The sequence below is a fragment of the Drosophila pseudoobscura genome, chromosome X (genome assembly GCF_009870125.1).
Source record: "Drosophila pseudoobscura strain MV-25-SWS-2005 chromosome X, UCI_Dpse_MV25, whole genome shotgun sequence".
Lineage (NCBI taxonomy): Eukaryota > Metazoa > Arthropoda > Insecta > Diptera > Drosophilidae > Drosophila > Drosophila pseudoobscura.
In genome coordinates, this window is record NC_046683.1 from 67,279,859 (window position 1) to 67,532,902 (window position 253,044).

General features: G+C 44.5%; 33 protein-coding genes and 3 long non-coding RNA genes across 72 annotated transcripts; 16 read left to right on the forward strand and 20 right to left on the reverse strand.

Annotated features, from left to right (window-relative positions):
• Nucleotides 1-8,572: 8,572 nt before the first annotated feature.
• croc (forkhead box protein crocodile) lies at nt 8,573-10,967 on the reverse strand. Its single transcript, XM_001354152.4, has one exon. The coding sequence runs from the start codon at nt 10,400-10,402 to the stop codon at nt 8,831-8,833; it is 1,572 nt and encodes a 523-aa protein (XP_001354188.2). The 5' UTR covers nt 10,403-10,967; the 3' UTR covers nt 8,573-8,830.
• Nucleotides 10,968-19,493: 8,526 nt separating this feature from the next.
• On the reverse strand, nt 19,494-23,420 carry bin (biniou). The gene is made up of 4 exons (XM_002134694.3): nt 22,112-23,420; nt 20,812-21,088; nt 20,352-20,724; nt 19,494-20,038 (listed from the first exon to the last, which is right to left on the reverse strand). The coding sequence occupies exons 1-4, from the start codon at nt 23,221-23,223 to the stop codon at nt 19,830-19,832; spliced, it is 1,971 nt and encodes a 656-aa protein (XP_002134730.3). The 5' UTR covers nt 23,224-23,420; the 3' UTR covers nt 19,494-19,829.
• Nucleotides 23,421-29,273: 5,853 nt separating this feature from the next.
• On the forward strand, nt 29,274-29,609 carry LOC6900936 (keratin-associated protein 5-3-like). Its single transcript, XM_002134693.2, has one exon. It carries the CDS (start codon nt 29,274-29,276, stop codon nt 29,607-29,609), a length of 336 nt encoding a protein of 111 aa, XP_002134729.2.
• Nucleotides 29,610-30,562: 953 nt separating this feature from the next.
• LOC6900935 (cornifin-A) lies at nt 30,563-31,890 on the reverse strand. Of its 2 annotated transcripts, none has more exons than XM_015187053.2 (3): nt 31,466-31,890; nt 30,978-31,411; nt 30,563-30,905 (listed from the first exon to the last, which is right to left on the reverse strand). In XM_015187053.2, the coding sequence occupies exons 1-2, from the start codon at nt 31,746-31,748 to the stop codon at nt 31,332-31,334; spliced, it is 363 nt and encodes a 120-aa protein (XP_015042539.2). In that variant the 5' UTR covers nt 31,749-31,890; the 3' UTR covers nt 30,563-30,905; nt 30,978-31,331. The 2 variants fall into 2 exon arrangements, with proteins under 2 accessions (XP_015042539.2, XP_002134728.3); XM_002134692.3 differs by having other exon boundaries at nt 30,563-30,908.
• Nucleotides 31,891-37,402: 5,512 nt separating this feature from the next.
• Galphai (G protein alpha i subunit) lies at nt 37,403-44,121 on the forward strand. Of its 2 annotated transcripts, none has more exons than XM_001354151.4 (5): nt 37,403-37,940; nt 42,348-42,819; nt 42,888-42,982; nt 43,044-43,232; nt 43,291-44,121. In XM_001354151.4, the coding sequence occupies exons 1-5, from the start codon at nt 37,820-37,822 to the stop codon at nt 43,479-43,481; spliced, it is 1,068 nt and encodes a 355-aa protein (XP_001354187.1). In that variant the 5' UTR covers nt 37,403-37,819; the 3' UTR covers nt 43,482-44,121. The 2 variants fall into 2 exon arrangements, with proteins under 2 accessions (XP_001354187.1, XP_033239632.1); XM_033383741.1 differs by lacking the exon at nt 37,403-37,940 and adding an exon at nt 41,507-41,540.
• LOC117184809 (uncharacterized) lies at nt 41,620-44,459 on the reverse strand. Of its 2 annotated transcripts, none has more exons than XR_004470283.1 (2): nt 44,374-44,459; nt 41,620-41,911 (listed from the first exon to the last, which is right to left on the reverse strand). It is a non-coding gene; the product is annotated as an uncharacterized lncRNA (long non-coding RNA). The 2 variants fall into 2 exon arrangements; XR_004470282.1 differs by lacking the exon at nt 44,374-44,459 and adding an exon at nt 41,994-42,348.
• On the forward strand, nt 44,443-45,486 carry LOC4814019 (uncharacterized). Its single transcript, XM_001354150.4, has 2 exons — nt 44,443-44,632; nt 44,690-45,486. The coding sequence occupies exons 1-2, from the start codon at nt 44,551-44,553 to the stop codon at nt 45,406-45,408; spliced, it is 801 nt and encodes a 266-aa protein (XP_001354186.3). The 5' UTR covers nt 44,443-44,550; the 3' UTR covers nt 45,409-45,486.
• Nucleotides 45,425-47,528, reverse strand: LOC4814040 (putative serine protease F56F10.1). Its single transcript, XM_001354149.3, has 5 exons — nt 47,418-47,528; nt 46,457-47,355; nt 46,264-46,402; nt 45,732-46,203; nt 45,425-45,668 (listed from the first exon to the last, which is right to left on the reverse strand). The coding sequence occupies exons 2-5, from the start codon at nt 47,248-47,250 to the stop codon at nt 45,547-45,549; spliced, it is 1,527 nt and encodes a 508-aa protein (XP_001354185.2). The 5' UTR covers nt 47,251-47,355; nt 47,418-47,528; the 3' UTR covers nt 45,425-45,546.
• Nucleotides 47,529-48,125: 597 nt separating this feature from the next.
• LOC4813995 (cilia- and flagella-associated protein 52) lies at nt 48,126-50,869 on the forward strand. Its single transcript, XM_001354148.4, has 5 exons — nt 48,126-48,749; nt 48,814-49,518; nt 49,574-49,803; nt 49,862-50,078; nt 50,140-50,869. The coding sequence occupies exons 1-5, from the start codon at nt 48,328-48,330 to the stop codon at nt 50,786-50,788; spliced, it is 2,223 nt and encodes a 740-aa protein (XP_001354184.2). The 5' UTR covers nt 48,126-48,327; the 3' UTR covers nt 50,789-50,869.
• A 792-nt stretch (nt 50,870-51,661) lies between these two features.
• Nucleotides 51,662-55,696, forward strand: sgl (UDP-glucose 6-dehydrogenase sgl). The gene is made up of 3 exons (XM_001354147.4): nt 51,662-52,011; nt 53,980-54,118; nt 54,191-55,696. The coding sequence occupies exons 1-3, from the start codon at nt 51,862-51,864 to the stop codon at nt 55,330-55,332; spliced, it is 1,431 nt and encodes a 476-aa protein (XP_001354183.1). The 5' UTR covers nt 51,662-51,861; the 3' UTR covers nt 55,333-55,696.
• On the reverse strand, nt 55,660-56,886 carry Surf1 (surfeit locus protein 1). The gene is made up of 4 exons (XM_001354146.4): nt 56,590-56,886; nt 56,410-56,531; nt 56,158-56,352; nt 55,660-56,100 (listed from the first exon to the last, which is right to left on the reverse strand). Exons 1-4 carry the CDS (start codon nt 56,791-56,793, stop codon nt 55,716-55,718), a joined length of 906 nt encoding a protein of 301 aa, XP_001354182.4. The 5' UTR covers nt 56,794-56,886; the 3' UTR covers nt 55,660-55,715.
• On the forward strand, nt 56,886-58,087 carry Uqcc1 (Ubiquinol-cytochrome c reductase complex assembly factor 1). Its single transcript, XM_001354145.4, has 4 exons — nt 56,886-57,042; nt 57,158-57,346; nt 57,411-57,662; nt 57,724-58,087. The coding sequence occupies exons 1-4, from the start codon at nt 56,986-56,988 to the stop codon at nt 58,003-58,005; spliced, it is 780 nt and encodes a 259-aa protein (XP_001354181.1). The 5' UTR covers nt 56,886-56,985; the 3' UTR covers nt 58,006-58,087.
• Nucleotides 58,003-59,148, reverse strand: LOC4814031 (transcription factor Adf-1). 2 transcript variants are annotated; one of them, XM_015187051.2, is made up of 3 exons: nt 58,920-59,148; nt 58,699-58,781; nt 58,003-58,643 (listed from the first exon to the last, which is right to left on the reverse strand). In XM_015187051.2, coding segments are annotated over exons 1-3 (657 nt in total). In that variant the 5' UTR covers nt 58,922-59,148; the 3' UTR covers nt 58,003-58,071. The 2 variants fall into 2 exon arrangements, with proteins under 2 accessions (XP_015042537.1, XP_001354180.2); XM_001354144.4 differs by having other exon boundaries at nt 58,699-59,148.
• A 799-nt stretch (nt 59,149-59,947) lies between these two features.
• On the forward strand, nt 59,948-60,526 carry LOC117184808 (uncharacterized). Its single transcript, XR_004470281.1, has 2 exons — nt 59,948-60,187; nt 60,277-60,526. It is a non-coding gene; the product is annotated as an uncharacterized lncRNA (long non-coding RNA).
• Nucleotides 60,527-60,730: 204 nt separating this feature from the next.
• On the reverse strand, nt 60,731-67,910 carry chb (chromosome bows). Of its 2 annotated transcripts, none has more exons than XM_015187050.2 (2): nt 67,153-67,910; nt 60,731-65,768 (listed from the first exon to the last, which is right to left on the reverse strand). In XM_015187050.2, exon 2 carries the CDS (start codon nt 65,737-65,739, stop codon nt 61,228-61,230), a length of 4,512 nt encoding a protein of 1,503 aa, XP_015042536.1. In that variant the 5' UTR covers nt 65,740-65,768; nt 67,153-67,910; the 3' UTR covers nt 60,731-61,227. The 2 variants fall into 2 exon arrangements, with proteins under 2 accessions (XP_015042536.1, XP_001354179.1); XM_001354143.4 differs by lacking the exon at nt 67,153-67,910 and adding an exon at nt 66,768-66,878.
• A 2,425-nt stretch (nt 67,911-70,335) lies between these two features.
• AsnS (asparagine synthetase) lies at nt 70,336-72,352 on the reverse strand. The gene is made up of 2 exons (XM_002134691.3): nt 72,289-72,352; nt 70,336-72,218 (listed from the first exon to the last, which is right to left on the reverse strand). Exon 2 carries the CDS (start codon nt 72,169-72,171, stop codon nt 70,480-70,482), a length of 1,692 nt encoding a protein of 563 aa, XP_002134727.1. The 5' UTR covers nt 72,172-72,218; nt 72,289-72,352; the 3' UTR covers nt 70,336-70,479.
• A 2,453-nt stretch (nt 72,353-74,805) lies between these two features.
• Nucleotides 74,806-102,305, forward strand: Ac78C (adenylyl cyclase 78C). 2 transcript variants are annotated; one of them, XM_001354142.4, is made up of 24 exons: nt 74,806-74,913; nt 85,489-85,832; nt 92,909-93,448; nt 93,624-93,934; nt 94,035-94,342; nt 94,402-94,549; nt 94,728-94,909; nt 95,050-95,251; nt 95,546-95,679; nt 95,765-95,854; nt 95,975-96,136; nt 96,897-97,033; nt 98,066-98,206; nt 98,314-98,884; nt 98,956-99,051; nt 99,115-99,254; nt 99,422-99,576; nt 99,630-100,435; nt 100,505-100,600; nt 100,666-100,846; nt 100,946-101,349; nt 101,418-101,646; nt 101,713-101,858; nt 101,926-102,305. In XM_001354142.4, the coding sequence occupies exons 2-24, from the start codon at nt 85,789-85,791 to the stop codon at nt 102,037-102,039; spliced, it is 5,337 nt and encodes a 1,778-aa protein (XP_001354178.4). In that variant the 5' UTR covers nt 74,806-74,913; nt 85,489-85,788; the 3' UTR covers nt 102,040-102,305. The 2 variants fall into 2 exon arrangements, with proteins under 2 accessions (XP_001354178.4, XP_015042533.1); XM_015187047.2 differs by lacking the exons at nt 74,806-74,913; nt 85,489-85,832; nt 92,909-93,448; ... (6 more) ...; nt 95,765-95,854; nt 95,975-96,136 and adding an exon at nt 96,269-96,467.
• A 3,653-nt stretch (nt 102,306-105,958) lies between these two features.
• On the forward strand, nt 105,959-123,662 carry RasGAP1 (Ras GTPase activating protein 1). 4 transcript variants are annotated; one of them, XM_033382212.1, is made up of 6 exons: nt 105,959-106,899; nt 117,043-118,979; nt 119,042-119,304; nt 119,724-119,729; nt 119,929-120,130; nt 121,063-123,662. In XM_033382212.1, the coding sequence occupies exons 1-6, from the start codon at nt 106,758-106,760 to the stop codon at nt 122,065-122,067; spliced, it is 3,555 nt and encodes a 1,184-aa protein (XP_033238103.1). In that variant the 5' UTR covers nt 105,959-106,757; the 3' UTR covers nt 122,068-123,662. The 4 variants fall into 4 exon arrangements, with proteins under 4 accessions (XP_033238103.1, XP_001354177.4, XP_033238106.1 ...); XM_033382215.1 differs by lacking the exon at nt 105,959-106,899 and adding an exon at nt 110,095-110,143; XM_033382213.1 differs by lacking the exon at nt 105,959-106,899 and adding an exon at nt 110,212-110,278.
• A 1,624-nt stretch (nt 123,663-125,286) lies between these two features.
• On the forward strand, nt 125,287-130,868 carry LOC4814042 (myotubularin-related protein 9). 2 transcript variants are annotated; one of them, XM_033385617.1, is made up of 8 exons: nt 125,287-125,596; nt 125,657-125,886; nt 126,000-126,250; nt 126,340-126,715; nt 126,769-127,244; nt 127,298-127,710; nt 127,778-127,875; nt 130,259-130,868. In XM_033385617.1, the coding sequence occupies exons 2-8, from the start codon at nt 125,725-125,727 to the stop codon at nt 130,487-130,489; spliced, it is 2,007 nt and encodes a 668-aa protein (XP_033241508.1). In that variant the 5' UTR covers nt 125,287-125,596; nt 125,657-125,724; the 3' UTR covers nt 130,490-130,868. The 2 variants fall into 2 exon arrangements, with proteins under 2 accessions (XP_033241508.1, XP_001354176.1); XM_001354140.3 differs by lacking the exon at nt 130,259-130,868 and adding an exon at nt 128,619-129,333 and having other exon boundaries at nt 125,291-125,886.
• Nucleotides 130,717-133,448, reverse strand: pix (ATP-binding cassette sub-family E member 1 pix). Its single transcript, XM_001354139.4, has 5 exons — nt 133,304-133,448; nt 132,803-133,016; nt 132,137-132,747; nt 131,365-132,081; nt 130,717-131,297 (listed from the first exon to the last, which is right to left on the reverse strand). The coding sequence occupies exons 2-5, from the start codon at nt 133,013-133,015 to the stop codon at nt 131,006-131,008; spliced, it is 1,833 nt and encodes a 610-aa protein (XP_001354175.2). The 5' UTR covers nt 133,016; nt 133,304-133,448; the 3' UTR covers nt 130,717-131,005.
• Nucleotides 133,449-133,627: 179 nt separating this feature from the next.
• Nucleotides 133,628-135,967, forward strand: Srp68 (signal recognition particle 68). Its single transcript, XM_001354138.4, has 4 exons — nt 133,628-133,784; nt 133,903-134,252; nt 134,308-134,970; nt 135,034-135,967. Exons 1-4 carry the CDS (start codon nt 133,685-133,687, stop codon nt 135,733-135,735), a joined length of 1,815 nt encoding a protein of 604 aa, XP_001354174.2. The 5' UTR covers nt 133,628-133,684; the 3' UTR covers nt 135,736-135,967.
• LOC4813997 (uncharacterized) lies at nt 135,965-138,186 on the reverse strand. The gene is made up of 3 exons (XM_001354137.4): nt 137,571-138,186; nt 136,907-137,190; nt 135,965-136,858 (listed from the first exon to the last, which is right to left on the reverse strand). Exons 1-3 carry the CDS (start codon nt 137,977-137,979, stop codon nt 136,049-136,051), a joined length of 1,503 nt encoding a protein of 500 aa, XP_001354173.3. The 5' UTR covers nt 137,980-138,186; the 3' UTR covers nt 135,965-136,048.
• Nucleotides 138,187-139,830: 1,644 nt separating this feature from the next.
• On the forward strand, nt 139,831-141,251 carry LOC4813988 (uncharacterized). 2 transcript variants are annotated; one of them, XM_015187044.2, is made up of 2 exons: nt 139,831-139,986; nt 140,720-141,251. In XM_015187044.2, the coding sequence occupies exon 2, from the start codon at nt 140,725-140,727 to the stop codon at nt 141,103-141,105; it is 381 nt and encodes a 126-aa protein (XP_015042530.1). In that variant the 5' UTR covers nt 139,831-139,986; nt 140,720-140,724; the 3' UTR covers nt 141,106-141,251. The 2 variants fall into 2 exon arrangements, with proteins under 2 accessions (XP_015042530.1, XP_001354172.1); XM_001354136.4 differs by lacking the exon at nt 139,831-139,986 and adding an exon at nt 140,051-140,640.
• Nucleotides 141,192-143,636, reverse strand: Galk (N-acetylgalactosamine kinase). 4 transcript variants are annotated; one of them, XM_033384541.1, is made up of 7 exons: nt 143,483-143,620; nt 143,244-143,325; nt 142,832-143,012; nt 142,601-142,777; nt 141,799-142,535; nt 141,531-141,735; nt 141,192-141,461 (listed from the first exon to the last, which is right to left on the reverse strand). In XM_033384541.1, exons 3-7 carry the CDS (start codon nt 143,002-143,004, stop codon nt 141,275-141,277), a joined length of 1,479 nt encoding a protein of 492 aa, XP_033240432.1. In that variant the 5' UTR covers nt 143,005-143,012; nt 143,244-143,325; nt 143,483-143,620; the 3' UTR covers nt 141,192-141,274. The 4 variants fall into 4 exon arrangements, with proteins under 4 accessions (XP_033240432.1, XP_015042529.2, XP_033240433.1 ...); XM_015187043.2 differs by lacking the exon at nt 143,244-143,325 and having other exon boundaries at nt 143,483-143,636; XM_033384542.1 differs by lacking the exon at nt 143,244-143,325 and having other exon boundaries at nt 143,479-143,619.
• A 1,636-nt stretch (nt 143,637-145,272) lies between these two features.
• On the forward strand, nt 145,273-146,745 carry Use1 (Vesicle transport protein Use1). Of its 2 annotated transcripts, none has more exons than XM_033384558.1 (4): nt 145,273-145,374; nt 145,439-146,001; nt 146,070-146,441; nt 146,515-146,745. In XM_033384558.1, exons 2-4 carry the CDS (start codon nt 145,671-145,673, stop codon nt 146,556-146,558), a joined length of 747 nt encoding a protein of 248 aa, XP_033240449.1. In that variant the 5' UTR covers nt 145,273-145,374; nt 145,439-145,670; the 3' UTR covers nt 146,559-146,745. The 2 variants fall into 2 exon arrangements, with proteins under 2 accessions (XP_033240449.1, XP_001354170.2); XM_001354134.4 differs by having other exon boundaries at nt 146,073-146,441.
• On the reverse strand, nt 146,724-148,025 carry Dhpr (dihydropteridine reductase). Its single transcript, XM_001354133.4, has 2 exons — nt 147,560-148,025; nt 146,724-147,461 (listed from the first exon to the last, which is right to left on the reverse strand). The coding sequence occupies exons 1-2, from the start codon at nt 147,641-147,643 to the stop codon at nt 146,838-146,840; spliced, it is 708 nt and encodes a 235-aa protein (XP_001354169.1). The 5' UTR covers nt 147,644-148,025; the 3' UTR covers nt 146,724-146,837.
• A 1,934-nt stretch (nt 148,026-149,959) lies between these two features.
• Nucleotides 149,960-182,863, forward strand: bol (boule homolog, RNA binding protein). Of its 15 annotated transcripts, none has more exons than XM_033384549.1 (8): nt 149,960-150,689; nt 168,639-169,290; nt 169,383-169,536; nt 174,644-174,703; nt 174,808-174,925; nt 175,290-175,381; nt 175,466-175,499; nt 181,175-182,863. In XM_033384549.1, exons 2-8 carry the CDS (start codon nt 169,172-169,174, stop codon nt 181,396-181,398), a joined length of 801 nt encoding a protein of 266 aa, XP_033240440.1. In that variant the 5' UTR covers nt 149,960-150,689; nt 168,639-169,171; the 3' UTR covers nt 181,399-182,863. The 15 variants fall into 15 exon arrangements, with proteins under 15 accessions (XP_033240440.1, XP_033240436.1, XP_033240438.1 ...); XM_033384545.1 differs by having other exon boundaries at nt 149,963-150,689; nt 174,790-174,925; XM_033384547.1 differs by having other exon boundaries at nt 149,963-150,689; nt 175,463-175,499.
• Nucleotides 182,864-187,233: 4,370 nt separating this feature from the next.
• LOC4814012 (uncharacterized) lies at nt 187,234-187,985 on the reverse strand. Its single transcript, XM_001354131.4, has one exon. The coding sequence runs from the start codon at nt 187,805-187,807 to the stop codon at nt 187,595-187,597; it is 213 nt and encodes a 70-aa protein (XP_001354167.2). The 5' UTR covers nt 187,808-187,985; the 3' UTR covers nt 187,234-187,594.
• A 1,949-nt stretch (nt 187,986-189,934) lies between these two features.
• LOC4814044 (uncharacterized) lies at nt 189,935-191,472 on the reverse strand. Its single transcript, XM_001354130.4, has 4 exons — nt 191,205-191,472; nt 190,750-190,860; nt 190,280-190,696; nt 189,935-190,211 (listed from the first exon to the last, which is right to left on the reverse strand). The coding sequence occupies exons 1-4, from the start codon at nt 191,373-191,375 to the stop codon at nt 190,062-190,064; spliced, it is 849 nt and encodes a 282-aa protein (XP_001354166.1). The 5' UTR covers nt 191,376-191,472; the 3' UTR covers nt 189,935-190,061.
• Nucleotides 191,473-192,139: 667 nt separating this feature from the next.
• Nucleotides 192,140-201,661, reverse strand: teq (Tequila). Of its 5 annotated transcripts, XM_033384540.1 has the most exons (18): nt 201,441-201,661; nt 200,655-201,234; nt 200,404-200,604; nt 199,966-200,211; nt 199,428-199,904; nt 198,807-199,370; nt 198,438-198,683; nt 197,923-198,384; nt 197,130-197,861; nt 196,593-197,066; nt 196,272-196,535; nt 194,319-194,915; nt 193,872-194,263; nt 193,653-193,808; nt 192,820-193,591; nt 192,661-192,753; nt 192,517-192,600; nt 192,320-192,456 (listed from the first exon to the last, which is right to left on the reverse strand). In XM_033384540.1, the coding sequence occupies exons 1-18, from the start codon at nt 201,486-201,488 to the stop codon at nt 192,320-192,322; spliced, it is 6,525 nt and encodes a 2,174-aa protein (XP_033240431.1). In that variant the 5' UTR covers nt 201,489-201,661. The 5 variants fall into 5 exon arrangements, with proteins under 5 accessions (XP_015042526.2, XP_033240431.1, XP_015042524.2 ...); XM_015187040.2 differs by having other exon boundaries at nt 192,140-192,456; nt 194,319-196,535; nt 201,441-201,660; XM_015187038.2 differs by lacking the exons at nt 199,428-199,904; nt 199,966-200,211 and having other exon boundaries at nt 194,319-196,535; nt 198,807-199,326; nt 200,444-200,604; nt 201,441-201,659.
• Nucleotides 201,662-202,029: 368 nt separating this feature from the next.
• Nucleotides 202,030-203,367, reverse strand: LOC4814008 (cytochrome c oxidase assembly protein COX18, mitochondrial). Its single transcript, XM_001354128.4, has 2 exons — nt 202,723-203,367; nt 202,030-202,667 (listed from the first exon to the last, which is right to left on the reverse strand). The coding sequence occupies exons 1-2, from the start codon at nt 203,185-203,187 to the stop codon at nt 202,080-202,082; spliced, it is 1,053 nt and encodes a 350-aa protein (XP_001354164.2). The 5' UTR covers nt 203,188-203,367; the 3' UTR covers nt 202,030-202,079.
• Nucleotides 203,368-204,672: 1,305 nt separating this feature from the next.
• LOC4814039 (F-box only protein 39) lies at nt 204,673-208,401 on the forward strand. The gene is made up of 5 exons (XM_001354127.4): nt 204,673-204,926; nt 205,267-205,422; nt 205,482-205,586; nt 205,653-206,466; nt 206,528-208,401. Exons 1-5 carry the CDS (start codon nt 204,784-204,786, stop codon nt 206,663-206,665), a joined length of 1,356 nt encoding a protein of 451 aa, XP_001354163.3. The 5' UTR covers nt 204,673-204,783; the 3' UTR covers nt 206,666-208,401.
• A 412-nt stretch (nt 208,402-208,813) lies between these two features.
• LOC26533550 (uncharacterized) lies at nt 208,814-211,462 on the reverse strand. The gene is made up of 2 exons (XR_001453058.2): nt 210,775-211,462; nt 208,814-210,513 (listed from the first exon to the last, which is right to left on the reverse strand). It is a non-coding gene; the product is annotated as an uncharacterized lncRNA (long non-coding RNA).
• Nucleotides 211,463-212,426: 964 nt separating this feature from the next.
• On the forward strand, nt 212,427-228,986 carry Argk1 (Arginine kinase 1). 4 transcript variants are annotated; one of them, XM_001354126.4, is made up of 3 exons: nt 212,427-212,479; nt 215,257-215,823; nt 227,474-228,986. In XM_001354126.4, exons 1-3 carry the CDS (start codon nt 212,436-212,438, stop codon nt 228,555-228,557), a joined length of 1,695 nt encoding a protein of 564 aa, XP_001354162.1. In that variant the 5' UTR covers nt 212,427-212,435; the 3' UTR covers nt 228,558-228,986. The 4 variants fall into 4 exon arrangements, with proteins under 4 accessions (XP_001354162.1, XP_015042520.1, XP_015042519.1 ...); XM_015187034.2 differs by lacking the exon at nt 215,257-215,823; XM_015187033.2 differs by lacking the exons at nt 212,427-212,479; nt 215,257-215,823 and adding an exon at nt 220,020-220,163.
• A 125-nt stretch (nt 228,987-229,111) lies between these two features.
• LOC4814024 (arginine kinase-like) lies at nt 229,112-230,463 on the reverse strand. Its single transcript, XM_001354125.4, has one exon. The coding sequence runs from the start codon at nt 230,341-230,343 to the stop codon at nt 229,189-229,191; it is 1,155 nt and encodes a 384-aa protein (XP_001354161.2). The 5' UTR covers nt 230,344-230,463; the 3' UTR covers nt 229,112-229,188.
• A 2,340-nt stretch (nt 230,464-232,803) lies between these two features.
• Nucleotides 232,804-236,211, reverse strand: Doc1 (Dorsocross1). The gene is made up of 5 exons (XM_001354122.4): nt 235,924-236,211; nt 235,495-235,654; nt 234,094-234,361; nt 233,884-234,021; nt 232,804-233,598 (listed from the first exon to the last, which is right to left on the reverse strand). Exons 1-5 carry the CDS (start codon nt 236,012-236,014, stop codon nt 233,077-233,079), a joined length of 1,179 nt encoding a protein of 392 aa, XP_001354158.1. The 5' UTR covers nt 236,015-236,211; the 3' UTR covers nt 232,804-233,076.
• Between the last annotated feature and the right edge of the window lie 16,833 nt (nt 236,212-253,044).

The window sequence follows — 253,044 nt, forward strand, 5'->3', positions numbered from 1 at the left end:
TGAGCAGGTTGGGCAGAAGGCGCAGACAGTTACTGCCAGAAGTTGTCAGCCACAAGGAACCAATGAAAATTTACCAAGTGGTGCATGCAAGCTAGTTCAAGCTAGTTAGGTATAGAAAATACTTTTCACTTCACGCAAATCACTACGAAAATCAAAGTGTTAACAAAGAAGCATCGACTCACTAACTAGGATTTTGCCATTACCGTTCTGGGACAGTTCTTAAGATTAGATATGGACAAGGATCTGTGCACACAATGGCTAAAAGCGGTGTGCCGAGCCAATTACAAGCAGGGCACGATCTGCTTCAATTATGGATCGGATCAGATCGGGTAAAATCCATCGTAACGTCAGTCCGTCAGCAGTACCCGTGCCGTGGCAAGTCCAGCGGCGACCGTTTGTATACATTATACATAGAGCAACACGGATTAAACGGAGATTGAACGGAAAATAGAAAAATAAAGTTCGTCGCTCGGGGTTTGCAAGGCAAGACTGACGCATGTTGCACCACCGGACAATGCCTGTTGGATCCAGTTTGGATTGGATTTGTCTCTTGCATTATTATTAAATAATGTGAATATGTAAATAAATATGTAAAGTTCGTTAAACTAAATAAAAACAAAAGAAAAAAAAGACTCAAACACAATCAATGTGAGTTTTCAATAGCGTGATCTCTATACTTTCCCAAGGCACTGTTCTTCACTCTACTTCCTCAGGCACAGCACACTCAGGCATACCCACTAATAAATCGAAGAAAAAACTGTCTGAAAAATGACGAGCTGACGATTTGTTCGGTATTTTGATATCGACAGCCAGCATCAATTTCCCGGCCACCACACAATACAGGGGCTTCTACCGAAAGGGGGCGTGGAGCACGTACCTTATAGCTATCTATATAGCTATGTATGTATTTCCCCCGTTTTCAGTCCCAGGCATTCTCTGGGAGCATTCAAAAAACTTATTATGCACAAATAAATACTGAAAACAACAAAATTTTCCCTCAACGCAGATAAAAATGAAGAAAAATCTCTCTGTTGTTGTTCTTCGTTTGCTTTCCGTTGATTTATACGAGGAACGGAAATCGTAGACTTTTCGACGCGCAGCATGAGTGCAACAGCAGATACATATCTGGCAGAGATACAGATTCATCTGCGTATGTACGTATCTGGAAGATACGCTTCTGCAAAGGAGGAGGGGTGGGAGTGGGAGGATGGAGATCTCCCGCTGAATGAAATTGGGCAAAGCGCATGAAATATGTTTGCAAACAAATTAATAACAATCGATCTGGATCTGCCAGTGTGCCTATACGATACGATACGATCCGATCCGATCCGTTCCGATCGGAGATGCAGCGTTACCGTATCGCTTAGAGGAATGATGAATGATCACTTGGGCTTCTGTTTTTATAATTTGGGTTACACAAACAACGCAATACTCGTAAATACGCGTGTGCGAGTCCGCGAGTGTACCAGTGTACGACTGTACGAGTGTATGTGGAGTCCAGCCTAAATGAGTGGTGCAAAATGCTCGATCATTTGCCGGATCCGTAGGTGGTTTTTGGCATATTTGCGAGGGCCCCTCCCTCTGCATGCTACCAGCCTTGTTTATTTACGGATCGGATCCATTGGAACGGCCAGACATTGGAACGCCAAAAAGCTGCTGTCGTAACCATAAATTAGCACCTTCTTGGGACTCCACCATATGGTTTCTATGTAAACTGCATTCTGCAGCCGAAAGATTTATCTGCCAATTCATTTCTAAATAAGTTCCTCGCCTGGGCATCGGCCCAAGTGCAATTATTACGAGTATTACGATAGTATTTACAATGAAAAATGGAGAATGATTTCCGTAAACAAGTTCCATCGATGCCCTGCCCTTGACGATGATTGATTGTACTATGCGAAGAAAGTGGAGCATCTTCCGGAGGGATAAGGCTTCTAGATTTCGGTTCCTGGACATTGGCAATGCAATCGGTTGGGCCTGCCATGTGTGAGGGATTGGGCCAGCCAGAGACATGGTCGAGACTCTGGCTGCGGTCCCAGCATGAGCTGGCGCTATGCCGACTAGTTTGGGTGTCTGTTTTATAGCCCCTGATCTTCGTTGTTCGAGGCATTTACCACCTCCGTGGGCGATAAATCTGCAGTGCACCCGTGGCACCCGTGGCGCAATGAACTCGACCAGGCCACAGCCCCTACTTCGCATCCGACTCCTGCTCTTCCTTCCCGATGGCGGCTCTGTGGTGCACTTTGTTTAGTTTGCTGGCGACGATAAACACCTTGGCGCCATGGAAAAATGCAGAGTTTGTCCTAACTCTGCAGCCAAGTATTTATCCATAGATCCCCTAGGACTTTGACATTGTTCTTGGTCAGCACTTTAGCACTACATCATTAGGGCTTTCAGTTCGGTAGTGGTGAGAGGAGGGTACACCTGTTACCCAATATTATGCCCAATTCAATGCACCACTATCCATTCGATCCCATCCAGATCTCTTGGCTTCGTTCCATGACGACGCGCTGGCGGCTGTCGTGGGGTGCAGGCTTCCGGCGAAAGCTCTTGAAATTATACACGATATACGTACGATATCGCCATGTAATTATGCATGCATTTATGTTATTGTTTATTGTTTAAACAATACTCGGTGCACCTCTTCTTCCAGCTCAATTGTTTAACGTGAGCGCCGCGTGGGGGGGTTACGAAATGGAATTGAAAATTTCGCTGAATGGTTTAATTTCGTTTCGTTTCGGTTTCGGTTCATTCATGCATTTGGAGAAGGGCCCATAGACGAGTGTGAATGATCCCAACCGATTGGGGTTAGGTAGCATTCAATTCATGGAAAATAGTCTATAGAAGAAGAGCCATCCCATTTCGTGCTCGTCCTCGTGCAATATCCCCTATTATATAACAGTATTTCAATAGCATTTCCCTCAATGTTTTCTAAAAACATAATTACTAGAAATTCCGGCAAACCCATTGGAAAGCTTTTTCAATTGATTTATAGCCACTTCCATGGAAATTGTCGACAAAATGTCTGGCCGGGCAGCAGATAGAATGGGGATTCCAATAGTGTGTTATGGTATGGTATGGTATGGTATGATACGGTATGAAGGCTATCTTTGGGGTCCAAGGAATGCCAGAACGAGTTGTTTGGGCAGAAGAAGTCGTTTCCGTGATTTACACGCCAACGAAATTCGAAAATAAACAATGGATTTTAGTAGTTTGTACGCGAAAGATTGGATACTGAACAGGGGGATGAGGGTGGGGGATGCTGGGATTTTGATTATTTGACTTTCAGCCTAAGACAACGACGATGTCGGCCCTGGCACTTTGATAGTGCTGAATATGCGCGAAATAGAAAACGTTTACGAGAGAGATCTACTATTCGCGATTCTCTGGTATTTTGCAATCTATTTATTTTCTTATGTCGCATTCAACTGGTTGGCAACTTCGGCGGCAGCATCAAATGCCCCGAAAAATATCGTTTGGTGGCCTGATTGACGCATAAACAGAGTCCCCATCTACTATGAGCATGCTGCTACCAAAGACCATGACGACGATGCTGATGTTGATGATGATGATGATGCTGATGATGATGATGTATCCAAAGTGACATCAAAGCCTTAAACCATAATAAGACAAATAAACCAAGCATCAGAGCACCATAGATAATCCACAATCCTAGGCGATAACTCCATTCGGTCAGATTCGGGCAAGGGGTTAGGAATATAGAATTTAATCGTTCATCGAGCGCCATCTGTTGGCATCCCTGGGCAGCATGACTTATCTGATCGACAGATCAAAGCGTTTCAAGCGCAACAGTCAATCAAAATTTCCCCACTGCTTGCAGTTTGTGTTGTGTTGCAAAAACTTAGGTGCAACCCACTAGACGATGCTCGATAAATTTTGTGCCTCGTTCTCTCTCTCTCTCTCTCTCTTTATCTCTCTCTATCTATCTCTCTCTCTCTATCTCTCGCTCTTTGTTGTGTTGACTCGCTCCTTCTCTTTCTAGTGGATAATTTACTCAATGTCGACGCCTGGCGCAGCATTTTGTGGCCTCCCCCGTTGGATTTTTTGCACAAATCGATCATAAATTTAATTTGAAAATTGCTGCCTTACTCCAAAGCCATTTCTGCGTATTTATAACTCAATAAAACTTCAAAAGTGTTCGAAAACATGGACTTCTCTGCTCTCAAAGTTTGTTTAATCCCATAAAAATGTAGTCGCTTCGGGTACGGCGGGTCTTGGCAGACATCGGTAGAGCACTAAAACTCGGCTTTATGGCCTCCTCAATACTCGTATATCTGAAAGAAAGGAACGAAAAGGAAAAGAAAAAGAAAAAAGGCCGCGGAAGTTTATTCAATGGCATTGTGGTGGCTAAAACCAAAGGAACTTTAACTTCCAGATCTTGTGAGGGAAAACAAGCAATCTCAAATTGGTCATGAAACGGGGGCTGGGAATTAGGTTTCAGAGATCTAAGGAATAAAGATTTAGTATATTTATTTATGCTCATACAAAAATTGTAAAATATTCATATTCTATGAATATAAATGTATTAAAAAGTCCTAATAATTCGGCCCATATTTAATACAAATCTAAAATACTTTAAAAGAAATATAAAATAGGAAATATAGTTAATCTAAATTTGATCTAAATTTATTTAATATTAAATGATATATATTTAAATAAAATATTCTCATATTAATGTCATATTTCCTCTCCCGGAGTAAATATACGGCATGAATATTTTAATCTAAGTGTTTCTATCCGGGGCTCAGTGTTTTTTTTCTCTGGGTGTACATGTGTATGATAAAATATGTTTTTAGAATCCCACATTGATTAATATTATACGATGACTGATTGATGATATTGAATAAACTCTTAATTAACATATTTTCCTACTCATTTCAATGGCTATCTTTTGAGTTTAAATACACATTAAGGTACTACGTTTCTTCACATCTCAAACTATACCTTTGGATCCCACACTAGGATTATTGTTTCCATAATTTATTAATGTGTAATTTCATCTTGTGCTACATTTTAAGTGAACAATTTTGTTGATTCTTTTGGAAGCACTTTTTTCCACAACAATTTACGAATAGCAATCATCCATGAATGTATGTACTGATACCCGTAGTGCAGTATTCGTAGATACATAAATATGTACATATGTATAAGAGCGGGTATAAATGTACTTTAGAGCCATTGTCTATTATAGCTCGGTTAATTGCAACGACAGCTGCCAAAACAATGGCAAACCGTGGCAAGAACAACTACAACTGTGGGATACGACAACCATCGCGGCTGGACTGTCGCCTTTGTTGGGGCACGATGGCCATGGAATTTATTGTTATAACGGGGCAATGATAACAGGTCATCAACACAACTGGCCAACAGGTAAATAAATATCAAGTAGGCAGGGGTGGCCGGGGAGGCCGGGGAGGTCGGGGAGTCGGTCTCTCTGCAAGTGGGAGTGCGCGAAAAATAAGCAGCGTTAATTACAAAGGATCCACCCTAGGGCGCCAAGTCATAGATACTCGTACAATGCATCCCATAGATATGCATCCCCAGACAATGCAAGTTCTCGCGTTCGGCAGTTGGTGTCCCAAAGGCGCGCTGCATGGCCGGATGGATGGCATGGCTAATACTTGCATTTAATTAGGCTTGCAATAATATTTATGTAAATCGCGGCTGGTTCCACGACGAGCCACAGACAGCTGTCAATATTTGTGGGCTACTCCAACCTCTCCCCCCCCCCCCCCCCCACCCATCCGCCTGCCTCTCCTCCTGCTGATGCCCCATTGTCACTCTTTCACTCGATTTGATTATTGGGCATTTGGCATTGTTGTCCTGCCGCTGTACGATGGTCTTTGTGTGCGTGTGTGTGTGTGTGTGTGTGTGGGCTCGTCCTTATCGCTAAGCAAACACTGCAACATTTTGTCGCCAGCGCATTTGTTTTTCTTGTGTCCTGTCCGCCAGATCGGATAGGACCATGGACTCAGAGACCCGTACGGGGACCACCCGCGCAATCTGCGACGGCTGTGCACTACAGCAAACACATATACATACTGTCCCCTCTCTCTCTCTCTCTGCTATTTTTTTTTTTTTTTTTGTTTTCGCATTTAATTTTGTTGCTTTTGACACCGAATGGGCTCATGATGTTTTGGCTGTTGTCAACGCAACGCAGCAGCAGCAACGGCAGCAAAGGCTCGAAAATATCGGGCCCGAAAATGCTGAATTTGCATACCAAAACCAGTCCAAAGAGACTCTCCAAAACACAATGCAGCACAATATATACATTGATTCATATAAGAAGTTGGTACAAAAAATAAAGACATGTTGGCTAAAAAGTGACACTTCTCTGGTAAGAAATTATGGTTTGGCCAACAAAATTATTTATGCCAATAGTATAACTATTTCGCTTATATAAAACGTTTTCTGAATACTCAAATTTGTTCTTTAGCATCTATCTGTGAGTGCAATACTTATCCATTGAAGTTTCTTCTGTTGAAATGCCAAAACGTGCTGTTGGAAATCAGGAATAAAACAATACTTCCATGGCCCAGCTATCTTTAAGCCTAATTCGCAAATACAGATATTTATTTCATCAAAATGTTATGCTAATGACTCCAATGTACAATTTTATTTAGTACCCAAGTGGAGGAGAAAATCAAAATAAAGATTCTTCCATTTTATCAATAAAAAGATAATGTTACTGCAAATGCCAGTTGTACTAGATCAGTGTCCAAGCTCCAATTTGTAGCTCAGTGTTGCCTCTCCCCCCATTTGAAGCTTACTTTCAGGCCTACAGACTTTAGCACACTTTTCGTACGCACTTAAGCACCCATTCATATGCCACCCAGACAGGTACTGGGCACTGCCTACGTTGTAGTTGCTCTCGACTGAAGCTTCAGGCCGCGTCCGCCAGCGAAAACAATAGGCCCCGCAATGGGGCCCTTGAACAAGCTCTAGGCATGTACATATGTATGAATGTAGTACATACGAATATGTGGATACCCGTACACCTGAGCAGAGTTTAGCCCACATCAGTGCGAGTAGCGAACCAGAGATCGTCGTTGTCTGGGTTGTTTAGTGGCAGGAGATCTCAATGCCACAGTGGCGCCAAGCGGGGCTTACTCAAGTGACAATGGCGTCGCGATCGTACATGTCAGCCAAGACAATGGGCGACTCAAGACGAGACCACGACAAGCTCCTCATCATCATTATTATCATCATCATCATCATCATCATCAAAAGCAAAAGCTGCATCAGCAACAGCCGCAGCACTATTTTAGGCAATTAATCAATTGCTTCATCAATCTACGTATATCTGTCCATCGATGGATCCGATCAATCTCTTGGCTGGTTGGGTAACTGGTTCGATGGCTAATAAGTTGTCAATACGCGTATTTTTACGCACTCATCATTACTGTTGCGCAGGTTGAACTCACATTGGACCTTTGTGTTTTACTTTCTACCAATTTTCTGCAATTGTTGACCAGTTAGGAGAGAGGGGAGCCCACGGGAGAGGATAGGATAGATTTTAGTTTTTTTAGGTAAAGATTTATAATTTGTCGGCCATTGTTGCCGGTAGACTTTAGACAGCAGTGAAAGCTAACATTTTCTTTTATAAATTGCCAATGAAAAGTTTGTTTCATCTACCAAAAAACACTTTTTAATCAAAGAATCATAGGATATTTATACAAAAAGATTTTTTAAAGATTCCATTTGAACAATCAACAACTTGTACCTCAAAAGAAAGAAAATTAGCCGATTTTCAGAAGTGTGTAAATTACTTACTGCCACATAAATCTTTTTGGAACGAGACTACGGGAAAGTTTGTTGCAAGCATAGCGTTTATATCTGGCGACTGGCGATTCTGGAATCCTATCGATACCCAGAAAGTCACCATATTCCTATGGCCATTTGCCACTAAACTCCTTTTCATTTCATGAGTAATTCGTTGAGTTCTTGAAATGGAACCCGTTGAATAATTATTATTTATCTCGGAATTTTGCCGGTGAGCTATCGAATTTCAAATGAAAGTATGGTTTGCCAACAGAGAACCAGATGGAATCCAACCTGGAGGATGGAATCGATGATATGATATGCTAATGAAGTTCGATTAAAGTTCGAAGCGGTGGAGCGTGGGGGGATTGAAATAAAACAATTGCAGTTTTTTGATATTTTAACATATTTTCAATACACTTTTTTGTTCGGCTCATATGGGTATGGGTTGTTTTTCTGATACAATAATTATATTATACTGGTAGCTATGAATTAGTTTTATAATTTATTATTGCTTACGTGCTCTAGGGGCTAGTTTATAAGTAGGTGTGATATCCATTCCAGTGTATCTAACCAAGCGATATACTAGTATCAATGGTGATAGTATTATTTAATGATGCAAATTTGCGCCAACTTCCACAATTTCCGTAGCAGAGAGTGTACCCTAATCCTACAGTGATAACAATTACAATTACAATAATTACGAATTCGAAAATTATTAATCAATATCATTATTATTATTATTATTACTATTATTATTATAATTATTATTATTATTATTATTAGGGGATGTACGTGTACGCATAAAACTACAAAAAAAAACTTTGCTTACGATTTAGACGATTATATGTATATACGATACGATTTATAGAGGTGTGTAACATTGAAAAAAAAAATATTTATTAAAAAAAAATTCTGCAATAAATTCGATACTGAGATACATTCTAGAGCTGTGGATCGTTCTTGGAAATATATTTACACGAATATACAAGAGATAACAGCTAGACTTTGGAGTATGCCACACATCCACATATGCCTCTCCCATTTCTTAGACGCCATACTTGATGCCGTACTCCTGATAGTGCCCCATGTGGGGCCGATAGTGACTCAGGTTGCTCAGCTGCCCCAGCTGCCCCAGATTGCCGCTCAGCGCATGATGGTGATGATGGTGGTGGTGGCTGCTGATCACTGCCGCTGCGGCCGCTGCAGAGGCTGCTGCCACACTCGCCGAGGCGGGGGGACTCGCAGACTGGAGGCTCCCTGTGGGACTCCCAGTGTCCAGCTGGCAGGATTGGTTCTGCTCGAAGATCATATCGCGGAAACCCAAGGCGGAACTCGGACTGCTCGTCAGAACCGAGGAGGCGCCACCTCCGTTGTGGCTGTGGCTGTGACTATGACTGTGGTTGTTGTTGTGGACACTCGAGTTGTTGTTGTTGTTGTTGCTGTTGGGGTTGGTGTTGGGATGGCCGGGGTGTGTGGGCGTGCCTTGCTGACCGCCCCCGCCGTTGGGAATGGGCTCCGAGGGCGGCGTCTCCGGGGTGTACCATCCCCCATGGGCCGGTCCATGCGGCGTTGAGATCGTGGTGGGCGAATGTCCCGAGGATTGAATACCACTGTTGTGTCCCCCGCCCGCTCCACCGCCGCCTCCATGGCCGCCGGGCGTGAGGGGATGCGAAACGTGACCCACATGGCGCAGCTGCTGGACATGATGGGCGGCCGCCGCATGGTGCACGTGATGCATCTGACTGCTGGCCACCGACGCCAGATTGTCGTCGTTCAAGTGGTACGGATAGGCGCTGTGATGAATCCGCGGATTGTAGACATTCATCAGGGAGTCCACTGTGAAGCCAGCATGTTCTACGCCCCCAGCGAGATGGTTCATCTGGGCGAGGCTGTCGTGGCAGGAGTTGAGCATTGCCGCATGGGAAACATCCTTGCCGCTGAGACAGCCCAGATCCATGAGCGGCTCCTTCTTGAAGTGGGCCGCATGGGCGGCCATGTGCTTGGCCTCCAGGATGCCGTTGGTCATCAGCTTCAATGGCTTCATCTCGGCCAGCTTTTCGTTCATCATCGCCTGCCGTTTGATGGCCTCCTCCTTCTCCCGCATGACGTCCTTCTTCTTGAAGCGACGCCTCCGCCGCAGGAACGATCCGTTGTCGAACATGTTGTAGGAGTCCGGATCCAGGGTCCAGTAGGAGCCCTTGCCTGGCTTTTTGTCGTCGCGGGCCACCTTTACGAAGCACTCGTTGAGGCTGAGATTGTGCCGGATAGAGTTCTGCCAGCCCTGCTTGTTGTCCCGATAGTAGGGGAACCGCTCCATGATGTACTGATAGATGCCATTCAGCGTCACCTTCTTGTCCGCCGCATTCTGGATGGCCATCGCAATGAGAGCGATGTAGGAGTATGGGGGCTTCACGATCTCCTTGTTCTGGTGCGGCGCCCCCAAGCCGTAGGCACTGGCCGAGTACGGGTACCGGGAGTACTGGTCGTAGGCGTAATGAGCGGCTGCCGCCGCTGAGGCACTGCTTGCCGCCGCCACCGCAGAGGCCGAACTATAGCCGGCGGCCGTCTGAGCGTAGTGCCGGGAGAAGGAGTTCTGATCGCTGAACAGAGTGTGCATCTTGCTGGACGATGGATGGTGGATGTGGGACGGGGTCTGTATTTATGCCACGATCTGGTAAAGATCTATGCAAGGATTGCGGCCAAATGCCGCACACCGAATTCCGGGCACACTTTTGTGGGAGCTTTTTCTGGGCTGCCACTCGATTTGTCACTTCACTTAGCTGCTGTCGCCGTTTCTTATTATTTGTTTGAAAAAAAATATTTGCTTTAACAAGTCGGCTATATGCTCGTCTGTAATCAGATATATCCATACATATACATATATATTCATATACATATATAGAGTTAGTATCTGTGTGTGCGACACCGAAGATGGGACGCAGAGCCAGCCGTGAAACGAACCGTTCGCTATAGTAACACGTCGGATACTGAATCTGTGTAACTGAAATAACATACAACTCGAGTCGGAGCGACGCGACGCAACGCACGAGGCAGTGGCAGAGTGGCAGCGTTGATTTCCAGCAGAGAGCGCGATGCAGCAGATACACCGAAAAATGTATCTGCAGCAGAGTGGTGTGTGCGTGTGAATGTATCTGTGGCCAACCACCGAATGGCTGGATGGATTGCAAACAATACTGGCAGTCAGTAAGTGAAGACATACACACACGCACACCGGCACTGGCACTGTTCACACAGATACAAAAGTATCTGGGGGAGAGAAAACCCGTACTGCGGACGCCATTCATGATTTTTGTTGGTACGCCTCTTCTCTCTTACACAAACCCAGGGGAAATGGGAAAACTCTGCCGCTGCTGCTGCTGTTGCTGCTACTGCTGCTGCTGCTACTGCTGCTGCTACTGCTACTGCTCTGCTGGGAAAATAGTTGTTGCCAATCCTCCTTCAGTCTGCTCCTCTCCTCCCCGCTCTTTCTCTGTGTTTTTGTTGTTCAAACTAATGCTTAAAATACGGCCTAGGCAAATGGCTCTCTCGCTCTCACCCACTGGCTGATAGTGCAAGCAGAGCGGCCCAGAAAGAGAAAGAGAGAGACAGCGATGGTTCAGGCACCTGGGAAAGCTAACAGTACAAGTGGGTGGCTTTAGTGTGGCATGTGGAATGGGGCAGGAGAGATTCATGGCTGCTGTTGCTGTGCCCCTTACTTTTATGCTGGCATAAATTAGTGGCCAAAGTTTTTTCGATTTCAGCTTAAAGTTGGTCCCCTCTGAATTGGAAAGTGAAGGGAGGGGCTGGTAGAGGAACGGAAGAAAGTTGTCCGTTAATTTGCCGTTTGATGGGTTCTTTACCAAGATGGTTAATGGGGAGTGGCCGGAAGGCTTGGAGAAAACCATATCTGAAGGTTGTTTTCGTTTGGGAGAAAAGGAATTAAATATTTTGAAATTTTCTGTTCTTTGGGTGCTTAAATATGTTAGACCTTTCCTTGGTGATAGCTTCAAGATTTTGATAATATTCAAATTGAGTTTCAAATTTCAGAAATTATACTGTTTTCCAAGAAAGAACCGATAGACATTAAAGAAATTTATTTGCCGTACAGGGGAATTCATATTCATATGAAGAACCGGTGGGTATTTGTACACTTTATCAATACTGTGAATGATACATATATGTATTTTGAAGTATATATTCAGGATGCTCTCATTGTATATCATACTATTTCATCAATTGTAAAGCAATCTGTCTGAGCCTTTTCGTTTACTATGAATGGTATACGAGCTGTTCCTCTATCATATGTCTGCTATAGGAATTAAGGATCTCCAGTTCCAGCCTACAATTCGTTTAACTACTGTCTTTGCATCTCGGCTTGCATTCCATTCAAACATATATTCTCGCCAGCCCTTTCATCATCGGCACCGCAGTGACCTGCTAACCCCAAAAACACAAAAAAAGATACATACGAGTGTATTCCATATATAAGAACTCATCTCCACTTCCACTGCCTGCCCCCCCGAGGAGTCCTTGCCCTTGGTTGTTGTTCTTCCAAGTGCGGTTTTTCTTTTTTTGCCGACTTAATTTAGGTTTTTTTCTGCTTATTGAAACAATATTTTTTTATTGACTTTGTCAGCTTTAAAGTAAATTTTACGAGTATACGAGGATGTATGTATGTTTATTTGGGCAGGGGCACCCAGTGCGTGTATGCAAGCGAGTCCGGAGTGTTTGTCTGGTTATTAGAGACACAGACACATTAAAAAAAAACCCAAACAAACACACAAGCATACATACATAGTATATGTATATGAGGTATATTCCCTATTTGCGAAACAGAAAAAAAAACTTCTGCCTACCATAGTTTTTTACAAAGCTTTTTTATTCATGTATGCCGTAGAACGAATAGAACGCTATGTCAGCGTTTGAAATGAAGTCAGGTTCCAGGCTCTCCTTCTTCTACAATCTGTGTCTGTGTAATTGATACAAGAATAATATTTGGCTCTATTAACGCAATCGCATTATTTTGACAAATATTTGTATTGTTTTAACATAATTTTTCGCATGCGATCTTTCAACGGAGAAGGATGAATGGTTGGCTGAGCTGGAGATGGATCTGGATCTGGAAAATGTGAATGTGAATGGTAATCATGTGTGGGTGTCCAGTCCCAGAGTCAGAACGAGTCCTCCTCCACTGACGTGGTCTGCATTTGAAATTCGAATGAGGCGGTGACTCCAGACTGTTTGCTCCATTTTTGCGCATTCCATTTGGATTGTTCTTCCCCCTTCCGCCTTCCCCTTCCGCCTTCCCCCTTCCCCCTTCCTAGCCCACCCCTCCTGCTGATTTAACAAATTTCTGTCTTCGATATTGGCGCCGTGATTGTGAGTGTATGTATCTGTGTGATTGTGGGTGTTTTTTGTGAGTTTCTGTCTCCGAGTTCGAGTGTTTCTGTGCATTTTTGCACAGCTCATGTTATTTTTACGGAGTTGCCATTGCCTGTCTGTCCCGTTCCTGCCCCATTCCGATGTATCTGTGTCTATATCTGCAGACATCCCACCTCATTTGACCTATGAAAATATTGTTTTAGTTTCTCCAACTGCAACTTAGCATTTCGTCCCTAAATGCAGTGAAAGTTGAAAGGGACTGCAGAAGAGATACATCCAAGTACATATGTATTATGTATATACATATGTATTATGCATTTTTAAAGGTGATGGAAATTTTTTGAAGCAGCTTAAATGGTTTTACCTGAGTTTTACGTATATAAATATTTCCTACAAATTGAATATAATACCTTATTTGAAAGTTTTTATATTTATATGAAGTAGGGACTTTTCAATACATTTATGCTACAAAAATGTGAATTCTATCTAAGTTCTCTACGTTTGTATTTAAAAACCGAGTATTTACGTTAAACATGGTTGTGCTTTTTTTTACTATACCATTTTGAAGATTTTGACGATGAAGATGGATGACATTCCTAGAGGTAAAACTCATTTCAATTAAATCTATTAAAGATATCTCAGAAGAGATAAGCACACATTTCTAAAGAAGTATGTATAAATTGCAAGTACATTAATAATAGTACATTAAGTCCCAGACATTCTAGCTTTATCAACTCCGACCAAGTTCTTTGAACTATGAGCCTTGAAAAAATGCCATTTCCGACACGCTCTTGCCGCATAAAACATGTCAATTAGGCCAACATATTTGCCATATTCTAATGACATCAGGGTACATATAAAAATTACAATCAACCGATGGGAAACGGGGACTGTGGGCTGTCTCGCCCATTTGCCACGCTCAATTTGAGGCATTCAACGACACGTTGACACCGCCGTTGTCGCTGTCGCTGTCGCTGCTGCTGCCGTTGCCGTTGCCATTGCCGTTGACAACGCTTCGTTTGAGCTTTGAGGTTTGGTTCCATATCTGGGATTTGCAACATATGCCACGGGAAGGGCCATCGGGATAGGGACCGGGACCGGGTACCGGGAACATGTGGCAACTCATTGGCTATTATTCAATTTTAGCAATTCTTGTTTCAGTATCTTTTCGGCGGATAGCAGGGTAGTGGAGCGGAGCGTAGCGGAGAGTAATCCCAGAATAATATTTATTTTAAAGTGCAGGGGAGTGCACCTAATCAGACACTTGAGCCGCCCAGGACCAAGGAGACGAACGAAGGGACCGAGGGAGACGGACTTAAGCGGCAAGAAAAATACAATTTTTTTTCAAAAAGAGGAAACCCGAAAAATGAACGAAGGGCTGAAGAATTGAAGAAAATATGTTGCTCCGGGAACCGTAAAAATGCTGATAAAGTGGTTTCAATCTTTGAAATATGCGCATACTCTTACACAGATAAACAGATACACCAGTGGCGGGGGGCAGTGAATCACATAGATACACCAATACTGGGGCACGCCGCCGCTGCTGCTCTCTCATGAATATGCATGCGGCAGAGGCAGAGACAGAGGACCAATATGAAAAGGGGACTCAAACACATACACAGAGAGAACGACTGCGCAGCAATGAGCAGGGGGCGTGGCTATTCCAAAAGAGAGAGAGATGAAGCGATGTTGCACGACCTCTCGCTTTCACACTTCACACTGCACTTTACCACAGTCTCCACCCTTCTTCGGGGATGCCATCGAGAGGGGATGTGGAATGTGGAATGTGGGATATGGGATAAGGTATGGTAGGTATATGGTAGGCAGGGGGCTTCATATATTCGCCACTCATTAAAATTTATGATTTGTATATGGTTCAGAGCTTATTATGCATATATTCTGCACTATTTTTTTGCTTTTCCCGTTTTGCCTAGACAATTTAGCAGATTAGTTGTAGCCACACCACACACATTTCTGTTATTCCTGGTAGGATGATGGTCTGTGCGGCAAAGGGGTTGTCCGATGTTCTGGATTGGGCTGGGGAAATATCCGCCATTAGCTTAATCATAATCGTAATCATGGTGCCAAATCTTCCGGTCATAAGCGGCGGAAATTCAAAATTCACGGCGGCGCTAAGTCCGGATGACTACCTGGTCGAAAAATATGAAAGACTCTCGTTCCCGTACCCAAAGATGCGAGGTCCTGGCACCGGATGCTAATCATCCAATGCTTAGGCATTGATCATCATCCCATCCACCCCTCCCCGGCAGCGGGAAAACTTTTGCGGCAGGCTTCTTTAGGCATGTTTAGACTTTAATATGCGCCGCGGGAATTCTTAATGAAATTTGAGTCTTTCCTTGGGTATTTCCCCTGTCGTATACGTGGGATGTCAAGATTAACAGAACCCGAATACCTGATGGCCGACCGAACGACCATACTTCTATATCCCTATTCCATCATGTGGCTTCTGCTTTTGTCAGTGGTTTTTCCCCCTTAATCGTACTGATGATGATGATGATGATTCTACGCGTGTCCTGCGGTTTTTGCGGCTTATTTGTGGTTGCACAGCAGCAACCGCAATCGGCTGGGTGTGGGTGTGGGTGTTGGTGTTGTCAGTGTCGGTGGCTACTGCTTTGGAACAGATCTGGGATGGGATGGGATGGGATGGGATGGGAACGTGTTCAAGGTGTGGACTCTTTGCTTAAGTGATGAGCGAGTGCTTGAGTTTTTCCGAAAGTGAAGTGTAAGGAAAGCTAATGATAAAGAGGGGAGGATATGGGGGAGTACACGTTCTTTAAAGTTTATTTTAGGGAAATTACTTTGGATTTAATTTGGTTTAAAATTCATCTTCGATTACGCAAATCTAAGAGCCAAGAGCTATTGATAATTTATAATATTCTTAATCTTTGAGGAATTGTAGCCCATAAAGTCCACTCATTCAATCAGTTTAATGAGCTCTAAATGATTGAAGTATCGCCCAGCTCTACCTCACACGGAAATGTCATCCGGGGCTACCTGCGGTCTGCCTAAACCAAACAATATTTCCTTTTACGATTGATTTCATTCATGAAACACCTTCCCAGTATCCATCGACGGGAACTCCATTTAAAACTGCGGTAGTCGTAGTCGTATCTGTTGCTTGGGCTGCTGCTGCTGCTGCCGGTCTAATGTTTATTTAATAAATATTCGATGCCATGTTATTGCAACAAGATTTTTTTTCTGTTTATTTGTATGGGAAATACGCGCGACATACTCGAGACGTTGGCGGTGGAGGTATTCCTCGGAAGGCAGTTAGGGAGAAAATTTGCATTGAGCAACTCTTTGAATCGTTTCCTTATATTATATATTTATGGGGAAATGCACATCAGATCTGTACACATATTTTTGTTCTTTTGTGGCCGAAACGAATACAATTTCGTTATGGCTCGTCTATGAAAACATTCGACAGCTGAAAATCCTTGCGAAAAACGTTTTTAATTCTCGCATAAATTTAAAATAAATAAAAGTGCAACAAACGATTTTTGTGGTAAAAAAAAAGAAACGGAATGTTGTTTGTTTTATCGCAAAGAAAAATGTTCGGTTTTCTTTTCTCCATTTTTCGAATGCGAAAATAAAAATGTTCAAATCATTTTATTTATTTATTTATGCAGGCTGCATCTTCGATTTGGTTTTCGTTTCGTCCGACAGAATGAGAGTCCTCTGCCTGACAGTCCGGCTGCCGGACAGCCTATCGAATACCCAGGACTGAGACCCAGACCCAGAGCCGGACTCTCGTCCTGTTCGTGTGTTTACTTGACGCGCAAATCCTCTTACGCAGCTCGGCCTCAGAGCTCCAGAGGGTCCTGCGTTGTGGTCTGGGCTGAGTTTTCGGTTCGCTTGCAGTTCGATTCGAGGCGGAACGAAACGAAACGAAACGGACAATTGCATGTTTTGATTGCCGCCTGCAATTGTTCTGCCGCTCGGCCGGGTCCTACCTCGTTCTGCCTCGTCCTGCCCGAGTCTTTTCGCTGGCTTGCTGTGCACTTGTGACAATATTTTCATAATTTTTGCATCTTTTTTTCGCTCATAGCCAACGGTAGGTGCGTGTGTAAACATTAACTTTTCAAGAAGATTTAATCCCGATTATCCTTTGACTGTAAAATTTTTCACTCAAAACTTCATTCCGTTTCACTTTTCCTCGCCCCGGCTGCCGTTTTTCCCTTTTAGCCGTGTTTGTCTTTGGCTTTTCAGCTGAGATTCAATCCCAATCCCATTGCCAGTCCCTATCCCTGCTTTGTGTCTGTCTCCCTGTCACCGGCTGGGCAGCGTCTCGTCCTTCGATAATGATCAACGGCGACGACTTCTTGATGCGATTGCTGCTGCCCATTCTCTTGGTTGGACAATGGTTCCCTTTTGGGCCTCGACTCGAGCGGTGGTCTGTGGTCCATTTGACTCTGGGCAGGATTTTAATTTGCCCATAAAGGTGAGACAATTAACTGAATAATTGGATTGTTGATCTTTCGGACAATGAGGCTGGGCATGTGCCCGAGATTTGAACCATTGCTACGGTCAGTCTTTAAGAAGATTAGTTTTCTGACTATGGAATGGTGCTCAAGTTGTCATCCGTTTGGTATTGTGGTTCAATTAAGGTGTCATTATCTGTAATGTTGCATCCACATCGCGTGAAATGTGCGCAGAAGGAATTATTCTTATAGGAAAATCATTCAAAATGGTTTATACGACACAAGCAATCTTTTCTCCAACAAGTTTAAGTAGAAAGTTTGCCTAACATGCTCAGATGTTCCAGAAACGGGAAAACGTCCAACAACCCAACAAGCCAATCTTCTAAAAGAAGTTCCTGTAAGGAATACAAGAAACAGAACAAAATGTATCCTAAGGCAGTTCCAATTTTGAAATTTAATTTTAAATTCAAATTCCAACTTACTATTAGCAAACAGTGGCGACACCTGCCGCTGCTGGTTCGTGCCTCCGCTAAACCCATATCCGTATTCTTAACAGCACTGTTTTTTTCGGAAATAAGAGACTTGCCAGACTTGTCGGAGAAGAGTGGCAGCTCGCGCCCAACTTCCATTTCAATTTAAAATACCTGCGATCGTTTCAAATTCCATGGCATATTTATAGGCTGTAATGGTAATATTTACTGAAAATTAATACCTACATACATATGTCTAAATTAAATAGATTAACTCATTTGCGCTTAGCTGATGACCATGATGGCATTCAGCAGGACTTGGATGGCTCAATGTTCTAGTTGTCCAGCTCGCGGTCACGGGCCTCGTCGATCTCCAGATGCTTCTTGTTGTCAAAATCGTTCAACAAAAGTCCTGACCTGGCAAGTGCCTCATAGACAGGGTAACGCTGCAGACGTTCTCCACGCGCTTCAGGCCGAGCTTCATGAGCTTCTCCTCGACGCACGACAGCGTGTGCACCTTTTCCGGACCGACTTGCGGCCCCTTAGCACTGAAGAGAGAGTTTACCTAAGGAGGGATACTGCGGATCTAGTGCGTTTCGTACACCCATCACACTGGGTTCCACATCGAAGTCCACTCATCCGCTCCACTGCTCCTATCGTCGGGCATACAGGCATCTCAATACAACTCATCATCAGTCAAAATCTCGGGGAGGGACATCTCTTCATGACGCTAGCTCTTGGGCATTCCTTTACTCCTCTCTGAAGAGGCAGCAGCGGTCTTCTTAAAATTTCCATTTTTAGTTACCTTTAGTTGTTTTTCCATCTTTTTCTAAAGTTGTATATGATTTTTACGTAAACAGAGGCCAAAAAATATTCGCACTACTTATTTTTCTTGAGATATTGATCCATGAACAGAAGAACAATCCATCCACAAAGAACAAAGGCGTGGAAAACTTTGACCCTGTAGAGTGACTGTGTTTTGACACTTAACTGTAACTGTAAATACATACAATATTCAATAAAATGAATAATGCAATGAGTGGTCCTTTAGTGGAAGATTGTCGAAATATATTCTACAAATAAAATTGAAAGCTAGCTAGAATAGTTTGAAAATCATATATAATCCTGAAAGCGATTTTAATTTGATTTTCTTTTGATTTCGTGAATTATTCCATACAGGGTTGCACTGAAACTGCGCGGGGTGCTCAAATGCGCAATGCATTTTCTGACAAATGGAAGATATGTAACTCCGATTCGAAGTACTATCGACATTTTAATGTTTGCACAATTTTCTTGATGTTTCTTTATTTATAGTATAAGTACCTCTAAATTGCTATCATAAATTTATATTCCCATAAGATAATATTTAAAGTTTTAAAAAATAAATAACTCTCTTGGAGTATTTGGTGTTCAATCTCTGTACTATACATGTCTTCTTTTTAATTGGTTTTCTTTTTATTGCTACATTTATCATATAATTTAATATTTATTCATAATTTCATAATTGTTTTATAATAGAAAAAAAAATAAAAGAATAAAAAAAGTACGCACTATGCAACTATCTTTTGTCTGGCCCTACTTAAACAGCTCATTAAATTGCTTATCCTTTGAGGTAATAATGATGACAACTCCCCATTGGCTCGTGGCTGTGGCTAATTGGGGTACTTGAGAGCATCGTAGTAGCCCCCGCCATTGACCGCCACCGATGTGGGGGGCGGAGCTATGGGCGGCAGGTAAACCGGTTTGCGATCTATCGATCGATCATGGATCCATGATCATGATGGTTCTGATGGTGGTGCTGCGCCTGCGCCTGTGCCTGCGCCTGTGCCTGCGCCTGTGCCTGCGCCTGTGCCTGCGCCTGTGCCTGTGCCTGCGCATGGGCCTGCGCATGGGCTTGGGCCTGAGCGTGCTGGATGGTGGACAGGCCGGGAAGCTGCTGCAGCGATAAGGAGCGGAAATCTGCCGGAGGGAAAACCGATTAAAGTGGGAAAGTCTTTTTTATGGACAAGCGCTAAAATTCACACTACGTCGCGACGGCGGCGGCGGCAACTATAAAACACAAAAAGTCCATCAACTGAGGGAGTGATAGATTACCATATGTTGTTTCCTCCATCCATCCAACTTCGTGGCGGTAATCCGAGATGTGAACCGTCAGCAATTATATTGCCCTGATTGACGCGAACACCCAGGCACTCGTTTAACTCTACCCTTTGAGGGCTGCCCAGACCCTAGACTTCAGACGCCCCCCCTAATCCCCGACAGTTCCACTCACCGTTATCCAAGCGATTGACACTTGTTGCATAGGAATAGCCCGCAGCCACGAGACTGGCGGCTGGCGCATAATCACTTTGAAGCGCCGGCACCACAGATCCAGCTGGAGAGGAGCCTGGGCCGGAGCCCATACCCAGGGCAGGGTGGGCCATCGGCGGGGTGGAAGATCCATTCAAATTATTGCCTCCTGTCAAGCAAGAGATGTTTGAGTACTGGGGCAGACCGCCAATGCCCACACCCGGGGATCTACTGTGAGCGGCATGAACATTCCAGGCATCCCCGAAACCCTGAGCGCCAGCCGGGGAGACGCCATTCGGTCCAGGACTGTAATCATAGCTGGCATAAGCAGGAGAGGCATAGAAGTTGGCATTGTCCTGAAGGAGATTCGAGAAAGAGAAAGAGAGAGAGCGAGAGCTTAGTTGAAGAGGATCTACATAGACGAAGTGCTTGACAGTAATCACCATTCCCGCATCTCCATAACTGCCAGCGTAAAAGCCATTCGCAAGACCTGCATGCGACTTGACCTTGATCTTAGAGCGATATCCACGCGGACGACGCCTCAGGCTTCCCTCATCCTCGAACAAGTGCGCCGAGTTTTCGTCGATTGTCCAGTAGTTGCCTTTGCCTGGCTTTCCAACACCCATGCCCTTGGGCAGCTTCTTGAAGCACTCGTTCAGGCTGAGATTATGACGCACCGAGTTCTTCCATCCGACATATGGCCCGTTGAAGAACTCGTAGCTGCCGAAAGACAAAAGTTGATAATCGGGCGTTTATTTATTTGGCTGTGCTGGCGAAAACCCAATTAAAAATTCTGATTTCGTTAGGGGACCCTGGAGAGTGGACCCTTGGACACTTGGACCCGTGGACCCTTGGACCCCTGAAGCACTGAAAACACCCGGCAACAGAAACAATCAAACGATGTCAGCTTAAAAGCCTCTCACGCATGTCGTCGTCTCCTCCCCCTTCCCGTGCCAGCAGTCGGACAAAGCTCAAGTGGATTTCCGTCTCGTCGCCGAAATGGCAATCGAAATCAAAATCCAAACACGCCGCCAGAAATACGAGATACTCGTATCTGAAGGATGCGCATTGGAGCTATGAGGGGAAAGCGGAGAATTTGGGCTTGGGAAGGGAATCGGCTGACTAAATAAAATCGGTTGCAAATAAATAAACCCCCAGTAACACTGATCGTCTCTGTATGTGTCTGTGTATGTCGATATGTGTATGTCGCGGGGATCCGAGTTCCCAGTGTCGATATCGCCAATAGTCCCCATCTTTGGTTCTATTTTTCTACATACATGTCTCCGTGTGACGGCGCGTGTTATTCGAGAGCTTGAGAAAGCAGTGACCGGCCAGTTGTGGTATTTGTTACTTGGAAAAGTCATTTGAAGAGAAATATAAAATTATGTTATGTTACTTTCCCGCTTGGTCATTACTATAGCTCCTAAGAAATCGAAATATAATTTTCGGAACTTATCGCTTAGAAAGCCGCACTTCTAGAGACCTCCATATTTATTGTGTATCATGTGAGTCCTTGGTTATATTTTGTCGCTTATCCCTCTTTCTCTGCTTGGATCTTCAAGTAAGACTGTCTTCCATCCGTTCGAAACACCAATAGATACCACTAATTGAACGATCTTTAAGATACAGCATGAACAAATAACTATAGTGCTAGTGGCTTCTCTGTTCTAATGCCTATCGAATGGCAAGAATCGAATAAATATCGAATTCCCCTACTCCTAATCCCGATCCCCAATAGCTTACCTCTTCTGCAAATACCCATAAATCTCCGAGAGTGTGAGCTTTCCCGAGGGCGACTCCTTGATGGCGTGTCCAATCATATTGATGTAACTCATAGCGGGTTTTTCCGGACGCCGAGTTCCGGACTTTTTAGTTGTATCTGGACTGGTAATATCTTGGGCCTTCAAACCACCCGACTTGCCCTGGGAGCTCTGACTGGAGGCTGGTGCTGGTGGCAAGGAATCAGAGCCATTGAGGGACTTGGCAGGCGAGGAGCTGGCGCTGGAGTAATTCGGAACGGACATTCCATGGGCATTGGTGATGACCTGCGTGGGCGAGGCAGAGATTGGCATATAGGCACTACCTGGGGGTGAGTGCTGCTCGTGATGCTCATGATGCTCGTGATGCTCATGATGCTCATGATGCTCATGATGCTCATGATGCTCATGATGCTCCTGATGCTCATGATGCTCATGGTGCTGCTGATGCTGCTGCGGATGGTGATGCTGCAACTGTGGCTGTGGATCCACCTCGTGGCTGGTCAGCAGCTGGTAATCATTAGCACTGAGGATTGTATTGTTCGAGCAGTACTTAATGGTCGATGTGTACTGGTGGTTCATCGGCTGCAGTTGCATTTGCAGCGGTGGTGCCTTCACCGACGAGGAGCTCACGTACTGCATGTCCTGATCCGTGGGCGTCTTCGAGCTGGAATTCGGCGACATGGAGCCCGCCGAATGGGATTGGGCCGTCATCAGCGCGCCGTATGGTGGAATGGGACTCGACGAAGCCGGCGGCGTTCCCATGCTATGCAGAGCATTCAGGCTGTAGTGCTGTGAGGTGGGCGTGGCCATGCCACTGGCATCCATATAGCACTTGCGATCCATGTACTCGATATTGGGCTTCTCATCGATCATATCAGTGGGCGACTCACCACCCCCGCCCATTCCAGTCTGATAGCCACCGCCAGGAGGGAGCAGATTGCTCGTGCGATACAGATGCACGGAATGGCTGGCAGGATGCGAATGATGCGGATGTGGGTGGGTGAATGGATGCGGATGGTAGTAGGAACCCCCCAGCTGGTCCACACTCATGGCCGAGCGGCCATTCAGATCAGAAACTTCTTCACTTTTTATCATGTTTCACTTTTTAAAAAAATTTCGTTCCAATATTTCTTTTCGATCCTACGTACTCCTTTCGAAATCTCCTTGTTTTCTATGTTTATTTTTGCTCTACCGATCCTTGTGTGTTCCGTTACAAGTACCGTTCGCTTTGGCTGTTTTCGATCAAGTGAATGCGAGAATGCATCCATCTGCTGGCGCTCCCTCCTGGCTGGACGCCACTTGAACGGAATTCTTTTTTTAGTTACGCAAAACGTTCGCATCGCTCTCTCATAGGTCTCTCTCGCTCTCGCTCTGGCTCTCTCTATCTCTTTTTCTGTATGGCTGTGTAGGTTTCTTTTTCTCTCTGGCTGGCAATTGGTTCGTTCAATTGATCGGAATGGAATTTTTAATGCTGGCAACTGCCAACTTTCGTCATTGGAGATCGGGAAGGGTGTATGCTATGTAAGGTATCTGAACACTTTAATAGAAATCCATGTTATTGTCCAAGGTATCCAATTGGATATTCAAAAGGAAAATAAAGTACATGCTCTGATATTTCTTGTTCTAAATGGAAATCTCTCATTCCTCATTTCTTATTCATTGCCGATCAAATACCTTGGTTTTGTACTCCCGCTGTGAGCGTCTGTGCAGTCAACAGTTAATAAATACATAGTCGGGAAAAACCCAGAGATCCGATCCCCAAAATATTGAACCCAAAAATAAATTGGTCTACGGATTTCGAGGAAAAGGAAGCCGCAGTGGCTGGTGGCTGGTGGCAGCATTCGAAACGAGCTGTTAATTGATTTAGTCGTTCTCTGTTCTGTTCTCTGTACGGCCTGATCACGGGACGTACAGCAGCAGCAACCCTCTCCCTTCCCTGCCGTGAGTGCCGCCATTGCTGTCAGCACTACGCCGACGCGACCGTGAGATGGCGACGTTCTGCCTCTTGGAAAGCGAGAACGAGAGAGAAAGAGAGAAAGAGGGAGCGAGAGCGAGAGCGAAAGAGAGAGCCAGCGCATGAGGCAACGAAACGTTTCAATTCCCCCAAAAACCCCAAAGAGATACAGCGAGCGAGCACACGGGGCGGCACACGCACAAAGATACAGATACATTTTGTGGCCGCTGGCGGCGGGAGACACACGGAGGCGGAGTTTTGTTTATATTTCACGAAATTCTATTTGTCAGATTGGGAAAATCGGACGGGGGGAAAATCGGTATGGAAAATTCATGCCGTTTTATTTTCTGGCCGCCTGAAAGATATTTTAATTTCCTTGGATTTTTGGCAAATACTCGCTTCTCAAGCCACTCGCAATTTTCCACGAATTTCCGAAAGCAATTGCCGAGTTTACCCAGTTCTTTAGTGGTTCCATTGGAGCGCAAAGATACTTTTCACTGTTGGCCATTTTTCTTACGGCTTCTGCGTTTTTGGCGGCCATAAATTAATTTTACTTTTGATTATTATTACTTCTACCTATTGTTGGCTTTTCTTTTCTCTTATTTTTTTTTCAGCTGTTTGCGTTTCAGGAATTTATCGTCGGGTGAGGAATAAATTAAACAGTCCCCAATAGATCATGGACCCCGAACCGATGCAAGAAAATTATTAATTGCATTGGATCCCCAGAAAACACGGAGGAGCAATGACTAAGAATAATCAAAATTATGGGTATATTCTGGCATATACATAGCTCCAAGAAAGGTGTTAACTATGTATATATATGGTAAATGTAGCATGATGATAAATTAAGCAATAAGTCAATCGGGAAATTTATTCAAATGAGTCTTTAGAAGTTTAGGTGTAAGTTTGTTAGATTCTACATCCAAAGCTTCCTAGTCTCTATCCTTCTGATCAGCACTTTGATGATTCAGTCGGGCAGTAATTTGGTCAAAAATATGTTTATAAATCGCTGAATATCTGCCGGACACGGCATCCCTGTCAGGTTTTATTTTTGCATTTCCCGGTACGACATCTTGTCTTTATAGGAGGTTATTTATAGCCATCAGGCTATAAGGCGTTCGTTCAGCCAATGCACTGGCCAAGCGACCACACATCGCGCTCCATGTGCGTCACCCATAACTGGGTCAACAGTTCCGTTCGGCCAACAGATTACGATCAAGTAGCCATCTTCGAATCGATCCGCACATCACATCAGTGCGATCCAGGTCCTAGAGTCGTCCCAGTGTGAGCTCCGATCCTCTTCAATGGAATAGCCATTGCCCCTGCTGTAGCCACCGAAACAGTCATAATAAACATAGACCAAGGGAATTCCCAAACAAAAGCTGTCATCATTCCACATTGTTGTTCCGTTTTTCAAGTTCAGATAATCATAATAAAGCGATAAGTCTGCATAGATCGTTCGATGGTACGGTGTGGTATGGTATGGTATGGCTTCTGTTTTGCTTTTAATTTTTAATGTTAATGTTATTAAATGGCCGAAAATTGTTTACTACTATGCGATGTTTGTAAACAAAATTGTGTATACGACGGGTTGCCATTGCCGTCGCCTTCTCAAAAGAATACTACAATCCAATATTATACCATACACCATATCCAATCGCATCCCATTGATGACCCTAATCTCTCTCTCTCTCTTTCTCTCTCTCTCTCTGTATCTTTATCCATCTCTCTCCGCTCCAGTTTGCATCTCTATGGCATTGTATAAACTGTAGTTTTAATAAACATTTAACAATTAAACGCTTTACTCTAAACACACAATCTCATAGAACCAACACCATGACCATCTTTTTGTATATAGTAGAAGAAGGAGCAGCATTTGGAATTGTTTTTGCACACTGACCTACAACAACTGGTAAAAGCAAACAATTGCATCTAAACGGAGCCCTCGTTCCTCTGCCATCCCGATTCTCGATCTGCCACGCCCACTAATTATTAAACAGTTTTTACGCCTCAAAAAGTCCAGAGCAAAGATCAGTTTAGTGGAAGTGGAAGAGGGAGAGAGAGAGAGTGCGAGTGCGAGTGCGAGAAAGAGATGGTATGTACATGCATTTGGAAAAACAGGGATACATTTGAAGGGAATATTGAAATGTGATTTTATACAATTTCCAAACTTTGGATGGATATTCTTGTTTAATATTTATTTATTCTATATCTACTCAATATATGTAAACATATGTCTTCATATTTATATATTCAATACAAAATTAACACTATTTTTCTTTGTGTATCGCTACAAGAATTTCAAAATATTTACACAAGAGTTGCTGCCCCAAAAATTATGCCGTCTAGTTAAACTTTCCCCCCTGACCATAGAGCGCTTGCCACTGGCTGACCAACATTTTTTTGTTTAAATATTTAGATATTCGTCTGTGCAATTTGTTGCTTAGATCTCACTCAAAATGATTCCAATCTCCGATAGCATCAAATGATTTGCTCTCTCTCTCTGTCTCTGTCTCAGAGTTTTGATTACGATCACGTGTTGGTTGGTCGAAAAAAAACACGAAATGAAATACACAAACAGAATATTATTTTCTTTCCTTTTTTGTTTAACTATAGACCTCTTAAGTTGTTATTGTTGTTTCCCACGACTTTGTTTGTCTGTTTTTGTAAATATTTATGCGATACCAACGCTTAATTCTCCATTAAACGGGAGCTGTTCTGTGTTTTGAGTGGTTCGCGGATACCGTTTGGTTGGTTGGATCGGTGTGGTTGAGTTGACAAACTTTTGTGGATTGGATGTTATGGATTGATTGGTGTAAAGTTTTTAGTGGTAAACAGGGTACGGATAGATACGGAAGTCTATCCCCATCTGTGTTTGTGATATATATTTCCTTTTATATATATGTACATATATATTATCAATTATTTAATTCAAAAGAAATCAAATAAAATATGTTTATACTAGATTGTACAATGGAAAATGTTTTAAGCATTAAAACGCCTTGAAAAACAATTACCCGTATATCAAAAACTACATACATATATTCAATACCAAGTTTTATCATTAAAGCCAGATTCCTCTCATTCTTTTGGCCCTACTTCTACCAGACCCCTTGGATTTTCAATCTTTGCCTCCTGTTGTGACCCAACGATTACCACACTTTGGCACTTCTCTGGGGGCCCATAAACACCTTTGCCGCTGTGATATGTCCATGTGTTTGTATGTGTGGAGCTCTATGTGTATCCAAGATGGCCGACGCCTTGCGCAAGATGGCCAAGAATTTGCCGTTTTGTCGATGCCATTGCCAAACTATGCAAACTATGGCAGCTATCGTAAAAGTTCAAATCCCACTACCTTCTCTTCCTCTCCAGCTATACCCCCACTAGTTCACCCTGCTGTACCTCCTTCCCTTCTGTATGCCCTCCCTCGTCTGGCGCTTTACGCTTTCAGCTGTCGAAGCGGTCGCAATAAAACTGAAGAATTTATAGACTTGCGATCCATTTTGGTGCGCAATAATGGCGCCAAATGTACAAAAATTGAGAAAATAACAACACCAACAAAAAAGCAAGAAAAGCCAAGATAAATCTAAAGAAGAAAAGAGAGAGAGAGAGAGAGATATACAAAAAAAAAGTATGCAACTTTGTATAGGAAGCAGTGTTTTTGGGGGAGCACAAGCACTCTCAATCGATCGGCAAACGGCAAACGGCAATCGACAATCTGATCCTCACACAAAAGCCATTTCCACTTTGGGGTCCGGTTTTTCTCTTGTTTAGCTTTTAGTTTAATAGCCGGTACTTAAGAATGCGTTGACGCTGACTCACTCCCAACAAATCCGTGCTGATCGGATCGGAAGGGGCCGCGACACAGGAAACAGATACAAATACAGATACAGATACAGATTGTACATAGAACATCTGATGCGATATACGCTGAAAATGGGGGAATTTACTTGCCTCTCATCGATTCCGCAACGTTAGCAGTAATTAATCTTTTGGTTTAAGCGCTCTCTGGCCAAATTGGAAGGAAGCAGCCCCCATTGCTGATTATGTGAAAAGTGCCCAACGTTCACCCGATCCGAACTTCGATCTTCCAGTATTCCTTCGATCGCATCCATTGGATTGGTTGGCATCTGTTTCGTTTCATTTGACGCTCATTGTCGTCATTGGTTCTGTGTGCTTCTCCCTGTCGTTCGCTTTTCTCTTTGTTCTTCTTCCTGGCCTTTTGTAGCTCCCCCCTCTCCTTTTCCCGTCTTGTGGGGGTATTTTTTATGGGTCTTGGTCTCTGGCCTTCGAGGGCAGCGCACCTGTGGGGCCTAAAAATATCCGTTGATCCGAGTTGAGGGTGAAATATGCCCCGGCCAGCATTGAAATGTCATGATGATTGGTGGAACTGATTCCAAAAACTTGACAGTTGAATGCTGAAACTTTGGGTTATAAAGATATTTCGCTGATCACTGTGGAATTTTCAAGCATAAAAAGCTTCACTTGAAGATCTGTAATTCTGCGATCAGAATATCAATGAAAGTTATCTTCAAACTACATTTATGTGGGAATAGTCTCCCAACCAGATCGATGCCTGTTCCTGAAAAGATTCCTATTTATAAATGAGTATTGCTTTCAGGCACCTTGAACCCCCATGAACAACAAGATCATATACGAGTATATGTATGTACATACACATGTACATAGGTCTCTCCCCTGACAGCTAATCATCACGCGATCATTAGTGAAAAGAAAAACAAGATCGGTTACCCAGACCACATATGTATCATGTTCGAGTGGATGTTTCATCGTCAACGGGAGGGGAAAGGAGAAAAAACAAATAAATTTAAATTTCTCTATGGTTTAATCGACGGCGACATCCTGACGCAGCAGTCGCCTAATTATCCACACCATAAATTGACGACGAACCAATTGACGACAAATATTTTGACATGGCGCCGCCTGGACGTTTCTCCCCCTCCTCTTGCAATGGCTGGGACGGGGACATCATCACGGCTAATGTGTGGTCGGCACTTGAGAAGCAGTCGGTAGCCCGGACTCTAGGAAATATGTAACCGAAAACCCAAAACTGCAAACATAGCAACATTTTGAGAGGAAGGAAAACCCACACACACATGTCTGTCAGTCGAATGTCAGTATAATTCAGAAACACACATCGTTGAGGCAACATATAAATCAAAATTCCAGTATGAATCGCTTGACGAACTCCACTTTCCTGAAGATGAGCGATGCCCTGATGTCCACCCGAAGGACCAAGTCCAAGAAGGGCAACCAGAAGGACTGTTGCCAGGACTCCAACCAGAAGAAGCCCTGCTGCCCGAAGCAGAAGGACAGCTGCCCAAAGCAAGATTGTTGCCCCAAACAGGATTGTTGTCCGAAGCAAGATTGCTGCCAGGATCAGTGCAAGAAGGATTCCTGCCAGAATGACTGCTGCGAGGATTCCTGTCAAAAGCAGAATTGCTGCGATCAGGATCCGTGCAACAAAAAAGGAGGCAAGGGCGGCAAGAAGGGCTGGTTTGGATAGAAATACCTGTACCTGAGCCCCAGAACAGAAGTACGATTCAATTACTTTTAGACAAAATAGAATAGCAATACAATACAAAAGAATAAACAGATTTTAATAGAAATCCAAAACATCTGCATCTGTATATAGTACTTAATCCCGCAAAATATATAGTGTAGAACAATTGCTAACCCACCAATCTTCAAAAGGATTTTTGATAACCCCATTTTTATGATTTCAAACGTCACACCAACAATATGAGGCCGCAGAATCGTAAAGGAAAATCAAATAATCTCATCAACTAAAATTAGCCGCTTCAATCTGTTTACATTGGGAAAGCAAGTAATAATTACCCAAAAAAAAAAAAATCGAGAGTTTCTCATATAAGTATTACAACGATCAATCGCATTGGGAAATCCAAGGCAAAGAAAATTAGAAAATCAGGCGGTAGCAGAACAAATTTTCTATTCCATTCCCAACTCTTGTGCTGACAAGTGCGACGCGACCCGTGCCCGTGATGGAAGGGGAATTTTATTTTATCAGTTGTTTACATTAGGCCTAGGAGAAAAAACCAAAAATACAGATCTTACACGGCCAGAGCCATACGGCTGCAACCTGCCCTGCGACGAAACGTAGGAGGGGGAGCCAGAGGCAACAGCAGCAGCAGCAGCAGCAGGAAACAAAAGTCAGTGCCAGTGCAATTGAATTGCCATAAAATCGGAGGAAGAGCAGGAGAAACGAGTGCAGGAGATGGGGTATATGGACCATCCCAGCATTCAAAAGCATCCTCTGACCCACCCACCTTCAAGCGGGAAATTTATGGATTCCCCGGTGTCTGAACTTTTGTCGTGAATTTGGGAACCAGATGATCTCGCATTGAGAGCTGAGAAATCGCAGTCGTACGCGGGGGCTCTTTTAAGCACCTGCTAGATGATACAATGCAGTTTTTCCCCAGAATAATGCAACAATCATAATAATATTTTCCCCAAATTAGGTTCTGTATTTCTCAATATTGTTCACTTTAAATTTTGATGATTCTCCGCTACGACTTGGGTACGGCCTCTGGGTCTCTCATATGGTAGGTCGGCGGAGAGTTAGAGACATACATACATCGTAAACTGCCCATGGAAATTCTTTTTTATCACTTGTCTATGTAGTGCCTCCTCCCTGCCGTTTTTGGGCTATTTTTGCTCTGATCTTAGTTGTTGCTTTATGGCTTTATAATGTCTGCGCGCGTTCCGTTTTATGATCTTGCTGTAAAATTGGCCCCCGGCAACAATATGGTAGTCCATTATTCGGCAGGGGGAATCGGTCCCTCTTCTAGAAAAAAGGAAAGAATAAACTCTACATCAAGAAAGATCATGTTATGCATTAACTATTTGATATTACCTTCTATCGTTTAGGTTCCTTTTCTTCAAACACCTCGGTATTTTCACCCTTCTGGAACCCCTTGCACTTTTCCCAGAGAGTGCTGAAGAGACCAATTCCATTCCCATTGGACACGCGATGCCTGAGGATCAGCAGAGTATTGTTGGATACCATCAGGAACATAGTGTTATATTCACAGGTAGAGCGCCAGAAAAAAACCAGTTCGAGGAGAATCGAGTTCTAGTGTTTGGGATACTGAAAATTTTGATTTCGGAAATGTAATGGAAGTATATGTTTCGATTGGCCCACTGAGATAAATTTGTTTCATTTCTCAGTTGTTTTTTTTTTTTTTAGATTTTTTGAATTTTTCCAATTTTACTTCTTGCCTTTCTTGCACTCTCCCGATCCTCCAGCTCCGCCCTTGCCCTTGCATTTGGGACCCGTGGGCTGTTTTTCTTTACAAATTGGGGAAGGGTTAAAAACCGATTATTGTATGGGACTAAACTTACTTTTTCCGCATGGATCCGCCTTCTTTTTGCAGGAATCCTCCTTCTTCTTGCAGGGATCCTCTTTCTTCTTGCAGGGATCCTCCTTCTTTTTGCAGGGATCCTCCTTCTTTTTGCAGGGATCCTCTTTCTTCTTGCAAGGATCCTCCTTCTTCTTGCAAGGATCCTCTTTCTTCTTGCAGGGATCCTCTTTCTTTCCGCAAGAATCTTTCTTGTTGGATTTATAACGTTGAGCGGTCATGAAAACATCGCTGAATTTTTTAAAAGTGGACGTGATGCGAAACATGTTTGCTGTGCGAATAATTTATATTTATTTAAAGGATGAAAAATTTTGTACGATTTTATTTTGAAATTTCAAGAAATTCACTTGCTGCTAGCTATAGAAAACTAAACTCAAATGCTGTACCCCTCGTCTGAATTTTTGAAACCAAATCCAGTTATTGCTTTGTTTTGGGGGAAGTAATGTGAAGGATTTTTCAGTACATTAAATTACTGAATGATTGTATCCTTAAATGTAATCAAATTCTATTCGATTTCCTATCCCAATTATCGCTTCCCCTCTCCGCACAACCCCTTCGTTCACACTTATCCTCCCGCTTCGACATGGATTCCATCATTTATTTTGTCTACTTGTCGGCCCATTGAAGACTTTAGGAAAAGTGCCGAAAATCCATTGAAAGATGCATTCGACGATCGACGGGTGACGGGCGGCGAACGCGGACGGCGGAAAAGCGGCGTCGGTCGGGAAGAATCCATCAATAGTCTTTAAACGTTTCGCGTCTGCAGTCTGCAACTTTACTTCAGTTTTGAGTGGAGAAGGATAGTGGGGGGCATTGTTGGAATGGGAGAACGTCTGTTCAACCTTTCAACGGGTCGAAAAAGTTTTTCGAAAATCGTGTTCCCAAATTATCAGGGAAATTAATCTTCTTAATCTTGGGTTTGCCCAAAACACAGCCAACACATGTGCCAAACTCTCCCACACACAGATGTACGAGGTACATGTATGCACTCGTGTATGTACATTCATATGCATGTCATGTCGAGCTCTCAGGAGAGTGGAGTGAGAATGTTAGATAAGAAAGAGAGTTTGTGCAACAGAGAGAACGATCGGATTAACTGTATATCTATTTCAAGGCCTTCCTCCTTCCATTCCATCCTTTTAATTGCCTTTGCTCTTGCTGTTGTTGCTTCTTCTTTATATTCTCCTTCCTCTTCTAGTTGCTGTTTTCTTTGGGTTTAGTTGTTGTTGTTGCATGCGCGCCGATTGAAGTTTTGGAGCAATGCCGACGTCGTTCGTCAATTTTGTTGGCATCAGCAAATAGCAAATCAATGGAAGGCTTTCCACGGGTGCCGAAGCATCAGATACCCTAGCAGATCGATAATTTCCCGGCTTTATTACAAAGATACACTGGTTTATATTCAAATTAACTTAATTATAGATATATTGTATATAGATTCAGCTGATCAAGAACATATCCTAATGTATTTATTGAGACTGAAATGATTCTGGCCAACATACATACATACATATATATGTACATATATGTATATACTCGAAAGAATAATATCCTCTGTAAGGGTATAACAATGAGAGCAGCGACGCGAAAGGCATGCGCTTTACATGTGCCCCAGCAGTCGGGGGCGAACGACCACCCAAAGCGATGAGCCCCCTGACATGTACCCCTCTCTTCCTCCGCCTAACCGCATAAATCCATATTTCTCTAGCTGGATAAATTACAACACCAATGCAGCAGCACTGACTGCAGCGGGTGCAGCAGAGAAAGAAGCAGGCGCAGTACCGAGCTGCAATCATTCATTCATACGGGATCGTCCCCCTTCCCTTCAACCGCTGCACATTTCGTGTAAACATGTGGAAATCATGACCCGTTGATGGCCTCCGCACCCCCATCCTCACCTTCACCTCTCTCAACATATGACGTCCCCCGCTGGAAGTGAAACTTTTGCACTGCGACCCAATCTTCCTGTCTCTCTCTCTCTGTCCCTCTATGTTTTTGTTTAGATTAATTGGTTGAGGAAAGCCGGCTGTACCTCTCCCACCCACGAGCCCTTTCGAGACACTCTTTCGATACATTCCATCTTCGACTAGTTCCCAAATGCAACTGCAAACATTTGGCAGCCCAGGAACCGCCGAATCATAATTTGAATGGAGTTGTGTCCCAAAAGCAAATATTATTTATTCCAGGGCACTGAGAACTTTTTCAGCGGGCTGCATGCACATTGCGGGGAAAGGGAAATTGGAAGAGGGAGAAGGAGAAGGAGGGCGCAGATCGCCTTCATTCGCAGAACAAAATTTTGGCTGTTTATTTTTCCATTAAACGTTTTAACAATAAACAAAGGGGGAAAGCAAAGGGCAAATTTGTAAATAATGCAATGTCAATGATTTTAGTGGGATTGGAAAACTCGAGCAAATGCGATTCGCCAATATTGTTAGCAAGACGAGCACAACGAAAATACAGAGGAGAGGCTATGTTGTCTTTTAAAACACTGTAAAGCGTAAAGCTCCCACCGAACTGCAGCGTGCGAACACGCTGCCCCAAGAACTTGGCACGCCAGCACTCCCTTAGCCGGGAAGGCAAAATCTGAGCCGCCACCGCCAGCCAAGCAGGCCACGCCCGCAGGGAGGCAACCTTCAACAAACACGTATACCCGCACTATCTACTACATGGATAGTGCTCTTACAGAGTGTATTAATTATTAATAATTTTTTGTTACTATTGTATTTCTAAAATCCTTTCATAATATTGCATTACTTGTGAGTATACAATATTTTTCGGTTCGCCGACACGGAAACACGCAGTAGTCCGCTTCCGCTCCCGCCATCATCAGTTGATCTTCTCCCGTTCTCGCCAAATTCTTACCATATCCGTCTCCCGCTACGCCTCTGGATGCTTAGTCTGATTCTTGCACTTATCTTTTGAACCTGTTATTTTATTGCTTCATAAACCTAAGCCACTTAAATTTCAATTGATCCATCTGGCTATTATAGTGATACGATTTGATTCAGACTCTGCAACGAGAGGGAATGTTGTGAGCCGCGGTCTTTGCCGATACTCAGTCAGTATATATGCACATACATACATATGTACATAGACTTATTATTGATTATGTTAGGTTAGGTTAGGTTAACCCGGACGGCCCTCAGTGGGGCCACGCATAGGCCAGTATGGCCCTTAGTTACCCGGATGGGGGGGTATGAACCGTCGCGGGGGTGCTTATGAGGTTTGAAAGCCATCGAGAATCGAGGTATTTTTAGTAAAGGCAGTAAGTTCCCTTGGCGTCCTCTTCGAGGCATCTTCCAGTGATGCCAGGATCGGGGAGCCCAGGTATCTTAATACCTTAATACCTACATACATCATATACAATACATTTTATACGTAACCGGAATTGGTCTCGGAGCCGATGACTGCCGATGAGAGCATTCTCTCTCTCTCTCTCTGCCTTTTAGTATCGCTGTTCGTAAAAGGGACGAATTTATTTGTCGACCGCTAGTTTTCTTCTAATGTTAAGTCTTGCAGTAGATTCGTCCTCTTTTCTTCTAATGATCTATTTAATTAGAATTTCAAAATAATTTAAATTTTTCCATTTTTCCGATATTGTATCGGCTATATCTGTCTCTCTCTCTTTCACTCTTCTTAAGCCAACAACAGCCGCTCTCCTCAACCGGAGACACTGCACGAGAAAGAGTGTGTGAGAGATAGAGCGAGTGAGTAAGCGCATGAAAGGGGGTTGCATAGCCACTGCAGTTTAATTTTTGCCTTCTGGTTATAATAATGACCCGATCTGATCCAGATTCGGCAATCCGGCAAATATATTACATACGAGTATATACGAAATTGTAAGCCTAGTTCTCAGATCGACAAAATATTTGGTCGACCAAAAGTATCCTACACTTCGCTATGAGCAGTGAGTGTTCAGGTGTGAATGCTCTACGGTTACACAAATAAAATCTCTTTGAAATTAAAATTTTTTATGAAAACAACGGCTCATTCTTATTATATTTCAGTTTCTACATTAGATTCACGTGTCCTTTGTCTAAATCCCTTGTGTAGGGGTCCCGTCCAGTCCAGCCAGTAATCAGATGGGAAACAAACTTTATTAGGTCTGTCGAATGAAAGTCTATTATATTATAATGTATTAGCTTTATACTCATTTTACTACTCTACAACTACTACACATTTTATTAATTTATACAGAGATAAAGACATGCTAATTTACCCAATTTTGCAGTGACTTTCTACGCCTTTCATCTTTTCATTTGAATTCTTAACAGATTTTATTGTTAAGTAACACAAAACTGTGCAACCGTAGAGCATGCACATTTGGTCACACTCCGCCCTCAGCGATGTATATGACACTTAATTTTTACATCAGTATATTTTAAAGTGACACGGTATATTTCGGTATATTTTAAATCTAATTAAAATCGCTTAAGTGATTCAAGACAAGGTGATCGCTCAAAACGTAGTTCCGTGCCCTACTTATTTCACTTATCCTTGTCAAACAGAATATCAAATTCAAGGAGTGTGACCTATGATCATGGAAAATGGGTATTTTAATACCCTCCACGAAAAGATATCAGTTTAGGATGGATCTAGAAGAATAATTATTAACGGTTTAGCTCAAGTTGTAACACTTTTTAATACAAGGAGGTTTAAGTGGGTTCGTTTTACATCGATATTTTTCCGGTATTTCTGAGGGTCAGACGGTTACACTGTTGCCCTCTCGTGCAACGAAAAAATGATTCGTAATTTTGAATGGGCCATAAAAAAGGGTATGGACAACAAGCATAAACCGCAGAGGCAAGATGCAAGTTTCGTACGAACCTCACCTCGCGTGTGAGCACAACATACCTTGAAGGCAAAATCGGCGCTTGGTCTCCAAAACGGGCGGGTAATCGTTTACGGTATTGTGAATACTTTTTGGTATTTTCTTACGTCAAAATTGAGCAGACGGTATACTTACGGTATATCGGTAAATTAAATTTCATTTTTTGGTAACTGAAACGGTTTTGAAACGGAAACGACGCGATTTTTGCTATCGGCCAATGAAACTCGTCCAAAATGCATTGCGAAACATAATGCTGCAGCAAGTTTGAAATGCATTTATGGCGATTTTCATAGTCATTCTTAAATTCTCAAAAATTGCGGCAACATTCAATTGCAGCCAGACTCATGAGCCTAGAAAACGTGGAAAACATTCCGCATACCCTGGGGAGATGGATATGATAGAATTGAGAAAATGTGTATCATCTCAAGCTCCAATATATCCAGAAACTAGTCAGTCTGTGTTTTAACGCTATTCCAACGATATTTTGCTGCTTATTGTCTTCTTACAGAGATCAAGAATGGATATCGGGATCGAGTTATATATACATATACAAGACACTCATCATATGCATGAATTTGTCTAAAACATATCAATCTGAGAAAAGGTCTTTATTAATAACGTTTTAAAAAGAAGTTTAGAAAACCAGTATATTCATATAAAATTAACAAAATAGGGTATACAAATGCCCATACTCCGATTGACAAGCTACCAGTAAGAAAACCTTGCGTAAACCTTGTTTCAGTCAAAATAAAATAAATGGGAGTATTTCAATTTAGTTAATCTTGTAGCGGAATATCAAAACTAAGCAGTAAGAACGATAAGTCTCTTAGGTATTTTTTTGTTTTAACTTTTTCGCTAAAACATTTTTTTAGGCAAAATTCAATAAAAACAAATATATATAATAAACCAGTCAAGTAGGAAATTGATTCATTAATCGGATACAATAATGTGGGCAGAGCTGAGGGTTCTATTTAGTTAGTTATATTGCACGGAATATCGAAAACGAGGAATATGTATAATAGAGCTTGAACGCGTCAGTATATTTATGGTATATTTTTAAAACAAGACGGTATATTTTGGTATGTTTCTGGGGTTCGGACGGTATATTTGATCGATAAGTCGATGATCACACTGGTCGTTAAGTGATTCATTCTTCAGCGTTTTTTTTTAAGCAAACCGATCGGCGGATTAGCGAAAATTAAATACAAAGAAGTGAACGGCGTAAGTGCCGCCCTAGCATTAAATTGTACTATATTGAAAATTGAAATTGATAGAGCCGCTACGCCTGCGTCGCCCCTTTGTGTATGCGTACGCTTCTGTCCAAGTGTGCGTTTGTGTGTGTTGGAAAGAAGGAGAAGGAAACAAAAAAGTGTACAGCCGACGCGCAGCCGCATCTGCGCTCAATTAAAAGTGCCGAAAACGCTTGTGAAAACTGAAAACTACGAAAAATTACAGTGAAATAGTTGCCAACCTCTGGATTAACGACCAAAGTGCGATAATTTGAAGAAAATGGGTTGTGCCGTGAGTACAGCACGAGATAAAGAAGCCATCGAACGTTCGAAGAACATCGATCGGGCGCTGCGAGCGGAGGGTGAACGTGCCGCATCGGAGGTGAAACTGCTGCTTTTGGGTGCGTCTCTAATGTGTTATTTTCCCTTTACCAAATAATTTGTTACTCAGTATTCTGAAAATGCAATTAATTTTAAAATGTTTGGTCTGAGGCTTGGCCGGGTTTTTGTCAGACTGAGGACATGGGTGGGTTTTTTTTTTTTTGGCTGTGGTGAGTTTTGGACCCAGGATATGGGAAAACCCAGACTCCATGTGTCTGCTCAACAGATTTCCCCTTTGTGTATGTTTGAAATGTGGCCATTATGCAATGCACATGTCTAATAATTCGTTTGCAGATAAGGGAATAGAACGTAAATTGAAACCAAATGTCGGAGCGGAGTGGCGACTGCGATACTCGATTCTCAATTTTCATCGTCGCCGGCACGCACTTGGCTCCAACAAGTGGGGCGCTGCGCCATCGAAATGGCAACCGAAACATGTTTGTGGCTCTTTCGATCTGCGGTAGATGGTTGATAGTGGCGCGTCGAGGCCTGGCACTTGCATCGTTAGCCTGAGGTTTCGTTCCATTGAAGCGCTGCGGCGTCATCATCGTATCGCATTTGACCCGACCTCTGCGGCGCGTTCGACACCCCTACCCCTTCGAAAACTGACACTCTCTGATGCACTGAAATGAAATGCCGCGGCTCTCGTCTTAACCTTCTGCAATTAAATTTCCACACACTCCGCTAGATATACGCCATTGTGTGAGAGCTCGTACTTTTCATTTTCATTGCCATGCACTTTGGAAAACAATGGAATGACTTTTTTCCAGGCCCTGCAACAATCTTGTTGCACTTTTCCCGCCTGCTGCTGATTTGCTAATGAAGCGTCTCCCAAGATGATGATGACTAAGTCATCTGCTTGGTCAGGAATGTCGGGGGGAGGCGGTAAGGCTAATATATGTGATATATTTGTGTGCTCTCGAACGATATCGAAAACACTGGGCGACATAAAATTGCTTGTGGAAAGCAGTCGAATATTTGTGGGAACCGGTTTTGGAAAACGTGCGGAAATTTAGGCGTTTCCGACATCTTTTTACGATATTTTCATCCCCTCTCCTGCTACCATTTTCAGTTTTTCGAACAAAAAACACAAACGCTGTTGCAGAGCGTTGCTGCCAGTGCTGGTTTATTTATGGGCAACAAGAAAACACCTTGCACCACTTGCATTTTTCTGCCTAACAATTGTTGCTGGTTTTATTGTAGCTGTGTGGGTTGTTTGCTTTGCCTTTCCAGGGAGCTGGGAAAACTTCTTAGGGAATTTTCTTTATAAACAGAAAGTACTGTGATCTTTTCGATGTGTTTGTGGTCGGTGTTGTTGCTGCTGCGCTTGCGCTCTCTTTCTCTCTCTCGCTCTTTGACCAAGGTATATTTATGTAGGGTGCGGCAGCGCTTTCAGGATGATCGCGTATATTGCTTGAGTTGTCGGCACAAAGAGGGGGAGGATTTGGAATTCCTCACCTTATATTAATAAACTTGTCGTTGGCTGTCACACACTCTCTCCTTTGCACAGACTCTTTCTCCCACTCTCGAACACACAGACACAACACACACGCAAAACATGCTGGAAGCAGACTAATTGGCCAGGAGGGGGCTCTGCTGTGCTGCTGGTGATGTTGTTGCTTTTTCATTTGTACTGACATTTAAAGTGGGGTGAACGATATTAGCGCAAATAAATGGCCCCGCCACCAAATGCAGCTGCAATGGCAAAGGCGGTTGTGACATGGGATTGAAACTGAACTGGAAATAGGATGGGGATGGGGATTGAGAATTGGAATTGGCAGCCCTCAACATTGCGTTTATTGTGTAAATTTAATAAAAACGCTTACTATTGTTATGCGGGGAGTGTCTGGCCAAACAACAGTTGAAGTACCCCTCACTCAATTTATTGTCACTCTCCCTCTCTTTTCTTATTGTAAAATTTGTTATTTTCTCTCACGAAAATATTTCATGTTGTAGGGGAAAAGAATGTCAATTGTTATTGTATTTTTCACGATATTTGCCTTTACTTTAAAAAAAGAAAAGGCGCGAGAGAGGGAGAGCGTGCTTAAGCCGCATTTGGGGCATGAGTAAGACTCTTATATAGGTCACACATACAATATCTGGCCGAAAAAGAATACGAAGAAGGCAACAACAACAAAAATTCAAGCACATGATGCGCCCGTCGTATGCCCCACCAATACCAGAAAACCATCCAAACCAACAGACTATCAACATAGCAATTTAATCAACAATATTTTTTTAAGAATTTATATACTATAACAAACACACTTCTATGTACATATTTGTACGGTATCAATATGTTTATGCCCCTGCACACCCTCGTATTCATTACGCTTATCAAAATTATCGCTAAACGACCTTTTACGTCAGATTCGAGTTCAATAATTGACGGAACTTTAAATTATAAAAAGAAAATAAAATGAAATTCAATGATAAGAAAGATTTGCGTGGAAGTTGTTGGGCTGGCGTTTCCGTTTTATGGCTCTATTTCATCTGTTTTAATTGTTTACTTTTAAATTGTGGCTCCCCAACTATCTGAAAATTTCAAGCTCCCCGCTGATTAACACATTTCCCTTTCCTCTTTACGAGTCTGCTCACCCCCTTCGATAAGAGAGACTGAGTTCAGGCGCCATTTAACACGATTACTCATGGCGCAAAGCACTTCTTTCCGTATGATTGTTTCCATCTTTTCGCCAGGGGTTTTAGTCACCATTCTATTCGTCGTTCCGTTCTATTCGTAAAATGAATATTTCGAAGAAGGTTCTCCTGGGGAGAGACTCATTATAATACCGTTTGATTATGATCATCATGGCGGACGATAATGAGGTTGTAAATGAGGCTTACGAACGCTTTGTGCTAACCGCCGTTGCTATAGCTCTCTCATTCTTCTCTCTTTCGTTTTGCCTGCTCTCTGTGTTTGATCTTTGTGTGCGTCTCTCTTTTTCTCTCTCTCTCTCTCTGTTTCCCTATGGTTTGGCACAGTTAACGGTGCATTGATAAATGAATACGCAGCCGCACGCACAATTACACACACTCACACTTGTGTAGATTTTGTTGTTAGAATTATTAATTTGACCTTTTTTCGCCGTTCGTTTTTGTGGTTTTTGGTTCGTTTTTCATTCGGTGGCAAGTTTGAACATTTACTAATGCCTACCATTCGTATGCAGATTGGCAAGGGTCTTCATCTACCGTTTTCTCGGTCATTATCGGTGTATTTGTCTGTCTCTCTCTCTCTCTCTCTCGCTCGCTCGCTCTCTTTTGCTACCTATTTTTGGAACCCCATAATTTGGACCATAATTTCGCATTTGACGACATTTTTCTTTATGGCAACATTAGTGCGCATTGTTGGGATTGGCTTAAATTAAAAATCAACTATGTATATGATTTATTTGCAAAGATATAAAAAATAATCATAAACTGCAAGTACTGCCACAGCCCTGCCCTGCAAAGAAAAGAAAAAAGTGAAAGTACAGTCTGACGCTTACCTAACCATCAATGTATCTCTGGGAGCCCCACATTGCAGAAAAACGGCACTCACGAAAAAAAAACACTATAGAGACAAAAAGCTTTCTTAATGCGCCATTGTGTTGCAGCAGCAGCAATGCCCCAACATCGGATAGGTACATAAATATATACATATGTATCTCGTTTGATAACTGAAACTGAAAGAGAAAAACCCCTAGACCGGTACCAGAGTGCCATTTTTGCATGTTTTTATTTCTCACAATAATTCCATGGAAAAGGGAAGCTAGAAGACACGTAATATGATTAAATTATTGTTTATCCATCGATAGCGATCCACTAACTTGTGCCTGTAGTCAGCAAAATTATAAAATATCATGTTCTGTGCTTGCTAATTTGCGATATATAAATATAATAAATATATAAATTTTATGGCCCCAAAGCGCACTTTTGATAACTTTCAAGAATCGCTGATCCAGGGTTCATTGAACTTCAGGGCTCGCCACTTAGAAACCGATTGAAGGGAGAACTTAAGACCGTGAAGAAAAAGTATAATACAAAGTTTTAGAGACGTAAAGAATAGATCAAGCTGGTTACACATATCTACATACTTATATCACTCTACATATAGCTAGAGGAGGAGCAGCTACTCATTCATTTATTTCAACATGACCGGCGCAATTAAGCGAGCTTTTTGGCCTCTTGAACCCGCTGCCAATTGAACCGCTTTTGCGGCTTCGTTCCACAGCGCTCCATTCATTCATAAAACTCGACTCATTCGATGCTGCCTGCCTCTTTACCCCTACTGATTGCTATTGCCGCACATTCATTGATTCATTCAGTTTTACGCGCTCAAGTGTTGGCGAATGTGAGGGCTCACACCCACTGGAGGGCTGGAGATTTGCATGAGCTCACTCAAATTGAACCCATGTTTCTAATTTGTATGTTTTCTATTTGATTTGCAGGAGCTGGAGAGTCGGGAAAGTCCACGATAGTGAAGCAAATGAAGATCATACACGAGACAGGCTACTCTCAGGAGGAATGCGAGGAATACCGCCGCGTTGTTTACAGCAACACTGTACAGAGCCTGATGGTTATCATCCGGGCCATGGGCAGGCTAAAGATTGAGTTTGCCGATCAGGGCAAGACTGACATTGCCCGCCAGTTCTTCACACATGCCTCGGCCGCCGATGAGGGCATCCTCCTGCCGGAGATTGTTCTGCTGATGAAGAAACTCTGGTCGGACGGCGGGGTGCAGCAGTCGTTTGCTCGCTCGCGCGAGTACCAGCTGAACGACTCGGCGGGATATTACCTGAACTCCCTGGATCGCATTGCGCAGCCCAACTACATTCCCACCCAGCAGGATGTCCTGCGCACGCGTGTAAAGACCACGGGCATCATTGAGACGCATTTCTCCTGCAAGCAACTGCATTTCAAGTGAGTGTCAAGACCCCCTCTTGATCCCTTAGAATTCTTATTGAAATATATTGCTTCCCCTTTTACAGACTGTTTGATGTGGGCGGCCAGCGATCGGAGCGCAAGAAGTGGATTCATTGCTTTGAGGGCGTCACGGCCATTATATTTTGTGTGGCGCTATCTGGTAGGTTTCCTTGGAGAACTATTCGCTACAAATTTTAATTGGTTTCTTTATTGATTCATAGGCTACGATCTAGTTCTGGCCGAGGATGAGGAAATGAATCGCATGATCGAGTCCCTGAAACTGTTTGATTCCATCTGCAACTCAAAGTGGTTTGTGGAAACCTCTATTATACTGTTCCTCAACAAAAAGGATCTGTTTGAGGAGAAGATAAAGCGATCTCCTTTGACGATATGCTTCCCAGAGTATTCAGGTAAATGATGGTGCATATCAAAGTCATCGAAGGTGTCTAATTCATGGATATTTTACAGGTACCAACACTTTTGAGGAGGCTGCCAACTATATACGCATGAAGTTTGAGAATCTCAACAAGCGAAAAGACCAAAAGGAGATATACACGCATCTGACCTGCGCCACTGACACCAACAATGTGAAGTTTGTCTTTGATGCCGTCACCGATGTGATCATAAAGAACAATCTGAAGCAAATTGGCTTATTCTAGGGGGAGGATGAGGATGGATTCACCATTTAGCTTGCGTCGTAGTAGTATTAAAGGAAAACGCGCAAAACATTTCCATTACATGTTAAGAACTAAATATATACTATATATATACATATGTATATGATCTATATATACGTAAATGTATACTCTACGCTTTACACATGCTATATATATTTTCATACATATAATTTTAATAACCGATTTAGTTGCCAGAACAAGTAACAAACAGTTAAAGTTTGTTAGTTAGTTAGTTAACAGTTTTTTTTTTATAAATTGCACGCATAAGCTAACTAATTTAAACTGTAATTTAACAAGTGTAAAGTACGGGCGATCGATCGCCATAAAGTCTGCCGATCAGTTCTGTAGATCCCCCCACTGAATTCAATCGATTTTCTTTGGGGCTTAAGCTAGGATTTAACCTCTAGCCTCCCAACAATAATTGCGTTGCCCAAACGGGCACTTTTATGGCGCTTCTTTGGGCAGTGCAATTTGCTTCGCCGCATTGACAGGCGATAATTAGGGTGAGTAAAGGCCTAAATTCGTGTGCGATCGCTAGTAAGTCGCTAAATGTAACTAGTAAACTTACTAATATGCTTATTAATAGCCTAAATAAAAGACAAATAAATAATGCTCTCCATTATGGTGACCAATCTCGATTCTCTATACAGGAAAAGGTATCTAGGAAATATCCAACTCTGGTACTAGCTCAAACGATTTGAGGCTTTCAGGCTGTTTTTGGTCCAAATTTTTCTTCGGCCATATTCAGCTGGAAAATGTTTTGCCGGCAAGGTAAAAAAAGGTATGGCCACAGGCAAAACTTTCCAGCAAAATTCAACGAATGCACCCCAATAGTTAACATACTGTGACAGTGCTGCCTATTCTACAAACTCACCTTAAGAGCAGTGCTACCCATTCGACAAATTGCAAATGGATTCCTGTGTTGAAGTTGAGTTTTCATTCTTTTTGGCTTGATTTTTGCTTGTCATTCGTGTGAACTTCTCGTTTTTCTTCACTTGAAAATTATTTTTTCGTGTAAAGACTACGTTTTTCGTTATTCAAAAAATTTAAAATGCTGCGCGCAACTCTAGTGGCTACCCAAAAGGGTGGAATCAATCGGGCCCTGCTCGCTGGCCGTCTTGTAAAGCCTTCTGGTAAGTCCAAACGCCGCAGCACTAAATTTATTGCAACTCATTGCCCGATTTCCAAAGATTACTCAACGCTGGTGGTTCTGCCCCTCAAGTGTTTCGACGGGGCCCCATTCCGTGGCTGCGTGCCGATCTATCGCTTTAGCAGCGGTGGTGGAGGGGATGATGACAAGAACAAGAAGCCACCGACTGGTTTTGCCATGCCCAATATTGGTACCGATTTTGGGGTTAAGACCCCAGCAGGCGGAGCTTCCGAGTTGGGCGAAACATCGACTCTAATGGGCGTAAAGGCGAGTGGGGACAACCCCCCGCAAAAAGATAACGTGGAAGCGCTCATTAAGCGCTTGAAAAATGTCAGCAAAAGTTATGACGGTCCCCAGGATAAAGGCAACGAGGAAGGCCCACTAAACAAACTCGACGAAATCTTTGCATCCGTCCAGAAAAATACGGGCAAAACAGAACTGTGCGACCAAGAAAATCGCGGCCAAGGAGAATTCGCTGTTCCGGAGAAAAATATTGAGAAGAAATCGGCTGCTGAAAACCCCAAAAGTGGCAGCGTCGAGGAGGCAACTGAGCGTGTCAAGAATCAATTGGGAGAGCTGCCCTCCAAGGAGCAGCTGAAGAAGTACTTCTTGCGCATTGTGGCCTTTCTCTATGACCTCAGCTTCTTGGCTGTCACTTGGGCCATCAGCTTCGTTGAGAAAAACGTTATCGAAAACCCCACTGTGAAGGCGTACTGGAAGAAGTTCCACGAGAAGATGCAACAGGCCAAAAAGGATTAAATATAAACCCTCAAACTTTTGTAATGATGCATATGTAGATATAATTTGATTACAAATATACATCATTCTGAGAATCTACAATTACTGCAGGCACATGTTTCTGCTATTCGAGCTGTACTTTTTCTGGTAGATTTTGTTTCAGTTTGTGGTGTAGCCTTCTAGTAATTTGGCCAGGTATTTCACAATCTTATTGCGTGCTGCCACCAGCTGTGGTGGATCAATTTTCGTCGGCTCGTACATGTTGGCACAGTGTGCAGTTCCTACAATGAAATTCCAATTGCATTAGATCATAAACTATTTTGGGGACTTTCCAATAATAGTACCTTCTATGAAAATGGTTGGCGTGGCTGCATTTGAGGACTTGACCAGGCCCAGAGCATGCCAGGGATCAATGGAACCATGTACATACAGCACATTGGTAGTCTCCGGCTTGAGGGCACCGTAATGCTTGTTGGTCTGCGACACCACGTTCTGCAGATACCTGGCATCCATGCTGTTGGAGAACACATCCATGCACTGGCGTATGAAAAAGTCCACGCCAAACCGGTCGCCAAATGTGTCCGTTTTGTTTTCAGAAGTCTGATAGAAACCGAACTCGTTGCAGGTCTGATACGTCCACTGACGCATTCCCTTGGCTGCCTCCGAGTCCCACGAGGCGTTCCGCATGTCGCTAACCATCTTATCGTACTTGTAGTCGAGACATGTGGCATTCGATTGCTTCAACAGCATGTCATTGACCACACCCAGTCGAGTCACAGGCGGTCCACTGGTCATGTTTAACATGACATCGCAAATCTAAAGGATATAATATATTAAATATTTTCATGGAGAAGCCTTTTTGGGGGATAAACATACCTCATCAATGGTTATCGTGGCATGTGGACTGTTGTCCTTGTTGTACTGGACGACGCCAGCAAAGTTTCCAGCCAGATTCTCAAAGAGACTGGCAATATCCAATTGGTTCTCAATAGAGTCCTTGATGGGTGTGCAGGTTCTAAGGAATATAAGCAGGATAGCGTTAGTTTTTCACAATCATTTCGATACCGACTTGAATTTTTCATCCAGATTTCGCTGTCCGATCATATGCTTTAGCAGTATCTCCACCTGGGTAAAGCTCCGGGTCACCGCCTCCACACAGTCCGGATTGTAGGTAGCCAGAGAGGCCTTTACCACCTCAAAGTACTCCCTGAAGTCGACCTCCGCCAGCAGGGGACCACTGGTGCTGATCGAACCATAGATGAGATGGGGATACTTCTCCCGCGCCCAAGCCGCAAGCGATCCCGGATAGGAACCGCCAAAGGCAACCCATTTCTGGGTCTCGGCCAAGTTGTACTTCACCTTCATGGCAGCCACAAAGTTGGCCAAATCGGCCAGGGCCTGCTCCGAGCTGAGGAACGCCAGATTGGCGGTGGACAAATCCCTGGTCGGGTGACTCTTGCCGTAGAAGCGATGCTCCAGCTGGATGCACAGGGCATCAAAGTGCTCGGCGTAGTGAACCCAGGCGCCCTCGCGCATCCACTTTGCCGAGGCCTCGCCCTCGCCGCCAATCATAAGGAAAATGGGGGCCGTGCTGTCATTCCTGTAGTAATCGGCATTCACAAAGTAGCGCTGCTGCCAGGTCCTAGTGTTTCGCGCCTGGAAATGATCCAGACGCTGCTCGAACCACAAATCCTCCGAGTCCAAAGATCGCTGCAGTGTGGGAATCTTGCTGGGATCGCCCATGAATCCATTCACTAGCCTCCCGCGGCGAAAGCCAAGCGCAGAGCTCTGCACGATTAGGCAGAGGAAGAACAGCAGCAGCCCCAATCCCAGGGGCTGAAGTACGCCCACAAATCGGAACATTTCAAAGTCTCCTTTGTTTTTGCTTAGGTCAAGTGCGGTTGATTGATTTGTTCGATTAACTTGAGATTCAAGTGCCGTGTACCGTTTGCCGCGGCGCTCGCCGAACTGACAAAAATCAGAATCAGTATTGCTCCCCTCTATATATAGTATGTATATAGTGTACGTACCGTTTATACCCTCTATATTCTTTATTCTTCTTTACCGGCACTTTCTTAATTACCGTCAGAGGGAGGAGGGGAACTTAACCCACTGAACTCCCCTATATTTAAACATATGCAAAGCTTCAGTTAAACCATGAAAATCATACTGTATGTAAATTCTTTCTGTAAATCCATCTTATCTCTTTACTTACAAATCATATGGACCCGATATCTTTTATCTAAACTGGGGTAAAATTATGCAAGTTTCATAATTTTTTTCGTGGGAATATTTAATTACCACCCTGGTCGACAATGGGCCAATCGCTCTCTGTCCATGACCTAAAATCATATCACTCGATTTTTATATTCGGTTTAATATTACACGCTAGCTAGGACTCTCAGTACTGAAAAAACAATTTTATCCGATTGATGCATACATTTTCTACAATATTGACTAATTTAAAATACTCAACTTTATTTAATTTTGTTCAAAACAAGGTTAAAACAAAAAAGGTCAACAAAAAATAAAAGCATACAACGTAAGTGTGTTCGGAATTCTACTGTATTGTTGCTGGTCAACCGGTATAGCTATGAATATGATTTGTATACCCTATTTCCTTTAATTAATATGACAATTATGTTTTCCAAGCTGCTTTAAGAAAACGACCTGTATGTACATATGTATGTACGTACATACATATACATATGTACATATGTAACTCGATCCCGATTCCTTAACAGAGACTGACTAGTTTTTGCATTGTTTGGAGACAACTCAATGAGCAACGGCTTCCAGGCAACGGTTGTCATTTGAATGTATATTTTGAAAACTTAACAATCCCTGAGCCGGCTGACAAAACAGTTTATAGTCAAACAATATAGTCAAACCCAATACGAGAAGTATTATTTGGTAAATATATTTTGTGATACAAGCATTATGGAGCCACCCGGGCAGTGCCAGCAGCTAAAGCCGCGTGCCATTTTCGGAATTAACGGAAAGGTTGAGAATGGCGTGCGTCAGCACTCAACAACAGGCGATATTATATTCGCATTGGGCAATAAAATCGGCATTGCCAATCACAAAAAGAACTCGCAAGAGTTCATACCAGGACACAGCAACACCATATCGTGCCTGGATCTTAGCAAAAGTGGCAAGTACATAGCATCGGGGCAAATAAATCATATGGGGTTTCGCGGATACGTGATCATATGGGATTACCATCAACGCAAGGAGATAGCGCGTCACGACCTGCACAAGGTGAAGGTCCAGGCTATATGCTTCACAGCCGAGGATCGATTTGTGGTATCAATCGGTGGCGTTGATGATGGCTCCGTGATTGTCTTTGACATGGAATCATTGTAAGTTAATGATGGCCTGGTATATCTAGAGATTCTTGAAAATGGATACTTTTTTTGTTTTCAGCTCCCCAATTTGCCGGCAGCCAGCTTCCCGAGCCATCTCTGGGAATGCTCTGGGTGTTCGCCCCATGCACAATAATCCATTCTTCTTTTTGACGGCTGGAGATCGCCATCTGCGTCTGTGGAGCATTGTGCGCGAGCAGAAGAAGCTCTACGTCCAGGACGTGCACATGGCCAGCAAGACGCGCGTCTTCTACTGTGTACGCATCAGCAAGAACGACCAGATCGCCTACTTGGGCACGGGCACCGGGGATATAGTGAAGATCACGCTCAATTGCTGTGACCGTGACAATGTCACCAGGCCGGGCACCACCAGCGGTATCTTGGGTGCCTTTGGCACCCACAATGCCCGCAAGCCGTCGGGACGGGACTGCAATCGCTATGTGAATGGTGTTCGTGCTCTGTATATTGTGGACGAGAGTCGGCTCCTAATCGGAGCCGGCAATGGCGATGTGGAGCTCGTCGAGGAGCGTACCGATGTGCCGCTGATCAATTTTCGGGATTACCCAGGACCCACCTGGCCATATCTGCGCGTGCTGAAGACGACTCGCGTTTCCGGACGAATCTCTTCCTTTGTCCGCTCCACCCAAGATTTGTTTTACATTTGCACAGACACAAACGAGATTTACGGGCTGACCATTACCACATGGAAGCTTAAACTACTGCGCACATGCCACACCAAATCCGTTTACTGCATCACATTCCCCAAGTGAGTTCGAGCATCCATGGGTTCGTGTCGTTTTCCTTACAGCGCTTCTTTCCAGGGCATATGCTGCCGTCTTTGCCACCTCGGGCAAAGAATGCATTCGCATTTGGTCGTCGGGCCGCAAGCAGGAGCTGCTCCGCATCATGGTCTACAACTTCAACTGCGCCGCTGTGCGCTTCACCCACGATGGCACCAGCATTGTGTCGGTCTGGAACGATGGCATCATACGCGCCTTTACACCCATCACAGGACGACTCATATATGCCATTCCCAATGCACACAACAAGGGTAAGGTTTGGCCGGTTGGCTGCTCCCTGCTGAACATGATCAAAATCCTCTATTGCAGGCTGCAGTGCCCTGGCAGTGTCCTCCACAGGGCGCCTCATTGTCACTGGAGGCATCGAGGGTCAGGTGCGTGTATGGAAGATAGATCCGTATCGCCAGTCGCTACTGGGAGTGCTAAAAGATCACTCGGGTCCAATCACATCTCTGGACATCAATCATCTGGGCACAGAGGTCATCTCGGCCTGCACCGACGGCTCCTGCGTCATCTGGGACATCAAGTGAGTGAGGTCGCCGGTATATTTTGAGATCCTCTATTGATGTGTGCTTCTCCTTTTGCAGCCGCATGACCCGCAAACAGGTGGTGACTGCCAACACACAGTTCATGTGCGCCTCATATTTCCCGACTGGGGTCCAGGTACTCACCTGTGGCTCGGATGGCAGGATAATCTATTGGATGGTGTACAACGGAGCTCTGATCCGCGAGCTGACCGCCTCGAAGAAGTCGTCGGTCAACTGCATCTCGATCAACGATACCGGCGACTACTTTATAAGCGTCGGCAGTGATCTGCAGGTAAAGCTCTGGGACTACAACAAGGGCGACGTGGTGGGCGTTGGATCAGAGCATGCTTCTTCCGTGATCAGCGCCGCGTACAGTCCTTGCCTAAAGATGTTCGTGACCGGCAGCACAGACGGTTCGCTAATTATTTGGGACGTGCCCCAAGACTTCTGGGGCAGACCAAATCCGCCAGATGCCCCAGCCTACACCTTGCCGAAGACGACATCGAAGGGCAAACTAAGCGATGTCCAATCACGCGTCGACTCGGGCTCAAAGGTACAGGCAAAGGGGGAAAACATCGATGGTCTTCTGAAGGCGACGCCGAAGGACGATATCTGCTGTGTCGAGTGTCCTCCCTGCGCCCAGAAAGAGAAGAAGGCTTCTGACCCCTTTGCCGAGTGCAAGATTGTCCCCGATGTGAGGAAATGTTGAGCGTTCATTATTATTTGTTTAGTTAAGTTATCATTCTGCAATGCAAAATAAATTCAGTCGTTCTCTTCGAGCCAAAGAACATGTATTCGTCTTCTCAAGCTCCAATATATTCAGAAATTAGTCAGTCTGTGCTTTAAAACTATTCCAACGATATTTTTCAGCTTATGGTCTTCTTACAGAGATCAAGAATGGGTATCAGGATCGAGTTATATATACATATACAAGACACTCATCATATGCATGAATTTGTCTAAAACATATCAATCTGAGAAAAGGTCTTTATTAATAACGTTTTAAAAAGAAGTTTAGAAAACCAGTATATTCATATGAAATTAACAAAATAGGGTATACAAATGCCCATACTCCGATTGACAAGCTACCAGTAAGAAATGACGTGACATTCAACATTCGACATTTTGCATAAACCTTGTTTTAGTCAAAATAAAATAAATGGGAGTACTTCAATTTAGTTAATCTTGTAGAAAATGTATTCATCAATAGGATAAAACTATGTGGGCAGGGCTGAGGGTTTTAGTTAGCCAGCATTATTCAACGGAATATCAAAATTGAGCAATAGGAACGTAAAGTCTCTTACGTTTTTTTTGTTTTAACTTTTTGGCTAAAACGTTTTCTTAGGCAAAGTCCAAGAAAATCAAGTATTTAAAATAAACCAGTCAAGTAGAAAATTGATTCATTAGTCGGATAAAAATACGTGGGCAGTGCTGAGGATTCTATCTAGATAGTAATATTCCACGGAATATCAAACTCAAGGGATATGTATAATAGAACTTGCATTCGTCAGTATATTTACGGTATATTTTTAAGATGAGACGGTATATTTCGGTATATTTTAACGATAAATTTGTAATTGGTTGTTTGTTGGTTGTTTGTAATGAAACTGGTTGTTTTTCCATTTATTGCTCACTGCCGCGCCAAGCAAGCTCCAAGCTCCAAGCTTTATTCCACAGTCAGTTGAGCGCGCCGTTGCACCCCCATAAACAACGCGACACAATAACGCCACAGAGTTGTGATAATAAGTGCGAGACGGACATTAGCAAAAAAATCACGGCAAAATGAAGGTTTGCTGTATTGGGGCTGGCTATGTTGGCGGTCCGACATGTGCGGTAATGGCACTCAAGTGCCCCGATATTGTTATAACCCTTGTGGATAAAAGTGTGGAGCGCATTGCACAGTGGAATTCGGATAAATTGCCCATTTACGAGGTTAGTGTGTGGATTTCTCTCCTCTCCACCCTTCTCATCGGCTTCCTGTTTCTTGTATCTACATAGCGGATTCTTGTGTATATTTGTATGTGTGTGTGTGCATCAGTATGGTTTATTCATCGCGCCCCTTGTGGCTGAGAAGGGGGGGAATTTCCATGGCCTAATCCTAAACAAACAATTCATCAATCAGAACGCATGAGATCCATCGAAAAGAAGGGACGTCGTTGACCGCGCATACCGCTCATGCTCAAGTGGCTGTCTGTCTCCGCCTCCCAAAACCAGTTCCCATACAAAACGATTCGTATAGCCCTCTACTCTCCTCTCTATTTGAATGGACGGCCAGTGCGTGTTTGGCATTGAGCATTGGACACACTCCATCGTACAGGTGCTTGGCGCACTTGGGCCCCACAACAAGGTCAATGGTCAGAGCGGCACAAGTGTGTTCTCCAAGACATTAGTCATTCATAAATGGGAAAATGATTCGCTAAGTGGCAAATGATTGCAGCAGAAATGAGTTTAGTATACGAGGCGGGAAAACAAGCGTGGGAATCGATTTTACGCAGACCTGCTGTCCAGTAAATTCTATCAGGGCTTCCTCCACAGATGAGAAGCCATATTCTTGTAAGCTTCTCGAAGTATTAATTTCATGGGTTGTCCCCAATTCCTGAGACACGCAGTCACTCGCTTTACTGTCGCATTTCCGCCCTGGCGGCTTCCGTCTGCCCCTATTCGCTAAGAGCTCTTAACTTCTTATCTGTGGGTCTACCAAAGCAAAAGTCTCTTGTCCAGAGAGTGGCAGATAAGCACGAATGTGGAATGGAATGGGGAATAGGGAATGGGTGCTATCACGGTTCTGCTGCGGATTCACTGGAAATGTATATATGTATATGTCTTAGCTGAGAAATTACCACACGTTCATAGGAATCGTTGAAAAAATAAAAATATTTACACTATGAATTCCAAGCAGTGAGTGAAACCTCAACGTTTAAGATGGGTGGGGGCTGAAGATGTTGCCAAGTTCCGTTTAAAGCACACAATTCTTTATTCTTTTATTGATATTCACTTAACGTGGATTGCATCATCATCGTCGTCAACGTCACCACCATATAAACAGAGGCGGTGCAAGCTTGCTGCAACTATCGATGCGGCCTTGTCAACACCAACACAGCCCATTGACATCGACATTAACATCCATCCTACTTTTGCAGTGTTTTGCATTTGCATAATTGGTTCCTGCCCATTGTTTTAAATTTTTTGAACTCAGCCATGTATGTACATATGTATGAACATGAACATGTATTCCCTTGGTTTCCGCATTTTGCTAATTTGTCACAACATTGCAAAAAAAAAACTTATCAGTGAAGAGACTAATGACTTTTTGATAAGAAATTGTATTCATTTCCTTTCCAGACGGCACTCTCCAACAAAATTTGGGCCCTAATATAGCAGAAATATCTTTTTACATACATATTGTTGTATATTTTGTGTATTCCCGAGATTCCCATTTATTAAATTAACACCTGCTTTCCCCCAGAAATCTGTATCTGAAATGTATCCGAGTTCAATGAACATTCCGCACGAGAACAAAAATGGATATAAATCTGGTTTCAAAAAGCTGAATAAAAGGGGATTACATAAGCTTGAGATCTCATTGAGGCAAGACACTGTTAATTTTTAATTTAATCGCATAAAAAGGCCATTTCAGCACGTGAACAGAACTAGAACTTGATTGATAGAATGGGTGTTTCCTAGGAAACGCACATACATTTTTGGATAAGGTACCACCACGTACACAAAACACAATATATAGAAAGGTATTTAATCTTATCATCGGCCAAATGTAGAACGTCAGGGAGGGATAGATCGTGACTGGGATTATAAGCCACAGAACTGGGGCAACCAACCACATGTTACAAATATGTATGTTTACATATTTGAATGACATTTCTCTTTCCATTTTGTTCACAGCCTGGTCTGGATGAGGTAGTAAAGAAGTGCCGCAATGTGAATCTGTTCTTCTCCACGGACATTGAAACGGCCATCAAGGAAGCGGACCTCATCTTCATATCGGTGAATACGCCCACAAAAGTTTCCGGCAATGGCAAAGGTAATACATAAATTGATCGTCAATCACTCAATCACCGACCGACCATCTAACACTATTTCAATATCTATGCAGGACGCGCAGCGGATCTTAAGTATGTGGAGAGTGCCGCAAGAATGATTGCCGAAATAGCGCAATCTAACAAGATTGTGGTGGAAAAGAGCACGGTGCCCGTGAGAGCGGCGGAGAGCATTATGCATATACTCAGGGCAAACCAGAAGCCGGGCATCCACTATGACATCCTGTCCAATCCGGAATTCCTTGCGGAGGGAACGGCCATTAACGATCTGTTGAATGCGGATCGGGTGCTGATCGGTGGAGAGGAGACGACAGAGGGCCATGAAGCCGTGGCCAAGCTATCCTGGATCTACGAGCATTGGATACCCAAGCAGCACATCCTCACAACGAATACCTGGAGCAGCGAATTGTCCAAACTGGCGGCGAATGCTTTCCTTGCTCAGCGCATCTCCAGCATCAACTCGCTGTCGGCCGTGTGCGAGGCCACCGGGGCCGATGTCTCGGAGGTGGCTCGGGCCGTGGGCCTGGACTCGCGCATTGGCTCGAAGTTCCTGCAGGCATCGGTGGGATTCGGTGGCAGCTGCTTCCAAAAGGACATACTAAACTTGATCTACATTTGCGAGAATCTGAATCTGCCGGAGGTGGCGACCTACTGGCAGCAGGTCATCGACATGAACGACTACCAGAAGCGCCGCTTCTCCCAGAAGATCATCGAGAGCCTGTTCAACACGGTGTCGGACAAGCGGATTGCCATCTTGGGCTTTGCCTTCAAGAAGAACACGGGCGATACTCGGGAAACGGCGGCCATAACCGTGTGCCAGACGCTGCTAGAGGAGGGTGCCAAGCTGGACATTTACGACCCCAAAGTGGAGCCCGAGCAGATAATCGATGACCTGACGCACCCAAGCGTCACGGAGTCGCCGGAGAACGTCAAGAAGGCGGTTCAAATCCACAGCGATCCGTACAGCGCTGTGCGGGCCACACACGCCCTCGTCATCTGCACCGAGTGGGACGAATTCGTGGACTTGGATTTCCAGCGCATCTACCAGTCGATGATGAAGCCGGCCTATATCTTTGACGGACGAAAGATCCTGGATCACGAGCGACTGCACCAGATCGGTTTCCATGTCCAGACCATTGGCAAGAAGTATCAGCGGTCCGGCCTGCTCCGCTCCTGGGGCATTGTACCACAGCTGTAGGCGAATGAGGCGGGCGACGAAGCTACGACGACTATGGCATTTACACTTAAAGTTTCCAGTATTTACTCGACTAATTTGTAAATATCCCGTAACCGTATTTGTATCTGTATCTAGATGTGTGTGTTTTTTTATATAGTTAAAGTATTCTGCTAGGAACGCCCAAAAGGAGGTATACGTCTACACTTCCTGTTGCCAGCGTAAGCACTCCCTTGAACCGTAATTGTATTCCTATTACCACGTCGATCCCCCACTCGAGGATCGGCAGTTGCAATATTAAACCGTACAGCATATGCACATTCTGCATATGGCTCATTAAAATCAAAGGCATTTACACGAGAGCATGTAAATTTTATAAAAATAAAAATAATTGTGTTTCATTCCACTTAAAACGGTAATCGCTTGACGATCTGTCGGTACCACAAGAACGAGGTAGCTGCTGACAGGCTGAACCAGGTCACCAAATACGACATGTGATCGTTACGCAGGGTGATGCGGGTCTGGCCACCGATTGGACCGTTCCGTATACCTTGGGGATCGTAGATGGCATCCAGGAATACTGGGGCAGCCCCTGTGGCCGCGCACATGCGTGGCAAGTCGCGGTACAGGTACATATTTACGCCCTTGTGGTCGGGCGTGAACTGAGGTCGCGATTCCCCCTGACGGACCACAGCCGTGAGCTCCACTTCCGACTGATCCTGCGCCAGGGTGCGTGACTCCGGATCCACATGCTTGCGGGACACCCAGCCACGATTGATTAGCACAATGTCACTGTAAAGAGGTACAAATGATGAGGATTCATCGAAGATAGCGCTGAGAGCAACTTACTCTCTGTCCGACAGCTGAAAAGGAGTTACAATCAAGTAACCATTGCCGGCGTCACGCTGCGAGAATAAACCACCCTGTGTCTCCCCACCGTCGGGGCGTATGAGTGATCGCGGTCCCATGCGCATCTCCTTGTCGTGAAGGAACCGTCCACGCACATTGACTAGGCGATATTCCATGTGGGACAAATCATTTAGACTAAAAGGAATGCAATTTTAAAACAAGGAACACATGGAAAATTGATGGGGAGTGTACTTTTCGGGGAGATCTACTGGTTTCACATTTAGCTGCTCGTGCAAATCCTTAATTAGCTGCTCCTTCCAGATTTTGCGCTTTACCTGCCAGCAGCCCAGGCCAAATGTGGTAGCGGGTATGAGCTAAGAAATAGGAATTGGTTAAAACAATATAATTTGAAGACTGCCACCGTCACCCCACCAGCAGGAACCAGCCAAGAGCTGTGATCTTGTCCTTTTCCTTGGGATCCTTACGAATGCTTGTGGTAAAATCTACCGGCGAACGCTGTTGTGTCATCTTTCTCGTGGCCGTTTGTAAAATATTTCTGCTGCAGGGCAGGCACGAAACGCGTGGCAATACCCAGGCACCCTGTCGGCACATTTGTTTACCACCCAAACGCAGCATATTTCGCTATTGCTTATAGTTAATTTAAAATTAATATTTAATTACAACAAGTTCCACATTTCACCAACACAGCTGCTTAAGTGAGGACTTATTTCAATCAAGTTGGCAGCTCCATTCGACCAGCTGTTGTCGCGTGCCACTAATAATTTGTATAAACGAATTTGTTTTAGTCAATTTTAGAGATATTTAAATATGCAGTGCACTCGGGCAGTTGCAAGGCTGGCCACCGGCATATCCAAAATCCACTTGGTAAGACCATATATGTAAAATTACCTTATTTATTCACAAAACTAATATTTGAATGCACTGCCGTGCATGTCTTATATAAACACAGTAATAACTTGAATCTCTTATTATTCCTCAGGTAGGTCAGCCTTTTAAACAGACTGCAGGTTGTTCAGTCGTATATTCTCAGTCCTGCCGTCTGTGCTCGTCCGCCAGGGTAATGGACAGTGCGGATAAAACAAAGCCGACGACACCAGAACCTCCAGCCGACCACGGGATTCTCAAGAGAGTAATGAACAAAGTGGGCTTCACACCCAACACAAAGGCGGTAAGTGGTGCCGTGCTCCACTAAATTATAGACCTATAGCTATGGCTACGTTTTTCAATGGCAGCGCCTCAAGGTAACCAGTCATCTGTTGTATGAGAGCGTGGCGGATAAGATCAACTATGTCGCCTTCTTTCGTGACTTCAGTCTGCCCAACACGTTCAACTCGTGGTTCCTGGTCACAGAGCTGCACGTCTGGCTGCTCTTGATGCGCTCCATGGCCGAGGGCTCGGAGACCGGCGAGGATGGACGCTTTCTGCGCAACTGCATCGTGGAGGCAATGTGGGGAGATGTAAACACCCGTGCCAAGAAGTTGGGAGTAAGTTGGCGGGCGCTAATAAACTTCTTCAATCCCTGCTAAATGCCTTGATCTTTTCCAGGCACACAATCCCTCCCGAACAAGGCAACAAATCGAGACGCTATCGGAGCAATTTCAGGCCGCACTCATTGCCTACGACGAGGGTATCATGTCGGACGACCGCGTGCTGGCCGGCGCCCTGTGGCGACGCTTCTTCGAGATGAACTGCGATGACTATGCGCAGATTGAGAGACTCGTTAAATATGTGCGCCAGCAAGCCGTCATGCTGGACAGCTTGCCCCGGGAACAGTTCATCACAAAGCCAAAGGTGGCCTGGCTGGATCTGGACAAATGCAAGGTGTAATTTTAGTGTTTCTGTTTAGTCTGTTCTTTTTTTGGCTAAAGTTGAGAATATGTGAAAGCCTATAAACTAAATAACCAAATCATCCACGGGCTGATTGTGCAATGAACGGAGCTGACACTTAAGCAGGAAGGCCATGATCCGGCGCTCAGCTCGTTGTCGCTGGGGTTGCTTGAACTGGTCGAGGATCTCGTCCATTTTAAAGAAATAGCTTCTTGGGCAAATGGGGGAGCCGACCATCTGCTGCTTATCAGATTCAGAGCTGTTGATTTTATGCTCCTCAATATCTTCATATATGATCTCCTCATGCATGACTTCATCGCTTGCTTCCTCAATGATCTCTTCGATGATATACGAATTTTCGAGGTCAATTCCGCTGCCATCATTGTACTCCTCCCACACCACTATTGGTGCTTCCGATGGCGAACCTTCATTCTCTTGAGTCGACATCGTTTTGTCTGGTGATGGAATGGTGGTGGAATCTTCAGCGTTGGCCTTGCTCTTTGCACCACCAGGTCGGATATTTGCCAGAAAGCGCAGGCGTTCAAGGTATGGCCAACTTGATCCCTTGGTGTCCGCCCGCCGAAATTCCTTGCGAAACTGGTAGTGCAGATTATTCCAGCGCATCAGGCAAAAGTCAACTATAGGAATTAATTGGATTTAATGTAGATGTCAAAAGGACCTCTTTGACCTTACCATCGCAGCCCATGATCTTTGCTATTTGTGTCCAGATATCCGTTTTGGCCTTCATGGCATCGTATGTTGAGAGACCCGAGCGCCTGTAAAGCACCGGATGGGGCTCAACTAGATTAATTAGTTTAAAATCGAAGGGACGATTTTTCTTGTAGCTAGTTCTCATTATTAACGTACATATATTTATATATATGTACATAAGTATTTATTTTTATGTTGTTTACATTTTTTGCGGCCCGAGAAAGAGTGTTGTTGTGGGGCCAAAGGCAGGAAGCACCGAAAAATAGATTATATGCTATAAATTAATCAATTTTTCACTAGATTGCCCAATTCGTTAGTAGTCACTTTTATTATATTAGATTTAAAATATGTTTAAGCAAAAAAGGTAAAAATAAGGCCGGCTGAAGGTACGCCAGAGAATTAACCCACTAAACAGCCCTCTATTTAAGCAGGAAAACAACTGTTAAACTGTGGATAATAGTTCTGCATGTAAATACTTCTTGTATACCCATCCAATCTTTTTACTTAAAAAAAAAATTACCACGATATGTTTCATCTGAACTGCGTTTAAATTCTTCAAATTGCATAATTTTAGCGGAGTGTATTTCAATACCCACTGGCTTACAACGGGTTAATCGTTCTTTGTCCATCATGGAAATCATATTCCTCGATTTTGATATTAAACCGAATTACTAGCTAGCTAGGACCCTCAGCCCTGAACACATAGCTTTATCCGATTTATGAATCCATTTTCTACAAGGTTAGCTAATGGCTAATTGGCTACATGATGTGCACGTTAAAATGTGAAACGTAATTATCGTAATTATTAATATTAATAATAATTCATTAATCTTTAATATCCTTTTCTTAAGGGTGGTGTGCAAAATTTTCAGGCTATTAAATGCTTCAAAACCTAATGCTAATATTCCCAACAATTAAAACTAAACATCAATATTTTTAAACTTTCTGAATCGGGGAAACGATCTAAAAATAACTCAAATGAGCTTTCTCCCATCCCTCGAGGATTGGATTTTAGAGCAGATTTACAGATTTATTAGTACAAATTTTGCCTTTTTATAAGACGGCAAACACAGTTAAATCTCAACCTCATGTACTAGTTCCTTTTTGTCTCCTTTGTCGAAGCCTTTGTCCTTTCCGTTAGAATTAGGGACTATTAAAATTTTGAAGACGCTTACCCAAAAAATAAATATATACATACATACATATATAATTATATATAACCTCTACATTTATTGATATCGGAGCCAGTAACTGTCGCATGCTTTCTTTCTCTTTCTGTCTTGTGGTCAGTCGCTGTTCGCAAAAATAATGACCGAACATACATATCTAACGACCGAACGTATCGCTCCCCTCCGCCAGACGGCGTACACTGCACGAGAAAGAGCGTGTGAGAGAGAGAAAGAGGGAGAGAAAATGAGGAAGCGCATAGAAGGCGCTGCGTAGCAACTGCAGTTTAATTTGTTTCTTATGAGTATGACAATGATTTGATCTAAGCCAGATTCGATAATCTGGTAGATATGGTAATTTTCTATGATTCTGCGTTTTTTTGCGGATGGACAGACACCAAACATGCCTGTATCGGACTCAAGAATATGTATTATCGGGTATCAGTATTGAGTATCGGGTATAAAAAGAAAGTAAACCTTGTATCGTGGACACAATCAACCCCCCCGTCCCAAATGTAAAATCGGCACCTTCAACAAAAGCAGTGGAGGAATAAGAACACAAGTATTTAGTATAATTAAGTCCGAGTGTAAATAAATATTTGAAAGTTTGAATTTTATGAAATAAATTACACAAAAAATGATTAGCAAAAGGATGTTGGTAAACAAAATACTAAGGTCCTTGTACTTTATTTTGTACGAGTATATATAGTATTTCGGGGATTGGTGGCAATTCGGTTTAACTGTTTTATTGTTTAATTAATTTATAAATATTATTACATAACCTAGAATCGTTTATTGTTGTTCTTGTTTGTGTTCGTGTTGTGTTTTTAAATTAATTACAAAAATAGTTCAGTTGTGAAAACAGTAGTATAATCGTAAATTAATTAGAATCAGTTGAGCAGAAATGAAGCAAGGACACGAGAATTTATGGAACTAAATACAATACAAAGCATATTAGGAAAAGCCATTGTAAATCATTTTATAAACAATTTAGTCGAGGTGTATATAGTCGGAAACGTGGGAGAAGCACAGAGTTAGCATTAGCATGACAGTTGACTATAGATCTTTCTTCTTATATTTCATATTAGTACAATTGGGGTTTGATTTATCATTATATAATATAATTGTTTGATCTGTTGACAATTTTAAAGGGGTTTTTTTGCATTCTTTTACAATAAATATACTCATATATCATTTTCAGTAAGAATTAGAGTTATAAATAATTTGTTATATCATTAGTTATATATCATTAAATCGTTTCCCTCGTCCTTCACTGCTTGCGTATGCTAAGTGACGGCGTTGCGTCAGTGTCTTTGTGGTGCCGGGCCGGCGAGCGCGCCTGCAATCATGAGGATGAGGCCGCCGAGGAGTTCTTGGTGGAGCTGCCACCGCCGCTTGAATTTCTCTGCTTCTCAATGTAGACGTTAAGCAGCCGCCGCTTGCTAGGGTTCAGCGCCGTCAGCTTGGGCTTAACCTTCTCCTCGCCAAGCACAATGTACAGCTTCACGATGCAAAAGACCGCTGCCTTACGCACCATAGACTCCTGATCGTCCGTGCATCGCGCCAAATTGGGAAACACAACATCCAGATGGGCGTCTGTGATATTCGCGCCATAGTGCTCGGTCACCTCCAGCAGGATCTTAATGGCGCACAAGTTGGTGGGAAACTCGCCCGTGGCAATAACCGGATTCACTATGTTGATTGTCAAGTCGAGCGGCAGGCATGGGGCTATTCGTACTATCATGCCGTCGATCTCCCGACTAGCTTCCTTGCTGTGCTGGTAGCAATGGATGACCTTCAGCAGTATCAGCTCGAGGAAGTGCATCCAGTTGTGCCGCATCGAGTTGCTCCGCATGATCTTGCTGAGCACATGCAGGGAAGCGGTCACCACATCCGTGTGCTCCGCTTCCAGGATGTGGAGCAGCATACGCATTACCGATCTGAAGTGTTTGTTTGGCAGCTCACAGTTGCCACCCTTGATACAGATTCCCAAATTTGTAAGCCACATCTGCAGGTGCTCCACCGGCTGGTCCTTAGTGAGGGTCAGGGCCACGGACACCACCTCGCTCTCCAGAAGATCGCCGGGCAGGATCAGCTCGCCGTTTTCTGCCCTGCTGATTGAGACAATCAACTTGGGATCGCCAGTGGGGAGAGGGGACTTGGCCATCGTCGATTGTGTCATGACGCCCCTGTCTAGCTGGTCAAGCCGCATGGTTGCCGACTCTGGGGTGTTCGATTGTGTGGTGTTGGCCGACGATTGCGTCTTGGAGTTGGAAGACAGGGAGGCACACGAGTCCTGCTGAGCCTGCTCGTGGTACTGCAGATGTCCGTTGAAGCCATTGGGTGCCAGCGAGTTATATTGGCCGCCAAAGCAGTGACGGATCTCCTCGGACGTCTTCTGGATGTTGTGTTGCACCTCCAGCTCCGAGGTGTAGAGCAGCTCCTGCTCCACCGATGACTGCCGGCTGCGGGGACTAGTTGAGCTCAAGTTGAGTTGATGGCTCTGGAGAGAGGCGAACGGACCCACCGACGGGCTCTGCAGAGGCTTTGGACTGCTACTGCTCAGGGGGGAGCTGTTGGGGGAATTGGCACCAGAGTTGACGCTGCTCTGCCGCCGCATATGCGACTGGATGCAAGAGCGGGCCGAGTCCTGGTACCCCTTGGGCAGATTGGCCAAAAGCTTTGTCATCTCTGGGGTATTAAGGTGGTAGAGGGCTACCAGGCAGCACCTAGCCTGGGAGCGCAGCTCGATGGACTTCTGGTCCGCCGACAGTTGGGCCAGCTTGAGAACAGTCCGCTCGCAGGATTGGCTCTGGTCGCTGGGAAAGTCGCTGCTCTTGCCGTAGGTATTGGCCAGATCCGTGAGGAACTTTAAAATGGCAATGCGTGTCTTGGTAGTCGGTGTCTGAGTAGAGTCCGAGATGATGCGGAACAGCTCCTTCAGCTGCAGCTGCGTAGGGAAGTACTCGTGGACCACTTGCAGGGTCTTCCATATTTTGCTATGCATCGAATTGAGCAGGTCCGTGCCGAGCTTGTTGAACAGCCGTGTGAGGAGAATGAACAGCCAGTCGTGCAGCTCGTGTGCATGCACGAGAATTAGCTCTGTGACGGTATCGAGGAACAGGGAGTACACCTTCGTGTGAGTGTCCATGAACATTTTGCGGAACATGTCCAGGACGCACTGCAGCTGCTGATGCGAGAGCTCCTTGCCATCGGCCAGATACTGCGTGAGGCTGATCAGGCCGTCCTTCCTCTCAGACCAGTGGGTGGATGCGCAGTACTGGATAATCGTCTCAATGTCGTCAAGCGGAGCCCTTTGGGCACTCCAATCCAGGCGGGTGTGGGATCCACTCAGTGAATAGCTTGACTTATTGCCCCGCGTGTAGCTGGAGTCGAATGACCGCTCGGAGCACACGGAACTGGCCTCCGAATCAATGTCATCCGCGGATTCGTCGCGTCCCATTAGTTTTCGTCCCATCCTCATGCCCCCGCTCCGCATGTAGTCTCCGGAGACAAAGTCCGCCTGCCCCTCACTGCCGTCGACTCCTCCCACGCCTAGCGTATGCTCTGCCTCGCGAGATTGGGCCAGCAGTCGAGCCGCTGCCGAGGGACGCACAGGGTTGTTTCGCTCGGGCGTTCGTCGTGCGCCTGATCCTGTGGAGTACATGCTGCGTTTCATTAGGCCACCGCCGCTGCCACCAGCCAATCGTGTGGGACTTGTTTCCCTGGAGCTGGCCGTGCTCCTAGGAATCCCGGAAGCCTTCTTGGGTATGGCTCCAGTCGCACCTCTGTAGTAACTGCCCACTCCAAACTGGTCTCGCAGCTTTGTGCTGGGCGAGGTGGAGCGGGATCCTGGCTGTGATTGCGATACTCCTGCGCGTCCCCGTGTGCGCGGAGTAATCGTGCCAGGCGTTACAATTGTGTGGCTGCTACTGTTGGAGTTTAGGCGAGGTCGTGGCAGGGATCCACTACTCGCCCCTCCAAAACCCCCCTGGGATTGGGTCGCGTTAGTCGAGTTCGTTGCACCCACTGGCTTCTTCTGGCGCGAGTAGAGCGTGTACTGGGCCCGGGCCTTAGCCCGCTGTGCAGCCGCAGTGTCCACAGCAGAGATGGATCGCATGCTGGGCGTTGGCTTCTGCAGTACGCCCGGAGTCCGTCCAAGGCGCGACACCGTCCGTCTTGTTTCCGGTTGAGATGGAGCTAAGCCGGCTAGGCCGCCGCTGCCACCATCTCCTCTTTCCCTTTCCAATGCTCGCTGACCGGCAATGTCCAGGTTGCCGTAGATCTGATCGGCCAGATCGGGGAAATGTCTCCGGAAGGCCCAGTAGGCGCGTCTGGAATGCCTACGGGCCTCGCTGTCTGCATCCCCAAGGGTCTTCTTCAGGACGTCCCTCAATATGGTGGCATGTCGCTCAAGGGCCTTCGTTTGCCATTCCTCGAAGAGCAGGACCATCAGCTCGCAGAGCGACGACCTGATGTCCTTCGACTTAGACTGCTGCAGCGTGTCGGTGTAGATCTTCAGCAGCTTTGGCGAGTGCGTGTACTTGATGATGTACTTGAGAGCCAGCGTCGAGGCCGAGGCAATGACCTTGGCACTGTTCTGTATCAGATTGATAAGCTGCTCCAATATGCTCCAACAGAAGCCGTCCAACTTGTTGCGCAACGTCTTCGACATGTAGGCAATGGTGATGCAAGCCTCGCGTATGACCTGCGAGCGCAGCTCCTCTTTTACGATGTCCAGGAAGCCCAGGGCCAACTCCTTTAGCTGAACAGCCACAAACTGCGGCTGTGTGTGGTAGTTCATTAGCAGCAGGGCGCGAATTTTCTTAAGGGCATCGACGCGCTTCTCCCAGTCGCAGTTTTTATCGCTGATAACCACCAGAATCTGCTTATATGCATCATCCATATCCTTGGCATGGAAGATCGTCAGTTGTGGCACCACCTCAAAGCTTGCCTCGAAGATATCCATTGTGACAGCTCCCGCATCTCCGGCATCGCTCGGTCCGCTAGGCTTTTGCCTCAGGCTGGAAACAGCGGCCGAATAAAGTTGCCGCTTCACTATTCTGGTCGGAGGCCTCTCTCTCGCAGTCTCTCTGTTGTCGGCTTCATCGAGTCCCACGCCGTTGCCATTGCCGTTCTTCACTGCGGAGGGCATTAACAGGCCCTCTTGCTTGGCCTGATCGAACTTCTGCTCGAGTAGAGCCAGCTTGGCGGCAGGCATATCCTCCATCTTCCGCAGGTCCGGCCGCAGGCGATCTCCCACGTGCTTGTAAATCTCCACCAGCGTTTGTATGGCCGACTCCCGCACATTCACCGTGGGATCGCCGAGCAGGGCGCACACGGGCGGTATGTACGTGCGCACACTCAGCTGCTGTGTGCCGTACTCGTGCAGGGCATTTACTATCGTCTGCAGGAACTCCTCGCGAACCTTTGCGTTCTTGTGCTTAAAGCAACTAACGGCCAGTTTATCGATCAACCCCTGAGGGGACTGCACTTTGTGCTCCATCAGATCACGCAACAATAGCTGGGCCTTCTCGCGCACCGTGTCTCGACTGTCGCCAAGGCGATCAATCACATGTGGCAACACAGTCGCCGTGTATGCATTAAAGTCGCTGCCCAGCCGCTTGATCAGCTCCGAGAAGGCCTCCAGCGATTTTTGTGCTATCTTGAAGTGGCTGCCCGTCAGCCACGGCATCAGGCCGTCGATGAGGAAGCCCATGTCTGTGCACACAATAGAGTTTGTGTCGTCGCTCAGGAATGTGACCAGATCCTCGGCCAGTGCCACCTTCACCCGCATATCCGCCTTGGGCATCAGCTGGATGAAGCCATCCAGATCGCTCGGCTTGCGGTAGGCCATTTCTGGATTTTTTTAAGTTGTTGCAGCAGCTGCAATAAAATCAAGATGTGGAAAATATGTACTTTAGCTGCAGTATTTGGTAAATTACATTAATTATTTATGTGTGGGAAGGATAGCAGAGGGTTCTCAAGGATGCAGGGCCATAAAAATGGTTCAGTTGGGTGATGTTCTGTTCCCGCCAAATCTCACATTTCCTTTCCGCCTTTCAACTAAACTCAAATTATTCATTGCGCGCGCGCACTAAAGATGCAAGAGGAAGCAGCAGCAACAGTCGCAAAAAGCGACGAAGGGCAACATTTTCTGTGTGGAGAATGGATGAAGTGAAGTCAGAGAGCAGCTAGAGGACAGCCAGCCAGCGTAGGGGTGGGTGGAGTAGAGTGGAGGGGAGACCATTTAGCTGGTACAAAAGTAGGTGAATGGCTGTGCGTGTGGGAGTGGGAAGTGGGTGTTGGAGATGGGCAGGGATGGGATAGCCGACAGATGGCGGTGGAGTATGGGGATAAGCGGTGGGGCGTTGTTACGGCACAAAACGTGAATCATCTCACGGGCGCCCGAAAGCGTGACGAAGCCAGGCGGGCAGTGGGTGGCTGGGTGGGCAGGAAGCTCAGACAACAACGTGCCGCGGATATGGATTTAGCTTTGGCTTATAAGCTTTACCGTGTACTTTTTGGGCAAAACGACGACTGACAGCGACGCCAGCGTTCCACCGTCTATGGTCGGGCGTCACTGTTCAGCAATTTGCGTGCGCCCGCCGCCGCAGTCAGAGCGCGAGAATATTTATGGATACGTAAGTTATAGAAAAATGAGATAATATTGTTGGATGACAACAACAATCCACGACAGCGACTTGTTAGCTATGTTCACAGACAGAGAGAGAGCACCAGATAGCGTGGCAGCGGGAGAGCGACTATAACTGTTTAGCATTGCATACGCAATTTTCTATTTATAAATAAACATCAACAAACACAACTTCAAAGAGGGATGTGGCCCCGCGAACACTGGCTTTCGTAATTTTGTTGTTATATTACCTTAAATTTTTTCCATTTGAACGATTAGATATGGTATGTTTGACTGACAATGATTAACAACACAAAGGGGGAGGGTAGGGGCTTTTTATTTGGCCCGATAAAATTTAAGGTGTAAAATCAGCTGCAATTCATTCAAACTAAAAACTTGCCGGCCTGCTCAGCACGATCTGCTGCTGCTGTCGACGTCATGCGAAAATGCTGCTGGCGTCGCAGTCGGCTGCTGCTGCAGAGAGAGAGAGAGCAACCAAATTGATTTCTAAATGTCACAAGAGAGTGAGCATCGGAAGCGGAGGCGATTGGAGATTAGGCAGTGTCTTTTTTTAACAAAATCTTTGTATCTTAGCGATACGCATGTATACACACACACGTACTAACACACACATACCTCTATTATTTGCAAATCCGGCTGCGTTGACTGCGCTGCTTCTTCTTGTCGTCACTCTTCGCTCCGCTCTTGAATATTGTTTTTGGGTTGGGCCTAGCAAACAAACAACTGCTGCTTGGTGGCCCCCAAAGGCAATTTGAAGAATTGATTTTTCAGTCGCTGGCCAAACAAACGATTCGCAATGCCCGCAAATACGCGTTTTAAGTAGACTAAATTTATTTTTCAAGCACAGCCAATTGAACAATTGCCCCCCACCTCTAACCGAGAGATCACAGTTCTGCTCTTTTCTTTTTTTCTCGTGTTGTAGTTGTTGTTTTTGTTGGTACAGCGCAGTCAGTTTCACTTTGTCATTTGTTGTTGGCTCTCTACCGTTATTGCTGGAAGTCGGCGTCGCAGTCGGCGTCGACTGAGCATCGGCTTCCACAGCAACAACACCACAAATTCCAACGTCTTCAGCAGCGCTGCGCCTGCTTCAGCTTCTGCTAGCTCTGCGCCTCTCTGCTTTGGTGAACTTTTTTCCTCGGTGACGCGCTCTGGGGTCAGGAATTTTGCACAGGTTTCTCGGTCGCTGAGCGTCTGCTAAGCTCAGCAAACATCACATTTCGTTGCGTATTGGCATTTGGTATTGTTTTTGACACTGCTCTCTTAATTGTTATACACTTCTTACTTAATTTTAACAAGTAAAATTTGCCAGCCCCGTTGCGTTGCGAAAAAAATTAAAATGAACTAGTTCGAGCAGTGTGACCGCGGGCAAATCGATCAAATATACCGTCTGAACAGTGCTGCCAGATTTTCAACTGGAAAAAAAGCTGGTTTAACTTGAGGATAGCGAAAAAAAGCTTAGCCTAATTAATAGTTTTACAACTTTTTTATTAGCTCTGTGAAATTTAAAATGTTTTTTTTTACAGTAGTTCCATTAACTAATGTAGCTCTCCGGAATTATCTTTAGATTTGAATTCGTACAAAATAATCTATCGCAATTTTCTCAATCAATTTCTGAATATTTTCAACTTTTAGGTATTCCAAAATTTCGCTAATTCTGTTTTTCTTAGCGCTCGAGATTTTGTTGACGGAAAAAACGGTAAACATGTTACAATTTAAACAAAATTATAATATATATATATAATTTCAAAATAAAATAATAAAACTGCCACATATTCACACTTTTTTTCTAACCGGTGGCAACATTAAAAGAGATGGAAAAAGCCGCAGTTGGGCTTTAAAAAAAGCCAGATCTAACCCACAGAAATATACCAAACTATACTGTCTCATTTTCAAAATATACCTGAACTGAGCTCAAATTATTCAAGATTCATTAGACTACAGTCTATAGATTTGCGGTCACATTGTTTCTACGTATTTTTACGCTTTTCGTATCTAGATACTTTGTTTTTGTCAGCTGTTTCCGATAGTTATCCAAAATTTGATCTGGAATATCTAGAACTTCGTAATAGAAAATAAATAAATAAATATAAATTTTATGGAAAGTCCGTTGCAGGAAAATTGATCCGATGAAAAATCCCACCATCAACCCGGTATTCGATACTATCGACTGGATAGTAGAGCTGCGCGCCTAAGTTTGAATGGGAATGATTGACAATGATATAAACGCAATCCAGATTAAATCATGCAGGAAAGCACGATTTGAGAGCGAAAAGTGAAAAGAATATGATTTAAAAAAAAAAAACAGTTTAAAGCTTTGGAAAAAATACAAGTTTTTAGAAACAAAAACATGAAAACAATTAAACTATTAAAACAAAAAAATTCGGCTTGGTTCTCAGCGGAATAAATTTCCATTTTGTTATAACACAATAAATACGAAAGTTCGCGTACAAAGGAAAGGGGGTTTGGGGAAAGGAGAAACTCGATACAGTGCGGGGCGGGTAGTATGCAATGTTCGGTCTTGGGCTGCATGCGCAAAGCTGCGTGTACGCCCACCCTACCGTGATCTCTTGTCTGCCTATTCATTGTAAGAGATCCCTCCCAAAACCGTTACGGTAAGAGTCTGCAGCTTCAGTTCTGGCGCGGGTCCAACACCGAAAGATTTGCGACTGCGAAAGAAAAAAGAAAGCACAAAAAAAAACCCGAGAGAGAGCGAGATTTTTACCAGCTTACGGGTCGAGCCCTCTTCTGCTCTGGAGCACACTGCACTTGGTGGCTAAGGGAAATTTGATTCCACTTTTATTGTCGCACTTAGTTTCCCCCGTCTTCGTCTTCGTCCCCGGACGCTGAGGAGCGATGTCCGCCGTCACTCTCGCTTGAAGGCCGAAATTGTAGTATCAGAACCCAATACGGCGGTGGTGCCGCTGTGGCTGCAGCGCTCGCTGCTTACCGATGCCTTCTCTCAAGAAGCTTTTCTTTTCGTTATCGTTGGCTTTGATTCTAACATATTAACTAGGGGCCACTCTAAAACAAAAAAAAACAAAAAATGCACAACGAGCGTCAGAACGTGCCAGTGAGGTCTCCGAGGTTTCCAAGAAGAGGGTGGCCCGTGAAAGTACTCACCCTGATTAGGGAACGGCATCCTGCAAAAGTTAAACCGAGGGGCAATTTACTTTTGTAAATTTTCTCTCCTGCTATGCTCCACCGCCTGTAATGGCCAGCGGTGATCAGCCAAAAAGTGGGGAGGGGGGTATATACCACCAATTCAAAAATTATTCCTCTGAGAAGGTAGAGAGCGCCGGATCACTCAACTTAATGCCTTGCTGGACATCAAAAGAAAAGAATGACCCAGAACCGGAAACTCTCGGGAGCCGAGGTGTCCACTGCCTCTCCTTTTTGCTTCTCGCCCTTCATTCGCCCTTGACCGCATTCCGCCCCGCTATTTAGGGCCGCTTGAGGGCGCCATACATGTTCGAGGGTTCCCCATTTATTTAATTTTTTTTCCACGGATCGGACACAACACAATCTCGGCACAACGATCGGCAACACATATAACCCCTCTAAACAGCTGTATATCTATCTAAGCTTGAAGGCAGGCTTTCCCCTACGACGTCCAACCGTTCTCAGGAACGCTGTGCGCAACTCAATTCACCCTCGGGAAAGAGGGCTCCTACTTTCAGCCGGCTTTGCCACGTTCGCCAAACGACTCATTACGAAATCTAAACCCATATTACTTCACATGTGTCAGCGCATTTGATAGCCAGCTGCATAAATATTTAAATGAAATGGAAACCTCTTCAATTACCATAAAGTGCTGAGCTGAGATTTATTAAATCATACTAGTGGGTATATAGGTGTCTGTAGATTCGATTAATGTACTTGCATTGCTAGAAATTCTTTTCATTGTGCTTCAATAAAATGCTATTTCTACCTTACTTAAGTAAATTAAATTATAGCGTCTTTATTGACTTGATGGACGGCCTGTGCCCGTCCCGAGGGGTCCTCCGGACAGCCCCAATCCAGGCGTGGCACCCACCTGACCACCGTGCGGGCCGCTCCCTCGACCGGGAACTGCTCCTCGAAGATGCTTCGATAGTAGAATGCCTCTTTTGTGGTGGGCGTGTTGAAGGGGAATCTGCGGGTAGCCTCGGCGAACTCCTCGTCTCCCACGTGACTGGTGGCCACACGGCGGATGCTATCAATCCAGTCGTAGCCGACGCCGTCGGAAAACTGCTCCTTCTGGCGCCAAAGCACGTCGTCCGGCAAATAGTTTTCGGTGAAGGCAGCCCGCAACACGTACTTCTCAATGCGCCTCAAGGGTCCTAGGGCTTCGGCAAACGCGTTGAGCTCGCCAGGAATCTTGTCCTGGGGCCGGATCTGCATCACATGATTGACGAAGCCCGTGTCCAGGAAGGGTACGCGCAGCTCCACGCCCTTGGCCATCGCCACCTTGTTGGCGCGCAGGCAGTCGGAGAGATGTAGCTGCTGTACGCGCTTTACCAGCTCCTGGTGGAACTGCTCGCAGTTGGGGGCCTTGTGGAAGTACAGGTATCCGCCGAAGATCTCGTCCGCCCCCTCGCCGGAGAGGATCATCTTGATGCCGGTACTCTTGATGTAGCGGGTCAGCAGCAGCATTGGCAGGCTGCAGCGCACAGTGGTGACGTCATAGGTCTCCAGGTGATAGACAATATCGCGGATCCCGTCTAGGGCCTCATCAATTTGAAAGACGATCTCCTTGTGGTCACTGCCGATGTACTTGGCCACGTGGCGGGCCGCCTTAAAATCGGGCGCATCGGCCAGACCCACAGAGAAGGTCTTCAGGCGATAGTAAGGGTCTTTCTCCCGCATGATCTTCGTGGCGATCGCGGCAATCAGGCTGGAGTCCACGCCCCCCGACAGCAGAGCCCCAAAGTTGACGTCGCAGTGGAGATGTGTGCGCACCGCCGACTCCAGGCTGGAACGGAGTAGCTTCAGGTCGCAAGGGTTGGTAGGAAGTTCCTTGATCCAGGATTGCTGAAAGTGCCGGAAGGTTCGCATCTCTCCCACGCGTCCGAAGCGAGCTTCGCCCGGCGTAAACGTCTCAACTTTGCTACAAGTGTCCACCAAGCACTTCATTTCGGAGGCCACCCACATGTTACCGGCCTTATCCTCGCCGATGTACATGGGAATGATGCCAAAGGGATCCCTGGCAAGGAGCACTTGCTTCGTGCGTTTGTCGTACAGGGCGAAGGCGAACATTCCGGTGATGTGGCTCAGTAGATCCTCCCCATAGACCTCGTACAACTCCAGGATGACGTGACAGTCACTCTTCGGCTTGTAGGTTCCAAGCCGCTTTGCTATCTCCGCCGACAGCTCCAGGTAGTTGTAGATCTCTCCGTTGGCCACCAGCACCACGTTCCCATCGTTGGACACAAACGGCTGGTCACCCCGCTCCACACCCACAATGCGCAGACGTTCGTGGACCATGGCCACACCATCCTCTGCAATGACATGGACGCCAGTAGAGTCGGGGCCACGATGCCGCTGCTTTCCACTCTGGCGGTAGGCCATCTCGCGCAGACTATGCTTGCTGCCGTGCAGAACCTGCGTGCCAACAGGCTTCGAATCCCTTGAAAATATTGCAAAAATTCCGCACATTTTATGTGTTTTGGCGTATTTCCGTATTCAGAGTCGAGCGACGTCGTCTGCAAGAAAACGATATGGAAATTAGTGCGTTGTTTGATCCTTCGCTGCTTTATATTCTCTATTGCTGACTTCCACGCGGGTTTTATTGCATCAGTTTTAGCTCTAGTGACAGTTTGGCCACATTTATTTTTAAGCAAATCCAAAATTAGCCCACTTAAGCCCCCTATTTTTAAATGGTTCAACTACTTGAGGTAAATGGCGGAAAATATTAACGATTTTAAATTCTTCTTATAAATTCATGCCACCTTTCCTCTGAGCTTAAAAAAAACATGATATCTTTCACCTGAACTGCGCTAAAATTATTAAATTTGCATTATGAATTGTTTTTATTGAATTGTGGCCGCAACCTTTGTATATGTTGCTGCAGCATTATGTTTAGCAATACATTTTTGACGATTTTCATTGACTGAAAGCAAAAATCGCGTCGTTTCCGTTTCAACATCGTTTCAGTTACCAAAACCGTTTCCGTTAATGTGCGCTATATTTAAATCCAACCACATGAAAAAATAAGTTTATATGGATATATTTAGGGATATTATCGATTTTTTTTCCTTTGTATTATGTAAAGGTTGTATTTTATTTTATAGCTAATTTCTTTTATTTTTCACACAAAATAAAAAAAATTAATGGATAAAATTATTTCTAAAGACTTAACAAAATATAAAATATCATTCAGAATCACATTATGGTTGTAAGAGTCCGAAAGCAGGCTTAAAATCTCGGAGTTCTCTAAATTCCGATCAGTTGGGAGGTCGATTCGAGGACTAAATGACTATCCATGGATTATGGGAAAATCCTCAAGTAAAACGAACTCTATTTTAGTGAGTGCTGCCACTAGAAAAAGGTAACGGCCCAAACTGAAGAAGCCACGTCTAGGGAATGCTCTACTCCATTGCTTCTTGGGACCGACGATCGTTAATGGCCCTGTTGAGTGGAAGATGACGATGTTTTTAAACAATAGATTCTATAGATTCAATAGACCATTCTACGAATTTTATGTGGATACTACTGCGGCACCACATAGCTGTGCCCCGCATGTCGAAAGTTTGGCATTTATCCTACATTTGCAGCACTACAGTCCGTATCATACTTCCGAGACCTGTAGATCTGAACTCCGGGCAAAGCTATCGTAATCAAATTCAACTTGTGCTTCACCAATCTCCCAATCGTCTTTGGCGCATATATTCTGTCATATAATATGCCTATTTTTCTCAATTTAAAGGAAACGGTTGTAGTAGTTGGGAGATTCTTCGAAACTGATCTGCAAAGCGTTAAGAGGGGTTAGAATTCCACCAAAAATACTGGAGTAAATATATATATTACAAGATTTCTGATAATATCCATGTTCTACCGTTACCCAAGAAAAATTTCAGAAAAATTTAGTTTTAGCAGTGTAAAGACCTACACTTTTGTGCTTGTCATTAACCATCCAAATGAAACAGCTAGAGGATTACGCACCCCCAAATCCCACGCAGACTCAAACGTCTTCACTCATCGAACATAAAAAATAGAAAAATTTGCTGAATAACATATCATTAAAATGTATATTAGATTATAGTTTAAGTAAAGCTGATTTCTAATAAAATAAAAAAAAAATATATATAAAAAAAAAAATGTGCTTGTACACGAAACTAGCAAAGGTATTACATTTGTACTGTATTTGGTATTGTCTTGTATTTGATGAGACATTGTGCTGGTAAGCATATAAAAAGCTTTCAGAACAACTTTGAAGAAACAAGCTCTATAAAGCTAGCCGAAAGCTTCAATTAACAGACTTTTAAGCAAACAGGTGGTTGCTGCAGGTAGGTTCACGTCGGATTTTCGGTCCATGCGATAAATAAATATGTCAGATAGATAAAAACTAAATCTCCCATATTTAATTATGCAGACATTTTAATTACGCATCTAACACTGAACCAACACCCCCCATCCGCCCGATGACGTCACGGTGGATGGGGTAGGAAGGGGGACAATGGCGGTAAACCAATATCGGAGGCGCCCCGAGTTTCGCTTCTGGGCTTGCAGCGTGCGCGCTTGTTGCTTCCAATGTCTCGTTGCCGCCGGTTTTCGTTGTGTCAGCACCGAGCGACCGTTCAGTAGCCGAATGAACGCGACGCTGTGCGGCAGGAAGTTGCGTATACGCCGCATTGCCATCGGAACACACCGGAACGAGCACTCGGAGCTGTCCTATTACCGATTTGGGCGCGCGCTAGGTTCCTGTTTGAAAGTCAGCCAAGGTGCTAAGTGCGTGTAATTACATGAAATGCAGATAATTGAAAATACATTTTTTTTTTAAATTTAATTACATTGAAGCCATGGCAAGCCGAAAATTTAATTTTCAAAAGTGATTCCCGGCGGGAAATTGTGCGACAAATACTTGAGCGTTGAAGCCCAACAAGCAAAATTTTCATTAATCAAATTAATTTCCAATTAAAACCAAGGCTGCACATTGATAAACATTCAATTTAACGCAAAAATATATTGAAAAAATAAAACATAGTTAAGTATCTGTACCATTAACAGGCATTTTAAAAAAGTGAAAACTTTTTTTTTTCGGCCTTATAAATACTAAACCGCTTGAGATTGATGACGAATTATTGAAATTATTCACTCGAACGCTGGAATCCTCTAAATGGGAAACAAAAACATAAAAGTTTTGCAGTAAAAACAACTTTTAATACCGCAAAAGTAAAGGTAAATTTATTTTGTTCCAAAAAAATATCAAATCAAAATCAAATAAAGCAAACTTTTGATTCGGGGCCGGCCAGGCCCAAAAATCGAAACGCATCGACTCGAGCATGACCTATTACTGTCACGTCCGTATCCGGGAATTCACTAACAACAACAACAACAACAACTTTTGGGTCACGTTTTGACATTCGGCAAGGCCCAGCTAGGATCCCACATCCGACAACAACGAAAAATTAGAGCCACTGCAAAGTTGAGGCCAATTAATTAAAAAGTTTTCACACGGCCAAAATCAAATCAACAATTTCCCCAAGTATTTAGGCGTAAAATTCGAAATTTGTCCAAAGCTTTCAGTATTTCATTAGATGCGAAAATGGAATGGTGAGCGCAGGAAGGCGATGGATGTGTCCTGTTGTTGGAGGATTGTTGTAGATGGATGCTAGGATGTGGAGTTGTCTACAGCTGGAAATGAAAATCAATCCGCATTATTGCAGCTTCGCTGAGTTTTCCGAAAAACCTGCGACTACACACACCCCCGCCGGCAACTCTTTCGGCTTCGTAGACGCAAATACATTTGAGGTTGTAAATATGCACGAATCAAGGGTTGATTAGACGCTGATGGACACCTGCCGTGTCTGGTCTGGTCTGGTCTGGGCTGGCTAGGTGATGTGCTTGACCCTGCGCCCGTGTTGACCCTAAAAATAGGCATGTACAGCCTCCACGCGGTCTATATTTAATCTTTCTCCCAATGTGGATCTTAATTGGTTTTCTGCTACTGCGACTGCGACTGCGACGTGACACAAATTGTGGCCAGGCCGTTAATTTTTGGCCAAATATGAGTTGTATGTGGCAAAAGTCCACACAACACCATACGTAGTCTACTTTTCAGCCTTTAAGGACACGCCTTTGGCTAATTGGTATGTGTGTGTGAGTGTGTGTGTGTGTTGGTCAGTATGTGCCTGTTTGTCATAATCAAATGTGCGACTGGTCATGTCTGAGCACGCAAGCAGAAACCGTTTCTCTGGTGTGAGGGCCACCCTAATGACAGGGTGACTAATCGGGCCAACAGAAGGCAAAAAATTGCGACTACTGCAGTTCTTAATTAGTAATTTGACGCATTATGCGGCAAAGCCGCAGGATTAGTCTCTAAAAGGTAAAATGTACCGGAGACTCGTTAACTCGGAAGCCAACGGCAGAATGACACATATTAAGTGGAGGAAGCTTTGTGGGGATACCAGAACGTTCAGAGCGTTCAGAGCATAGAGTCAAGGACTAAGACCACGTGTTAATAGCTAATTAATTGGAGCTTATTGTGCCAGTATAAAGTCCAGAACTAAATCTGTTTTATAGTTTTAAGCTTTTGAATGAATTGTCTTTGCACAAATTTCATCCAATCAAATGGAAAGTTATCTGCCCTTCTTTATAGTCAGCCTCATTGTCAATCCGTCAGGCCAATGGCAATTGAAATTTATACATAATGAGGTCGTGACAAGCACGGCCCCGAGACGAGCTCAGACTCAGACTTGACATTGAGATGTATAATGTACAAGATGCACTACTCAGTAGCCAAAGCCAACGCCAAAGCCAAAGCCAAAGCCAGAGCCAGGGGCAAGTTACAGACACAGAAGACCGAGGATACACAGATTACAGTACAATACAGGAATCCGAAACATCCTGCAGTTATTTTTATGCTTGAATCAATAAGACGCATTCAAGAAGGTCGAGGTTCCGGCAAAGGCAGTGGATAAAAACCTGTTGAACGGATGCCCAAGCCTCTAGGCGGAAGAAAAATCGGACAAAAGCTTTGCTGGAAAAAATTTACTTCGATTCTGCTATGGGTTTTTTGCTGGGCAAAAAAAATTTAATGAATTTATTTATGCTTCAATCACACAATTCACACAACGACGATGGCGTCGCCCTCAAGAAAGCAATTTGATGGGAAAGGCCTTGAAAGTTACATTCATTCATTCAACTTTAGGCGGTTTAATGGGGAGAGGAAAGTCTGGAGAATCGAGAGCAGGTATCGCGGCGAGGGGCAGGAATTTAATATGCCCAGCGACAAGTAAATAAATGTAAAGTATCCGCCAGGGATTGTATGGGATGCCATGGCGTACACTTAATATACGTTTCACTGCACCTAGAAGCCAGGAAAGTTTACCTACGGAACCAAACCGGCCTCGCTAGACATGTCGCTAAGCAGAAGCGCTCAAAGGAACACAAGAAGATCTGAACAGGGAGATAGGGAGGATCAGCAAAAGTTTCTGTATACTTTTTAGCTTACTCGCATCAGATAAATGACAGAATAATTGCCTCCTCAGCCGCATTTAATTACGTTTCAGTTTCGACCATACTAGACGAAACTCTGCCAAAAAGAGGGGCCTGGTCTGGCCTGCCGAACAACATTCGCACGGGACGGGACTCGTACTTAACTTGGCTAACCGCTCCCCAGACAGCAGCAGCAGAACTAAACTGCTTGTCGGTGTGTCTCTTGCCAAGAAAAACTTATGGTTCGGCAGCTGAACCATGAGCTGTACTAATTGTTCTTGTTTTGATTCTGCTACTGCTGCTGATGCTGCATCTGGTGCTCTTGGCTGTGGCTCAAACATTGTAGCCTAGTTTCAGCCGCGCTCACAACTTGCGGATGCAATGGCCAACCGCACAACAATTGCAGTTTGCTTTGACTACGGAATGCACTTTATGATAGGGGTATAGTGCCTTAAAGAAGACTTTTTGTGCTGAACAGAGATCCGTCACTTCTATTGCTTCTGCAACTACAGGAGGCACTCGGATGGAAAGATTCATTCATTCGTACAGTTTTCTGAAAAGAAACCAGGAGCACGGGAAGTACTTGGAGTAAATGGATCCAGCACGTGTTTCCTACAATAAAAAGTGTAAATCGGTTTCCCATAAAAAACAGAGATTACAGGATGTACAAAAGGACAGAAGGATGTCGTAACGAATGATATTTTCTTTAGCGAGAGATCATAAGTATGATTAAGAGCAAGTATAGGGTATACGTCTTCGTTGTGGAATCAGATAACCGAAAGAGTGTTTAAATTTCGTTACCAGAATTTGCCTTTTACTGTTGTGTGTTTTCTGGTTTTGTCCCCCACCTCTTTTGTTTATGTCTGTCAAATTGCTGCCAAGGCTATGCTGCAATCGAAAACGGACGAAAACAAGAAAAAAGGAAAAACCAAACAATGCTGAAACCACCAAAAACTGTAACAACTGGGAAACTTTCTCCTGGCTCGCGGTTTTTGGCAGTCGTGAAGTTTCTCCATCAACTGCAGTCCCCCGAAAGACAGAATTCAGCTTTATCTGGCATCTAAGAGCCGAAATGCCACCCCGACACACCCGAAATCACTTGAGCCTAAAGGCGATCACATCTAACCCGAAAACCATAGACGAAATATAAACAAATTGTAAAAATACATTTTTAAGATGTGCCCGGTCTATTTCGCAGCGGGAAAATTACTGATTCAGGCGGCGTTGTGGGAAAAATTGAGACAAATTAATAACCGAATCTTACCTAATTCGATTTCATTCAACATTATTTAATTTTTGAATGGAAAACTATGGAAAACTGTTGCCTCCAGTTGCATTCTTCCATTGCAATTCCCAGTTTGGCCTTGCCAGTCACTGATCAATCTGGCGGATTTTAATAGCTTTTGGCCGCCTTAAAAGGCACCGCATATCAAATCCATTTAAGCAGAGTGTCATGCTATGAGACCTCCGCGTGAGTCACTGAGTGCGAAACTAGAGAAACTAGAGAAACTACAACAGAAAAGAATCAGTAAAGTGATAAAACGAAATTTGCGACTATTTAAAGATATACACATGTAAATACATTATAATACTTGAATTGCTTTCTTATCTGTTTAAGTTATCCCTTCTCTGGCAGCCTCTTTCCCCGGTTCTCTATACGTTTTATTGGCAACAGCCAGAGCGAAATCCGTTCATATGCAGACCATTAAAATGCTCCATTTTCGAGCAGCGTTAACGAGCATGAATATACTCGTATACTCGGGGGTATTCGGGGGTGTTCTGCCAAGAATATCTTGTTGTCTATTTACTTTTAGAGCTGATAAAAATTCACTTATTCAGTTTGCCTGTTTATTTGCTTTTGGGCACAAAGTGGAGACAGCGCAGCGAACCAGGCGGTTCGAAGGGGGCACGGGCATGGCATCGAAGGGAGTCCGCTCAAGTGGCAAACAATAAAAAAACAAATAGTGGACCAAATATAGTGCGGATAGCCATATATGAAACTTTGACTGCAATTGCAGGGGCAGACGACAAGTCGACAATGTTTCAGCTTTCGTTCAGTTTAAGGAATGAGGGCCTTAACTTTGCTAAAAACTGTATTGGAAATTGTGTCTGTCTAATCTGGCTTTGAGGAGATGTGTTTCTCTAAGATATGAAAGCACCTTAAGCCAAAGTATGCCCCAAGTTTCAACTTTCTTGAATCTTAACCTTTTTACCTAGAATAATGGGTAGTTTTCAATGCTTCCTGCTTTCTCGAATCCTTTGTCATTAATTGTCCCCAACAAGGAAAGAAGAAGAAGAAGAGCATCTTTTCTTTTATCTTAGCTAAGATTTCAATAATCTTTGCACTGAATCAAGTTCTGCGAAGTTCCATACCGCAAGAATGCCACAAGCAGACATTTTTTGAGGGATAAAACTTTTGACAATATTGGTCGCAATATTAACATATTTTCTTAGAACTAACGTAAGTTTTCAATATATTTTCTTCTTAATCCATTTCTGTGAAGTTCTCTTAAGCTAAAGCTTGCTCCCAATTACCCAATATTACCCAGGACCTACTCGCTTTCCTTATATTTATGCAACTGCATTTTCGCTGAAGTGCAAAATGATTGTTCAAGAAACTGTGGAAGTTTTCTGCATCTTTATGCGCAGTTTCCAAGTGTTCTTCAAGAACGAACATGGGAATAATTGTCCCACATTTCGAAATAAATATCTTATAGGGAAGAGTGCGACCTGCGTGCCCTATGGCTCCGATATCTTCCTGGTTTGTCCGTTTATTTGCCCATCTTCTGGTGCCCCTCTCTCTAAGAATATTTTTCAGGCTGCGGCTTTGATAAACACACACAGCACACCCAAAATGGGTCTGAGCCAAATATACAAGCTGAAAAAACCATAAAATAAAATGGGCAACTGCTGCCAAGACAAACAGCTATAAAGACATAATAATTGAAAAATTAAATACACACAAGAAAGAGTTAATTTTGTATTAAATTTCTCGCTTAAAGGTGGCACGTGGGCTGGGATAGGATGGTATGTACAAAATTAATGGGAAGATAATAATTTTCATAGCAAGAGGAAAAGTATACAAAAAAACCAAACAAAAATGGAAAAATGGAAAATAAGGAGCACACACATGCAAGTAGTTTGTCATTGTCCAAACAACAGCAGTGCAAACGAGACAGCCAACAGAAGGATAGAGAGAGCGAAACAGCATAGAGGGGAAGACTGGAAAAACATAATTGAAACTCTCACAGTTTTCATTAATTTTCCAGCAGGCGCTGGCGGGAGCGGTGAAGCGGTGAAGCGGCCTGTGCGCTGTCTCGGATGGCTATGTAGACATTAAGGCTAAACACAAACCATTTAATTCGCTGTTTAATCATAATTTAAAGCACGCTTCAACGTCACTCAAAGTCAGTTATCCCTTGGAACCAACCTCCCCTCCCAGCTAGCTCTTCCTCTGTCCATCCCTTCTATTAAATTTCCATTGCCTTCTCTTCACCGTTTAATTCATGCAACATTCTTCGAGTTTGTCGTTTGGCGTCTCTCAAATTTGTTTTTGGTCAAAGCGAGAAATGTATTTTATTTTAAAATATTCTGCATTGCACTGCGGCATTCTGTTTTTCAAGAGAGGGGAGGGGCTGAAAGCAGGGCCTAAAGGGGTTACAAACGCTTTGCATGGACGCAAGAAGGGCTGCAGTAGAGCTGGAGAGTGATACAATGTTGGCTTAGTGCAATGCGTTTTATGTGGATTTATATTTTCCGTTTTTACAGATTTTTTGTTGAATTAAAAGAACTAAAGTTTGATCGAGGTATGCTCATGCACAATAACCCACTCATCCTCTTATCCCAGCAGGTGCTTGACTCTCTTATGAGCTTATCAGTCCATAAAAAGTCAGCTCCTTTTTTGGGTAAATAATTTTGCTGGGCTTGGAATTTTATTGCAGTGGCGTTTTATTGAGTCGTTTGACGTTGCATTACAAATATTTTATGTGTGAATATTCAAAAAATTATTGGATCGTTGGACTCTCTGAGAGAATGCCAAAACGTTCTCGTTGTATCTCCGAACACAAATCCTTCAACGTTATTTTATTTGGTGAAATGAACATACGCGTAGGAGGATACGAATCATGGTATGCTAAATCCCTGAATACCAATGCTCGGGGCACCTGTAAAAGCATTTCTATGGCAAGTCATGCAATATGCAGTCACAGCTAATGCATTCCACTACTAGAAACAGCAACAACAACTCAGAACAGAAACGCAGACAAAGGAAGGGGGAAAGAGGAAAACACAACCGCATAATGTAAACGAGCGAATGCCATGATTAGCAGACATTTTGTGGGCAAATTAAAATAAATAGCCAGTGGTAAATGGGGAAAAATGTGCTGCCAAAAGCGTAAACACACAATTCTGAGCGACACCCATCCGCCGTCGCTCCGTCGACCATTCTATGGAATCTCCCAGAAACGATTCAATTTATGCACGTGGCATGCTTTTCATACATTTTCCCAATTCAATTAAAGCCTCAATTTCAGCGCTGACAGCTAGAACGCATCAGATTAATATTGAAACGCATTGAATAATAAATTATGTTTGATATGTATTTCCCCACACGAAAATATTTATTCATCACTTTTAAAGGTCATTAAAATGGTCGCTGGACGGAAATCTAAAATGTAAAGCCTGAAAGTAGGCAATAGTTTTGGGTCGGGCCCATTGTGCACTCGCAGTGTGGACCGCTGAATGGAAACGGATTTCGTTAGCATATTGTACATACACCTATATTATTTAATTCAAGGTAAATAATGCTGTGGAAATTGAAGCTAACTTCGAATAATGACAACAGGAAAAGTAGTTATTTTAATTTTAGTCTGTGATCCATCCAAAATATAATCTTTTAAATTAGAATTAATTAAAAAAAGAGCTAAAGGTTTTCTATCTTTATATGTTAAAAGAAGAAAATAGGGAACTAAAGTTAAGAACTAACTTAAGCTTTAATTAGTAGCAAGTAGCAACTCGTTGAGAATATGACAAAATGTATGCACAAAAAGAATATTTTACCTTTAATTCTAATAAATTAATAGTCAATATAGGAAAATAAAACGGAAGAACACCAACAAATTTTACATTTTAATTTATAATCAATAAAAAAAGCGCTTAAAAAGTTATATTATATTATAATCAAACTTAGTCAAAATTATTGCCGAATATAAATTAAAAATACAATCGATTTATTGAAAAAATGAGAAAAAAATATTCAAATGTATCAAAAATTGAATTAAACGAATTTTTGTAACCCAAACCAGTCAAATCCATTGAGTACAGTATTCCTTATCATTAAAATTCAAACAAATCCAAAATTGAACATACAAATGACATATATTCGAGCCTTTCACTAAAAAAAACGAAACGAAATACTTCCACTGCTAATAGACCTAATTAAAGCGTAATTAAAGAGATATCTTTACAACCTCTCCCGTGACGATCATTGAGAGTTATTTTGCTTCGTTGGCCACTTTCCAGATGGGGCTTATCAAGAGAATAGTTCACACCCAACTATGCCAGCTCATGGTGCTTACAATAATTAATTAAAAAGGTCCGAGAGTTCGCCTGCACAGGAGACACTCCTGCTTATGGGCTTCTATGGTGGATGGTGGATGGTGAATGGTGGCCATGGCCGTGGCCTGGCCCCAACATCTCTTGTTCGCACCGGGTCATTCATTTATTTTTAAGAAGCGCGTAAATGCCCGTAAACTACTCCAGTAACTGGAACTGGAGCTGAAACTGCAGCCGGGTTGCAGGTCCACCCCTGTGGGTACTGGGGTAAGCCGCGCAAGAGGCCAACTCCGATTGCAGGATTCATGTTGGGGTATGCTGTGGTCCGTTTGTTTGTTTATCGCTCCTTTCATGCAACATAAATCGCTGGCTTAATGCGAGAATGTGGCAAACAACAAAAGGTGCAGAGGCAGAAGAAGAAAGACTATCCAGAGCAGCAGGAGGTAGCAGGAGGCAAATTGCCAGCTGCAATCCTTTGGCATGTCCGTGTACATGTCCTTGGCAGCTCCTCTTACCTCTTACCTCTTGCTTCTCTCTTCTACCCCTCCCCCGCCTCCTGCAGCACGATGAGTAGTTGAGTCGCCTTTGTCTCTCTGGTTTCGACATGAATCAAAAAACTTAATTATTTTCAGCCGCGCGCGATGGGGCAAAATGGTGTGCCCCTGGCGAACAGCAAACAGGACACCAACACCAACGAAGTGTTTGCTGAATGCGACATAAATCGGCTGGGGGGACATGCCTGACATTTTGACGCAGCTCGCAAAATTTGTACAACTCTGCTGCGACACAAAAAACAATCGTAAGAATATTTACAGTCAATTTGTTTGCCCTGACGTTGAGTCGTACGGCACCCCTGCCCAGTCGCGGTGCGTGATCCAAGTGCTATGAACTCTTTTGTCTGTGTAAGAGATACACAAAGGACCTTCCGGGCGGAGTGGTATCCTATTCCTGGACTTGCACCTGCTGCGTCGCCCTATTGTCGCTGACAGTTTTGTCTCCATTTGCGGGGCTTTTATATGTTTTTAAACAAATTTTAAGAACGCCATTCCGCCCATAAATGCGTTGAAAGAACAGCCACAGCAATGGCTGGAAATCGAAACTGCGAAAGGGAGTGGGATTGGGATTGGGAGTGGGAGTGGGAGTGGGACTGGCAAAGCAGCCCAGCAACACGTTAGACCAAGCGGAAGTTTGGCTGGCAACGGCATAAACTGGTTACATTGTCAAGCGCAAAAAAAGGAACGAAGAGGAACGATAGCGAAACGATACGAAATGAAATGAAAGGAGCGGAAGCTCCAGGAAAATTCTCAGAAGTATCCCCCGCTCCTTACGGCGCAACAGGATGCGTATAAATCATTGCAGGGGACATAAAAAACATGTGCACGATAAATATGCGAAGATGGCAATAAAACATATCCTGCATACGGGATCAGGCGGGGTGCCAGGGGGATCGGATCTGTCGCATATTTATGACGAGAAATTGCCCCTCGAGCGCGCCAAAGGACTAACAGACACCCTGTACGTGATGACGGTTAAGTGCATCCTGTTAAATGGCATTAAATTGTGTTTTACGGCTCAATAATAACCAGCCCAGCCCCGTGCTCGCCTTCGCTTCATCCAATTGCGGGGCAGGCAGGCAGCGAACCGCAGATAGCATGGCCAAGTGGCCATCATCAAGTTGCAGTCCCTGATTGAATTTGACTTGATGTTGCATGTTGCGCCATGTGGGTGCTAGTAGCGCTACTGCTACTGGTGCCACTCGTAATGGCAATGGCATTGCCAAAGGGCAGTACATAAAAAGCAGCCTCTGAATGGTCCATCCTCCTCCTGCTGCTGCTGCTGCTGCTGCTGCTGCTGCTGATGGTGCCTCTTTTTGTGGGGCGCACATGTTGAGCAAAAACATTTGACATTTCTAGTGGTTGCTGTGGGACGAGTAGTAGTGGGAGCGGGAGTGGGAGTGGGAGTGGGAGGGAGCCACAACAGACACTCACCCCCAAAACAGAGCGAGCGACAGTTTAAATGGCAAAGTAACACATAGTACTATATATACTACATATATGTACATACATACATATGTATACAGATTTTGCCAGGCTCAGTTTGTTTGTTCTGATTTTGGGCATTCGAGTTCTGAATTTTGATTTGGCAGGGTCCATGGAAAGTCTATGGAAAAAGCACAGATTCGAAGTGGAAGATCTACAATTCGGAATCTATAAGTACATATGAATGGGAGTTATAGCATCAATGTATCTAGAATATCGACGCTTCAATCTGCCACGAAGATTAATTAGAAAGAGTATCCAACCATCGCATCGCTTCATAACTAGTTTTTCTCTCTATTGCTTTTGTTTCTTTTTCGCTTGTTTTTTATGCCACCTTCTTGTTCACACTTTCGCAATTGTCACCATCTCTATAGGTACTATACTATATGCTACAGCTCTATAGAGCCATTGCCTGACGTGTAGTGCCCCCCACTTGCCCCTTGTCCTCGTCCTTGCCCTTGCCCCGTCGCAGCCATATCCACTTGAAATCTGTCAACTGCAACTATTTATTAAATTATATACTGCCATTGTTAAATGTGAATGGCTGGCACGGAGCCGGAGACGGAGGCGCAGACTACCCAAGCGGTTGGGGCAGTGGCTGTGGCAGTGGCAGTGACAGTGGCAGTGGCAGGGGATACTCTTTATTCTTTGCATGAAATTTAAGAAAAGAGTCTTGAGCTTCATTGAGAATGCTTAATGCGATTTGTTGCTTATCTGTTTACAGATTTCGGATTGGATTGGCACTGGCTTCCCTGAACGTCGGCGCCATGCCACATACATTTGTCGCCAATGGACCCTGCCTCTTGTCCCGTTTTGTGGCAGCATTAGGCAAATTGACAACAGCTTAAAAACGCTTTAAGGCGGCTTAAAGCCCGTCGAGCAGGAGGAGTGAAAACCTCCTGTCAACCTCAAGGATTCTGTCGCTGCCTCTGTCGCTGGCAGTTAAAACTCCCACTTGACGAGGAGCGCAAACAGCAGGGAGGTGGAGGAAAGGTGAAACCTCGAGCATCCGAATAGACGCACAATGAGTGTCGAACTGGAGGAGGAAGAGGAGCGCATTTGCCTCAGGTGAGTGCTGACAGTTTGGTTAAGTGTGTGGCACAATGTTGTGGATTGAACGGATCTCTACGGATGCATTCTGGAAACTTTTGGATTAGGACAAACTCTGATGAAATTCACTTCCAGACCAAATAGAGGAGATACTATGTTAAAGAGACCTTCGGTATTTTGTATATACTCGCATATTTAAAATAATCAATTGAATGGGACTCCGACTCCTCCCCGTCGGAAAATGTGTATTCGAACACAATGCCATTTGTGGCACATGAAAAGCCAACAGGCAACAAGAGGCGGCAAACACCAACAACAGCCAGTACAAAGGCGGGAGCTATTCAATGTCAATCTCATATTTCAATTATTCTCTATAAATGGCAACAGACGACGCGTCTGACAAAGCTGCTGTCTTCATTTCCCTACCCATCTGCGAGTCGACACCAAGTCCAGGCCACTTGATTTGATTCCCGCGGAGACCAATGGACCCGCTTAAGGGACTCACGCAATCCCTTAAAAGGCATCGGAATTGCTGCAGCAGCAACTTGCAAGAAAAACCACTTAGATGCTCTATATTTGCGGGCCATTTAAAGGGCAACTAAAAGTTGGCTATGCGAGTGGCCTCTGGAATTGTGTATACGCCACGTGCTCTCTGCCAATTCACTTTGCAACAATAAAAAAAATAGGTTATAGTTCGATTGGTGGCATGACGACTATGACATACCCAATATTTTGGGAACTAACTTGAAAACTCCTCCCAGAATAAGTCAAAGCAGAGGCTAAGAACGTTTCTTTTCTTGATTTCTGGCGGTTGTGATAGCACCACTGATGCTGCTTTAAGTATGAAGTCGCAAACGCATCCTTTCGCCTGTTACATACACTTCAGCACACACAATATATCCTTGCTTTCCACGAGTACCAAGTATTACAACGATTAAAAGAGCTCGGTGTGTAGGGAGGCTGCCAAGGATTGTGCTGCTCGACCGTGATTTAATCGAATTATGCATTTTCAATTACATAATAATGCACAGACAATCAACTGTAGGTATGTGGTGGCTTTATGTGGGGGCCAGAACTCTTCAATGTTAAAACATGTTGAATCATTGAGTCATTAGATGAATTACATTCCAATTGAATTTCAAGACTGGCTATCAAACAGCTATAATTTCTTTGAAAGCCTGCTCTTCCGACAACCCAAAACCTTAACTTTCCGACCATAAATGTAATATAATTTTAGCAGCACCCTTTCCGGCATGGTCGAACCGTTTATGCATCTCAATGGGGGTTTCCATGGAGCAGCCAGCAGCTGTATATGTCAGCAAAGACTTGAAATGTCTGTTTAATGTTATGCAAATTTCTTTTTCTATGCAAATCTTTTACTTCAAGTAAACAACAAGCGACAAAATCAGAGACAGGGAGAGAGATGGAGCCCCCAACAAAAGCGAAAACAAAACTAGGTAAAAGCCAAGCGGATCTCCATCCGCATAGGAGAACACCAGGCCATAAAATGTGAATCTTAATGACAAGTGAAAAGAGAAATTCTACTCTCGGAGTCCGAATTTGTAGATACTCTCATTTCTATGACATCTATATGAACTTTGAGTCATGTGTGGCTTGAATTCTGTGAAAACTTTGCAGAAAAGTTGCATCAATATATTCTTACGACTAAATAAGTATCTTTTACGATAACATTCACTCGAATACAGCCCCTTCGTCGCGCCTGTTGTTGTTATCACATTCGCAATACCCTCGTCAGTGGTACATCAACAATGAAGCTATTGCAGGGGCATTGGCAAAGGCTGTGGCTAGTTGGGAGGGGGGAGGCGGGAGGGTGGGGTGGTTGCCAACAGACGTTGCGCGACTTTTAATGGGAGAAACTTTTGCTGCACCCCGAAAGAACGTCTATGCAGCAGGGAAGCTAATTAGTTCACCGTAAACATAAATAGCCATGTCCTGGGAACTTTTATGAGGAATACATTTTGCCATCCCCATCCCCAGCCCCATGCCCAATGTCACTTCCTCTTAAGATTTCCCTGGTAAATGTGAAATGTTCTGGGAATACAATATCAGGAGGAGGATTTGTGGTTCGAGTCCTGAGTCCGGGCGAACAATTTGTCAATTTTAATGGCATTCAAATACGATGGTGGCTGGACGGATGCCGGCTGGCCGGCTGACTGGCTGACCGGCTGCCTGGCAAATACTTGGTAACTTGATTGCTGCTTTAAAAAGTGGCCACTTATACGGCTTATTGCCTTTTCGCCTTTTGGGACTCGTCTTTGCCACAGAGACTCTGATTGCTCGTCCTACCCCTACCGACGAAACCCCCGTCATGTGATGTGTTTACCCAAATCAGAAGCAGCCGTCAAATAAAACGCTTTGATTGGAGCCGCAAGTCCTTTTTGCGCCAAGCAGCAAGAGAGCGAGAAAAGGACATCAAAGACGAGAGTCCAGCGTAAGCGAATTTCGTGCATAATAATCCGTGACAAGGCCGAGCACGAGCTGGAGCAAAAGAAAATTATCAAAGTAATGTTATTTTTAAGAGTCGAAAGTTTTATTCCATTCCATTCTGATTGATCCTTTACATACTACGCTCATACTCACCATTCTCGGCACTTTACTTTTTTTTTTTATGGATTTTTTACTCCGCAGAGCCGTGCTGAGCCGCTCAGTAATTTAGTTTTTTTTTATATTATATTTTCTGCTTTGTTGCGCGGTCTTTCTCTTTCTCTTCGTCTGTCTCTGGGTCCGTCTCTGTCAATTGCACACCCATGTTGACCAGTGTACAACATTAACCCAAATCCAACAGACACGGCACACTCGCACACAGACAAAAGTTGGGTGATATTAAGAGGGTCCTGCGGCGGAGACAGGACTCCTTGAGGAGTATTTTATGTGCTCGAACTCTTAGCGAAATTAAGTAGCCATAGACATGACCATAACCATAGCTATCATATCCTCATGGTTATATCCAGTAAGTAGTGCACTGTCATTGACTGGGCTTTTGTTGTTGGACTCCTTTTAAGGTTAAGCGGACACCTGCTGCTATCGTTTTGATGATGGCACTCCTTCCTGGCCTCGTGCCGCCAATTAATTATCAATGATCCCATAATCATTGTTTATTTTAATGGAATTTATGGGACAACCTTTGGGAATAGTTTTGGGTTAATTTGTATGGCCCCGACCAATCAAGAAATTGTGTAGTAGCAAAGCCATATCCTTGGCAATCATCTTCCGTCAATCTTCTACTAATTATCTTTAAATATTTACTTCACACACACACACACACACACACACACCCAAGAAGCAGCCATGCCTTGGCAACCTTTATGCCCGACGCATCGTGCCAGCTGTGCTGACAGCCACGCCCATGCCCACGCCCATGCCCATGGACACGACCACTTGGAAGGGCTTAAACGCTTAATACATAAACTAAGCAGCTTGCCCAAAGACATCGGTTACCATATCGATGGCGTTAGCCTTGGCAAGTGGTTAGTTATAGCGCTGATGTTTTTGCTTCTGGGGGCATGACAATAATGCATGGGAAACGACCCGCCCGCCCGCTTGGGGGCCCCCTGGGTTAAGCATAAATATGTCAAGTGTTAATTGCTGCCACTTAACGCAGAGCACAAACACAAAAACAAATACATACAACCACACGCCGAGACGGAGGGGACGGGAGAGACGTGTACGTGTAAATATGACTTTAATCTACTTAGCTAAGCAGCTGGTTGCCTCCCTCCCTCATGTCTCCGACTCGGGCGCAGGGTTCGAAAGTCGGAGAACACACAAACCAAACAAAGACACAGGCACAGACACAGACACAGACACAGATACGTATACTCACATACGCATACATGCAGTCGCAGCCACAGAAACGGATACGGATACGGATACACACGCATACAGCCACACACTTGTTACACACCCAATAATGTGCTTTAACAAGTTTCTTATGGCCATAAATTCAACAAGCCAACAAAAGCTCATAAAAAGGGCTCACTCTGCCGCCTCCGGCTCCTGTCCCCCTGGTGCTCTAAAGTGGGGGCCGGGCCTGATTGGCGACTTGGAACTAAGCCCCAACGGATGTCTATATAAATAAAAGCCAGCAGTGCAGACATGCCTTTGACATTTCATATCTCAGGGCAAGTCTTGACAGGAAATTTCGTAAAACAAGAGATGGATCGGATCAGTGTGGGGCCCCCAGTGCCCCGCGAAGGGATATTGTGTGAAGGATATACATACGTATGTATATCTATATCTGTATATCTATGATCAGCCTGTAAATAAATGGATGTATCACTTTCTCCCATCCTGCTGCAACTTTTGCAGTCCTTCAAGAAATTCTCTGCGTTCAATGTGAAAATTCTCATACAGGGCCGACTTAAATACATTCAGCTCAAACAGATTAACTATTATCTTTGTCGCATCCCATCCCATCCCATCCCATCCTTACCCTTTGAACAAGCACACAAAAATCCTCTCCTATTGAAATCCGCTCAAATATAGCCATCAATTGCATTGCTGATTATCATTGGGAGAGTCATCAGTGTTATCGCTCTCATTATCATGGGCCAGTCAACCAACCAAACTCTCGTCAATTACCATATCAGCAACAATGTTGACCAAAACTGATTTCACTTAGCGCCCCAGAGAGGCAGAAATACATAGAGAGAACAGAGAGAATCGAACCCCCCAAAAATGAAGCTCCAGAGTATCATATTATATCCAGACGATGGCAATTTTTGTTTAGCTCAGTTGTCAAATGCCAGTTCAATGGGAAAGACGCGAAATATATTTAATAAAAGCGGCACTGAAGTGAAAATAAAACCAGTTGAGCAGACATAACATATGTGCATTGGTTGTAGGTCTAAACGGCAACATAAATATACCAAAAGATGACGTAGAACCCCCAGCAAAGTGAAACATTTTAAAGTGCATAGTTGTACGAGTGAATCGCTGGTGAAAAGTGAAAATATGTTGGGAAAGGAGATGCCCCGTCCCCTGGCCATCAGCTCGATTTATCGATTTTATTTTTTTGAATATTGTTGCGCCATTATCAACACATTTATATAGGCGATAATTATATTAGAAGTTTATCTTGCACCATCGCCCGTTAGCCCGTTAGCCCGTTTTGCTGGCGATAAACTCGACTCGATTCGACCGGATTCGTGTGCGTCGTGTTCTCTGTTTATCTGTGGGATTATTACTCACCCTAGTATACCCGGAGTGCTGAGTGCTGAGTGCTGCCCATAGGAAAAACTTAAGCCGAAGGCCCATGGTACATTGTCCACTCCAATCCAAACCAAATCCAATCCAATCCAATCCAGCCCCAGCTCCAGCTCCAGCTGTGTGGAAATGTGCCGCCAATGTGTTAATCAATGAAACGGAACGTGATCTTTTCGGATTCAGGCATGTGATATCGTTTTATTGGACTACAACTTACAGGTGTGTAAATATAAATCCCTCTCCATCCCGTCTCCATCTGCTAAATGTCGCATGGGTGATTGAATCGTTTAAAGGTGCTAAAATCTCGACAGACCAGACTGTTCACTTGATCGGCGATCTGTTGTTGCCAATTGTTCCGAAAATGATTTGTTTTGCTGCGCGCGAGTGTTGGGGAAATTCCACTCCATAAAAATTGCATCATACTATACTATTTCGTCACCAAAACTAGTTTAGATGTTGATTTTCTCTCTTCATTTAAACATTATTCAAAACATTGTAAGGTTTATAGAATTATGCATCATTTGCTCTTTATATTCCGAAATAATAACTGATAATACGTTCGAGTGTGAATAGATAAAGGTGCCCGATAACTACAGCCAGAGAGAGAGAGAGAGAGAGCGATGGATGGAGAAAGAGAAAGCAGAGTTGGGCAGAGTGCGTGCCATAGGATCCTACACATTGATTGGGACAGCGAGTACAGCAAATGTAGCAAATATGATCCACGCTGTCTGGCAGCAAACCTCCACAAAACCCAAAAAACAATCCCAAAATAAACTCACGTCTCTTTTCCAGCAGATAAGATTTAACATCAATTTGATAATAACTGTCACATAATGGAAGCCTAATGAGCAAAAGCGAAAGCAAATGAAGTGAAATTGTATTAGAAAATGCTAAAATATTATACTAAATTTAATTAAAACATATATAAAACAAAAACGGTGTTTGTTGTGCCCTCACAATGATATATGCGAGTATATCTGTACAGATATTCCGACATCTCTAAGGTTTCACTGCGATTTATGGGCCATGTCTCTGCTGTCGGACTTTCAATTTAGTTTTCCATTTTTGGAGGCTCTCCTGCCTGCCCTGAGAAGTATGCTATATTCTGACATAGCAATGCGTGCGAGTGTTCCTGCCAGCACGTGTGTGTGTGAGTGGCTAAATGCTAATTTGAATAATGACAACGACATCAACGCGCGCCATTTTCGCGTAAGTGCGTGGCTGTCGTCTGAGCCCGTACCGCCATTTTGTGTATTTCCGCTGCGGCATCGAGAATTAAGGTTCAAATAATCTGCCATAAAGCATACGTACCATATCCGGTGTGACAGGACGCGCGTGTCCGCACCGGGAGAGAGGGAACGAGAGCTAAATCAACAGACAAATAAACAAGAAATTATTCAACAGCTCCTGAGAGTGTGAAAGAATATTGAACAGAGAATATTGAATTCTCTTTCTCTTTGGAAATGTACACAAAAAAGATTGTATTCAAAGACAAATGCATTTGAATGTCACTTCTAACTTTCGTAAAGATTGTTCTTTAGAAAACCTTTAAAATAAAAGAAACACTCAAAGATTTATTGGATGATGCCATTAAAGAGAGTTGTAGAGTGTCAAAGACGCACACAGCCCGAAACATTTGAATGCTCCCACTTTTATCATTAAATCAAAGAAACGTTTAAGGGTTTGTGGCGGAATTCGCCCAAGACCTTAGACATTCCTCAAACCTTAGCAAATTAATTTACAATCCACACAATTTCCCATGTCGAAGGCAGGGGGAAGGGGACTGCTTTCCTTCATTAGAATGCAGACACAGAACTTCAAAGAGAAAATTGAAATTTAAGGCACAGCTCCGTCCCATATACTTGCAGAAGCGCGGAGGAGGAGCAGCAGCCGAACATGGACGACGACAAGCTGGTGTCGGATGAAGTGCATCTGCGACAACTGAGCGCCACACCTTTGTGCGCCCTTCAACAGCGCCGACAGAGCAAAACTCTGACACATTCCGCCCCGCCAGAGCTCACGCAACGCGCCGCCGATGGGGACAAGAAAGAGGCGGTCGGCGCCAAGGAGGAGATGGAGAAGAAGGCGCCATCCGATCCAGAGGAGCAGGAGGACAAGGTGGTGCTGCGACGAGCCGCCAACAAGGGCGCCATTGCCTTGGCACAAATTGACGACCTAAAACTGGAGGGCGATGACGATGACGACGACGGCCATGGCGATGGCGATGGCGATGGCGATTGCGATGGTCTGGGTCTAAGTAATCCCGCAGCGCAAACCACAGATGATGAGCAGATTAAAGCCACAGCCACTTCCCCGACCACCACAATGGCACAAGTGGCAGCCACTGTCATAGGAGCAGCAGCAGCAGCAGCAGCAGCAGCAACAGCAGCAGCAACAGCAGCAGAAACATCCTCCTTGGAGGTAAGTCAATATGTGCCTACGCACTTACCACTAATTAAATACGAAACTAAAACAAAAACAGCAGGATGCAACCACCACCACCGCCACCACCACCAGCACCAGCACCACAACAGCAACAGCAACAGCAACGCCCACGACGACAACGATAGCCACTCTAGCGACAGCCATGGCATCGGTGGCACCACCGGACATGTCGAAAATCCCACGACTGCCCGGCGACGGGGCCCAGACGGATGACAATGGCGACCTGCCCCCCTCGCTGCGTGCCTCGACCACATCAATTTTGTCCAATTTGCGCAAGAAGCAGCAGGCCATGCTCGCCGGAGGCGGCGGTCTTAAGGGGGCCATGGGCATGGGAATGGTCAAGCAGACCCCACTCCGGGTCCAATCGGTACGGATTGTGGAGGCGAAGCGAGCATATGGCCCCAAGCGGCGCACCGAAAGCTGCAGCATCTTTGGCAACAGCAATTTTGGTAAGCAGCGAATCGGATGGGTGGCAACAGTATTGAAGTTCGGACTCAGTCAAGACTCTTGACAACTCTTGAAGGGAATGTAAAACGATTCCTCTTGCAGATCACGAACTGGAATCGGGAGCCTCCATCTCCAGCATTGCTGGTGGTGGACCCCAACGGCCGCTGAACAACGAGACCTATTCGGCCTTCAAGAGCGGCAACGTGGTCAAGGGCATACTCTGCCCTTCGCTTACTAACTCCTTCAAGCAGAGCTCCCTGGAGCGCAGCTATCTGACGTACACCCATCGCCAGCGCCAGAAGTCGCTGATCATCGTGAATGTGGTGGACTTTGTGCTGAAGATAGTGCTGGCCCTCGTCTGGATGCTGCGCCGCCGGCAGCAGGGACCCCTAGAGAACGACGATGGAACGGTACGCTTAAACAAACCTTTGGCCGAACTGCCTTTTCTTTTCATTAAAATCCCTTGCAGTACGAATCAATGGCCACGGCCATCACGTGGTCCATCTGCTGTGGAATTGCCAATATGGCCATCTGTTTTTTGGGATACTGGCGCTGTTTTGCCAACAATTATTTGCACTGGGCCGCGGTCTGCACGTGGGTGCTCTTCAACATCCAGGGTGAGTGGGCCGGTCATCCCTCCGCTGAGGGGCTCGTAAATCATGCGTCACCTGCACAGGCCGTCAAAATCCTAATCGCCTAATCCTTTTTCGGGCCTCAAACGGCGGGAGTCATAAATGTTATGTTTTACAACCATCTACCATCTACCATCTACCTTTTCTGTCGCCGCTTTTCCAGGATTCGTTGGCCAGGGCGTGGGCTTTGCCGATCGCGAGTACCTGGTCTGGTACATTCTGTTCGTCATCTTTGTGCCGTATGCCATGTTGCCGTTGCCCCTGAAATGGTGCGTGGTGGGCGGCACCATCACGGCCAGCTGCCATCTGGCCGTAATCACAATCATCAAGCTGCAGCACGGCGAGGTAAATGCGAAAAATGTCAACCGAAAACGGTTTTGCGAGCCTCCTAGTCTCATGTCCTCTCTATTTTTGTATATTTTCGTGTGTGTGTGTGTGTGTGTGTGTGTGTGTGTGTGTGTGTGTGGGTGCGTGTGTTTCCGCAGGCCAGCATCAATGCGGACTGCGTTCTGTTTCAGATCTTTGCCAATTTCATTCTGTATACGGCCATCAATGTGGCCGGGATGTACACCAAGTATCTGACGGATCGCGGACAGCGTTTGGCCTTCATCGAGACTCACAAGGCAATGGAGCACAAGAAGGAGTCCGAGAAGGAGTTGCAGCGCACCCAGAAGCTCTTGGACTCAAGTGAGTATTGAATCTTAAATCATTCGGAGGCTCAAACACACAAAACACACGCTTAACATTCCATTTTGTCGGTCAGTTATATTTAGCGACCTCTTAAGAACCATACCTACATATACATACATACATACATACATATGTATAAAGCACAGTCCAGTATAGATCTCAAAGCCTACGCTATTTCGTTGGGTAACAACTCTAGGGACTGTAGAGGGCTTTTCGAGTGTTTGGGCCTTGAGTTTATAATACGTTTTGGCCCTGTTTTCAAAACCCATTAATCCCAATCCTCCTTTGAAGTCCTCCCGAACATCGTGAACAACCAAATACGCAGCGAAATGTACAAGGGCACGGATCCCACGGTGGAGACGCAGTTCAACAAATTGTATGTCTATCCCATGGATAATGTGAGCATACTCTTTGCCGACATCAAGGTAAGTAAACGCCATGCAAGGAGTCAACTCAAAAGTTTATTACCAAAATTTGCATTTGCATTTGTTTTGTGCGAAAAAAAAACAGGGTTTCACCGAATTGGCCAGCAAGACATCGGCCCAGCAGTTGGTGAAGATATTAAACGACCTTTTTGCCAGATTCGATCGGATAGCGGAGGTATGTTCTGGTCGCCGTTTGGTGTGGGGGGGCCATGTGCTGTGTGCTGTGTGCTGTCTGCATGTCCTGCATGTCCTGCATTCAATGACTGCTTTATTGAACAATTTCCTAACTCCCCAGGACAATCACTGCCTGCGTGTGAAGCTTCTGGGCGATTGTTACTACTGCGTGTCGCAGTTCGAGAGCGACAACTGGAAGACGCGACCGGATCACGCTGTGTGCAGTGTGGAAACTGGTCTGCACATGATAAAGGCCATTAAGGATGTGCGCTTGCACACTCACGTAAGTGTGGCCCAGAAAGGACCGACCCAGAAAACCCAATGGAGTGTCCATGGGCGGTCTTTAAGCCATTTATTTACATTTTCTTGGGGAAGGAAACGAGGAACTGTTTGAAAATGTCAACAGATATCTTTTAAGCACGTTTTTTTGACAAATTGAATACACATTTTTCGTCAGTTTTTTCAGCAATTTTTTTTTGCTTTCGGAGGGTTGCAGCGTTGGTGTTTATTTGTATTTTTGCTGCACAATCCTGTGCCCTGTCTTCGACCCTGGCCAGCAGAGGAGCAGCACGAGTAACAGCAGAGCGAGCTCTGAACGTGTTGACAATTCATTTGTATGCAAATCTCAACAGAGCAAAAGGCAACGGAATGGCAAAACTGGCGGCCAAAATGCGACAACGAGAGTTAAAATTTCATACGACAAAGTGCCACACAGAGGAATTTAATTGATTTTTGTTGGCCTTGGTTGGCCACAGAAAACGTTGGGGAATCCCCCCGCATATGCCATACACCATACACATACATACATACATATGTACCCTACATTCGTAGTACGCTTCTCGGGAATTTACTATGCAGCCTGCAGTCGCATAATTGGTCGGCCCGACTTAATTGCTGCGCCATTCCTCCGTTTGACTGACCAACTGACTAAATGATTGACAAACTGAACGACTGACTGACAGAAGAGAATAAAGTGCATGGCCCACTGTCTGGTGTGGTCTTGCATATTTTAAGAACACCCAACGTCTGATTTGCAATTGCAGGTGGACCTAAACATGCGCATCGGCATCCACAGCGGTTCGGTTATGTGCGGCGTCCTCGGCAACAAGAAATGGCATTTTGACGTCTGGTCTAATGATGTTATCATTGCAAATCACATGGAATCCGGCGGCATACCCGGGTAAGTACAACCAGTCACGTCCTGCCGTTCTGCCGTTCTGCCGTTCTGCCGTTCTGCCGTGGGTGGCAACAGCAACGTGAACGGAGGCGGCGTCCGTAAGCCAAGCATCTGCGTGAGCTGCCATCGAAATTGGGAGTGGAGGGAATGGAAACACATATCATCTGTCTAATAGGCATGGATATGTACATATACATACATACATACACGTCCTTCATAAAGGGAATTCATTAGCATGGGACCCAGTGCAGTTTCTTTATCAAAATTATTATTACTAAAACTTCCCCAACTTGAACTTATTGATTCGGGTATTGCTGTTGGCTCCCTCAAGCTAAGCCAAACGATTTTCATCCAACAAAACTACACCCCAAGCTGAAAAACTTACTCTCTTGGCCAAATCTTAGGCTGGCTGCAGTTTTAATTGGCCAATTTGCGGGTCCTCTCTCACTGGGCTTCTCTCTGGGCTCCTCTGAACAATTGGTAGGCAATTTTGCAAGCATGGCGTGTTTAGACACAAGAAACCAAATAATAGAATGGAAACACACAGGAAAACCAGAGACCCAGAGCCAGAGCAGTAACCAGAGGGAAATTCGAGCAACCGCAAGCCAAAAACACAGAAAATGAAAAGCCTCCGAAAAGAAAAGCTCAATTTAATGCAAAATGCTTTGATGTAATTATAGGCTGGGCCGCAGTAACCAGTAACCAGTAACCAGAAGCAGAAGCAGAAGCTGAAGCAGGAGCAGAACTAAAGAACCAAAGCAAACCAAACCTAAACCAGTCCTAGGACCAGACCCAATTATGAGGGGCACACACACACAGTCCATTGGAGGAGGCACACGCCCACACAGAAAACACAAAGGAACAATTTTATAGAAAGAAATTTGGGGATGGAACTGGGGGGGAAGGGGAAGGGGAAGTGAGGGGGAAATCACCACGCACATTCATAGAAAGCGTATGCAAATATTTGAATTTAATTTTGGCCAAACTACATTTGGAAATCGCTCCTCTCCTCTCCTCCTCTGCTCTACTCTTCAGGCGCGTTCACATCTCGGAGGCGACGCTCAAGTGCCTCAATGACTCTTACGAGGTGGAGCCGGGCAATGGCGGCAGTCGGGACAATCATCTGAAAATGCTGAACGTCAAGACCTTTCTCATCAAGCGCACAGAGCCACTGCGGTAAGTTCGACCAGACCCCCCCTCCCCTGCCCGACAATTGTTAACCCTTAACGCATTAACACTCTTCCTTCCTTCCTTCTTTCCGCTCCTTCCACTCCTTCACACAGTCCCAAGCGTCGCTTTGGCACGCGCAGCAGCGCCCACCTGGCAGGGAGTGTGGCTGCTGCCTCCACATCGGGAGCATGTGCCTGCTCCTCCACCCCGACGCCCACGCCCATTCCGACACCCGCCTTGCCCAAGTCCATATCAGCCAGCGGCAGTGGCAGCATTGGGGGGGGCACCGCAACGATGGGCGGTGATGGGGCGAGCATCGATGGACGCAGCCTGGAGTATGCGGCCACCATTGCGGTGCCCGCCCAGCAGCCCTCGCAGCTCCTGCAGCAGCAGCAGAAAAAGAACATATCCCTGAACTCGCTTCCCAACGTGGTTGAGGGCGTGGCCATGGACAGTCGCCGTCTAAGGAATGGCGGTGCAGGAGCCGGCACGGGAGCCAACACCGGGCCACCGTCTGGAATGTCCACGGTATCCTCCCCCACGGCGATGATGTCCGCACCGCTGGAGCTGCGGCCCAGGAATGGAGCCAGTATCCAGAATCTGGCGGAAGCAATCGAGGGCAAAGGGCTGATTATCGAGGATGAGTCCACCACGGATTGGATACCCGAGATTCCGTTCAAGAATGTGAGTAGCTACTCATCTCCCGGCATCTGTATGGGAATTAAATCTTTTACCATCTCCCTTCTTTTCCACAGTTAAACAGTCCCGAAGAGGGCCTCAACCGTGCCGATTCCATACTCGTGGATGCCAAGCAGGAGCATCGTGTATCCGTCACAGTACTGGATGAGGAGGTGCGTGATATCCCCACCAAAAGCCCTTATATCTTTGGTTACCCTCTCAATCCCTGCTTATAGATCGACGAGTTCATAGAGCAGAATATACAAATCAATTCGAATAAGGAAATCCGTAGGGAGTACTTGAATCCCTGGACATTGAAGTTCAAGGACAAATGCCAGGAGCAGAAGTTCTGCCAGCTGCGCGAGGATATGTTCCGGTGCGTATGGGTATACACGGATACGGGTGTTCCAGGCTAATGGAAAGCAAACAATAGGCCCCCCCCCCCCTTTCAGGGCTCACTTAATTAATGAACTGTTGCTAATTGATTTTTGCTTTTTGCCCTTGCTTTTGCTTTTGCTCCTATAATTCTGTCCTCCTGTCTAGCTCCAACATGCTCTGTGTGTTTGTCATTTGGATATTTATGGTACTGTGCCAGGTCATCATCATTCCGCGATGCATCCGTCTTATTATTTGCCTGTCGGTGGGCACAGTGATCCTCACCTTCTGCTGTGTCCTAGTCATGGCCGAAGAGTTTCCAGGTGAGATATACCCCATTTTCCCTACTAAATCATCTATGACTCACCATTTGCAGGTCTCCCACGTTGCCTGAAGGCAAACTCTGCCAAACTGGTGCATCAGCGGCAGCGTCGCACGTTGTTCATCTGTGGGGTAATCATCTCCATGTGTATGCTCAGTGCCATTGGGCTAGTCCTGTGTCCCTCTTCCACATACATTGGCACTGCAGATGAGCACTCGCGACTGCTGCGGCGAGCTCTCTACTCCTCGAATGCCTCAGTGGCGGAGAAGGAGTACAAGCTGAATGTGTATCTATCGGCGACCATTCATCACAACATCACCATCAGTACACCAGCAGCCAGCAGTGGCGGAGCGGCCACCTCGGCAGCCTCCCTTGTGGATGCTCTAATGAATGAGAACATCACGAATGCCCCCACAGAAGAGCTGATGCGGAGCACCCTAGCCAATGCCCTGAACCTCACACCGCCGCTGGAACAATTCGAACAGTCGCATCGCCCCTACACACTGACCAGCAACGGACACAGTGTATCGCTCAACAACTTCAGCTACGTGGATCTCTATGGTATTCCCAGATCCAACGACATCGAGGGGGAGTGTGCACACCCCGAGTATCTGGTATTCACCTGGGTCCTCTGTCTCGTGTCGCTGGCGACTGCTCTGAAGCTCTATTATCTGGTGAAGGCGCTGATGGCACTGGGAATGGTTGGTTTCTACACCACCCTGATTGTGCTTAAGTTCAGCACGGGGGACGTCTTCAATCTGGGGGATCTGTCCAAGCTGGGCATGCCGCTGGGCGTACAGATGCTGATACTGCTCATCTCGTTCCTCATAATGGTCTGCTACCATGCTCGATTGGTGGAGGTAAGCATCAGCTGAGGATTCCCACTGTTTCCAATGCTTACACCTCTCATTCGCGGTCGCATTCCTTAGGTCACCTCACGTCTGGACTTTATATGGAAGGAACAAGCGGAGCGTGAACTGACCAACATGAAATCTAATCGTGCGCTTAATGACACATTAATTAAGGTAACATGCCTCCCCATTGCTATCTGTGCCGTCTGTGGCTCATTAATTTAACTGCCGGCTTTCAGAACATTTTGCCGGACCATGTGGCTGCCTATTACCTGTCCGACGAGCATACGGACGAGCTTTATTCGAAGATGCACAATCTATGTGGGGTTATGTTCGCCTCCATACCGAACTTCCAGGACTTTTACTCCGAGGACATTGACAATGGCAAGGCCTGCATACGCATCCTCAACGAAATTATCTGTGAGTTGATTGATTAAATGCGTTGCCCGCTTCCATCTGTCTAATGGAATCTGGGATCCCCCCCACCACCACCCCCACCCATTCTCCATTCTCTCGTAGGCGACTTTGATGAATTGCTGGAGGAGCCACGCTTCGCTTCTGTGGAGAAAATCAAGACAGTGGGTGCCACATACATGGCTGCCGCCGGTCTCAATCACGAGAGTCTGCGTGCGCGGGGAGAAACCTCCGAGGACAGCGTGTGTGACCTGGTGGAGTTCGCCTTTGCCATGAAACAGAAGCTGGAGGAGATCAATGGGGATGCCTTCAACAACTTCCAGCTGCGCGTGGGCATCTGCAGTGGTCCGCTGGTCAGCGGTGTGATTGGTGCCCGGAAGCCCGTCTACGATATCTGGGGGAACACAGTGAATGTGGCCTCGCGAATGGACTCCACGGGCGAGAATTGGCGTGTCCAGGTGTCAGCCAACACAGCGGAACTACTCTGCTCTAGGGGTTATACTTGTGTGGTACGTACGACACTCTTACTTATTTTTTGCTCATTTCTGAAAGGAGTATCTTTTCTCCTTCCCTTTAGAAACGCGGCGAAATCAATGTAAAGGGCAAGGGGATGATGACCACCTTTTATGTACATCCCAAGGGCATCACGGAGAGCCAACTGATTTCCCCAGTCCGCCTGCCAGCGGGCATACCCCTAGCCCCAACACCGAATCTTCAGCGCCAGACCTCGCATCATGGCTCCTTCAGTGCCGTGGTCTTTGGCATGCTTCAGGCCAGCAAGCGGAGCACAGCCATAGCCGGAACACGTATGTTTCATCGAAAGTACTTCACATACCCCATATATAATCCATTCCTAACTTTTAATCTTTCAGCGACGGGTACACCATCGCCACAGATTCGTCGCGGACATCGGGGCAGCACTTTCAGTTCGGTTCGTCTCTCCCAGAAGTCCACTCATGTGAACCCAGTGCGGCGCAATACCACGCGCGTTCGAGGACGATCGTATCGCCAGAAGAAGGTAGCTGTAAAGGAACTATCAAGATCTCATCAGAGTTCTCACATATAGTACATTTAATATCTTTCAGAGCTCCTCGAACAATTCGATTGTGACCCAGGCCAGTTCCAGCTATATGCCATCATTTCGACGGATCGATCAGATTGAAACGACCATATCGAAGAGTCACAACGATGCGTTATAGCCAACGACGCGCACTAATTGGGTCTAAGTCGATCTCAAAAACGAAGAAACTGTCTGACGAATTTATTTTTGGAACGATTTTTATGCTGGAAAGTACAGTTGTGCTCGCAGATGTCTGGAATATGGGTTTGGGTGTGTGCGTGTGCGTGTGTGTGTGTGCGATCGTACATTAATGGAAATTGGCACTGGAAGCTACTTAGTAGAATTTGTAAAACACAATCCTTGAAGTCGTAGATCAAATAAATGTATTTCTTCCAATATATCTCAGCACTGTTCTAGTCGTTAAACTTAAGATGGTGTTTTTTTTTGTGTGTGTGTCTAAGAAATGTAGATCCCCAACCGAAATGCCAACGATCCTACTAACCCTGTTCAATTCTATCAAAATATATAACATAATACCCCTTAGGCTAATTTTTGTAGCATTAGTAGACCATTTAAAAACCCATAAATCCCATAGAGAAATTAAATATTCAAATTGTTGTACAAATCTCTTCACAGTTTTTTTTTCTCTCTCTTTTAGCCGAGAAATTTATACGAGTATTTATGTATGTAAATAGAATAAGGGAAAACCCACGTGAACTATAATATTTTATGTGTATTTATGTGTAAACTTCGTTTTAAAGGGCCTTAGATAAGTGAGACCCAAAAATTGAATACATATTAAATTGTAGAGTTATGATCAGCCCACGGTAGTACGGAGTATAGTATAGCCAGACAAAATGTATGCACCCATATTGTAATTAAATAAAAGTTAATAATAATAAATGTGATAAATTAAAGCGATTAAATCTCGAGGGACTATGTTTTCCATTCAAAGTTTGGTCCGGTCCATAACGGAAGCCAGACAAATGGCCAACAGAAAGTCATGATGCAGAGGGGGACAGAAACAAGAGAGGCGGCGAGTGAAGCTACATATAGTGAAGTCCCCAGATGATCAAGTTATTTCCATGGTGACTGTGAGATGTAGTCATCATACATATGTACATATGTATGTATATAGAACCATCTTTTTCTTAGAAAGACTTGCTTCGCGATTTATAATTCCAGTGTCAGCTATATGATATAGAAGCTCGATTTCGATTAAATTTATTTGAGAAATATGTACATTGGCCATATGTACAATCCTTTTGAAGCACTATAGGGAGTCTATGGTAGGTAGCTCCGAAATATGTATATACATATATACAATTCCATGTGTTTCCACTTCCTTCCTTCTTTGTGTTACGAACATCTGCTCAAAATCATAATACCTTATCCAAAAGGTATAGAAAACCCGAAACCGAAACCGTAAATTCATTTAAATGAATGAGACCGCCTAAAAATACTATTTTTATCACAGATGCGTCTGTGTGCACTATGACCAGGGGAGGGTGGAAGCCGAGCGGAACGGGGCAAGTGGACAGCTGGAGCCGAAAGCCAATTCCACTTGTCTGCGCGGCCTGGCCAGACGTCGCCGTCGCCGTCACCGCTGGCGCTGCTCATCCCCTCTTCCTTCCCACGCTGCAACGCGTTGGTTACGTTTCGTTGAGCGAAATGATGAGCATATTCAAATTGTCATTTGAATGCACGCACAGACACAGTGGTAGTAAGGAAGATAGACAGCATAGAGAAGAAAGGGGATGTGATGCACACAACATCAAGAAGGAGAGGTAGAAAGAGAACTATTACAAATGTTGACCCAAACCACTTCCACTTATTGGCGGCAGTTGTGATAAGATGTGCTCCCTTCCTCTCTCTTTCTCTCTCTCTCTCCCTCGCTATTGTGATGCGTGTGGTTTTCAAGAAGTAGAAGAAGCATACGCAGCAAACAAAACATTGAATACATGAATGAATGAATGCGAGTCAATTTTACATTTCACTGCCTTGTTGGTGCATTTTTAAAGTAGTTTTGCCGCTTCCTCTGTCTGCCAGCCAAAACGCCCACCTAACATGCGCTACAACAGAAACGTTAGGGCGTATGGTGGAGAATAGTTAGCAGCATAGATAATGTATATAATTTAAAGAAATAGTGAGTTATAATTTAATTTAATTTCATTAATATTCGTAAAAGGTCAATGCTTACAGTGTATATGTATTTAGCATCATTCCAATCCACGAAGAATCATTCAGATTGAACCGAAAGTAGCGCACATGCTGAACAACATATACCCGAAACTTTTTCCTGTCTGCACTTCTGCTTCCGCTGCCGGCGCCGGCACTTGGCGCAACATGTGTTTGTTTGCTGTCTGTCTGTCTGTATGTAGGTGCGTGCATATACATATGTAAGTAAACGAGTATGCGTGCGTCTGTGTTCATTCATAAATTTGAAAGTCGAAAAATATGGTCAACGGTCATGAATAAGCAGGGGAAGAGCAGACGCATATGCCGTTTGCATTCAAATTCCGTTTCCATCTCGACGACGACACTTGTAAAAAGATCCAGCCAGCGTTTCAATGGAATAAAGATTTAACAACAAGTAGCCGGACTATATGTAGTGTGTAACGAAAATGTATCCGCGCCTTTCCTAATTAATTATTTAAATCATTTATGAACAAATTAATAATATCAAATCAAAGTGCCAACTATCGATATAAGAATCCTGGATAAAGAGGTGAACTATTATCGGAACTAAAGTTTTATAACACCCAGCTTTAATGCAAAAGTTCGGTACAAAAGTACCAAGCATTTTGGTTTAATTGCCAGTTATTGAGAAGGAGTTTGGAAAACAGAATAGGAATTTCCTTCTTAAAGGTTTATTAAAGCATGGGGCAAATAATTTATACGCGCTATTCTATCCAGTCGATGGTATCGATTGCTGCTTGTTAAGATTTGTTCTCTTCGAGGATTTTATGCTTGACCATTTTAGCTTAAACCCTATTTTAGACACAATTAAATTAAAAGGACTCTCAGAATAGCATATCTTGTAGAAAATTGATCTATCGATTGGATAAAAATATGTCTTCAGGGCTGAGAGCTAGCTAGCAGTATTAACCTTATTATCAAAATGGAGGAGTATGATTTCCAATCGTGGAAAAGGCACATTAAACCCTTGTGGACCAATATGATTTAAAATACTCTTCACATAAAAGATGAATCTCGATAATATTTTCTATGGCAAATTTAGGGAATATTTTCAAAATGAGACAGTATAGTTTGGTATATTTCCGACGATCAGTGCCATCCCTGACGCCATATCTAGCTCACACACCTTGCAAAAATTCATAGTATTTTCTAGTATTTTCTTAGACCCGTTATGGACTCACCCTCTTATCCAATGCACCAATGTAGAAACCGTGTAGATATGTCACTTAGAGCCATGTCCCTGGCCGCATCGAATGCTAATTGGTGATCCGCATCGAATTCCGGATCATTTGGTATAAAAATTTCAACGCTTCCATGGGGCTTATATGAAAAAAAAGAGGACAAAAAATTTGTGAAATGTCAGGTATTGCTTTTGATAATTACATAAAAATGTAGTTAATATGTAACAAATGTCTAGTTAAAGTGTAGTTACCATGTAAGGAAATGAATGATGTGGAAATTGTTAATTTACCTGTTTTGCTTAAACCTTGTTTTAGACACAATTCAACAGCAAGTAGACCCTAAAATATGCATATCTTGTAGAAAATTTAATTATCAATTGGGTAAAGTTATGTGTTGAGGTATAGAAGTCCTAGCTAGCCAGTAATATCAAATCGAATATCAAAATCGAGGAATATGATTTCCCATCAAGGGCAGAGAACGGTTAACCCATTGTAGAACGAGGGGGCATTTTAATATTCCTCCAAAGATATTGAAAATTTAATAATTTTAGCGCAGTTCAGGTGAAAGATATTGTGTTTTGTTAAGTTCAGAGGAAAGATGGCATTGATCTACATGAAGAACTTACACTTAGTAACATTTTCCGCCATTTATATTAAGTCGTCGAACTGTTTAAATAGAGGGGGCTTGAGTGGGTTAAGTTGATAATGGTAAAATAAATCCACGCCAGGCTGTGTTGACAATTTTCCAAATTTTTTTGAACCGAGCGGGTGCGTTGTGGTGCTGCGCGTCGTTGCCGAAAATAAAAATAAAAAAATAAATGTAGAGTATACAGAGAGCAGTTCTTAACCTTTTTTTTCATCCTGCCGTTCGCTTGGGCGTTTTTGGCCGCTATAAAAAAGAACAAAAATATATGCCATGTTCCGTGCGTTTGTGCCAGTGTGTGTTTTCGCCATGAAACAACAAGACAGTGCCGAATCTTTTTTTTAACTATAAAAAGTCCCCCTCGAATATAAAAAGAAAAATATAAATATCATGAAAGAGCGGAAACCGCCCGCATAGGCTTCATCGAAATTTTAAATAAATATCACAGGTGTCGTGTCGCGGAAAGTAAAATACAAGAAACAATAAGCGAAACTTGGCGTGCTCGTTAAAGATTAAGTCGAGCTTTGCAAGGCAAACATTTTATTTTCGTGTGATTTTCTATATCTGGCAAAGTGCATTTTGTGTAGCGGCTGCCAGCTGCCACAAAACAACACAATTCGACTCAAAAATTCGTCTTTGCGCGAGTGGTACAAGTGCAACACTGCGGCCTGTGGAAATAGTCAAGGCAAAAGTTAATTAAACAATATTCTGCGTATTTCCGACGCGAAATTGGCGCGAGAAGCATAACTGCAAGCAATATTATTTGCACGCTGCGTGTTGCAAGTACACCTGGACACCCGGAAAAGAGCTGCCTGATATGAAAGCGAACACAAAATGCTGTTGAAAAAGAAACGCTATATGTACGAAGAGCGGGACGGCGCTATTGACGCGCTCGTCGTCGAGCCAAGCAGCAACAACAACAAAATGGCCGATACACGCGAAGTGCGCATTGAAGAGCAATTAAAAGTGAAAATTGGTATGTAAATTAGTGCGAAATCAATGAAAAACCCATCGTAAGCATAAGGGAACGGACAGTGCGTTGGCGGGCAGTGAAGTTTGGCCACCAGCAATGATTTCTCCGTGTGCAAAGTGTGAAGGAATGTGGAGAGCGTCGCCCCGCAGTGTGTAGGCAGCGCTGAAGTAGAAAATATTAACAAAACACCAGCAAAAGTCTTGAAAATATCAAAAGAGTGCAAAATAGAGTGGCAATATTAACTGACTTTCAATTAAATGCGATAAAAACAAAGCTGAAGTGCAGTAAACATACATTTTTGTACAGAAAATGCATTTTGTGTGCGAGAGCAGCAACGTGCTATCCCGCTTGCTCTTTCTTGTCATTCGACGGTCGATGTATGTGTGTGTTTTTCTCTTGTTTTTTTCTGTGTAGTGTGGTGTTTTTTCGTGCAGCAAGCAACAAACCAGCATTAAAATTACATTTTTTGTTGCTGGTTGCTACTGCTTCTGTTGTTGGTGGTGCTGGCAACACGATTGCTTCTACTTGCCACCCGACAGCGGCTTGGCTGAATGTTACGGCATTCAGCTCGCCCCCGCCTGCCCACCGTTTGCATGCGCCCCTTTTTTGTGAATGAATTCCATTCGGGTGTCTCTCTGTGTTTGTGTGTGTGTGTGTGCGTGTGTTCGTTGTGTATGTATGTTCTTGCGCGCAGCTACACCGACACGAGATCCAGCGCAACAGTGTGTGGGTTTTTTCATGAATGGAATTTTCGAATTCGGTGTACTTTTCTCTTGGGTCGCTCGCTCGCTGGCGACGACCGCCTACGAACACATTGGCGAAAATGTCGGGTTTTTATGAATGATTATCATTGAGAGTCAGAGCCAGACCAGCGCGACATTAATGGCTCTCTTTCTCGCGTGTATCGGTAAAAGGTCAAACTCATGAATGACAATCCCCGCACACACTCTTACTCATCATCATTTCTCTGACGCTCCTTCTCTATCACCACGCACGCTTATCTCGCGAGAGAGAGAAAAAGACCTAGCGAGTGAGTGAGTGAGTGAGCGAGCAAAGCACCGTTTGGGGCCTTTTGGTTGCGGTTGTTTTTTCGATGGTTTTACATTTCCTGTATTGCCTTTTTTTGTCGCTTTCTGTAAAAACAGAATTATGAAAAACCACAATGGAAAAAGGGTTGCTGCTGCTGCTGGTGGTGGTGCTGCCGTTGGTTGTTCTCCCCCCCCCACTTTATCTCCTCCATCCACTCTGATTTCAATTTCACACCTGCATGATACACAGGGTCGCCACATCCCTCCACTCGAATGATACACATTTATTTTTACCTCTTTTTCAGCATATTAATGCCATGGCATGCCATGCGGCGTTCTCTCTCTTCCTCTCTCGCACTCGCTTACTTTGAATTTCATTTTCCACCTAAACAATTTCAATCTTCTCTCGATTCATAAGCAGCTTTTGCTACGCTTCGGCTTTTGCTTGTGCTTGTGCTTCTCCCCTTTACCCTGGCTCCGGCACATAAATTATATGCAAAGCTGCAACAGCATTGTAGCTGCTTTTGATTTCCGTTTCCCATCGTCAGAGTTTCCTTTCTTTTGGTGTCCCCCCTCCCTTTCATTCTTTCGCGTGCTGCGGTTTGGTGTGTGTTTCTTCTTGGGCCATAAAACTCTTGCTTTTGCTTCTGTCTTTGGCTCCCCTTGAAAGAAAAAAAAAGAGTCTTCTCAGCTGCTTTTGCTGCTGTTGTTGTTGCCACTTTTTGCACGCTTCAATGGTTTTCGCATGCGCATGTGTCTTCTTTTCTCTGCCTCCCTATCCCCCATCCCTTTGTCGGGGTTCCAGGCGGCTGTCCTCCAGGTCAGGTCCGTCTTTTGTCCGTTTCCTTTGTAGACCGCATGGGTGTCTTCTGTCTTGGCAACATCTTCCAGCCGCTTTGGAGACAGCAGCGCTTCTTTTGTGGTTGGCTGGCTTGGCTTGTACTTTAACCCTTAATTTTTGTTGTGTGCACTACAAATATTGCAAAATTGTACGTTGTTCGATGGAAACTTCACTGAAACTGTAGACGGAATTGAGCGGAAATACGGTTTACATATGTACATACATAGGTTTAAATTCTGGAAAAATCCTCGGAATGAGCAAAAATATCAAGTATCTAAAAGAAGTTGCAATGTTTATATGATAGATTTCTTTGAATTTTCTTTGACGAAAGTTTCTAGACGAGGAATTTGATCTTCAGGTGGGATTGTTCATTTCATTCTCTCTCTCTTTCTCTCTGTCATTCATAATCGCTTGAAGAATGAAAGTTTTATTCATTTCCTATAATCATCTTTGATTATCGCATCATTATGGCACATTAGCTGTGTCACCTCACCTTTTTACGATCTCCAACCGGCCGTCTTTCCTCTATAAATATACATACATGTATATATATGTACATGTCTTTTTTCTTCCTCCTAAAGAGGGGTGGGGGGTTGGGGGTACCCCCTTCTGTGTGCCGCATACTTCTCTGAAGTTTCATATTTCCACATCATTATACTTTGCATGCTTAATAATAATACTTCCCTCCCCATACACATTGTGCGCCCTCGGTTTCAATTACACAAACAACAAAGTTTCGCTTTTGTTGCTGTTGCTGCTGCTGCTGCTGCTGCTGCTACTGGAAGCTTTCCATTTTGTTGCTGCTGGCGATTGCGATTTCTATAGGAAAGCAACCTCCTCCTCCGGGGTGCTTTGGTGACCGAAATTGGCGTAATACTTTTCCACTTAATTAAAATGTTTGGCGCATAACCTGAATTGAATTGAATTTCGTTTTCTATGATGTGTAGCTGCTGCTGCCTGAAAGAGAGAGGGTGACTCATGATCGATTACTCATGGACTACTGACCGCAGCGCTGCTCTCTCACTCCCTCTCCCTCTCTTTCTGAATAGATGCTGGAATATCAATGACATTTACATGACAAATGGCCAGAGAACTGGCTGACAACTTCTGTTCGGTTCGGCTCGGCTCGGTTCGAGACGAGACGAGACCACACACGCAATTGGGATTTCGTTGAACTTGAAACCAGTACAACACAACACACGAGTGGCAATGGCAGTGCCTCTGCCTGTGCCTGTGGCGGTGGCAGAGCAGAGCTCTAGTTAGTTGCCTCGGCTGTTGTTGTGGCTGTAACATATAGAGAAGTAGAAGTAGAGGTAGAAGTATGTTCTCTTGAAGTCTCGCACAATGACAACAACAATAAATAGTTTAGCTAAAAAAGGTAATTAATTAAAATCCGGTTGTGTCTTGTTCTCGTTGCCTCGAACACAACGAAACAACCAGAAGACGAGAAAGAGAAGCTAAATGGAAGGAGGTCGAAGCTGTAAGATACCCTTGAAGATTGCTTATATGGAAGGTACATGTATGACATAGTGATTAAACTATACATTACCAGTATCTGGATATTGAAATATACATATATCTTCTTTAAAGACCCCAAAAGTGGTCTATTCTGTTTTTCTGAACGATTTAGTATCCCCCGTCTTTCGGCTGAGTACCCTAGAATAGATTCTCTGTCGTTCGTTCTGTTTGGTTTTGTTGCTGTTTCTGTTTTCTGTTCTCTGCTGTTGACAATTAGTGGTGGGTCTTCCTCTTAGTCCTCTGTGGGGTTCAAATCATTTTTCTAATACATATCTTTATTCCAAATGGAATATTTTCACTTGAAATTTGTCCTAAGCGAGAGAGAATGTTAATTATACTTAAACGCTTGGCCAAGAGGCTAGCTATTTGTGGATTCTCTTGCCCCACTGTGCCACACCGCACAAAACTCTGTTTGCTGGTTTTGCCCATTGCTGCCTCTGCACTCAGCTGCCAAGCACTTCCAAAGAACGAACAATTTTATGTAATTAGCGCATTACTAAAATACTTTTTATTCAGGTCGCCTCCGAACAGAGCAACCATCACAGTGGAGAGGAGAGGAGAGGGAGAGGGAGAGCCTGCCTCTCCACAGATGGAAACGAACCGAACCGAACCGAACAGTGGCCCCGAGACGTCGAGCATTACAATCACAATGACAACGATGGCGTTGATGAGGCTGCTGCTGCATGCCCCATCCATTCGATGATTAACATTTGTCTCCCTCTCTGCCTCTCGCTTTGCGCTTTCCACACAATGAGGCAGCAGCAGGCAGCATGTTATACATTTTTCCTGGCTCCGTTTTTGCCCCCTCTTTGACGTTTTTTTGTTTCTTTCTTTTTTTATGACTTAACGCTTGACCTCTTCGCATTTACTTTGATGTTGTTGACTTCGGCTGGGGTCAGAGGCACATCTAAAACCCCATATGGGTAGCCCTGCCCCCATCCAAGGCCCTGCTGGACTCACGCTGTGGCTGTGGCTGTGGCTGTGCCTGTGTCTCTTTGGGGGCTTAGCTCTTGTGCGGCTCATGTAATTTGTAATTAAAAGTAATTCCCATTTTATTTCACTCGTTTTTGAGGCTGTTATTAATTCTGAATCCATTCTGTGGTTACGCTTCGCTGGCCAGCGCTGACCCTGTACCTGAGCCTGTGCCCCTTGTTCCTACCTCAAGTGTCGTTTCTTTTAAAAGAGCGGAAATGTCACGGGGGCACTCCAAAGAATATGTTTTAATGTTGGAGACACGTTTTTAATGGGTCGGTCTCTCTCTCTCTCTGTGTGTCTCTCTGTGTTTCTGTTTTAAAACGAGGAATCATTCATTTGTGGTTGGGTGTTTAGATGCGCCTCAAGATGTGGTTAAGCAGCGACCTTCCCTTCTCAACCATTCGATAATGTTTCTGTTTACCCAAGAGAAACACGATGAACATTTTAGTCACAACCTCAAGCGTTTCTTATCTCGTATTTGGGTCGCTAATCCGATGATAGATGATATATTTCTCATGTTAGCAGGAAACCGAAACCTCTCTCGGGACTCGGAAATCTATGGCTCTCTTCTTCGTCCGTCAAAGTCTCTTCACAGTGACGCCATGCGCCTGTTCCAGCGGCTGCGCGAATACCTCTACAAAAATTCTGTGGGCGTCTTTACAAAAGTTTATTTATTGTTATTTAATTTTTATTGTACAGAGTCAGGAAAGTTTTGCTGTTGTTTTATTTTTTGTGGCGTGACTGGTCTCTAATGAGCAGCGCTTGTCGTAGCTGTTGTAGCTATTGCCACAGTTCATAGGCGGTTCGCCTCGATTTGGTCATATCAAAATGGAAGTCGTGTGTTGTATGGTTGTGTTTATCGAGGTGTTCGAGTGGTGTGTGCCTAGAATTGGGAAATCGAAGGTTAGTAGTGCCAAAAAATACAGGCGAAAGCCATCGGTCCCTGTGCTACCTTCCCATAAGCGAACGGACATAAGAAACAGTGCCGTGCCTGTCCTCTCCAAAGAGCTATCACTGCCCATGAATATTGTATACAGATATACACACAATTAAGTCTTAAAGAAAGCATAGTTTAGCCTGGCAACAGTTTTTCCAAACAGCAGAATGACACAGCGCACCCAGCACTCGGCACTCGGCACTCAGCCGCAGAGAGGAGGAGGAAAAGGAAAAGAGTTATTACTCATCCTGGACATTGATACGGACAATATATAGAGATACTATATGTATAAATGTATACAATATACACTTGTATACAGCGAAAATTGTTAATACACAAAGTACGGATCGGGTCGGATCTGACCGGATCGATGACGTTGATGAAAAAGGCAATAAACATGCCTGCCCTCCCAGTCCCAGTCCCCCAATCCGCAGAGTAGAAGCCAAGCAAAGTCGGCCACAAGTCCAGAGATGGACGAGAGGAGGAAGAGGAGGAGGATGAACATGAGAAACGTAATCAGACCGGAAATCGATCGGCACGTACAGATGGAGAAAAGGTAACACAGCCACAGATAGATAGATGCAGATGCAGATGCAGATATATATTAAAGAGGAATGGGAAAACCGACCAAAGGAGAGAAGCCAAACGAGTTTCTGGATCTACAGCTCCTCCACAAATAAATAAAATAAGGCAAATTATTAACACAACAAAAATAGAAGGAAAGGCGTCTGTCTGGCTAGAAATGGGGGATTGTCTTAACCTGTTTTCCAGTTTCCAACTTGGCTAACTGCAACAGAATTTTGTAGACCCTTATTCCGAACAGAACGAGACGAAAGGAAGCTAAAACGGAAAAGGAAGTTCCACTTACGGGTATAATAAAAGTTATGGAAAGGAAACGCGGCACAAAGTAGGAGTGGACCTACCATTTGGTTCCAAGGGTTTTTCCCACCTCTTCATCTCCTTCTCTCGCTCTCTCTCTCTCTCTATCTCGTGTGTGTGTGTGTGTGTGTGTTTTCTACCAAGTGCAAACAATCATTTTTAGCTACAGGAAGCTGACGTTTAAACAAACAGCTCACAGATACTTCTCGGTATAGCGATAGAGATACGAGAGACTGAGAGAAAGAGAGAGAGAGTGAGAGGGAGATCCCAGAAGCGAGAACTGGATCCGGCCCTGCCTGTCTCTGTGTAAATCTCTCATCCGCTGACGGAGCAGCAAAAACAAAAAAATATATACAAGAATTTATCTCTATTTCCGTTCCTTTGCATAAATGCCTGTTGCCTGTGCCTGTGCCTGTGCCTGGTTTTTGTTTCATTTGTTTTTTAGAATTTATTACACACGCACACAGAAAACACCCGCCCTCGGATTTCCTCTGCCTCGGACGGCCCAGAGTGCTTCCTTCTTTGCTCTCTTGGATACCCTTCCGCGAGTGGAGTGCAGTGGAGTGGACTGAAGTGGAGGGTATAATGTGTCGTGCACTGCAAATTGCAGTGCATTCTTACAAGTATTTTGGAAAGGGTATTCACCCAGTCGGTGCTAGCCTTTCCATTGCGTTTAGAGCAATCGCCTCATTAATTCGCGCGCCGCCTTTCATGCTGCACTGGAATCAATTTGCATATTGTGCAGAAAAGCAGAAAAGCAAAAGCAAGCGAGACGAGACGAGACGAGACGAGACGAGAGGAAGGAAGAACGAAAGGGAGTGGGAAGGGAAGGCAAGGCGAACCGAAAAAAAACGAAATCTACTTACAGGGTCTTTAAATTTAATTTTGTGTCTGCCGAGAAGGAAATCATGAAAATAATGAGAGTCCCCCCCTACTAGAGTCGTGTGGTAATTTTCACTCCAAACCTGACATTGGGGTCTCTCCCCCCACTCCCACTGGCAAATGTCAATGTTTTGGGGGGAAGGGAGGGGCAGAATCCAATTTGTTGGCGGCGCTCCCTTTGGAAGTTTTCGTGGTGGCATGTGGCATGTGTGGCATGAAGGATAATGGTTCTATTTCGGTGATCTCTCTCTATGAAAATGCTGAAATGTGTTGCCCGCCGCGTTGTTTGTTCGTTGATATATGTATGTATATACATATGTATGCAGATATCATAGATCATGCATAGATCTGGTTAATTGCTGGATCTCCTCTCCCAACCCGACCATATATGCATTAGCTGGTAATGGATCTTCCTCGTCTTGTTATTGTTGCTGGAAGCAAAGTAAACATTCCGAAGATTTCATCATTTTGATGGCAAATGAAGAGATTCCAAAATTCTTGAACTTCCGCTTGGTGTTACGAGTAAGAGTACGGGTACTACGGGTACGGGCACGATTACCGGGTAGCGTATCGCTTGCATAATACCAATCTCGATCTCTCTGTGTGTGTGTGTGTGTGTGTGTGTGTGTGTCTGGAATATGTAAGAAGATATCGCATGCTTTGTTTCACAATTCATTTGAAGGTCGTACAAGCTGGAAGTGAGTTTTCCACAGAATCTTCTTCATTCAATGTGCAGAAGTTTCGCCAGTCCTCTGGTGGGTTGGTTCTCCGCTGGACGGCTCCCTCTTTTCCCCCTTGGGCCCATTCGCAATTCGTTCGCTTATCTCGAAACAGTGCTATCTCACCCTCCTCGACTGCTCCTTCATTCCGTGCTCTGTGCCGTGAGTAAGCGGAAACTGCTACGTATGAATGGGAAAATCTAGAGAAATTCCATGATTATATCATTAAATTTAGAAAACTTTGATGCTGCCTGATTTGCATGGCATTTGCCTAATCCGAAACCGAAACCGAAATCAAAACCAACACCAAATGACGAAAAGGAATGACGAAAACTAAAACTAAATATAGTATTCCATTGCGGCAGAGAGTGGCGGTGGTGGCCCCGGCCAATGACAAGACAAACCATAAAAAAAACCACATAAATAAATTATAAACGTCACAGAAACGTACGAAAAAATTCAACACTGGGATTCCCCGACCCAACCCACCCCAACCCCCTCCTGCTGTGAAAGCATCACTGCCGCGCGGCGCTACTACACAAAGTCAACGCCGGCGCCGGCAATGACTGCGACGTTGATTTTATGAATGAAATATACTGTTGCTTTTTCACAGTCCGCACCATGCCGCATAGTCAAAGAGGAAAAGAGACAGCCAAAAAGTTTGGAGAGTTGTTGGGAGAGGACGAAGAAGCGGCAGCAGAGGGAGCACAAATTGGGTGGTTGAGAAAGGAGAGTAGGCGGCGAGAAAGAGAGAGAGAGAGAGAGAGAGAAAGACAAAGAGACTTGAGAAAAGACACTTTTGATTTTTGTCATTCGTCCATCGCCGTCCCTGCCCCTGCCGTGCCCTCACTGTTTGTGTGTGTGTGTGTGTTTTTGCATATAAAATGTGATTTTAATTCCCCTCGTCTCCCTCCATCTGCTCTTTGCTTCCTCTTGTTGTGTTTGTACGCTTTTCCATTTCATTCATAAACGAATGAGAAGAAGAAGTACAAAGCGACGACGACGACGACGACGACAAATGAATGTCTTTATTATTAAGCTAAAGTTGTTGCTGTCTGTCGCGCAGAGTGAGAGTGTGTGAGAGAGAGAGAGAGTGGCGGTGGCGGTGGCGGCTGCTGCTGTCTGCTATTGTAAAAAGTGCCGTTGTTTTGCTAAACACAAATACACACCAACAGCAAATACATATAACCCCATTGATAGGCCTGGCTGATAGCACCGAGGCGGCTGCTCACCTAGCTAGCCCCCCATCCCCCTTTCCCTACCATTCCACGGCCCACAGCACCACAGCTGTGTCAATAGCTTTTAGGAGCGGAAGGCAGGGTAATGGAGGCCATCCATCCCGCAATGTTTTCTCAATGAAAAAACGAAAAATAAAACGAAATCAGAAATCCGCGCATTGCCTGCCTTGTCTAGCACTCACGCGTACACACACACACTTCACACAACCAGCCACACACAACAGTTAGACACTTGAAAGCAGACGCGTAAACGCAGTAGAGGTCAAACGAATGGGAGCTTATCTATGTAGATCTCTTTTGCTTTTGATAATTCCCCTTATCTTAGCCATTATTTGATCTCTCTTAATTATTAATGAAATTGTGTTGAAGTGCTCACGTATTACCTTTAAAACAACTAGTATCTTGACCGCTGCTGTGCGTACTCGTGTGTACTTAATATATTTCCGCTTGACTGCCGCTAATTTCTTTCATTGAGCAACCGTTTGCTTGTCTTGTGGTTCGGTTTGGTTCGGTTCGGTTCAGCTGCTCTGGTCTGGTGCCTTTTTCCCCCCTCCGACACAGCTCTCTCGCTTCTCTTTACCCCTTTTTGGCGAGTGCTTATCAAGGCTGTTATTATTAAAGTTTATAACTCTCCCTCTCTCTCTCTCTGTCGCTCTGTCGCTCTGTCGCTCTTTGCGAGCCTATGTATTCCACTGTCTGCTGTTCGCTCTATGTCTGCACTCTCTCTGTCTATCTGGTGGGTCTAGTGCCAAGCGCCAGGTTTCTGTGTCCTTGGTGTTGCTGTTGTTTCTGTGGGCAGGCAAGGCATCCAAAGCCAAAGCATACAAAGCTCCACACCCATATTGATTGAAAGCTTTCGATGCAGGCACACGCACACGCGCAGGAAGTCACGTTAGCCGCTGCACTACGTTTTAGGAAATACATGAAATGAATAATACGTACAATTTACTGAGAAATGAGCAGAGGAGGGCACCAAGTATTTGCTATTCTTGCGCTGCTGCCTTGGGGAAGGGGACGGGATGGGGTGAGATGTCAAGGCCAATTGATAAGAAATAAAGTATAGTAGAAATCATTCAAAAGTTATCTTGTATTAATCTTTTAATTTGTGTGTTATTCTTCCATTTTGCAGGCGAGGCAAAGAATCTGAGCAGTCGCAATGCGGCAAACACAAGCTGCAGCACACAGGGCACACGGGATGTCTATTGCACAATTGCCCTTGATCAGGAGGAGATATGCCGCACACCCACCATCGAGCGAACACTGGCCCCCTTCTACGGGGAGGAGCATCAGTTCAAGATTCCGCGCCGCTTCCGTCACCTGTCCATCTACGTGTGGGATCGGGACATGAAGCAGGACAAGCCGATCGGCAAGATTGCGATAAAGCGCGAGGAGTTGCACATGTACAATCACAAGGACCATTGGTTCACGCTGCGGCCCGTCGACGCGGACTCGGAGGTCCAGGGCATGGCGAATATCGAGGTGGCCTTCGAGGAGCATCCGCAGCTGCTGCTGACAGAGAGCATATCTGAGGTGGCACAGAACACACACGCCTCCAACCACAACCAAAACCACCAGAACCACCACACACACAGTCGCCAGCAGCAGCGCGCCCACCAGAACGACTACAAGGAGAACAACGAATTAAGCAACATCCAGAGAGCAGCAGCTGTCGGATCGGGAGGCGGAACTGGCGGACACTCTGCCGGCATGACACTCAAGAGTCGTGCAGCGGGCCTTTTCGGACACGTGCACCATCCCCAGCAACATCAGCAGCCACAGCAACAGGCACAGCCCCAGCAGGTATCTAGCACCAACTCCTCTACAGACCAGTTGGCCAACTGGAAGAATGCGCATGCGAGAAACGTCCGCGTGGCCATCCGTGTGCCCGCCTGCGTGGACTTGGCCAAGAAGCAGGGCACCTGCGACCCCTTCGTCATCTGCACCGCCCACTACAGCAACAAGCAGCAGATCACGCGGCGGACAAAGCAGCGCAAGAAAACCGTCGATCCAGAATTCGACGAGGTAATGTACTTTGATCTCTACATCGATGCAGAGGGCGGAGGCAACACGGCCACCACGGGCAGCAACAAATCCTCCGGCTCTCTGGAGTCATCGGCGAACAAGGCATATGCCATTTATCCCTTGGGGGGAGCCGATCTCGTGGAGATTGTCGTCAGTCTGTGGCACGACGCACACGGGGCTATGGCCGACAAGGTCTTCCTCGGCGAAGTTCGACTCCCCATGCTCAACAAGCAGCAGCAGGCTGCGGTGCAAGCGGCAGCCTGGTACTACCTGCAGCCCCGCTCCCTGTCCAACAGCAGTCGTTCGTTGAACACAACCCCGCGTTCCTGTGCCACGCCGCCTGGCACGAGGCTGAGTGTGGACTCCACCATTGGGTCGTTGCGTCTGAATCTGAACTACACCGCCGATCATGTATTCCCGCTAGCCACCTACGACGATTTGCTGAACCTGCTGCTCGAGTCGGTGGACCAGCGGCCGATCACCGTCTCCGCTGTGTCCATTCTGGGCGAGCTGGTATCCGGGAAGACGGAGGTGGCCCAGCCCCTGGTCCGCCTCTTCACGCACACCGAACGCATTGCGCCGATCATCAAGGCCTTAGCCGATCACGAAATATCGAATCTGACCGATCCCACCACTATCTTCCGTGGCAACACACTCGTCTCCAAGATGATGGACGAGGCCATGCGGCTGTCGGGGCTGCACTATCTGCATCAGACGCTGCGACCCGTCCTCTCCCAAATTGTGGCAGAGAAGAAGCCGTGCGAGATTGATCCCAGCAAGGTGAAGGATCGCTCGGCCGTCGACACTAATCTGCACAATCTGAAAGACTATGTGGAGCGGGTGTTCCAGGCGATCACCAAGAGTGCCGACCGCTGTCCGAAAGTGTTGTGCCAGATCTTTCACGACCTGCGCGAGTGTGCGGGCAAGCACTTTCCCAGTAATCGCGAGGTGCGCTACTCCGTGGTTTCCGGCTTCATATTCCTTCGGTTCTTTGCTCCGGCCATACTGGGACCCAAACTCTTTGATCTGACCACCGAGCGGCTGGTAAGTGGACGCCTCTAAAGCCCAAAAGAATCTCTTGTTGATCCTCGGACTGCTCTTTCCAGGATGCCCAAACGAATCGCACGCTGACGCTCATCTCCAAGACGATACAATCGCTGGGGAATCTCGTCAGTTCGCGATCATCGCAGCAGCCCTGCAAGGAGGAGTACACCGGGGAGCTGTACAAGAAGTTCTGCACGGAAAAGCATGTGGATGCCGTCAAGCACTTCCTGGAGGTGATCTCAACGCCCAGCCAGGCGGCCAACAGCAGCGGTATCCATCCGGCAGCTTCGGCAGCGCCACTCGAACCAGTATTACTAAAAGAGGGGTAGGTCTTCCATTGATGGTAAAATGATTAGTTAAATGTAATGTAATTGATGGAATGATGCCCCCATCCCCACCTAATATGCAATACCCTCTACCCGTTCTCTATATACCCTACTCTATGTATACTTTGTTGGCATATATGTATCCCACCCACCCCAAAGAACATTTGGTTACGCTTCGTTTTATTCTAATACCAAAACTTTCTTTGTCTTTCTCTTCTTTTCCGCGCGCTGCTTTTACCACAAACAAAAACCAAAAAATATATATACTTACGTATAAAATAATAATAAATCAAATTTTAAAAAACAAAAAAAAACCACAACCATCACGCCCACAACTACCAAAAATATTCCCATCACCATCACACACTACACACACTCACACACACATATTACACGTATTACATATACTAACGTCTAGCGAGGGGTAAGAGAAATTGTGCTTTTCATTTGTTAATTTATATTATTAGATTTTATTTTTCTATATTCTTGGATATTTTGTTGGTGCTTTTGGAAGAATTACATCGACAGAAAGCGCGAAGAATTAGCGACACTTACTAAGATTTGGTTCTCTCTTTTCTCTTTTGTGTGTGTTTTTTTTTTGTTTTTCTTGCTATGGCCGACAGCATGATGACCAAATATCCAACCAGCAGCAAACGCTGGTCGGTGGGACGGCAGTCCACGCAGCGCTACTTTCGCCTGACCACGCACACGCTCAGCTATGCGAAGTCGAAGGGCAAACAACCCATCTGTGATATACCGCTCCAGGAGATCGGCAGCGTTGAGCAACTGAAAGACAAAAGCTTCAAAATGCAAAACTGCTTTAAGGTGAGTGCCAACCATTCCCTCCATATCCCATCCCTCCGAAGCAAGGAAGCTAGGCCCGTCCGGTCCCCGCGTGGCCTCCCTCACATTTCATTTAATATGCTTTGGACAGACGATAGGGACAGACCTTCAATATTTGCATGCTGCAGCAGTAATGCATACATATTCTCCTTTACCGGAAACTGGCGATCGGGCGGCCACGCCATACTTTATAAATAGGCAACGGCGCAGCAGCAGAGCTGCCCACACTCACACATACACCTCCGCGCTCTTCCGTTGCAGCAGATAGAGTTTGAGAGAGAGCGTGAGTGCATGTGTGCGAGTGAGAGAAGTAGATGTGCTGTGGGATGTTTGGGCGGCTGCAGTTGCTGTTGTCATTTCCATTGCACATTTGTCATCGATGAACAAAAAGCATTCGATAGCAACAGCAAATTCAGGCAGAAAAAAAAATGTAAATAGAAAACCTCAGAGCAAAAAAAAAAGAAAGAAGATTTAAGATTGAAGAGAAACTTTCACTAATCACTCAAATAGTCCGCAGGCAGAGATTTTAGACAGGCAAGAAAATGACAAGTTGCGGCAATTAAAAATAATTAGCATTATTATGCAGATGAGTCGGCAGTTGGCTTTCGTATCTCCCTTTGTTATTGTTATTGTTAGTTACTCTTATTGTTTTTTCGCGATAGTAAAACAAAAAGGGAAATTTCAAAACTTAGAAATCCGCGCAAGACGGAGCAGCAGCAGAGAACCCATCCGATCCGTGGGTGAGGTACAAGTACCTACACTCGTACTTTTGTCTCTGCCGTGTGAATTGTGTGTGTGAGTCTCAGCGGGAGATTTCCGACGAATGCGATTGTCTGTCTTGCAACAGAATTTATGTTAATTGTTAATTACAGCGTGCCTAAAGTTTTACTTTCCTCTACTTTAATCCCACACAGATCGTGCACAAAGATCGCTCGCTTATCGTACAAACAACAAACTGCGTGGAGGAGCGTGAGTGGTTTGACCTGCTGCACAAGATCTGTCTGATGAACTCCATCCGCATGCAGTATTTCCATCCGTCGGCCTTCGTAAGCGGCTTCTACAGTTGCTGCGGGCGCTCGGACGAGAACACGCCCGGCTGCAAGAACGTATCCGATAAGGAGATGGACTACTTTCAGATGGATCTGGTCACCGCATTGGATCCGCCCCTAGACCTGCAGCGCATTCACACGCTCATCATGTCCAACATGAGCATGCTGGACTCGCTGCTGGATCCGTTGACCTATCACCAGCACCTGCCGCAACAGCAGCTCCCGCAGCACAATCCTCTGGTGCCGCTGGCCACCACCCTGCAGCAGCAGTCGCCACAAGCCTTTGCCGAATTCAAACGCACCATCGAAAAGCTGCGCGAGAAGGCTTACGCCATCGACAGGGACCACCGCGACTACAAACAGGGTATCACGCGGCAGCTAAAGTATGGAAGCAGGCAGGCACCTATCGGCGACGACAACTACTGGCACATGATGCGAGCCGCCGGCCAGCTGAATCAGCAACACCACCAGCAGCAGCAGCAGCAACAACATCAGCAGCAGCAGTTCCAGCCCGTGCTCCCACAGATGCAGAATGTACGGGCCTATCCCTACCAGCCATCGACAACCAGCAGCAGCAACATGAACGCCTACTATCTGCACAACCTCCAGCACCAGCAGCAGCGACTGCAGTTCCACCACCAGCAGCAGCAACAGCAACAACAGCTGCAGCAGCAGCAGCAACAGCCACAGTTCCAGCCTCTGCGCAGCCACCAGCTGCAGCGCCACAACAATAATAATAACAACAACAACTGCGGCAATGCGTCATCCTCAAGTCCCTCATCGACGGCATCGAGTGTGGTGGCCGCGCCCAGCACCTCGTCGGCACAGGCGGCGAATGTGCTACATAAGCCGGCCCCAACGATCTATTAGCGTTCAAGACCGTGCGTATTCGCCCTGCCCCGAGCGATCATCCTGACCCGATGAGGAATACGCATTGTCGCAGACGGAGATGCTAGCGTGCTGCTGTACAAACAAAAAAGAAACAGTTTTATGCGCTAATTTAAGAGATTTTTTTTTTTTTTTTTTTACGAGTGTAATATGTAAAAGTCTAGACTTAAGTTTTTTTAATTAACAGATTTTTATACACAAGATTTTTACGGAACCCCCCTCCAGCATACACCAGCAGAAAGCCAACCCCAAACAGAAAACGAAATCTAAATATATTTAAGCTTATTTATTTTTTGTATGTGCTAACATTATTTATACACAAACAAAAGTACGCAGAAATGTGGAAGGAGGATAGGATCCACAGTAAAGGAAGAGAACAACTGAAAACTGATAACTATTTAAGTTTAAGCTACAAAAAATCCGGAACCCGAAAATTGCTAAGAATTTTGAAACCCTTAGCCCTAAGCTGAATACGAAATACAAAATATATAGATGTAAATAGTTATGTACGGCATAGAGATGCACCCATACAAAAAATAACAAAAATAACACAAGTAGCGAAATGAAATGTTGTATATAGCCCAGTCCATACATATATCTCTCTATGTGTACGATATAGGGATAATATTAACTACTGTAACTGCAGTTGTGTGTTAGGCGTAGCGAAAATTTCTAAAAAAAAAAAAATAATTTAATAATTACAAGTAAGAGGATTGCGAAAAGCAAAATAATTCTAAAAATATGTGAACGCTATATACAAAAAGAAAAGAAAGAAGAAACACATACATCTACATGTATATTACTTTATATAACTGTCATACAGCTAATGTTATACACGATATATGTATGTATTCAAACAATTCTAGAATACAAACGAAAAGCATTGTTAAGAACAAATTTACTTCCATTTTACATACACAAAAGAAACACACACATACACACACACACACATACAAATATATATATATATATATATATATATATTGATATATTTATTAAATGCATTTAATTTCATGTTAAATTTAAAGAAAAAAACGAAAAGAAAAAGTAAATTGGGTTAGCTTCGACTTACTTCCACCGATATGTTTCCAAAGCTCTTCCAATATATAAAATTACACACATTTTATAGTTTATGTTTAAATAATCATTTTATCATACTTTTTTTTTGCCATATTTAGTTGATTGCATTACAAAGTGTCTTCCTCTGCCGCCTCCGCCGCCGCGTTTATTCTATTGCCTTTTGTTGATGCATTCCAATGATTTGTGCATTTTCTAATTAATTATTTCTAATCTAATACTATCTGAATGATGTACATACGAGATGAGAGACGAAACTATGAATACTATTATATTTCTGTTGCTATGAATTTGATTTGTTTGCAGTTTGCAGTTTCCAGTTTCGATTCACTTGCTAATTTTGATTGCATTTTTAAGAGAGGAGCATTATTTTTATTATAATTTTACCATGTCTAGGTCCTAAGTTGTTGGTACAAAGAATCGAGAATATACATACATATACACACACAGATCTAGAGATATGTTTTCTAGCGTACAAAATAAAGCGTATCGCCAATGGATTATTATTTCGTTTCATTTGAGTTCTTGTTTTTTTCAGTTTGTATTTCCTGCCACTTAGTACCTCAATTCTTGTGCTTTAGGTACTATATCTGTCGGATACTGTTGTGATATCTTATGGTATGTTTGATCATGCGTGGGTGTGTGTGTGTGTTGGTTAATTGATTGGTTGATGCGTATTTGCAATATGTTTATTGTGCGTTAAAGCTGTTGAATATTTTTATTCGTATTGTGACAATTAACAGAGAAGCAATCTTTTCCAAAAAACAATTACTGAGTACACTTTGCAATTAGGTTTTTTGTTTCTCACGAATCCTTTTCGTATAAGCCTGAATTGAAGGACAAACGAGTGTTGTGGCCTGGTAAAACAGTGAGAATCAAAGGAAAATGCCCTATTTTTTTTACACAAACCTTTTGAAATCAACTTTTATGTGTGAATAAATATATAGTTGCATATTTTAAAATAGTTTTTCTACTTTAAATGGGAGGTAACGGGCATATAAGTAAAACGCATACCCTTACTCAATAATTCAAATATCGCGGCACTGGAAAATGGAAGACTGACACGACAGCCCTGCTCGCCTGCGCAATGACTGTCACATCCGCGGTTTAAAACAAGTTGTTCACTTAAGTGGGTTCACGGATCAAACAACCTATTATTAGTGTCATGAAGATTATTATGAAATTTTAAGAATCTTCATGGTACGTTCGGCCAAAGGATTGGTGCTTATCTTTCATGTGTTGCATATTGTGGATCGATTTGCGCACAGTCCATACTCCGGTACAAATTAATACGGACGATTTGGACGATCAGACGGTATATTTGATCTACAAGTATGCCATCACAGTGCCAGCTTAGACACCATGTCTAGCTTATACACCTTGCGAAAGTTATAGTATTTTCTTAGACGTTTTATGGACTTGTCCAATGCACCAATATAGAAACCGTGTAGAAATGCCACTTATAGCCATGTCCCAGGCCTCATCGAATACTACTTTGTGATCAGCATCGAATTCCGGATCGTTTGGAATCAAAGAATTCAATTTTCCAAAAAATATCAGGAAAAAAGGCATGTTAACAAGTTGATAACGGAGGTTTTTCACACTGGCGCTTCAATGGAGCTTATATGAAAAAAAAGCGGACAAAAATTTGTAAAACCCCTTCAGGTGTCGCTTTTGATATTTACATACAAATGTAGTTAATAACGTGTAGTTACCATGCGAGGAAATTAATTTAGTGGAAGTTGCTGTTGACCGTTTTTTCTTAAACCTTATTTTATACATCATTTAATTTAAATTTACCAGTCTTGTACGAATGTAATTCGTCAATCTAATCAAATTATGAGTTCAGAACTCAGTATCCTAGCTAGGTAGTAGTACTAAACCGAATATCAAAATCGAGGAAATAGGAGACTGATTGATGACTGATTAACCCATTGTCGACCAATGGGTAATTTATATACACACCACGAAAATGATTAAACTTAAAGAATTTTGCCGAAGTTCAGATCAAAAGGTATCGTGGCTATTTGATTTGTAAGTAAAGAGATAAGATGGATTTACAAGAATAATTTACATACAGTATTATTTTTCGCGGTTGAACTAAAATTGTCAACCTGTTTAAACAGAGGGGAGTTAAGTGGGTTAAGTTGATTTTTTTTTTATAAAACCGCGATAAATACGCCGTACGGACGGGGGGCGAGCAACTATTTTATTAACTACTCATTCGTGGGTACCGTGCCATATATTAGCAAAGCCCAATATCCGTAGGAGGAGCTCTATTGCCTGTGACGCCTCCACTGCTGTTTGGTTCAAACATTTGTGTGGGAGGCAGCACGAATAGGGCGCGCGGCAGCGGAAGGGGCATAAAAGGAGGCGGAACCAGAAGCAATCAAGTGGCAACAAAAACAACAACAACAGCATCATCATCAGCATCGTAAGTGAAATGCAAAAAGTTAATTAGTGTGAACGAAATCAAATTGGACGCCCCGAGGAGGTCGCTGCACAGCGGGTGGCTGTCGTGCCGGGTCCTGAACCCTCTTGGAAGGGGGTGGATTGGGCGCCATGGAATTTGCCGATCTGATAAAAACCCCCAAGCTTGACGGGGTCTTCCTGCACGACCCGCAGCCCCTGCAACATGCAAATGCAGCAACAGTTGGAACCCTCTGCATCACCGGCCACCATTTGCTGCTCAGTGCGCGTCAGGAGAACAGTCAGGAGCTATGGGTAAGGGTGCCAGAGTGTTTCGGCTCCAATGGAGCGTGAAGTTGCTCACTAATTGAATTGTGTTCTATCGTCTGACCTTTCCCTTGCCGCAACACAACCCTTTTTCCTTCCAGCTGCTGCACAAGGACATCGACTGTGTGGAAAAGAAGCCGAGCATGTCACAGAACGTTGTCGTTGGAGGCATCATCACGCTCAAGTGCAAGGATTTGAGGATTATATCGCTGGAGATTAAGTACGCCAAAGAGTTCTTCAACGTGTCTTCCTCTCTGGAGGCGCTCAGTGCAATCCAGAATGCGGAGCTGCTGTACCCGTTCTTCTATCGGCCCATGTACAGCATCCTGGAGGATGGCTACACGATGTTTAGGTGAGTGCACAATCAAATTACACCTTTCCCCAGCTGCAGCTGCAAATCAATGATAATTGGATAATGAAATTGAATTTTATTTTGCGCAGGCCGGAGCTGGAGTTCGCCAAGCTCATCAGTGGCGTGGGTATGGGTGGGGTGTCTTCGCCCAACGTGGCCAACATAACAATTTGCATGCCATCAACATCAACGTCAACGTCGAGTGTAGGCAGCATACCCCATCCCCTGCAGAATGGCTATGCGCTGGACGCAGCCGCCGCCCTAGTGGGGGGCATCGGCAGTGGTGCCACAGTACTCGCCTGCGAATGGCGAGTCACCAACATCAATAAAGACTTCAGCGTCTGTGCCACATATGGCGCCACGCTAATTGTACCTAAAGCAATTACGGACGAGCAGATTGTGCTCTCCGCGTCGTTTCGGGATGGCGGCCGCTTTCCCGTGCTCAGCTACAGGCACGACAATGGCGTAAGTTAATGGACGCAAATTCAATTCGTGTAATGCAATTTATCCCCCGTCAGGCCACGCTGATGCGCAGCTCCCAGCCTCTGTCCATCCAGGGCATCAAGCGATGTCGCGCGGACGAAGCGATACTGAACCTCGTGCTGGGACGCAGCAAAAAGGGCTTCATCGTGGACACTTGGGGCAAGGGCAAGTCGAACACGGAAACGGATCTTCATTACTCGCAGTGGAAGAAGGTGAATCGATCGATTGGCAACGTCAGCTCGCCCGCCTCTATACTGGACAGTTTCGCGAAACTAATCGAAGCCTGCAATGAAACTGGCTGCAGCACTGACAAATGGCTATCGCGGCTCGAGGGCAGTGGCTGGCTAAGTCTGGTACTGAACTCCTTGAACGCCTCCTGTGTGGTGGCCCAGTGCCTGGACCAAGAAGGCAGTCCTGTTCTGGTGCATGGCGCCAAAGGTTTGGACTCGACACTGATTGTCACCTCGTTGGTGCAGATAATTCTGAATCCCGATTGCCGCACTGTCAGAGGGTGAGTGGGCCACGACAAACCCTAGATATAGTTTAAATTATTCCCCTTGTTAGTCTGCAGGCTTTGATCGAACGGGAGTGGATCCAGGCAGGACATCCGTTCGCCTCTCGCCATCGCTATTCCTGCTACACGCCGCACCAGACGCGCAACAAGACTTCGGGCGCCACTTTTGTGCTGTTCTTGGATTGCATCTACCAGCTGTTTACCCAGTTCCCCTGCAGCTTTGAGTTCAGTACGCAGCTCTTAATATTGCTGTTCGAGCATAGCTACTTTTCGCAATACGGCACCTTCCTGTGCGACTCAGAGCGGGAGCGGCACGAACTGAATGTTCATACGCGAACGACCAGCCTGTGGTCGTACTTAAATCGGCCAGATGTCCTGCAGACCCTGCTAAATCCCTTGTATGAGCCGAACGCTAATGTTATATGGCCATCTGTGGCACCCATAAGCTTGGAACTGTGGAGCGGTGAGTAATGAGAGCTCAAATATTAATAGAATTTATAATTCTTCATACCCCTTTGATTGAACTGCAGAGCTCTATTTGCGGTGGGTGATAGATCAGCGCAGCGTGACAACAGTCATGTCGCAGGTACAGGAGCTCGTAACACGCGAGAAAGAACTCAGAACTCAGGTATGTTATAGTCTATACTTTTGCCCGATACTCAATGAGTATAGATTTATTAGATTTGTGGGGAAAGTAGATGTGTGTAACACCCAAAAGGAAGGGTTTCCGGCCTCATAAGGTATATACATATATTCTTGTTGGTAGTCCGTCTGTCTTGTTTGACGCCAAGTCCTCAGAGACTATAAACGCTAGAGCAACCAAATTTTGTGTGTACACTCCTGTGACATCACACTGAATTAAGTTTGTATCACCACACCATAGCTAAAATCGATGGCATCCATAATTGTTATGATACGAGAAAATTAAAAACCAAGAATCATATGTCATGCCCATATCTACCAGATTGTCGAATCTGGTTTAGATCAGATTACTATTATAGCCAGAGGGAAGCCACGCGCTTACTAATTCTCTCTCTCTCCCTCTCTCTCTCTGTCTCTTTCTCACTCGCACTCTTCCTCGTACACTTATCCTTCCGGCCTTCTGGCGAAGGGGAGCGAGATATAATAAACATGTAGTAGCTAAGACAAAAATGGAAAGAAATACAAATTTCTAAAATTCGAATCAATAGGTCATTAAGGTTGCGATCAGCGACAGACCACAAGACAGAAAGAGAGAGAGAGAGAGAGCTTGCGGCAGTTATCGGGTCCGATAATTACGTATAAATCATACTAACTAAGTATAGGGTATAAAAATGTACACAACGTTCCCGCTCTGTTCTGTTTATTTGCTTATCTTGTTCCTCTTTGAAGGCCCTCAAACTGCGAAAACAGGCCTTGGAGCTCGGCCAGGAGGTCTCCGCACTCATGAACAATGCAGACACTGCATAGTTTTGGCTACCTCAGCAGCTCTACTCTCTATCTCTTGCATAATACACTTATTTTTGATACGTTCTGTTGCCAGATTTAAACAATTATTTAATAGCAACAACACTAATATTAAGTCTCACTACAAGTTCCATTTACAACAAATTGTGCTGAAAAAAGAACCGAATTGATGGATTGGTCATAGGATCTGCTTTTGGATCGAAAAAATAACTCAATTTATGGACTTACGTAGAAAGTATGTCCAATAGTATACCAATCCAATTATACTTCTACACACCGTAACATATACATATAAAGCGATAAAGTGAAAAATAGTCCTGGGGCTGTAATTTGAAAAACCCTCTCCTTTTAATGCTGCTCTCTACTCAGAATCTGTAAACTGGAAGCTAAAACTGCACATGGCAAAACTATCAAATCTAGCAGATAAAATAACACTTCTTTGAGTCAATTTTTGACGCATTTACTTTTATGAAATTGTTAGCAAATAAGTTTTTCAACATTTAATTACATATTATAGTACTTATTATCAGTGTTTAATAATGAATAATGGTCTTTAGGCCGCCGTTCCGATTAACAAAAGAAAATTTGGCCTTTTTCGAAACATTTGTATGTACATTTGATTAAATCGCATAAATTTAAAGCTTCAAAAGCGTTTACAGATTACAAATTATGCTGTGCATGCTCCTCATATAAACATATGTATTCGTAATTGTTATCTTTATCCATTGTGTGTCTATTTCGGATTGTGATCGTAACTGAAATCGGAGAAATTCGTATCAAATTTGTATCTATATTTATATTTCTATTGTGCGTATTTTGTGTAATTAATGTAAAGTGCAATAAATACGTGTTAATTTGCAAACAGCCCCTTTTCTTTCCTGTGGGCTATTTATAATTTACCTCTCTTGGCGCCCAACCGAATGCAAAGTGCCATTCACAACTTATAAAATCCAAATTTAGCTTAAAACACGCCGGCCCGCTCTAGGTCATCTGCTATTCTTACTTATTTCTGATTTTGCAAACAAAAAATTAAAAATTAAAAAGAAAACTGAATCTACGATGAAGCAGCCGGTAGTATATCGCACCTGCGATTCGACAGATGACTTCGGACCCATCTTGAGCGAGCTCACCAGAAGCTTCCACAGTGTATGTGCAGCAAATGCATCCAGAAATTAATGGGAACCTATTGGTATGTGAGGCAGGCTGGCTGCCAATGAACTATTGCTTGCTATAGAACTATTTGCCGAGCAGCATGTGATGGTGAAACTAGAAACGGAGGATGAGGAAGGAGGGAAAACTGAAACAGACATACATTGTTCTGGGTTATTTGGAATGATGTCTAGACGAAAAAGATTTCGACAACAAGAAATCTGTTGATCCCCTAATAATGATCGATTCTGTCAAGCAGGAAACTGTCCAGGCCAGGCTAGAAAAGCATGTAGATGTAGACGAAGCCGAAGCCGAAGCCGTGTCGGACTTTAAGGACGAACAGTATGTGGGCGAAACTGTCCATCTGATGGACTTCCTTCCGAAAAGCTAATATTCCGGATTTCTATATTTTGCAGCTCGCTGGACAACTTGCCACTGGGACAGCGCATACAGAAATGGAAGACAGGAAATGGCTATGCCCTGCGAAGCTTAAACTTGTCGATGTACAACACAAGTGCAATGAATGCCCAAAGAGCTTAAAACGAGCCGATCGTCTAAATTTTTGCAAGCCCCATGGTTATAAGCTCATCGAATGCATGATGTGTCAGAGTCAGTACAACACTCAGTGGACCTGTGACGCCATTTAGAGGAGCATCCTGAAATTATTACCTTGGGAGTGCGCCCGACTATGGAACCCAATGAGTTGGCCGAGCTGTTCTACCCCGATAGATCCGATGCCAAGGATATTGCTGAGGATCAATTAATTGACTTGAATCACAAAGATTTGGCTGTGAAATAAATCTGATAGTGAGCTGGATGTTGAGTCCGAAGATCAACAGAAGAAGCGAAAAACTAAAAAGGCGCACTACATGTGTTTTGCCGTTTTCTATAGAGTAAATTGATTTATTTTTCACTACGCTCCCTTGGGACAACCGTCCTTTCACATTGTTTCGGACTTATTATTTATTTCCGCTGCTATTACGTATACAAAAACTCACTTTAATCAAGTATAAGTAAAAAAAAAAACCTCAAGTTTGTCAACAACAACAAAACATGTTGAAAGCAAATGTTTTTTTAGATTAAATAATGCAGAGAACATAGGAGAAAAATAGGTTGTCCAATGGAAGCTGTCGGCGCTGCGCTGGTGAACGCTCCTGTGTGTCTTACTGAGCCTCATCCTCCAGGAAGAAGAACTGGCCAGAGCGCTTTTGTTCCGTATCCTTGACCGAAGCGTTCTTGTTGATGCGGGGCCTGAAGTTGTTGGGATCACGACGGAACGTAATGCCCAGAAGTTCGAGGAAGCGGTTCATGCCATTCAGAAGCGATTGGGGGGAGAAAGCAGTCGTCTTCACCGAGGGCTGGCCCTCGATAACAATGACACGGTCCGCGAGATATGTGGCCATGATGAAATCGTGCTCTACCACAAATCCGGTTTTCTTGGCGTGCAAAATGTAGCTGCAAAATGAGCATATCATTAGTATCAGTTTGGTTACAAGTTTATGTTTTACACAGGTCAACGTACCGCTTGATAACCTTGGCAGCCACCAGACGCTGCTCCGAATCCAAGTAGGCGGAGGGTTCATCAATGAGGTAGACATCCGCCGGCTTTCCCAGGCACAGAACCAATGCTACGCGCTGCAATTCACCACCGGAGAGGTTCTGCACTTCCTGGTCCATGATTTCCTCGATTTTCATGGGCTTCATCACATCTGCAATGAACTGGGGATGCACATAGGCATCGCGAATCTTATCGTGCAGCAAATGACGGACATGATTCTGGAATTTTGGGGAAATCTTCTGCGGCTTGTAGGAAATGTTGAGCATGGGAAGATCCACCTCTCCATCGGGTTGCAGATTACCGGCCAGCAGCCTAATGAACGTTGTCTTGCCAGTACCGTTCTCGCCGAGCAGCACCAGGATCTCAGAGTCGCTGAAATGACCCTTCTCGACAGTCAGCTCGAACTTGCCAAGGGTTTTCACCATTGAGGGGTAAACATAGTGGTTCATCCGCTTTATTTCCTCTTCCGTAGCCGATTCCGATACCTTGAACGTGAGAGACTCCGTGCGGAAACGCATGTTCTCGGTGGGTACAAAGCCGTCCAGGAAAATGTTGATGCCTTCGCGCACCGAGAAGGGCATAGTAACGACGCCGTAACAACCGGGCACACCGTACAGGCAGCAAATGAAGTCAGACAAGTAATCCAGCACAGACAAATCGTGCTCTACGACGATGATGAACCTGGACAGAGAAAATGTTGATTATCAAGCGGAGTTCTTTCCCAGATCTTACTTACTTTGTGGGATGCAGCAGCGAACGGATGGTCAAAGCAGCATTCAGGCGCTGCTTAACATCTAGATACGAGGACGGCTCGTCGAACATGAAAATATCCGCATTTTGTATGCACACCATGGCAATGGCAAAACGCTGGAGCTCTCCACCAGACAACTGCGAAATCTCACGATCCCGGATGTGTGACAAGTCCAACATATTGCATATTGATGTCTGCAGTTCGCGCTCATCCTTTTTATCCAGCAAGTCGCCAACAGTGCCCCGCACTGCCTTAGGGATCTGATCGACGTATTGCGGCTTGACCAGGGCCTTCAGATTGTCTTCCAAAATCTTGGTGAAGTAGTTCTGCAGCTCAGAGCCACGGAAGTAGCTTAAGATGTCCGTCCAGTCAGGTGGATTGGCATACTTGCCTAAATTGGGCTTCTGCTTGCCCGCCAGTATCTTCAGAGCCGTTGATTTGCCAATACCGTTCTGTCCAACCAAACCGAGCACCTCGCCGGGTCGCGGTATGGGCAGGCGATGGAGTTTGAACGAGTTTTTGCTATACCGATGCGTCGTATGCTTCTCCAGGTTACTGGGCAGGTTGATGATTGTGATGGCCTCGAAGGGACATTTCTGGGGGGCAAAGGATCATTGAGTGCTCGTAGAGGGCAAGAGGTAAATGACCCACCTTGACACAGATTCCGCAACCGATGCACAGCTCCTCAGACAAAGAAGCAATCTTCGACGTGGGTGACACCTCGATGCAGAGCTTGCCCATGCGCACCACCGGACAGGTCTTCTTGCACTCCTGCCGACAGCGTTTCGGCTTGCACTTGTCATCGCTGACAATGGCAATACGCGTCTGCTTGTCGACCTCCTCGTTGTCTTTCCTGCGCGACATGCTGCAAGGTATTAAAGTTTTTAGTCCGAGTAAAACGATATCGCTATCAAATCCACTGTCAACGTTGCAAATAGCCAGACGTCACAACAAAGCGGGTGCACCGCACGCCCTTGTTGACGGGGCAGGGGAGGGTGCCAGCTGCGGGGCTGTTTCGACTATTAGCGAAAGTATAACCTCAAAGCGTGGCAAAACAAATGATTTCCACTGCCCACTTTCTTAAACTATCACAAAGTGACCACCGTCTTGTGTGAGAATGGCTGACAGTGCACTGATTTCCTATTAATTTACCTGCGAACTAGGCTGAAATTGTTGTAAAACAGACACACGCGTCAGCCAACAAGTTTCGAAAGGAGGCTAGATAGTATCGATACTCAGTACTCAATAGTGGCGAAATCGAAATCGTATGCCGTTTTCAACCTATCGATAGCGGGATTTTCTTGTTAAAATTGGATTTAAAATGTCAACTTTTATATTGTACAGCCACAATTATTTTTGAATTTATTTATAAATGACTTAAATGTCTGTGAAATATATACAATTTCGAGGATTACCATGTAACTCAAGAGAGATCTTAATCTAGTGTCACTTATCGATACCTGCCACCAGCGCACACATCGGGTTGACACCTCTAGTTTTTACACGTCGTTGATTTGGTCGGAGGTCTGGAAAATGGTCGTCCAAGAGGAGAATCCCAGTTCTGGGGAAAATGTGGAGAAAACTGAGACTGGGACAGGTGTTGCAGAGCCAGCAAAGATCTTTAAGGTTGAGAGTAAGTACGAAGCCCATTACAAACCCGGCCTGGATCTGTCCACAGCTATTGTGTACAATATGTTTAACCTAAAAAGATTGTATGCTAATGTACACTGAACTTTCACTTTAACTTGCAGTTTTGCACATGATCAAGGATGCACAGCAGCAGCATGGTCTCCGTCATGGCGACTTCCAACGGTATCGTGGCTACTGCACCCGTCGCATTCGTCGTCTCCGCAAGGCATTGAAATACCCGCAGGGCGACAAGCGACACTTCAAGCGACGCGATGTGACCATTACTCAGTTGACAGGCAAGAAGGCGGATGAACGCTACATTCATATCCCACTGATCAGTGCCGAACGGGCCTGGGCCTATGCCATGCAGCTGAAACAGGAGTCCAACACGGAACCGCGCAAACGTTTCCATTTGATCAGCAAGCTTCGAAGGGCGTGCTTCTATGCCTTACAATTGCAGGAGTTGTGCAAAGTAATTAATAGCCTAAAATATGAAATTTTAATGGTAATCAATGTCTTTCTCTCAGACGGATGCCTTTGATGCCCGCACGAAGCTGGAGTGTGAGGCTTATGTAGCCTGGATGCACGGCAGCCTGCACTTCGAGTTGCAGCTGTGGCAGACAGCCGGTGAGCATTTAAAGCGTGCACAGGTCGTGTATGAGAACCTGGCCGCGGCCCTGCCAGACGATGAGCAAGAACTGTATCGGGCCAAGGTGAACGAGTTTACACCGAATCTGCGCTATTGCGCCTATAACATCAGCGGAGGAGCTAGTGGCGGCGATCTCGATGAGATACTAGAGCTGCGTGCCCAAGGCGTACTCGAGAACTTGGATGTGCTGGTCAGCCAGACGAAAACTGAGAGCAGCGAGGGACTGCAGACGATTGATTGGCGTGGCCGTAAAGTCACTGTGCGTCCGGAGAAGGTGCGTCTGTTCTTGCTCAGTGCCCAGGAGCTGGACAAGTCGTTGGCCAAGGCAAGCAAAATAGATGCCAAGATAGAGCTGATCGAGCGCATCCTAATGGACTGCAAGGACGCCATCCAGGCGGTGCGGGATGAGATCAAGCAGGATCCCAAGCTGCGTTCATTGACAACCGGGCAGACAGTCTCTGGCGTGCAGTATTTGCTGGCCTACTTGAGCTACATTCGTCATAGCCGGACACTGCAGCGTAATCTGTGTCTCGTGGAGCAGGTATGGTTAAAAAACCGTCCAAAACACCATTTGTACGCCATTAACGAAAATTTGTCTCTTCAGGCCAAGGTCAATTTTGTCGATCCCAACCAGAAGTCGGAAGTTGTGGGCGATGGCAAACGCGTGCGATCACAGGATCTTGCCCGCCTCTACGAAATCATCTTGCAGAATGTCACCGAGATGCAGCAAATCAACGGCATGGAGGAGGATGCCAAGTATCAAAGTGAGGTAGAGAACCTGGCCATTACTTTCAAGGCCTTCCGCTGCTACTACATTGCTCTCACGCTGATCGATATGAAGAAGTGGAAGGAGGCAGTGGCGCTGTACGAGCGCGCCTCCAACTACGCCAACGAGGCGCTGAAGGGCAAAGCCTGTCCAGAGTTCCAGCATCAGTTGGAACTTACAACGCTCGTGTCCATTATCGACGGCTGCAAGTTCTCTGCCCACGCGTATAGTGTGCTCGAGGACGACAATAGCGAGGCCGGTACTACCACAAAGGCGCAGAAAACAACGAAACCGCTCTATGAGCGTCTGTCACAATACAAGGAAGACCAATCGCTCCACACCAAGACCCCCAATGTGTTCAAGCTCACCCCCGACATGGAGCCCATTCCGTGCAAGCCGCTCTTCTTCGATCTAGCTATGAATTACGTAGAGTTGCCCTCGCTGGAGGACAAACTGGAGCAAGAAGGCAAGAAGGGCGCCTCCATTACTGGCTTCGTCAAGGGATTCCTGGGCTGGGGCGGCGGCGGCGGCAACAAGTGAGGTAGCACCCAATGGCCCATTCTTCTGGAATTCCACTCATCAATGTTACACTTATAAAGAGTTCAGATACATGTCCAGGCGTACATTGATCCGCTGTTCTTTATAGGTTCTTTGTTTTGGCTTTTACCCACGCCCGGCTTTTGTATAGACGAAATATTAATTTTCAAGGAACCATTTTTTAAGTTAAAAATTGAAAAATTATTTGGTAATAAAGGAACCTACAACACAATCAGAAGTGGCCATTGGCGGCTCTTTATTGCGAACGCTAAACGCTATAATATATTATCCTAAGACTACATCACTATGAATACTCTTACACTGGTGGCCTCTGAGTCTGTAGATAGCCACGCTCGTAGAACTCCATCACCAGCTCCCTGATCCGCAAGTGGTACTCCGAGGTAAGCGTTTGGGTGCACTTAATCTCCTTGCCGGTTAGGTTCTGTTCGCTCATCACATCCAGATTGGGCAGGTTGTTCGGATCGAAGGTTACCGCTGGGAGTATCCACATTCCGATGGCCAAGCCATAGTGCACCTGACGCACGTACTCTGTGGTGAGTCGCTGCAACGAGAAGGTATCGCTTAGCTGGTCCAGCTGCTTCGCCGCCGGCGTGTGCTTGAGCTGTTGGTTCAGTTCCTTGGCCACGGCCTCCGCATACGCAGCTAACAGAGTGTCCGTGTGGTCATCCCTCAGACGTCTTCGCGTACTCGTATAGATAAAGTGGAGTATATCGAAGACGGGCGAAGTGCGGCGCATGGCCTGCAGGTCGAAGAAGATGACTTCATCGGGCTCTGAGCGGAACATGATGTTGTTCACCCACAGATCCCCGTGGCAGACCACACTGAATGGCGACTCTGCGGCCGCGTTTATATTCCGCTGCAGTTGCTCGAAGAGTTTCGGTCGTAGTCCTTCAATCAGGGATATGGGTGTGGTCAGACTTCCATCTGCATTGGAGGAACTGAGACTGTCCAAGGCCTGCTGCACAGAGGTGTCCAGTATGGTGGAATAGAACTCGGCCGCATCCTCGCAGTAAACAATTTCACTCATGTGCTCAACCTGAGCGGCGAATAATGCAGACTCCAGCTGCTGGGCAGCCAGGGAGGCGGCATGCATTTGTGCCAGTTTCTGAAAGGAGGCTCTTTAATTATTCGGCAGTCGAATGTAAGCTCTCACCTTCATCACCAGCAGGCAATGCTCTAGCTCTAGCCCATCCAATCGATCCTTCATTCGGTAGCCCAGTGCCTTAAGATCCTGCAGCACAATAATGGGCTCCCCGGTCTCGCTCTGGTCGTGGCTCTCGGCGATGTGGCACAGCGGAAACAGCGGCTGCTGGCTGTAGCGACGGAGCAGCGGCACCAGGTGCCGGTAGGCGTTTATCTCATTGCTGAAGGCCTCCTCGCAGCGGTATAGCTGCCGGCGTGACAGACTCGGTATCTGACGCTTCACAATAACCGTAACTAAAGAGCGGAGGAGGAGAAAACAAAGAGCAGAAAACGGCGTGAGAGAGCGAAACGGAACGGAACAGCTGACTTTTGTTTACACCGCATAGTAGAATTTATGAATGAAATGCCTCGCATACAAACACACACACACACACACTCACACTCCCTCTCCCTCTCTCTGGCACACCACTGAGAGAGAGAGCGTGTGCGTGCTGACCTTTAGCGAATCTATATTACGTATACGTATGGGTGCAAGTGCAATGCATTTAGAATGCGTGGAGCAAGGTCACTTCAATCGACGCCCAGCAAAGCAAACAAAAATAACTATGGAATGGACTATTTGATGCCCTCTGCAGCACACTTCTGTCCTTTTGAGTGAGAGGCATTTGGTTTACCCGCTTCACTGGTTATTGGCTGTTCCTGATCCTGGCTTATGGTCACCCGTTTTACCACGGACATGTAGTTGTCGCCACTGCTGCTGCCCGCACTGCACGCGATGTGGTCAATTCTAAAGGACACCAAATGGTTCTGGCTGAACAACTGCCGCAAATGCTCGACATTCTCCTCGTATTGATTGATGACGCTTATGTCCATGCCCATGCCCATGGTGACGGCCATTGCCATGCCGCCGCCATTCGAAGGTCCTGCTGCTGGTGGCACTGCAACTGCCATTGTGTCCATTTCGCTTGACTGATTGATTGGTAATGGCTGCTTTCTGTGGCTTTCAAGCTGCTGCCGAAATAAGTACCCGAATTCAGTTTCAGCCGCTGCAGCATTTTCTTGGGACCTGCTTAGACATGACATACATGCGAATTGAGGGCAGGTAACTTTTTTATTATTATTTTATAAAAAAGGTCAGCTGCCATCAATTTGATGCTGGTCTTCTTTTCAATAGTTTTGTTTTGGGTTACGGTTACGGGTACGGTTCTGCTCTGTAAGCACTTTTGTGCGAATTGCGTGCGAAAAGCAGCGACAGACACACCACCGCGCGTCGGACTGCACGGCGAACAACTGAATCAATCGGTGCTTTGCTTTGGTTTGGTTTATCCAACTGCAGTTCTCCGCACTGCAGTTTCTCACATTCTCACCGAGTGCATGGCGTCACCTGGCGGACGGCGGCCGCATATGAGCAGGCTCTGCTCTCTCCTTCTCTCTCTCTCGATTCTGTCAGTTCTCAATTGGAAATAGAAATTGCATTTGAAAGCCGGTAGACAGTATGTGGGAGGTGTGGTGGTGGCAAACCTGACTGGTGTGTGTTTACCCCTGTCGCGTTCAAGGTCACATCCGAGCAGCACTTTCACTTGGCGGAGTGGCGGGGTGGCGTGGTGGCGTGGTGGCGTGTACGTAATGTGCTGCCTGCTCAAAGCGGATGTTGCTCATACGCCGCATTGCCCGCCCCGATAGTCGTTTGCATTGGGACCCCCCGACCCGGCCACAAATGCGTGCACTTGAAATTACATTGGCCGTCCTTGACGAACACTGCGTGTGGGTCGAGGCAGTGTACGGATACTATGATGCACATATGAATAAATTCAAGGCATATTTTACTCATGGATAGGGTTTCTCATAAATGCTACATGCCCATCTCGATTCTGGTTAATCTTCAGTCACGTAGCCACAGACAAAGCCTAAAATAAAGTTCAAAGACCAAGCTCATTAACAGCAGACAATGCACGGCTGGGCTGGGTCGAGCAATTTGTTTATTTAATATGCAACTACAAAGAGGCTAAATGGCCATTAATTAAATATCAAATTTGCCACGGCCAATAAATAAGAAACCACACCACACCCTGAGATCCAAACGAAGCCCAGACAATGTAAATACCAAACCCCAAGTCAAGCCAAGATACGCACCTGAGATCGGGAAAGTTCAAGGCTGTCTCCACGATATATCCAGCCAAGCAATCAGTGCGCGCAGGCCAAAAACTCCGGGCTAATGCTTATGCTTCCGCCTTAACCGATCGGTTTAATAACCCCAAAAGCGTATAACCACAACACCCATAGAAAATTAGGGTCAAACATGTGCAGCCACCAGATTCCCATTCAGATTCGGATTTAGATTCAGAGTCAGACGCGGCATTAATTTCAGGGTCAATCACACTTTCAAAATCGCACATGCATAGTTTCGTTTTGGATTCTAAGTAAGCAAACCTGTCAATCACCCAAGTGAACATTGTAATCTTTGTACTCGAGTATCTCGTACTCGTACTCGTACTCGTACCTGTATACATATGTATCTCCTATGGCTGTGCGACTTTTTCCATGCGTAACCGCTGCCGGCAGGCAACGCAACGCGACCTTTTTTGGGGGGCATTTTATGGAGCATGAGAAACGGAGACAGACACCGATATCATTGCTTTTAATTGCTCGAGCACATTGCCTATCTACCTAGGCCTAGGTCACTAGCAATTGCACTCGATTCGAGAGCAATAGAGCTCTGCTCTCCCCCCATTCCCATCCCCATCCCCATCCGCCATAATCGGACCATAATTAATTTAATAAAATTTAAAGCAGCCCGCTGACAAACAAACAAAAACTTGACTCATTCTGGTGGCTCAGACATGACTTTGAGCGTGTTTTGGGCGCTCCGACTCGGAGCCGAACTTGAGTTCAACTCGTTTTTGTGGCATTCAACGGCAAGCGAATAAAAGTTCGCTGCCTCGTTATTCTATGATCAGTTTACAGTCTCCACTTCACCCAGACCCAGGTGTTCCAGTTTCAGTTTCCAGTTCAAGTGTTTCTCCCAGCCTAATCCTCAGCCAAATCCTCAATCAAATCCGAAACCGAATCCAAATCCAAATCCGAATCAATGTGAGTGCAGTGCGCGTGGGTGATGCGACCTGCGCAACCAAATGAATCGCTACAAAGAACCAAAAATGATACGATTACGATGGTAGTCCGTGGGATCTTAGCCTTGACTTTGGCTTGGACTCTAACTCTGAATATGTAAATGCATTTTTAAGATACAGTGGCTGCTCCGAAGGTGTACCCTATTACCTGTGTTGATTATTCATCAAGAATGTGGAACCATTTACCACGCTCGAGCATCTCAAGGATTATCTCTGTCTGTGCTGCCCAAAAACAAAGTATCTATTACGATTCCACTGCCCAATCCCTGAGCGCCCACTGTATCGCCATCTCGAGATTTGATTGCTTTGTTCAATTTAAATTGGAACACACCGCGCTCGCTGACAATTAAAGCTCGCCATTCAGTTGGCTGCCAGTCTAATTCTTATCAATAAAAAAAGCCAGTTCCAGTTGCAAAAAGTTCATGGATTAGCAGCAACTGGAACGTTACGTTACAAGCCAAGATCTCTGGCTCTGAGCCGGAGCAGCAGCAGCAGCAACCCACTCCACCGGCCCCGCATATGCGATAATTGATTTTCCCGTACATAATTTATGACGCACGAAACTGACAGCCGACTTTTAGATTAAAAACTGCCACTGACCAGCGGCAATAAATCTGTCCGTATCACTTTATTAGAACGTTAACAATAATGCCAACTCCTTCTGCTTCTCCTCCCCCTCATTCACATCCTTGTAGTCATCATGTTTACTGCCTGCCAAGTTGCGTTCTTCGCTGGATGCCTCGCTTTGGCTTTGAGCTGCGTACAGGCTCAGTTTTTCTACCATCAGGCATTGGGTCTGCCTTCGACACACTCGTTTGAGCCGGCAAATCCGTATCAGGGATATGCCACGGCCGATGCCCATCCCTCAGTGGTGCGCAACGCTCAATGGGAGTCGGAGCTTCCTGCCGAGCTGTCGAAGAGTGCGCGATTCTACAATGATCCTGTTGTAGCCGCCAATCTGGCCAAGGCGTCGCTCCTCACCACAAAGGAAATGGCTGTAGTGCATCGCGAGGCGGAGAAAATTCCACGGGATCAGGTCTATAAACTATTCAAAAACGCCGGCTGGCTGAGTCGCAGATAGAAATTAGAAGCAAAATCTGTTGAGAAGAATGGACTTCCATTTCCCACGTACCTTGTTGTATTTTTTTTTTTTGTGTAATTTGTATATTAGTTTGTAAATTGTTAATATATTGTACATGCATACATGCAGATTAAACATTCTTGTAATAAGATAGACAGTGGTCATTGAATCACGGCACAAAAAGCTCGGCTCCATTGCCCGGGAAGGTGGCAAACACAACCTCGTTGAAATCATTTGGCTGATGGCGCTCCAAGAGATGGGGCGGCAATTGAGCATAGTAGTCCCGCTTTAAAGCGTTTATATACTTTGCAGCATCTTCCTGGGAATCGCACATGGCCACAATGCAGCCACCCCAACTGAAAGAAAGGCAGGCCGGATTTGGTTAGGCTTTGAGGGATAGGAAAGGGCATGATGCTTTTACTCACCCGGCTCCTGTAACGCGAGCGCTGACATTCTGCTTTTCGGATATGGCAATCAGACGCTCGACATCTGGATGCGAGCATTCATAGAGCTCGCGCAGGCTCTCGTGCGATTGTCGCATGAGCAACCCCAACTGCTTGATATCTTCCTCGCTGGCATGTAGCGCCAACTGCTCACAAATCTTACGGAATTTAACCACGCGTCCAGATTCTGTGCGAATGCAACAAAATATACAATAATGAAAACGTTATATTTAGGTCCAGTTCCACTCACCCTGAATAACATGCAAGGCACGCTGGCGCAGTTTAAACTGCTGCATGTGCTGCGTGTTGGCCGTGAGGTACTTGGCCTCCAGCTCCTGCTCTTTAATTCCCCATTCCTGGCAGATATCGGCTCGCGTATAAACCCATTTAGTCAGCTTCTCTTTAATAAAGCTCTCAAACGTCTCATTGTTCATGCCACAGGCCTCCTCCAGGTCAATGAATCGGATGATTTCCTGCCAATTGCTTAGATTTTTGTGCCTGGCCAGCCAACGCGTTGCAAGGCGGCACTCCACCACCCGCTCATTGTAGTCCGACGAGGCAGCCTTGTTCTTCTGCGCCAAACTGTTGGCCACCACAAAACACTTGCCTGCCGGCAGGATCACCGGGGTTCCATTGAGCTGTGGGTGAAATTCGATGTGATGGGCACAGCCTTCCCGGCCCAAGTAGGCAATGGCCTGGTCCATGCCCCCGCTATGGGTGCCAATGTACTGCTCACACTTAGCTGAAATGGACGCCAGCTCCTTGCGATCCAGCTTCATGCCCTGGACATGCGCTGTGGCCAGAACAGCAGAGCTGACCATGGCACTGGAACTTGATAGACCAGCAGCCAGAGGAACGTTTCCGTCGACTGCAATGCGCATTCCGATGGGACTAAATTTCTTCCTGCCAAGATGTTCTTCAATTCCTCTGACGCCACACATGAAGTATTTATACCATGCCGGGCCGCCAGGTAGTGGAAGTTCAACGCTAGAACGTAATCAGTCAGTCAGTAAGTCAGCTATTACTTTTGGGGAAAGGAAACAATCACCAACCTGAGGCTTTTCAAGTCACACTGAAAGTTCTGGAAATTGGCCTGGTCCAGATTGCGCAGCTGCAATTGATGCAGCTCTGTGGGATTACTTCCCACTGCCAGCACAATGCTTTGGGTAACGGCCATGGGAAGCACGGAGTAGCCGCAATAGTCCACATGCTCGCCTATGATGTTGACCCTGCGAAAGATACTGTCAGCTATAGGTACTGTTTAAATAAACGGAAGGACTCACCGTCCTGGCACGCGAACAAAGAAATCCGGCTCTGCTCCAAACTGTTCCTTGAAAAAGGCGCCCAGTCTTTGCATGCGGCCATACATTTTTGCATCTGGCTGAAGCTTCTGTTGGGCAACGATCTCGATCCCGGGACCCAGTATGTCACCAGTTCCATTCCCATTGGCAGTCATGTTTACCTCTAACCGTAAACAGAAACAAACGTTTAATTATAACATTTTTTTTTTGTTTTGTGTTGTTTTTCAGCTGTTTTGGTGCGTCGAACCGTAAACGTGTCGCAACCAACAGTCATAACTCGTTAAGCTGAAAACATAGTACAGCTATTTAAATGCTGATTAGAAACAATAAAACACACAACCATCCACATTTACGTCAGGTTGGGGCAAAAAAAATACTAATCCGCCAATCTCACCTTATCAGAATGTCAAAACAGCCATTAACACACACACCGATTGCCTAACATACCGCTTATCAGTCGGGGAAGTGTTGTATCACTGTAAATGCATTTTATTGATGCAAATTGAACTTCTTAATTGAGAAAAACAAGCGGAAAGCCGGCATTTAAAAATGTAGAGAATTTGGGAGAGAGAGAAAGAGCGCGATAGATAGCAGCTGATATGCAATGGTTGCCAGGGTTTCATACTTACTTACCCAATATATTCTTATCGTTCTTTTTATAGGTCACAAACGCTCTTGAAGAAGCCTCTGGGCGTTATCAGGGGAGGAGTTTTAGTTTTTGGTGCGAACGCTACGGATTCCAACCAGTAACTGAGTGATTCCGGCCTGCACCGTTTCCGTTTTGTTTAGCCCGGGAATGGAATGTGTACGTGTGTGTAAGAGTCTGTATACTGAAATCAGCAACACAACTTGTTGAGAGTATTGTTTACATATTGTTAGCCGCTAACTAGGTTACGGCACTCTCCTGATATGTATACTTTACTAGTTCTTTCAAACTTGTTATGCTATCAACCATGAACGATGCTAAACGTTTGTTTTTGAGTGTTCCTTCAGCTGATAAGATGATCATTCAAAATGAGAAATCGTTAAAGTTTTGGCACTGCAGATATTATTGTGCTATCGAGGAAGTGCCACCACCAGAGATCAGCTGTCGCGATTTATCGAAGCACTGCCATCTCAATTGCGGAACAAAACACAGTAATCTATTAGATATCTGGGGGAGATTTTCCCGTGGACATCCGTTTTGAAGATCGGCGGTGCCCTTTGCTGCAGTTTTGGCTCATTACTCCTCCCTGCCTGAGCTCAGAGGTGCTCTACACGGACTGTTCATCAACAAGTAAGTGGCACAAGAGGAAATCGCTGAAACTGGCCTGGAAACTGGGACCCGCACTAGCTACCGGCAACACCATTGTCCTAAAGCCAGCCGAGCAGTCAATGTAATGCCTGGTTTCGGTGGAGCTGGCGCTGCCCTGGCTAATCACGCAGATGTCGCCAAGTACGTGCCCTGCATCCCCCCCAGCTACGACAGACTGCCCGAATGTGCCGCCGCCGGTGTCCGGCAAGAATATCCGTGCCCAGCTGAAGCTCTCTCTCCTATTCTAAAACGTTGCCTCTTTTAGCTTCCTGGGCGAACTCGCAGAAGCTTCGCAACATTGCCGTGTATGCCATGAAGGTGTCGGCTCTTCTGGACAGATGTCGACAGCCATTAGGCCATCGTTCGGGCCCGAATCTATGGCAATGAGCGTGCTGGAAGGAGTCACGGTGCTGGACCTGGAAAAACAGTCCGATATGATCTACTATTCCCATGGCAAGCGATTCGATGGAAAGAACAAGTAAGCAATGACTATGGGCTGTAATGGCTATGAGGCTATGACCTGATCCTGTAATCCCCTGCTCCATCTCCACAGGATAGCCCTTTTTTCATGCACATATCGCAGGTGAACAACATTGCCGCCTAGGGGGGATTTGTGTACTGGCTGGACGACAAGACCGGACTGGAGCGGATCACTGTCAACGGAGAGCGTCGTTGCGCGGAGCTGCAGCGTCTGTCGCAGTTCACCGACATCAGTGCCGTGTGGACACCGGATGTGAAAGTGCTGCGCATCACACGTGTCTAAACAGTCGCAGTGATGTCACTGATTTGTTTGGCTCAAAGAGTATCTTCATATTAAATTAACGAAATATACAAAGGCCTATACACGCATCATTTCTTCAAAAACCAGCAACACTGCGACTGTTTTTTTGTTGAACTATTTTGTTTAAGCCTTGTTTTAGTCAAAATACAATGAAAGCTAGAACTAAAAACTAACCAATCTTGAAAAAACTTTATTCATCAACGGCCTAAAATTATGTGGGCAGAACTAAGGATTTTAGTTAGCCAGAACTCTTCAACGGAATCTAGAATAAGGCAGTTAAGTAAAAAATTGATTCCTAAATCGTATAAAATTATGTGGGCATGGCAAAATGTTTCATCTAGCTAATAATATCCGACGGAATATCAAAGTTTAACAATAGGAACGACTATCCTCGTTTTTTTTGTTTGCCCATTTTCGCTAAAACCTCTTTTTACGCGAAATGCTATAAAAGTAAGTGTCTAAAATAAACCAGTTTAATAGAAAATAGGTTCATTAATTGGACAAAATTACGTAGGCAGGGCGGAAGATTCTATCTATCTAGTAATAAACCCCGGAATATCAAGAACCAGGAATATGTATAATAGAACTTAAATTCGTCAGTATATTGACGGTATATTTTTTAAATAAGAAGGTATATTTTGGTATATTTCTGAGGGTCGGACGGTATATTTTAACGATAAATCCGCGGTCACACTGAGCTCTAGTCCATTGACGGCTTTGTTATTGTTTATGTTTTTGGCTGAAAAATGGCCACGAAGCTAAATGTGAACATCCGCGTAATGCTGAACAACTGCGAGGAGCTAGCCAAGAACGAGGCTAACTTCTGGCGCCTGCAAAAGTTCATCAAAGCGCTGGACATAATGGTCGCCGAGCTGCAAGACATGGACGACTCACGGAGTGCGCGCAGGATCTCCGGGTACAAAGAGCGCCTCCAGGCCCTCAAGCTGACCACCGGCTACACGGAAAGTACGAAAATCCAAACGAACGAGGTCGAGGCTGCAGAAGTATCCCTGAAGGAGATGCGGCAGATCGAGAGCACGAAGAACTACAACCACATGCGAAAGGATCTACTGGAGGGTGAGACGATTGCCAAACCAGCCACCAGACCACAGCCATCACTAGCTTAATTCCCCCGTTTTTAATAGTAGATGGCGACGCCCTACGGCGACGACGTGGCGTTGCCGAGGACGCCGGCGGCAGTGGCAGTCCCAGCGGCAGCTCCAATAGTCCGGCCACCGAAGGCGACAACTTGAACGAGGCTGTCAAGTATTACAATCAGAAGCAGGAGAAAATTACAGAACATATGCTCTCGCTGACGCGCAACCTCAAGGAGCAGACGATGACGGCCAATCGCATTATAAAACGTGACACCGAATTGGTGACCAAATCCTCTGGCATGGCAGATCGCAACATCAATTCGCTCGGCAAGGAGGTCGAGACCCTAGAGCAGCACTCGCGCAGTGCCTACAAATGCTGGGCCTGGATGCTGTTTGTCTTTGTGTTCTGTACATTTGTAGGTGGGTCATTGATTAATGGAAAGTGCAAGCTTGGATCCATCACTAATCTCCCGGTTTATACCTCTCATTACAGGCATGGTGTTTTTCATGAAAATCATGAAGAAAAAGAAAACGTAGACTACGGTCTCCAAATAAACCTAAAGTCTCAAGAAGCTTCATGTCTTTCTATATATCAATCCGAAAAAAGCTTTAGTTCATTCTGTTCCCCGAGCTCTTCAAGAGTTCAAAAGGTTATCAAAAGCTCAGCAAATGTTACCCCCAAATGGTTTAAACAGACAAACATTAAACGATCGAAAGCCGCCAAGCGATGTATTTATAGTTTATGTACAAGCGAAAGCATTGAGATTACGGTTTGAGCATTCATTTCATCAGCATGGGGATCCGTGGTTTTCCTTACTACTCTGCGGCTATCAGCTCGGTAATGTCGCACTTGGTTATTAGCTGCAGCAGGGAGCCCGTCTTGGGGCGCTCCTGGGCCTGGGTCCAGTTTAAGAACAGACCAGCCACCTCCTTGAGGGGTGTCCAAGTGCTAAAGTCTGCGTCTGGCATCCATTTGCGGTTCATGGGCGTGTCTAAGGTCACAGGGAGAATGGAGACGACCAGGGAGCCGCTTGGCAGACCAGAATTCGAGCCAGCAAGCGAACGTGTCAGCTGATGGACAGCCGCCTTGGCCATGCCGTAGCCAATCATTCCAGGAGTGCCCTCCAATGCAGGCTTGGCCCCGGTAAGGGCCAAGAGCCCGCCCTCCTTCAAATGCTGAGCGGCAACGGCCGCCGAGATGCTCGATGTCCACACGCTCTGCTTCCACATGAGATCGGCGTTCTTGGCCAGATCCTTTTTGGCATTGCCGCCAGCCCAGCCACCGGCCACGCAGATCACGGCATCCAGCTTCTCCCCAGCGATTGCTTCTCCCACTTTACCCACCACAGTGGCCTCCTGCTCCGACCAGCTGCCATCGCGTGGCACCACAATGCTCACGTCGGCCTTGTCGTTTTCGCTCAAGTCAATGCTGCCGACCCACTGGGAGTCACATGCCGAAGGTTGTCCGAGAAACAATGAAACAATTAAAGCTCGTCGATTGCAGGTGAAAGGTTTGCCTTTGGGCAGCGGATACTCACGTAGTTGTTGGCTTTGAAGTGTTCAACACATGCGGAGCCCAGTGCCCCCTTGCCACCATAGATGACGACTCGGCCTGCGGACATGATGCGTGCTGCCAGTTTTACGGTTCAAATGAACTGATCGGGGATAAAAATCAAAACCGAACTTGGGCTCAGGCTCGGCTGGGGTCTTATCTATGACTCAAAGCAGCTGGGGTTTTTGAACGCGCGCAAGGTGGAGACCAGTTCTACCGGTAGTGGGAATTTATTGGAGTCGACAACACACACACACACTTGAACAGAAGCGTAAGCATACACAGGGGGGCGACGCAGGCGTAGCGGCTCTTTCAGTTCCAATCTCAATGTAGTACAATTTAATGCTAGGGCAATTTATTTAATTTTTGCCTAATTCGCCAATCGGTTTGATTAAAAAAAACGCTGAAAAATGTGTCTGCGCCAGTCTGAGAAAATACGTCACAAACTTCAAAATATACCGTAAATATACTGACGAATTATTTGTATTCAAGTTCCATCATATTCCATCGTTTCTGATATTCGGTTGAATATCACCAGCTAGTTAAGACCCTCAGCTCTGAGCTCATTATTTTATCCGATTAGTACATTAATTTCCTAAAAGATTGGTCAACTTTCAGCTCTCATCTTTACTGGATTGTTTATAAAACAAGGTTTCAGCAAAACCGGTCAACAAAAATTTCTACTAAATTAATTTCCCTACAGTAACTACACGCTAACTACACATTTGCTACATATGAACTACATTTACAAGTAATTACCAAAGGCGACACCTGAAGGGGAAATGTGTACGTTTCAAAATTTTTTGCCCGTTTCCTTTTCATATAAGCCCCATGGAAGCGCCAGTGTGAAAAACCTCTGAATCCCGACCCGGGATTCGATGCTGATCGCGAATTAGTATTCGATGCGTCCTGGGACTTGGCTCTTAGTGGTGTTTATGCACGGTTTCTACATTGGTGCATTGCTCAAGAGGGTAAGTTCATTACGTGTCTTAAAATATACTGGAAAATACAAGGAAATATTAAGAAAAATTTAAAAATTGCGAGGTGTGTGAGCTAGACGTGGTGGCAAGAAAATAAGAAAATCCGATAAAGTAAACGGTCTGACCCTCAGAAATATACCGAAATATACCGTCCCATTTTAAAAATATACCGTAAAAATACTGTCGAATTGAAGTTCTCTTAGACATATTCTCCGTTTTTGATATTCCAGGGAATATTACTAGCTAGATAGAATCCTCAGCCTTGCCCACGTAATTTTATCCGATTAATGAATCAATTTTTTACTTTTAAATACTTCCTTTTATGGACTTTGCCTAAGAAAATGTGTTAGTGAAAAAGGTCAAACAAAAAACGCAAAACGTTCCTATTGCTCAATTTAGATATTCCGTAGAATAATTCTGGCTAACTAAAATCTTCGACCCTGCCCATATAGTTTTATCCCATTGATGTATATATTTTCTACAAGATTAAATACTTTTAAGTACTCCCATTTACTTTATTTTGACTAAAACAAGGTTAAAACAAAAAGTTCAACAAGAAAACACTGGCAACGTAAGTTGAATGTCACGTCATTTCTTACTTGTTGCTTGTCAACCGAAGTATGGACCTTTGTATACCCTGTCTCGTTAATTTTATATAATGATACCGTTTTTCAAACTTTTTTTAAACGTAATTAATAAATACTTTTTTTTTTAAATTGATATGTTTTAGATTATAGAGCCTGGGACGAAAGCAAAAATCGCGTCGTTTCCGGTTGCTGTATTTAAATCCAACCACATGAAAAAATAAGTTTATATGGATATATGATATGTTATATACAGTCAAATACATATTAAAAGTAACTTATCAATACCAATTTTAATACTAGTCCTGGGCTCCGTTGAACTGACCACATGGCAAGTACCCAATCATCAGCATATGTCGATTCAAATACAGTAATTAAAGCACATAATTTAAAAATATGGAATTAGTCTTGTTGCCTATCGATTCAAAGAGAGCCTTAACCGATTCGAAGAGAGCGAGAGCCAAAAACTCTATATCAGGACCTCATTGAGCGCGCCAATAGAACATTTTTGGAATTGCATATATCGCTTAATATGCCATGTTTTGCCACACAAATCAGCCTTTTTTCTTTAAAAAAAATTGGCGTTTTGAAAAGGTAACTTCTCTTCACTTCCAGAGTATACAAATATAAAGGTAAGCAAATTTAATTGAAGGGACATAATTGTGACAGCATATATACCACATATGTGGTATTCGGTCAGAGTGATGATTAATACTACCATTGGCCACACCTAATATAGTTATACCTTGCGTTCACATGCCCACAATTGTCCCAAAGAGCGTGTGAGAGAGCGCGTGAGAGAGGGTGGAAAACATAATAGGCCCCCGCGCGATAGTCGTACCTTTTGAAAAATTCTACCATGCTTATAATATACTATACTAGACTTTCCACCGAATTTCCACCAGAATAATACCAATACAAAGTTCCACAGACAGAAGCTATATTGCAGAGCCGCTTTAGTACGAAGCCCCAGCTGTGTTACATCACTGCACTACAAAAACGTTAAATTATTTGGGAGTAGAGAAGTTTTGCGCGGAAAATCGTAGCGTGTTGTGTTGTTTGAGGTCGATCGGTTTTTCTTTCCTATAGTTTGCTTGCCTGCGCCGCCGCCTGCCTTGCTCTGCCGCCGGACTGTCACAACACATGTTTGTGCCGTGCCACACACAATACACAATAGAGAGAAAAACACAAACAGAGTAGTCGGCGCGTTAGTTTTTCCATTTCCACTTGGAGCGGGGGCCCGTCTCAGTCTCATTCTAGTTGTGATTTGTAGGAAGTAAGTTCTCTAGTGAAAAAGTAGTCAAATAAAATATATAATAATTCGAAACGAATATCGGGACAACACAAATAATACAACAGTAAACGAAAACACCACCAGAATAGTAGTGGAACAAACCCGCGAATCGTCCGTTAAATCAACGTACCGTCGCGATTGAGTAACCGTACGAGTAATTTAACGCAACATAATGTGTAATGTGTGTGAGCAACCACAACAATAAAAGTCAAAAATATCTTCGGACGCGGGGAAGGACGCAGCGGCCACTAAATAACGGTAAGTGTGTGAAGAGGGGTAAACAGATGGGGTAAATGTCACTGCGTGGAAAACTCAGAAATTACAGGCGAAAATTCTCAACTCGTTTTCCTTCCTTCCCTCTGTATCTCTCTTTCTCTCACACTCTCTCTCTCTCTCTTCGTGTGTGTGTTCATTTAAGCGGAAAACGTGTATTCTTAAGAAAACCAGAAAATCGAAGCCCGGAATTGGGTCACTATGTCAAACGCGCTCCAACTCTGTTTCTGGCTTAGAGTCTGGCTAACTCCTTGGTCTCTGGTCTGGCTAAAACGTGTTTCATGTTCAGTCAATTTGTTCTTTTTATCTAGTCGCAGCTGCGCCGCTGCCGCTGTGGCTGCCGTTGCCTCAAGTGCTGCTCTTTTGGCCGTCAACACTTGACGCTAGGCGGCCTAAACAGCATCGCCTACCAAATGCCTAAAAAAGCGGGTGTGAATGTGTGTGTTTGTGTGTGAAGGAGAGAGAAGGAGAGCCGTTTGTCTGATTGTCACCCGCGCGAATGGCTTAAGAGTACCCTGTAATTGAGTGGGATATACATACGTACATATATATATATGTGAAAGATAACTTATATTTAAAAAATTTTTGACAAGAAATGAAAGGGGGAAATATACACATGAAATATTTTTCGACTAACATCTTTGTTAAAGATCACTAATAAGTATCGGCAAGCCGTCACTGCCCAACGTATTCTCAAATAGTCGTCCGCTCTCTCGCTGAACATTCGCTCTCCCTCTCTCTTGCATTTTCGGGCACTCACTCGCTTCACTTGATCTTGCACTCTGTCGACGGCGACGCGACTGCATTGGAAGCAGCAGCGACTGCGCTGTCACGCTTTTACCTTGAGCACGCCTGCACTTGTCGCAGCGCTCTCTGCTGTCCGCTGTCCGCTATCCGCTCGCCCCCCTACCACCTCTGCAGTTTGCTCGTTATTTGAATTTTGAAATTCTGAATAAAGCCGAAATTGGAGCCAACCGCCTTTCGAAACTGTTAGCCAGACGGAATGGTTGGTTAGCTTTTATTTTGGTTTTTCTTCTCTCCTTTTTGATGTTTGCCAATAAAATTATTACGACTTGGCCTGGCCGACTGCTAATGCGTTTTGAGGTCACACCAGTTCCGCTGCCTGCCCCTCGTCCCATCCATCCATCCACCGGGCGGACGAACGGGTGACCCAATAAAAAGATGTTTCGTGAGCGATGGATGCGATGGATGCGATGGATGGGCGAACGTGTGTGCGCGCCTCCCGCTTACATTTCTCGGTCCATTTAACATGTGTCCGTTTTGGCTATTTCTGATTTGATTTATTTCAAAGTTATTTATTATACAACCAGGCCCAAAGCAAAACAAACAGCGTTAACAGAGAGCGACAGAGATAGGAGGAGAGAGAGAGAGAGAGTCAGCATGACAGCTGGTGCTCATGCTCCAACAGGATACGGTTACGGATACGGACCGGGGGATAGGGATAGGGATAACAACACGGGAGAGGAGAGGAGCCATTATAGGTTGCTGGTTTACTAGTTAACGAGGCCCCACGCACATGGCCCATACAACGGAGAGTGAGAGAGAGAGTGAGTGAGTCCGCGAGAGAGAGGGTATTTAGAGAGAGCGCTGTGCAGGCGGGGGGCAGAGCGGCCACTGACACTGACAGTGGAGCAGGCAGCGTACCTTCGTCACCTTCATCATGTGGTCTTCGTGCCTGAATAAGAGCAATAAATAATGCACACGACGAGCACCTAAGAGAGAGAGAGAGAGAGCGAGAGCGAGAGAGAGAGATAGGAAAGAGTGAAAGAGAAAGTCGGCCACAGTCGGAGGAAAAGAGCGAGACGATTGAGAGAGAGTCGTGCGGGTGGCCTCTTTGGGGGGTGTGTGTTTGATTTTTGCACTTAAGAGCGCAAAAAGTGGCTTTGATTTTCGGCTATGCCCTATTACCGGGGTTTGGGGTCGCACGCCTGTGGGAATTGATTAGATGGCCCCCAAAGGGAGGCCGTAATGAAGAGTCATTTAATTGTTAACTGTAGAATGAGTGGTGATGGGTTAGCAGATATACTCTCCCTCTTTTTTCCTCTATCACAAATAGAGTAAAAGTTATCCAAGGGGTGGAGGAGGATGGTTCTTTGGAAGGACGTTTCCCTTATTCGGACCTGTGGTAACCTTGGGCTTCCTTACACTTCAAGATGTGTGTAAATCATATTTGGAACAATTGTAGCTATGGTTATTGACTACCTAAATACTAAAAATCATTCAAATCTAATAATAATTCCCAGAAATAAGCATATACATACATATGTATGTAGTTCTCTGACGACTATGCTCGTAGCATTCTGTCTCGTTAATCCTTAAGTTTATCATCTCCCTCTTGGACGGAGATCCCTTGATTATTTTCCTTTAAAAGAGTATTCCGCAATTTTCTACAAGTTTGTCCGATTTCTTTCTCTTACATTGTTGTTGGTGGGTGGAGGTTGGCTTCCGACTGCGTGGGAGTTCGCCCCCAATTTGCATTATCCCCTCTCTCAGTCTCTCTCCCGCTCTCCCGCAAAACTCTCTCTATCTCTCTAGTCCGCTCTTTCTCTCTCAGTCTGTCTCTCGCTGGATCCCTAGTACATATATAGCACGAATTCCAATTGAGGATAGGGATGCGAAGGCTAGCGTTAACCTATATAATTTTTTTGGTTCCGCTTCGAACCACCTCCTCTCCCTCCCACCCCCACTCGCCAGTGGAACCCCTACCCCTGCTTTCTGCTGATTTTTCTGCTTTTTGGCAGTTGAAGGTTCTTTTTTTTATACTTTAAAGAATTTTTTGTTGGTTTTTCTTATATTTTTGTTCTGTGTGTGCTTTCGTGTGTTTTTTTCTGAGGCGTCGACAAACCGGAGACGGCGAAGGGGACGGAGACAGAGACGCAGCAGTGATGCCGACTCTGTCGTTGACGTTGACGTAGAAGCTGACAGCGACTGAGAGCCGAGGAAAATTTTGTGTCGACGAGAGATGATTTTGGATTTGATTTTGGATTTGATTTGCATTTTTGGATTTTCTTCATGGTTTTGGATTTGGACTTGGTTTTGGATTTGCAGCTGCCGTTGCACGATAACTTTTCCATCGATGGATTCTCAAAGTGGTGATTGCATTCATGCAACCAATTGCTTTTAGATTTGCTTTTGCCCACGTTTGTCTACTGCTTTTGGCATTGCTTGCCTTTTGATTTTTACTTGTGTTGTTGTCTTTTGCCTTTTGCTTTTGGGTTTGGTTTTAATGTTAAGTATACGCCTCAGTGAACCCAATTTAATTATCATGATTGTTTCTCTCTATCGCTGTCGCTGATGATTCTGCTTCTGCTGCTGCTGCTGCTGCTTTTGATGGAATTTAAATTTTCCAACTCCACAAACAGAGAAAAGCACAAGCACACACACACACACACGAACGAGCACAGAGAGGGAGAGCGAGAGAGAGAAAGAGAGAGCGATTTTCCAACGTGTTTTTCATCTTTTTTGTTGTTGTATTATTTTCTGATTATGTAAGTGGAAACGTAGAGCGCTGATAAAAGCGATGGCTGGCTGACGGACTGACGGGCCCGGCCCGAGTCTCTGGCCATAATTACGAGCTTTAGATTCGCCCTTCGCCCATTTTTTATCAGTGGCTGGCTTTATTTATGCGTCCTCCCACAATGAAAAAAGAGCGGGAGGTGTTGGTGGGTTGGGGGTGGGGGTGGGGGTGGGGGATTGGGGATTGGGGTTTGGGTGCTTGATAGACAACAATTGAGCATTTGAAGTGCAGCCTAGCGCAAAGCGAGAGCAGAGGAGCAGTGCAGAGGGCAGTGTGAGGGGAAGGCTGTTATTGTTGTTGTTGTAGCCAAAAACCCAAAACGAAAAGCAATTAAATGGCCATGGATCATTGCACAATAAGTAAAGAATCAACGAAAATGAAAATGGGGAAAAAAAGAAAAACTAACTCGCTCTCACACACACACGCAACAATAGGCATATGATGAAAGAGAGTGGGAGTGGGAGTGGGAGCGGGTGCGGGTGCGGGTACTGGAGTGAGAGTGGGAGCAGTGGCAGTCAAAACATAACTGTATTTGCTTGGCCAGGCATATAGCCGTTGTTGTAGCCGCCTCTGTCGCCGTCAGCGTCGCTGCCGCTTGTCTCTTTGCACACACACCGCTTTCGGACACTTTCATATGAGAAAGAGAATGTGTGACAATAGAAGTTGCACGGCTTGCTGGTTGACGACGGAAGCTTCTTACGAAATCCGAAAACTTTATAGCCATACGAGAGTCACTTATAATACTAATTCTCGTAACTGTAATTGGTTGGCAGACAATAAGTACAGCTGTAGAACACACAGCTTATTGTTTCTCTATGAGCAAAACACAATTAACATTAGTTAGAGCCAGAGACTAGTGTTGAACGGGACTGCTTCTCAAAATAATGCACTGCTTCACCCTTGAACTGCTTGTTCAGTGGAACGAGTATGATAAGCCCTTGCGGATCGATCTTTCCTTGGCCCTTCTTCTTCCGTTGCTTCTTTTGCATGTCTGCACTACAAAATCCAGGGGAAACTTTAGAAGCCCCGAGCTTCTGCCTCAGTGGTTCCTCAATCATGTACATACATACATAGGATACATATTTGATGTATGTATGTATGTACGCATACATGTATATAGGGGAAATCTATACAATAGTTTTGTAATCTATGGAGGGGATTACATTTTGATAGATTTCTTTTTAAGGTATCAAAACACTGCAATTAACTGTCGATCTAATTATTTATTTTTCATTTATTTTCCCGTTTCTTTTATTTATTTTTTGTTCTTATATAAAATACGAATGCGAATGCATAAAGAATCTCTCGAAATTGCAAACAGATAATCATAGCCGTTTATCGTTTACCGTTTACCGTTCGGTATTGGAGCACACTCTACGTGGCAGCTGCGTCGCTGATGCGTCGTCGTCGTCGTCGACAACTCTAATCGCACCACCCACCCCCTCCCTCACACAGACACACCTCTATATCTCCCTTTTCCCCCTATTCCACCCACTTGTGGGAGAAGCAGTGCCTGTTTAATAAATAGGCCAAATATGTAATATTGCTAAAATGTGTTTATTGTAATCTCTTTCACACACACACGCACACATACACACACGCACACGCACACCCACTAATATACACAAACGCACGTGCACTGATGTGCAGTGCATCCCTTGGCCGCGCTCAAAGAGCAAGCGCAACCGAAAGAGAGAGCGCAGCACATGTTTTGCTCTCTCTTTTCCTCAGCTGACGCTGACTACGCTGCTCTCTGCTCTGCTCGGGCTCTGCTGTGGCTCTGCTGTGGCTCTGCTTTACCTCTGTTGTGGCTCTGCTCTCGGCTCTGCTCTCGGGTCTTTTTTGGGCCCCCAAGTGGGGCGACGCTCGCTGGCCGCCGCTGAGTCGTTGTTCTATCGTCGTTGTGATTGCAACACTTTTCGATTTCACTTTGGCATTCTCCGTGTTCTCCTCCATTCAACGTTCAACGTTCGCCGTGTGCTGCCCGTGCTTTCGGTTCTCCGTTCCGTTTGTCGTCGTCAACGTCGGGTGTTCTCTGCTCTGCCTGCTATTGCTACTCGGCCAAAAAAAGCGTCAGTCGCTGTCGCTTCGCGCGTTGAAAGATTTTCACGTTTTTTTTCTTGTGTTGAACAACAAATAAATTTAATACAAAAAAAAAACAACAACAAAAAGTTCTACATTTTAGCGTGGAAGCCAGCGTCGCAGTCAGCAGCGTATCGTGTTTGTATGTGTATTTTTTTTATATGTGTGCGTATGCGTATGCGTATGTGTGTGCCAGTTTTCATGCGTTCTGTCGCTACTGTTGCAACAGCAACAAAAACTAAAACATTTAACAACAAACAGTTACCACATCACCTGCACGCCCCCCCCTCCCTCATCTTGTATTTTTAAACTGCGTTTTTTTCGCCAAAAAGGCCATAAAAAAAACAATAAAAAAAAGAACAAAAACAAACAACAAATACAACACGAAAGATTTGTAAGTGTTGGCCGTGCGGACAAAAGTCAACCAACGGACAGAGCGAGAGACACATACGAGAGAAAGACAGAGAGACAGCGGGACAGCGGGAACTACTATTTCGGCCAAAAAGTTAATGTGTGTGAGCCATAATAAAAGATATATGCACATACATATGTACAAAGAAGCTATATATGTATATGGAGATGGGTCGGTCCGTTGTACTATATGGAAAATTCAGCCTGTGAGAACGTACTTGATTTTGGGGCTGACAGAATGCTTGGATTTTTTATTGTTTTCGCCAGAAAAACAATTTACAACATAGAGCAGAAAAGAGACAGAGAGAAAACAGAGGTGAATAGAGGACAGTGTGGACAGGGTAGAGAATATAGAGACAGAGAACTGAGAAACGGGACAGAACAGATCCCTTATACAGAGGGGAATTACAACAGGGAAGAGTTGAAGGGCACATGGAGAAGATGGAAGAGATTTGGCAGAGACAGGAGACAGAGAAATGGGACAAAGAGAAGGGAAACAGGGTACTGAAATGGTGATAGACAAGAGACAGGAGGAATAATCCAAAGAAAAGATAGGGGAAAACAGGGAAATGTTATAGAGAATAGAGCGCTGGAGAAAGCGTGAAATGGAGAGAGACTGTGAAGAATATAAATATCAAACAGAGATATGGAGCTAAAGCTAGATATTTACAGAGAAACGTACTAAAGGAATGTTCTCCCCACTCTCAGAAAGAGAGCGGGTCAGAGACAGTGAGAGAGAGAGGGAGAGAGTGAGTGAGAATTGACCAAAACAGAAGCAGCAAGCAGAGGGTGTGGAGAAGGAGAAGGAGCAGAATAACAATATTTTTTTTTATATGCGTATGTGACACACAAAAGTTGTGCTTTTATGTTTGTTGTACCTCCTCCTCCTCCTCCTCGTCCTCGTCCTCGTCCTCATCCTTCTTCTTTTTTTTTGTGTTGTAACATTTTTTGTTTTTGTTTGTATGTATACCACGGGCGAAATCATCGTTTCCCCAAACCCCTCCCCTTCCCTCGTCACCACGTAATCTGCCCATCGCCATTTCCCGTACCGAATCGACCCATCAATTCCCAGACTCCTTCCTTCTGAAACATTTTTCTCCCAAAAACAGAAAATAGTCGCACGCCATATCGAAATAGGACGCTCTCTCTCTCTCTGTCTCTCTCTCTTTCTCTATTACGCGCTCTCGTCGTTTTCTCTTTTACCCCTCGTACGCCTCTTGACAGTCGTCATTTGGCAGCGTCGTCGTCCTTCCTCCTCCTCCTCCTCCTCCTCCTCCTCCACTTCTTACCATTCTCTCTTACCCACTTCTTGCTATTCTCTTTCTCTTCCTCCCACAAACTCCTTCCCTTTCCGGTGTTTGTATGTCCCTTGTGTTGCCTTTCGCACACGTTGCGTATACGTAATGCCTCCGATAAACAACAACGAACAACAGCAACAAAAGCAATAGCAACCCTTCCCAACTATTACCCCACACACGCACACCTCCCCCCCCCCCCCTCTCTAACATGTAGCGTTTTCGGGGGGGTTGTGGCTAGAAAAGCTAGAATATTTGATTATTCAAATTTTTGCCTGGTTTTCTGTTGGCCTTTTTTTTTTTGATGAGTGGATAAACGATGCTTCGGACAAACCGTCGACATTCACTCGCCTCACGCCTCCCCCTCTACTACTCCCAAATATGATATGATATAATATGATCATGATATGGTACGTGGAATGGATAAAACCAACTTTAACTTCTTTCAGTATTCATTTGATCGTGGCTCTAATTGGAAAACTTCTTCAAAGAAAAAATCAATCATCAATCCGTAACCCCCACACATATAAAAAGTGATAAAAGATACAAAATTGTATGCAAAAAAAAAGCAGCAACAACAACAAAAAGAGGTGCTAATATAAAGATAGAGTTGAAGCCGCTTACAGTAGAGACGAGACCTAACCAAAAATTAAGTTCAGTTCTCGATCAAAAAGTAAAACCGAGTTAGTGGAAAGTTTTGTTCAATTTGATTTTTTCTGGCAGTACTAGAAGCTGCAACAAAACAGAAAAACAGAGAAACAGAGAAAGAAAATAAGGTAAAATATATATAGTAAATGTTGTACGTACATACATATGTACATATGTGTATGTGTGTGTGTGTGTGATATTTTTAGTTGCATTTCGTCGTTGATGAAATGCTTTTGAATATCAAAACGTCGCATAAAGAACTGCTGCTACTGCCGCTGCCGCTGTTCTGAAAAATGCCAACAGTTTCGAAATAACCCACGCGGTCTCTCTGCCTCTATAAAGACAGACAGAGAGAGAGAGAGAGAGAAAGAGAGGGAGAGAGAGCGAGAGAGCGAGAGAGAACCAATGGGAAAAGTCGCCCCTGGGGATAGAGGAAAGATATAGAGGAGAAAAATAATACCGCGTGTATCGTTTGCCAAGACTTTTCCTTGTAGAGGGTGCTGCTGCTGCTATTGGGTCCTCTTCCGATTGATTTCTAGAATGGAAGTTGTTTTCCCCGAAACCCACGAATATTTACTTTTTGGGAAAACATTCCCTGTAGCGAGAGGTATAAACGGCTTTCCTGGGACATTTTCTTTAAGCTTTCAATTCCTTAAATCACTTTTGTTTTGCCTTTTTGACTTACATAAATGTATGCCCCCTCTTGGGGGCCTACATACACATACATATCTGTGTCTTTAGCTGCCGCTTTAGCCAGCGGCAAAGAGACACCCTGTACATAAATCTAAAATTATAATGCCCCGGCCCCTTCCCCTTCCCCTTCTGCTTCTCCTCCTACTCCGCCGCTCTTTGCTCTTCAATATTCATCTAACTCCCCTTTCTCCCCCCCACCTTCGGCTCTTTGGCGTTTTATTCCCGTTTGTCGCCTTGGCTACAAGTGAAATTTTCCTTACTTGAGAGATTTTTCTTTATAAGCAAACGGCTACGCTATGCGACTCATGAGATGCCGCAAGTACTTTGCTTATATGTTTTCATTTAATTTTCCTTTTCGCTAAAGATACAAAAATGGCGAATGCCGTCGCCAGGCAACCAGGCAGCCAGGCAGTCGAGCAGTCAAGCAGCCAAGACGCCAGCCAGCCATCATTGGCGACAGCTGTTCTATGGGGGAGGAGGAGGAGGAGGACGAGGAGGAGGTGGAGCTCTCTCTTTCCCTTCCTCTCAGCTGCCACTGGCAATAAAAAGATATAACACCCAGCGGCCCAGCAGTTCTCTTTTCAGTTATCGAAACGAATTCTCGTAAACCAAAAAGTCAAGACTTAAGCAGGGGCAGCAGCATCACAGGCAGCAGTGGCACCAGCGGACGGCACAAAGTTCAAGGGGGGGGCAGGAAAGACTGGGGGTTAGCGAGAGTTAAGGCCATAAAGAAAATCTGTGTCACATGGAAAACAAGGCGTGGAAATGTATTATGGGCTGTGGGCTGTGGGCTGTGGGCTTTGACTTTGTCTGAGAATCAAATGTAAGCCGGCGGCTACGACAAAACTGTATCTAAAAGATGCTCTGGTACCGTAGGACCAGCCCACATGCAAAACGGTCACCCAAATCAAACGGTAACCCGAACTTGCACTCTACCGTGGCAACCTCCCATTTGGACACACAACAGAGGAGATGTGGGGCCACAAACAGGCAGAGAGAGGGAGAGAGGGACAGAGGGACAGAGGGACACACCCACCTGAATAGACCATATGCAAAAGAGAGAAAAGAAGAGTGCAGGGGCTGCCGCCCCACCGTGTGGGTCAAATGCGTGCGGCTTTTATGGTCTCCATTTATTTTGTTGTATTTTAAAAAAGTGTGACCATAAATAGAACCCCAGACGATGGAGATGGAGCCACCCCCCACCCCCGATACTCTGGGGACAGAGTGTGCTACCAGTGCTTGGTGCGGATCGTAGATCGTGATTCGGTTCGGGGTTCTGGCTGTTTGCGTTCATTTTGCATACGCGAAACGGAAACGAAGCCAAGAGATGAGCTGCTGAGAGAGACCTATACTCAGTGCAGTGCAGCGCTGCATTGAAGCGGAATCGAGGTTCCCCCCCATCCCTCCATCGTGTAGGCCTGGCTTAGACCAGCCATTCATTCATCCATCCATTCATTCATTCATTCATTCATTCCTTCGTTCGTATAACGACTACACATATTGTATTCCGTTTCCACGCTTCATTCATGCTTTGGAACAGCGCACAAAAAGTTAATATTAGTTATCTGCATATTTTCACGGCCCACAAGCGGATGTAGCACACACACACGTGAGATACAGATACAAACTATAGATACAGATACAAATTACAGAAAACTACAGGCTTTGGCAATGGAGTTGCTTGCTCGGGGACCTCCGGGGGGGTTGCGGGTCTGAATGTGTGGGAATGTGAGAAGTTTTTCGCGAAACGAAGTTTTTGCAACGATTTTCCGACGATCAATTATCGCATTCAATCTGTCGACTTTCCGAATTTTATGCGGAATGTAAAACAGAAATTCGAAAGATACAAATGTATCTGTATCTCAATAAGATGTGTGTGTGTGTGTGTTTACTCATGTCTTTCCACGCGCCTCAGAGATTTCCGGCTTTTCATTGAGTTTTTCTCAATTTGTTTGTAATTAGATTTGATTTGATTTTTATGAATAGGGGTGGGGGGTGGCAGCTGTTAATTGGGGATTCCCTAAATGTATCTTTCGACCTTCCCAAAGGATACACAGATACTTTAGATACCTACAAACAGCCGCAAAAGCCATGGCTGTAGATGGAGATGAAGCGCCGACAGATACATATGCAGGTATCTCGAGATTTTTTTTATGTGAGAAATATTTCTTGTTTCTGTGTGTGTGTGTGCGTGGGCTAGTGGTATCTGTGAGATACATTTGCATTGCTTTAGAGCAAATTAGCTCTGCGCTCGCAACATTTTGGCCATAAACTGTAGCTTTGCCAGCTTTGCACTTGCCATTCATTTTCCAATTTCCATTTTCCATTCCCTTAAGTGGGTCACAAAATTTAAGACGCATTATGGCCAAGAAGAAGAATATTGGCCCAAAAGCGAAAATACGAGCAAAAACAAATGCACAGAGATACAAAGATACATATGTATGTATCTAAGGGGAGGTGGTAGAGAAAGAGGTAGATCTGCAGAGCCATACAGATGCAAATGCAGGCGGAGGGGCAGGGGCAGAGCTACAGATACAGGTACATGCCTATAGATGGTTGTCCTCAAACCGAATCGTGGCAGCGGCAGTCGCAGCAGCTACTGATTGAAGTGCGAGAACAAAACCAACAGCAGACGGCAGGCAGGCAGGCAGGCGGGCAGGCAGGCAGAATCATCGCTGGAGGAGAACGGAAGGAGGCTTTTGATGGAGGATGACATGCTCCTCAGCTGCGCTTTTTTCACTTTTCCACACACCCATATAAACCCACAATCTATCTCTCCCTCTCTCTGTGTCTCTGTCTCTGTCTCTCGTTGTCTCTTTCGGTGCGACCCATTGTCTGCATTTTTCGCATTTTAATTTTATGCTTTTGGCCTGGCCTACAACGCACCAAGAGCAGAAGATGAGCGAGAGAGTGAGAGCGAGAGCGAGATAGATCTACACAGAGTGGAACAAAGGCAGGACAGGCGGCACCAGCAGCAGCAGCAGCAGCAGCTGCCGTCTACAAAAATAGTTGGCAACCTCTTCACGCCTCCACACACACACACACACACACACACACACACACACAAACACACGCAGGCAAAGACATACAAAAGTGCTCCATGCCCCCTGTCATCACACTCTTAACAACTGCCACAAACCGCCCTTTCGCCTTGCCCCCCTCTTGAGTCACACTTTTACGTCATTTCTTTTCACTTTTTGCCTCCTTTTTTTGGCTGTTGCTGGTGCTGCTCCTGGCTTTTCCTTTTGACATTTCCTTTAGTAGAGAATTTCGTTTGGTTTTTTCCTTTTTTGTGATTGCATTTTTATGGGTCCTCCCTTCCACTGTCCCCTTGTCCCTCTGTGTTCCCGTGCCCCTGTGCCTGGGTATTTGCATATTTATGCTTTATTTTTGGCAGTTTCCTTACACCTGATGCCACAGGACCGCCTATCGGTGATCCTGCTCGTGTCGGCTGTCGGCTGTCTGCTGTCGGCCGTCTTCGGATTGTTGGAAATTGTTTTTTAATGACTTAATTTGCCACAGTATTTAATGGATGGATGGATGGATGGATGGATGTTGCCCTCCCTTCCCTCGGGCCTCGTTCCACGTGTCTCTCTCTTTCTCTATGGTATCTGTATCAAATTCCGCTTTAAGCCTTTGTCAGCATAGACAATAATCCGCATCAGGGGACACCCAATCCAAAACAGAAGCTGCCATCTATCCGTCCTTCCTTCTAGCATCTTCGCCCATCGCTCATACGCAGCGTTGCACTCCCCCTGAAGCCCTGAGGGTCTGACGAGTGGCAATAAATCATCCAACCGAAAATGTTTCAAAAAACGGTAGCAGTAACCGCAAGCAGCAAATACACATATGTCAGAGGGCCGGGAAGAGGGCCGGGGGGGGGGGGGGGGATGGAAATGTTAGAACTTCGTGAGTTGGATGGATCTCTCTGGCTGTTGTGGATATATATTTGCCCGAGATTAATGCCAAACCAGAAACACCAATCCAATCCGTAGGAAGACTTCAAGTTCTCTCTCTCCCCCTCTCTATCGCTGTCGCTCCCGCTGCGGGGCACAAATATTGGACAAGGGCCAAAAAGAAAAGAAAGGAAAAAAAGAAGGAAAACTAAGATCCCAAATACAAATACAAGAAGTTGGACAGGCAGCAGCGGCAGCAGCAGCAAAAGTTTCATTGTTTCACACAAGTTTTTTTTTTGGCTTTGATACGCACGCACACACATGCAAGCCAAAAACATGCCACACACACACACACACACACACACACACACCGGCACAGATACAGATACAGATGCACGAAAACACACAAACACACAGACAGATACTTCGTAGCAATTTGTGCTCGCGCTTTTGTAGTTTAACGTTTCCCTTTTGCTGCTGCCTGCCGCTGCTGTCGAGGATTATGGATTTTTGTGTGTGCCACATAGTATATGTACGAGTGGCAGGCAGTAGAAGGAGGGCCTGGGTTGGCTGTTTGGATGGTTGGATGGTTGGATGGCTGGATGTTGCTGCTGATGTGTGTGCTCCATCCCTTGATGGCAGGCCATCAATTTAGCTGCAGCTGCTGAGGCCCAAAGCCCAAAGCCCAAAGCACAAAGCCCTGCGTCTCGTGTCTCGTGTCGTCTCCTCCTTTCTATCCACCCACCAGGATTCCACGACGACGACGAGCATGATGATGATGATGTTTGTCTGTTGGTTTGTCTGGCTGCCGTTCGCTCTGGTTCTGTGTGCTACAATTTCCTTTCACTTGACTGACACCCAAAAGCCCCATTGCACCCATCGTCCGCACAGTCCGCACCGTCCACGTCCTCGTCCTCGTCCTCGTCTTCGCTCAAGGATTGTATAACATGTGGGCGGACGGCAGGAGGTGGGCTGAGAGTCGAGCGTCGAGTCGAGGCACTCGAGGCACTTCCACTTCCGGTGCACTGTCCGCCTGTCCGCCTGTCCGCCCGTGCATCCACTGGATCCCATGGATGCCTGTGTGAGTGTGGGTGCTCGCCATTTTTGTGTGTGTTTCTCGCTTTACACTTGACTTGTCCTCCTGACTGACTTTTGCTCTTTTGCTCTTTTCTCCAATTCCTCGTCTCCCTCTTTCTCTCGGTCTTTCAGGGAACTTCAATTGACCTTTGCCTTCCGCCGCCACTCTGTTTCCATTTCATTGGGATTTTCATCTTCTTAACCCACTCGCCTGCCACGTGGCTGTTGCCAGAGCAGATGGGGAGGAGGAGGCGTTTCTTTTTCAGTTAAGTTATGCACCAACACGTACATGCCACAACGTCATCGTCATGCCTCAGTCATTCAGCCATCAAAGCCATTCAACCATCAGCTTTTACTCCCCCCTCTTGCTTGCTGCTGCCCCAAAAATGTTGCCTCCTGATGGTGCTGCCACTTCTGCTGCTGCTGCTGCTGCTTGCTTCGTGATGTTTGCCGTTATGGCTCTTAAACTGTTTTGAGCCACAGCCACAGCCTTTTGCTGGTGGCTAATTGTCCTTATGTGCCTTGGATACGGCATTATCAGTGGGGCATGGATGGATGGGATGGGATGGGATGGGATGGGAGGGGATGGCCAACAGGATAGGAGTGCACACACAAGAGCTTTCTACTGCCACATGCCTGTATTCTCTACTATCCTCTCGTCTCGTCTCCTCTCCCCTACCCACCGATGGTGCCACACATTTTGTGTAGCATACTGCCAGGAGCAGCCCCTGTCTGCTTTGTCTCTCTCGCTCTCGCTCTCGCTCTCGCTGTGTTTTTGTTTCTGTGAGTCAGCGTTTTATCAGCACCTGACTATCGCCTCGCCTTGGGTCTGCTACAATTTGGCAAGGACGAACACACAGATACTCACAGATGCACCTTTTGCATACGAGGACAAAGGACTTGCACGTACGGCAGCAGTTGTACTAGTGGTAGTTCCTTGGGGTTTCTTGTGTGGAGTAGTTTTTAGTTTTTAAATTGTTTCTACGGAAGGAAAAGGCTGCTCTTTCCTCTGCACCCCTTGCCTCCTTTCCATGGGATCCGTCCCTTGTGTATCCTTCCTGATTTTTCTTACGCTGCTCCTCCTCTTGGCCTCTGCTCTTCTGTTGGCCTTATCGTAGGTTCTTCTCTCTGTTGGCCTTCTTTCCCGCCCAGTGTTTCGTGTTCTTTCTCCTGGCTCTACCCGTTTTGGCCTTGTTCTTGGCCAAACAGCTGTGTGTTTTTACTTAATTTCCTTTTCAATACGCCTTGTAGTATCTGTGCCACACTCTGCCGCACTTCTGCCAGTTTTATAGGTCAGCCTTACACACTCTCTCGCTTGCTCTCTTTTTGGTTACTGTGGCTGTGCCACAGCTTCCCCTAGAACTATGGCTTGCACTCCCCCACCCCACGTCTGGCCAACACCTGTGGCCATTCTACTTCTCGCTCTCTCTCTACAGAACTACAAAGGCCACACTCCTCTCTAGCCACTCCTCTCCTTCTCTCTAGCTACAGTTCCTCCCGCTTCTGCTTCTTTTCCTTCTAGCTTCTCTCTTTTCTTGTTTTTTGGCTTATTGCATTTCCCTAATTGGCCCAAAAGTTACGCTTGAAATGTGCCACAAAAAAAAAAGAATAAATAAAAAGCTTAAGAAAAAAAAAACATAAATGAAAAAAAAACTCGTCTCTGCATTGAATGTTTTGTGGGGATTCAATCGAATATTGAGTTGCAAAATTGTTTACGTGTTTTTCCGGATTGCATTTCCCCCAACAGAGAGCGCCGGAGCGACAGAGCGAGAGAGAGAGAGAGAGCGAGAGAGAGCGAGTGAGTGAGTGGATGAGGAATGATCCAATCAGCGTACATTCCATTGAGGGAAATTATTAAATTCTTTTGCATGAGATCATGTATCCTTATCTGTGTTTTTTTTTCTGCCACACACACACACACACACACACACACTCCCGTTGTCGTGTCGCATTCGTATCTGTGTCTAGCTTCCCCCCTCTCATGGGGTATAAAATTCTTTGGCGCTTCCCTCTTCCCCCGCCCGCATCGTCTGCCATTACTCGCGCAATTTTCGCACGTGGAATTTTGCAATATTGTGCAGTAGCCAGCGGCAACAGCCAAATCCCACCACCCACCACCCACCACCCACCGTCCACCATGTGGCAGAGACTGACTGACGGAATGACTGACAGCTGGAGGGGTGGCCGATGTGGGTCCGGGTGCGGAGTGGTGCTGGTGCTGGTGCTGGTGGGTAAGGTAGAATTTTTAAGCTTCTGCTGGCTGCTGTTGATTAAATTCCATTGATAGAGCTACTGCCGCTGCCACTGCCACTGCCACTGCCACTGCCACTGGCCCACCGCCTCACTGCCCCCACCATCCGTTGTCATGCCTCTGCCTCTACGGGCCGATGCTGACTCTGTGATTTTTCCCGGCCTGACCTCTGGCCTCCAGCGGTGGCTGTTGGTGTTTCCATGGCCGATGTCGAAGTCGATGTCAGGGGCTTCTCTTCTCTGCTGGGGCCTCCCGTTCGTAATGAATATTTTAATCATTTATGCTCTGGTTTCACTCTCTCCCCCTGTGCTCTCTGTTGTCACAGTTTTTCCCTTCTCCCGCTGCTCCGCCTCTCATCTCATCAATTTTCCTAATGCCTACGCCTTAAAGTTGCTCAAAAAGTCTGCAATAATATCACAAAATTTTAATAATTTAGATCTGTCTCTATCTCCATCTCTGTCTTGTGAATGAGGGCCAGGCGGCACTCATGAATCCCATCCATGAATCATGTCAGGGGCACTTAGCCATCGGTCGCCTTCGCCTTCGCCTCCGGCTCCGATCTGCTCCGCCCACTTTTCCGTTGCTTCCGTTCGACGAGAGCCGAGAAAATCTTTGGCGGCCCGAAAAGCTTTTAGAGGAAAATATGAACGGATTGCGACGAGTATTTATAGGATATGCATATGTATAGATACAAGATACAACATACAGATATAGCCATAATCCGCCAATAGAAGCAGACGATTTTCGGTCGGTCGTTCGTACTTTTCTTAATTAGAGAGAGAGAAAGAGAAAAAGAGATAGAAAAAGCATATGGAAAAGATAGATATAGATATAGAGATATTCATCTGGCCATTGTTATGCGGATACATTTATATTGTAGCTGAACATAATTTAACATTCAATTTATTACTTTTGGAGATAGAGATATTGTTCGTGTGGTCAAAAGTAGAGTCAGCAGACACCGTTCATTAGATAGATACCACCCACATGAACAGATGCACACAGATACATACAGGCGTATGTATTTGTTGGGGACATTCCGTGTATCTGTTGAATCGATCAAATACAATTGGAAATGCCTGAACGGAACGCCAAGCAGTTTTTGTTGACATTTTTTTTTTTGACGTTTTCATTGTTAATGAAAATTTAATTATGTTTTCATTGCTATGTGCCAATCCACCATCGGACAGCGGACAGCGGACAGATAGTTGTTGTGGATGTTGTTTTTGTTTTTTTTTGTGTGTTGTGGCAGCCCTTGCTACTCCTCCCTCTGATAAATGTGGAATGATAAGCAGGGATACATACAAATAAATAGATCGTTAAGTGGAGCTGTGCTTGGGGAGTGAGGGGTGGGTGGGGGTATCTATATCTGCATCTGTACAGTGTTTGTGGCATGCAATGTCCCTCGTTTTTTGGGGAACATGCAACATAAAATGATGTTTGATGAAGGCTGTCCTATCATGCATTCGAATTGGTTGATAGATATCCCATGGATACGAGAGTAGAGTCTGAAAACCGTTCTCTGCCTGCACTTCGGTATCTATGTATCTTCGAGATACATACGTTTGCGTCGGCTGCTGCTTCTGTTAAAATTAAACTCTCTGTGCTATTTAGTTGTCTTTCGTCTCCTCGTTGCCTCTGAAGGTGAATTTATGGTGCACACATGTATGTATGTGGCCCTGCCACCAGGCTGGCAGGCTGGCAGGCAGGCAGCCAGGCAGCCAGGCAGCAGGCAGTTTACCTCTCTCTCCCTGTTTCTGTGGCTGTGCTGTAGCCGTGTGTATCTTTGTATCTGTGCATTGAGCAGTTTTCCTCGTGTGACATATGTCGCTGTGTGCGCTGCTGCTGTATGGCCAAAAATAGATTCATTTCGAAATGTAGGGGGCAATTCTTTGTGAGTGTTTCTCTCTCTCTGTCTTTTTTGTGATTTGTTTTTGTAGTGCCCTGCCATGTGGCTGATTATTTTAATGGTTTATTAATGAGTGCACCCAACAACTAATTCTCTTTTCTCACTTTTCTGTATCGTTTCTATATCGTTCCTAGATTTCGAGAACTATCAACCACAACAACAGCGACAAAAGTAACAGTAACACCAACACCAACAACAAAAACAACAACAACAAAGGAATCTGTGTGGGAAGCGTCAACTACAGATATATATATATATATATATATATATATATATATAGATATATATATATATATAGCCAGCAGATATATATATTCTTTCGACGAGCAATATAGTTGTAATATATAGAATAAATATATATCACAAACGGAGGAACAGAGGGCAGTGACAGATACAGATACAGTTATATCTGCATCCTGCTCCACATCCATTCACTGTACATATAACAACAGTTGTTAAAAACACGTTATCAACAGTAGCAGCAGCAGTCGTCGTCTAATAGAGTCAGTCAGTCAGTGCTACCCCACATTCGTATCCTTTTGAAGAAGGAACGGTTTTGCCACAGAGAAGACACCGATTTGGCCAGCGCGCACCCCCAACGACAAACAACAGCCTCAAGATTCTTCCATTTGGGGCCAACTTCCGTCTGGAGACGACACCCGCTGAGATGCACAAAATAGCGGCACAGCCGCCAACCTCAGCGCCAGCCGGCGGACTGGATGCCCCACTGGCGGCGCCCAAATATGGCACATTGATACCAAATCGTATATTTGTGGGAGGAATAAGGTAAGAACATATTCTCAAACCGATAAACGGTCCCTGAATCTGTGCGTAAATCTACCCATGAATCTGTATCTCTTTTTGTCTTGTTGTTGCAGTGGCGATACCACCGAAGCAGATTTGACGCGCGTCTTCAGCGCCTACGGTACGGTGAAGAGCACCAAAATCATTGTGGATCGTGCTGGTGTGAGCAAGGGATATGGCTTTGTCACATTCGAGACGGAGCAGGAAGCGCAAAGACTGCAATCGGATGTGAGTATGGCTCCATTTTTTGGGAGACCAAAATCCTTTCTTATCCTAATGCTAATGCGTCGCCTGTTGCAAAACACAAACAAAAACAAAGAACAAAAAAACAAAAAAACAAAAATTCAATTATGATTTCAAACACCGAACCAACGATAGAAAGGAACCGAAAAACAACAAAAAAATAAAAACACTGTTTATACTCGTAGATACATATGTATGTACATATGTAAGTCATACCATACTAAATACTCATACAATTCCATACCAATAATCATTATCCTATACTCTAGAATCATCGTGCGATATATATCGGGAGTATATGTATATACGATAGTATACACGAAAATCTTATAAATTGTGATCCCCATTCGATCTTTTAGGGCACTACTTCCACCAACAACAACAACACCTCTCTTGACCCCCCAAAAACAACAACAACAACAACAACACTACCACAAAAGATACTACTACTATGTACTACGTACTACTACTACTACTACTACTACTACTACTACTACTGCTACTACTACTACTGCTACTACTACTACTACTATGTACCTATGTACCTATGTACTTATGTACTACTACTATGTATCACTACTGTGAGACGCCGTCGAAAATCGAGAATTACCAGAACCACGACCACCACTCCAGTGGGAGGGGTAGGGGCATACTATATCACATATAGGATATATATCTGATATATCGCCTATGATATACATATATGATAAATGATTTATTGATGAAATCACAAAGATATTGATGATGATGATGATGATGATGATGTACGTACCGCCTTTTAGGTACGGACGGCACTCTCTTTGTTCCTGTTTTTTATAAAAAAAATTGTTTTTTCCTTCTTATTGCGTTTTTTGCGTTTGAGTTTTACGTTTCAAGCGTTACGTTACGTTACGTTATCCGTTTATCCATTATACGTTGCGTTAACACATTACGTTACCGTTACGTTACCATATTTCAATTACCGTTGCGTTTACGTTACTATCGTTTTCATATATTGCCACAGAAAAAAACACAAACCCACATACACACACGCACACACTCTTTTAACCCCTTAAACACACACACACACACACACACACACACACACACCCACCCGATACACACCCAATAGATATAGACCACTTTATAGATCGATTTAAGACCGTTTTTGAGCGTAAATGCAATTTTTGCCAAAAATCCAATTTGAGTTGAGTTCCGTTGCACCGTTTTAACCCGCTCATAATTTAATTGCAAAACAAAAGAGAAAAAAAAAACACTAAATAAAACAATTAGCAAGAAAACCTTTGTTGGCCATTTGCTCCTTTGTTGTGTTTTGTTTTTTTGGCCAAGAGAATAGACTATATATAGAACGTATTAGCCAAGATATTGCGTACCTCTTAGTGCCGTTAGTTCCGTTCCATTCGTTGCATATTCTGATTATTGACTATTGTTTTCTGATTTTTGATTGATTTCTCTGTAAATGTTGCTGCACATCTCTTACGTTTCTGCCTCTTTCTGAATTACAAAAAAAAAAAATAAAAACACAAAACAAACAAATTAAAGAACTTACAATAAGATTTATTCCACAAGTTCATAAGAGCGCCATAAAAAAGTTCATTGAGCTGTAGGGAAATGTACGAATAGGAGCATCTGTTTCTGTTTCTGCCCCCGTTCGCAGTTCGATTCCAAGTCGGCAAGCCAGCCCACGCGCTCTATGTGCCCCAGACACGGCTTGTGGCATCCCTAATATGGTCTCATGATCTGCCACTCCACTCCGCCGCCGTTGTTCAGGTGCATACTAATTGATTATAATTATTGCATAACGACTGCCCTGCCCCAGGGTCCCCGGGTCCCCTGTCCCCTGTCCCCTTCCACCCTGTGGCTGATGCAACTTTTAACCATTTCTGGGTTGTGGCTCTCTTCCCACATTTCACTCTCTTTCTCTTCCTCTGCCCTCTTTCCTCTCTCCCTCTCTCTCTCTCTATCTCTCTATCTATGCAGCTTCCGCCGTGCGCTCGGTGCGCTCAGTGCTCTCTGTGGCATATTAAGTGAAAAACTTTTGCTGCCTCGTCATTAATATGCATTGTTTGTTGGTCTCCTCTTTGTTGGGCTCCTCTTCTGGGTTTTTTGCCCACTCCACTCCCTCTCTGGGACATACAAGTGTCCTTGGCAAAAGCCAAAAGGGGAAAAGCTAAAAGAGCGAACCAACAACAAACAGAGCAACAGAGAGCAACAACAGAGAGAAACAATGCAACGCTAGTACCCGAGTAATGTGCCCTACGGCGGAACAACAACAGCAACAAAAACAGCAACAACACAACAGCAGGACAACACTTCTATGCAAAAAAGGATGAAAACGGGCACGGACCTAGGGCTAGGGCTAGGGCTAGGGTTAGGGCAGTACCAGAAGCAAACAATGGGCTTACCAACGTTTAACAAAGTTTTAATTTACACAAAACGCGCACACACACACACACACACACATGTAGACGATAGATGTATAGAGAGATACACACACTAATTAAATTTCATTTGGAGAAAGTTTCACAGAGGGAGAGTGGTAGAGAGAGGGAGAGAGGACTAGGAGGTAGGGACACTCATCAAAAGCCACAGAATGATATAAATACGAGGAAAACTATGGCTCGGCTAAACCACACACAGACCGAACCGAACCGAACCGAAACGCACTCCCCCTCTCTCTGCCTGTTTGTTACCTCAATTTCCACTCTAATTTTCTGTTGGAAAACTAATCCAAAGCACCCCCACACCCATAAGCAGCTATAGATTAGCACAAATTTGTGTGTGTGTGTGTGGCAGGGAGAGAATGGCCCGGACGGACACCACAAAACGCATTTCAAATGTATGAGATTTACCCGGAAGCAGCAGAGCAGCTCTGCTCTTCAATTTTACATTATTTTTAGAGTGGACCCCAAAAAAAAAAAGCAAACATTAAAACTGTGAAGCAGTAAAGCCTTCTATTCTGTTGTCCTTTTCTGTTTGTGAGCGTGTGCGTGTGCGTGTGAATGTGAATGTGTGTGCGTGTCCGTGTCCGTGAGACAAAAGAAATGGAAAAGGCCGACCGTAAAAGCCAGCCAGCCAGGCCCAGCCAGGCCCAGCCAAAAGGATTCTTAATTAAATTCAGTCAAGACAAGGAAGAAGTGGGTCCTGCTCTGCTCCCCCCTGCTCTCTGACAAACGTCTCATCTTTAGTTTACTCTGTGGACTGTGTGCTGCTCCTGGCCCTTTTGCTAGGGCCCTTATCCTTATGTCGGCGCTCGTGGCTCGAGGGCTTGAGGACTCGAACATAAATGAAAAGAATGTTTGCCCGTCGGCGGTCAGAAAGGATACGCAGTGGAGGCCTCTCCTCTCCTTACATTTCGTTTTCCACCTTCTTCTTTTTAACGACAACAGCAGCAGCCGAGCATCTCCGTTGGCCTGCAAACATTTGCTTAGGTTAATGGTTATTACCGATGCTGCCAGGCCAGGCCAGGCCAGGCCAGGCCAGAAAGGAACGGAACGGGACAGGACAGGTCATTCGCTGTCTTCGTCCTCAAAGTGCTGTGCTGCGCTGTGCTTATCTCTCTTTGAGGAGCCGCAACAGCAAATCACAAGGCTATCGGAAGCAGGACTAATTGCCAATTAAAGACGAACGTTCCGGTCCTGTTCCTGCTCCGGCTGTTCCTGCTACTCCTTCTGCTGCTCAGCAGCTCTCAAAGCTGTCATCTTGCTCCGAGTGGTAGTTTTCTTGAGGTACTCGCATTAAATGTAAATTGGCTGTTGTATCTGCTACAGGAGAGTATTACAGTATCAGCTCAAAGTGCGGGGGCCAAATGCATTTTTAATGGGCCTCAAAACAAGGTCGGTAGATGATCATCGACCGAAAAGGATTACCAAGAACACATTTTCCACTGAAAAAGAAGAGGCAGCCGAAAGAAGGAGCGGCAAATTTTCAAAAGGGAATTCAAGAAAAGCTCACTTCAAAAAGAAAATCTCATTGTGCTGAGAGGGATGAGGGGTTTCCATTATTCCTACAATTTAATTTAATTTATTTTTAAATTTCGGTACGGGCTATCGGCTACATACAGATTTACACACGTACAGATTTAACACAACTCTTCTGCAATGAGTTTTCCCATTTATTAATCAATTGATTTTCCTATTCGCAAACACATGGACGAGAGAAGAGAAAAGCCACAGCTTCAGAACAAAACAAAACAAAACAAAACAAAAACAATAAAAATTAATAAAAAACAGAAATATGTTAATTGTTCTTTAAACGCTTCTGTGCCACATTTTAAATATATTTTTCCTTTGATTTCTTACCTTTTTTTTTGTGTGTTTTAATGAGTTTATTATTCTGGTTAATTAATTTTTGTTGTTTTTTTAGTTGATTTTTTCATCAAAACGAGACTTGTTGTTGATATTCGTTGTGCCGCAAAACAAAGAAAATAAAATAAATATAGAAAAAACCAAAGATGAACATTATAAACTTGCAAAAAAATTGTTGGCAAATGAATTTTTTTTTCGCTTTTTAAAGCCAGAAAAAAACACACAAAAAAATTGCTGCAAATAAATAGTACATGACACTTTGTTGTAAAAAACATTACTTAAAAAACACTATATACTCACATACACACACACTCACACAGACATATTGAATAATACACACATGTATTTGGTAATGGTATTTTTGCCTTGGCACGTGTTTCTCTCTCTCTCGCTCTCTCTGTCTGTCTCTCTTTAGCCATGGCCAAGAAAAAAATATGATCTTTAAAAAATAGTGAAAAATGAATTTTTGAAACAATAAAACCAAAAAAAAAAAAACAGCGTTGAGCATTAATTTTTAAATATATATATATATACATATATAATTTTTTTTGGTTGAGAATATTTTTGATGCTGCTGCGTTCGATTTGAATTTGAATTTCTTCGTTCGGCTTGTGTGTTCGATAAAAGCAATCTAAAGCGATTTCTAGTGTACTCCCCATTTATGATCTCTCTCTCTTTTTCTTCCACATCGCTATGACAACTGACAACCAAATCTGTCTGTCGTCGCTATGAATCTTACTTTGTGGCACCTCAAATCCAAATTCGAATCAAAATCAAAATCACAGGGTGAGTGCGTGGTTCTACGTGATCGCAAATTGAACATTGCACCGGCCATCAAGAAACAGGTAAGTGCCCCCCCTGCTCTCCGAGAAGGAGACAGGGCGTATGCACTATTTTACAGATAGTTTTACAATTGTAAAACTTATTAAAGGTATTCCTCTTCGAACAGCCCAATCCTCTGCAGTCGATTGTGGCCGCAAATGGAGCTGTTTACTACACAACCACGCCGCCGGCACCGATTAGCAATATACCGATGGATCAGTTTGCAGCCGCTGTATATCCGCCAGGTGAGTGCTAACCTCCCCACTAGTTCCACTAGTACGACACACCGGTACTTCTACTATTCGCGGTACAATTTCCCATAAGCGAATGGATCTGCTCACAATGGAACTGTTCCCTTTTTGACTATATTTTTCTAACAATCTATCTGAGTACTCATCATTTTGCCGCTTTAGTTCTTTGCTCAATTACAAAACAATACCTTTCTTTTCGTTTTTGTTCTTTTTTCTATATATTTCATATAAATCTCTTTCTATTTAATCAACAAACAAACAACAATCTACTACTCGTACATCGTACATCGTACATCGTACAACATCCAACCAACCAAAACCATCATCAATGTGTGGGGAACAATTTAACCAAACTTAGTTACTGACTTTACAGCCGCTGGAGTTCCAGCCATCTACCCACCTTCAGCCATGCAATATCAGCCATTCTATCAGTACTACAGTGTGCCAATGGTGAGTGTTATACTCTCTGATCTGATCTAACCTACAGGGTATCTACTCGTATCTAATGATTATAATATTACCATTTTACAGCAGAATGTACCCACCATTTGGCCGCAGAACTATCAAGGTGAGTGTTGATCCTACATAGAGCATATACGTATATATCTCTTGCATTGTTCTGTCGTTTTATCGTAGTTTTCACACCAATATCTCGGTATATATGCTTTCTTTTCTTTCATTATTTCTTGGCTGCACCACTACCAAACCACCAAACCTACAAAACTCCTACAACAACCACCACAAAAAAAAAAATAAATAAATAGGTTAAACCCTAAAAAGAAACATAAAAGTAAAGCAATTTTCGTAGTCGCCAATTTTTCGTTGAGAGCTGCCCTGCAAAAAAAAAAACAACAAAAACAACCATACGAACAACAACTGCACGTGAAACTGCAACTACAACAACCAACAACAATCTGACTTCTGAAGATTCAACAATAACAACAACAACAAGAACAACAACAACAACAACAACAACAACAACAACAACAACAACAACAACAACAACAAGAACAACAATTTCTACAACAGAACTCCTGCCCCTCTGCCACTCTGATCGAACTGCAGCAGCCTAAGCAGTAGTCTAAGCAGCAGCCTAAGCAGCAACATCAGCAGCCGCACTTCTAGTTTCTAGTTTCTAATTTTTAGTTTTTAGTTTATGATTTAATATTATTTGTAAACTTATGTTTTAAGCTCTTGGTTCTTTAGTTTATTCGGCTATTACTCTACCGTACAGTGTAATGTAAATTAGTTGAATGCCATGTCGAACCCTCACACACAATATGTATATGAAAAAAAAAACAAAAAAGAATAGAAAAAAGTGCAGAGTGTGGTGTATTACAACAGACTTCCTATAAAACATATACATAATTGTTTTTTTGTTGTTTTTTTTTTTTAATTTTAATTTTTCATATACATCTATCAATTTTTTTCGGTTTTTGCTCGCTGTACTATATATACCATAAAATATATAGCGAAGAATGTTCTCTGTAAATAGTTGTAGTCGCGCACTAATAGAAATGCATACATATAGTATACTATCTTTTACAACTGATATATGTAAACTATGCTCGTATATATCTTCCGAAAACGAAACGACTATGAAGCCAATTTCTTGATTATTTTGTAGGAATTTATCCATGTTAACTTTTGAGAGGATGCAGACAGCCAGAAAGAGAGAAAGCAACAATAGGTGATGCTACTACTACTAAAAACTACAACAACAAATCAACAAGAACAACAACAACAATAGTAAACTACAACAGCAACAACAACAACAAAAGCATCAAATAGAGTTTAACACACGCATACACGCACACACACACGGACACACACAGCAGCTGTAATTTCGCAAAATGTTTAGTCAAAGAAAATCATTTTGGAAGGAAGTGAAGGAAAGGCAGCTCCCCAAGCACACACACACACACACACACATACACATACACATAAATACAGGTGCAGGTGCAGAAGGGAAAACTGATGGGGAAATTTGTGTAAAGTAAGCGGCTTATCTTATTAAAAGTACAACTACTGTATCTGTGTGGCCTGTGCGTGTGTGTGTGTGTGTGTGTGTGTTGGGGCAAACATTTATGATGTGCAATTAGCGGAGAGCAGTGGCGGGTCAGTGGCTTACTGACCAAACTGCACTACCGAAAAGTCAGTTGCAGAGAAATGAGAAATGGGCATGGGATTTTGTGCAGTGAAATTCCCCAAAACGGACAGGACTTATACGAAATATGTATGTACGTATGTCTGGTTGGCTATAAGGGGGAGTTTCAACTGTATATACATATAGCGAATGGATGGATGTTGATGGGAATAGAGAGGGAATAGCAGTTGAAGAACACTGAAACAATATTTAAAACTATACTATAAATACATATACATATATGGATATGATACTTACTACAGACATATATACATAACTGGATTATACAGAGGCAGCAAATGTGAAAAGTACGCACGCACACGCACACAGATACACCGAAACACCGAAACAAACATACAGACACACACACACCCAAACAGACACAGAATATATATTATAGAGAATAACGGAATACAACAAAATTGCATACATATATATGATATATAGGGTATCTACAATATATGGTAGCTAAGAGAAAAGAAGAGAAGAGAAGATAAGATGGCAGGGCAGCGATCGAAGATTAAAGACATAATATTATGCATAAATTAATTTATATAAATATATACATACAATATATAAAAAAAATATATATACATATATATAACTGTAACTGTAAACTGGTATACTGTTACACACAGACAGACATACACATACAGCGATACAAAGCAAAAACAGAGGAATGGGAAAATGGCGTAAGGAAATGAATTAGCAAAGTAGACGACGGACAAAGTCACAGCAAAAACTACGCACACACACACACACACACACACACACACACACACACACACACACACACACACGAACACACACGCAACCCACAAACACAGAAGAGAGAGAGAGAGAGCGCCGCCTCTCTCTGATCTAAGCACTACTTGCGAAAATGGAAAAACTGAACGAAAAACAAACCCAAACCTTAGTCTAAACGAAAAAAAAATAAACAATATAAATATATATATAAATATACATATACATATAAATATACTAATAAAAATGCAAGAGAGATGCAAATGTTAGATCTAGTTACATAAGCCAAGCAAAAAGTGAACTAAAAAACGACGATGAAGAGAAAGAAGAAAAAAAGAAAGAAAAAGAAGAAAGAAACAAAAAAAAAACAAATACACTATACAATAAAGATATTAAAAATATGATGCGAAAAACATACACAAAACGCTCACATATACCATATACATATGTATGGATGTATGTATGTATGTATGCGAGACATATACATGTATACTCGTATAGAGAGACTATTCAAAAGCTAAACTCAAAGCTCTAGCAAAATGGAAAAACAAAAACAAAAAGCGATAAGTAAATAGTTAAAGAATAAATACAAAAAACAAAAACAAACTCAAGCAATACATTGACACTCATAGGTGTGTGTTACACAAGAATATAGTTAAATATATATATATATATGTATATATACATATATGTATATATATATATATATAAAACGAAGAATATATAATAATTGAACAGCAATTTATAATAAAAGAATGAAATCTAATGTACGTCAAGAAAAAATGCGAAATCTGCAAGAATGTTGTTTTACGAGTATCATCTCTGTTTTTTCTACCGTACTTACAATACATACCCCGAAGTAAACGTAAAACATTCTGTTGTATCTACATATTGTATTGTTATAATGATAATGATGATGAATCAAAAACAGGAATATCTGAGTGTTTGTTAACCCAAAAAAAATTGTTTAAATACGAATCTGAATGGGCAACATTTGCGGGGGCAGACTGTAATGTTGTAGTGTGCTAGTGTCCTGACCGGGTCGGAGGAGGAGGGCAGCGGCGGCTGCGACTGGAGATTGGAGATTGGCGAGCGAGAATTCCATTCAAAATTGGTGCATAATTTGGCTGAAATTTGAAATAAATATTCATATTATATATATACTCGTACGTGTATGCCTTATTGAACGAAACAAAACAAAGAAAAATTATTTGCCCCATTGTAAAGAAAAGAACATAATAAACGAGAACCCAGAGGTTTCAAAAATACCTGCTAAACAACAGAGGTCGCCGGGGAGTCGCCACAGAAACCAGCCACCGGCGCACCAGAATATCATAGAAAAGCCCCTACCTCCAAAAAGTCAGTCCACCGCACACTGCCACGCTGCCGCCGCAAATGCAAAACTGCAATTTGGATTCAACAAATTGTTGAGAAATTTTTACTAAATTGTTAAATAGTTAAATACAAAACGAAACATTTTTAAATCGAATCGTAACAATAATTAGGAATCACACGATGGAAAACGAAAGCTAACCCAAACAAAATGTAACGAAATGGAAAGCAATAATTCAGAAGACAGGCTCTAGTTAAAAACTACTCGTATAGAAAGTCGAAGAAGCAACATAGAAACCACCAAGCAGGAGACCAGAAGGATATATAGTATGTATATGTCAGTCAATAGGGATTTTATTTAGTTGGAGAAGAGCGTTCGCCCGCACAACAAATGAAACTATACGATACGATACCAATACAAAACCGATACCGATACTCAAGTCGAATACGAGAATAGGTTCTTCGAGTGGGGGGGTAGGGGTGGGGGGGAGGGGGAGGAGGAGGAGGAGGAGAGGTTCCCCATTGCTGGAGTTGGTTTTGTGGCAGAACGAACTGTATTGAACTGAACTGAACTGAAGAACTGGACGGACGGAGAACCATAATACAACTCATACCTTGTTTGGCGTTCCGTTCCAATGTTTTACGTTTGGTTCACCATCCCAGCAATATGTTATCTTCCGCAGACTAATCGTTCAAGATCAGATCATAACTAAAGTAAATCCAAGGCATAACTTAAGTATATACGTGATATTTTGAAAAAGCGAAAATTCATAAATTGTTTAGGTTTAAAACAATATTAAAATATATTATATATACAGATATATATATATATATATATATATATATAGAAAAAAACATAATGATTAAATTAATTAAACAAACGAATGAATGAACATTTTTGCTGACAGAAGAAAAAAACAAACACAACAAAAGAGAAGAGAAGAAAGAAGTGGAGATGAAAGGAAATGTTTGTAAACTCAATTTATTGTATGACTTGAATGAAGGTACACGGAAGACAGAGACAGAGACAGAGACAGGAAGGAACGAAAAGAAAGTAAAGAAAGGGAGAAAGAGAAGGCGAAGGCAGTTCTTAAGTTTTTACTGAGCAGCAAGAAGAGCAGCAGAGAGCAGATTGTCCCATCGTAAAAATCTATTTAGTTTATATATAGTGAATATTTATATTATATATACATACATATATGTATATCTAGATATATATACATATATATATATATTGAAATGAACAAATGGCAAACAAAAATAGCAATTAGAAAGAACATAGAAGGAAAACAAAAGGAAAAACGTGAAAGCAAGAAGAAATATATATATACATATATATATCATAGCGCAAAGAATAATATTTATATATTTTAATGAATGAAACGAAAGATCAACTGATTAAGTGCAGCTCAACTAAAGAGCATCAAACACCACACCATACCACAGCACACCACACATGTTTTTAGACTAAGTACCTACCTACCTAAATGAATTCAGCAATTATACATACATATGATATATGAGAGATCCTGCGAGGCGATGATAGGATGGGGAAAGTGTCGGAAAAGGAATCAAGGATTGCGAATGATTGTTTTTACTACTTACGATAGATATAATCCCAGATACTATCCCCATGATCATCACACAAGAGGAATAAAACAAACAGAAAAGTAAAAATATGTAACCACACCACAAAAACACACACACATACTACCTATATACCTATATATAGATGAGAAGGGAGAAAAGAGAACGCATAAATAGCAATAACAATAAAGCAACAGCTACTTAATAATTTTAGCAAAATGCAAACACACAAAAAAAAACAAAAAACAAAAATATGAGAAGAAAATACTAAAATTGCAAAAAAAAAAAACACTTTGGTTTGCTTTTATTCGCTTTTTGGTTGGTCCTTATGCTTTTTTCAGTTTGTTGAATCCAGCGAGTTCGAGTGTCCCTACCCCTACCCTCCTGACTCATGTAAAGCACCCTACCCCCAAATATACAAATATCCTCCTCAGAAAACCATCCACCACCAATGATGGCGCCGCAGCAGCAGCAGCAACAGCAGCAGCAACAGCAGCAGCAACAGCAGCAGCAGCAGCAGATTCAACAGCAGCAGCAACAGCAGCAGCAGATTCAACAGCAACAGCAGCAGCCGATGCTGCTGCCACAGCAGCCATCGACCTCCAACTGGATGGAGTTGGACGATCTCAATGTGAACAACTGCGGGTCGAAGATTTAGAGTGGACGTTTGTGCGGGTGATCGGATAAAACAGAAAGCAATCAACAACAATATAAAAATTATCTAAATCAAAACTCAAAACTCTTAAGTCAAAACTCAAAGGAAACAATAAGGAAACACCTCGAGTAGAGCTGCGTGTCGTTGAAGAAAGAGATGAACCTGCATCCGGAATTGACTCCAGAACGGAACACAGAACAGAAGACTTTCAACGAGAACGATCACCGAACACAACGAACAGCCGCATCAACACCTACACAAAATTTTGTGTTCTGTAATTACCCATTCGACCGAACCACCCAACCAACCATCCCACCCTACAACAACTACAACCTAGTTTTTAGTTTTGTTTTTTTTGTTTTTTTGTTTCAAATTATTTATTTGTTTGTTTTTATCACAATTTGATATATGGACTGCAGCTGGGGCAGAGAAAGAGTTAGAGTTAATGAAAGATCAGATCCAGAGAGGGTACCCGTAGTCGTGGGTATAAGAAATACAATAACAACGTCGTTTCCCCAACGCCGCACACATAACAGTCTTTCGAACCCAAATGAATAACCGAAGCATATCCAATACTTCCTTCAAAATTGAGGACTTTCAAACGTCCCCTGTGAGCACATTCCATATACCATATGCTACATATCACATAAGCAGACTTCTTATCCACCCGATGATGATCTGAGCTCTCGCAACGTTACACTTCCACCTCTAGCTCTACTTCCAGCTGCACAGAACCCAAATCTCTCAATCACAATTTACATTAGCATTCCAAAAATGTTTTGGGCTCCAGGGCTCCACTTAGCGTGTGTTCCGATTTATAATATTATCGATAAATCAATGGTTTCTTTGGGTTACCTTATGGTTGTCTCTTCCAGTTATCCTTGCCAAATTTTCAACCTTCCTTGAATCAATTAGTTTCTTCTTTAGTGTATGTTTAAAATCTGAGCAAATTTAGAATCCTTACGCTATCCATGTCTCTTGTCATCAGACAGTAAATAAAAATGAGCCCAAAACAAACAAAAAAAAAAAACGAGTTATGATTTCCTTACTTTTGCGTTCGTTGATTTATTTACTTATTGATTAGACGTGTAGTGTAGCATACTTTACAGATGCTTCCAAATACCTGCAAAAGAAAATGCAAAAAGCAACGAATCTTTCAGTAGCATGACACAGACGTGAGCACAGCAGACGCTTGAAGATGCTTCAATATGCTGATATGAAATAGTTGAATTAAACGGTTGTGTCAAATTAGCTCTAATTAATCTCGATGTCAGATGATCAGAAGGCGGCGGCAATGGCAGCTTACCTAGAATTGGACATGTCTAAAATCTCTAAATGTAGTTCAATTATAATTGGTTTGCTAACTTCTATGCATCTCTCAACTACCGTGTGTGTATCTTTAATCTTTACGTGTGCGATCGCGATCGTGGAGAAGAAACAACCAAGAACAAAAACTAATTATAATCTATAAAAAAAAGCATACAAATACATACACCTAGATGATATATACAACAATATACATATATATATATATATGTATATATGTATACTTAAATGTACAAGAACAATATCTCAATGGCGTCTCAATACAAAAACCGAAACCAAATTACAAGAATATTTACGAGCAGAGCAGAGAAGAATTAATACCAAAAGGGTTATGTAAAACAAAAAGAACATTTTTACATAAGAAAAATGCATTTTTTAACAAAAGTCTACGTGTGAATTGAATAAAACCTTATATTATATGTGTATACACGCATATATATACATATATATATATTACATACATATATATACATTTTATTAAAATATATATATATATATATATATATATATATATGTTTATGTAACGTCGAGCAGCAATTTTTTATAACAAGAAGCGGCCCTGCAGCAACGGCAACGCCAATGGGAATAAGACGGAAGCGGAAGCGGGTGCGGAAGCTGAAGCGGAAATAGAGCAACCCTGCCCCAAGTGCGTCCTTGGAAAAGCGCCTGCATGTGCATGTGCTCTGCCTACTGTACACCGTGTGTGTGCGTTAAAACGTTTTTGAAGTAAAATTTAATTTACACAAGACTGACGCTAAAAATATAACTAAGAATATTAAAAGTGTACTAACCGTTTACGAATTTTTCAAATGCCGCACACGGAGTACTGCTGGAGGGCGGAGGGGCATCGGACATCAAAGAACGAAGAACGGGCGGGCGTACGAACGGATTGGGCAGTCAGCAGGGGACGGGAGGAGCGCCGATTTGTATATGGTTATATTACATTGTACTTAATAAATGGAAAACCTGAGATATATATTATATATATTTATATTTACAATAAAAAAAAAAACAAAACGTAAAACACAAAAATATAAACTATGAAAAATCCGTAAAAAAAATATATATATATATATATATAAAAGTAACTTAAAGCAAAATTAATGGTAAATAACAAAATATACAGTGTTATTTTTATTTTTATGATATTGTACTTACATTAGTGAATAAAATTAACGGCGCAGCAATAATAAGAAGAAAAAATAATTTAGCAGACAGAAACAAAAATAGACAGAAAAATATCCAGAATAATATGTGATGTGTGATCGATTGATGATTGTTGATTGATGAATATTGTATAAAGCAAAAGCACAAAATAATGAATGAAAGTGTCCCATTACAATCCCTAAAGCAATACGAAAAGACGAGTGTTATAGATATTATTTTGGGATTCAAGCAGCATAGAAGATCATACAAAAATTAGTTTCAGAAAATATAAATAGATTTGGTAGGTGGATGTCTCTGCGGAGAGGACGAGCCTAGAAGATACAATAAACGTGCAACGAAATCTTTTAGATTATACAAGGAATAACCTTAATCCACATATAGGTGCATTCATCAGAGCTGTACTCCACTCCAACCGATATACATATAACGATTTATGGGATTGGATTACTCGTTTTTAGTGATGCATAAATGTTTGTTCGTTAGTTCAGTTGAGGTTGACATTCCCCCGAGCCCAAGTCACCACAACCATAACCACCACCACCAAATCTTTTTTGGATCATTGTTGTCAGCAAAAGAGTTTTTCGAACATACTTTATACAATGCAAAAGCATAACCAATTTCTAGAGCGAGATTTCGATCCGATCTGTATGTATAGGCAAAACATGGCAAATGGTGAAAAGCAAGAACAAACAATGACGGTTTTTCTATCAATGTTGAAATGACAGCGAGTGTTTAGGAAATATTTAACCATATATACAACATATATAAGGTATTGTATTGTATTGTATTGTATTTTATTGTAGCTAAAATGGTTTCATGTAAACGAAATTGTTGAGTATTTTTAGTCAAGAGACAGAGTCGATGTAAACCACATACAACCATAACCACACATAGACACAACAGAAACACCAAACACACAACTGAAGAATTTACAACAATTGTCAGATATTTTAAGGAATTTTCCTGGAAATTCTCTTTGGTACACATTCTTTTCGGTTACACATTTGTTTTTGTCTTCAAATTTATACTTTTGCGCAGAATTTCGTTGATTGCCTTCTGCTGACAAAACTGTGTCCATTAAGCTCCCGTTCCATTGATTTGATTTTGCCATTATCCCCAAAATCCAAAAACCAAAAACCCCCCTCTAAGATATAAACAAAACGAAAAATATGCCGAAATTCTGTTGCAAAATATACATGCATACTCGTACATATATAGTACATATGTCTGAATGTGTGTAAAATTATCTAAATTGAATCAAAGTGCATTTCAAGTGCTGCACATTGTGAGAATCTGTGCTGAAGCTGAAGGATGAAACAGGAGACAGGAGATAGGAGTCATTGTGTGCTTGCCACAAGATACACGTCTGTAGAGATACCAAAACCGATACCGATATAGACCGCGATATATAGATACCGATACACCTACATATTTTAAGCCAATTAAAGCGCCCACATGACCGAGGGATAAGAATTAAAAATATGTATAGCAACAAAAAGAAAATAGCAAAAGATTAGCTGAAGGGTAATGCAAAATACTCGCGAATACTAGAGAAATTATACTTTTTAGCTAAAACTTAAATGGAAAACTAACAAAAATGTATCCAAATTCTTCCGTAAATGAAAAAAAAAAAACATTTCTAGCGAAACAATTTACCATACATAAGAGTCTATATATACATATAAAGTATACTATACACTATACTGAGCAGCATAATAGTAGAGTCGAAGTCAAGGAAATACGTAAAACATATGAAACACACAAAAACACGAACGAACCCCCAAACAACCCAAACAACCCAAACCCCGAACCCAAACAACACAAATGAATTACAGATCAAGCAAACGACAAATGATATCAGCCAGAAGCATAACGGAGAGAGAGTGAGGGCATAGAAAGAGGAAGCTATAATTGGAAGAAAGAGACAGAAAGACAGTTAGTTATAGTGACAGAATCGAACTACTGATCTCTAAAGTGTGTTCTATGCTTTAAAGAGAGAAGGAGAGAGGGGGATGGAGATGCAAAAGTATTACAATTTTGAGCTGCAATATTTTTTAATCAAAAAACAAAACATGACGAGAAGGTTTAATGAAAGTAAAATAAAAACAAAGATAATAATTAATATATATTTTTCTCTTTTGAGATAAACGAAAAACGAAAACTTTTTTTGATGTGAATTGAGTTAGGAAAACCTATATATTAAAAAAAAAAACAAAACAAAAAAAAAAGACGAGATCATAAACAGTAAAACATATTCCGAAAAGTATAAAAAAAAGAAACCAAAGCTATAGCTAAAGAAATGCACAAAGTTTTGTGTGTATTTTTTTTCGGTTTTATTCATGTGTGTAAAACTTCCGTGTGAACAAAAAACAAAGACAAAGAAACCCAAAAACAAAACTACACTACACTACAAAAGCAAAGCCAGACACTAAGCCCAACTGAAATTGTCAAATATGAATAATATATATAAAGTCTATATGGAATATATATTTAGATAACAATATATATATATACATATATATTATATACATATGTACATGTGTGCAAATTATTCAAATCCATCAAAATACGATGCAGATAAGGAAAATGAAAACAAAAAAGTCTCTATATATTTAGTAAATTATAACGAAAGAAAGAAAAATGAATACGTAGTACAACGGCAAGCGAAGTAAAAAGTATAAAGCAAAACAAAACATATAAGAGATCTAAATTCGGAAAAAACAAAAAACGGAAAAATGGAAAATGAAAAAAAAAAAAAATGAAATGAAGAATAGCATAAAAAAATAATTATTTATAAAGGCTGTAATTTTAAGTAAAGAACAACCCGATAAATATAACACGGCATAATGAAAAGGGAAAACCAAACGAAAAGCGAAACAAAATTTAACGTAAACATATTTCACCCACAAGCAAATTATATTAACTAAAATCTGAATGGAAGGACGAGAGGAATACTATAAAACTTAAGTACGAACGATATCTAAAACGAAATTATAAACCTAAATGAAAAAGTATATAAAATAATTACATACAAAACGAAAACAAAAAACAAAACAAAGTAAAAAATAAACTTAAAAGCAACCAAACACAAAAAAAAACAAATAAATTATATATACATATACGAGAACTCAATGTATGTAATAAATATAAAACTAAATAAATAAAATATTTAAAAAATGGAATAAACCCGAACATTACCGTATTTTAATATGAATAAACAAAACAAAAAAGAAGCTGCTGCTGCCGATCAGACCATGGATTGATGTCACGCGATGACGCACCTGACAGACCGACCCCGGACCCGACCCCTCCCGAGACTTTGACCAAGAAAAACATCATATGGGGTGAGGGGTGGGGGGTTTTATTATCTACAAGCTATAATGCATTTTATTTAATCTTTGTTATTTTTGTAATGCCAAGGTACATGAATAGTCGTAGCCACGCGGCGCCGCCAGCCTCTGGGGGAGACGTCGCACTGCGATTCTGGGTTTTGCTCTACTTCCAGAGACGCTACGTGCCGGCTCGGCTTAGTTTACAATTACGAGTACTACACTCACGATTGCGTTTATCGCTTTACAATACTACACACAATAAATACATTAAGTGCACAATGAACAAAAAAAAATAAAATTCTATGAATATTTTGAAGTGTGTGTCGTCTGTCCACACATTAGGAACATGTCAGGGCCGGAACTAAGAGCTCCCTCTACTTGCTGATGAAGCTGTGATTGTGGTTCTGCATCCTTACACTTTTCGGGGCCAGCTGCTTGCGGTCGAATTCGAAGTTCTTGTGGGTCTTCACCATGCGGGGATTGGGTCCAGCAGAGGCCCTCCAGTACACCGTTTGCATGGCATTCCGTCCGGCAATGTAGCGAGAAGTGGAACTGACCAGATGAGGCAATTTATTGGACGCAGACATTCTGACCGATGGATTGATGGAGTTGATGGCGTTGTTCCTTGTGGCAGCTATCACAGTTGGTATATAGAGTAAACTCTATATATGACTTTGGGTTGGGTTTGACGGGTTGTACTGGCTCTCCGCTCTCCGCTTTGTTTAATTCATTGGCGCGCACGATTCGTTTCTGTGTCTCTAGTCGGTTGTGGGTCCAGTATTTATAGGCGCCTAGAATGCCGCTTGTTATCTGCCATTTGTGTGTTTTCGGCATTAGCTGCTAAATACGAGTAGTGTCTGGCGGTCTTATCAGCTGTGCTGTTCGCTCAGATGATGATACTGCTGTTAAAAGGGTTGTTAATTGATTAGCTTATGGCCCAGAGTCACCCAGAGCCACCCACCCGGACAGACGGGCACTAGTGCGATGCAACGAAATGCAACTGCGACGCATTTTCCTAGAAGGTCTGTTGTTTACCTGACGGGCCAAGTACAAGTGGGGCTGGATTGTTTCCTCTTTGTTCTGGTTAAATCCAAAGTTTCGATCTCGTAAGAGTACTTCCCATATGAAGCTCAAAGTCCAAAGAGAAATACTGCACAATCATATACCCTATGCACCCTAATGACGTAAATCGTTGAATTGACACATTTTTTGCACAGCTCTCATGGCAAAAATGTACCTACTATATATTTACAATATATATTCGTGCTATATTCGTACGCAAACACATCCTGCCGGCTGGATTATGCACTTTAAGATATATTCCATCCATTTTTGTGCTTGAGCTTGTAGAGGCCCCAGCTCTGTAAAGTACTTACCTAGCATGAGCTCTCGACGTGTGCATGGTCTTCTTATCAGCCTGCTTTCAAAACAAAAAACGTCAGGCATCGGCGACTCCCCTTCTATGAGTCTATGACTGCAATCAGGCGTTGTAAAATCCATCAAAAAGCGTGCGCTCGAAATTCGTTAAATAACAATAACAGACGATATGATAATGATGATCGCATCGCATCGCACTCAAAGTTCAAGTTCAATTACAGAACTCCCAGCGGGAGGGGACCCAATACAAGCTTATCAACCTCTGCCACGTTGTCGCATAGTGCAATTTATTCGTCATGCCGTCAATATAGATGGGGAACCGGGGAAAGCAAAGTACATTAATCGCATGGGGAATATTTTGTCGCCAAAACTTTTCCATGCTTTCGTGGAGTGTTTTCTTTCATAGCTTGTTTACAATTGTGTTCTTCTTTTGACCACCAGACGGTAGACTTTTTTGTATTCCCCCTAGTACTATACAATACGAGCTTGTTGTTGGGCTTTGGGACTGTTGGGACTGATAACGCGGCGAGTGAGTTTGTTCCCATTTAGCTTTTAGCACTTTCAGTGCCCAAAATCACCTTATCACCTTAACAAAGGAAAAGAAAAGAAACAAAACCAAGAAGAAAACGTCTGAAAAAAATATAAATAAAGCAATCGCCAGACTTTGACTTCTTAAAAGGCGACGTTTGAGGTAAATCGCGTGAATTTGCCACAATTTAAGGCCAATCGTATGTTGTATGATTTTTTGAAATTGATTGCGGGGGGGGCTTACCCTAACAATATAAAAGATTATATCCCAAAGACCAGAGAACCACCCACCAGAGTTTAGCAGGTCCAGGTTCAGTCCAGTTTCCAGTTGCCGGGGACTGATAAGATTTGTTAAGCTTTTCGGGCTATGCTGATAATGTAAAATACCAATGCTATAATCTAGATTGGTAATGGCATTGGGGCAAACGTGTGTGTCACGGTGGTACCTCAATATAGAGAACAAAATCCAACAATTTGTTTGATTTTTGGCAAGCAATTTATATTGCCTACTTTTGGGACTACCTCGAGAGGTACATATGTATGTATGTATGGAGATAGGGTGGAGTAGCCATAAGTAGTACCAACAAAATGCTGGTGAATGGTAGAATTCCCTGCTAGGTTTACTAATTGAATTAAGAGTACATTCTCGTACATTTAACGCCTACAACTAACCATATAGCTAACTAATTCCCACTTAAGTCATCGGATCTGCCTGTGGCCTGCGGTAATTGGGTTTAATTGGGACAAGACAAGCAATTAAAGCGGAAGCAAACGATGTGAACTGAACTAAACAGCTCGATTGGGTTCGCTTTTTTTTTTTTTGGGGAGTGCACTCGGCGAACTCTCGTCACTGTATTGCTTAAGTAGTTTACACATAAATTAAAATATTATGGCTGGACTCATTAAATACGATAGCTGCTCCGACGACCTCCGACCTCACTGGCCGCGACCCCAGACGAGCAGAAGCAGAAACAGGAGCATCGAGATAATGTTACCTCCCAGATGGCCACAGCCATTGCAGACCTTTCGAATGGTTTCCGTGTAGAGGCCACGACGTGAGAGGAGATTACGAATACTGCGCAGCTCCTGGAAGTATATTGGATTATATGATTAGTTGGATCCAAACATGGGGGAAACATTCCACTTCCACTTACATCTGCACTGAGTCCCAGGCGATTCCGTGACAACACCACCGTGTAAATGGAGCTCTTCACATCGTTGCCGCAGAAGGTCAGCACCAGGTGATCGTTGACCGCCTTGACCACCTGGACGGTGCCCGTGAACTGCGTGTAGGAGTTTAGGGTCACCAGACTGCCCCGCTGATCCCCAATGTTGGACCACTGCCCGGGTGTTCGAGTCGTATAGTTGAACGTATACTCTAAATTATTGTCGCGTTCGCTCCAGACCAAACGCAGATAGTTCTGCTTTACCCGCCCCTGATTCGGATAATTATCCTCTCCCATATACGAGGGTGTTGTCGGGTCACGTCCGTAGTTGTTTTGATTCCGGTTGTAGTCCGGGGAACCATAGCCGTCACCGCCGTAGCCGCGATTGCTGAGGCTGTTGACCATCTGAGAGGGAGAGAGAGATTTGGAGACCCATCACTAGGGGCAGACACACTTACCTGATCGGTCACGTCAGCCAGGTGTATGATGACGCACGAATCGTACTCATAGACGCCGGGAAAGTCTTGGCTGTGGACGATGATCTCGCTGCCGTACCAGAGGCCCATTATCTATATAGAGGCAGATTCTGGTCATTAGTTTTCGAGTGCACACACAAACACACACCCACAGAGCGAGAGCGGGAGAGAAGGAGGGCAATGTAGTACTGATGGAGGTCATTTGTGCGATTTGCATGCGACTTTCTGTGCGTTCAATTAAATGCCACCACAATGGGACAACAATGCTCCCTCCATGCTGGTCAAGAATTGACATTGGGCCCACATTCGGCGCAAAGGGTTAATTAGAACAAATCAGCCATAATTTCATTAGCCAGCCATGCATTCCTTACATACATTAGTGATCATTTTCGATTGGGAATTTTCCTCTCTCTAATGTTGAGTGTGGGGCCCCTCACCTGTTCCAGATCCACCGAATTCTGTGGATTGATGTTCATGCAACGCATTGCCGAATTGATTCTCTCCGTTGTGGTGGATCCACCAGACACGGTGCCATATTGGTCCAGGGCATTGCCATTACACCAGCAGATGCTGAATATCAGCCAGTAGGCCAGGGATCTGATGAACATTCTTGTGGATTCTCTTGCAGCTGCAATGATGATAGCTCCACTAGATTGTTGATCTGCTCTTTATGAAGTCTCACTATCGACTAACCAAACGGAACTGAGCTTAACGAAGCACTCAGATCGGACTCGGACACAGAGAGAGTCTCTCGCGAGAGTATTTTACCCATATAAATGGAACCGATGCCCGCTTAAAGTGAGTGCACTCTTTCGCATGCTGAGAGAAGTATAGAGAAAAAAGAGAGATAGAGAATACAGAGGGAATAATACAGTGTCTGCGCATGCTCTCCGTACGTACCCCAGTCACGGCAAACTGTGATATTAATTAAGTTAATTGTAGCGCTTTTCAGGCCCTGATCATCCAATCGCGCGCGCAACGCCCGCACAATGCGACTGAAGCGAGGCGCGTAAATGGAGCTCGCACTCTTCGCCTGCCCATCCCATCCCAAGCCCCGCCACCCACAACCTTCCGCTACCCCTTTTGACCCACGAGTCTTGGTGTCAATTGAGTGTGTGTCCGCTCCGAGTTGACCGTCAATTAAACGAGTGGCTGTGCTGCCTGCACCAAAAAGCCAGCCAAGAGGCAGCACACCAAACAAATATAATAGCCAAACCGATCTAGAGCGAAGCTTGAGTAAATCGGATTGAATCGGAGTGATGCTCGAATGGAACTTCGTGAATTAGAATGGGGATGAGTCAAGAAAACATCGCCGGACTTGTGAATTAAATCTTTGCCTATGGCAGCTTAATGATGATGTTCGCTTAAGCAGTCTCTGTTGCTGTGGTTCCGTTTATTAGCATTGATTATGCTATTAATGTACGCTGCGTGCACGACATTTAATTTGTGTGGAGACGTAAACTTACAATTTTTAAAAGAAATATTCAAAAAAATTAATTACAAAATTCGTATTATATATTTAATAGTCATGTAAGCGAAAGGTGGTTCTCCTCTAAAATCGCAACAAGCTCTCATTGATCTTCTCGTAGATCCAATCGATATAATGGTTCACACGGACATAGACACCTGGTCTATTTATGTAGCCGCAGTGCTGGCCCCACGATATGAGGCCATACAAGGTTTCACCATCTGAGAATAGTTTAATTTGTCATCAGGATCTTTGGATTGGCTTAGAGAAGGATATTTTACCATCATCAGAACAGACGAGCGGACCGCCAGAGTCGCCCTCGCAGGCATCTACACTCTCGTCCATAGAACCAGCACAGAACATACCTGCAAAAAGGCAAAAGATTGGAATGCGTTTCTAAAAGACTTAGTTTTAGTTAAAAGTACCTTCGGACATGGCTGAGCCATAGACTTTCGATTGCTTGCAGGTTTCATCAGGCAAAATGGGCAGCTCCGCAGATCTCAGTACTTGAGAAGGAGCTGAAAAAGAGGAACAAATGAATCGGATGCGGGTGCAGGAAAACTCTGATTTATAACCCGACTTACTGGAAACTCCAGATTTGATAGAGCCCCAGCCGGAAATTGTGCAATTTCGATTGCCTTGGAAAACCACATTCTTGTCCGGCAGACAGATGGGCTGGACATAGTCGCTGAACTTCAGGGGACGCTTCAGCACCACCACAGCGATGTCGTTGTTCATGTGAGTGCCGTCGCGGAACTTCTCGTGCGTGTACCACTTCTCAATGAAAGTGTCCACCTCGGAGGACTCGGCAATGTTGGCATAGTGATCTCCCACCCGCACAAAGTACGCATCCTTTGCGTTGCCATAGAGACAGTGGGCGGCTGTGAGTAGATGGCGCTTGGAGATCACCACGGCCCCGCACCAGTGACTGGAGATACCGCCACGTCCTCGTGTTCGAATGGTGGCCTGCCACGGATGACGACCCCGACGCGCTGTCTTTCCCTTCACCACACGCTCCCCGCTATGAGCATACTCATCCGACAAATCGTCCTTGAAGATTCCACAGCGGCGAGGAGAGCGCATGGCACGGCTGGACCGCTCCCACAGGCCAATGTCGGAGTAGGACAGGGCTGCACTTTTCCCTGATTCACCCTGCTTCAGCGCTTTGAGGCGGCTTGCTGATCGAGGAGGTGGTCCTGCCGAGCAATGCAGGGCCACATCCTCGGTGTGATTGCAGTTGTGGTCGCCCCAGTTCCAGTGGCTGCATTTGTCGATGCTGCTCTCATTGCCAAAGCACATCACCTGATCCAGCCAAATGGGTCCGTTTCCATGGCCAAAGATGTTATTCTCCAGTTTCTGTGGGTTTTCAAGGGAAAAGATCTTGCATTCACTAGAATTCTCTACTTAACTTCCTTACCGCTGGTCCATAGTAGCCCAAGGAATTGCATGCCACCTGGGCAGACTTTAAGTTGAAGTCATCATCGCACACGCTACCCCACACGCCATGGTATTTGACTTCCAGTCGGCCTTCATTGGAGCTGCGACCTCCCTCCAAACGAAACTCAACAGGAGCCTGTGTGGGAATGATCATCATTAGATTGCATTGGGGATACTTCTCCACCTGTGTTTAACCCACCTGACAAACGGTCGGGCTTTCGTCCGACTTATCTGCACAGTCCGCAGTATGGTCGCAAACGAAGGCTGGCGGTATGCACTCCTTGGAGGTCTGACAGAGCCAGTAGTTGTTCGGACACTTCATCATGGGGACCTTGCAGGCAACGCCGGCCACCTCATCGACTCCACAATTGTGGACGCCCCAGCCCTTGAAGTGGCAATCCTTCAGCATCGTTTCGTTGCCCTGGCACTCGACCTCGTCCATGGCGTAGTTGAAGTTCTGATCGGCAGGAGCATAAAAGGAGCTACCGCGAACCTCTTGGGCACCCAACTTGTAGCCCAGCTCCCGGCACACCACATCGGCGTCCCTTAGTCCGAACTTGTCATCGCACACATAGCCCCACTGGCCATTGACTGAAAAATGGTAATGGTTAAGTATAGACTTCATTCTCTTGGTTTATCTACTCACTTTTGACTGATATCCGACCCATGTGCGGCATCTCTCCGCCGGTCAGACGCACCTCGTAGCCCAAGTGATTGCAGTTGCTCTCGTCTAGGCGATTTCCACAGTGGTTAAAGCCATCACAGACGGAGTCCTGCGGCACGCAGATTCCGTTCTGGCAATCGAATTCGCAGGTTTCATTGAAGAAGCTTCGCACATCTATTCTGGATGTGACAGACTCGGCATTCGGATTGGTCATCAGCTTCCAGTCGGTCTCCTTCTCCGGCTGCTGATGTTCGGGAAGTTCCCATTCGGGTAAGGTTTCCTTTTTAGGGAACGGATTGGGCATCTCCGGATGACGACGATGGAAATCGGGGCTGTGCTCGTGGTGTCTGTGTGGATTGTGGTGATGAGAGTTAGGGGGAGGATGGTTGTGTTTTTGGAGGGAGAGCGGATCGAGGAGATTTGGATGGCGTCTGTGGAAGTCACGACTGTGACCGGACGCGTGCCAATTGATTGTGGTTGTTTCGATTTCCGCTCTGCGGGTGCTCCGATGGAAGTCAGTCGGGGATTGGTACGTGGTGGGATCTATGGTCTGCTCGGTTCGGGCCGTTTCCCCGGCATCTGGAAAAACAGAGTAGTCGTCAGTTAGGTCCAAGCTCTCCTGTTCCCCGGCTTTAATCAGTTCGGCGTCATCGTCTGGATTGGGTGTTGTGGTAGCTATTCTTTCAGGTATTGAAGTTATTGTTGTAGTGCTCGTAGTCGTTGTAGGGCTAGTGCTCGTTAAAGGTTTGCTAATCACAGAGACTATCGCCGATTCTGCCTGCTTGGCCTGTCTCTCCTGGGCATTGCCACTGTGATTGAAGTAAGGACGTAGCATAAGCTTCAGAGCCTCACTGATGGCCAGTTGGGAGACTGGATCAGCCGGTGTGGAGGCTTGCGAGGAAAGACTCTTGGGAGGACTATAAAACTGATGATTAAAGGGAGGCGGCGCCAGCCCACTTCTCTCGCTTGTAGTCGCCTCTGTTGGTAAATCTATCTCCTCATATTCAAAATTGTCTTCAGCAACGAGCAGATCGTCGGAGTCGTCAGTTCGAGCTGTCGTCGTACTGGTTATCACTGACCCCTTGGCCCAGGAGGCATTACGCGAATGGGATATGCCCGCATACGAGGGACTGTAGTGCGGATGACTGGCACTCTGTGGCACCGACGCATTGCCTATGTGCGGATAAATGGGATACGTGTGCAGCTTCGAGGGCGTCTTTGTTGTGGGTAACTGCGTGGGTATAGGGGGACTGGGGTTGGGCGGCAGTAGTCCCCCATAAAGATTCGATTCATCGGAAGGAGCTCCCCGATAGCTGGGCCTCTCATTGGGGCTGGGTAAATGGGGCTGCAGAGAGGCAATTGGATTGAAACGGGTTCCTATCTGATGTGATTCACTAGGCAGCTGATCAGAATCGTGATTAGGTGGAAGCAATCCCTGACTGGGTAGTCTCGGATAGGTCTGAGGATCTTGTGGTTTCTGTTGATTGGGAAAAGATTCGGGACTGTAACCCAAATCGATTGGTTGCTGTCCTGCTAAGGGGGTTCCGGATGGGTGTTCCCTTTCAAAAGGTCGCTGTTCTGCTAAATGAGCTCTGAAATGGGATTCCCTTCCACTAGGCTGATACTGATTGTAAGTCGGTGGATTGTCAGGCTTATAATCAAGTTCTAGGGTTTGTTGTCCACCAAGAGGAGCAAGTGGAGGCATTGATGGTGTTTGTTTTGGGGGAATGGGCTGCCATCTGTTGGTCGGTGAGCCGTGTTCGACACTGGGGCTGAAGTTGTACCCCGTTGTATCAATAGATCCTGGAGCCTGTCCTCGCGGGTTTGCTTCCTTCTCAACACGTTCGGCGTAGAACACCTGACCAGGAGTGGTGGGTGCCAGAGGAGCGCTAGGCACCATGGGTGCCAGAGGAGTCTTAGATGTAGGATAATTACGGTTGAGCTGAAGGGATCCCTCCACATAGAGCACACTCTGGGTGGGGGATCGATGGTCGTAGGAGCTGCCCTGACCGGACCAACCCTGCGAAGGATTGGCATGATACTGTGGACTGTGCTGGAAGCCGATGCCAGGAGGGCGCTGCATATTCATATCCCTCCAGCGATCGCCGTCGCCAACCACTGTGGTCGTTGTCCTGGCCACATACCGGTTTCCCCACTGATCCTGGCCGGCTGTCTCGTAGGATTTTGACTGGCGATTGTCTGCAAGTAGAAGGAGAGGATTTAACACTAGTCGGACACGACCCAAGGGTTAGTAACCATTAAGCTGATCCCTCCACCCATAAGAGGCTTCCCCTTCCCCCCCCACGATATAATCGCAGCGATCGTGGCTTGGCATCTCTGCGTCCGGCCCACACAATCGACGGGAAATACTAAAAATCTGTCCACTCGGGCAGTCGTAGATTTCGGCCAGGCCCGGCTGGCATCTGATGAACTTGCTGGAAATCCTCGGATGTGGCAGGGATCCACTGACTCCCACGGGACAGACGGTTTTTACTCCCTCGGCTTTCATTTGCTGCGTCCACTCGTAGATGATCAGTAGCTCGCTGTTCGTGTAGAGGCGATCCTCACGCATCACTTGCTCCTTGGGCTGGCACAGACCACGGCGTACACTGAAATATTGGTCTGCCGGACAGCTCGTCAGGATCATTCCGTTTGGCCCGCAGCTCAGGAACTTCGCGCAGTCGAAAGGATAGACAAAGTTCCCACTGGCCCCCGTGGGACATCTCACAACTGGAAGGACATAGTGTCAAGCTCGTCAACGCACAATTTAGAACTCGCTTAAGTCCTACTCACAGGCATCCTCCTCCACGGACCTCTGCTGGTTATACGGTATGCGATCCCCGCTGGCCACTTGCTGATGGGGCACGCAAAAGCCGCGAGAAATGCTGAAGACATCGGTGGTCGAACATCTCCGTGTCAGAGTGTGACCCTCCATGCAATGAAGATAGCCCATGGCATCGAAGGGATTTGGGAACAGGCCGGTCACTCTGGGCGGACACATCAAAGCAGCAGGCGCTGGCTGGTAGCCTCCTTCTTGTGGGAAGCCCCTGCCCTGCGATTGCTGGTATCCTCCGTCAAAGGCCGGTCCAGTTGGTTGTGCTTGTGGCGGATATCCTGCAGCCTGTGGAATGATGCTCCCCAGCGATGGCTGATTTCCTCCGCCAAATACAGGTACATATCGTTGTGGCTGGTACCTTCCGTCAAGTGGAAGTCCTGAATGTTGTGGCTGATATCCTCCGTCATGTGGGAAGCCCCTTCCCGGCAAGGGCTGTTCTGATTCGGCCTCTTCGCTCAATTCATGCTGTGTCTCGCCCAGATACTCGACGCGATCGTAGGACGCCGTTACCTTGTCCCTGGCCACGCAGATCTGCTGTGAGATGCTGAAGACCTCACCCTGCTTGCAGCTCTCGATGGCGGTCTGCTGATCCCAGCAGATTACATACTTGGTGCAGTCAAAGGGATGCAAATAATAGCCCTGGCTTCGGGGAGGACACGTGATCATTGTGAGGTCCTGCATGAAGTCCGCTGAGAGGGAGATGCTGCATCTCGAATCAATAGTAAAGGATCAATGTTTCAGGAAGCTTACTCAAAAACTGGCCACTGAGATATACGTAATCCAGGAAGTCATGGGCAGAGAGGAGATGACGCGCCGCGCACACGCGTTGGGAGAGACTGAAGACGAAACCCGATGGACAACCCTCTACCTGGAGAAGCCCATTTTGGCACTTTACAAAGTGACCCGCATGGAAGGGATATGGATAGTTGCCTTGGAGATTTCGTGGACACGATCTGAGTGGAGATTGCAGTGTCTGACTGTCTTGATAGCTGTACGTAGTCTGAACCTGCAGTTCCTCCAAGAACTTGACGCGATCTTCACTGTTCAGCTGACTGCGCGGCCGGCAAGCCTTCTGCGACAGACTGAAGGCCATCTGTTGCTCACAGGCGAGAATGGTCATCTTGCTAGCAGAGCATCGGACATATTTGCCAGCATCGTAGGGATAGAGGTGGAGTCCGTCGGTGCCACCAGGACAAGCGGATAGGATCATAGCTGGGAGAGTCAAAGGGTAAATGAAAATGCTTGACCCCGATGATAGGACTTACAATACTCGTAGCTGATCTCCGAGGTAATGTATGTCACATAGTCGGAGTAAACCAATTGGGACTTGAGCTGGCAATACCCCCTGGATATGCTGAACACATAGCCAGGCTGGCAGCTCTGAACGGCCACTTTTCCGGCCTTGCAATTGAGAAACTTGGTCTGATCGAAGGGATGGACAAAGAGACCATCCACTCCCGCAGGGCACAGGAGATCGCTTGGATTCGTCTCCACTGCAGTGAAAGGGTCGGCTAAGAAGGGGCTGATACTGATTAGCGTTCATTCAAAAGTAGCGAGCAAAGAATGGATTGCAGAATGGTAAAACATGCCCAAATGGAAAAGCAAAAAAGTGAAAGAAGAATGATTCGACTTACAAGAAGGCTGTGTGGGTTCGTAAATATGCTCTGGACCACTCAAGTGGGCTGTCGTTTTACTTGTTTTAGTATGCGCTGATGGATTGAGGACCGTCGAAGCACTCCTGCCACTGCAGTCCACTTTAAAGGCAAAATCACAGGTGCTGCTGGCAGTGCTCCATGCTGTTCCTGGCCCACAGCTTTCAACGAAGGTCTGACCATTGGCGCAATTCAGGAACTTGGTGCAGTCGAAGGGATGGACTTGAAGTCCAAAAGCACCCGGTGGACATGAAGCATAGCCGTTTACATTCAGGTTTTTTCCATATGACTGTCGTCCTGCGCCGTCTTCACTTGGTTCGTGCTGCGCCTCCCATAGATACTCCACGCTGTCGTAGTTTGCTGCCAGTTGATCCTTGGAAACACATCTCTGCAGGGAGATGCTGAACACCAGGCCCTGCTGGCAGCTTTCGATGGCAGTCTGCTGATCGAGGCACTTCAGATACTTGGTACAGTCGAAGGGATGCAGATAATATCCCCTGCTCTGCGGAGGACATGCAACAGCTGTGAAATCATGCATAAATTCAGCTGCGAAAGGAGAATGTCACTTCGGATCAATGCTGAATGTGTATGGGGTTAGCTTACTGGAGAACTCAACGCTGAGGTAGGAATAATCCAGGTATTCATGCGCAGAGAGGAGATGACGAGCAGCACACGCGCGTTTGGAGAGACTGAAAACGAAGCCAGATGGACAACATTCTACCTGGAGAAGCCCATTTTGGCACTTTACAAAGTGACCCGCATGGAAGGGATATGGATAGTTGCCTTGAAGGTTGAGGGGACAAGATCTGAGCGAGGACAGAACTGTTGGCCCATGACTGTCTAGATAACTGACAGTAGTGGTCGTCTGAACTTCTATTTCCTCCCAGAACCTGACCCGATCTCCACTGCGAACTTGACGACGCGGCCGACAATCTCTTTGCGACAGACTGAAAGCATTCTGCGGCCCACACTCGAGGATGGACATTTGGCCACTAGCGAAGCATCGGACATATTTCCCAGCATCATAAGGATAGAGATGGAGGCCTTCTAGTCCGTTAGGACATGCAGTTAGTATCAGAGCTGAGAGAGTGAACTGATTTAAGGAAAATGGAAGGAAAATTCACCAAATCGGGGGACTTACAAAACTCGTAGCTGATCTCAGAGATAGTATAAGTGACGTAGTCATTGAGGATCAACTGAGATTTCAAATGACAATACCCCTTCGATATGCTAAACACATTTCCGGACTGACAGCCCTGAACGGCCACCTTTCCGTCCTTACAATTGAGGAACTTGGTCTGATCGAAGGGATGAACAAAAAGACCATTCGCTCCGGTAGGACACAGTATATCGCTGACATGAAGCTCGGAAGAATTGAAAGTAGAAGCTAAGATAAGGCATTGGAGGAAAGATTATATACATATATCAAAAAACATGGAAAGCAATATAGATCAAAAGCAGGCAAAAGCAAAGGCATGAACCGCATGAATCGAGATGAGAAACACAAACCCAAATAGAAAACGAGATGAACCAAAGCAAGGCAAAGCAGGATAAAGATCAGGAATATAATTCGACTTACAGGACGACTGGGAGGAAGAGGAGGCTGAAAAAACACATACCAATCTGTGGGCATCGAAGTTCTGCCCAGGGGGACATTGCTCAACCCTCGCTTGGACACCGATGCCGCATACCAGATACTTGTACGGATCCCGATGATGCTGATGGAGCCCACGCAGACCGGGAGGACAGCGTGGGACTTCCGAGGAGACTTGAGAGAAGCCTTACCCAGGTGTTAGTTAGTGGTAATCGGTGAGCATTAATCATACATACCTTGTCCGGCCGCTTCTGCCCCACAGTCGACGGTGCTCTTGTGAACACAAACTAGGGCGGATGGACTGAATGCCGTGCCAGGTCCGCAGTCCTGCACAAAGGCTTTTCCATTGGCGCAATTGAGAAACTTTGTACAATCCGTCGGATGTGGCTGCAATCCAATCACTCCAGGCGTACACCTGGGCTCTGTATCCACTTCCCTCAGACGCGCTGATCGATTCGGCTCAGCTGCTTGTGCTCCTCCTGCAGGCGTGGCACATGCCACATTGCTGGGATGATCGCACACCAGCGTTCTGGCATTGAAAAGGGTTCCGGGTGCACATGTCTGGATGGTGGGACTGCCGTTGTGGCAGTTCACGTAGCGATGACAGTCATAGGGATAGGACACCACTCCCGAGAACTGAGGAGGACAGGCTCCACCTCCAACTCCTCCCTCCGATGGTCGCTCGTAGATGGGCTGCTCTTGAATGTTCCCGCTGCTCCCGTACGCTGAATGCCCTGCCGATAACCCGGCTTGTTCTGCCTGATTGCTGCCGCTCGTCCGGTAGCCACCAGAATGATAAGCATTTGCCTCATGCCCCTGTCGAATGCATAATTGCGAAATAAGTATTATTAAAAACATCAATTGAATTCGATCTTTGGGGTACAGCTTGTAATTAGGATCAATTTAAGTGCGCAAATACTTCCTGTATACAATTGGCAAACTAATTCGTAATCGGAATCCCAGGAAAAGGAGGGTTCTTCTGTTCTGAATAATAATCCACGAAGTATTCATGCAATACTAACATTGACCACCAGGAGCAACAACCAAAGGCCCAAAAGCCACTTGGCCATGTTTCCTTGGACGATAATTATGTTTTTTTGAATGTTTATATATGTATATTCTTTTAATCTACAGATACTGATAGCAGCTGTTCAAAGATTTTGCCCGAGACGCGATCGAATTTCTGTTTTAACTTGTAGTCCCGCTCAAGTCTCAGCCTCGACTGACTCAGCGCTCGCATTTCAATTCTATTGGAAAGAGGGAATCTCTATCTCTGCTCCCTGCTCGCTGATAGATGCTGATGAAGCTCTCGTCGCCAGAGCCAATTGAGTCTGGAATTATCTGTTTTAGTAAACTCAAGACCTTTTTTTTTACTGTCTTATCGCTGCATTTTGTTTGTATTATTTTTTTGATGGTTTTTCCCTCACATATTTCTGTTCTGTTCTGAAACTACTGATAATGAATTAGATGATGGATGGATCACATCCACGATGTGATGATGATGATGATCTACAATGGCGCATAGACGCGTGTACTCTTGATGCATTTTATGGCTGCTCTGCTTATATTTACACAACGTTCAACGCATTTAACAAACAACTTAAGTCTCACCTAATTTAGACTAGATAGATGACTATGGCTATGGTTCTATGGGGATTGGATCACTTGGTTGTCGGCTTATCTGCAGGCGGCGGAGCGAGCTTCACTTTTTGCTGTATCTTTAGCCAGATCTGGTCGTACGGTTGGCTCAGTTCCGTTTGGGTTTTGGGTATTCCCACTGCCCGTCGCACTTCAGGGGAGAGAAGCAACATATTTTGGGCCAGACCAAAGGTGCTGGAGGCCACCCAGTACACACAGAGAGCCGAGGGCACTGTGCAGGCCACTGGTACCATAACGACGCTCAGTCCGCGAAACACATGATTGGCAATGTTCTGCAGACGTGTGGGCCGCCGTGTTCTCGTCATGGCTTGGAGCTCTATGATGCCCAGATTGAGGAGGCCTAGGGTCACAGGCAGTATATAGGAACTGTCCACCACAGTGAGGTTTGGTATCCAGCCAAATCCGCCAATTGTCATTTCTGTGGCGGTAATCTGGGCTTGTAATGTGGTCGGATCCGGCAGCATGTAAACCAAATTGCGAAGGGCGACGGACTGGAAAATCCACAGAGGAATCTGACCCCACAGCACGATGATTGTCTTCATTGGATGGCAGTTGTCGCGCACTATCAGGTTTTGCCATTGCTTCTTGATCTGAAAGGAAGGGGAATTAGCAATTGCTTAATGAAATTGTCTCTCTTATGCAAACCGAACGCCTGTAGACGATTGACGTTTCCTTGTCACTCCACTTGAACTTCTGCCTAGCCATCGCCGCCTCACGCTTTAGCTCCTCCACTAGAGCTGGCATTTCCAAGGCTATCCGCTCTATGCGCGCAGTAATTTTATGCTGGTAAATCGTCAGCGGCAACGTGATGACACCTCGAAACAGGAACGTGGACAGCACAATGGAGGACCACCAGGGCAGGTTACTGTAGTCGTGGATCTGGATAAGTGCATCCTGCATATAGGCAACTGGAGTGCTATTTGATAGAGTCTGCCAAAATCCCACTAGATCGCCAGAATTGGCGAGTTGCACACTTGCCGCCGCCGCTTCTGTTGATGCCAGGCGACGATCGGGCGTGCCGTTTGGTGTGCTTGCCCGTAAGTAGCCATTGGTGTAGGTGGCCGCAATGTTAGGCCGTCGGCAGGCACGCAGCAGCAGCAACGTTGTCATTTAAAAATTAAAAACAAATCTTGCTCAACCGAAAGTTGTTTCACCTAACATTCCAGCTGATCAGATTAGTGTGACCATTAGCATTTTTTCCTTTTCTTTTCCATTCTTTCTTCAAACGTAAACAAACTTATTCCGTTTGTTTTGCTCAAGCTCATGTGTGTATATATGAGTAAGTAAGGACAAAGTACAAAGCAAAATGTAAAATTTTCAAAAATTTTAAAATTGTTTATCGATTTAACTTTTTCCACTTTACCGATTTCAAAAAAAAATTTTGCTACCTCTTATCGATAAAATATATTTTAAAAATACCGCAAATATACTGACGAAGAACAACCAAAAAAAGTTTGCGGAAAAGTGCAACTAATAACATAATTAATTGCAGTGCAATCAATTGCAATGCTTATAGGAGAACATAAACCACATAGAATGCGCTGCTGCGTATGACAACAGCCTTTTCAGATAGGTACGCGATCAGCAAACACCTCCAGCAGGCATTTTTATACTTTCGCTGTGCTCCAGAGTGGAGACTTCTTGTCTTCTTCCTCTTTCCCTCCTTGTTTCGTGAACACAGAAGCAAAAGCAACAACAAAAGGCGATATTTTGTGTGGCAAAACTGGGTGCGTCGTCATACGGAAAACGGACTTATCGATGAATACATTTTCTAAATTTTTAACAACTTTAAATTGCTTGTATTGTATTTTGTCTAAAACAAGGTTTACAAGTAAATGTTGCCCGCAACACCGGGACAGCCGGGTAAAAGAGGTCCTTACCCGATTCAAGTTCTGTTATCGATACTATCGATAGTGCACTCGATGGTTTGACACCTATTTGATTTGAAACGAAATTAATAACGAGCTTTCCTTGGTCTCTGGGGGAAATCCATAAACTTTAAAACAGAGACTGACTAGTTTCTACATTCCTAAGAGTCAGATGACAAACATTTTCTCTATATATTTCTATAATAACTTTTTCCGGTATACATATGGTCCACACACATCCATTGGATGTTGCCAACGGTAAACAAGTGGTTACGTAAAAACATTGTTGATGTAACATTGCAATTAATGAAAATTGTAAAAAATGCTCGTCACACCAAGAATCATTTCTTAGTAGATATTGGTTCATATGTATGTACCAACCATGTAGTTACCGTGTAGTTACCATGTACAATAATATTGACCTTTTTTGTTTAAACAAATTTTAGACACCATCCAATAAAAAAGAGTCCTTTAAATTATTCAGTATTGAAGAAAATTGATTCATCAGTTACGTTTTCGATGTTGAGGGTCCTAGCTAGCTAGTTATATTCATTGGAATATTGAACAGAGAACAATTAACCCATTGTTGACTAGTGGGTATTTAAATACACACACAAATATTATAAAACTTGAAGAATTTTAGCGCAGCTCAGATGAAAGATATTGTGGTTTTTTGATGTAAGTAACGAGGAATGATAGGAATGTTCGCCTGTTTAAATAGAGGGGGTTAAGTGGGTTATGTATACGATTGATTTTGCCAGCCCTGATTTTCTGCAGCCCTAGCTGCACTCTTGCAATTTTTCATTGTTTAAAACGCAATAAACATTAACAACAAGTAATGAATTTATGCCAAAGCCACCCACCATGGCAAACAATACCAACAGTGGCATTAACTCAGATTTTCGACTATCTGGAGCCCGAGGACAGACGGTCGGCAGCAAGTGTTTGCTACGCCTGGAGACAGTGCCTCTTTCAAAAACGGTAAGTTCATGCAGCTGTGTATGTGTGTGTGTGTGTGTATATGTGGCTGGCTGAAACATTTACATTTTGCACATAAATTATACATTATTTCCATATAGTATTTCATTGTATATGGTATCATATACATTTTATAGAAATGAGTTTATTCAATACAAAAACGCCCAAGAGTATGGGGGTAGGCAGTCAATGACCCTTGAGTTGTAGGTGACGTTTCAAAGACACCTCCCCTCCTTTTGGAAACGATGCAACGACTCTAGTTTTTTGTTTTTCTTAAATTAGTTTAATTTCCAATATTTTTTTTATTGAAAAAACTAGTAATCTTTGTCTTCCAACCGCACAGATACTTTAGAAACTTTCGCTTTCAAATCGATGTGGCGCGCGATGATCAGTTAACCTTCTTCCACCGCAGTATGGCCCATCTGGTCAGAAAGCTGGTGATTGTCTTTGACTTTCACAATGCATTTCAGATTCAGAAAATGCGACGACTTCTTTACAAGTACGTACTTCGAATACATATCGAACTATGACCAAAGTAATCTCTGTTCCATTCTTTAGAGTGGCTCGTTGTGAGAACATCCAAGCGCTGCGTTTCCAAACCCACAATGTAGGTCTTGCTGCCGTTGGAAACATGAACAGCGATCACTTTGTGGCCATAGAACAGTAAGTATTACGCCAGACAATGCAATAAGGCTGCTTATCAAGTATAGAACTTTTCCACCTCCGCAGATGCTTTGTGGAACCTTTAAAGTTGTTTCTTAATCGCAAAAGTAAGCCCTGTCATCTGCTGGATCTAGGTGCCATTGAAGCTCTTACCTACTACGGTCAGGACTTGCTTAGGTCCTGTGGCAAACCACAGGAGCTGGAGCAGCTGACACTGGCCAGCCTTAAATACGATCCTAGTCACTATCCAATACTCTCGTTGGACATAACGCTTCTGCAGAAGTGCGCTAACCTTCAGGTGCTGTCGTTGGACTACGATACGCTGACCGATGACCTGCTGCACACCATCCAGGTGCTGCCACTCCGAAAATTTATCATCGTAGTCCATGGACTGGACAGCGAGGAGCAGGCCAGTGTGTCGGAGTATGCCTGGGCCAACTTTGCCAGGCATTTCACAAACATTGATCTAGTGCTGACGTTGGTGTACGCCTACGAGGCCATTGAGCTGCTGCAGACTCGTGTCCTGCGTCGCCACATGCCAGTGACCCATGTGCGGCTACTCTTCTGTGAGTTCATGAATTCTGAGGCCCTGGACTGGATGTCGCTGAACAATAAGGACACGCTGCGGAGCATTTACTATATGGACTCAGCGTATAAGCATAACAATCGCTTGGACTACGCCCGTCACAACTTTCTGCGCCAGGACCCCTTCGTAATGATGGCCTGGCGTTGCATGCATCTGGAGGAAATTGTAGTCCATGGCTATCTGATGGATCCGCACAATTTGGTGGGCATTGCCCGTTTGCGAGGTCGCAAGCTGAAGCGTTTGGAGGTTTCCATGATTGACTGGTCCATGGCTCCGCTGAATGCCTATAAAGAGGTGAGTCCCCAATGATGCTCTGCTCCCATATATGGCATGATCTATGTGTGTTCTCTCTTAGGAAATCTGCTCCCTCCTGGGACAACAGTGGGCACCCATCAGAATAGATAAACTTCCTCCATCGCTGTCCTATGGACCCGTGGACTATGAAGTACGCGATCAGTTCGTATACGAGATGTTGCGCCAGGATCTCGGCTAGTAAGTGGGTGGATGCAGTGGAAACCTCAAGTAAAAATAACCAAAAATTAAAGCAAAGTCATAAAGTAAATTCAAGAAACAACCGACCGACATAACCCGTGATCATCTCGAGAGCGTAGAAACTATCTTAAACATTATGAAACTTCTAATTACGTAGATAAAACAAGAAACCTAGAGATGACAAAAGCGAAGACTAAACTGATTCCGCATATATGTAGATGCGATGCGTGTATCCTATGTTATGAAAAATGTGAAAACGTAAACTGAAAATTGATTCGATTGGCAAGCATTTTATAGAAGTTAAAAATTTAAGTTTAAAATTTGTATAATCATGTTTTGTTTGCCAGAAAGCGAGAGCTGGGAGCTAGAGAGAGAATGTTAGGAGCAAAGACTTGAGCACGCCACAAATCAATGTAATTTATGTAAAGCAGATGGGCAGAATGTGTTTGTTAAAAACTGCTAGAAAAACATCATTTTATAAGCAACAAGAACTGTGATTCAAAGAAAAAGCAAAAAAAAAAAATGCGAATTCGAATACGAACACGACAAAGAGCGAGCGAGCAAAAGCTAGCGCGAGCCAGTGTGAGCATCAGACGACACCACAACACAACAAACACCAAGCAATTGTTAAGCGAATTGATTGTCTAGTTAGCTAAGTTTAAAGATGTAAAGAAGGAAATACGAAAGTGTTGCAAACCGAACTGTTTGTAAAACCAACCCAAAAGTACGACCAATGTCAAATTGTTTGCTCAAAACGCAATTGGCACAAATTGTTAACCTCTGTAATAATGTGAATATGTAAATGTGAACACGGCGCTCAATTGTGATAAACTGGATGACAAAGAACACGACACGACAAAGGCAACCACAAATGTAACAACAACGAGAGTACGATCCTCGTTCGCTAAGCGCCGCCATTTGTCTAGTTTAAAGTGATATTATGACAGCAAAAAAAAGGACAGAAAATTGTAAACGAATGCAATATACACACACACACAGACAAACACACACACTCACAGAGAAACACTCACGTATATATAGTATATATAAATATTGTAATAGCCAAATATCTAAAGGCTAAACGATGCTGCCGTGTGTTGTTCATGCGAGGTCACGGCCGGAGGCAAAAGCAATAGCAATATGGCAATGGCAATGGCAATGGCAGTGGCAATAGAAATGGCAAATGTAAAACCCAAAACCAACTTTTAAGTATTTTGTAGCACAGGCATTAATTTATACAACTATATGTACTACTATATTTTACCTATGTTTGCACAAAACAGCAGCGTATTGTCCAAAGCTCAAGGCGATAGATGCTGCTGCAGCTGCTGCTGCTCCCAATGTTGCTCACCGAACAACAAGTACAACCACAACGACAACAACAATGGTACCTGAAGATCATGTTGAGCATTTAGAGAAAAACAACAAGAACAACAGACACAAGCACTTGCTCAAATTTAACAATCTAAACAAAACAAAATCTATTGAAACAGAAGACTGAACGACAAAATGTGCGTTGGCTATGTTTGTTGGAGCAACGCAACGCAACGCAGGGGAGAGACAGCACCACAGCAGCGAGTTCTTGGACATGCCGAAAAAAATCAAATGCGATCTCAAAGACAACTCTTACAAACTATCCAATCGACCATCTATATTGTATGTATGTATCTGTATCTGTAAACCTATGCATGTAATCGTTTTTGTTATGGATTGCAATAGCAAATATTAATTTGTAAATCGAGGTGTAAATCACAGGGAAGGGAAAACCAAGCAATCTATGCATGTATGTATGCTAAACAACAACTGTAGTTAATTTAAGTCTAGTACCAACACCGCAACAACCAAGCGACAACCAACACCAACAAAAACAACAACCAAATGTGATAAAAGTGTCATGCTGCTTCCGAAAAGAACTAACATCCAGAGTGCCATCCAGCACACAATTGAATGTAGTTAACCGAACCGAGCCGAATCGAATCGAACCGAATGAGGGGACCAGTTAGTGAATGATCGAGCCACTCAATCTCTCAGTCTTTATTGCCGGTCAGTCATTCGGTCGGTCGTTCGGCCGTTCGGTCGGTGCGTCAATCAATGGATTTATTCAGTTACAATCAACGTAAAGTATGAAGAGTATTATAATTTTGTGTTACACTAGAGTCACTTCCAACAACGCTGCTGTACGAGTACATGCTGTGCGTAACGTAACGTTCTTTTTGTATACTTACTGCAACAACAAAAATATATATATATATTTTATATGCCATTTATTGTATTTAAATTTTAATTCGAGAGGAGAGAAGAAAACCAATTTTTGTAAATCATTCCACAAATGTAAATCATTGTACACCACAAAGCAAATGCAATTTATATGTTAGCCAGCAGCAACAAAAATGCAGCAAACAGCAATCAACAATTGCAGTAACATCAATGTCTAAGATAAGTGTTGACAGCAGAATGAAAGAGAAAGAGAGAGAAAAACACCAACGAGAAGAAAGCGCAAGCATGTTATATATGTATATGAAATGAGTATATAAGACGTAGCCCCCCGATGTGAACTTATATACAGAAGGAGCATGAAAACACCACTTACACTTACGATGCTGAGGGAGTGGGTGTTCCAGGGGGGTGGAATGATATAAGAAAAGAAAGACGATTAAAAAACAGCCGTGCATTAACAACAAGATTTATAAATGTACATATATGCAAGTTATGCTTAAAAGTTATGAGAGCAAAAGTGAAGAAAGCTGTGATAAAAACAAGAAGGCAAACAAGAAGAACACACAAACACTAAAAACAACAACTATTTCAACAACAACAACAACAGACAAAAACAAGAACAATTATAACAACAACAAAAGAACAAGAAAAAGCCAATGCGAAACATGTGCGACCAACAAAAGAATGTTAACAACTTTTCCAAACAAAATAAAAATAAAAAGAGAGTTAAGAACAACAAGAAAACGACGATGAAGATAATGATGTTGATAAGAAGGACCGTTAGGAATGAGGCCCGATGATATAATATTTAGCAGATCGACACCGATCGAGTAGTACGATAGTTAGGCTTAGCAGGAAGACGATTGTAAAGCAGAGGCAGCCAGCGTGCAAAGTAAAACGAATTCGTTTAATTATATTAAATCTGTTTTATCCAGAGAAATGGAAACCAATGTTAAATTACATTAAAATTTAGCGAATACTCACACAAAAACCAATAAAAATATGCACATAGATCGGCTTTAAATAAACGGGTAAAAACATTTTATTTGAAAACTGATTTGCCATGTATGATTTCTGAAAAAGATTTTATTAAAGCTTAAAAAACAAAAACAAAAAATGGCTAGCAACAGTTTTTGTGGCATATGCAAATATATCATTAACATTAAGACAGCAAAAAATTATAAACCAATTACGTAGCAAGCAAAATGCATTCACTTAAAAAATCAATAAAAAAAAAGTTAAACAAAATTAAAATGCAAATATAATTCATTTCGAATGCTGTTAGGAAGTTAGGAAGGTAGCAATTCCTTTAGCTTCTGTTACACAACCAAAACATCAACTCACACATATACACACAGTCGCATTCATTTCCGCACCCACAAACACATAAACCTGGAGGACTTCCGCTTGACGCAGATGCTTTCGCTCCGCCGCCTGCGCTGCTCTTCGTGGGCGAGAGCTTTTCTCAGTCCTTGAACTTTTGACCTTGTTTTTGGTAGGTGCCGCCTTCAGCTTTATCGCGGTCCAAGGACCGATTATGTAAGTGGTTGCACGTTATGCAACATGGCAACGGAGGCTGGCCCAGTGGCTGACAAACTGCAGCAATTAGATAATTATGATACGCGTCATTCTCTGGAAGAATTAAGATAGTTGAGTCTTCAATCAGATAGTGCTGTTAAATGAATGAATAGCGCTGTCTCCGAATGGCTTATCTGTCTTATCTGGACAAGAGACAACCGGCGAAAGGCGTCAACAGACAGATAATACTAGGAAATGAGATAGTTCTGGTAGGGGATCAAACCGGTGACGGGATCCGTAACCAACAGCCCTGCAGTCAGCTGTAATAATACCCGTGCAATTGTCTCGCCCAAGTTAACTATAAATAAATATTACGTTTATTGATTTATGCAGCCTTTTCGTCCAGTTTTAGTCTTAACTCCATTATTGATACACATAGTCGGGCCATAACGTAATCGCATGAGTAATGAACCAATATCGAGAGTACTCGTACTGTAGCACGCAAATAGCACCTTTTCTTTCTGGGGGTTTGGGGGCTTAGGGGCTTAAGGGGGCAATCTCAAGAGAAAAGCTTCGCGAAATGCAGCTAGGAATCGGTGGAAACATTGGCGTCGGCGCTCTCGGCCATGCTCTCTCTTTCTCTCTATCTCTCTGTAGCTCTCCGGCCATGTTCTCTCTCTTCGCCGGCGTAGTCATAGTCATCGTAGTCGTCGTCGCCGCGAGTCGAACAGTTGATTTTTGCACAGAGCAGAGCCCGACAGTCGAAAAAAAATTAAAGAAACATTCAACAGAACAGCAAGCAGCAAGAGGCCAGGCCGCAAGAAGAAACATTTGCAATTTAGTTAAATGAAATTTTAATAAAATTAGCAAAAAAAATTTACACTGCGTTGGAACAGTCTTTGAAGTGGCATTTAAACTAAACAGCTCCACTCCTTTTGATGCGAGCCAAGGAACCCAGACGAACCCCCAGTTAACATAGCTTAGAGACGATTTTTCCAACTGTTTTACAAGTCCTCCATTTATCCACCCATCCGGCAGGCGCAAAAGGTGAGTGGACCCAAAAGGGGCCTCCGTTAACACCCCCACTCCCCCCTCCCCTTCTTCCTCAAAAAATATGGTGTGTCTCTCTCGTCTCTCACGGACTGTGACATAACTGTCCGTGTGTGTGCGCGTGTGCCTTAGTGTGTCACTCTCAAATTGCTCATACGTCGCGTATGCCTTGAAAGAAAACAAACAGAGACCGCTGTTGCTATTGCTGCTGCTGTCATAATTTCCAGACCAAACATTCGGCACGAATAAATCTGATGAGTAAACAAAATCCCTACAGGTCTTATCCGCAATAATTGATCGATGAGATGGTGGCAAGCCCTATATTTAGACGTTTGCTTCGCGTTTGTGTGGCGCCATTCAGATTCATAGTGCTCTTTAGCCGCATTGATATCGGATTCGGATCCCCAAATGGACGGTCCAATGCCTGGCTGCCTGCCCAGAAGTTGCGCCATTCACGGCGCTCTGCGAATGCATTTTGAGCGTTCAGCGCGGTTCAACAAGTCAATTTGCAATCGTAGGGGTACTCTCGCAGCCGTTCCGGCTTTTTTCTATAAATAAACCTTGAATAATGCCGGCATATTTTCCCTCATGTCTTGCTGTGAGCTCCGTGAGCTCTTTGGTGCCTCTGTAAATACTCTTTTATCTGCGTCTCGAGAATTAATTTAAGCGCGCTGTCTCTCCGCTGCTGCTGCTACTGTTGCCACTGTCTCTGCTGCTGTTGATTGACTTTTTGCAACACTCATCGGCTACGTCATTTGTTGCGATTTCGAGGTCATTCAACATCATCATTATAAGCAGTAGCAGAAGCAGCAACAGCAGCAATTCAGTGTCAGCCCAACAAGTGCATGTTGTGGAATTTGCCATTTACAGCCGAAACAATCCCAATTAATTAGCAGTAAAATCGTACATATATACGAATGAATACATATTCATCAAGCTGAGTTTTCACTCCAATTGCAATTTTCATCTATTTTCAGCTAATAAAAATGTTCGCTTTGTGGTATTTAACATTTGCTGTCGATGAAATCCGGTAAGTATCCGTTCGGTGGGGGGGGTTTGACAAGGACTGGACTGGCTATTCAATTCAAATTATTGTTGTGTTGCCTGCTTTTCGGGTCAAATGTAAAGTTCGTGTAGTATGACACATGTACTTTGACATTATTTCTACATTGCAGGTTGAGGTGTTCGCTTGTTGTATACCCTCTTCTATAGGCCATTCAAAATTATGACTAACTTTTCCGTTGCACTAGAACTTTTTATAAGTAGTTGATGCTCTTCTCGAGTTTCGCTCTGCCTAGAAGGATATAAGTAAATAAATAAATATAAAAGCCCGCCCACCGCTGGCGTAGAGTGTACCGTTTATTCACTCCATAAGTCACTCAGATAACTGCTATCGCAGTGGTTTCCTCCACGTTATAATAGATTTTCGCAAAAACTGCAAAACTCCCACAATCTAATCATCTCGGAAACAATCTATATACAATCTAAGCCCCAATCTCCACTCTCTCTTTCCGCACATGTGGTGGGATCGCTGTATATGGATGGGAGGTGCTAACTGGCGATCTACGAGTATAGTTTCCCTGCATTTAGCAACAAAGTTACTCAATCACTCACTCACCCCTCACCGTACACACAGTCACATGATGGATCTGTCTCGACTTCAAAAGTCAGCAGCAGCAACCGGCTTTTGTTGGTTGGCTCTAATCTCATCGTGATAAGTGCAATCAGCGCCAGCGACCCACAAACACACTCTCACACTAGCCTATGCGAACCAGAATTCGCAATTTTGGCAAACAAAACGACCAGCGGTTGTTATCTGCCGGCAATTAGCGTAATAATGAAAGTGATAATTTAAGTTTGGCACGGTATTAGTTTGGCAAAACTGAAACGCCGGCCGGGCTGTGTATTTTTGCCTGACTTTTTTTTACTTATCTATTGGCCGCACGAGTTCTGCGTTTTCTTCCGCCCGTTTGGCCTACGTGACAGTAGAAATGCTTACTATTCCGAAGGGGAGGAGTACGAAAGAAATTTAAACACAGAATCTGTAAATCGTTGCATTGGAATTTGAATTTAAGTTTCATCCTTCGATGACTTGGAATATCGATTACATAGATTCCGGGAATTCAAACTTTGCAAGTGAAACCCTATAAGCTAATTTTCGATTATATGTCAACATATTAATGATAGGGAGAATAAAGGGGAGCTCCCTTAAGAGCTATAATAAATATTTGAAAGCTATAATATACTTTCAATTATAGATAATTCTTCATAATTCTGAAAAAGTGTCAGTCCGACTCTGGTCACACCGCTTGTTTTTCTTCGTCCCTTTTGCTCTTTGTATTTGACCTTCGCTAAAACCTTTTTTTAGACAAAATCTAACAAAAGCAAGAGTTTAAAATAAGCCAGTCAATTGGAAAGTAAATCCATTAATCGTATAAAAATATGTGGGTATGGCTAAATGTTCTATATAGGTAGTAATATTCGTCACACTGATTGTTTTTCTTCGTCCCTTTTGCACTCTGTATTTGACCTTCGCTAAAACCTTTTTTTAGACAAAATCTAACAAAAGCAAGAGTTTAAAATAAGCCAGTCAATTGGAAAGTAGGTCCATTAATCGTATAAAAATATGTGGGCATAGCTAAATGTTCTATATAGCTAGTAATATTCGACGGAAGATCAAAAAGGAGTATATATTTGTGAATATCCGGTTGACAACAATGATTCCCGGTAACACTAATTTGCATACCCTAGGGAAGGATGTTATAGGATTGAGAAAATGTTTGTTTTGTCCCAGGCTCCGTAGGTATCAGGATCGAGATAAATATATACAAGATACTAATAATACACATGAATATGTCTAAAGCGTATCAATTTGAGAAAAGGTCTTAATAAATTTTGTTTGATCTCCATATTAAATTACGAAATAGGGTGTACAAATGTTTATACACGCATCATGTCTTCAAATGCCAGCAACATTGCGACTGTTTTTTGTTGAACTATTTCGTTTAAACCTTGTTTTAGTCAAAAAACCAATAAAAGCAAGGACTAAAAACTAGCCAATCTTGAAGAAAATTTATTCATCAACGGCCTAAAATTATGTAGGCAAAACTAAGGGTTTTAGTTAGGTAGAATTATTCAACGGAATCTCCAAATTGAGCAATTGGAACGACTATCCTCTTTCGTTCTTTGTTTTGACCTACATATGTCGCTAAAGCCTTATTTTTACCATTTTCCCTAAAGCCTTTTTTTTTCGCAAAATCCATTAAAAGCAAGTAGAACAAGGTTAAGTTGAAAATTGATTCAGAATTTTCGGAAAAAACCAAGCGTTTATTGTCAACTAATTCACAATTAATTTCATTTTTATTTGATTGCATTGTCTAAAGTCGAAGGTGAGTCGAATAGTAGTCGAAAAATGGGTAAAAGTTGCAAAAATGCGACGTTGAGAGTGGTTACTATGCTTTTTTCATCGCAAATAGGCTGTAGGCTGTATTTTCGCAGAAAAGAAGTGCAAAAAGTGTATAAAGTAAACTATTAACTTAAAATTGTGGGCAGTGCCTGAAGTTAGAAACGATTCGATTTGCAATGCAATGTATTAGAAAAGGCGTATTGGCAATTCGTGCCATGCTTGGGTGCTCCGTGCAGCGTCCTCCGTACATTCGAGAACATTCTGTGGAAGAAAAAAGTCATTGGGAAAGGAGATAAAAGAAATTGTGGCGTGGCTTTATGTTATTTGAGTTACATTTTAAGTTCTTTAATTGATTTTGTTTGTTAATTTATATTTTCTTTTTGATTTTGTTTATTTTGTAGCAAGCGTTTGGCTTGGTTATTTAGTTCCAACAAGCCTGCAACGCCCGCGTTAGACAACAAGCCAGCGAATCCAGCTCCTGCGCCCGCACCAGCACCAGCTAAGCAACCCGCACCAGCCCCGAAGCCAGAAGCAGTACCTGCTCCAAAATCAGATCCACCGAAACCTGCGGTGCCTGTTGTTACCAAACCGACAACGGTCTCAGCTCCTGCTCCAGCGCCTGCGCCGGCTCCTGTTCCCCCTAAGGTAGCGCCACCTGCTCCCAAACCAGAACTCACTCCTGCTCCAGTACCAGTGGTTGCCCCTGCTACAGTAGTACCTCCACCAAGTACTCCACCAAAGACAGCTGACAAGATGCCTATCCCGTTGCCAAAATCCTTGACCAACACCAATGGAAATGCCACTAATGGCAACCAAATGGGCGACGGCCTGGACAAGAAGCTGTTCGATGCCGAGCAGCCAGCAATCAAGATTCCCCAGGAGCTAAAAGACGCTAGCAATGACTTCATCAAGGGCGAGTCGAACGCCTTCATCCAGTCGATTAAGGAGGCGCAAAAGGCTGGCGAGCGGTAAGCGGACCCCTGCACACTTGGCTGCACTTATTTTTGTAGACTTTTAAGTTGTTAAATTTGATATTTTTTGTGTAAGGGGCCATTTCCGCATCTCTGACTCGAAGCAAGGCGAGCCGAGGCGAGTTCAATGCACCCTGGTGACTTCTGCTGGCGAAAATAGTTGCCATGTGGAGGCCGAGCCGCTGGCGACACGAGGCCCGGCACCCAAGTCCCCGTTGATTCGTTGCCATGCCCACATGCAGCAGCATCAGCAGAAATGTTGGATCATGATGATGATAGCATGGCGGTGGCGATGGCGATGGGGGGACCACAATTTGCCTGGTGTTATTTTTATCTTATGTTCTGTGCTTGGGCGGACAGCTCACATGGCGGCCGTCCGTCAGCTCCGTTCTCCTGCAGTTGGGCTCTGTTGCAAGTGCAAGTTTCAGTTTATTTATGAACTCTGCCCGGCCATCTGTTCTTTTTCCAATTCCTCTAATTGCACGAAATTGATTTCCCATTAATATTAATCTACCAAGCGTTTTGCGACTCAGCCACAGCCACGGCCGAAATGTGAAGCCTTGGGGCACGCAAACCACTTGCCTTGTCCTTCCCAGGTGTTCAAGGATGTGGCCACTGGCCAGGCGCTGAGTGCTTTATTGCTGGCCCCCACGAATCAGATTTTTAGCTTTTTGGCTAGCTGCCCACTCCTCGAATGCAAAATGAAATGGAAATTGAAATGATGTGCCGCTGTCGGGCCATTATGAGACCTGTCATCCGTCGGCAGTCTCCTCCGTTGTGCGTCGCCGACGTCGTCGTCGTCAGGTCACATGATCTCCCCCATGCAGAGGTTATTTTTATTTGGAAACGCAGTCGCAGCGCTGCTATGGCCCGACAATTTGTATGTTTTATTGTTTTTGTGCAGCAAATTGGCTATGCAGTTGCAGTGGCAATGCCAGTTGTCTCCTGGTGCTACAACTGACGCGGGGAGCCTATTTTTAGGTGCCTTTAGAGCCACAGAACCCACGTCAGGCCTCATGTCTTTGGGGCACTCTTTCATAATAACCATTTCCCGATGGGCAGAGGTCTTAATTTTTGCCGGTCCTCACTTAGGTGTCTCATTTGATCTTCCCATATCCCTACCCTACCTTGTATAACTGAATGGATGGATAGATATACATACATACATATGTCCATATGTATATGCATACCTAAATGTAGTGTACATACACACTACATACGCAATGTACGGATAAATAGTGTGTGTTCGTTCAGTTGGCTCGCGTCTATGCAGAAAAAAATGGATTTTGGCAAACGTCGCTTTTGATCTGTTGGCAACATATTGTTTAACAAACAAAAGACTAGAAAAAATACATATGTAGATTACTGTTTCGAATACATACATGCAGCTTTGTATGATCTGTTGCAATCCATGGTTAATTAGTCATTGCTCCCCATGCCTAACACGTCGTAAAAGCCAAAAAAATGTTCCATTATAACAATAATTTCACTGCTAATTGACCTGGAATGAGTGGGGTTTGGGGGCGGGGAAGGAACTCGTGCTTGGCTAGCCTCAAATTGATCTAATTAATAATACAATATTTAAAATGGTTTACTCGTTTTTTTGGCACTCGTTTTTCGCAGACCTCCCAATTAGCAATCTATTCTAGATTGACGGAATTGCCTGGCCTGGCCTCCAACATTGCTACCGCAATCAGTCAGTGACTAAGTGCCTCTAACACTGCGGACCGCAATGAGAGTGTTATGCAAGTTTTTCCCGCATCGTGTGTGGATAAAGATACGATTGCGATTACATTTAATACATGGAATAGAAGCCCCTCTGGCTTTTTAAATAAGCTCTCGCTATCTCGCTCGGTCTCTCTGTGGTGGCTGAATCAAGCGCGGCTTCCTCTCAAAGCAGACGCTTGTTACATGAATTTCCCCAGTTCAAAATGTGTGTGAGTCGAGTATATATGTATGTATATAATGTATTTATTATATATGTGCATAGTATGCAAGCACACACATGCTAAGTGCTTTCTCAACTGTGTGTCAACAATAACGAAAATGTTGCCATTGTATTGTATCTAAAGCTTGTTTCGCGAGCATTCCAAGGTCGCTCCCCATGTATTTAGTATAGGTTTCGCTTTCCTCCTGCACTTGTTAGAAGGGTATTACTCCTGCTGTTTTGTTGTTGCACGGGAAATCCTATCCACAAGTCACTGAGTCCCCAAAGAAGGCGGCGGCTGCAGGCTGAAAAAGCTCATGGTTGGGATGAGCGCATTTACGTAATTTCAGCGCCACTCGAAAGCCGCGTCGCACCGAAAATGAAAACGAAAAGTAAATTGAAAATGCGAAAGCGTGCCCCCAACCAGTGGGATCGATGACAGTTCTGGATTATATAAGTATCCTGCGGCGGTGGCCAGCCTTTTAATATGTATCAAACGTTAATCTCAGCATATATGTATATGGTATTTCTTTGAATATCTTTGGATATTTATTATTTGATTGTTGAAACGGTCATTGAAAATACTCGAACGTTGTGTACATATGTATGTACATATGTTTTTAATGGCTGCCTGTGGAGAATGGAAAGGAAAATTCGTGTGCCGCGCGGGAAAGAAAATGTTGTGTGTGTTTTTTGAAAACAGCACATTAGTGTGGTGGAGGAGGATAGAGATCGTATAGATCGTCCGATGTTTGCTGCGCATTGCATAAATTTTCGTTGGCAACTGTTCAAATATTTTCCCTCAGTTTTTCATTTAGTAACAAATGAATATGTTCGATGTTCTGTTGGGGCTCCCTCACACCTAGATACATGCATATAACTAGATATATACGTATATGTACCCGCGTCTATGTTGTGGAGGCATTCAATATCAAGTTCAAGACTTTTGTTAGAGATCGTGTAAGCGATTATACATTTACCATCTATCTGATTTGTTTATTTGTTTCACTTCTAAGTCAGAATATCATTGTTCTTTTCGTATTATTAAAGGGTATAGATCGTATGTATGTACGAAGGCGAATTTTTAATATAACTATGGCTTGCTTACCCCTTGGTCTTACCCCAATCTTTTCTATAAATTTCTTTACATTTTATCGTGATATTTTCAAGAATTTTTCATTTTCATATAGCGCGGTATTAGTGCCAAAATTTATGGCTACGTCCATGGTTTGTTTTTGCCTTAGATCATGACAACCACAGCGACACGATATGCATATATATATATATATATATATATATATATACATACATACATACATCCATACATACATACATACATATGTATACATGTATGTACTGTATTACCGAAGCTGTTTATTGGGGAATATTAGGCCCCATCTGGTCGAATAATAAGCTCCCTCCGATGGTCCGCTTTAACTGTTTATTCAGCATTTCAGGAATTTTTGAGTGGGGCTTGGCTTTGTTGAATCATCCCAAATTTTGCCAGTTCTTGGATGGGAAGAGAGTAGAGTAGAGCTAATTTGTGCCACTTACTCGTACTCATACCTTTATTAATTTCATCGCGGGGGCTTCGCTCGAAGCGATGTCGTCTGCTGCTCATAATTAAGCATTGAAAACTATTTGCATTCGTATGGGTGTGGTGTGTATCTAACACACCCACCAATTGACGACGCTGCAGCGGTGGCAGGCAGAGTTATTCAAGCACACAGATACAGATACAGCCTGCCTGCAGGCTCGCTCTTGTGGCCTCTCGCTCCTACACCCGGAATGAAGCAATGCAATGCAGTTTTCTAGCTGTTTGCGCTGCCAGCACTTTCCTTTTCTTTGCCAGCGACAGCGGTCCCGTCCCTCTATGTATGGATGTGTGCGTGCGTGTGGCTGAAGAGCTTTTATTGCCTGTGTTTGTGTGTGTGTTGTTGCTGTCGCCCTCTTTGGCAAAACGAAAGCTTTACTTTTTCTGCTTCTATGTCATACGTCACGTCCTACGTCAATGGGGAGCTGGGGCTGCCACTACACACACACACACGCAGGTGAGGCAGAGCGGTAAGCTGCCACTACACACAGATACGGTGGCAGAGCGGCAGCAGAAGCAGCAGAGGCACGCCAGGAGGCAAGCAGGCTTCCAACACTCGCACAACCACACCACTGCACCACTGGCCGTAGCTTTTTCTCTCTGTGTCTCTGCTGTGCTGCTTGGCGTTCGTCTGTGTGTGTGCTTTGGTGTGGTTTGAAAGTGAAAGAAGAAGGGAGCGCTGCTGTCGTCGCTCTGCCAGCGCTGGCCCCAACGTTGCTGCCTCACTGAGTACGAACTGACTGCAATCCGTTGAGTCAAAGAACAGAATAATTCTGATCATTGTATCGTTGGACGTTGAATTCTACGGTTGCAAAGGTGAGCCGTTCTCCAACCAAAAAATATATTGCAAATCAAGTGAAAATATACTAAAGATACTAAAGATAATACTTAGTGATTTTATCTAGAGTTAAATATTTAAGTTTTGTGGCATCTAAAAGATTATTTTCTGCCTAACAATCTGTTTAATCAACTTCAACAATTCTTTTGGTTTTTGTGAGTGGAGAGTGCATCCTGTTTGTGTGTGTTTATTTTTATTTTCTTGGCTTGGTGCTGTTTTGCTGTTACCATCCAAGAAGTAACATGCATTTTTTTGTATTTTTTTTTTTAAATATATACCGAGAAGATCAGCCGCTGAGTCACCTGAATACCCAATACTGAATGCATTTTTTGCAATACGTGCAATCCCAAAAGCCAAATGACAGAAAACCGGTTACCGGCAAAGCTCAAGTTTATACCGAGTATTTAGTTACGTCGTTATGCAGTTTTCAGATATTTTTTTGTTCGTGTTTTTTTGCCAAGTAGTTTTGCCAAACTAGTTTGGCCCTGTCATGGTCTGGCAAACGTGCTACCCGCCCTGGTTGTCTGCCTGTTCGTTTGTCTGTTTGTCCGTTGTGCAATTTTTGCGGCCAAATGCCAATGAACGGCGTACCGGACTGTACCGCAGAATGCAGTTTAAGGTCGGTCGTTCATTGGCTTGCACAAGAAAGTATCATTATTGCAACGTTCTATGTTATATGCCAATTCAATACCGATAAGATATTGTGGGCTTGTTAACGTGCTGTTCTCACACGTCTAATAGATAAGAGAAGAGGCGACGGCAGCGACGACGGCGGCGAAAGAGAACCACTTCCAGTTAGTACTTTGCTGGCTTCGTGCCCTGAACTTGCCCTCCCCCGCCGTGGGCTATAATAAGAATTGTTCGTTTTGAGCAATAAAATAGTCACTTTCACGGTCAATGCCAGGCGATTGCATAATCAAAATGTATAGCTTATCGTCTTCTAGATATTGTATCTGCCAATTTTTGCACAATTTACAGTATAATGCTGGGCTGACCGAAATCAAATCACAGGAATGCCGAAGCGCGAGGCAGCAAATTTTCGATTATATAATCCTGCCAAGCATTGGCTGCCTACAGTTTGATGGGGACTGAGCGTGCGGGCGGTTAGCCAAATTTAGTGCCTGAACCAACAGCGGGAGCAGCCGTTTCGGGCTCGAGTTGATATATTGCCGGCTGCTAAAAATACAACCCCGCCAAAGCAAATAAGCTAAACAAAAGCACTAACATAGCCACAGATACGTATACGCATACGCATTTCCCTATACCAGATAGATAGGGTAGTACAATATGGTGGGTTCTGGGGAGATGCAAGAGACAGCATACCATAGACACACCATACTATACCATACCTGAGAGCCATAGTTTCACAAAAATTCCAAAGGTATAGGCTATGGCACACACACATCAGCTGACACGGGAATGGGAATTGGGCAATTCTACTCACTAGTGAATTTTATTTAACAAACAAATAGCGTATAACATTTGTTGTACGAATTGCTTCTCTGGTACTGGCACATGGCTGTTAATTATTCAATTGAGATCCATTTAAGTGAAATGAATAGAAATGGAAAATGCTGGAAAAGACAGCGTCAAATGTATATGTGTATGTAGAAGAGGAACACGATTAACTTTTCAAACATTGGGAAAAACAATTTCCACCCCTCTAGCCTAGATAGTTACCAGGCTAACGCTTCTCGTTGTATTCGATGGCTAAACAAAAGGCTTTATATTGCACTATTATATAATGAAAGCTGGGGTTGGGTTTCGGTTCAGTTCGGTTCGGTTCTTTTTTGCACAGACAGGAAATGGCGACAGCCAATCAATTCCACCGAAATACGATTTCTGCCTAATTTTTTCTCAGAATTTATTTGACAGAAAATAAATAAATATTTGGACTGGGCTAGAATTTCAGACAAATATCGAATAAACAAATCAAATTGCTGAAAAGCTGTCGGCGGTGGTGGGAAGAGAAAGGAATTCAGCATTTTCGAAGCGACTGTAGCTGAGCGAAAGCTCAACGGCAGAGACGGAAAAGAGAGAACTTTTGAAATTTTCAAACTTTACAGGATTTACCTGCAATCAAAAAATCAGATAAAGCTTTTGGAAAAGCTCATAGAAAATCAGTTAAAAGCTTTATGTTTTACATAGTGGTTAGAGCTACATGCAAATGTAAAATACATGTAGAATTGATTTGTAGAAACAGAGTCGTGTAGTGACAGTCCTGCTCTTTCATTTTCTATAAAGATCACCCTTATTTCCCGGAATATCTAGTACTAGTACAGCATGCATATATAGCGTCAGCCCCTTGCTGACTGTTGTATAGCTTAATGAAATGTCGTCCAACTCTCGCTGATTGTCTTCCCAGACAGCAGACAAATTTAAATCAACGACATCCGGGTAATGAGTGAGAAATGCCAGGAAAATATTTTGCGCCACTTGCTGCTCTGCAAAATAAAAAAAAAAAATATGCAAAAGAATATGTATTTCATTTGATGTTTATATCTTTAATTTTTACACACCTAAGAAGTTTCTATATATGGTATATGTATATACATATATATGTATGTGTGTGTGCGCCTTCCTAATTGAGTGTGAGATGCTTTGACGTTTTGCCAAAAGAATTTTAATTAAATTACGAGCCATGGCAGCAGGCAAAGAGAACTAAATAAAGATGAGATCCCAAAATTACTTGGAAATGCGGGCGACCAGCGGCAGGCCTCAATCAATGCTCACGCCCCTAAATACCTACCCCTATACGTTCCCCCATATTTTAATAAGAGCTTTATGTTGAAATGCTGCTGGCTGGCACGGGTATGGGCCAGTCTCAACTTGTATTAATGTCTGGCCCAGTAGGGGCCCAATTCATGGATGGTAATGAATGTGTGAACAATGTAGGCTGTCTGTCCCGCCTGTCTTATTAAAAGCTTGACCAGTTTTGGGCTGTCTGCAGAGTCAGCCGCCAATTCCTTGTTGCAATCGTTTACGTATTCGGACTAAAGCGACGACAACGCTTGCGATGTCCAATTTCCCGAAATAAATTTCGAATTATTTTCGTGCACTTTGCCAATTTCTTTGTGCAATCGACTGGCCAGGCCAGGCCAGGCCAGGCCAATGGTTTATGCAATTAACAAAGGAAGGCAAACTATTTCAGCGATTTCTCGGGTGAACGAACCACCAGAGTGGCCATAAACATATACTGCCCATTGCACTGGCTAAACGGCTGCCTGCCAATTTCGGTTTATTCGATTGTTTTTGGCATCGATTCTTTCGGAGGCAACTTTTACCATAACTTATTTTGTAGTTTCTTGGCCAGCCAAAAGACCGCCTTGTGGCTGGAAGACTGTTTGCTCACATCTCACGCTATCTAATCGGCGGGATGGCTGCTCCTCTGCTTCCTCTGATCGTGTCCCAGACGGAGAGACAGCTGCAGCCCTGATTGCCATTTGAAAGTGCCTAAGCTTATCAGGGCCAAAAGCTTATCTTGGCCAACAACAAGCTCACTCTCTCTCTCTCTCACTTGATCTCATTCAACTCTCTTTTTATTGGGGCTCTACCTATCTGTGGCACTCTCTGTGTTACTCTTTTTCCAGCTCTGACGGAGTCGCATTCAGTAATTTTCAGTGCCAGTCATTCGCGAATTGTTGTTAAGCCTTGACGGTTGCAAAAATCACAAAAACTAGAGAAGTCGCGCCGATTGCGTGATACCATTATAAAGCATAAAGGCTCTAATTTCTCCTAATTCAAAGTTGGTGACGCGTGTGTGATTAAAGAGCGAGAGCTTCCCTGTGACACTAATGACAATAATAGGGGTTTGATAGGCTGAGCTGCTCTGCACAGACTTTCATTCTGCCACTGATCTGATCCGATCCGATTCGATCCTGCTTGCTTGCTTCCTTCGGGGGTTGCCTGCTGCATATCCTTGTGACCCCTTCGGTGGTGGTGGTTGTGGTTGTGTACTTCATCGTTACGGCGGTTGCATAACGAAATCTGTATTTTAATTTGATTTGCTTGTCATTGAAGGACCTGCCTTTCCAGTGGGGTTTTTCCTTCGGTTGTCCCCCCACTTTATGTGTATGTGTGTGCTCCAGTTTCATCAAGTCAATCTTTCATTGACTATCGGGCAGGGCACTCGAGTTAATTGATAAGTTCCAAACGCCTCTAAGTCAGCTGCCATTTATGGCCATTATTATTATCTTTCGAGATTTTAGCACTCGTAGAACTCGTATTCGTATTTGTACACCCTATAACCAGTCCCCAGTGCGTTGCAATTAGCGAAGCTCCTCCACTATCTTTAGAGGGCATTAACAAGCCTAAGTTTACTCATTCAAAGTGGAGGGCCGACAGTACAAACTCGTATGACTCCCGAATGGTAGGTGGCCCGTAAGTTTCCACAATCAATAACGGCTGCACAGACAGAGCAGAGCAGAGGGAGGAGGAGAAGGCTTAGAGGTGGGGCTGAGTTGGCAAAGTGTTTTCCATTTCAAATCAATATTTACAAAAGCACCAGACGGACGAATGGCAACTGGAGATGGAAAGAAAACTGATCGATCGTTGGCGATTACTCACCCTGGAGAAGGAATGACTGTTATTGACTTTGCCACTGACTGACTCCCTGTCTGGCCGTGTAATTGAAGCTGCAAATGAAATTAGCCAAAACAAAACAAAAGTCTGAAATAAGAGGTGTCCGACAAAGGCCGGGTCTGGGGCTGGGGCTGGGGCATGGGATGTGGTTCGCGCAAAGTAAATGAAATTTTTCACGAACTAATGTGCACTCGTCATGCAATGTCTCTGGTGGCAGCCGGTTTCATTGAACTGAACTGGATCCATTCATCCTATGCCCCCTTCCCGACTTGGATCAGCCAGCGGCCAGGACTCTACTGGAAGTACTGACAGGACCGAACCTCCTTTCACATAACTCACAATGGATTATTTAAAGCCTTGAGTACACGCTTTACCCTGGTCCTGGGAAACCCGCAAGCTGGCTTTAATTTCGATTTACCGAGTAATTGATTTTTTTTTTCTCACTTGAGCCGGCAAAGAAATGGAGGATGGAATGGGATGGGATGATTGTCTCGTTCATGTCATTACCAGAAGCACATTTCACACTCTAGCACGACACTTGAAGTTGACTTGACCGAACATCCCTGTCGCCGTCTCCTTTTTTGTGTGTGCTGCTCCTGCTTCTGTCCCTGATCCGGCTCTATGCTCAACAATTCGCAGCTGCCTACTGCGTCGCGTGCTATAAATTTTATTGATTCACTCGAACGAGGCAACGGGTTGGATCTGGTCGTGGTGGGTCTGAGTGGGGTGCGCCCAACGCATCATATAAATATATCCTTCCGCATTATGTAGCCGCTCATCCGGCAACAGTTTGGGCCGGCGCCTGCGGGTAGGCAATGCTGCTGCTGCTGCAACCCTCGACCTCTCGGACCAACCCTCTCACAGCTAAAATAAAGAAATTGAGAATTTTCGGCAAATACAGCGATGCCTCGCGCTCGCTCTCTCTTGCTCTCTCTGTCTCTGTTGCTGTTTCTCTCTGCTGAATCCTCTCGTGTTACAAATGCCGACTGTCGGCTATGTCCGGGGCCCATGGATGCGTCAGCTCTCAGTTCCTTTCGATTTGCCGATTGAGTTCGTTCGTCCATGTCCAAGTTCTCGTAGTCCTTGTAGCCCTCGTTCTCGTTTGTCGAGCAAAACGCGCGCGCTAAACATTGTGCAGACAGCCCACGAAAGAGTAGCAGTGGCAGAGCAGAGCAGAGCAGCTCTGTACCAATGCCAGTACCAGTAGTAGTCAGCCAACCAAGCAGCAGTCAGCAAGTCCTTTGCTCCCTTCGAAAACGTTGCGTAGTGTTTGTTTAGTGTAGTATACTTTTGGGCGCGGCAGCTGAAAGCCTGAAAGAGAGTTCGCAGAAAAAAGAAATAAATCCGAAAAACCGAACTAAAATATTAATATTTCTAAAATTGTTGCGTCCGTTATTTTGATACCAACGAAGCAGACCACCAAAAACACCGAAAATCATTGAAAGTCGAAAAGCAATACCCATTAAACATTAAGTCAAGCGGCGTGTCTGTGTATCTTTTTTTTTGTCTGTGGGTTTAAGCGTGATCCGAAGGGAGATAAAGATACAGATAGATCTATATACTATAGTAGAGCTATAGCTACATTGTGATTTCATTTTACCTGCAAAAGCAAAAGCATAAAAAAAGAAGATTAAGTGGGAATCCTCCCCAATTTTTATACACACCAACAAAAACACCAACTTTGTGACCAAGCAAACGCCAAATTTTTAAACGTTTTTGAAACTTTACAACCAATCTACAACACACACAAAAACACCTACTACAAAATGGGTCTGTGTGCCTCCAAGGATAAGAAGGAGAAGGTGATCGAGGGCGATGTAGCCAACGGAGGAGAGCCCAATGGAACCGCAGCCACAGCTGCTGCTGTTGCTGGAGAAGATGGGTGTGTACATACTAGTAGGGTCTAGTGGTCTTGGTCTTGAGCTAGGCCTAGGGCTTCCCTTTTGGCCTAGGTCCTAGACGATGGGCGGGCATTGTGTCTGTATCCCTGGATCTGACGTCATGTGTGTGTGTCGTCGTCCCCGTCGCAGGACGGGGAGGTATCGGGGGGACTGCGTGAAGTTTTCTGTGAAAAGCCCCCAAAAATAAAATGCCATACAAAAGTTATTATTGCCCTGAACTTTGGCTGAACCTCTAGTTCGGGCTCTGGCTCTGACTGGGGGCCAGTTCGTCGCCATGTTGCTGTAGTGCGCATGGCAGAGTCAGAGCCGAGGCGTGTACATTGATATAGTGTGCCGTCGTTTGCATATTCAGCGGCAGCCGGCAAAAATGTTTTAGTCAGCCACCACCAAAAGCAGGACACCCGCCAGAGAGAAGAGGCGACACAGAGGAGCAGACAGCAACCACCGTGTACAAGGCAGCAACCGTACAATCGTACACAAGGGGCGTACGTATGGATCAGGGGTGATGTGATGGGTGATGGGATGGGTGGTGGTAATCGGTAAGAGGTGAGGGGTGTATGGTGTATTGTGTATTGTGTGGCAGTCGCGTGCCGGCGGGACAAAGTCGAGAGTGAGCACATGGCCATAACCCCAAAACTAATTGCGGGGACAAACAAAAAGGAATTGAGGAAATGCGGGGACGTGTTGCCGTCTTTTAGGCGCCACAAACACACGGAATAACAACTTAATGGGAATCTCATATTATTTAGTGCCATATACTGCCACGCCCTAAACTAACTGTGTCCGTGTTTTTTATCCACTTGCAGCAAACAAGACACCATGGTTGACGCTGCTGTTCTCGCTAAACTGGAAGAGGGCTTTGCCAAGCTGGCCGCCTCCGACTCGAAATCGCTGTTGAAGAAGTACCTGACCAAGGAGGTCTTCGACAACTTGAAGAACAAGGTGACCCCCACCTTCAAGTCGACTCTTCTGGATGTGATCCAGTCCGGTCTGGAGAACCACGACTCCGGCGTCGGCATCTATGCCCCCGATGCTGAGTCGTACACAGTGTTCGCCGATCTGTTCGATCCCATCATTGAGGACTACCATGGTGGCTTCAAGAAGACCGACAAGCACCCGGCCTCGAACTTCGGTGATGTCAAGAGCTTCGGCAACGTGGACCCAACCAACGAGTATGTGATCTCTACTCGCGTCCGTTGCGGTCGCTCCATGCAGGGTTATCCTTTCAACCCCTGCTTGACCGAGGCCCAGTACAAGGAGATGGAGGGCAAGGTCAGCACCACCCTGTCCGGTCTGGATGGTGAGCTGAAGGGCAAGTTCTACCCCCTGACTGGCATGGAGAAGGGCGTGCAGCAGCAGCTCATCGATGATCACTTCTTGTTCAAGGAGGGCGATCGATTCCTCCAGGCTGCCAACGCTTGCCGTTACTGGCCCAGCGGCCGTGGCATCTACCACAACGATGCCAAGACCTTCCTGGTCTGGTGCAATGAGGAGGATCATCTCCGCATCATCTCCATGCAGCAGGGTGGTGATCTGGGCCAGATTTACACTCGCCTGGTCACTGCCGTCAACGAGATCGAGAAGCGTGTGCCCTTCAGCCACGATGATCGTCTTGGTTTCTTGACCTTCTGCCCCACCAACTTGGGCACCACCATCCGTGCATCCGTGCACATCAAGGTCCCTAAATTGGCCTCTAACAAGGCCAAGCTCGAGGAAGTTGCCGCCAAGTACAACCTTCAGGTGCGCGGCACACGTGGCGAGCACACCGAAGCAGAGGGCGGTGTATATGACATCTCCAACAAGCGTCGCATGGGTCTTACCGAATACGATGCCGTCAAAGAGATGTACGATGGCATCACCGAGCTGATCAAGCTTGAGAAGAGCTTGTAAATTGTTAACAGCAAACCACCAAGCAACGTTCTCCCCGGCTCTGCACGTGCAACACCATCGCCTCGCCTCCAGTCAGGGAACGAAACAATAAAAACAAACACAAAAACAAGAAGAACAACAACAGAAACACGTAGAAATCTTCAGCTCGTCCGCCTTGTCGCTTTTGGGCGGTGCGGGCTGCCAATCAATCTAGTTTGTAGTGATTGTGGAGCAGCTGTCTGTCATAGTCCTGGCGTCTTTCGGCATTTTCGTATACTTTGAGAGATCCGTTCTACAACAACATGCAGTCCTTGCAACACTACCACCCACAACAACAGCAACACCAGAAACAACAATGGAGAACTATTTGACAAGAAAAAAACATTTGCTTAATTCAAAACAAAAGAATGTGTAACATTTTGACACTCGTGTCAAACAAAAAAAAAAAAACAAAAACTTTAAATACTTTTATTTTAAGTCTTAAGTTTATAAAAGAATTAAAATTATTAAAAAAATAAAAAAAAAATAAACCAACCATTAAGTGTCTTGACTGACGATAAAATGACTCAAAAGTGTAAGTATTCTTGGCATTTTAAATGCATTTATTTACAGTATCCAAATTCTAATCGAAGATGTAGACTGTAGGCTGCTACTACTTGCACACCTTGTTCTCGGCATCGATCAGGGCGCGAATGCCATCGTACATCTCTTTGACGGCCTCGTACTCGGTGAGACCCATCCGTCGTTTATTGGAGATATCGTGGACCCCGCCCTTGGCCTCGGTGTGCTCGCCGCTAGTGCCTCGCACCTGCAGATTGTATTTGGTGGCCAGCTTTTGCATCTCCTCTGGATTCGCCGTCAGATTGGGCAGCTTGATGTGAACGGACGCGCGGATTGTTGTGCCCAGATTTGTAGGGCAGAAGGTTAGATAGCCAAGACGCTGGTCGCGGCTGAACTGCAGATACTTGCCCAGGGCCTCGACGCCGCCGAGCATGCGATCGTACACCTTGCCCAAATCCCCGCCCTTCTCCATGGAGATGATGCGGATGTGGTCCTCTTCGTTAACCCATACTAGGAAATTGCGCGCCTCGTTGAAGTAAATGCCTCGCCCGATGGGCCAAAAGCGCGAGGCACCAGCCGTCTCCAGGAACCGGTCGCCCTCCTTGAACAGGAAGTGCTCGTCGATCAGTTTCTGCTGTACGGATTTCTCCATACCGCAGAGCGGTAGGTAGCCACCTTTATATTGACCGCTCATCGTATTCAAAGCACCGGATATCATGCACTCCAGCTCCGCATACTCAAACTCGCTCAGGCAGGGATTGAAGGGGAAGTTTTTCACAGAACGTCCGCATCGGACACGCGTGGACACAATGTACTTGTTGTTGGGATCAAGATTAGCGAAATCCTTGCCCTGTCCGAAGCAGGACTCGGGGTGCTTGTCCGTTTTCTTGAAGCCACCATGGTAGTCCTCAATGATGGGATCGAACAGATCGGCGAACGTTTTGTACGCCTCTGCGTCGGGGGCGTAGATTCCCACGCCTGAGTCGTGGTTGCACAGCCCAGATTGAATGCAGTCCAGCAGCGAAGAATTGAAGGATGGTGTTGTCTTCTTTTTCAAGTTGTCAAAGATATCTTTTTTAAGGTGCTTTTTCAGCAACGATTTGGAATTGGAGGCAACCAGTTTCTTGTAGCCCTCTTCCAGCTGCGCCAATGCATTCGAGTCTACAGGCTTGCCTCCCCCTGTCTTGCTCGCATGTCGGCAAAACACTTTAAATGTCTCTAGGCGAAATGGTCGTAGTCGCAGCATTATTTTAAAGTTAACTGGAATTTTGAAATGAATTAAATTAAATAAATTTAAATTATATGTGAACAGCTGAATTTGATCGATATGGCAACGCCAACTACTGTTGCTGCACTCAAGCGCTCTATCGGCATAGTGTTGCACTACTGCTGCCGTCTCGTCTTATCTCGCTCCCTTCCGCCAGAGAGCGCACACCGTTTTTATAAATATTTTGACGATTTTCATTGGCTGAAAAAAAAACACATAAAAGTTTCCGTTACAAAAATCGATATTTTATTTTTTCACGATATTTCATGTTTAACTATACTAATGTATAGTGTGTGAGAGAGAGTGAGAGAGAATATGTAAGCGAGTGGTAGGCGTAACGTAGAATTTCATTTGTTTTTTATGGTTGTAAACATGATTCGATCTCATCCAGATTCGGCAATTTGTATGGAGTCGCAAACGCTTCATTCTGGGCGTTATACACATCCATATCCACCACAAATACCCTATATGTATACATTTATCCTAATACATATAAAATTGCGAAATCTTGTTTTCTCCTTTCATCTTCGACGGCTTCCTGTGATCGGAAGAAAACCCGTAATTTTATGGCGTCCTTATCAAGGATCAAGGACTAAGGATATTTTCTGGTGTCATGTTATATCTTATATCTTGTTTCTGTGCTATTTGGGGACCGATCTGGGCCACGTCATTTCGTGACCGTAAAAATATCCTGTATCGATTGTTATGCAGATTTTTTTAACTGGTTGCTTCACACACATCTGTGTTGGCGCAACTCCAAAATATCAAATTCAATTTATAAAAAGAATTGTTGGTAGCTATTAAAATATTTGTAGCTTCTCCTAACTGTTCGTTCCCACAATTTAATCAAATGTTTCAGACTGTTGCCTCGTAAAACAGAATGCGACAAAATTTTAATAGCTTAAAGCTTAAATACCAAATAATGAAGTAATGAAGAATAAATGTGCCAACAACAAACAGCACACGAAATCACACATGTCTCGCAAATAAAATAAAAATCAAATCCAAACGGCAACACCTTCCCAATAAAGCATCGTTATCCTCATTATCATTATCAACAGCTTCGAGCGAAAACCGGATCTGGAGTGTACCAGCGACCAACCTACACATAAAAATTCATTAACTATATTAAAACAAGCGCAAATTAGAAATGCAATACCGTGAGCGGTGAAGATTATTAGCATTTTTATCTCATAATCTCCGAATTTTGACGCTTTTTGCCACCGTTTTTGAATAGAAGCCAGCAACGAAATGAAACTTTACATTTAAAAAACACTTCTGAGGCGCAGCCGCAGTCGCCGCCAACATTTTATGTGTGCTTTAGCCGCTTTTGTTTTTGGTGAAAACGTGCAAATCCCATAATTTAATTGTTTCAGCATTTGAAATTCAAATTTATGCGACAACAACAAATCGAAGGGGAGAAAAAAAAAACGCTAAAATAAAACTAGCTTCAAATTAGTCAAAGCAACTTTGAACTCGGACTCGGAATGGGATTCGGTTTCGTGTGGCCAGTGAATTATTTCGCGCTGGGATTGATTATTAATAATCTATGCAAAGTTTTCTATGAATGGGATTCGTTTTGAAAACCTTTGAACCAGCCGCCTTGGGGAGTGGAGTCTTCCAGTTAGAAATTCACCTTCTTCTTTCGAGTTTTCTTCCACTGTTGCCTGCCTGGTGGCTGCACTTAAAAACTTAATTAAAAATATTAAACACGAAATGTTTGGCGCCACCGTTTAGGAAACGCTCAAAGTGGACCGCACACATGCTTGGCCGCTTATCAGCTCAATTATGCAAGCTAAAAGGCAGCCGCCGCCGGCCCACAGACAGATTTGTCGCATTTGACACGATAATGCACACAAGGAATGACCACACCAAAGCCTCGAAAGCCTCTACTCGGGCTCTCTGTTAAGGCCGGCCTCAGCCTCCGTATCAAACTCGGAGCCAGCTCCAACTTCGGCCAATGGCCATAAAAGGTGCGATAAAACGAAAATTTCACAAGACGGCAGCAGAGCAGCCGCCACCAGAGTGAGCCACTTCTACGTCATCTCCTCTTCTCCCTGGACAGTGGAACGTGGGATGGTGGTCGTGGTCAGTGGTCAGTGGAGGACCGGCAAAGACCAAACAACCTGAAAGCCGTCAAATCGCTGCTCATAATGGATGCCTTATCTTTCAAGAATTGTTTTAACTACTACCGGAGTTGGATATTTCTTAGATAGCTGTGTGTGTATTCGTTTGGCTCTATCGAGAATCGACGACGGCTGGTCACCCCATAATGGAGAACATTAATTTGTCTTAGACTCGGACTGGGGCTCGCCAAAGCGGTCGGTCTCAGCTCTGTCTGTTCGGCAAGTTTTTGGCTGGCATCGTCGATAAGCAAAACCTGTAAAAACGGAAATGCTGAAGGTTGCGTTGCCCGCAGTCTATATTTGTAGTTATGCATTAAGTTTTCATTTGATTTATTTTTGTTTATTCTGTCCAAATACAATTAAAACTAATTAACAAATTATTTGATTGTAGCTTAGTATATCTTACATACATACATATGTATAGGCCGAAGGCCTCGTTGCTAGCGCTCTGCTTAATTAATTGTAATATTACTATATTTCCAAAATTATTAAAAATAATTTTAATAAAAAAAAAAGGACAAAAAAAAAATATGCACACTGCTCTCACAGATCACAACAAATGCTAACATCCATTCCCTTCCTCTTTTCAATAGGCCAAAATGGCAGAGATGCTGAAGCTGTTCCGTTTGGTGGAGGTCGTTGTGCGTGGCGTGTTTGTGATGCTTGAGCTTGCCGGGGATGTCGATAGCTGCAAAGCGCTGACCGGAACTGGAGTAGGCACCTGACAAAGTGCAGAAGGCAGCGGCATCGGTGGAACTTGAGGAACTCCACAAAAATAGGCAGCTGCAAAGTTCGGCGCGGCATAGCTGAGTGGATGGCGATGATAGGGCGAGAGGCTGGGGCTAAGGGAAGCCGCAACCTCAGCAACAGTTGAAGACGGATAATAGGGTACTGGTGATAGACTTCCTTGTGAGTCCTGCTCACAGTCCAGGCGCTGGCGCTTCGATTGCGGCGATTCGCAGCTGCTAACGCTGGAACCGTCATCCTCCGATTCCGGGCTGGAATGGGAGGTGCTGTTAAGCTTGCGCTTGCACCGCGACTGTCCCGACTCGCGAAAGCCTTTGGCAAAGGGATTATTGTCGATCTTCAGCTTGGTTATGCGATCGTTCTGTATTAGGAAAATACAAATGGGAAAAGTAAGTAAACATTCAGGAAATTCGAGCTAGCTGGCGTCAGTGAGTGTGAGTGAGCCGTCGCGTCGACCCAGCAGCACTTGAAAAGTTCGAGACGGATCCTTGTTAGAATTGTCGTGAATGGAGACAATCTCAAGTAGTTTCCGAGGCGACACTTTTCAAATGTGGCAATTAGACTGGGACTCCCGCAGAGCCTTTATCCCGTCAATCTTCAATGAATTGGTCGTGGTCTGTGTCTGTCTCTGTGTCTGTTTACCCACCTGATAGGCTGTGACTGCTACGAACTCCGTCTCCGGGAAGATGAATGCCTGCTGCGGGGCCCAGGGGAGTTGGGTGAGCTCACTGCTGCGAATGATGTGGAGGCGTGGCTGGTACTTATGCATGCTGGCCAAAACAATCTGAGGAAGAGAAAGAGAGAGATCAAGGATAAGATACACTAGAGCATGAGGGTCCGTTATATTCTAGCTTACATGTCCGCTGCTGTCCAGGGTATTGTTGGTCAGCTTCACTTTATTGAAGAGCAGGGCTTGCGACTGCCAGTGGGCGCCTGTGGCCGGGCTGTCCGGATGCAGATACATTCGCTGGGGGCTCTGCGGTTCGGCTCCTCCAGCCGGAACCCACTGGGAGCCGGAGAACTTGTAGCGGCAGTCTCCAATGGGCACCATCTCCAGGAGCACGCAGTAGCTGGCCTCCTCCTCGAGTCCACTCAACGAGACCCGCATCGAGGGGAACATACGTCTGCAACGAAGAATAGACCTTGATTAAGTGGATTGCCACGAATTGCATATAAATCAGGGCCGTCGGGGCTATCCCAAGCGCAAAAAGAGGCGTCACGGGGCATCTATTCCAACTCCATGTTACTTGATTTTTGATTTGTGGCCCTGCCTAGCAAGTGTGTAATTATGGAATCAGAACGGGCAGCGGGGAGTCTCCGCAACGTATCGATCTAAAACGGAACGCAAACATATCCCTGGTCCCAAAACAATGCCACTGACACATGATTAATTGTGTTCCCTTGGAGAATCTTTGGCGATAGAGGATGAAGAGGGGAAGACCAAAGACCAGCGGAACGGGAGCGTGAGCGGGTGCGGGAGCGGGAGCGGGAGCACCGCTTGGCGCCAAGCAATTAGAAAAGATCTGAAGTCGACTTAACGGCTTCCAAAACGCTGAATGTGCCACTCAATGCATATTTAATGAGCCGAGAAAGTGACTGCGTATAGAGCCATGCCCAGATCCACGAAGACGATCCGCTGCTCATATTTATGTAAATTTTTCTCGGTTCGGTAGTCGAAATCCTATATCAGAAATACTCGTATGTTGTGGCCCACCCCAAGATAATAGGGTACGCGCAGATGGGACGGGACGGGGACGGGGACGGGGACGGAGACGGATGGGACAGTGCTGGACCTTTGTGGACAAAGTGTGAAAAGCGCAGGTAGATCAGAGTTACCGAAACCCGATTGTCAACGCCGAAAGAATAAAGATTTTTATGAGCGAACCGGCGACAGAGCGGCGTCTTCGTCGGCTTCTTCTTCTGCCGCTGCCGTTGCCGCTGCTGCACTTGTCACTCTATGCGATCCGAGCTCCTGCTGCGTTCTGAATTATGGCCAGGCGCCACATTAGGCCAGGGATAGGGACGGAGTCGCAGCCGGAGACTGGGAATGGAATGGAATGCCCATGGCAATGGGCATGGTCAGGGTTTCCAGCAAATATTTACATAGGCTAGGCCGCACTTGACTTTACAAGTTTGTGGAAAATTCGAGCTCTCGATCGCCCCGCTTTATATTTGCATAGGATAGGATAATGTATGTAGACTGCTAGTTTGAAGTTCTTGGGAATAGGAAAAGGAAAGTAGAGGGGAGGAAACATACCTGCCGCTCTTTGTAATGATCATTTCGGTGCCGATTTTATGAAACTGTTGCCACAGATCGTTGTTCTCCAGTTTGGCCTCCACGCCGGGCAGAGAGGGGCGGTTGGGCAGCATGATTTGCGGTTGGGGCATGTTGAAAGGCAGCATCGCCGGAAAGGGATCTGAAAGAAGTTGAAGAGAAGTGGAAGTTGTTTGGTTAGTTCGTTAGTTTGACAAGCCATCGTTTGCTTTTCCATAGAGCGCGAAGCTCATGGGAAGTTATGTCATAGCCGATTAGGCAAGGCATGTCTTAAAAGATCATACAAATTTAATTATTTATGGTAACTTAAGGAGAGATGCCTGAAGATCAAATGATATTCGACGCTCCAACATTAATTTCCCGCCGGGATTTGATAAACTCCACTGATCCACGATCTTCACTTGCACCTACCTGGAATGCGTTGCATTATCTGCTGGCGATAGATCTCGTGGGCCAGCTGCTGCTGCATCCGCACTTCTATTAACTCTTGCATCGATAGCATTTCGAATAACTTCACAAAACTCCTACTAATCGACTACTCGAAAAAAAAAAGATAATCTGCCAATTCGGGCTTCACACTTCACTCGTATCGCTTTGCTCTGTCTCTGTGGAAGATGCGATGCGCTCTCTGGCTTGGGTTCCTTAACGCACGACGTGTCGCAACGAACTGATCTGGAGTGGCTCAGCGGCGATGCTTAGCTCAGGGCCCGTCGTAGCCAGTTTTCTCGGTCTGGGTTTCGTGCTACCTGCCAAACGAGTTCCGGCGAAGAGCGCAGCCGATTGGCCGGCGAAAACCGACGCCTACGTCGAGGTACTATAGCTGACTCGCTCTGCGAGAGATCGGTTCCAGAGCGCCATTTTGTTGGTGGAGACTGAGAGACGAGGACTGAGAGATGGCAGAGGAGAGCAGCGTTCGGGCCGTGCTGCGTAGAGTGGCGAAGTTAACGCTTAGCCCTGTTGATTTTCATCAGCCGCAGTGTTTTTCTGCACCACTGCATCTCATCCATCTCCATCTCCCTCTTGCTGGCTCCTGCTCTCCCTTTCGCTCACTCGATCACTGTCAGTCGTCAGAGGGGTCTGGACATGGACGTGGACATGGACGTCGACGTGGATGTGGATGTGGCGTAGCTTGTAATTCAGAAGTGAGATTTTCCACAGCGCGCCTGTCTGCAGCAGCGCTGTCTTCTGTCCCAGCTGCTGCTGCTGTTGTTTTTTCTTCGTTTTCCTTCTTTTTCCTCTCTGCTCTTTGTTTCTTTTCTTTGACGCTGCCGGAAAATGTCCATTGCTGTTTCCATTGCCCCTGCCGTCTGGGTCATCGCTTGGGTTTGGGTCTGGGTCTGGCCTTCTGGGCACATGCGTTGCCTGCTCCTCCATTGCCGCCTTTGCCTTCCCCCGTGTAATTAGCCTTGGTCTTCCTCCTCCTTCCTCTTCTTCTCCCGCAGCCTTCCCTCTCTCTTCTGTCTCCTCTGTCTATCTCCGACATTGCCTGGCATTTTTTGTGTATTTATGTACTTTTATGCAGACAGGTGAAACATAAATTGTGTTGGCTTTGTTAATTGCCCGTTTTGGAACTCCGATATGGCCTGGCCAGGTCCTACTATTGATTAGCCAGCCCATAGCCATGTGCTATCCAGAAAACAAAAGCAGAATTAATACATTTCGGGCCGGTGAGTGGGGATTCGACAATTAGCCTATTGATTAGTGCCTGTCAACATGGGAAAAATGGCCGCCAGTCGCGTCAAACCAATAAATTAAATTAAGTACGACTCGTTGTAATATTAATGTACTGTTTTGGTAATGCAACGAAATGGTGAACCCTCCAAGTGTTCAATGAATCATTTATTTCATTAATTCACTTTATTTACTTCTGAACCATACATATTCGACATTTGGGCATTTCCGCCAAAATGTCCATCATCCAAAAAAACTTTAAAACTCAATAAAAAAGATTTCTATATACTTCTCAACCGATATAAGACTATAAACTAATTGAAAGTTTTCTAATTTTATCAATTGATATAGAGTTTCATTAACTTTGAGTTGAAAACATTTTTAGGGTCATAATTTCCTTTACATTTATCTCCTACAAGAAAGATTATTCTTTATACAAGTTTTTCCCCAAAATGTGACTAAAATATTGAACTATCTACGAAAAATTTCAGAAAATTTGCCCAGTCTCGACTAACGGTATATTTGTAAACTTATATTACTCTGAAATTTGGTAACGCAACGTCAGTCACGTACGACAAATGCCTGTGCGGATTAAATACAAAAAATCAACAGGTAGAAATATTATATAAATATTATATTTAATAACCTAGAATTAGCACTGAATATTTCATATACATATGTGCACGAAAAATTTTTACAGATAGTCCTAGCCGATTCGCAGTGTTTTAAAATACCCAAATCTCAAAAAAATGTTTGTAACTTCAGGTTTATTTTTATTATTAATTTATTTTTATTAATTTATTTCTTATTACATTTTGTTTAAATGTACACAATACAAATTCTACATATATATAGATTCTATAGATTCAAACTATAGAAAATCAAACAGGCTAACTGTTTTAGTATTTTCTTATAATTACAGGCTGTATACGGACTAAAATTGATGCAGAAACTATAAGAACATCTTTCATCTTCCTTGAACTTCAAGCGACATTGATCTTCATCTAAATTTTGGTATCAAGTGCATCCGGCAGACCAGATCTTTCAAATCTCATCGCACTGCGTCGCCAGAAAATAATTTCAGGCTTGACTTCACCGCCAATCGACTAGAAAGAAAGTTTCCAACGAATGCCCATTAAATTTGCATTTCGCTGTCATTTGGCACGCCCCGCCCCGCCCTTCGTTTCGATCTGCCCAGTGCAAAGACAGGCGGCATATCTCCGGTGATGATGGGTCTCTGATCTGTCTCTTGGAGGAGTGTTCGTTACGTCTGGCGCCAGAGCACCATAAAAATATGTTTGTACAAATATCGGAAAATACTTGCTTTTGATTCCGAAACAAAAGATTCGAAATTGCAACGCTTCACGCCTGCGCTGGGACCGACAAAGGCGAATCCCAACAATAGACAGTAGTCGCAGCTGGGGTGGAGGAGGATGCCTTTGATAACTCAGGTGTAATTGCATCACAGAATGCACTTTCCGAAATTGAAATGAGGCGAAGAAGGTCAAAGACACAGACACAGTTGCCGCGACATCAGCACAGCCCACAAAGTGACCACGCACTGCGCTCTCCCATTTGGACCGGCGACACTCTAAGTGCCAGTGCCATGCCCAGTCCTAGGTCTAGGCCGTTTTGTGGTATGTCGATGCTTGGTGTGAAGTGTTTCGTAGGCGGGCGCGTCTTGTTGCTTAAGATATTTCGCAGTGCCAGTAGGGTCGTCCTACTCCCATGTACCTGCGAGTCGCAGTCGCAGTCGCAGTCGCAGTTCCAGTCTGAGTTCTTCTGTCGCCAATTGAAGTAATAATTTTCTATTGTCCTTTGTCGCGCCTTCCGCGCCCTGTTTTAGGGGCAATAAAGCCGAAGCCGATCTCTAGGCCGATCCCGACACCGAGGATGAGGACCAAGAGCAAGACGCGACAAGTGGCTACTCTCGGAGCTCACTCAAGTAGCCGTTGGCGCCAGACGACTCCGAACTCTGGACTCTGTGCTAAGGACATCTCTCAGGGGTTCGCTTTGTGAGGCTGCTATCTGCCGCCTCGAATCTGCAGATGTTGAACGGTAGCTGTGGCCGGACAAGCCGAACAACGTCCACAGCAACAAGGTTGACAACGACATATGTTTGGGCTTGATAAGATTGGACAAGAGCAGATTACCATTACCCCAGGCGGCTTCTGTTCTTTTCTGAATTGTGGGGCCGGGAAGGGGCCGTGGCCGGGGGCTGACGGAAGCTCCATGTCGACCCACACACAGGCCCGAGGGGACAGGGCTAATTAACATACAACCCGCAGATCAAAATGATCAGCCACATTCATATATTAAAAGGCCATCAGCTTATTAATGCCCATAATCAATGGGACAGGTTACATTTTATGCACAGCCAGCCAGCTGATTAATAAATCATGGACAACCCTAATTAACCAACACACGCACCCACAGAGAGATCCCCAGAGATCGAAGCAAGTGTGCTCGGAGATCGGGAACTGCCAAAACTACAAGTTAAACATTTATTTACCAAAGAAAAAAATTAAGAACGAACATCATAAAATAATATAAATGATATAAACGACACTGTCTGCGCCTAATAAGCAATGTCCATGGGGCATGGGGCGTGGCCCCAGTACCAGTCCCAATTCCAATCCCAATCCTGAGAAACCGATTGAGCATAAAGATGCAAACTACATGATAAAGTTAGCTCGCAGTCGCAGGTCGTGGCAGAGGCGCCTGCAACTAAATGCTAAACGAGTTAACTCGCTGATAGAGATCTTTTCTGTTTTTTCCAGAGTTCTGTTCTCTCTCTTTTATTTTGGTAGATACTTAGCCGAGTCTGGAGGTGCGTTGAGCATCATTAAGGCAAGAAAACCGAGGCGAATCCAGTCCCAGTCCCAGTCCCAGTCTCAGTCCCAGACTCAGACTCAGGCTCGAACTCCGACCACAAGCAACGATGATTTAATTTTCCAACACGCTTTCTACCACGCCAGCATGGGCTGTCTGAATCTCAGTTTTTGTGTGTTTTTTGGTATTTGTGGAATGATCGATGGCCTGTTGTTGAGATGATCACTTGCCGTGGCTGCCTAGCGGCTACTAGTTGAGATACTTAACGACGACCCAAGCATGCCGAAGAGGGCGCCTCTGCCAACAGACGGCCTTATAATTTGTTAAGATGTTTGGGCGATCGATCGATTGATCAGCAGGCAACTCTGCGTAATATTTATGTATATTTCTCACGTTATGGAGCTGTCTCCCCACCAATCCAGCTAGATGCGCTTTGGACAGCCTAAACTGTCTTTCGGCTACCGATCGACATCGCCGCGATCATCTAGGAGACGCCGTCGCCGCCGCCAGGCTTTGCCCCTTATCATCGGTTCGGCATCTGGGAACATTAAATAGCTACTTAAGATGCATTTCCAGCCGGAGGTATATCTTCTCAGAATTTTCCATATCGATTACCAGGGGGGAGGTGGCATGGCATCCACAGCGGCATATATATATTTATATATATGTATATACTTATACATATATGTACATAAATATACCCAAGGGCAATTGACCTGATCCCTCTGGGCATGCGCACAGAAGTCGAAAGATGTAATTGATATGATCAGCGCGATCCGCAATTTTTGGCTGATGTTTTGCTTGGCGAAAATGTAGCAACTTTGTCGGCATTTTGTGCCTGTGATCATCGATCAGTATTGGTTTCTGCATTCTGTATTTGATCTATGATTACTTTTTGCCCGTTTGCCAGTTAATTGCCGATCCAATCCGATCCGATCCCTTGTATTCTGTAAGTACATCCAGCGTCAACTGTCGCTCTGGTAGTCTAATCTCGTATGCCACTCACAACTCACTCGCACTAATTAAAATAAATTCTGTCAGACATTCTCGTTTAATTTTTTCGCGCACCTTTTTTTTGGCCACTGATCGGTGATCGCGAATCGCGAATCGCGGATCGGAGGAGCAAACATTTCATAACAGCACCCCAAGTAGAAAGACAAGAAACTGCCAAAGCCGAAGCGAGAAAACAAGCAATAAATACGTCAGCCAATACGTCAAATGCTTTTGGCCAGCTCCTAAATGACTGACTCTGACGAACTGACGGACTGCCTGTCTGTCTATCCGTCTGTTGGACTAACTGACTGGGCTTTGCTGGGTCCGTCCTGCAGTGACACAATTAAAAATGCACATTATTAATTAGTTGTTATAATTGCATTTAAAAATCCATTAATATTTATAGAATGCATAATAAATAATGAGGCGCAGTCGTGCTGGGCTCTCGGAATCGGTCTCGGACTCGGACTCCTAAGACGGCGACAACAACGCCTCTAAATGTCAAAACAGTCGGCCAGTAGCTGCTGGCCAAGATGGAAGATGGAGGATACGGCCAACTCCTGCCCCAAACCAGCTTCAGCTTCAGCCAGGTTTGGCAATTTATGCGCCCAAGAGCTTGGTCCGTTTGGACCGCAGCGTGATGTGTGTGGCATATTTCAAGTCATTTCGAGTCACAAGTTGCCTTTGACAAATTCGTCAAGAATGTGTCCGCACGTTGTTAGGGGATTGCAGAAAGTGGAGTGAAGCATATCAGCAAGGCGATGGAGCTTGTCCATAGGTTATCAGAGAAAGATACCCTTTATGGGGTATCAAGTAAGATCCCTCCTGATATCACTCTTATTTATGTATGTATATTCCATCCTTACGATGTTCGATTTATGGTTTTATAATTACTTATCTCTGACCAGATCACATTCAGAGTTCTCACACCTGATGTCCTTAGCCAACCAACCATAAATCTGTAGCGCATTGCCGCAGAGAGAGGGAGATCCCATTCTGGAGATCTTCGTATTTTTCTGGTCCAGAGAGCCTTCATAAATATTTATGTCTCGTCATTGAGTCCAATTTTTTAAAACGCATATTAAATTGTAAATTAAAAACAAATTTTTGTTGACTTTTCTACACTCCGGCCAGTCGTGTGTTTTATTGCAATGATATATGTATGTATGTGTGTATGTATGTATGTACATATGAATGTATCCTCTACCCCAACCCCAACCCCAAGCCGATTCCGATTCTGAGCCCGAATCCGAACCCATAATTAAATTTTAACATTTCCACCTTTTTGTGTTGGGCTGTCCCTGTCCCTATCCGCCGTCCGTCCGCATTGTCCAGTCCAACGAATGTCGCCGTCGCCGTCGCCGTCGCCTCCGTCCAGGTCCCAACGAAGATTCTCAGGCTGACCACGGCCCACGCTGTTCCCCGCCGCTGGTTGTCCGATGGGATCGTTGGAAAAGGGTGAAATATATCACTGGCGCCAAGGTACCGCCCGCTGGGGCCTAACGTGGTAAATTTTTTATTGCAGCCGTTTAGGCGAGCGTTTGACGGCCAAGGACATCAATCAAAAATTCTGTGATTCTGATTCCGAAGCTGATGCTGATGCTGTTGCTGTTGCTGTGATCTGGGGCTCTCTTTCAGTTTCAGCTCTTTACGATGCCCTCGCCTGGTATAGGTTGTGAGATGGGGATGTGGTGGATGTGTGCGTGGAGGAGAACGTGGGCCCGACCATTAGACGGGTTCGATTTGAATGTCTTGGCGAAGCGTTAATATGATAATAGCACCTCTGTCTAGCTGAGAACCTGTTGCATGCTGTAGCCCTATGCTGATGCTGCTGCATCTTTCTCTTTTATGAAATAAGCAATTAAAAAAGAATTTGAGCCAACATCATGCTGGCTCTTTAATAGTCAGCATTTAATTGAATTTCAATGTTTGCTTCTCTCGGTTATACGGCCAGCAGTGTGGTGGGTCCCCTGTGCCAGTGTGGCAGTCCTTAGTCTTTGACTTAAACGTCTGCGATAGTAAACATTAATTATTTTAAACATTTATATTGAGATTTTATTAAACTGTGATGGAACTGAGACTGGGCGTACGTCTGAGGCTAGATAAGAGAATACACGCTGGTATACACGTTTGGTGTATGGCTTGATGGCTGAGTGAGTTATGAATGCTGACAACAGCCCTATCCTCATCCTCTGCAGTTCACATTTCCCAGCCAAATGGATATCCATATCCATGGCTAACATAATTCGATGCATCTCACACCACTTTTCACATACAAAAACGGCACTCCAACTCTTGCCGTATTTTGTCAATTGACATGACTACCCGAACACCCACCGAACCTGCAACCTACGAAACATGAGTGCATAAGTGAGTGGCAGCACATTAGTCAACTTTCTAACTAGACAAAACCATTTGTAACCAAACCATATGAAAATCACCCAGTAACACCCATCCACGCCCTCTACACTAGCAGAGATTCAGCCAACAGTCGCATAACAGAACCCTTCAACGATAATTGAGGAGCACTGAACACTGCACACTGCTGTTGGTCAGTTGATGGGACTGGAACTGGAACGAGGACTGGGATCGAGACTGGAAGCGGGTCTGGTCTGACGACGACCGGCAACTGGCGCGACGTCTTCAGGCACGCCCCTGTCTCCCGATCGAGCCATGTCCCGATGTGACTCACCCTACCTCCGTGCACGGGCACGACCTATAAACTGAACGTGTTGCCTTTGCTGTTGTTTCAAGATCCCACAAGTCGAGCTGAAAATCGGTTTTAATATGTGAATGCGTTGATTGCCTCCGCTTTTTAATAAAATGATAACTTTTAGACCAGACAAATATTTCATTTCCTTTTCGACGATGGCGACGACGACGACCAGAGGCAGACACAGACACAACCACAGCGACAACCACAGCCACAACCACAACAACAGGCACAGAAACCCGAAAGTCATCATCAGGCAGCCAGGCAATCGAGGGGCATATGACGGTGACTGTAGTTGCAACTATGGCTGTGGCTGTGGCGGTGGTTGTGGCGGTGGCGGTGGCCCATGAATGATCACTTTCCAGCACAACTTGGAGACTGGCCTGAACGTATTTGCACCTCTGAATTCGGTGGGGCCTCTGGGCCCCATCCAGTCCCAAGCCCAAGCGTCAAAGCCAAATCCAAAAGCCAAAAGCAGAGCCAGACCCAGACAACCTTAGCGCCAGTCGGCCGCCAGTCGACCGCCAGTCGACCGCCAGTCGACCACCAGTCGACCAGTGAAGGGCCAGTTTGGGTTCCGTCTGTACCGTCACCGTCCCTTCCTCTTTGGCCCCAAATCTCTGACTAACAAGCTGGTTCTGCCCCAAGTTCGGAGTTCGTGCGTGCCTCCAGTGCCCTTCTTCTTCTCTTCCTCCGACGGCGTGGGCTTGTGTGTGTGGCATGGTGTGGACGGGCGGTGGCAAGATCGTTTAGCAGCACACCGGCGCACTTCATTTTCCCCCCTTCATCCGCACCGTTCCAGCATTCCAGCCAAATTTGCTCACATCATGTAGAAATTGCTGCTTATTTGTTCGTGCCCTGCCCCGTGTGCCTTGCTGCAGTTGACTCCAGACTATATGAGTATGTATGTCGATGCCGTTGCCGGGCCTGATGTGGATGCTACGCTGCTGTGGCCTGGCGCCAGTTTTTGGGCTGCCCAAATGTGGCATTTAATAAAATTTCCCCTCTCCTCTGGTTGGATGCTGGAGCTTGTTTGGCCGCACAGTGGTTTTGGCAGCCCCTCAGGCTTCCCCTCCAGAGTCCGTAGTGCACATCATCTTATGATTTTGCTTGTGTTATTTAAGTTGTAGGGGATCTGGTATGTACTCTGTATGTGCTATTGAATACTTGACGGAATGGTTTGCTGGTGGTCTAAACATTTTATAGAGTAAAGGAAGGCATTTGATGACCCCTGCTCTAGTTATGGTTAAGAGTGTAGTTCTACTCTAATGGTCGAATCCCTACTTTAAGCTCTCTCTATAGCTCACAGCCAGTTCGTTATAGCCGATCAAAACGGAGCACATACCCAGACCCAGGGCGAAGGAGGGGGAGAGAAGAATATCCTCTGCTCTGATGTTGGCGTTAACGAGACTTTTGACAGGTTGATTCATGCTCACGTCTCTGACTTGGCTTATTTGACCCAAAGTAAGGGCTGGCGGATTGTAAGAACCAAAAACTCAGCCCCAGCCCCAGTGCCAGCTGCAGCTCCAACTCCAAACTGTCCAAACGGACCGCCCGTCCATTTGTTGGTTTTTCTTCTTGTCTCGTGGAGGTTGGTCAAGAAACAGCACAAAGGCATATAAAGCAACATTTTTATTAATGACCACAAGGGCACAATTGCAAAGGGCGCCAAAAGGGCCACTTGGCTGGTAGAGAGATGAGGCACCGGCACTCAGGCGGATGGGTGCCTGAGTGCCTGCGAGTACATCCACTGGGGGGCAGGGCGTTCTCAGCGCCAGTTTTGAGTATGTGTTGAAATGTGGTAATTTGTCTCGCTTAGAAACGAATGCGACCGTCTGCCCCCAACGAGCGCAGGCCGCACTGTGTAGGCATCGATTCATTAATAAAACATTTGTTCGCCCGAAGAGGAGACGAAAGAGTTAGAGATGGAGCTGGACGTGAAGCTGGAGCTGAAGCTGGAGCTCCTCTGGCTTCGTTTTCCATAATTCATAAATGCCAATGGCAACTTCCAACTCAACTACTGGTATTGAGTTCTTGTCAATAGTCTGGGATTAGAGAGAGACCCAATACCCCATACCTCTATACCCACTCTAGCAACTAGCAACGTGCAACCTGCAACGTTAAAGCTTTTCTCCATCCCGTATCCCGTATCCCGTATACTGTATCCCGTACCCCAGCATGTATATAATATTATTACTGGGCAAACAATAAATTTCACAGGTTAACGCGATCGCATAATGAGCCACGACGTCGTCCGAGTTGCAAAGAAGCAAACAGCAGCGGGAGCAACGGATTCAACACTTTGTTAGCCACCAGCCCTCCCTCCCGCCCCCCTTCAATCTCCACTCCCCAATAGCTTCAGCTCCAGCTCCAGTCACCACCGCATTGAAGCACCCAATGTTTGCCTAGCTGCAGTGGCTGGACATGGGTCAGGTTACGGGTACGGGCGGTGGGAGTTCATGGTTTTTTCATGGAACTAGCAGCGACTTCAAAAGAATTAATTTACGCCTCACGTTGCAGCAACTGTTATGCAGTAGCTAAAGATACAGATAGACTTGGAGATGACGATGGAGTTGGAGTTGGAGTTGAAGAATGGAGAATGGAGGGGAGGATGTAACTGGAATGGGCCCCCAAGCTTGGAGCCCGCTACTGATTGGGATTGTGGGTATTTATTAAACTTATCAATATGATTGTCAGCAGTTGGAAAATATTTGTGTCCGAAGGTGTTAAAATGCATTTGCATAAACACTTGAGGAGTTGACATGCCTCATTTGGAGGACACCCCCAGACTGGACCTCAGGGGGTATCCAATGATTGGTTTCGTGCTTGGCTTCAATTTTCATTTTTGGCGGTAGATAATCCTCCGTTGCGTTTTAAAAATTCAATTACCTTTCATCTCCAGCTACCGCGCATAAAAAACAATGTCAAATTATGGAAAGAAAATTAAAGCAAATGTGTTCCACAGAGAAACAATACGGCCAGAAGGTACTACGCATAAATCCTATTACACAGCAGTAGCTCCACGCCTCAAAAGAGCAGACAGAGACTCCCTCCCCGTCAGCAGAGCCATGTTTATGCCCATGTACCGACGAGGAGATGTTACATCTTCACACTAAGCCATTGAAGAAGTGCGGCAGGCCAACGCCAAAGGACCCCTGACATTGGCACTCCGCTGGATACCTTCCATGGCCTTGATCGGCACGGCCGGCCGGCCGGCAGCACCAAAAGGCCAGACCAATTTGGCTTAAAATTACGCTACACTGATCAAAGGCAGCTGCGCCTAGATAGCGGGGAACCTATGTTGATGCTGATGCTGAAGCTGACGGGAAGACTGGATGACGAGATGTCTGGCTGGTGAAAGTGCAGTGACGTGTGCATCTGGGTCTGTTTCGGTGTCCGTATCTGACGATGATGCGCTGCGAGAGCGTTGCGATAAGCCTGTTCAATATCTGTTGCTGCCATTGATCTCACCTCAGCGATCCGCAAACGCAACCGTACCTGTGATCCATTTTACAAGCCAATCGCTCCAGATAACACACAGGGCACTCACAGGGCCCTGGCTTGTCAATTGGGCGGACAGCGATATTGTTATGCTTATTACACCGACACAGCTACCGAAAGTATTTCGATCTCTCTGTATTTAGCTGTGTGACTTCCCAGGAGAAGTGTAGGAGTAGAGAGAGAGGCCGGCCTGCACTTGGAGTTGGAGCTGGAGTTCTGAGGGCCGACCGACTGGGATTATCTCTTTATCAGCCTTAATCTCAAGTAGTTAATAAAGTGCGATGCTTTGTACTTTAACCGCTTCCATTGTCTGCCCCTGGCCAAGAGATGGGCCAGGGGACAGGGACGGGGACATGGCATCCGAGAGGATGCTGCTGCTGCCCAGATTCGTTGAGTGTGCGCCGATGCAGATAATCGTTTGTGGTATGCCGAAAGATGTGCATATCTGTATGTCTGTCTTCCCCTTAAAAACATTGCTGGGCGTGATTATCATATACACACGAGTACATACATACATAGGTAAAAAGTGATTTCCGCCCTGGGAAAACTCAAGCTGGACTCTGGAATGCAATTTTAAAAAAGCTAACGCTTAAAAAGACTTGATTTTGATAATGTGACAGTTTCATCATAAGAGTTTAAACATAACATACATATTCCATGTGTTTTCTCAACAATTAAAACCATCTTGAGTTCTGTTTGCGATCCCAACATGTTAAATTGGTCTCATTCTTATCCAACATTCAATGATCCATTGAGTGTATCCTTCTCCAAAGATACAAACATACATACAAAGATCACCCAGATCCATATCCAGATCCAGATCCAGATCCAAGTGAAGAAGATAGATGAGAATGCCATGCGACTTAAGTAAATCTCACAGGGCTCCCATCCAAACAAAGATTGACAAACAGATGACGACAACATTTCGTCAATTGTCCCCAGAATGTCGCATCGGAAATGAAAACCAGGAGAGATACTGCTCGTACGACCCGACCCAACCCGACAGTGGCAAAATGATTGTTATCCTTTTACCAAGCCTCTTGTGGTAAGCCCAATCCCATTTGGCACAAACAATTTAAGCGAAAATTGTTTAAGCATCAGTAAAAATAAACTAAGAACCCAACCGCAAGATGCACGCACATGTCCCCGCAGAAGTACCACTCCCTCCTCCTCCTCCACCACTTCTCTCCCTGTACTGTACTGAAAGAATGGGTAAATCCTTTGAGCAAATCTTTGTGACAAACAAAAGTGCATACATTGAGTATCTTTAGGGAAATGAAAACAAACCCAAAAACTGGAGGAAAATGGGATCTGCGGGGCTGCAACAAACTGTAAAAACAAATTGCACTTTGTTTCAATTATACAAGGATTACATGGACCAGCGACATGGGAATGGGATGCGATGGAAAGGGAAAGGAAGAGTGGGATCTGGGACTCCTGAGATACAGATACAGATACAGATACATCTCAAGTGGCTCAGCCTCGGCGGCGTCTGTACAATTTGTACTTGATTTTAAGTAGGTGATTTCTATTATGCGAGACATTAGTTGTCATACAAACGCCCTATTCAAGCCTAAGGGCCAAGCCAAGCAAAGCCAAGCCGAACAGCCAACAGAACAATCGAACAACCGATCCGAGCACTTGATTAGCATATGAATACACTGTCAGTGCTTTGTGGAACACTCTCAAAATAATGCCCATACGACGGTACCATAAAATCTCAAGTACCATGGCATTGTGCTCATAACGCCGGTGCCTCCGGGAGAGAGCAGTCTTTTTGCTAGGGCGATGGCGAAGGCGATCCAGGTAGGATGTACAATAAAACCGCAGGTCCTGCAGCTCTTCAATGGCTCTGAAGCGGGGAAATTCGCTGGAAATTCCTAGCCATCGGCCAGTTGATGTGCCATAAAATTATAGCTGCTCATAAAATTCATTAATTGCTGCTAAATGCGCGTCATTAGTCAACACGCGGCGGCGGTGGCTCTACGCCTGGCTCTGTCTATGACCAGACTTTTCCAGGAAGCACACCACAGCACCACGGCACCGCAGGCCACGGCAACGCGTCAGGCTGGTAGGACTAACGAGTTGGATTGGGTTGGACCGTACAGCCCCGGCGACAGGGCGTCGCGTGAAAATGGTGATTAATGCTTTTAGTGCGTGGATTTAATGTGGAACACGATCGGCCTAATCAGCTGCCGCTGTCGCTGCCGCTTTCCATGCCCCTGCTACAGGTACCACCGACCCGAATGGAATGTCTGTGGAAAGCCCCGCAACAAGTGTGATTGATAAAGGGCGCGCGGGCGAAAGAAGAGCTGCTTAATGAACCAAAGCAGTGCATATTCCATGGAATATCGGAAATAGATAGTCTACAAAATATAATAGCTTTGGACCTGTAGTACTGTAGAAACCATGGAGATTTTCCAACAGTAGCCCGATATTGTTCGTATCCACAGCTAATTTTATGGACATTTTGCAGATTTCTAGTTAATATCTATCGAAAGGTAGAAAGTACAACCAATTGATGCATTATAAAATACACTTTCCAGCACTTTCCGAACACAGTTCCCTCTAATTCCATTTTAATAATTGTATAAGTACAAGAACTTTCTGAGAAAATTATTATAATAAAGGGCAGAAGTAACTGAAAGCCATCGGGAGAGAGGCTCCCGATTCCGGTCTCCGGTCTCCAGACTCCGCTTAAGAGACGCCACACAGAAAGCAAACAAATGAAGGGAGGGGGAAAGAGATGGTAAAGCAGAAGAAGCATGTGCAACACCAGAAACTCGAAAAAATGTGTCTACTTCATTCATAAGATGTTTTAGTGGCGCCTGGCGCCAACATATTTCACTTGCGTGCCGCAATCGTGGTTTTTTGTGGGGAGTATCTGTGTGTTTGGACATGCATAGTTGCATAGGTGTTCGTGTGTGTTTTAGTGTGTGTGTGTGAGGCTACAGCTCGAAGCACTTGACTGACAGTGCCAACATTTTCATTTAAGTCAAATGCCTGCCCCAAGATTACTTTTCCATTTGAATGCATTCGGGTTGATTTAGCGTATCGCTCATAATTTGTTTTATGGTTTTGCATTTAGATTTCGGGCCTTGGGGCACGCGGCTGATAACTCTCCCAGAACTGCCGCTGCAGCTGCAGCAGCTCTGATTCCGCTTATCGTTGTTGCGACTGCTGGCTGCTGGCTGCTGGCTCCTGGTTAGAAATGGAAAGTGCCATTCTCCCCGCCAGAAGCTAGCAGCCAGAAGCCAGCAGCTGCTGCGCGCGTGTCATCGAGAGGAGTGGTGGGACGCGATAAGCCAACACTCACACCCGCCCATTGTGGTTCATAATGAAACGGAATTCCTTGGAGCCCCCACACGGCGGAAACGTTTCCATCGCTGTGTTCCATGGCTGTTAATTTTAGTACAAATTCGGGTCGAAAATAGCCAAAATGCCCACGCAAATATTTTGCTGGATGAGCCAGCGTTCAGTAGCGCAGATCGCTGATCGCCCCGTCATCGTCGCTATTAACAGATCGAGTAAGTGAGCGTCCGGCATGAGTCGGAACTTAGGGAGTCTGGAGTCTGTCCGAGTCCGAGTCCGAGTCCGAGACTGTGGCTCACATTTATGGGTCGTCGGATCGAGTCGAGTCGCCAAAGCTCACCCTATTGACAATTTCAATTTTAGTTTGGACAGCGCATTGGGGCAGGCAGGTGGAGTGGAGTGTTGGAGACGCGAGTCAGCGCGTCTGCGGCTGCGGCTGCGGCTGCTGTTAAATATTTTGTTATTTTCATATGTAAATCTTGTTTAACGACTCTGTATGAATTCGTATGTAGCATGGGGTATACTCGTATTTATTGTGCCGTTGATTGAATATGCAAATGCATTTTCACACGTTCGGGGCAACCATCCATACCATCCTCAATCAGCAGCCAGACAAAGGCAGACAAACAACCAGCAGAGTGGCCCTCCATCTGAACTTCTCTTCTCTTCTCTGGGACATGCCTTGAGGAGGGTTTACGGTTGCGCTTACCGACAGCAGACGTGTCGGGTTGGGTCGGATGGGTCCGAAGCTGTAGGTGATAATGTGAACGAGAACTCCCCATAGAACACACCTCTTTTTCTCCAAAAATTTCTGATATAAAAATTAATATTGCCCAATAAATCTGTCAAAAATTATGGTCAACTTGCTTAGCAACACAAAAGGAAACTGAGAAACAAAACACACAAAAAATTAATAAAAAAAAAAAAACAAATATGTATTTAAAATTATGTTTTCTTAAAAGACAACGAATAGTGAAAACCCTACTATATGAAATGGATGTTTGGGATTATGAAATAGTAATAATACCAGCGTTGAATGATTAAAAAAATGTTTAAATACATAGAAATTTTAGGTCCGAAGTACATATATTCAATTTTCCGAAAGTTAGTTTCTGAAATGAGTATCTAATATGTTTGGGGATGCATTTATTCTAGTGTTCCTTTAATCAAGAGGCGCGGCGACCAGTCAGGTTTTTCCCAGACATTTACCTGTCAAATGTTGCACTCGCTCTCGAAAATGATGGAGCGAAGAGTTTTAATTCTATGACGCAGCAAAGGAGGAAGGGGACTCTGAGACAAACTCGTGGAGAGCGAAAGGGATGACGATGATGGCGCCAAGAAATTAAGGTAACACGCCACAATAAATACAAGGATGGAAGATGCCCAACGACAACGGCTGTCCCGAATGATCCTTGATCCTCAAATACCAAGGACCACTCTGTTGGGCGTACAATGAGAGATGAGAGAGTGGCTAGTGGGCACCCACGGAGACCGAGTGTTGGCACTCTCACGAACAACTAAAATCTATTAATTATGCAGCTTGTTGGGTTATCTACAACAGCATCGGTCTTGTTAGCCACTATTAATTGACTGTGAAAGGTCCGATTCATTCAATAAAAGTCCCCATATAATGTAAACGGCTCAACACTTTCCCACAACACAGGGAACCAGAGAAACACACAGAGAAAATCAGGTCCATTGACATTCGATGCATATCCCCGTATCCAGCATATCCATGTGTATCTATTAAACCAAATACAAGATCGTATCTGCCAGTTACATACAAACGGCCGGCCATCCTCAAGCGAGTGAATTGCCGCAACAGTAACAGCAACCGCAACGCATTCAACAGATTGAATCGGATCGGATCGCATTGGGATCGCTTTGGGATCGGATCCAAAGTTAATTATGCTCCCAAAAAAAAAGCCAAACATTTTTACGAGCGAAATTTGTAATCATTACCACATTCATATGCAAATGGGGGCAACCGTCCGTCCAATACGTACCTTGGGTATCTTGTATATGTTTATCTGAGAGAGCTCTGGCATGGGTATGGGTATGGGTATGGGTATGGGTATGGGTATGCGGCTTTGGGCCAGCTGCTCGAACGGCAGCTACGCGTCTGTCGCTTCTGTGCTGTCTTGGCCTTTGTTTAGGATTGTGGGGCCCTGATTTCTGGTGTTAAAAGTACCGTATTGTTTGCCATATATAGCAACAACATGCTGTCCACGCTACAATATGATAACGAACTCCCAGACTCTAATTTATTTACATCTCTGTCTCCATCTCTCTCTCTCTCTTTTAAAACAAACATAAATTCTCCATGTGACAAGTTTTAATTTCTTCTTTTTCCGCTCCTCCTTCAATTCCATACCCCCCATCCCTGCTCCTCAGCAGCTCAGGGGCCCTGATTCGCTTTCAGTTTTTAGACGCTTTTGTTGATCTTCTCCCGAGACTCAGTTCGGTAGCTGCCGAGGTTGTGAAAAAGCTTAAATTTTAATCAAAACTAG

What these genes read in the sequence shown, in the direction of transcription:
- teq (XM_015187040.2), bottom strand. Translation starts at nt 201,488, where the DNA reads ATGGCCAAGTGGCTTTTGGGCCTTTGGTTGTTGCTCCTGGTGGTCAAT. An exon ending in AAAGCCCGACCGTTTGTCAG is followed by an intron (nt 193,809 to 193,871) that starts GTGGGTTAAACA and finishes ATTCCCACACAG; the next exon opens with GCTCCTGTTGAGTTTCGTTT. An exon ending in GCTCGTCTGTTCTGATGATG is followed by an intron (nt 192,457 to 192,516) that starts GTAAAATATCCT and finishes AACTATTCTCAG; the next exon opens with ATGGTGAAACCTTGTATGGC.
- Doc1 (XM_001354122.4), bottom strand. Translation starts at nt 236,014, where the DNA reads ATGCTATCGATGCAAGAGTTAATAGAAGTGCGGATGCAGCAGCAGCTG. An exon ending in GATAATGCAACGCATTCCAG is followed by an intron (nt 235,655 to 235,923) that starts GTAGGTGCAAGT and finishes AACTTCTTTCAG; the next exon opens with ATCCCTTTCCGGCGATGCTG. An exon ending in ATCATTACAAAGAGCGGCAG is followed by an intron (nt 234,362 to 235,494) that starts GTATGTTTCCTC and finishes TCTTCGTTGCAG; the next exon opens with ACGTATGTTCCCCTCGATGC.
- LOC4814024 (XM_001354125.4), bottom strand. Translation starts at nt 230,343, where the DNA reads ATGCTGCGACTACGACCATTTCGCCTAGAGACATTTAAAGTGTTTTGC.
- Surf1 (XM_001354146.4), bottom strand. Translation starts at nt 56,793, where the DNA reads ATGCTGCGTTTGGGTGGTAAACAAATGTGCCGACAGGGTGCCTGGGTA. An exon ending in CTCTTGGCTGGTTCCTGCTG is followed by an intron (nt 56,532 to 56,589) that starts GTGGGGTGACGG and finishes CCTATTTCTTAG; the next exon opens with CTCATACCCGCTACCACATT. An exon ending in CCAGTAGATCTCCCCGAAAA is followed by an intron (nt 56,353 to 56,409) that starts GTACACTCCCCA and finishes CATTCCTTTTAG; the next exon opens with TCTAAATGATTTGTCCCACA.
- LOC4814039 (XM_001354127.4), top strand. Translation starts at nt 204,784, where the DNA reads ATGAATTTATGCCAAAGCCACCCACCATGGCAAACAATACCAACAGTG. An exon ending in CACTTTGTGGCCATAGAACA is followed by an intron (nt 205,587 to 205,652) that starts GTAAGTATTACG and finishes CCACCTCCGCAG; the next exon opens with ATGCTTTGTGGAACCTTTAA. An exon ending in CGCTGAATGCCTATAAAGAG is followed by an intron (nt 206,467 to 206,527) that starts GTGAGTCCCCAA and finishes GTTCTCTCTTAG; the next exon opens with GAAATCTGCTCCCTCCTGGG.
- Galk (XM_015187043.2), bottom strand. Translation starts at nt 143,004, where the DNA reads ATGACTGCCAATGGGAATGGAACTGGTGACATACTGGGTCCCGGGATC. An exon ending in TTTGTTCGCGTGCCAGGACG is followed by an intron (nt 142,778 to 142,831) that starts GTGAGTCCTTCC and finishes TATCTTTCGCAG; the next exon opens with GGTCAACATCATAGGCGAGC. An exon ending in GCTCGCGTTACAGGAGCCGG is followed by an intron (nt 141,462 to 141,530) that starts GTGAGTAAAAGC and finishes CCTTTCTTTCAG; the next exon opens with TTGGGGTGGCTGCATTGTGG.
- AsnS (XM_002134691.3), bottom strand. Translation starts at nt 72,171, where the DNA reads ATGTGCGGAATTTTTGCAATATTTTCAAGGGATTCGAAGCCTGTTGGC.
- bin (XM_002134694.3), bottom strand. Translation starts at nt 23,223, where the DNA reads ATGATAAAAAGTGAAGAAGTTTCTGATCTGAATGGCCGCTCGGCCATG. An exon ending in GTTATGGAGATGCGGGAATG is followed by an intron (nt 20,725 to 20,811) that starts GTGATTACTGTC and finishes AATCTCCTTCAG; the next exon opens with GACAATGCCAACTTCTATGC. An exon ending in TGTCAATCGCTTGGATAACG is followed by an intron (nt 20,039 to 20,351) that starts GTGAGTGGAACT and finishes TCCCTCCGGCAG; the next exon opens with ATTTCCGCTCCTTATCGCTG.
- LOC6900936 (XM_002134693.2), top strand. Translation starts at nt 29,274, where the DNA reads ATGAATCGCTTGACGAACTCCACTTTCCTGAAGATGAGCGATGCCCTG.
- RasGAP1 (XM_033382212.1), top strand. Translation starts at nt 106,758, where the DNA reads ATGCTGTTGAAAAAGAAACGCTATATGTACGAAGAGCGGGACGGCGCT. An exon ending in GCAATTAAAAGTGAAAATTG is followed by an intron (nt 106,900 to 117,042) that starts GTATGTAAATTA and finishes TCCATTTTGCAG; the next exon opens with GCGAGGCAAAGAATCTGAGC. An exon ending in ATCTGACCACCGAGCGGCTG is followed by an intron (nt 118,980 to 119,041) that starts GTAAGTGGACGC and finishes TGCTCTTTCCAG; the next exon opens with GATGCCCAAACGAATCGCAC.
- LOC4814012 (XM_001354131.4), bottom strand. Translation starts at nt 187,807, where the DNA reads ATGTCTGCGTCCAATAAATTGCCTCATCTGGTCAGTTCCACTTCTCGC.
- Galphai (XM_001354151.4), top strand. Translation starts at nt 37,820, where the DNA reads ATGGGTTGTGCCGTGAGTACAGCACGAGATAAAGAAGCCATCGAACGT. An exon ending in GGTGAAACTGCTGCTTTTGG is followed by an intron (nt 37,941 to 42,347) that starts GTGCGTCTCTAA and finishes TTTGATTTGCAG; the next exon opens with GAGCTGGAGAGTCGGGAAAG. An exon ending in ATGCTTCCCAGAGTATTCAG is followed by an intron (nt 43,233 to 43,290) that starts GTAAATGATGGT and finishes GATATTTTACAG; the next exon opens with GTACCAACACTTTTGAGGAG.
- LOC4814031 (XM_001354144.4), bottom strand. Translation starts at nt 58,894, where the DNA reads ATGTACATATATATAAATATATGTACGTTAATAATGAGAACTAGCTAC. An exon ending in AAAGATCATGGGCTGCGATG is followed by an intron (nt 58,644 to 58,698) that starts GTAAGGTCAAAG and finishes TAATTCCTATAG; the next exon opens with TTGACTTTTGCCTGATGCGC.
- croc (XM_001354152.4), bottom strand. Translation starts at nt 10,402, where the DNA reads ATGCACACTCTGTTCAGCGATCAGAACTCCTTCTCCCGGCACTACGCT.
- LOC4813997 (XM_001354137.4), bottom strand. Translation starts at nt 137,979, where the DNA reads ATGTCATGTCTAAGCAGGTCCCAAGAAAATGCTGCAGCGGCTGAAACT. An exon ending in GCCAATAACCAGTGAAGCGG is followed by an intron (nt 137,191 to 137,570) that starts GTAAACCAAATG and finishes TCCGCTCTTTAG; the next exon opens with TTACGGTTATTGTGAAGCGT. An exon ending in ATTGCCTGCTGGTGATGAAG is followed by an intron (nt 136,859 to 136,906) that starts GTGAGAGCTTAC and finishes GCCTCCTTTCAG; the next exon opens with AAACTGGCACAAATGCATGC.
- LOC4813988 (XM_015187044.2), top strand. Translation starts at nt 140,725, where the DNA reads ATGTTTACTGCCTGCCAAGTTGCGTTCTTCGCTGGATGCCTCGCTTTG.
- LOC4814044 (XM_001354130.4), bottom strand. Translation starts at nt 191,375, where the DNA reads ATGTTCATCAGATCCCTGGCCTACTGGCTGATATTCAGCATCTGCTGG. An exon ending in ATTCGGTGGATCTGGAACAG is followed by an intron (nt 190,861 to 191,204) that starts GTGAGGGGCCCC and finishes GCCTCTATATAG; the next exon opens with ATAATGGGCCTCTGGTACGG. An exon ending in TGGCTGACGTGACCGATCAG is followed by an intron (nt 190,697 to 190,749) that starts GTAAGTGTGTCT and finishes TCTCCCTCTCAG; the next exon opens with ATGGTCAACAGCCTCAGCAA.
- LOC4814019 (XM_001354150.4), top strand. Translation starts at nt 44,551, where the DNA reads ATGCTGCGCGCAACTCTAGTGGCTACCCAAAAGGGTGGAATCAATCGG. An exon ending in CCGTCTTGTAAAGCCTTCTG is followed by an intron (nt 44,633 to 44,689) that starts GTAAGTCCAAAC and finishes CGATTTCCAAAG; the next exon opens with ATTACTCAACGCTGGTGGTT.
- LOC6900935 (XM_015187053.2), bottom strand. Translation starts at nt 31,748, where the DNA reads ATGTTTCGCATCACGTCCACTTTTAAAAAATTCAGCGATGTTTTCATG. An exon ending in GGCGGATCCATGCGGAAAAA is followed by an intron (nt 31,412 to 31,465) that starts GTAAGTTTAGTC and finishes CAATTTGTAAAG; the next exon opens with AAAAACAGCCCACGGGTCCC.
- pix (XM_001354139.4), bottom strand. Translation starts at nt 133,015, where the DNA reads ATGTCGCGCAGGAAAGACAACGAGGAGGTCGACAAGCAGACGCGTATT. An exon ending in GTTGCGGAATCTGTGTCAAG is followed by an intron (nt 132,748 to 132,802) that starts GTGGGTCATTTA and finishes TTTGCCCCCCAG; the next exon opens with AAATGTCCCTTCGAGGCCAT. An exon ending in TCGCTGCTGCATCCCACAAA is followed by an intron (nt 132,082 to 132,136) that starts GTAAGTAAGATC and finishes TTCTCTGTCCAG; the next exon opens with GTTCATCATCGTCGTAGAGC.
- Ac78C (XM_001354142.4), top strand. Translation starts at nt 85,789, where the DNA reads ATGAGTGTCGAACTGGAGGAGGAAGAGGAGCGCATTTGCCTCAG. An exon ending in CCAGAAGCTCTTGGACTCAA is followed by an intron (nt 95,252 to 95,545) that starts GTGAGTATTGAA and finishes CCTCCTTTGAAG; the next exon opens with TCCTCCCGAACATCGTGAAC. An exon ending in CATGGCCGAAGAGTTTCCAG is followed by an intron (nt 99,577 to 99,629) that starts GTGAGATATACC and finishes CACCATTTGCAG; the next exon opens with GTCTCCCACGTTGCCTGAAG.
- LOC4813995 (XM_001354148.4), top strand. Translation starts at nt 48,328, where the DNA reads ATGGAGCCACCCGGGCAGTGCCAGCAGCTAAAGCCGCGTGCCATTTTC. An exon ending in TACTGCATCACATTCCCCAA is followed by an intron (nt 49,519 to 49,573) that starts GTGAGTTCGAGC and finishes GCTTCTTTCCAG; the next exon opens with GGCATATGCTGCCGTCTTTG. An exon ending in TCCCAATGCACACAACAAGG is followed by an intron (nt 49,804 to 49,861) that starts GTAAGGTTTGGC and finishes CCTCTATTGCAG; the next exon opens with GCTGCAGTGCCCTGGCAGTG.
- sgl (XM_001354147.4), top strand. Translation starts at nt 51,862, where the DNA reads ATGAAGGTTTGCTGTATTGGGGCTGGCTATGTTGGCGGTCCGACATGT. An exon ending in ATAAATTGCCCATTTACGAG is followed by an intron (nt 52,012 to 53,979) that starts GTTAGTGTGTGG and finishes TTTTGTTCACAG; the next exon opens with CCTGGTCTGGATGAGGTAGT. An exon ending in AGTTTCCGGCAATGGCAAAG is followed by an intron (nt 54,119 to 54,190) that starts GTAATACATAAA and finishes ATATCTATGCAG; the next exon opens with GACGCGCAGCGGATCTTAAG.
- chb (XM_015187050.2), bottom strand. Translation starts at nt 65,739, where the DNA reads ATGGCCTACCGCAAGCCGAGCGATCTGGATGGCTTCATCCAGCTGATG.
- Use1 (XM_033384558.1), top strand. Translation starts at nt 145,671, where the DNA reads ATGGCCACGAAGCTAAATGTGAACATCCGCGTAATGCTGAACAACTGC. An exon ending in GCGAAAGGATCTACTGGAGG is followed by an intron (nt 146,002 to 146,069) that starts GTGAGACGATTG and finishes CGTTTTTAATAG; the next exon opens with TAGATGGCGACGCCCTACGG. An exon ending in TGTGTTCTGTACATTTGTAG is followed by an intron (nt 146,442 to 146,514) that starts GTGGGTCATTGA and finishes CTCTCATTACAG; the next exon opens with GCATGGTGTTTTTCATGAAA.
- LOC4814040 (XM_001354149.3), bottom strand. Translation starts at nt 47,250, where the DNA reads ATGTTCCGATTTGTGGGCGTACTTCAGCCCCTGGGATTGGGGCTGCTG. An exon ending in AATCTGGATGAAAAATTCAA is followed by an intron (nt 46,403 to 46,456) that starts GTCGGTATCGAA and finishes TATATTCCTTAG; the next exon opens with AACCTGCACACCCATCAAGG. An exon ending in GCCAACCATTTTCATAGAAG is followed by an intron (nt 45,669 to 45,731) that starts GTACTATTATTG and finishes ATTTCATTGTAG; the next exon opens with GAACTGCACACTGTGCCAAC.
- Uqcc1 (XM_001354145.4), top strand. Translation starts at nt 56,986, where the DNA reads ATGCAGTGCACTCGGGCAGTTGCAAGGCTGGCCACCGGCATATCCAAA. An exon ending in GCATATCCAAAATCCACTTG is followed by an intron (nt 57,043 to 57,157) that starts GTAAGACCATAT and finishes ATTATTCCTCAG; the next exon opens with GTAGGTCAGCCTTTTAAACA. An exon ending in TCACACCCAACACAAAGGCG is followed by an intron (nt 57,347 to 57,410) that starts GTAAGTGGTGCC and finishes TTTCAATGGCAG; the next exon opens with CGCCTCAAGGTAACCAGTCA.
- Srp68 (XM_001354138.4), top strand. Translation starts at nt 133,685, where the DNA reads ATGGTCGTCCAAGAGGAGAATCCCAGTTCTGGGGAAAATGTGGAGAAA. An exon ending in AAAGATCTTTAAGGTTGAGA is followed by an intron (nt 133,785 to 133,902) that starts GTAAGTACGAAG and finishes TTTAACTTGCAG; the next exon opens with TTTTGCACATGATCAAGGAT. An exon ending in AATTGCAGGAGTTGTGCAAA is followed by an intron (nt 134,253 to 134,307) that starts GTAATTAATAGC and finishes TCTTTCTCTCAG; the next exon opens with ACGGATGCCTTTGATGCCCG.
- Argk1 (XM_001354126.4), top strand. Translation starts at nt 212,436, where the DNA reads ATGTTCGCTTTGTGGTATTTAACATTTGCTGTCGATGAAATCCG. An exon ending in TTTGCTGTCGATGAAATCCG is followed by an intron (nt 212,480 to 215,256) that starts GTAAGTATCCGT and finishes TTTATTTTGTAG; the next exon opens with CAAGCGTTTGGCTTGGTTAT. An exon ending in GCGCAAAAGGCTGGCGAGCG is followed by an intron (nt 215,824 to 227,473) that starts GTAAGCGGACCC and finishes ATCCACTTGCAG; the next exon opens with CAAACAAGACACCATGGTTG.
- Dhpr (XM_001354133.4), bottom strand. Translation starts at nt 147,643, where the DNA reads ATGTCCGCAGGCCGAGTCGTCATCTATGGTGGCAAGGGGGCACTGGGC. An exon ending in ACTTCAAAGCCAACAACTAC is followed by an intron (nt 147,462 to 147,559) that starts GTGAGTATCCGC and finishes TGTGACTCCCAG; the next exon opens with TGGGTCGGCAGCATTGACTT.
- LOC4814008 (XM_001354128.4), bottom strand. Translation starts at nt 203,187, where the DNA reads ATGACAACGTTGCTGCTGCTGCGTGCCTGCCGACGGCCTAACATTGCG. An exon ending in CAATCGTCTACAGGCGTTCG is followed by an intron (nt 202,668 to 202,722) that starts GTTTGCATAAGA and finishes CCTTCCTTTCAG; the next exon opens with ATCAAGAAGCAATGGCAAAA.
- LOC4814042 (XM_033385617.1), top strand. Translation starts at nt 125,725, where the DNA reads ATGGAATTTGCCGATCTGATAAAAACCCCCAAGCTTGACGGGGTCTTC. An exon ending in GATGGCTACACGATGTTTAG is followed by an intron (nt 126,251 to 126,339) that starts GTGAGTGCACAA and finishes TATTTTGCGCAG; the next exon opens with GCCGGAGCTGGAGTTCGCCA. An exon ending in GATTGCCGCACTGTCAGAGG is followed by an intron (nt 127,245 to 127,297) that starts GTGAGTGGGCCA and finishes TCCCCTTGTTAG; the next exon opens with TCTGCAGGCTTTGATCGAAC.
- bol (XM_033384543.1), top strand. Translation starts at nt 169,172, where the DNA reads ATGCACAAAATAGCGGCACAGCCGCCAACCTCAGCGCCAGCCGGCGGA. An exon ending in AGTACTACAGTGTGCCAATG is followed by an intron (nt 175,382 to 175,462) that starts GTGAGTGTTATA and finishes ACCATTTTACAG; the next exon opens with CAGAATGTACCCACCATTTG. An exon ending in TTGGCCGCAGAACTATCAAG is followed by an intron (nt 175,500 to 181,174) that starts GTGAGTGTTGAT and finishes TATCCTCCTCAG; the next exon opens with AAAACCATCCACCACCAATG.